The 265,527-nt window shown below is 49.5% G+C and overlaps 1 protein-coding gene, 1 long non-coding RNA gene and 1 pseudogene across 2 annotated transcripts; 1 reads left to right on the top strand and 2 right to left on the bottom strand.

Annotated features, from left to right (window-relative positions):
• Positions 1 to 26,807: 26,807 nt before the first annotated feature.
• GLIS1 (GLIS family zinc finger 1) lies at positions 26,808 to 263,424 on the top strand. Its single transcript, XM_053575223.1, has 11 exons — positions 26,808 to 26,884; positions 27,887 to 28,187; positions 171,420 to 171,597; positions 174,237 to 175,119; positions 240,736 to 240,897; positions 245,214 to 245,324; positions 249,733 to 249,865; positions 254,873 to 255,029; positions 259,986 to 260,164; positions 260,684 to 260,851; positions 262,919 to 263,424. Exons 2-11 carry the CDS (start codon positions 27,929 to 27,931, stop codon positions 263,074 to 263,076), a joined length of 2,388 nt encoding a protein of 795 aa, XP_053431198.1. The 5' UTR covers positions 26,808 to 26,884; positions 27,887 to 27,928; the 3' UTR covers positions 263,077 to 263,424.
• On the bottom strand, positions 31,494 to 35,762 carry LOC128574555 (uncharacterized). The gene is made up of 3 exons (XR_008376821.1): positions 35,597 to 35,762; positions 32,822 to 32,897; positions 31,494 to 31,599 (listed from the first exon to the last, which is right to left on the bottom strand). It is a non-coding gene; the product is annotated as an uncharacterized LOC128574555 (long non-coding RNA).
• On the bottom strand, positions 45,231 to 45,385 carry LOC128575726 (uncharacterized; annotated as a pseudogene).
• Positions 263,425 to 265,527: the final 2,103 nt, after the last annotated feature.

Genomic DNA, 265,527 nt, shown 5'->3' with positions numbered 1-265,527 from the left:
TGGAGATTAAAAATTGAAAATCCTAGCGGCAGATATTCACTGAACTAGCTTTGGACTGAAATGCCCCTTTGTAATTATTTTCCTATTATTTCCCTCTAGTGTCCCAAAGTATTTTCTTCAAAGTGAGCGCAGTATTATGTGTGTATGTGAATCTTTAATGTGGTATCATGTATGTCTAATATTTCTCTTTTTCATTAACGCATTGTATCTTTATAATGGAATATTTTAGCTGCAGGCTTTACTCCCCATTCAACCAGCACATTCCAAATTATAAATTAATCATGCTGGCCTTTAAAGTGTCTTTATGGGACAGTTTCCCATTTGTCAAGTGTTTGGGTATTTCAGCTATTACCATTTGCTTTTTTTTGGCTTTGTGTCTGAAGTTGAGTTGATCTCTTTTGAATGTGAAAGTTGAATTTCTTTTTTTAATTGTTGTTGTTGTTGCAGTTTTTGGCCGGGCTCAGGTTTGAACCCACCACCTCCGGTATATGGGGCTGGTGCCCTACTCTTTGAGCCACAGGAACCACCCGTGAAAGTTGAATTTCGAATGTAGTGATTTCTTACAAATGACCAAACAGAAAATTATGGCTCGATTAATTGAGAACTGTTCCCTGTATTAAAGTCATTAAGTTTTTTATATTCCATTCTTTGTCCTGCTCCTGGATGAGTCATTTTGGGGAGACAAGAATTCTTAATCTTCTGTTACCATTAAAGAAGAATTCTGGTATTTAACCCTTTGGATTCCCAAGGATAAAGATGGGATGATTCCTTTAAACTTTGACTGACTTGTGTAGACTATCTGGCTAGGTATAGGTTCTTGCCATTTCTCATACACTTTGGGTAGTGGTATATTTGATAAGTAATGTGACTGTTCCTGAGATGTTCATCCCCTTTTTTTTTCCAAGAAAATGTTCTATGTTCAAAGTATAGACCACATAACGTCTGCTTGTTGGAGATTTGGAAACTGCCTCCCCAGATCTGTGTTGTATTTAGTAGGTAAAAGGGTCATTTTCTTTTCCCCATTGCTTGTTGATAATCTACACACCATCTATTGGGGCTGGGGTGTTAATGCAGGGAGCTCCTTCTCCTGTAACAAGGGGGAGGATCTGAGGGAGGCTAAGAGGAGAGAAGCATTTCCTTTGATGAAGTCACATCCTGCCTGTGAACCCACTGATGCTATAACATTGGCCTGAAAAAAGTTTTTGTCTGGCTGTCAATGCAAAATATGATTATATCAGTTCTTATAATGTTTATTTGACCCCAATGGAAGATGTGAATCCACAAAACTTTCCCTGAGGACTCAGAATCTGTCTTGCACAGTTGAGTGGACACGAACAAGCAACAATTTGTTACTTTGCTAGATTTGTTCCTTGTAATTATTTTGTGTGTCTTCCTGTAAATATTTATGATAATCTTTTTATATCTTTTGTAAATCATTGATATTGAATTGAGTAGAAAAATAAATTGACTTTTTTAAAAAGTAGTATTATTAATTGAAATAGGTGTGTCTATAAGGTCATTTATTTAATTTGGGGGGTGGGCGTGTATGCATGTGTTTCCTTAGCCACTTCAACTTAGTCTCAGAATTGTTCCCTATAAAACCTGAAAAAGTTTAACTTCTTGAGAAATCAGCTTTTGCCTTTAATACAGACGAATTTGATCAGTTAAATGGTAACTCTTAAGAGGCCTGAATTCTGAAAGTCTCTTTCTTTGTTTTCTTGGCTGTCTTTTTTCCAAAACCAAACAAAGGGTGCAGTTGCTGAAAGCCATCTCTTAACAGAGCTTTCTTTTCTTGCCAAAATAGTGTTTCCAAATGGATCATATTTCCCCTGGGCTAACAGTTGTCTGTCAACTTCACTTAAATAAGTCTGAACTTCACCTCTAGGTCGTTGAGGTACTAAGGCCCTCAAAGTCTCTCTCTTGCTCTTCCAACCCGTAGTCATCTTTCTTTAAAACCAAGTAGCTTAAAACAACGATGGCTTTCATTCATCAGTTAACAATCTAACTATTCTTATCAAGTTGCTGACCATTTTTAAATAAGCAAAATTATTGTTTTCAGAGCGAGGAAAGGGGATGGGCAAGCACGTGCCCCTGTGGCTCTCAGCTGTGCTGCTAGGCAGCCGTGGCAGTTGCCATAGTGATGTGCAAATTGATGTGGAGCTAGCTAATCACTCAGAAATGTTCACTTAGTGTCCATCGTGGACAGCTGTTAGAAATAAATGAAACTATGACCAACACAGTCCCTGCCCTCAGGAGTTTATAATCTTACGTGGTGGCATTTAGCGTGCATCAGAATCGGCAGGGGTGCTTAGGACATGTGCAGAGTCTGAGATCCACTGCAGGGCATATTCTGCTTCAAGAGGTCTGGGCTGCTTCTCAAGAGATGTCATTTTAACAGACTAAGCAAGAGGTCCAAGAATCACCCTGTGAGAATGTTTTTTTCTAGATCAGGGGTTTTCAAACTTCTGCATGCATCAGAATCACTCAGAGAGTTTCTGATTCAGTACGTTTGGGGTTGGACCCAAGAATTGCATTTCTACCAGGTGTCCAATGATGCTTCTGGTCAGACCATACTTTGCAAACCAGTGTTCTAGTGGATTGCTCATGTGGTCTTTTCTCAGACGAGTGCCTGCCTGAAGCATCTGAGCTATTACATGCTATAAAGTAGAATTCTGCTATCTGATTCATTTAGTGAAAAGCTTGAAGAATACAGATAGGTCCATAGGTAATGCAGGAATGCTGACAGATACTCAGTCCATACACTTGAAATTTGCACTTTTACCCCACCATGTGGTGGTGCTTGTTCATTTTACCTAAATTTCTGTCTTTTGAGGATTTCCCAACTTTAGAATGATCTTTGCCTTTCATCATTAAACATAGCATGTCCTTAGATGTCCTGGTGCTAGCCCTCTTTGTCACCTGCCTTGTTTAGCAGAGCTATCTGGTCGCATCTTGCTCTCCCGTGCTCGTGCGGAGCTGTGGGGTCGCGTCTTGCTCTCCCGTGCTCGTGCGGAGCTGTGGGGTCGCGTCTTGCTCTCCCGCGCTCGTGCGGAGCTGTGCGGTCGCGTCTTGCTCTCCAGCGCTCGTGCGGAGCTGTGGGGTCGCGTCTTGCTCTCCCGCGCTCGTGCGGAGCTGTGTGGTCGCGTCTTGCTCTCCAGCGCTCGTGCGGAGCTCTGTGGTCGCGTCTTGCTCTCCCGCGCTCGTGCGGAGCTGTGCGGTCGCGTCTTGCTCTCCAGTGCTTGTGCGGAGCTGTGCGGTCGCGTCTTGCTCTCCCGCGCTCGTGTGGAGCTCTGTGGTCGCGTCTTGCTCTCCCGCGCTCATGCGGAGCTGTGCGGTCGCGTCTTGCTCTCCCGCGCTCGTGCGGAGCTGTGGGGTCGCGTCTTGCTCTCCCGCGCTCGTGCGGAGCTGTGCGGTCGCGTCTTGCTCTCCCGCGCTCGTGCGGAGCTGTGCGGTCGCGTCTTGCTCTCCCGCGCTCGTGCGGAGCTGTGTGGTCGCGTCTTGCTCCCCCGCGCTCGTGTGGAGCTCTGTGGTCGCCTCTTGCTCTCCCGCGCTCGTGCGGAGCTGTGGGGTCGCGTCTTGCTCTCCCGCGCTCGTGCGGAGCTGTGTGGTCGCGTCTTGCTCTCCCGCGCTCGTGCGGAGCTCTGTGGTCGCCTCTTGCTCTCCCACGCTCGTGCGGAGCTCTGTGGTCGCGTCTCGCTCTCCCGCGCTCGTGCGGAGCTGTGGGGTCGCGTCTCGCTCTCCCGCGCTCGTGCGGAGCTGTGGGGTCGCGTCTCGCTCTCCCGCGCTCCTGCGGAGCTCTGGGGTCGCGTCTCGCTCTCCCGCGCTCGTGCGGAGCTCTGGGGTCGCCTCTTGCTCTCCCGCGCTCGTGCGGAGCTGTGGGGTCGCGTCTTGCTCTCCCGCGCTCGTGCGGAGCTCTGGGGTCGCGTCTTGCTCTCCCGCGCTCGTGTGGAGCTGTGTGGTCGCGTCTTGCTCTCCCGTGCTCGTGTGGAGCTCTCTGGTCGCGTCTTGCTCTCCCGTGCTTATATTCTCCCCGCACACACATATTTTACCAGATTCTGTTGAGTGTCCCTTGTAAGTGATCCTTGTGGTAAAGTGCAGAGAAATATTGGAAGGTGACCACTGAGATCACAGATCTTTACCTTGATAGTTTTTTTTTTTTTGTGGTTTTTGGCCGGGGCTGGTTTTGAACCCACCACCTCCGGCATATGGGACTGGCGCCTTACTCCTTGAGCCACAGGCGTCACCCACTTTGATAGTTTTTTGAAGATATGTTGACTCTTGTTGGTTTATCCTTTTACCTCTCTGTCCATTAGGAACAGAGGTCTGTAGTCTTGAAAAAATGTTAAACACTATTCCCTTCCCATCTAGGACTCTTAGTTGCTATCTAGAATTCTTAGTAACAAGGGTACAAGCTGCAGTTCATTAGTATAAGCAGAGAAAAGAGTTGAAATTTTTCTTTCCTTCTCAGAGAGAAAGAAAGAGTTGATCTTGAGGTTATAGGTAAGTGTTGGTGAGCACAAGTGTGGATTTGCTTCTAGGCCCCGTGAAGAGCTTGGAAGGCTTTCAGGATCTCTGAATGGTTCTCCCTGCTTCATTCTGTATCAATGTCTCATCCTCCCTCCCTGCCCATTGGCTTTGTACCTCTCCCTGCAGCTGCCCTCTAGTGCCTGACTTTACATGTAATAGAAACTGATCATTTGTTTCTGAAACTAAATTCCTAATTGAAAGAAATTAGCCCAAATGAATCAAATGTCTAAGGGGTAAATTAGGTTTGAGGGACACAGTCATCCAATCCCAACATGGCTTCTGAGGGCCTACCTTTGTTAATTGGGATGAAGTGGAGGGCAGGTGCAGTTCCCAGGGCCTCCTACGAGACAGGACAAAATTTGGAGTTCAGGACCTACAAACAGGAGCTGGTAAATTTCCTTGCTATGGGTTGGACGCCAAAGCGCAAAGGATGAAGAGGAAGTAGGTTTCACAAACCCTAGTTGAGTTAGAATTAAATTGGATTGAGAAGGTCTCTGTTTGCCAGTATTTCTAGGCCCTGGCAGAAGCTAAATCCTCTCTGGAGGAAAACAACACCCTTGGCCTCAATTGTTCCTATGAACAAGTTTTCAAATACGATGTCTGCACACAGCTGAAAATAACCAGGCACAAGAAATGACAGCGCAAAATGATGGTGCTCTAGCAAGAGCAACAGGCAATAGACAGATCCATAGGGACTCCAGATATTAGAATTGTCAGAGATCACAAAATAATTCAATGAGATTAAAACAGGAAGCTTATCAGAGAACTGGAAACTTCATATACACGTATATTATAATTTGTGTTTATTTATAAAACAAAGTTTGAAAAAGAACCATAGGATTTCTAGAACAGAAGAATGGGATAGCTGAAGTTAAGACATCAGTGAGTAGGTTTACCTGCAGATGAGTCATAGCTGGAGAAACCCATTTGGGAGATAGGTGAATAAAAATGGAAAATCAAGAATATTAAAATACAGAAGGCAGGTTAAGAGATGATACAATGAAAAAATTTGTAAGTATAGGGCGGCACCTGTGGCTCAGTGAGCAGGGCGCCAGCCTCATATACTGAGGGTGGCGGGTTCAAACCTGGCCCCGGCCAAACTGCAATGAGCGTTGTGGCGGGCACCTGTAGTCCCAGCTACTCGGGAGGCTAAGGCAGGAGAATCGCCTAGGCCCAGGAGTTGGAGGTTGCTGTGAGCTGTGTGAGGCCACGGCACTCTACAGAGGGCGATAAAGTGAAACTCTGTCTCTACAAAAAAAAAAAAAAAAAAAAAAAATTTGTAAGTATAATTGGAATTCTGGTGTCTAACGGAGCAGAAGCAGATTTAAAGATTTAACTGCAGAGAGAATGTTTTCTAAACTTGTCAAAGACATAAAGCCACAGATTGAAAAAGCTTTATGAACCTTAAATAGATAAAAGAATCTTCACTGAGGTACATCATAATAAAGGTGCTAAAAACCAAAGACAACGTCTTAAAAGAAGACAAAAAAAAGACCACTTTCAAATGAGCAACAGCTAACTTCTCAACAAAAACAATTGAAGACAATGGAATGGAAATGTTAAAGTGCTGAAAGAAATCTACTAACTTAGAATTTCATACTCAGAATTAATCTTCACAAATGGTGGGGAAATAAAGACATTTTCAGACAAATGAAAGCTAAGAAATTTCGTGAACAGGCTGCACAAGAAGTGTTGAAAATAAAAGGAAAAGATTAAAATGCAAATATTAAAAGAAAGCTGGTTAGTTGTGTAAGTTTTTGACAAAGTATACTTTAAGGCAAGGGTGTCCAACCTTTTTTTCTCTGTTACATATTGGACAAATAACAGTTGTCTCGGGCCACACAAACACTAAGGACAGCTAATTAGCAAAAAAAAACCAAAACAGTACACCACATACCTTTCCTGATATCCAACACCACAGATAAGCAAACAAAGTCCTCACAAAAATCAGCACTGGGCTGTGGGCCACAGGTTGGACACCCCTGCTTTAAGGCAAAAAGCCTTACTAGAGGTAAAGGGGCCACTTCACGATAATAGAAGGTTCAATTGTGAGAAAGAAACAGTTCTGAATGTTCATGCACCTAATAATGTAGCTTCAAAAAGGAGTTTATCCAAATGGCCTATGAAAGAAGGTAGGTATTCAGCACCATTAATTATCAGGTAGATACAAATTTAAAATGACCAAAGCCAGACTAAGAGAGAGAAAGAGTGTGAGCACAAATAAAAGCTACAGACCAGTATCTCTTGTGAACATATGTGCCAAAAAGTGCTCAACAAAATAATAACAACCCGAGTCGGTGGCATAGTGAAAGGATTGTGCAACATGACCAACAGGAATTATCACAACAATGCAAAAGTGGTTCAACATAGGAGAATCAATAAATGTAATACACCACATATTAGTTTCCCAGGGCTGTCATAACAAATCACCACAAATTGGATGACTTAAAACAACAGAAATTTATTCCATCAAGTACTGAAGGTCATAAACCTGAAATCAAGACGTCGGCAAGGCTGGTTCCTTTTGGTGTCAATCACAATCCCAAAAGACACAATCCTGAATGTTGAATTCCTGAAAGAACCAAATCCCTAAATCTAAAATCCTTATTGTCTCAAATCACAAAAATCACTATCCCAAAAGATTAAAATACTGAAAGCCAAATTCTTGGGACGGGATTAGTGTGTTTTGGGATGTATGCCGAGAATTGCATCGCGGTGGGTGGAACCATCTTCATTATCGACTTCACTTGGAAGTTAGGTGTGGTATATGGAGATGCATATGATTGCCAAGTTGACAAGGGATAGACACGTAAACCTTAGGTGTCAACTTGACTGGATTAAGAAATGTCTAGAAACCTGACTCAACTACTACTTGGATTCTACCTAACAAATGTAAACAATGTAACCCATTTGTGTGTTCCCTTATATTAATCCGAAATAAAAAGAAATACGTAGAAATCAGAAAAAAATATAATGAAACACCACTATGCACTTATCAGAAGGGCTAAAATAGAAACGATGGTAACAGGTGTCAGTGAGGATGTGGAGCAACTGAGACTCTCATACAACTATTGGAAGGAGTGAAAAACTTGGCGATATCTACTAAAGATCAACATGTGCCTAGCCTATGACCCGTCAGTTCCACTAATTGGTAAATGCCATGAGAAATGAGTGCATATGGCCACTGAAAGTCCTGTTTACTTACAGGATGATGATAGCAAGACTTTTCACAATAGCCCTAAATTGGAGACAATGGAAATGCCCAGCCTGTAATCCCAGCATTTGGGGAGGCCAAGGTGGGAGGACTGCTTGAGGCCAGGAGTGTGAGACAAGTGTGGACAACATACTTAGACCCCATCTACAGAAAAAAAATCATTTTTTAATTAGCTGGGTGTGGTGGCATACGTGGGCCTATAGTCCCACCTACACAGGATTGCTTGAGCCCAGGAGTTCTGGATTACAGTGAGTTATGATCATGCTTACTGCACTCCAGCCTGAGTGACAGAGCGAGACTCTGTCTCTTAAAAAAATTTTTGGCTTGGCACCCGTAGCACCGTGGTTATGGCGCCAGCCACATACACTGAGCCTGGCGGGTTCGAACCCGGCCTGGGCCAGCTAAACAACAATGACAACAGCAGCAAAAAATAGCTGGGTGTTGTGGTGGGCGCCTGTGGTCCCAGCTATGTGGGAGGCTGAGGCAGGACAATTGCTTGAGCCCAGGTGTTTGAGGTTGCTGTGAGCTATGATGCCATAGCACTCTATTGCCAGCGACATAGTGAGACTGTCTCAAAAAACAAAAAACAGAAAGAAAATGTCCATCAACATCCACAGAACAGATAAAAATGTGTGCTGTAGTTTACAATGCAATGTTACATAGTAATCAAAGGAATGGACTGCTGCTGTATGTGACAGGGTGGGCGGAGGTCAAAGACATAATATTCAGCAACAGAAGCCAAAGGGATATATACTGTACCATTGCATTTATGTGCATTTCAAGAACAGTTGAAATGATAGAATAGAGGTAATGATGAAGGAGGTAGCATGTTGACCTGGAAGGGCATGAGGAAAACTGAGGTGCTAGAAATGTCTGCATCTTTTCTTTATTTGTTTGTTTGTTTTTTGAGTGCGATGCCTTGGGTAGAGTGCCGTGGTGTCACAGCTCACAGCACCTCATAAACTCTTGGGCTCAAGAGAGTCTCTTGCCTCAGCCTCCCGAATAGCTGGGACTACAGGCGCCTGCCACAACACCTGGCTAGTTTTTCTATTTCTTTTTTTAGTAGAGATGGGGGCACAGGTGTGTCTTACTCTTGCTTAGGCTGGTCTTGAACTCCTGAGCTCAAGCAATCCACCCACCTCGGCTTTCCAGACTGCTGGAATTATAGGTGTGAGCTACCACACCTGGCCAGAAATGTCTGTATCTTGATTTGGGTTTTGTGGGTGTATACGTACAAAAAATTCATTGAACTGAGTAAGATTTGTGTACTTTATGTATGTTATGGCTTTATTAAAATAAAAACACATAAAGACATGGCTTGGCACCTGTAGCACAGTGGTTACGTTGCCAGCCACATGCACTGAGGCTGGCTGGTTGGAGCCCGGCCAGGGCCAGCTAAACAACAACAACAAAAAAAAACAAAACAAAAACATAAAAACAGAACCAGAAGGACACAAATTCACTATTATAATAAAATTTTTACATACCTGACTTACTAACCAACAGAACAAGTAGAATTTAGAAATCAGTAAGGATGTAGAAAATTTGAATGACATAGTCAGCCAACTTGACTTAGTGGTCCCATCGGAACTCTGCACCTGACCATTAAAGTACTGCTGTTCTTTTCAAGCTCACATTGAATGTTTATAAATCTGGCCATATTTGGCCCATAAAGCAAGTCTCAACAAATTTCCAAGAATTAAAATCATTTAAATTATGTTTGTCTATAAGGCATTTTAAGTAGAGATCAATTAAAAATGATAAAGCATTGCATATGTTTTGAAATTAAATATATTTTAAAATCACAGGTCAATGAAACTACATAGGTAGAAATATCTTTGAATGAGTGATAGTAAAAATACATATGGAAATGTATCGGATAATAGTTAAAGTCATGCTCAGAGGGAGATTTATACCCTTAGAATAGAAAAGCTGGACATGAATTGAGCTATGAATCATCTCAAAAGGTTAGAAAACTGATTTAATCACTTTAATCACTTTACCACGTCTATACCCATTCGGTGCGCATGGCTCAATGTAGGATAATTACAGGTTACCGTCTCTCTTTTCTAAGGGTCTGTGAGTTCCTTGGGGTCAGGAATCTCATCTTATTCTTTATATCCTTAGTGCCTCTTAAAGTACCTTGTATGGCTGGGCAGGGTGGCTCACGCCTGTAATCCTAACACTCTGGGAGGCCCAGGCGGGTGGGTTGCTTAAGCTCAGGAGTTCGAGACCAGCCTGAACAAGAGTGAGACCTTCGTCTTTACTATAGAAAAACTAGCCAGAAGTCGTGGAAGGTGGCTATAGTCCCAGCTACTCGGTAGGCTAAGGCAAGAGAATCACCTGAGTCCAAGGGTTTGAGGTTGCTGTGAGCTATGATGACTCCATCTCAAAATAAATAAATAATAAATTTACCTTGTATGTGGTTGATATTTGTTTGAACTGAACTGAGCTCATTATCACCATCGTAGGGCTGTTACACAGTCAGGGTTTTAGACTCAAGTGTTCACAAACGCCGGACAGGTGAGGAGGTAGGTGAGGCTGGCTAGTGGGGACGTAGCCAGCTGTAAAATACGTCTTGGCTCCTGCTGGTGGTTGCAGTGGGGGTGGTGCTGGCCTTGTATGGCTAGATCTCCCCATTGGCTTTTAGGAAGGCAGAAATCCAGATTTTGATATAAAATCACCCTATTTAAAGTGTTGGCAACTAAATAGTAATTAAAAAAAAAAAGCACAGTGACAGCCAAATCAAACTACACAACTCTATGACTACCAGTTGCAGTCTGTTTTATTCCATACCTGAAGAGGTGGGACTGTGTTTCATATCTAAACATCCCAGCCTATAGTCTCTTGAATGGCGTCTTCCATCAGGCACATTTCTGCTTGAAGAAAAGGCTCCTGACAGCTTCCTAATTGGATTTCTGGGCCATATCTGTAAGGAGTTTGCAGGGTTTTTTAAAAAAGCTTCTTTGTAGTTGGCTGTTTACCCCAGCTGAATCAGACATGTGCTCCCAGAGATTTTTTTCCTCCTTTTGTTATAACATTCTTAATGATGCATTCTGACTTTTTCACTCTGTTTTCTACACATTTGTCACCACTTCTGCTTTTGGATCTTCATACTGGAAAATCTGAGGCTTACATGGAAGATTGATTTTTAATGCCCCTTGTTTTGTTTTTCTGCTATAACATTTGCATGCAATTATGACATTTTAAAAATAGGAGACCACGAGGCTTGAAGAAAGAATTTTCTGGGCGGATGAGCAAATGGAAAGGCCAGCCCTTAATTTTGTTAACATCCCAATTACATCGTGGTAACCCTTGTGACGATTTCTGTCCCTTGTAAGGCAACACCTGGTTTTTGTTCCAGGGACAGGGACCAAGCCTTGCTGACTCAACCCTTGCTCAATCTTGGACGAGTTGATTGGAAGGCTCATGTTTCCCACTGGCCAGCAGAGGTCACTATTTCAAAGTTGTTAGGGGAAAAATTTATGCAGTCCACACCTTTTCTCTTTTGTTTCGGGGAGGTTGTTTTATTTACAGTACTGGTGGGAAATTTTTTTTAATGTTTATTTATTTGTCTTTTTTTTTTTTTTTTTATTCTTGGGGATTCATTGAGGGTACAATAAGCCAGTTACACTGATTGCAATTGTTAGGTAAAGTCCCTCTTGCAATCATGTCTTGCCCCCATAAAGTGTGACACACACTAAGGCCCCACCCTCCTCCCTCCATCCCTCTTTCTGCTTCCCCCCCCCATAAACTTAATTGTCATTAATTGTCCTCATATCAAGATTGAGTACATAGGATTCATGCTTCTCCATTTTTTCACTCTGTCACCCTGGATAGACTGCCATGGTGTCATCATAGCTTACAGCAGCCTCAAACTCTTGGGCTCAAGCAATTCTCTTGCCTTAACCCTTTTTTTTGGAATGGGCTTTCGCTCTTGCTCAGTCTGGTCTTGAACTCCTGAGCTCAGGCAATCCACCTGTCTCGGCCTCTCTTGAACTCCTGAGCTCAGGCGATCTCTCCGCCTCAGCCTCTCAGAGTGCGAGTACTATAGGCATGAGCCACCGTGCCTGGCCAGGGAGATTTTTTTATTCATACTTTTCTATATTTTCCAAATGTTCTACAAAAATGAACTGCTTTTATAGACTATGTTGAAAAGTGCTGATGCCTGCCGTAGGCTTCCTGTAGCTGGTTACTTGTGGCGTGATAATAGTTGTCATTTATTGAAGACCTCCTCGGGGCTGGACCCTGTGCTCCACATTCTCTTTTATTTATTTATTTTTTGTGGTTTTGGCTGGGGCTGAACCCGCCACCTCTGGCATATGGGACCAGCGCCCTACTCCTTGAGCCACAGGCACCGCCCCTGTGCTCCACATTCTACAAACATTATCTTCAACAGCCATTTCTCTTTTGCGGTTGTGAGGTTACTTCAGAGGAGCCAGGTGTGTGTAGGGGGAGAGCAATGAAATGATTTGCCTAAGGACATACAGCTAGTGGAGACACTCATGTACAGGCCATCTGTCTGCAAAAGTAAGCTCTGAAGGTTCCTGGGAGTTGTATTTTTTCCCAAAGGAGGAATATTTTAGCTGCTTGAAACAGCAATCACTTAGAATGTATGGGAGGAGTATGTATTTTTGAAGCAAAACTTGAGAAATAGCTTGATTTTCTTTTCCTTTGCAAAATTCAGCTTGCTCTTTGCTTAAAGCTTGAGTTTGCTTCTTGGTCTTCTTTGAAAACGGGGAGGGAACTGGGCTTTGCTCCTACTCCAGAGGAAAACAAATATTAGTAATACATTGTCTCCAAAAATGCCCTGAGCTTAAGACCTATTTAGTGAATAAAGTTTACCAAAAGATTTATTATTTCAGTTTAGAAGGCCAAGTGAAAACTTCCTAACTTTAAAAGAAATAGGCTGTTTGTGAATGAAAAGAGAAATCTGTTTTAGTGGACTTTTATTTATTCATGTTTTAAAATTAATCACCAGGGTTTTCCATGAAGCTGGAGAGTTATGAGAGGACAGCTGTGTTTTTCACTGAGTAATGAGTGGTCAATTTGACCCTCCTGTTCTCACTGAGTAAGTAGCTCATGTGAGAACAGTAAGAAAGGGCTTTGTATTTTGGGGGCTTCTGAAAAAAAAAAAAGACATTAGATTCTAGAATCTTACAAATTGGTCTGCTGTCCATTATTCCTGTCTCAAAATATTGAATGTTCTGCGGTGATTATTAACCATAATAATTATTATTAGAATAGAAAACCATATTGCTAGGGCCAGGTGTGGTGGCTCACACCTATAATCCTAGCACTCTGGGAAGCTGAGGTGGCTGGATTGCTTGAACTCACAGGTTCAAGACCAGCCTGAGCCAGAGCGAGACCTTTGTCTCTAAAAATAGCCGGGCATTGTGACCGGCGCCTGTAGTCCCAGCTACTCGGGAGGCTGAGGCAAGAGAATTGCTTGAGCCCAAGAGTTTGAGTTTGCTGTGAGCTATGATGCCACAGCACTTTACTGAGGGTGACAAAATGAGACTGTCTCAAAAAAACAGAAAACCATATTGCTTTTTAGCTCCCCTCCTCCTCCTCCTCCTCCCCCTCTTCCTCTTTTCTTTGATGGGGTCTTGCTCTGTTGTCCCAGTTGGAATGCAGTGGTGTCATCATACACCAAACACCAGGGTTCAAGCAATCGTCTTGCCCCAGCCTCCTAGAGGTGGGCCTATAGGTGTGCACCACTACACCCAGCTTATTTTTTTATTTAATGTAGAGATGGGGTCTAGCTATTGCCCTGGTCTTGTGCTCCTGGGCTCAAGCAATTCTCCTATCTGGGCCTCTCAAAGTGCTACAGGAATAGGTGTGAGCCACTGGGCTGTTCTTTCAGGTTGTCTAAGTAAACTGATAAGAAGGTGCTGGCTTATTATTGCTACCAGCAAATATTCAGGAAGTATTCACAGGGCTAGCAAGTGGCTCTGATAGCAATATTCCTATGTGAAACGAATGGCTTTGTCAACATTATACATGCACCTGGATTTCAATTAGAGGCAATATGGTTAAAAGGGCAGAGGCTTAGCATTAATTTACTCATTCATTCAATCAATAGATGTGTGTTGAGCATCTCCTGCGTGCTGGACACCGTCTGGGTGCTGGGAACACAACGCACAATACGAATGGGCTCACCATTCTAGTGGGTGGAGGGAAATGATGAATGTAAACCAATACCGTGCGGTGCTGAGTGCGCTGAGGAACAGGCAGAGAGCAGGCTGGAGAGCAGCCTGCACACGGTAAAGGAGAGAATATGTGGATACTTGAGGAGGAGTTCCAGAAAGCAGAAGGGCCCCGAGGCAGGAGCATGCCTCAAGGGATAGCAAAGAGGGCAGCGTGGCCAGGCCTGGTGGTGGGGTGGAGAGTGATGGTGCGGTCAGAAACTTAGAGGAGGGGCCCAGATCACGTCAGGCCAGGTAGGCTGTGGGGAGGACTGTGCTCTCACTCTGAGTCAGGGTAGCCATTGCAAAGTTCTGAGAAAAGGAGGAACATAGACTTTAAAATTAAATCTGGCATTCCATGGAAAATAGACTAGGGTGAGGGGGTGACAGGCAAGAATGAAAGCAGGGGGACTAACAGGGAGGCTGCTGCTTTAAGCAGGTGAGAGAGGATGGTGTCTGAGCCCAGAGTGGTAGCAGTGGAAGACCAAGAAGTAGACAGATGGGTCTATTTTGAAAGCAGAGTCGGTAAGAATTGCTAATGGAGGCAGGCATGGTAGCTCATGCCTATAATCCTAGCACTCTGGGAGGCCCAGGTGGGAGGATGGCTTGTGATCAGGAGTTTGAGACCAGCCTGAACAAGAGCAAGACCCTGTCTCTACTAAAAATAGAAAAATAAGTCGGGGGTTGCTGTGGGAGCCTGTAGTCCCATTCAGGAGGCTGCGGCAGAAGGATCATTTGAGCCCAAGAGTTTGAGGTTGTTGTGAGCTATGATGATGCTACAGCACTCTAGCCTGGGAAATAGAGCAAGACTTTGTCTCAAAAAGAAAAGAAAAGAAAAAGAGGCTGGGCACAGTGGCTCACACCAGTAACCCTAGCACTCTGGGAGGCCAAGATGGGTGGATCCCGTGAGCTCAGGGGTTCGAGACCAGTCTGAGCAAGAGTGAGACCCCTTGTCTAGTAAAAACAGAAAAAAACTAGCTGGGCATTGTGGCGGGTACCTGTGGTTCCAGCTACTTGGGAAATTGAAGCAAGAGGATTTCTTGAGGCCAGGAGTTTGAGGTTGCTGTAAGTTATGATGCCATAGCACTCCAGCCAGGGCAAAAGTGAGACTCTGAATTGCTAGTGGGGTGTGAAAGTCATTGGTGTTGGGTGGCACCTGTGGCCTAGTGGGTAGGGCGCCAGACCCATATACCGAGGGTGGCAGATTTGAACCTGGCCCTGGCCAGCTAAAATAGTAGTGGCAACCGCAACAAAAAATAGCCAGGCATTGTGGTGGGCGCCTGTAGTCCCAGCTACTCGGGAGGCTGAGGCAAGAGAGTCGCTTAAACCCAAGAATTGGAGATGGCTGTGAGCTGTGACACTATGGCACTCAACTGAGAGTGACAGAGTGAGACTCTATCTCAAAAAAAAAAAGAAGAAAGAAAGAAAGTCGTTGGTGTTGACTCCAAGGTTTCTGACCTAAGCAGCTGGTGGAATGAATTGCCATTTACTGAGATGGGGGAGGAATTGAGAAGCAAGATGGGTTATATATGTTTGGGTGCATATACCTGAAAACTCAAAATAATGAATTTTTTTTAAGTGACACAACAACTTACTTTCTTTCTCATATAAAGAAGATCCAGAAATAGGCTATCCAGTAATGCTATGGGGACTCCTGAGATTATGAGAGATTTGAGCTTGTTCTAGCTTTCTATATAGTTGTCCTCAAGGTATGATCCTTATCCTCATGATCCCACGTGGCTGTTAGACTAAAGCCCTCATGTCCTCCTCCCACGCAACAGGAAGAAAGACCATGTATTCCCTCTATTTTAAGAAGACTTTCTGAAAGTCTTCACACTCACACTTACATCTCATTGGCCAGCGAGTCATTCACATGGCCAAATCTCTTTGTAAGGGAGTCTGGAAAATGTCTTTTGGAGGTTGAATGTAACCCCTTAATAAAACTGGGGTTCTGTTACTGGAGAGAAAGGGAACAAGTAACATCCAAGGAGGCTGCCAGCCATCTTTTTCCTAAAGCTTGGTTTTGGAGGAAATGAGTTCTAGTCGTATCTCCAGCACGGCTGGGCTGTGTGATCTTGAGCTGAGATTCCACATCACTAAACTTCTGTTTTATTTCAGCTGCAAAATCAAAGAATTGGATTCAATTACTTTTTTATTTTCCTTCTAACATTGCATGAATGTTTGAATTTGGCATATGGTAGGTAAGCATGGGTTTCCTAAAAGAGATGAAAAATCTTTGAAGAAAGGATTATGCAAAGAAGATGCCTATTAGATGTCTTAAAGATGATTTTTATAAATGAAAGATTAAAAAAAAATTTTTTTTTTTGAGACAGAGTCTCACTCTGTCGCCCTGGGTAGAGTGCTGTGGCATCACAGCTCACAGCAACCTCAGACTTGGGCTCACGTGATCTTCTTGCCTCAGCCTCCCTCTTCTTGCCTGTAGCTGGGGCTACAGGTGTCCCCCATGATGCCTGTCTAATGTTTCCATTTTTAGTAGAGCTGGGGTCTCACTCTTGTTCAGGATAGTCTCGAACTCCTGAGCTCAAGGGATCCACCTGCCTCGGCCTCCCAGAGTGCTAGGATTACAGGCGTGAGCCACTGTGCCCAGCCAGATTCAAACTTATTTATAAATACAATTTTATTCTTCTATATTTTTAAAATGCTTTCTGCACATAGGTATAGATGACTTTAACATGTACCTGAAAAGGCACGTACAGATTACATAACACCGTGTATACTGGCTGAATTTGCTATTCATTTTGTAAGAAACATGTTTAATAAAAATGTAAATATTCAGCTACTCCATTCCTTATTCCATATGTGCATTTGTTTCAGCCTCATTTACCAACTTTTTGATCCGTTGAATCAATTTAGAACGTGGGATGAAAGCCACAAAGTACCAAATGTCTCCCCCACACATAGGAAGTCCCTGCCTCCAGGGGTCCGAAGGGGGAATGCAGCAAGTAGGGAGGTACACAGCAGAAAGGCAGTGGCTACAGAGGTCCCAGAAGAGAAATGACAGGGGCTTTGTGTGGCTGGTGTTTGGTTGGAAGGGAATCCCGGCTGACGTGGAGAAGGGGCCCTTTGGGGATCTGGGTGGGCTCGAGTGGAAGTGGCCAGCCAGGAAGGGATTCTAGGCGGAAGCAGCAGAGGCAGGTGACAGGGAATGCTCCAGTTCAGCTGGAGATGAGGTCTGGCGAGATAGTGGAAAGATTATAGTATTTAGGATGAAGCAGATCTAGGAATGAAGCCTGAATTTGCCACTTGTCAGCTCTGAGACCCTGAGTGAGTCACATAACCTCTTGGGTCTCATTTTCCACATCATCCTTCGGAAGCAATACTGTCATCTGTACTGAAAGTATGTACACGGTGTCATCTGCAGTAATCTACATCAAAGCACCTGCCGCAGGGCATAGTACCATGTGCTTCCGTAAATAACGGGCCCTTCTCACATAGTGCTGGCCAGTGTGGTCCGTTACAGTTTTTCAAGCTGTCAAATCTTAACTATCTTCATTAGCGCATTGGATGTGCATATTATGTTAAGCCTGTTCTGTTTCCCTACAAATACATTGACGTGCAGAAAACCACTTAGAGTTTCTGTAGTGAAGCAATTGCACAGTAATGAATGTGAGGAAGGAGGAGAGCATAATAGTCTGGGAGCTGTGGCATCACCTTTGCTTTTGGAAACCACCATTAAGGATGAAGGGTGCCTTGGGGATGGTCCAAATTCCAAATTAGCTATTTTTTTCCAACACCCAGCCTCTTGCTTGCCTAGGTCCCGTCACCCAGGTGGGAAGAGTTTGCTGCCTCAGTAAAGCGAAGGTCCAGCCACTTTTCTGTCTCCCCAGCCCTGGCCCCAGGAGCCAGGCTCCCAGCATCTCTCCCTGCGACTTCTGACTGTCCTTCCAGCTTCTACTCTTGCCTCTTTCTCAGCCCATTTCCCAGCCAACAGCTGGAATGCTGTGTCAGTCTCCAGTTAAAATTCTCCTTTCCTTTAGTCCAGACCTTGCTCTCCCCCCTCTCACCAGTGCCCTCTGGTCCCTCCCTCTGTGGCTCCAGTCACACCACCCTTCTTTGGTTGCAGATCTTAGTTCCTCTGGCTTCAGGGATTTTGCACATAGGCCTTTAGCTGGAAGGCTTTTCCTCAGCTCCACAGGCAGTAACTTCTCTTAGCTTCCAGGTTAATCATCACCTCCGCAGGAAAGCCTTCCTTGACCCTGTAGATGGGGGTCAAGCCTCCAATCCCCTCCCAGCACAGATCATTTCTCCCTCAAGGTCTTGTCATTGTTTGTGATTGTGCATTCAGCGGGCGTAGCTGAATACTCTGTGTCTACCAGCGGTCAGAAACTCATGAATCCCTGACACCTGGGACGGTGCCTGGTACATGGCAGGTATCCAGCCAGTATTGTTGAGTGATAATACAGACTCCTCAGCACTTCCTCCTTGTTCTCTTAGCCATTGACTTTTGACCTCTCTGAATGGGGTTTTGGAGGGCCTGCACCTCCTTCAGTAATCCTTTGTCCACTATTCAGCCATCATTTACTGAGTGCATGGGCGCCAGGCATGTGCTTGATCCTAGGGCTGTGGTGGCTAATCAACAATTCTTGCCCCTGAGGAGCTCTGGGCATGGAGGAGGCTAGGAGAGTAACATAGTTGGATCTGTGATTTAGGAAGACCACGCTGGCTGCAGGGAGAATGGACAGGAGGGGTGGGCTAGAGGCAGGGGAACCAGATGGGAAGCCAGTTCAGTGATTCAGGCGAGAGATGATGAGGGCTCATGTCCTGCTGCCCTGGAGCCAGGAGCAGGAGCAGTTGTCGAAGGTGCTTAGGAGGTAGGAATTGCAGGCCTTGGTGTCTCTGGCGGGGAAGGAGGAAACCAACCTAGGATGGATAACCCCTGAGACCTCAGCTTGGTGCTGTCAACATTCATGAAAGAGGAAACACCGGACGAGGAGGGGAGAAGCAGCAAATCAGTTTGGTAGAAGTTGGCAAGCCATTTATTTCCATTTCTAGAGGAATTCTGATTAACCTAAAGTTTCATTCAGAAGAGACTCTACTTTTAGGAATAATCATGTTGACTTTTTTGTTTGTTTTAAATCATTATAGATCCTTTTGCCAATATCACACTGGCTTGATTACTGTAGCTTTGTACTGAGTTTTAAAATCAGGTAGTGAGTTCTCCAACTTTGTTCTTTTTGAAAATTGTTTTGGGGCGGTGCCTGTGGCTCAAGGAGTAGGGCGCTGGCCCCACATACCGGGGTGGCGGGTTCGAACCCAGCCGCGGCCAAAACTGCAAAAAGAAAAAAGAAAAGAAAATTGTTTTGGCTATTCTAGTTTCTTTGCCTTTCTAAATTTTGCAATTGGCTTGTTGATTTTTACGAAATCCTGCTGGGATTTTGGTTGAGCTTGTGTTAAATCTATAGACTGATTTGGGGTAAACTGACGTCTTAACAATATAGAACCTTCCAAACTATGAACACAGTATACCTTTTCAATTATTTAGGTCTTTGGTTTCTTTTATCAGTGTTTTGTGGTTTTCAGGATACAGATTCTATACATATTTTGTTAGATTTTTATCTAAGTACATTATTTTTCAGTGCTGTTATAAAAGGTACTTTAAAACATTTTAATTTTTAGTTGTTTATTGTTAATGTTTATAAATATAATAGTCTTTTTAATATTATGCTCATATAAAGCCACCTTGATAAACTCATTTATTAGTTCTAAGAGGTTGTTTTTCTTTTTTGGCTGGGGCTGGGTTTGAACCTGTCACGTCTAATATATGGTGCCGGTGCCCTACTCCTTGAGTCACAGGTGCCGCCCAGGTTTTTTTTTGTTTGTTTGTTTTTAGAGACAGAGTTTCACTTTGTCACCCTCGGTAGAGTGCTGTGGCATCACAGCTCACAGCAACCTCCAGCTCCTGGGCTTAGGCGATTCTCTTGCCTCAGCCTCCCGAGTAGCTGGGACTACAGGTGCCCACCACTAACGCCCGGCTATGGCCGGGGCCGGGTTGGAACCCACCACTCTCTGTACATGGGTCTGGTGCACTACTCACTGAGCCACAGGTGCTGCCCTGTTTTTCTTTTTTAATTTTATATATATATATATATATATATATTTTTTTTTTTTGTAGAGACAGAGTCTCACTTTATGGCCCTCGGTAGAGTGCCGTGGCCTCACACAGCTCACAGCAACCTCCAACTCCTGGGCCCAAGTGATTCTCTTGCCTCAGCCTCCCAAGTAGCTGGGACTACAGGCGCCTGCCACAATGCCCGGCTAAAATTGGTTCTTATTTTCTAATCATATGTGAGTTTTTATCTAAAACATCCTTAATGATCCCTTATGTGTTCTGCACTGTGATTCTTCAGGGTTTTTGTTTTATTTATTTATTTATTGCAACAGGGCCTCACTCTATTGCTGGGCTAGAGTTCTGTAGCATTATCATAGCTCACTGCAACCTTGAACTCCTGGGCTCAAATGATCTTCCTGCCTCAGCCTTCCATATAGCTGCGACTATAGGCTTGCACCACCATGCCTGGCTAATTTTTTTCTTTTCTTTCTTTCTTTCTTTTTTTTTTTTTGTAGATATGGGATCTCATTATGTTGCCTAGGCTGGTCCCTAACTCCTGGGATCAAGCAATTCTCCTTCCTTAGCCTTCCAAGTCACTGGCTTCAGCTACTGCACCTACCTCAAAAGTTTTTAATTAGCTACTGCACCCAGCTGAGAAGTTTTTAATTTTGATGAAGTTCAATTTATTTTTTCTTTGTTGTTGATGTTTTGTGTCATATCAAAGACCCATTGCCAAATCCAAAGCCACTAGATTGCCAAGAGAATACTTCAGAAGTGACTGTAGTGATGATATTCACCGGTGAGATGTATACCACTTTTTCTAGGATGAGTTCTTGAACTTAATCGTCAGGCCTCCCTATTGCAGCTCTAATGGCCATTCCAGAAAAAGAGTTCCAAAATTGCTTTGAAGGGTGGACTAGGCACTGTGGTCAGTGTACACCAGTGGGCGCATCCCCAGGGGAGTGCTTAGAAGGTGCCTGTAGTGATATTCAGCAATAAGGTATGTAACACTTTTTCTAGGATGAGTTTGTGAACTTAATTGCCTGTATCAGGTTGTTGGATGATTTTGTGTTGCTTTTTGAAGTATATGCTATGGGGTAAGCATACAACTTCATTCTTTTGCTTATGAATATCCAGTTGTCTCAGTACCACTTATTGACTAGATTATTCTTCCCAAATGAGTGATCTTGGCACTCTGATTGAAAATCAGTTGGCCATAGACAGAGGGCATTCAGACACTCTTGACTATTAGAACTGTAGCAAATCATTTAATTATGAACTTTCATTTTCTTACCGATGAAATGGGGTGATAACCTCTTTATCTCAGAGTTGTTGACATAATTAAATGAGATCACACATGGAGAGGGTCAGCCGTGGTACCTGGCACATGGCAGGTTCCCCAGTGAGGATTGACTGTTTCCTTGCTACAAAGGCAGGGTAAGCTCTGTAACACCCATCACCTCTGTTCCTTCTCCTTCCTCATTTCTCCAGGATACAAGAGACTGTAGAGATAGAAATATCTGTTTTTTACCTCAACCATTTTCTGAATGTATTCTTAGACCCCTGACAAAAATAGTGGGGGGTGAGTTTTGATAGGGTGAGGAAGCACTTAGTTAGAAACTTGGGTAACCAAATGAAGTAGTGGTGAGCTCTAATAATTCAATCAACATTCAATAATTCCTTTCCTCTTCCCCTTCCCCTCCCCTCCCCTCCCTTCCCCTTCCCTTTTTTGAGAAACAGTCTCACTTTGTCACCTTCAGTAGAGTGCTGTGGCATCATAGCTCACAGCAACTTTAAACTCCTGGGCTCAAGTGATTCTTTTGCTTCAGCTTCCCAAGTAGTTGGGACTACAGGTGCCCTCCACAATGCCTGGCTATTTTTAGAGTCTCGCTCTGCCTCAGGCTGATCTCCAACCTGTGAGCTCAGGCAATCCACCCACCTTGGCTTCCCAGAGTTCTGGGATCACAGGTGTGTACTGCTGACTTTCTGCAAGGATCTCTTCTAGGTTCTAGAGATGCGAAGGCCAAAGGCTGCCCCTGACCTTAAGGAGCTCAGTCTAGAGAGGGAGAGAGACTGTTATACAGGCAGTTACAAAAGAGTGTACTAAGTTCTGAGATAGAATGATTCACAGACCTGAGAAAGTGTGCAGAAAGAAAATAATTCGCACCAGACTCAGGGGAGGCTTCTGGGAAAAAGTGTGACACTTGGGCTGGGTATTAAATGATTCATAGAAAGAAGCATGCAAGGTATACAGGAGGGAAAAGTGTTAGTGTAGGAGACCATATACAAAGCTATGAAGATATGAATATTCTGCTCTGGGTTCTAGGGGGTGAAAACTATTCCTGGCTGCTTGGAATATAGGGTAAGGCTGGGAGTAGGGTGATTAAAATTGTTTGACTTTACAGGCAGTCCCTGGGTTACAAACAAGATAGATTCTGTAGGTTTGTTCTTAAATTGAATTTGTATGTAAGTTGGAACAAGTACATTTACCTTTTACCCCTAACAGCCTCTGTTTATAAGTGTGAATTGTATGTAAGTTGGATGTTTATAACTCATAGATTGGCTGTATTTAGATGGCCATTGGGAGCTGTTAATGAGATTAAAGCAGGGAATTGCCATAGTTAGAGTCACATTTAGAGACTGATGGGGAGAACAATGTGGAAAATAGATAATTAGGTTTGGCGCCCGTATCTCAGTGGTTAGGGCACCGGCCACATACACTGAGGCAGGCAGGTTTGAACCTGACCTGGGCCTGCTAAATAACAACAACTGCAACAACAACAACAACAACAACAACAAAATAGCCAGGCATTGTGGTGGGCACCTATAGTCCCAGCTACTTGGGAGGGTGAGGCAAGAGAATCACTTAAGCCCAAGAGCCTGAGGTTGGTGTCAGCTGTGATACCATAGCACTCTATTGAGGGTGACATAGTAAGACTCTGTCTCAAAAAAAAAAGAAAAGAAAGGAATGAGGAGTAGTCTAAGGATGGAGATAAGGAAAAGAACCTTGGAGAATTGTAGTGAGGACGGAAAGGAGGGTGGTTGTTAGGTGGATTTATGGGAGTGTGAGAGAGGGGAGGCCAAGGATGACTCTCAGATTTGCCTTGGGAGACTTGACCATGGGACCGTTCATTTTAATAGGGATGTAGGAGTGAGGAGCAGAGTCGAAGAAGACAAAAATGATGTTTGCCTTTGCAGATGGATCCAGAGGGAGGTATCAGTAGACAGACCGTATGTGGGACTAGAGTTTAAATGAGAGTTTGAATTGGAGCATAGATCAGTGTGTAAAGCAAACGTCTAGCCTGCTAGAAGTAAGAAGCAGGTTTAATTTGTTACATTGTATTTTGTTCTTTACAATTAAAACATTAAGAAGTTTTATTTTAATACCAAAAGTATGAAGACAAAACATATAGCCCATAATCCCAAGGCTCAAATAACCCCGACTGAAAGGGAGGGGGTATAATGTATATCATTAGAAAATACACAGTTCAGAAAAGTATAAAAATGAAAAGTGTGGGCCTCGTCCAAGTCCTCTGTTCCCTTTACCATTGTTAGCAGTTTGTCTTAACTTCTAGAAAAAATGCATATACCTACTGGATTCTCTCTTTTTTTTTTTTTGCAGTTTTTGGCCGGGGCTGGGTTTGAACCCACCACCTCCAGCATATGGGGCCGGCACCCTATCCCTTTGAACCGCAGGTGCCGCCCCTTACTGGATTCTCTATATTCCCAAAGGGATCCTTTCATATACAGTGTTTAAGAGGTCTGTTTTATTGAGCAGATTAACCCTATTGTCACTTTGCCAGCCTTCACAAACCTATCTGTCTTGGTGGGGTCCCCGTGAGCTCACTGAGGGAAAGGCAGTATCTCTGTGTCCTTAACTTAGGTATGGGGGCTGGCTTAGGGGAGGTGCTCAGGAAGGAATTGCTGAATGAGCGGTGGCTGCATTTGGAAATTTGGACAGCCTTTGCTTGCAGGTCCCGTTGGTTAAGTGACTCATTCAGCAAATGTTTTCAGAGTCCCAACTAAATTCTCAGTGCTCTTGTGTGTGTGTGGTGGGGGAGGGAGAGCAGAGGACTTGGCTCCTGGCCTTACTGAAGGGCAGAACTGCAAAGGCCAGAGATCTTCCAACCTTCTTGCTTTTTGAGGAGAAAACTGAGGCCAGAGTGAGGTTATTTGTCTAAAGCAGTATTTTTCAAACTTTTTAATCTCATGGCACACTTGAAACTATAAACTTCCACGGCACAATTATGTTGATCAAAAAGAGAGTAAAAAAATAAAAAAGAATATACTTACCGTGCTTTGAACTCCTTTCAAAAAAATTTAATGATCTTTCAAAATTTTCAGGGCACACCTAAGATCCTCTCACAGCACATGCAGCACACCAGTTATAAACCACTGGTCTAAAGCCACATGGCCTGTTGACAGCAGAGCCAGCGCTGGGACTTCAGAAGAGTGTGTGTGGGGATGCAGGCACCCAGGGATATGTTGGAGGAATTGGTGAGCTACTCTTGTCCCTTGGTCCTGCCTTAAAAGTAGCAATAATCCTAATTCCAAATCCCCAGACAGAGGCCAGACCTTTGTGATGTCCTAAGCAGCCCTTGGCCTGTGTTATGGGCATGGTTCATTGACAGTTGTGCCTATTAGAGTGGTTGGTGTGGGAGGAGGAACGCTGGCCTGAGAGTCAGGAAGCTGGGATCCTGGTACAAGCTTTGCCACCCCCCCCACCCCCCCGCCACATTGCTGCAAGCCAGTCATATCTCCTCTTCTCCAAATGTAGTGTGAGACTAGCTAAAACTCCAAAGCCCTTCTTACCGTTATTGCTCTAAAATTGTAAGGTATTATTATTATTATTTTCTTTTTGTAGAGACAGAGTCTCACCTTATGGCCCTCAGTAGAGTGCCGTGGCCTCACACAGCTCACAGCAACCTCCAGCTCTTGGGCTTAAGCGATTCTCTTGCCTCAGTCTCCCAAGTAGCTGGGACCACAGGCGCCCGCCACAACGCCCGGCTATTTTTGGTTGCAGTTTGGCCCAGCAGGGTTTGAACCCGCCACCCTCGGTATATGGGGCCGGCGACTTACCGACTGTGGCGCCGCCCAGTAAGGTACTATTTTTAATGAATTACAGGAAATACAATGTTACGCGATTCTAAAGTCCTGATTTTCCTGTATTCCAGAGATGTAGTCCCAGCTGCTCCGGAGACTGAGGCAGGAGAATCGCAAAAGCCCGAGAGCTAGAGGTTGCTGTGAGTCTTGTGACATCATGGCACTCTACCAAAGGTGGTAAAGTGAGACTCTTGTCTCTACAAAAGAAAAAAAAAAGAGATGCTGCTTGGAATGTGCAGAATCCTGTTGTGAACTTGACCTGTTGTATAGTAGGGAGGGGCTCCACATACATCTTTTCAGTTTGAGACCAAGGCCAAAGAGACCAGATACTCCAAGGAGTGTGAAGCAGGTCAGGACCCATGGAGCGATCCCAGATCACCAGCAAACTGTGCTCGGGGTGCCTAGGTGAAATGTGGAGACCGTTTCAGGCACTCCTGCTGGATCCTTCAGTAACCCCAACAGACTCCCATTTTACACAGGAGGAAACTGAGGCTCAGAGAGGGGAAAGGAGCTGTTGCTTCCAGTCACTGTGAAGCCTTATTCTTTGTACAATGCTCTTCCTACACTTTGGGCAGGACCCCCTGAGACACTGCTCCCTGAAAGGAGAGTCCAGAAAACAGGGGAACCAGGTAGACACCCTGGAGTGGGTGAACTTCTCAAGATATGTAAGGATCTCCTGGGACCTTGCTAAAAGCCTTCGTGCTGGGGCCCTACCCTCTGACAAACTCAACCGGAGTATTTTCTAGTTGGGATCCACGCATCAGTTTTGCATGTTTTTTGTTTGTTTGAGATCTTCTAGCCTGGACTCTTTCACATGGAAAACAAAACAAAAACATAAGAAAGTGGGCCCCAACTTTGCTGCTGGCTTACTGTGAGATCTGTGTGTATTATCAAATGAGTGGGTTGGATTCTACAAGAAAACTTTCAAAGGCTCACCACCCTGGCTCACACCTGTATTCCTGCACTCTAGTGAGGCCGAGACTGGAGGCTCGCTTGAGTTCAGGAGTTCCAGCCTGAGCAAGAGAGAGACCCCCCCCTTTCTACTAATAATAGAAAAACTAGCCGGGTGTTGTGGTGGGTGCCTGTGGTCCCAGCTCCTCAGGAGGCCAAGGCAAGAGGACTGCTTTTGCCCAAGAGTTTGAGGTTGCTGTGAACTATGATGTCACTGCACTTTACCGAGGGCAACAAAGTGAGACTGTCTCAGACAAAACAAAACAAACAAAAAAAGTTGGTTGAAAGTTTTTTTCCAACCCACTTTTGCCGTCTGTTAGCTCCACGTTAGCAGGTACCCTGGTTCTCAATTGACAGAGGAAAAAGCGGCCTGAGAAGGGAAGGACCCTGCCCGAGGCCGCTGAAGCAGCGGTGACGCAGCCAAGTTGACCCCCTCTCTTGACGCCCAGCCCGCCCGGCCAGTCCCGACAGTGTCCAGCCGCTCCTGCCCAGGCGCGCCCCGGGCTCCTACCCGGCTTGGCGGCTGGAGGACGGCGGGCAGCGCAGGGCTCCAGCCGGCCGCCGCCTGTCAAAACCCTCCGCCCAGCCTCGCGCTGGCCCCGCCCGGGCCCCCCTAGGCGAGGAGGCCCCACCCTCGCACCGCGATTGGCCTCGGCGGGCCGGCCGCGGCAAACCAGTGGCCCGAGCGGCTGTCGGGCAGCGGCGGCCCGCCCCCGCCCCCGGGGTGCCGCCCCTCAGGACGCTGCGGCGGCCGTGGTGGCTGCGGGGGCTGCGGCGCCAGTGGAGTTGAGCCGAGCCGTGCGCCCGGCGAGCTGCAGCCGGCGTGGCGAGGTGAGAAGGGGCGCGGCCCGTGGCCGGGAGAGGGGGCGGGCGCGGGGCCTGAGATCCGAGGCTGGAGTCCCAGCGACGGTCGAATCCGGGCAGCTTGCGGAGGCGCGGGGAGCGCCGAGGGGAACGAGCGTTGCCCTCCCCGCCCCCAGGCCCTCGCTCCGGGAGGGATGAGGGAATGGCCGAGTCTGGGGCGCGGGACCCCCATCGTGCGCGTGTGGCGAGAGCGTGGGACTGTGCGACTCGTAGTAGCGTCGCGTGTCCGAGCGAGTGAATGAGTGTGTGTGGCACGTCGCACGTCGCGTCCTCGAGGGTGCCTTTGCGCGGCGTGCGTGGGAGCGGCGCGCGTGGGCACCGCGGACTGACGGGCTCGCGCTCCGGTGGGCTGGTTCTCTCCAGGGCGCGTGTCTTGGGCTGCGTGGGATGGGTTCGCGTCATGGGAGTGAGCGTGTATCCTCCGACTCCGGTTTTCCCGGCTTGGGTGGCAGCGGGTGAGCCTCCGAGGGTCGTGCCCGGGACCCCTGGGGTTTGTGGTCCGCCGCCTCCGTACGCAGCCGGGTCCCGAGGCACCCTGGATGCGTGCGGACTGTGACCCATCCGGACCCGTCTCCGCGCCTCGCCGGGGCTCTACTCTGGAGCCCTCCTTGCTGGTGGGTCCCTGTCTCGCTGGGGGAAGCGAGACAAACGTCCTCTTCTCGCCGAACCTCAGTTTTCCCATTCATCCAAAGGGGGGTGCAGACAGGTTTGGTTGGAAAGGCGCTGGGGCGGGGGGGCGGGTGCCGTTAGCAAGCCAGGGAAGCAAGAGCCGGTCCTGCGCGGGGGAAGGGGCTTTTACGTGGGATCTGGTGGGTTTGAACTCAGCTTGGGGTGAGTGTGGCGGCCTTAACCTATTTTAGAGAAAAGGTACAATCCAAGGGGCGGTGACCTGCTTCAACCTCGGCCCCAGGATGAGAGGGGGCCGCTTCCCGTGTTCTAACGTGTTGTTGCTCTGTCTCCCCTCCCCAGGAGCCCGGCGCGACCCCCAGCCGTGCGCCCCGCCCCGGCGCCATGCATTGCGAGGTGGCCGAGGCGCACTCGGACAAGAGGCCCAAGGAGGCCCTCGGTGCGCCCGCTCCCGGCCGCGAGCCCGCCAGCCTCGGCGCGCACATGGCCTTCAGGGTCACCGTGAGCGGTAGCGGCTGTGGGAACAGGGGCCCGCGGGACCTGCTAGTCCGAACGCCGGCGCCGCCGCCGCGCGCCCATGACCTCCTTCGGCCCCGGAGTCCCCGAGATTACGGCGCGTCCAAGGCCGCCGCCGCCGGGAAGGGTGAGTCTGGCTCTGCCGACGCGCCTGGCTGCGGGCGTCGCTACCCTGTGCCTTCATAGGGATCCTCTGGAGAACTTGGTGGCACTTTTTCCAGAGTTCCTCAGTTTCTAATTGTTTGGGATTCACTTGACAGTCTGAAAAGATGCCTGCTTTTAGGAAGCATCTAATTTAAACTCAGAAAGCCTGGTTTGGGGAGATGTGGGTAAAGAAAGGTCAGATTACCCAATTTTGCTTCTGTATGTTTCTGATAAAAATTGTGTAGAAACTTGTCAAAATTTTATTACATATTAGGGTGAGTAGCAACTGGTGTTATCAGGCATCCGAACAACTGAAGGCATACTTTGATGTATCCCAGTCTCCTTAAATAACAAAAGCCAGAGTTCTTCAGTTAAGACTCCTCCCCTCTTGGGACCTCAGTTTCCCCATCTGTCAAGTGATGAATTAATTATACCAGATGATTTTTGGATTCCTGATGGAAAATTTTCTGATTCTATAATTCAACCTGGGTCAAGTGCTTTTTGCACTTGGTGCTTCAGAAGCAGTCTTTGGTTAAAAGTTACTGGGCAGTACTCTTCTCCCATCAGGGAAGCTGGTGATTATGACGCGCAGGCCTCAGTATGGTTTATGGGCTCAAAGTCGGTCATGCTGCCGAGATTTTCATGAACATGTTCTTCTCATCACAGTTAATTATTATTGAGTGATTATTTATAAGTTTCATGCTGACAGATAATTAACCAGAAATTGGAGAAATTGTTAAGGTGCTGTGTCTCCCCCCTCCCCTTTTTTCCCTTAGGAGAAAACCAAGGCTTGGGGGTTTGAGTATATCAGCATTTGGAACCTCTTGGTTCTCTCTTTCCAGGTAATTCTCCAAGAAGACAAAAACTGTCTGTGTTTTATGGCTGTAGGCATCCCTCTCTTAGCATCAGTCCCTGAAACTTTGAGAAGGTAGGCAGCTTGCTTTTAGAGATGAGAGCTCCTTGTAGATCAAACTAACTTCCCAACTTAGGGACTAGTAAAATGAAATAAACATACACAGGTCTTTTTTCTTTTTAAAAGAAAACACCTGACTTTGTGAGAGAGAACTATTTCTCATCTCTTTGTTTTAAATGTCAGGCTCTTCTCCAAGAGACAGAGAACCTCTTTTAGAAGGGCAGATATAGAAAACAAACGAAACTCTCTCAGAGTATTATTGCTGGAATACACATACGAGGTCTCTTTTTCGAGACATGAGTAATGTTTGCTGCTGTGAGCTCCCTGGCTTGCCCCCTGCCACACACAGTCCTCCCTTTTTAAACAGATAACCCTCCTGCAACGTTTTGTGTTTAAAAAAATCATGAAGAACTCATCATCTGAAGATTGAGTTCTCCCCAGACCCAGTGAATGGCTCTACTAAACATAGCCTTTGTTCCCCGGCAGTTAGAGACCTTTCGACTGGAAGCTTTGTGTCCCATCTTCCTACTTCCATTTCCCGAAACCCTGATTATTTTTATCTACACCCCTAATGTCTTAATTAAGAGACCTTTAGATCAGGGCTGTATTTGGAAAGGGCAGAAGCGAATAAGGGGATGGGAGGAAGAGCCTCTTTCTTTATACGTTAAGCTGTTCTCTCCGGTTAAGCTTTTTTTTTTTTTTCGTAGAGACAGAGTTTCACTTTATCGCCCTTGGTAGAGTGCCGTGGCGTCACACAGCTCACAGTAACCTCCAACTCCTGGGCTTAGGCGATTCTCCTGCCTCAGCCTCCCGAGTAGCTTGAACTACAGGCGCCTGCCACAAAGCCCGGCTATTTTTTTTTGTTGTTGCAGTTTGGCTGGGGCCGGGTTTGAACCCACCACCCTCGGTATATGGGGCCGGCGCCCTGCTCACTGAGCCACAGGCGCCGCCTCTGGTTAAGCTTTTTCCAAGGAATTTCATAACTTTTCTTCAGAGCCTCCCAATCAAGCTGGTGGGGTGGGATTTATCACAACCATTTGAAAGGTGAGGAAGCTGAGGCCTGAGGGTGGGGAAAAGGTCTGGTATGAAAAAGGCCACCCATTGGGCCAGAGGTTTTGGGTGCCAGAACTCTGGTGTACCTGGCCTAGGGAGAAAGGAAAAGCTTTCTGGGCTTGGAGAGGTTTCTGAACTGGCCTCTGTGCTGCTGAGGCAAGTTCTTTTCACAGTCAAGCCGAGTGGTCAGAGACAAAATCAGCTTCCTGAAGCAGACCTTTGTAATCCCTCTTAAAAATGCTGTGAGGAAACTACACCTTCTTGCTGTCCCTACTTCCACCAAAATATTCCCCAGACTGCGTCACTCTTTGAATGTGTCTAGCTCCAAGTTCTCAGGCTTATTGGAAACAGACAGACAGAAATACCAATTGAAAAATATTTATTGACTGTGCTGGAAATTGTAAAACCCACCACCTATGATCTGTGGGACTTTGGGGGAAGTTATTTCACTCCTATGAGCCTTAGGCTGACTCATTTGTAAATTTATCCTGAGACTTGATCAGCAAGACCAATGGATGAGAGGATTAGTGACAAAGAATGTGCAAGGGCCATCTCAGTGTCTGGTTATTTTTAGGGTTACTTTTGTAATGGGTTTAACGTTCTCAACCTCTGGGTGTTTATTTGCACAAGAGGTAATAATGCCTACCTTGCAGGGTAAATAAAACAAGCATTGTAAGAATGCTTTATAAACTAAAACGGTAGAAGGGGTCACTTGTATTAATCTGTGCAGGGCACCATGCTAGGGTTAGTGATACTTGAGATACACAGGGTAGAGCAAGCTGCGGGAAAGATTTAATTTTTAAAATTTTGGATACAAAAAGGTGTTAACTCTGGGGCACCGATCAGTTGAGGCTGAGGGGTGCCAGGCTTCAGGTCTTTTGTGGCCAGTGCTACCCAGTGAGTAGAGAAAAGAAAGACAGCGTTGCTTGGGCTGGGGTCAGATTTCAGATGGTCAGCCTTCTGCCTTGGATAGACCCTAAGCAGAGGAAGGGAGGGTGTTCTCGAATCCAGTAGTTTATCTATAAATGTCTGAGGCTTGTGTATTCCCAGACCTAGAGTGGAAAGGCACTGGGATGGTGTAATATCATGGACTAACATTGTCATCATTTACAATAAGAATCACGATCTGTTTATGGTAGATTCCCGTTTATCCAGATTCCAAACAGCTGGAAAGGCCAAATTGCCAGATGCTGCATTTTTCTTTTTTTTTATTAAACACCCGACACTCTGCTTTTATAAGTCCTGACAAGGAAAGAAGGTAAACATCTGGGCTCTATGCAGGCAGACAGCTTTGTAGCAAAGGCCTGATGACGCTTGTTCCCTGTGCACAGTGCTTTACAGTGTTCAGAGTGTGTTCCCACACATTCTGTCCTGTGCCGTCAATGCCAGCTGTGCATCCGAGGAAACGGATGTAGAAGCACTTTGCAGTCTGTAACGGCAGATAGTGGCTGTTGTTAATGTGATTCCCATCTTACAGGTAAAGACACTAAGGTTTAGAGATTTCTGCAAGCTACAGACAAAATAGTAAGTGGCAGTTTCTAAGGCTTCCAGCTCCAAATATTTGATTCTGGTTCCACAACTTGTACCTTCTACATGTGTGTGTTGGCGGCTGAGAGCCGGCCTGCACAACGAAGGCCTTCTGAACATTCCCAGAGAGTTTAAAAACATTTTAGCTTTTGGTATTCCTCTTGCCTCGAATCTTTGGAAATTGGTAACTCGTATCTATGCCATACTTAGAAAAATTTGTAATTTACCAGATGATTCTGATAGTCTAGAGTTGCTGTTCCCAGGCCAAACCAGATAATGAGGTCACTATTTATGATAATTCACAGCGACTCACTGGGCCCTTTCTCCATGTACTGAGACTGGATACAGCCTAGTAATAAAAAGGAGGTCGATGATCACGACAAATGTGAACTTTGCCATTATAAAAACAGCCATCATAACATGGCTATAAATGCCAAAAAGTAGTCGGTCTTATAACTTTAAAAAAACCCAAAAAACAAAACCCTGTTTATTTTTCTTTGAAAAAAAGTGTAAACCATTGTAGATTGTATATATGGAGTCAGGGGCTGGTGTTGGGGGGTGTCGTAAGATGGTGGTGGTAGTGTTACCTGGTGGGGTTTCTTCATCTGAATAAGGAGCCACAGTTACATCCTGGGGAGGCCTTGAAGAGGGGTGCATCGTAATACAAAGGTATGAGTTATTTTTAAAGCATTTCCCCCTCCGGCTCTGGTGGGCAATTTGCTTGCATTTCATCCATTTTAAAGTGCTGGTCCTGTGATCCGGAAATAATCAGATCCAAATTTTTTCAGTGCTTGAGGTTTTAAATAAGGGGGGAAAAAAACCTGCTGGCCAAATGTCAGGCTCAGTGAGACAAAGAGAAACAAGTATGTGTGTGGGTAAAAAATGAGATAGGAACATGTTGCGTCTGCAGTCCTAAGAGTTAATGTATCTGACAAATCTTTTATAGACATGTAGTGGAAATATAATTCCCAAAGATTCCCTAAGAATCTTGTACAGCTAGAATTCTTCTTCCCTGCCTGCCTCCCAGTCTCTCTAGAAGCTGCTAAGAATTTGTGGGCAAAATGGGAAGGGAGCATCACAGGAGATCGGAACTTAATGCAGGCCTAGTGGTGTCAAGGGTTTACCTGTGGTGGACTTGGTTGGGCTGAGGTCTCAGGACCCTTTGAGCTGTGGAATCATTGATAGGCTGTGCTGCTTCAGCTATGATTAAAAAACATAAATTTCGTTATGGGGGGGAAGCAGAAAGAGGGACGGAGGGAGGGAGGTGGGGCCTTGGTGTGTGTCACACTTTATGGGGGCAAGACATGATTGCAAGAGGGACTTTACCTAACAATTGCAATCAGTGTAACCTGGCAGTGTACCCGCAATGAATCCCCAACAATAAAAAAAAAACAAACAAAAAAAAACCCATAAATTTCTTTATACACTATGATTTTTCTACACTCTTCTCCTTCTGGAAAAAAAACCCACCTCAGAGTTACTCATCTCTCTGCGTTTCATTTGCGTGAGAAGCTAAGTGAGCCAGCACACTTATTTTTACAGTGCGTTGAAATCCCATTACAAGCATAAGTGCACAATGAATCACTTAAAAAAATATATTCTTGTGTTCTTTGTTCTGAACGTTGCAAAATTATCATCATTTTCTTTGGTTTTATTTTGTGGAGTTTGGCCAGTTTTTTAGAAGGGGAGAAACTCAAGTTTGGAATAAAGTTTTCAATCCATTTTGGATAGAATTAGAGAGGAAAAAAATAATAAACAAATAAACGTTGTGTAGAAGTTGACCAGTGACTGTCACTAACTGTAGCTCTTGCATAAAGAGGATAATTTTCCTTTTTCTCTCAGTTTTCTTGGAAAAGAATTCCCCATTGTGAACCCGATACGGTGGCATCTCAACAGCTTCACCTTATGTGTATGATGATATTCAAATTACATTATAATGTGTAGTTTACTAATTTCTTTTTTCCTAATACAGATTTTAGTTGCAGTTACTTTGGATCTAGAGATTCGGGTTGTTTCTTTTGGTAGGGGGGAGTTTATTTTTGTGTTTAAAGAAACAAAGACAAGGAGGAGAAGAGATGAAACAAAGTCTGCAGTGGGCTTTGAAAAACTGGACTGCATTATGCAAAAAGCACAGCTGTCATACCAAGGCCAGGAAAAAAGACCGAACTCCTGAAATACTTGTACTGTTCGCTTTCACTGTGCTAATGATTCTAGCAGTTTAAAAACCGACTTCTTGTTTATCAACAGCGGCTGCCCGAATTAATAGTTTACAATGAAGAAAAAAATGCTTTCAGCATTGGAAGCAAAGTCCGGGGACTGACAGCTGAGTTACTGAGTAAGGAAAGCAGAAAAGGTTGAGGAGGGGGAAGTTTTGTGGCGGCTTTGGTCTCCCATAGCCTTACTTATAAGAAAATGAAAGAAAGCACAGGGCTGGGCTGGGGACAGGTTAGAGAGAATACAGTCCTCACTCAGTGGTCTTTGAGTTGAAAGCCACCGAAAGCATCTGTTTTTAGAATAACCAAAGGGTTATTCCTTCAGAAGGTTTCCGGGAGATTGAGGCGGATTGTGTTAGCATTACGAGCTGTGTTTTTAAAGTCAGCATTTGAGTCAGATGCGCTGAGAGAAGACCTTCAGTCCGTTAACTGAATAATGTGTTTCCTGTATGGCCTGAATTTATTTGGTGGTTATGGTCAGGCCTGCCTGGAGCAAACACATGTGGCATTGTGCAGCTTCCGTACATGTGGACCACACCCTTTGCTTTGAGCCTTGCTGTCCCCATCTGTAAAATGGATGCTTCCCATAGGCCCTGCTAGTTCTGATACTCCAGGATTCGACTCTAACCAGCTGGAAAGGTTGGTAGGATCCAGGGTGTGGGAAAAGGCCACCTCTGTCTCAAGCGAGGTTGTTGACTTGATCTTTACTTGAAACTCTTCACTTCTGAAGGTGAAGGCAGAAGGAATAGGAAGAAGGACGTCACCTTAACCTTTACTTGAGCTCCTATTCTGTGCCTGGCCAGGCGCCTTCTATCTGTGATCACATCTAATTATCCCAACCGCTCTATGAGGTTGAGGAGGAGGTATTATTCTAATTTTACAGGTAGGGAAACTGAGGCTTGGCAAGGTTAGGTGATTTGCCCAAGGTTGTGTAGGTAGTAAGTAATAGTATAGAGCCTGGAATTTGAACCCAGGTCTATCTGATGGCAAACCCAATACTTTCTCCTAAAGTACACCACTCTTGAGGACCAGCCTTTAAAATCCAAGCAGCTGGGGCTGGATGTGATTCTAGCACTTTGGGAGGCTGAGGCAGGAGGACTGCTTGAACCTAGGCAATGTAATGAGATCCTGTCTCTACAAAAAGTAAAAAATTAGTGAGGTGTGGTGGTGGGTGCCTGTAGTACCAGTTAGTTGGGAGGCTGAGGCAGGAGGATCCCTTGAGCCCAGGAGTTTGAGGCTGCAGTTAGAGCAAAACCCTCAAGAGCAAAACCCTGTCTCTTAAAAAAAAAAAAATCTAAGCAGCCGAGTAGGAGAGACCTAAGGGTGTCCTGGAGCCCAGGGGGAAGGCAGCAGGAGGCCACAGGTAGCTTCAGACAGCTGTATCTCAGAGCACCCCTTTCTGGGGCTCAGCTAACAGGCCCAGGTGTGATTTTAAAGATAAACTGCCTTGGTGGAATACTGCCGGTTCCCCCCTCACCCCCTGTCCTTCTGCAGAAATGGGGGAAGGAGAATGATTCCTGGTTGTGACTCAGGGTCCTCAGGAAGCAGGAACTCTCTGAGGGTATGGAGGGGGCCTTAGGAGGAACCATGTTCCAGAAGCAGTGGCATCCCCACCCTACCAGCGCCAGTTATTGCAGGTTATGGTCTCCGTGTGAGCCTTTCTTACAGTTTGGGGAGATTCCTTACCAAGGCCTTGGCTGTGGTTCCCCATCGGCTGCTTCTGAAGACATCTGTGGGATGAGATGCCTCAAGATCCCTACCACACCTGGTTGTAGAAGTCATGCTTCCCCGAGCGTGGTGGCTCAGGGATCTATTAAACAGTTATTTCTTGTTAAGCACTTGGTGGGATGCAGAAGGGTTTGGAAGGGAGAACAGGCCAGGGATCAAACTGAACTTGAGAGTTTGTGGGAAATGGGTCTTTTGTGGCTAATGATGGATGAGCCAGATGACCCCCTATGGGGAGCAAAGGTCCCAGCGCTGGTCGTGTCTGTGGCCTTGCACGTGCACTCAGGAGCATGGAGGCGAGTGTGTATGTCCTCACGGGCGGTCACACTTACTCTGAAGACGGAATTGCAAGAGCCGTTCTGATCCAAGGGTATCTGCAGTGTAGCCCAGCCTTTCCTATTTGTGTCTTTTTAGCAACCAAATTACTCTTTTAGATGTTGTTGCCTTTGTTTTTAAGTAACAGGTTTGCTGGAAAATCAGGCTTTAGCAAGAAACGAGGGAGTGCTATAAACCTGACTTAAAAAATACAGATCCCATTTGCTGTTTTAAGCTCTCCGGAGGGCTTGAGATTGGGTTTATTTTGGAACACTGCTGGGCTATATGAATTACTTCTCTGAGGGTTGGGTATTTAATACCTAGTAGAAGTTTGTATAAGAGTTGATGATGTATTTTGCCGACTTTCCAACCCTGTAAATAAATTACACGTGCCGGCAGAGGCTGCCAGGATCCACTGTGGTGATTGAAGCTTAATTTTTATCCCAAACCAATTAATACTTTTGTCCTAGTGAGCAGAGAAAGTTACGGGTTTTTGCCTGGCAGTGAACTCACTGCAAGACAATGGTGCCTTCAAGAGCCTGAGAATAGGCCTCCGTGGAGTCTCTGATTTTGACACCCGTTTTCAGTGGTTAAATAGCTTCAGCAGTCTCAAGTATAACCCTCTAGGCAGAGAATGATAATATAATTTTAAGTGTATCGTAAAAATGAAACTCAATCGCTTCCACTCCCCAAACCTGTCTCACTCCCCATCTCTCTAGAGAGACCGGCTTTAATTGTGTGTTTAATCTCCACACCGCCTGTGTGTTTTAGCATTTGAGTGCAAAGCCCAGGTAATAACGTTGGCATTTCCAGTGAGAAACAAAATAGGGTTTTTAATTGGGAGACACTATTAAATATTTCATGTTTCAACCAAACTCAATTCTTTTTTCCTATAATAAGTTTAAATATTAATTCTCTGGAATGTCAGATGCCTAAAGCGAGGCATTTAGTGATCTGCAGTTTCAAGTATCTCGAAGAAGGTTTATGAAACAGGATATTTCACTGGGAGGGATGTTTCAGAGATATCTGAATTCAGGGCAGTGTCTTCTGATTTACTTTTTAAAGGTAAAAGGTCATAAAATAAGTTGCTTTATGTGCTGGGGATTAAGTGGCTTACGCTGAAATAACAGCAGGAACTTTACCGTTTTTTCCCGTTATATTTTAACAATGCTTTTTGGGGGAGGGGGTGGGTCATTTTCCCGCCTGCCTGTCTCCTCCCCCAGCCCCCCCCCAGCCAGATGGCTTTAATTCTAACCAAATCCCCACGCCGAGGCCAAATGATTGATCAAACAGTCATTTGTACTTATGTAGCACTCTTTGTGAGAATATCTCCCCATTGGAGCGTCTTGCTGGGGCAGGCTCCTCTTTGGGCCTTCAAATGGTTGATTTCAAACAGGCCTTGGAGAGGGGGGTGCATGGGTGGATGGAGGGTAGAAATGCCAGACCTTGAGTCCTCAGAACTCCTCGTTCAAAACCTTTCTGTTACTTCCCATCCCTGACAGCAGGGGCATCCAACTTTTCTAAACAGAAAGATGAAAATCTTTCCACTGTCCACATGGTAGTAGTTATGCTTTTAGTATCCATGGATGCAAAAGAGACCTAATGAGGTTTAGGTATCTACTAATTTTAAGAGCTCTTTTAAGTAGATTTGAATTTTATCAACCATAGCAGCTTCTACGTACACCAGCAGACATCACTTTGTCCTGCAGAAAGTCCTAGGTATGTGCTTTAAAGATCTTCCCTGAATTACACCTTGGTTTGTAGATTGGCAACCAGTTGGCTGGTGGGGAAAATCTGAGCCCTTTGACCCAGCGTTCAAGGCCTTCCTGCCTGGCCAGCTTTGTCTCTTGCTGACGTCTGCTTTGCTGGTTCTCTAACATCAGTGGCCTTTTCCTAATGTAGCTTTCATGTCTGGAATTTTCTCTGTATTTGTCCTTTTTTCCTTACAATCTGTCAGCTCCTCTTTTGTTCATCTTTGTCCCTCCCTCAATCATTTTTCAGAACAAGTAGGAAAATAAGTAGATAACACTCAGGTATTCATTTTTTTTGTAGAGACAGAGTCTCACCTTATCGCCCTTGGTAGAGTGCCATGGCGTCACACAGCTCACAGCAACCTCCAACTCTAGGGCCCAGGCGATTCTCCTGCCTCAGCCTCCTGAGTAGCTGGGACCACAGGCGCCTGCCACAACGCCCGGCTATTTTTTTGTTGCAGTTTGGCCAGGGCCAAGTTTGAACCTGCCACCCTCGGTATATGGGTCTGGCACCCTACTCACTGAGCCACAGGCGCCGCCCACTCAGGTATTCATCTTTGTACCCTTTGTACCTTGTCCAGCACAAGGTCTGGCATGAAGTACGTATGTATCTGAGAGGCTTAGGGGGTGCTGACTGGGGCCAGGGCTGGGGAACTAGACCACCAGGTTTAAGTCCTGGCTCTCTGTACTAACTCAGGGGCCTTGGGAAAGTTATTGAGGTTTTTTTTGGGTCTTAATATTCTTATTTGTAAAATGGGGATAATAACAGTAATGATCTCAAAAGGCTGTTATGAGGATGGGATAAGTTAACACACACACAGGAACTTAAAAACAGAGACTGGCAAATGGTAAATGTTCAATTAATGTTGGAATTATAGTTGTAAATGGTAAACAGACCCTCTTGGAAGGGCTTTCCCTCCTTTCCACTCCGCCAGATTGACCCTGTTATTCTCAAACGCCATCTCCTTCTAGAAGCTTTTCCTTTACCTTCTCCTTCTGCCCTGGTACTGGTTGTACTCTGTGGCAGTTTCCTACTTATGTGTCTTTCAGGACAGGGTGGAGGCTCATTATCCCTGTGCCCATGTGCCTAGCAAAGGGCCTGGCTCAGAGTGGGTGTTGGGAAGGTTGGGAATGGAGTCCAGCCCAGTCCCCACCCTCAGGGACCTGTGGCCCATGAAGGAGGAGCTGTGTTTGACGTTCTTGTTTTTCCTACAAGGTTGAGCACAAGGTAAGCGCTCAGCGCGTGTGAGAGTCTAGTACGTGCTTCTTAGTTCGCATGGGCACGTATTGTTACATTCATGCTCTAGCACCGTCTTGGAGCTCTCGTACTCAGGTCTGCCCCCTGCTTGTTAGGTGACCTTGGGCAAGTTTCCTTAGCCACCAGGTCCTCCCTCCTGTTCCCCTCCTTTCTGGGAAGGTTGGCTGCAGGGATTGCAGACCCTTCTGGCTGCATGCGTTCAGGACTGTCAGGCTGTACAGCAGTGGAGAAGCTGGGCACCTGGTGGCTGTCCCGGAGTGACTGACCACTGGCCTCCTGGAAGACCCTTCTGGCTTGCATTCGGGGCTGTCAGGCTGTACGGCAGTGGAGGAGCTGGGGACCTCGTGGCTATCCCTGAGTGACTGACCACTGTCGTCCTGGCCCGGATTGTGGGCACTTGGTGCTGCACACTTGTCCTCCTTCCAGGCAAAGCTCCAGGTGCTGTCACGTGTGTCTGGTCCTGTGGTTTAAAGAGCAGATACTGGTGGCTGCTACATGTCTGACCCAGATTTCCCTAAGATGAAGAACCTGGACCAAGTGCTAGAAATGAGAGCTGGGAGCCAGACGATGGCTGCTCTTGGCATCCCTCCTGGCGTGGAGATTGATGTCTGCACCCGAGACTCTCCACTCTAGTACAGGTTTGGACAGGGCTCCCGGAGGATTATATTGGCCTCCTTGTCTCTCTCTGGGCACCACCGTGGGTTTTGTAAAGTATAAAGCTCTGCCTAAATCATATTCAAGCCTCATTTGGGCAGGTGGGAAGATAGGTTCAGAGATGCCATATGACTTGTGCAAGAGTCCACAGGGCTCTTGAAGTCAGACTGGGTTCAGAGCCTGACTACACACTGGTTAGACCTCAGGCACGTTTATTGAACTCTGAGCCTCAGTCTTCCTTGTTCCTGTCTTCTGGGGCTGATGGGGGGGATTAGGATGAGGTCTGTAGAGCCCGAGGCTCAGGAGCTGGCATGCAGTAGGCACGTGACAGGTGAGCTGCTGCTGTTGGCCTTCTTGAGTGCAGAGCTGGGCTGGGTTTCTTCTCTGCACCACAGTACTGCACCCTAGCCCCGGCCTCTGCTTTTCTTCTTTTTTGGTGTAATTAAATGAGTAAGGACTTTGGATTCAGACTGAGGTTTGAACCCCTGGGCGTCTTGGCTTCCTTTAGGCTGGGGGACGGTTGGTAGTGAGTAGATGTGGGCTGCCTCAGCTCTGCTCTGATAGGCTCAGGGTGCTCGCTCATTCTGGTGTCCCGAGGATGGGGTTTGTCTGGGGGTGAGTCAGGAGGCGCAGCCCCTGCACCCTTCCCTGTGCACGGGGTCACAAGTTGCCATCTGACACTGGTCTCCAGCTGAATTACCTTGATTATTCTCCCAGGGCCATGATGCTCCATCCCCGCACTTACCAGTCTGCAGTATTGCAATGGCTCCCATTTGTTGAGCCCTACTGTGAGTAGCTGTCCCTCGAAGCCTTTTCTTTTTTTTTTTTTTTTTTTGTAGAGACAGAGTCCCACTTTATGGCCCTCGGTAGAGTGCCGTGGCCTCACACAGCTCACAGCAACCTCCAACTCCTGGGCTTAAGCGATTCTCTTGCCTCAGCCTCCAGAGTAGCTGGGACTATAGGCGCCCGCCACAACGCCCAGCTATTTTTGGTTGCAGTTTGGCCGGGGCCGGGTTTGAACCCGCCACCCTCGGTATATGGGGCCGGCGCCTTACCGACTGAGCCACAGGCGCCGCCCCCTCGAAGCCTTTTCATTCTCCTAAGTCGCTTCCTATGAGGTGGGTATTGTCCTCCTTTTACAGAGGAGAAAATTGAGGCCCCAAGAGGCTAAAAAGCCTCCCTGAAATTCTAGAGCTGGTGAGTGGTAGCTGCCAGCCCTTTCTCCACACCTTCTCAGAGCTCGAGACCCAGAGGGTGATTGTTTGCAGGTTCCCAGCCCTCCTCTCTGAGTGGTACCCACTATCCTTTGGCTCTCTGGCCTAAGCAGACTCTAGCTTTCCAGCCAGTCTCAGCCTGGTGACCTCAGACAATCTCACTGAGCCTTGATTTGCTGAATTACAGAGGGGAAATATTTGCTTACTCCCCTGGCAAGGCCAGTGGAAGGATCAGGGATACAGGATGGGAAAGGGTTGTGCAGGTGGCTTATTGTTGGGACCTCTGAGGACATGGAGGAGCTTGGATTTGTAGAGGTGGAGCGCATGGGTTAGTCAGTCCTGGGGATGAGCAGTGCCTGGGCCAGTACCTGCTGTCACTGATTAAGGTTTCTTCCTGCAGTGAGTAACTATTCATTCTCTCTGGCAACATCAGCCAACAGCTTTCCTCTTTTGGGAAGTATGCAGGATCTCTCCTGCCCAGCCTCACACCCTTGCCCCCACTCTTCCCATTCCATTCTTTCCGTGGCTTCTGGCTACTTTGCATTCAGGATGTAGAGGAGCTATTTGCTGGGGAGGGGGCAAAGACAAGTGATGTTGGCTGAGTAGGTGGCGTTTCTGGGGCCATTAGGGACCCTTCTCCTGTTCCTTATCATTATCCAACAGAGATCATTTATTGAAACACTGCCAAGCACTGGATCAATCATCTTCTGTTGCTGTGTTGTTTTTTTTTTTTTTTTGTGGTTTTTGGCCGGGGCTGGGTTTGAACCCGCCACCTCCGTCATATGGGACTGGCGCCCTACTCCTTCAGCCACAGGCGCCGCCCCTGTTGCTGTTTTTTAAAATAGATCATCTTGTTTAATCTTACACCACACTGATTTTTTTTTCATTAGGACACTTAATGGCTATTTAAATTAATTACAATTAAATGAAGTGAAATATTTAGTTTCCCAATCATACTAAGCACATTTCAGGTGCTCAGTAGATACGTGGCTAGAGGCTGCCATATTGGACAGTGGAAATATAGGGCATTTTCATTATGATAGAAAGTTCTATTGGGTAACACTCATGTGGAATTCTTTATCTATTTGTTCATCACCCTTTTCCTGACACCCTATCCCAGGCGTCCTCAAACTGCGGCCCACGGGCCACATGAAGCGGTGTGAATTGTATTTGTTCCCGTTTTGTTTTTTACTTCAAAATAAGATATGTGCAGTGTGCATAGGAATTTGTTTACAGTTTTTTTTTTTTTAAACTATAGTCCCGCCCTCCAACGTTCTGAGGAACAATGAATTGGCCCCCTGTTTAAAAAGTTTGAGGACGCGGGTGGCGCCTGTGGCTCAGTGAGTGGAGCGCCAGCCCCATATACTGGAGGTGGTGGGTTCAGATCCGGCCCCAGCCAAAAACTAAAAAAAAAAAAAAAAAAATCGCCTGCCCTATCCTACGCTAGGCTCCCTGTGCTTGGCCTCTGCCCTGGGGAGCATCCAGTTGAGAGGGTGGGTGGCTTACCCATGTTGAGGTGGGGAGCAGCATGGCTCTTGTGGGACATGCAGAAGTTTGTCCTAGGGTCTCGCCCGTTCTCAGAACGTTCACAAGACAGCGCTGACAAGTGAGATCAGGGTAGATTTCCATGAGCGATGGCATTTGAGTGGCCAGGCCCTGGTGGGAGGGTTCTCTTTTCCCCTGGGAAGCTGCCCAGAGTGTATGGGTGGTTGATGCAGACCCATCCCTGCGGCTGGCGACATGCTGCTGAGTCCTGAGCTGCAGTGTGCGCAGGAATGGCGGAATATTGGTTTGTTCTTGTAGGTTCCCGGCTTAACAAATTACTTCATCTTACTCCTAGTCCTTCTTTGGGAGGTGGGTGACCTTTTAAAGATAATTTATCTTAATACTCTATTTTTTCTACTCATATGAGTACTATATAGTTCTTGTAAAAAATTTGGAAACTATAGAAACATAGAAAGATGAAAATAAAACTTGCCGGTATCTGACCCCCAGCAATGGCTACTGTTTACATTTTGGCAAGTTTCTTCTCAGTCTTTTTCTATGCCTATTTGTCTATGATCATATATATTATCATATTTTTATATCGTTGAGATCATTTTGAGTATAGTCTTGTGTGCTTATGTTTAAATTTAATATTTTGTATGTTGTTCAAATTCTTTGTAAACTTTCAGAATATATGAAATTTTATTAAACTTGTTAAATTATTTTGAATAGAGGATATATTAAAATGGTTAAAAACTTGAAAGACCCAAAAGGGTCCGAAGGGAGAAATTTCCTGTTCTCTTTTTGCCTGGCCTCTCAGAGTGTCTGTGCACATATATAAAGACAGACGTGTACGTATCCTATGATACTTTGGCTCAGAGTTTCAGAATTTTCAGTATTTCCTCCAGCATTGCTATGCTGCAGTGACTATCTTTGTGCGGTAATCTTCATTTGCATTTCTGATTATTTTCTTAGGGCAGATTCCCAGAAGTGGAATTACTAGGCTCCAGGGTAGAACATTTAACACATATTACCACATCGCTCTTTGGAAGGTTGCACTAATTTTCACAACTGCAAACGCTGCCTTCTCAGAGAACTTCCTTCCCTGCGTCTTTTCCAGTGTTTCAAAATCCATTTACCAGTTTGAAAGTGGAAATGATATCCGGTTATCATTTTGCTACACTTTTCTTTGGTTATTAGTGTGGTCAAATACATATTGTGTTTGGAGTTTTGGTTCATATCTCTTCGTTTGCAAGTTGGTGTTTATGTTGGGGTCTGAGTATTTTACTTATAAAATTAAAGAATTTTAAGTGCTCGAGAACGTTAACGCTTTGTTCGTCATATTTTTTGCTAATATTTTTGTGAGTCTGCTGTTTCAGCACGTTTTTAACGATGATTTTGAAACAAAAATTTGAATTTTATGTGGTCATATTTCCAACGTTTTCCTTATGTCATTTCCTTCATTACTTTTCTTTTTCTTATTCACCCAGTGTCATTGTTTGTTATTACTGCTATTTTTGGTAACTTGTTTTATTAACATCCTGAAAATAAATTTTTATTTTTAACAAAGTAACGCCAAGCATAGTTTTTTAAATCATCTAATAAAATAAGGCTTTAAAGAGAGCCCGTTTCCTTCATCGTCCCACTCCTGAGAGGCTCCCTTCCACCAGCCGGCCACGGTGCCCACCTCCAGGGGGCACCAGCTATGTGGACTTAGGGAGCATGGTGCCTTCAACTCATTTAGTTGTGTGTGTGTTTTTTTCCTACCATTTTCTTTCATACATCTCGGTTATAAAAATACAAACAGTAGTAATTTACTCTTACATGCCGCTCACCATGGTCCACTCCCGCCCTAAGTGCATTACAAACATAATTCCTTTAATTCTCCCAGCCATTCTGTGAAGGAATTATTATTATTAACCTGGATTTGCAGGTGAAGAAATAGACCAAGAGGAGGAAAGTAACCTGTCCGAGGTTGCACAGCTGGTGAGTGGTGAACCAGTGTTAGTTAGGCTGCCGTAAATGAGGTGTCTGTTCCTGTTTCGGGATCAGCTGCACTCGCTGTCTTCTGAATTCCTTTATGATAGACGAGGATTTAGTTCTTTCTCTTTTTCTTTCTTCTTCTTTTTTTTTTTTTTGTAGAGACAGAGTCTCACTTTACTGCCTTCAGTAGAGTGCCGTGATGTCACAGGACTCACAGCAACCTCTAGCTTTTGGGCTTCAGCCATTCTCCTGCCTCAGTCTCCCAAGCAGCTGGGACTACAGGCGCCCGCCACAACGCCCGGCTATTTTTTGGTTGCAGTTCAGCTGGGGCCGGGTTTGAACCCGCCACCCTCGGTATATGGGGCCGGCACCCTACTCACTGAGCCACAGGCGCCACCCATCTTTCTCTTTTTCTTAAAAGTGATTTTAATTTTTTTTTCTTTTAGTTGCTGTGAGCTGTGATGCCACAGCACTCTACCGTGGGCGATAAAGTGAGACTCTGTCTCTAAAAAAAAAAAAAAAAATTTGTTTCCCAATTTTTTTTTTTTGTTGAGATAGGGTCCCACCTTATGCCCCTGAGCAGAGTGCAGTGGGCATGGTAGCTCACTACAACCTCAGGCTGTGGGCACCCCGTTGCCTCAGCCTCCAGAAGCCGCTAGGATTACAGGTGCTCACCACGGCACCTGGCTGGGTTTTTCCATTTTTTTCGTGAGTCAGGGTCTCACTGTCACTCAGGCGAGTCTCGAACTCCTGAACTCAAGCAATTCTCCCTCCTCAGCCTCCCACAGGGCTGGGATTACAGGCGTGAGCCACCACGCCCGGCTGTTTCCCAATATTTTATTAGGCAATTTTTCATTCAGTACATTTGAAAGAATTACAGTGATCGGCCATACACCCACTGCATACATTTCATAATTTTTTTCTTTTTCTTCTTTACATGTGGGGAATTTGTTTGTAGAGTGGCCACAAGTTTTATGCCCCTCATCACAATGACTCCAGATTCCTGTTGGGTGTGTGTTATAAAGAGAGGGTTTTTGACATATTTTAATTGAATACATTATAATTGGATACCTACTGTGTGCCAGGCCCTGTTTTCTTTTATTGATCTATCATAGTTGTACACATTTTTAGGGTACTTCATGTCATATGTTGATACACGCATGCAGTGTGTAATGCTTGAACTGGGGTTGGGGTATCTGTCGCTCAAACATGCATCCCTGCTTTATGTTGGGGACATTCCAATTCTTTTCCCCCAGCAATTTTGAACTATACAACAAATTATTATTAACTCTAGTCACCCTACCGTACTGTTAAACACTAGATCGTACTCCTGTCTAACTGTATTTTTATACACATGAACCAGCCTCTCTTCTCCCTCCCCACTACCCTCCCAGCCCCTGGTAACCACCGTTCTCCTCTCAACTTCCGCAAGGGCCACTGTTTTAGCTTCCACATGTGAATGAGAACATGTGGTGTTTGTCTTTCTGGATCTGGCTTATTTCACATAATAATATTTCAGTTCCATCACGTTCCTGCTTATTTCAGGATTTCATTCTTTTCTCTAACTGAATAATATTCTATGGTGTATAAGTACCTCATTTTCTTTACTTATTCATCTGTTGATGGATACTGAGATTGATTCCATATCCTGGCTGTTGTCAATGGTGCGGCAATAAACACAGGAGTGCAAATACATCTTTAATATGCTGGTTTCCTTTCTTTGGATATATACCCAGCAGGGGAGTTGCTACATCATATGGTAGTTCTATTTTCAGTTTTCTGAGGAACCTCCATACTGTTTTTCTATGATGGCTCTACCAGTTTGCATTCCCACTACCAGTGTCTAGATGTTCCCCTTTCTCTGCAGAGGATTTATTTCTCTTGAACTCCCAGTTCCATCCCAACAATACCCACTTGCACTTCACGCTCCTCCCTCCCTGCTCGAATTGCATCATGGTTCTTTAGTTAAACCAGTGCACGGTTGGGACTATGGGACCAGGCTGTTAACATGGGAATTGCGCTCTCTGGAGCCTGGCTGAGCCCCAAGATAATAGGTATTTACAATAGGTGTTGGCTGCCACATTCCGAAGCAGGACTTTAGGTGCCTAAAATGAACTTTGGTTTTGAGATCCTTGCCTGGCCTACACTTTGAGGGTACAAAGGGTTGACATGGAGGAGCCACAGAGAGGGTTTCTTTGGGGATAGCTGTTGAGAAGCTGGGGCGTTTCTGGCCAGTGCCACTTGGGCAGGGTGGGGATTGCTATCTCCTCATCACAAATGAAGAGAGAGGGTCTCTAAGAGGACCACTCAGAAAGCTGGGCATAGCCCTGGGGGTTGAGGAAGGACTATGTGTGATCCCATATGAAGATACTGAAGGCAGAAGGCTGTGGCTGGGACCCCTACCTGGTGGCAGGGTGAGGAGAGGTAGCTGTACTGTTTCTGCAGAGGGGCAGAGGTTGCATTCCAGGGCCCTGCCAGGAGAGGATCTTGCCAGGCAGAGGTGAAGACTGGAGGTATCTCATGGGACGCAGGGAGGGTGAGGGGTGCCTGCCACCAGGGGAGCTTGCTGGATGTTCTCAGAGGGGAGCTCCCTGGGAACCCACAGGAGTGGCCGGCTGTGGGGGTGGGGGGCAGTGGGTACAAAGTACCCGAGTACAGAGAGCTCCTGTGCACAAGGTTTAGGGTCTGAACATTGCCTTGCGCCCTGCCCAAGGCTGTCGTCCCCTGAGGTGGGGGACGGAGAGGTTTGGTTATAAATGAAGCTTGGAGTTGAGATTATTAATCTGGATGGGACATCTTAATTACTAAACTGAGACTGTCTTTGCAACTAAAAGTGTTGGAAGATGTTTTATGATCTACTAATGACCACAAAGTTAAGGGAACTTGCAGACTTCTACAGACTACACAGGGGTGGGAGGTGGGTTTGGGGAACAAATCTGCGGACGGTGTTTTAGAGGAACAGTGGGGGTGTGTGAGATGGGGGATGGTGATAAAGCTGTTTCTATAGCACACTCTGGAGTCCATTTTTTCAGTATAGTGGTTACATTTGGAACAGGATGTTGAATCAATTCATGTATCATGGGAACTTTTCTAGTACAACCGTTTGTTTTTCTGGGGTTACATGTGACCTGTTTTTTATAATTTGGTTAGGTTTTATGTTTATGGGTCCATGACAGTCTTTTTCCTAACCGTTCCATCCCGTCTGCCAGCCTGTCATTCCTGCTTCCCTGAGTGCTCAGCTGCACTGGCTGTCCTAGTTCCACCTTTGTCACATCCCAGAAGGGCTAGGACAGTGATTTTCACCCAGTGTACCGTGGCACCCCGGTGTGCCGTGAGAGTATCTTAGGTGTGTGCCAGGAAAAATTTTAAAGTTCATTAATTAAATTATTTTTGAAAGAAGTTCAAAGCATAGTAAGTATATTCTTATTTTTACTCTTTTCTTTTTTTGAGACAGAGTCTCACTGTGTCGCCCTCAGTAGAGTGCTGTGACGTCACAGCTCACAGCAACCTCAAATTCTTGGGCTTAAGTGATTCTCTTGCCTCAGCCTCCTAAGTAGCTGGGACGACAGGCGCCCGCCACCACGCCTGGCTATTTTTTGGTTGTAGTTGTTGTTGTTGCTTAGCAGGCCTAGGCAGGGCCCAAACCCACCTGCCCCGGTGTATGTGGCTGGCGCCCCAACCACTGAGCTACGGGCGCCGAGCCTTTTATTCTTTTTTTTGATTAACATAATTTAAGCATGTTGTGGAAGCTTAACTACAGGTTCAAGTGTGCTGTGAAATAAAAAAGATTGAAAAACACTGGGCTAGGAGATGTGCTTCCATGCGCAGCCAACCCCCTGGGAGTTCTCTTCAAATGCCTCTTATATCTGGTTCTCTATGCATCACAAACTCTGATTTGAGGCGAAAAGAGATTTTAATGAAAGGATGCTGGGTGGCTCTCAGGATTTTCTACTAAGGCTAGAGAACTAGGCTTGGAAACTGTATAGCTAAGAACCTTATCCAAAATTCTACCCACCAGGCCCAGGTGTGCAGCTTGTCTTGCTGCTATAGTGGGGGACGTAGCTGACTTCTCTGTTGAAACCTATACTAGAATGGATTTGAACCATCTCCCAGAGTCATGTTCTGGGCTGGTTGCTTCTCACCGGCAGAGCCTAGGTCATGTGCCCATACTTTGGCTACAAGAGAAGTTAGGAAAGCAAGTTACTATTATTTTTTTTTTCACTTAACAAATTTGTATCATGGAGCTGCTGTGAGCTAGACATGTTTCTAAGCTGCTAGGAAAACAAGCAAATAGGCACACATGTCTGCACTCACCAAGCTTGCATTCTAGAGGGGGAGGATAGAGTGCTCAAATAAGAAAGTTAAACATAAAGTTGACCAGAAAGTTGGTGTGTACTCTGGAGAAAAAAGCAAGGAAGGAGAGCAGAGGCTTGCTGGGCTACAGAGTGGTCAGCACAGGCCTGTACCAGGCAGGGACAGCGGATTCAACACATCTGACTTTTTCAGTGTGTGTGTTGGGGTGGGGTGGGGTGTTTGCATTTTGAGGTGAGTAAACTGAAAGGCATTTAGATGCTGGGCACCCCCCAAAAAGACAAATATCCTTCGCATTGTATTTTTTGTTTTCTTGACTTTTTGTTTTCTTTTCTGGAGTACATTGTCTAATGGTTTGAGAAAAAAAGGTAAGTAAGGATGATGTCTGAAGGTGTCTTCTGATGAGTGGCTTGGCTGGGTAATTTAAATAGATGTTTACTGTGTGCCAGGCTGTGTTTTAACTGCTTTACATGGTATAATGCATCCTCATAACAATCCATGGATGCGGCGGTAGAGAATATTATTATGCCCATTTTATAGATGAGGGATCCGAGACCAAGTGAGGTTAAGTAACTTGGCATTGGTTGGACAGATAGGCAGGGCCAGTATCTCAACATGGCTGGCTGTCTTCAGAGCTGATCCTGTTGAGAATTCTGGAGATCATGTCCTCTAGTCTTCCAGCTTCCCGCATTGCTGTTGGGAAGTCCAGTGCTATGTCCTGATAACTTTGTACAGATTTGCATTCTCCCCACCCCACCCCATCAGCTAGAAGGTTTCCAGATACTCCGTCCATCTCTGGTGCTGTGACATTTTCTAGTGATGTGTCTTAATGTGCTTCTTTGCCTGTTAATTGGACAGGATACTTGCGGGCCCTCTGTTTCTGGAGACGTGTGCCCTGAACTTCTAAGGATCTCCTTGTATTCATTCTTTGAAAACATTTTCCATACTATTTTGCTATTGTCTCTTTCTGGAAATCCCTTTAGTTGCACATTTGGGGTTCTGTATTGATCTCCCAAGTTTCTTATCTTTTTTGCAATACCTAGCTCTTCGTCTTTTTGTTTTCTGAGAATGCCTTTGACTCTTCCTCCCATTTTGTTTTTCGCTTCAGTTATTTTTAGTTTGCAAAAGCACTTTCATGCATTCTGTCTCCATTTATGGACGTAATGGCTTATCATACCTCTCTGGGGAGACTTTTAGGATTTTAAGCTATCTTTCCCCTGTTCCCTGTGTCCGGTTTTGCATTTGTTTGAGTTCCTCTTGTTCATTGTTTGGTGTCTTTTCAGGTTGTGGACTTTTCCCACATGTTGATGACAGCTGTAGCCTCACAGGGATGTCCGATCTACTGACCCTCCCCTCTGCCCTGTCTTTTGGCCCTGGGTCCTCACTTGTCATCATGCCTGCCCTTGGCCCTTGCGCACCTTCCCTGGTTGAGACCTAACTGCCTATAGCTGTCTGTCAGATGGTGCTCGGGACAGCCTGCAGCACCCTCAGTGATCCCAGTCTAAATTCCGGAGCTTGGAGCGCTGGTGGGCCCTGCTAAGCCTGGCCGCCCACTCCTCTGCTGGGTGCTGCCAGGGCCTCTCCTTTGTCAATAGCCACACCGGCCTGATATCTTTGCATCTGCCTCTGACTTTTTCCTCAGAAACTGGGCTTCTGCATGGCCTGTCCTGCAGGGTAGGTTTCGCTCTCTCTAGGGGTCACTCTCTCTCATAAAACATGCTCCTGAACCCACCAGCTTAATAGGCAAAGGCACTGCGCCTTCCTGGGCTCATACCTTCCTGCCACTGTCCATTCTCTGTCCCATTTGCAGACTCTCTGAACTTTCTTCCCTCACCTCCCATTCGCTGCCCTCCCGTCCACAGACTGCTCTTGTCAGGGTGTCCGTGGCTGCCATGGGCCAGATCCAGCCAGCCTGTCTGCCTCCATCTCCCTGCCCCAGCAGTGGTCCTCAGCACGGGGACCACTCTAAGGCTACCTCCCTGCATCGGTGGCTCCTTCTCACTGCCCTTAGCTGGTGTCCCTGCCTCAGTCCCGCACCTGTGAGCACGGCCTGGTCTAGGCGGTTGCAGGAGTCTCCTCATTGCTCTCCCAACTCTCCCGTTGCCCCTCTGTGCTCTGTGGTGCCCCTGGCAGCCCTGTGAGTACCATTTAAGATGTGAATCTTTCCGTGCAGCTCTCTGTTTAAAGTCCTCCTCTGCTTCTCTTCCTCTGCCCTGACCTTGGAGGCAGACATGATGTCCCTCATCCTCCACACCAGCCTGCTTCCCTCACCACACACGGCCACGCTATCCTTTCTGTTCTGTGGACACAGCGAATGGGTCCCCTCACTAGCGCTTTTTTTTTTTTTTTGAGACAGAGTTTCACTGTATCACCCTCCGTAGAGTGCCATGGTGTCCCAGCTCATAGCAACCTCAAACTCTTGGGCTTAAGTGATTCTCTTGCCTCAGCCTCCCAAGTAGCTGGAACTACAGGTGCACACAACAATGCCTGGCTGATTTCTAAATTTTTTTGCAGAGACGGGGTCTCTCTGTGTTGCCCAGGCTACCGTCAAACTTCTGCCTTAAGCGATCCTCCTGACTTGACCTCCCAAAGTGCTGGGATTACAGGCATGAGCCACCGTGCCTGGCCCCGTCTCTTTTTATATTTTGCCACTTCTTCTTTCTGTTGGCATTTTCTTTTCCCTCCTTGGCGTGCATTTTTGTACTGTCTCTGTTTCCTCCTTTCTCCCCTTTTTCCCTCTGTCTTTTCACGTGGGCTCTTCTCTGCCTCACTTGCTGTGGCTTTTCCTTCTTTCTCTCTGTTCCTGCCTTCCCGGGTCCACATTCATATGTAGCCTCCTGCTACTTGCTATTTTTGGCAAATGCCACTTTTGTGGTTGTGTTTAGGAAGCATCCATATTGTAGACCATGGCTCTTGGTGGCTCTTCCCTGTACCTGAACTAGAAATGAGAACCCTGATAGGACCGGAGAGCCCTTGAATCGTCAAGTCCTGGGCCCAGGTGGGAGGAGGACAGGCCCCTAGGCTGCCAGGCCCTGTAGGTAGGTCTAAGAACGGCCTTACTGCCCATGGCCTTATTCACTGACCCCTCCTCTGTGCTGAGTCCTGTGTTGGACCCTGCCCTCAAGGGGCTCTTGGTAGGGACATGGACTTGGGACCTGGTCATTGTGAACAGCTCTGTGGTGGGTGATTACCAGCTGGATTACCAGCGTATGGGCGACAAACAGGCCTATATGAGTCCCACTGTGGTTCAGGCTTCTCGGCATTGGTGCTGCTGAGCCAGGCTTTGAAGGAGGAGGAGACCCTTTGCCAGATGGAGAGCAGGGAGGGAAGCATTCTGGGCCCTCACTACTTCAGTGTGCGCAGAGGACCAGCAGCACCTGCATCGCCCAGGAGCTAGTTAGCAGTGCAGACTCTCAGCCTTACCCTAGACTTGCGGCATCAGAACCCGCTTTTTCGCAAGATCCCCAGCTATGTGTGCACATCAGAGCTCGTGAACGCCTAGTTTGTGGGGAGAGCTGGGGAGGAATTTGGTGTTATAGGAGCAGAGATGGCACGTGAAAGTGGCTGGAATGAGGCCACAAAGGAAGATTGGACTGACACTGTGCTGGGCTTTCCATTATCCACTAAGGATGAGAGTGGAGTTGGGCTTGCTACTTCCCAGGACCTGTCAAAACCCACAGACAGGCTGGCCGCCATGTCAGCGAAGGCCTTCAGTATCTTCAGGTCTTGCCTTCCCTTGAGATGAATGGGGAAACTAAAGCCCAGAGCCCCCAAGTGACTGAGTTAAGGCCACATAGCATATCGTGACTCCCTGACTCCATGGCTGGTTCTCTTTGGGGAAGATGTTGATTCATGGTAAGAATGACTTATTAAGGTTCCACCACATGCCAGGTGCTGAACTAAGTAGCTCCCACTGGGCTGATGAAATAGTTCATTTCCCTACTGTGATCTCCATTTAACAGATAGGAAACTAAGGCTCAGCGGTGAAGTCATTTGCTTAAGGACTAGGAAGGGACAGAGCTGAGCTCTGAACTTAAGTTTGGCTGACTTCAGTGCCTGAACACGCTGCTGTGCTCTGCTCACCTGGAGGATAAGCAGACTAAAGCGAACTTTATTCAATAATTAACTTATTGAAATGTTTTCTTTTTTTTTAAATTGACATGTAATAATTGCACACGCTTAATGGGACATAGTGTGATGTTTTGAGACATGTGCACATTCTATAACGATAGCGGCTGTTAAGCTGGGGAAGGGCGTGTGCAGGCCTGGGTTTGGGGAAGATCGCTCTCGTATGGTGACCACTGAGCTCTTCATGAAGCTTTGGCTGAGCAAATTCCTTCTCTTAGTCTCCTCACCTGTTGGGATTACATGGCAGATCCAGGAGAGGGGTCTTGAGGTCCATTCTGAGTCTGACTCTGCGTACGTTGTGCTGTGACTGCAGAGGTGCTGGTGGGTGGCATGACAACCAGTGGGTGTGGGTAGTTTCTTGGGGTGTATGTAGTCAGAGAAACTTAGCTTAAGGAAGGCAGAAGGGTGGCAGTTGTGTCAGGGGGCGGGGACTGAGCAGCCCCCTCTAGGCTCGGCCACCATCACCGACTCCTTCCCACATGTGATTTTGATTAGGGGGCCTGTGTAAAAGTTACCTAAACACCACTCTAATTACTCTGTTTAGGAACATTCACATGCGTGGGAGGGTGCCTGGCACTGGTTTCCCACATGTGCTGGGGGTCGGTGGGAGGGACCACATTTGCACGAGCGTGACGGGCACTGTGTCAGAGCTTTGTTGTCACCTTGGGCAGGGGAGCCTACAGGGCACTCTCAGGGAGCTCCTCCCAGGGGTTCTCCAGCCCCGGCAGGCAGAGGAGTCGGACTGATCACTCTAGGCCCTTGCTTATAGAGTAGAGCATGTTGAAAATCTCTCATCCTCCCCGTGAAGTACGTGTCATTGTACCCATGAAGAACGACACAGAGCCTCAGAGGAATTTATAAGCAATGGAATGCAAAGTTTCTTTGAATCTGCAAGACTGGTTCTCAACAAATGGCTTGGGGTGAGTCCTTTCACTTTGAGCCTCAGTTCTTCCTCCATCTAAGACCACCTGCCTCACAGGCTTGTCATGAAGACAAAATGAGATAAACCATGTGAGAGGACGTGGACTGTTCAAACAGAGCCTCGTGCCATCCAACTCCTAGGGGCCCCCACTCTGCGGCCTCTGCAGCCAACTCAACTCTCACATGTAAAAGACACAAGGCCACGGGCTGCTTATTTCATTTACAGACTAAGAGGGGAGTCAACTTCAGGGCCAGAGACATTCTCTGAGTGCTCCCCAAACATGGAGGGAAATGGTGTTTGGGAAGCTTGGGAGAGACTAGGCAGTCCCCGGGACTCTTTGGAGCTTCAAAAGAAGGAGCCCCCCACTTTGAGCTGAAGGGGGTTTGCTGCTAGCAGACTCCCCTGGGAATGCCATCCTTGGGGAGATTATGATCTAGGCACAGTTCTCTTGTGACTTACGCTCCTTCCCCCAGATGTTCTTCTCATCCCTGGACACTCCTGTGTACCTTTGCATCTGTCTCCGTGCTGGGCTTTCACCGTCCAGCTGCCCACTCTACCTTCATGCCCGTCTGTGCGAACGCCATCCTGTCTTCACCCATCTGTCTAATCACTTCAGCTGACACTCACCAAGCCTGCCTTGCCTCCTGCTCTCTCTCTGCTCTAGGTTAGAGGAGATGAATTGGAACCACCTCTGTGTGGGTGACTCCAGGAGCAGGTGTGTGGCTTTGTGTCTTTGATATTAAGGAGGGCCCATCAACACCTTGACTTTCCTTCTGAGATGAGTCAGATCAGAGAGTAAATCTTTCTTTTTTTCTTGAGACAGAGTTTCATTTTGTTCCCCTCAGTAGAGTGCTGTGGTGTCACAGCTCACAGCAACCTCAAACTCTTGGGCTCAAGCGATTCTCTTGGTTCAGCTTCCCAAGTAGCTGGGACTACAGGTTCCCGGCACAGTGCCTGGCTATTTTTAGAGATGAGGTCTCGCTCTGGCTCAGGCTGGTCTGGAACCTGTCAGCTCAGGCAGTCCATCCATCTCAGCCTCCCAGAGTGCTGGGATTACAGGTGAGAGCCACTGTGCTGCGCCTAGAGAGTAGATCTTCGTGCGTCTTTGCCTCCTATCTGTCTTACCTCCTCATCCTTTCACCCATTTATTCATTCACGCACCTACCTGCCTGTCCCTCCCACCTGTCTGTCTAGCCAACCAGGAGGCCAGCTGACTGCCAGAACCATCCTACTGGCCGCAGCCATTCGCCTTCACACCATCAGCACCCCCCTATGTGCCAGGCACTGTGTTCAGTTCTGGGAAACCAGCCTGATAGATTATCTGGGTCAGATGAGTGGCTTAGACTCGACTTTAAAGTCCCTTCCAGCCCTGATATTCTGTAATACACAGAAACACAGAGACACTACAGTTGTTTGTTTAACAAATGTACTCAACAAATAGTTGTTGAGTGTCCTACTGTATACCTGACATTTGTAGCCATGAGTGTTACGGGGAACAAGAAGTCCTTGACTTCATGGAGCTTATGTTCTAGTGAGACAGACAGTAAACAGGTAATTAAGATTGTGTCAAGTGCCTATGTGTGCCGGGTGTGGGCTGGGCTCCCTCCCATCTGGTGGGAAGTAAGACAGGTAGGGGCAGAGATAACTCTTCCAGGCTCTGCATCTGTGCTGTGTTCCAAAATGGAGCTAGCTGCAAGGACTCCAGATGGTCACGGGGCAGCCCAAGAAGTCTTCTTGGGGAAGGGAAGTCAGTTCAGCCTAGGATGGGCCAGGAAGAAAGCTGGGTCACAGCACTGAGGGACCTGCTAAAACACACAGTCAAGTACCTTTTGTCCCTGAGCTGCCATCCCAGTGCCTGGGAATTGAGTACTAGCTTTATTACCAGCTTGCTGGGTGACGCTAACCCCTTGCCTCCTCTGAGCCACAGTCTCAGAACCACAAAACTAAGGGGTTGGTTAGATGAGCTGTAAAATCTCCTGGACCATGAGTCTGAGATCTATGAATTTAATTAAAAGGGGAGATGTATTTATATTATGTTTTATGGTGTCATTCTGAGTAATAATCCTTGTAGCAATCCTGGGAAGGAGGAGGTACTACCCCATTTGGCAGATGAGAAAACTGAGTCTTCCGCTCTGTCAAGCTGCCTTCAGCCTTTGCTTTCCTTTCAAAGCTCTGGGGAGAGCCTCACTGAGGGTGGGTGGATTTGCATATCTAAAATGCACCAGGATGGGGCACACACAAGCCCAGTCTTTGTCCAGTACCTCACTTAAGATGGTAAATGCTTGTTTTCTTTGGGGGAAAAAAATTAATAAATGGTTTTGGTTTCTCTAATAGCAAGAGCACTGCAAGAGAACATGCTGTTATTAACTGCTTTCCTGCTTGATGAAGCTCAGAAGAGACAGAGACGACAGCCTCATGGGCCTAAAAGGCAGAGTGCGGGCTCAGTCCCCAGGCCGTTTGACTCCCAGACCTCAACCTCATCTTCTTTCCCCTGTCTCCATTTCAGGGCTTCAGGACACCTGGGAGGACAGGGAAGAAGGGATTGGAAGGAAGAAGGAGGGCTCTTTTCATACCATCCTTTCCTACATCCCCCATCCAGGGACAGTGGGGGCAAGCACACCCTCTTTTAAAAAAGAAATTTCGGGCGGCGCCTGTGGCTCAGTGAGTAGGGCGCCGGCCCCATATGCCGAGGGTGGCGGGTTCAAACCCAGCCCCGGCCAAATTGCAACCAAAAAATAGCCGGGCGTTGTGGCGGGCGCCTGTAGTCCCAAGCTGCTCGGGAGGCTGAGGCAAGAGAATCGCGTAAGCCCAAGAGTTAGAGGTTGCTGTGAGCTGTGTGATGCCACGGCACTCTGCCTGAGGGTGGTATGTGAGACTCTGTCTCTACAAAAAAAAAAAAAAAAGAAATTTCTACTTAGGCCTCAGGCGTCTTCCTGCGGTGGAGAAGTCCAGTTTGTGGTCTAGCTCAGAGCGCTTTGTGATTTAACAGGTGCTGCCAAGGCAGATTCTTTTGTTAAAGGGCTCCCCAAGCACTGTGCAAACTGGCTAGCCCCAGCTTCCTTATTAATTATGAACATTTAGAAATGTTTCTGACTATACCCCAAGTTCCTGCTCGTGAAACTCTTGCAGGTCAGAGGCCACACATGTTTTGATTTTCTTATTTGAGGTATTATGTGTTCAAGGTAGATTTATGCTACAACCTTTGTTTATTGACTTGTACTTTTCCCTGTGAATCTAATGGAACATGACAGACGATATTTACAAGGCACGTGTTTCCGATTAAATCATGTGAGACATTAAAGCCCGATAAATGAAAGCCCCTTTGAAAGGCCAGTTCAGAGAGAAGGAGGCAGTCCCTGGTGGGGTCTTGAAGGTGGAGTCACCCCCTCAGCTGGTTGCAGGAAATGCTGAAGGTGGCAGGCGGTCCCTTTGCTTGGATGGAACTGTTTGTCACTACTGCCCAGCTGGGGATCTGTGCTGCATAGAGGGCTGAAAAAATGGCTATGAAGACCTCCTCTCACTCGGTACCATCTAGGAAAGAGGAGAGGGGAATGAGTGCTCCTTTTTTGAGCATCTCCTTTGTGTCAGGCTCTGTCATATACAGGCTTTCCTAAGAGCAACGGATGGCCCAGCTCAGAGGCTGCTATAAGGGGAGTCAGGAGTGGCATGGGCTGAGAACGTTGACCGAGATCCCAAGGATGCCTATGGGCCCTTCTTCTGCAGTTCAGTGCCTTTGACTCTGGGAAAGATACTTAACCTCACTGGGCCTTGGTTCCTTCACCTGTACAGTGGGAACTATAACAACATACATCCCTTAGCCGTGTTCCATGGTATATTAGCCAATGTTATTATTGTTATTAAAGATAAACTGAGACCCTTTCCAAGGTCACTGCCAGCTGCAGCCAGAATCTAGCCCTCCCGATTCCAGAGTCCTTCCCTGTTGCTCAGACTCTGCAGGTGGGGAGGGCAGGGGCACCAGATGGTCAGCGTGGGATGGCCTGGCCGACTGCTTCTCTAGGACCTGGGGTGTTTCCTTGGCCTTCCCCCGACTTCCCAGGAGCATTAATAGGAAAGCTCAGTAGGCAGGATTAGCCTAATCGGGAGCCTTTCCACGGAGGTCAATTAAAGGATTTGGGTAAATATAAAAAGTGGAAACAGCTTGGGATGGAAGGCTCCACCCCCACCTCCTTCCTTCTGGCTCCTGTTGCCTCAGGAAGAGTCTGGGGCTGGGAACTGCTGACCCTAGGTCTGAGCACAAACAGAGCACTCAGGGATTTTTCTTTTCCTTTTATGGCTACCTGGCGGCAGGTGACCTGAGAGCTAATGAGAAGAAGACTGGATTTTTTTTTTTTTCATATTTAAAATTTCTCTGTAGCACCTCTAACTGGCTTACTAGTTGCTTTAGAGAAGCAGAGGCTGACAGAGAAGAGATAAGGATTGACTCCTCCCCTCTGCACCTCCCCAAATGAAAAAGCTTGCTTTTAGAAACACTGACTTTCTCTCTATGTAAGAGCCTTTATCAGTCATTACCTGCCATTTACCTAGAAATGTGTCCTCTGATTTTTATGGGGATGCATTGTGAGGGGAGAAATCTGTGGGGTGTCAGGGAAGCTGGCTGTGGAGTCAGCCAGCTTGGATTCACCCTCTGGCTTTGCCTCTTGCCAGTGGGCACCTCGGGGAGGTCACTCTTCTCCCTGGACTGTGGTGTCCTGTGTGATAACTGGTTGCTGGGGGAGTCAAATGCAATAGCAAATGTGAAGAGTCTGACCTGGGGCTGGCAAGGAGTTAGAATCTGCGAAGTCTTCCCAAGAGGCAGAGCGTAGCCTAGGAAAAGCCCTGAAATGCCAAAGGCCTTTTTCATTCATTGGCCTGATGCCCTGTCAGGCATGTGCTGGGAGCAGGTGTCACTTCAAGCCGCCCTGGTCATTGCCCCTCTCCTGGCCTCCCTTTACTCATTTGCAAAATGGGGAGGAGAATCCCTTTCTGCCTCCCATGAGGCAGTGCGTATGAGAGCACTTGGAAAACTGCAGACCATATAAATAGCAGTGAAGGTTCATGTGACAGGTTACAAAGAGCATTCACCTCCTTTAACCTCTTACCTTGAGGCAGTGCTCGGAGTGGAAGTGACTTGCTCAAGATTTGGGGGCTGCTAGGTCCCACAGGGCCCGGGGTCTCTCTCCCACTGCAGGTCAAGACTTCCCTGTACCTGCCCCACTGCCTCACCCTGGGAGAGACCCTGGGCTCCTGGAGATGGAACAGCTCATAAGGAGTCGGCTCCTCAAGCTCTCGCTGCCCCGCCCCCTCTTCACCATGGTTCATACGCTCACCTTGGCTTAGGGCCATGTGGCTGTGTGCTACAAGATGGGGAGTGCACCGAATAAATGCCTGGGAGGACTGGCTCATTATCGAATGAGCAGGTGAATGGCCCTGCCTCTGATTCTGTGTGTTCTTGGGTTAAGTTACTTCCCCTCTCTGTGCCTTAATTTCTCCACCTGTAAGACAGAATTGATAATACTTGCCTTATTCCTGCCGTACATTCGTTAGGAGGGGTCAGAAGTGGAGCTGACAGTGAGCAGACAGGAGCCAGTTAGAAGTGCTCCTCTGCAGGTGCTGTTCTGGGCGGGGCGGCCCTGGGGAATGCCTGGCTTTCTGCGGTGTCAGCATTTCTTCCAGGTGGGGAGAGGGGAATTTTCAAAGGCCGCAGGGTCTTAAATGCACTAGTGGCCCTGAGGGAGAGGGTTGTTTCTTTAGTAGGTAACACTCATTCTCAGAACAAGCTGAACAAATCCCCCTTATTGAAGAATGTCGCTCTGGGGTAGACTTGATTAAAATTGGAAAATCTAAGAGGCTTAAATGTGTGTGGTTTTGGTTGTGGGGGGATCAGGAGTGCTTTGCCCTGCCCTGCCTCTCACTGGCCCTGGTCATAGAGTTGTGAGGCCGTTAGAGTCTGTGGCAGTGCTGGCCCAGCCAGCACCCTGCTTTCCCAGTGGGAGGCTGGAGAGAACTCCTAGCCCAGGCGGCAGAATTCCAAGCATCTTCCTCTGGGCCCTGACTGGCTTGGTTTGGGAAGTTTGTGTTGCGGGCTGCATGGAGATCAGTTTGCGCCAGGGACTCTCTGGGGCACATGCTGTCCTGTTTCTATCAGGAGGGAGGACTCTTGCCTCTGAGCAGGTGCCCTGCATGTGTGTCTTTCCTTTATACTTCTCTGCCCCATTGCCTCGTCTGTAAAATGGGGATAAGAATAGAACCTACTTCACAAAGTGCTGGTGAAGATAAAGTGGGCTGATACATGGAAAATGCCCAGAATGGTGCCAGGCACGGGGCCAAAATGCAGGAAATGTCGGCACCCTGGGGACCTTCCAGGAAGGGATGGAAGCATTTTTACATCTAACACAGAAGAGGCTCAGAGAGGTGAAGTTGCTTGCCCTGCTGGTGACTGGCATGTGGGGGTTGGAGCCTGGGTCTGATTGACTTTGAAGCCAGAAATGATCTGTTGAACAGACGGGAGCCTTGATGCTCTGATGGTTTGCTGAGGCCTTTCAGGTAGCCAGAGCAACCCCACCCCCACCCCAGGGGACAAGCTTTGTGGCCCTGTTGGCAGGCTGTGCTTCAGAGGACAGGATCCTGAGGTCTGTGGGAAGGTGTCAGTAGATAGGTCAGGCCTGGCTGTCTGTTAGACTATATGGTCGTGTGGAGAACATGCCCAGAATCTTCTAGCTAATACAGTCGTTCCTCATTAAGTGGGCTTAGTTGAGTTTCAGGGCATTGGGCCATGTGGTGGTAACCCCTGCTTGGGAGAGCAGCCCCCTGCCCTCACACCAGCTACCTGGGGCTGCTCCCAGGGTGCCTGCAAGTGACTACAAGTATTAGGGCAGTGATAAGGAGGCTCTGGCCTCCATCCAGGTGGCTCAGGGTCAGCCACCTCCCTCTCCTCATCCCTACCCGAGTGAGGAAGCCCTGCCATGCTGTTCTTTTTTTTTTTTGTAGAGACGGAGTCTCACTGTACCGCCTTCGGGTAGAGTGCCATGATGTCACACGGCTCACAGCAACCTCTAACTCTTGGGCTTATGCGATTCTCTTGCCTCAGCCTCCCAAGCAGCTGGGACTACAGGCGCCCGCCACAACACCCGGCTATTTTTTTTGTTGTTGCAGTTTGGCCTGGGCTGGGTTTGAACCCGCCACCCTTGGCATATGGGGCCGGCGCCCTACTCACTGAGCCACAGACGCCGCCCATGCCATGCTGTTCTTGCAGGCCACAGCTCTGTACTTCCCTACCATGGCGGGGGCAGAGGCCAGGGGAAGGCTCCCTCATGGGAGTTGATGTTCACTGCAGTTTGCCCCGTGCTCAGCACTGTTCTGTGTATTAACTTGTTTAATCTTCACCATTGCCCTGTGAAGTAGGTATTACTCTTATCCCCATTTTACAGGTGAGGAAAAAGCCTTAGAGTGATCCTGGCGAGGGCAGGAGTACTGACCTTGGAGCCCAGACACTGGACTTCCAGCCCCATCTGACCTTGCAGTACTCTGCCGCCCTGACGGAGGGCAATAGAGAGGGGCTTGCTGTGGAAGCTCCAGCGTGGGCAAATGCAGGGAGGGAGAAACATGGGAAGCCTGTCTGCCTGCCTTCCACAAAAATTTATTAGATGCTGACTGTGGGCCCGGCACACACAGGTAGGGGGGCTCACTGAGTGCAGAGGAAGCTGGTCTTTCTAATGGTGGTGGGGTCCTTCATTTTCAAACAGAGTACATTTGCAGCATTGTCTTTTTTGACACTGGTGGTGGAAGATCCTGGTGGTTGAGATCCAGTCACCAGGTTGGGCAGCCACTTCTTTCTGTGTCCATGAAATGGGGACAGTAGTAGGGCTTGGAACAGTGCCTGGCCCATCATTGAATCCTCAGGAAGGTAAGTGCTCTTTTTGACAAGAGGAAGCCAAGGTGGGCTATGGGGGCTCAGATACCAAGTTCCTCTTTTTTATATTTTAGAGACAGGGGCTTGATCTGCCGCCCAGGCTGGAGTACAGTAGCATCATCATGGCACACTGCAGCCTCCTGCATAGCTGGGACTTCAGTTGCACACCACTGTGCCTGGCTAAGTTTTTCTATTTTTTTTTTGTATAGATGTGGTCTTTCCATGTTGCTCAGGCTGATCTTACGCTCCTGGCCTCAAGTGATCTTACTGCCTCTGCCTCTCAAAGTGTTGGAATTACCAACAGGAGCCTCTGTGTCTGGTCCCAAAGTTCCTTTTAAGGGAGAAAATAGGGCAGCACCTGTGGCTCAGTGAGTAGGGTGCCAGCCCCATATAACAAGGGTGGTGGGTTCGAATCCAGCCCCAGCCAAACTGCAACAAAAAAATAGCCGGGTGTTGTGGTGGACGCCTGTAGTCCTAGCTAATCGGGAGGCTGAGGCAAGAGAATCGCCTAAGCCCAGGAACTGGAGGTTGCTGTGAGCTGTGATACCACGGCACTCCACCGAGGGTGACAAAGTGAGACTCTGTCTCTAAAAAAAAAAAAAAAGAAAAGAAAATAACTGTCCCTGAGTGGAGAGTTCAAAACCTTAGCTAACCTACAGTAAGATAATACTTCACACCCAATAAAATGGCTGTCACCAGAAAATATATAGCAAGTGTTGGCAAGGGTGCAGACAAATTGGAGCCTTCATACACTGCTGGTGGGAATGTATAATGCACAGCTGCTGTGGGAGACAGTCTGCTGTTCCTCTAAAGAATAAACATATTTACTGTTTGACCCAGCAACTATACTCCTAGGTATACACCCAAGAGAACTGAAAACTCTATAACATGAAATTTGTACAGTGTTAATAGCAGTTTTATTCATCATAGCCAAAAAGTAGAAATGGGAGGCTTAGGTGGGTGGTTTGCTTGAGCTCAAGAGTGAGACCCCATCTCTAAAAATAGCCGGGCGTTGTGGTGGGCACCTGTAGTCCCAGCTACTCAGGAGGCTGAAGCAAGAGGATCACTTAAGCCTAAGAGTTTGAGGTTGCTGTGAGCTGTGACGCCACTCTACTGAGGGTAGCTAAGTGAGACTCTGTCTCAAAAAAAAAAAAAAAGGTAGAAACAACCATAAATGTCCTAGAGCTGATGAATGGATAAACAAAACATGATGTGTCTACACAATGGGATATTACACAGCCGTGAAAAGGAATGAAGTGTCTACACAATGGGATGTTACACAGCCGTGAAAAGGAATGAAGTGTCTACACAATGGGATATTACACAGCCGTGAAAAGGAATGAAGTGTCTACACAATGGGATGTTACACAGCCGTGAAAAGGAATGAAGTACTGGTACCTGCTGCAGCGTAGACAAGCCTTGAAAACATCACGCTGGGGGGAAGAAGCCAGGCAGGTATCATGAGAGTCCATATACACGAAATGTCCTGAGAAGGCAAATCTCTGCCAGCAGAAAGTAGATTGGTGGTTGCCAGGGCCTAGGAGGAGGGAAAAGTTGGATATGACTGCTAACCAGGTCCAGGGTTTCTTTTGGGATACTAAGAACGTTCTGGAATTAGTGGTGATAGGTACCCAACTCTGTAAATATAGTAAAACCACTAAATAGTACACTTTAAAAGGATGAATCTTGTGTCCTGTGAATTGTGTCTTAATTTTAAGAAAGAAAAGAAAAGCTAAAAGCAAACTCTTGCCTGATCTTGCCCTGTACCCCTCTGGACCTGCACCTCACCCTGTCTCCCGGGACTAACGCGGGGTGCAGGCTGGGCCTTTGCTCACGGTGTTCTCCGTCTGTCTGTCCTTCCTTTCAGACTATCAGGAGGCACAGGGGGGAGCTGGAAGCACATCACAGGTGGGATCATGGGAGGAAATCCAGAGCTTTGGACCGCTGAGCTTTGTACTCTCCCCTTTCTCAGGGTCTCAGATTCCTTCCCTGAGAACAGGGAGGGAGCAAGGGACTGGAGTCTGTGGTGTGAGACTGCTGCGAGGGAAGATGAGGGCAGGCAGTGGCCCTGGAGGAGGGTCAACAGTGGGACATCTGCCTGCTCCATTGTACATTGGTTCCTCTAGGGGTTCTGGAATGTTTGGGCTAGCATAGACAGTGGGGCTCAGGCCCCGGCTGAGCACATTGCTGGGTACTGCTGTCCCCTATAGAGGCAGCCAAGCTCAGAGTCGCGGTGGCGTTGGGTCCAGGAGGGCTCAGTTTGAATCCCACCTCTTCTGGCTGTGCGACTCTTTGCAGATCCTCCCTCTGTCCCTCCTTCCATTCACAAGTCGGAGTCCTAACCCCTAATGAGGTGGTTTTTGGAGATGTGGTCTTTGGGAGGTAATTAGGATTAGATGAGGTCATGAGAGCAGGGTCCCCACAATGAGAGTGATGCCTTCACAAGCGACACCAGAGAGTATGCTCTTCACATGTGAGGACACAGAGAGAAGATGGCCATCGGACCCTGCACCAGAAACCTACCCTGCTGGCACCTTGATCTTGAACTTCTAGCCTCCAAAACTGTGAGAAATAATTTTCTGTTGTTTAAATACCTGGTCTACAGTACAGATTGAGTATTGCTAATCCAATAATCTAAAATCTGAAATACTTCAAAATTTGAAACTCTTTGAGTGCTGACACTCAAAAGAAATGCTTATTGATGCATTTTTTTTTTTTTTTTTGAGACAGAGTCTTGCTATGTCACCCTCAGTAGAGTGCTGTGGCATCACAGCTCACAGCAACCTCAAAGTCTTGGGCTTAAGCGCTTCTCTTGCCTCACTCAGCCTCCCAGGTAGCTGGGACTACAGGTGCCCACTGGCTATTTTTTAATGCAGCTGTCATTGTTGTATAGCAGGCCTGGGCTGGGTTCAAACCCGCCAGCCCCGGAATATGTGGCTGGCGCCCTAACCACTGAGCTATGGGTGCCGAGCTGCATTGGTGCATTTTGGATTTCTGGATTTTTTTTTTTTTAATTAAATCATAGCTGTGTACATTAATGCAATCATGGGGTACAGTGTTCTGGTTTTATATACAATTTGAAATATTTTCGTCAAACTGGTTAATGTAATAACTGTTAATTTTCTAGTTATTGTGTTAAGACATTTGTATTCTACATTTAGTAAGTTTCACATGTACCCTTGTAAGATGCACCGTAGGTGTGGTCCCACCAATTACCCTCCCTCCACGCATCCTCTCTCTCCCCTCCCTTCCCTCTCCCCTTTCCCCATATTCTTGGGCTATAATTGGGTTATAGCCTTCATATGAAAGCTATGAATTAGTTTCATAGTAGGGCTGAGTACATTGGTTACTTTTTCTTCCATTCTTGAGATACTTTGCTAAGAAGAATATGTTCCAGCTCCATCCATGTAAACATGAAAGAGGTAAACTCTCCATTTACTTTAAGGCTGCATAATATTCCATGGTGTACATATACCACAATTTATTAATCCATTCATGGGTCATTGGGCACTTGGGCTTCTTCCATGACTTAGCAATTATGAATTGGGCTGCAATCAACATTCTGGTGCAAATATCTTTGTTATAATGTGATTTTTGGTCTTCTGGGTATATACCTAGTAGAGGAATTATAGGATTGAATGGCAGGTCTATTTTTAGATCTCTAAGTGTTCTCCAAACATCTTTCCAAAAGGAACGTATTAGTTTGCATTCCCACCAGCAGTGTAGAAGTGTTCCCTTTTCTCCACATCCACACCAACATCTTTGGTTTTGGGATTTTGTGATGTGGGCTAGTCTTACTAGAGTTAGATGATATCTCAAAGTAGTTTTGATTTGCATTTCTCTCATGATTAAGGATGATGAGCATTTTTTCATATGTCCGTAGGCTGTGTGCCTGTCTTCTTCAGAGAAGTTTTTCTTCAAGTCCCTTGCCCACCCTGAGATGGGATCACTTGTTCTTTTCTTGCTAATAAGATTTCTGGATTTTTTTATTAGGGATGCTCAGTGGGTAAGTATAATGTTAAGATTTCAGAATCCAAAGAAACCCTGAGCACTTCTGGTCCCCTGTGTTTTGGATAGGGGATGCTCAGCCCAGCTCTTTTCATGGCCCCTAGAAGACCAGGCAGCTTTAAGAACAGTCATGGCTGTAAGACGCTCAGTGTGGGGCTAGGTATGTCGTAAGCACACTGCTGTTACTCGTGGGTGACTCCTTTTATGACTCTGACGGCCATTATTAGTCGGGGGACCTTGGGCAAGTCACTGCATTCTCTGAGCCATTTCCTCCTCTGAAGAATGGGGTCAAGGTGCTGCCCACACAGGGCTGTGACAAGGTCAGATGAGATAATGTAGGCCGATGGGCTCCTAAACAGTGAGGTGGCAGGCTGGTGGGAAGGAAATGATGGGACAGCCTGGCCGAGGGAGATGAGGGACAAACGTGAGCCGTGCCGTGATGGTAGCAGGTCTGGAGGGCAGCCTGGCTAGGGGTCCTGCACGTGGGCCTTCTGAGAAGTGGCTCTGCTGTGTAGCACCTCTGCCTGGCGGTACCTAGGTGGCAGCGCCTGAACTGCAGTCCCTGGGATTGGCCCCAAGGGCTGATGTTCTGAGCTCACAAATGTCTTGTCTCTGAGTGGGGAAGGGGGTCAGTGCCCTCCATGTGTGCTGGGCGACCCACCTTGCCCTCTGGCTTTGTCAGACCCCATTTCTACTAAAATGAGTTGGGGAGAACCTCCAGTTATAGAAGGGCCTCATAGGCTGCTGCCAAAAACTGCCTCTTGGGGAGAGTGAGGGGGACTTAGAGGCAGAGGCCTGAGTTGGCTCCTCTTCCTGTTCCCTGACATCAGGGAATCAGAAGTCTTCAGATGGAAAATCACTGCCTGGAGCTCCTTCCACGTCTGTCATCCTTTGGAGTGTGTTCCAAGGGGACGTTGCCCGTGGCATTTGTCTTCAGAGCTATGCACTGAGGTTGTCCCCCAGCTCAGACACCCCACACTAGAGCTGGGAAGGGCATGTTACCAGGAGAATTTATGGGATTTTCTGGTTGGTTCTTTAATCATGCCCTGTTTGCTGTCTGGTCTGGGGTGATGGGTGGGTGGCGTAGAGAGCCCTTGGAATGTTGGCCTGTGCGGTGCAGAGGAGGGCCAATGGCAGAGAATGGGCGGAGAGGCGGGGAGGTTTTCAAGTGTGAGGGGTTTTGTTCCTAGAATAACTCTGCCCCACCCCACCCTGATGCAGGTCCCCGCTTTTACAGAGATGTTGGTTACGGCAGTTAGAACCCCTGGTCCTGAGCCCACTTCCACTTCTCAGGGGCTCTGTGACCCCGGCAAGTTTCTTAACCTTTCTGTGCCTCTGTTTCCTCATCTGTAAAATAGTAATAGTAGCACCTGCCTCTGAGACGTTGCTAAATGAGTGTTGGCTGGACTATGAGAAGCGTAGTGGATGGGGAGGTCCTTCCGGAAGAGCTTTCTCTTTCCTCCTTAGTGCTCTGTTCAGTTCAACTCCATTTATGCTTCCCGAGCCCTGAATGGGGCCAAACCCTGCTGGGGGTGGATCACATCCTGAGCCTTTCCCAGGAGTGCTCACAGCCTGGGTAAGGGGAGACTCTAGGACAAACAGTGGCCTCTTGGAGGAGGGCAATGACACCAGACTGTGTTTTGGAGGATGAAGAGGGGTCCCCCAGGCAGAGTGGCGGGAGGAACTGTGTGTCCGAAGCCACTAGAGTCAGAAGTGAAGGTGGGGAGCTGGCGAGGGGCTCACAAAGGCCTTGAATGCTGAGCTAGAGAAGTCCCAGCTCTGCCCAGTTGGCAGGGAGAGCCCCTGAGGGAATTCAGGTGGGGCGGCCTGCGGGATCGGCATGCCATCTTCCCTCCACTTTCCCTGGAGAGCTTGTCGTTGCATCACTCTTGGGGTTTAATGCTCGAGACTGCCTTCCCTACAACCTGGGCGATGTCCAAAGGTCCTGCCCTGCCTCCCGTCAGCTCCCTTCCCTGGCCTCAGTGGTTACATTTATTTAGTAATTCACCCAGGGAATGTGGGCACACTCCCTGTAAAATACTGGGCACCATGTTAGGTACAATGGAAGGGGTGTCCCAAGTACAGTGGCATAGGGGGTACCACCCTGAAGCATTCTGTGCCCAGTCTCAGGTGGTTATCTTTCTTCTCCATTTTTTCTTTCTTTCTTTTTTTTTTTTTTGAGACAAAGTCTCACTTTATCGCCCTCAGTAGAGTGCGTGGTATCACAGCTCACAGCAACCTCCAACTCCTGGGCTTAAGCGATTCTCTTGCCTCAGCCTCCTGAGTAACTGGGACTACAGGCGCCCGTCACAACTCCTGGCTAATTTTTCTATTTTTAGTCGAAATGGGGTCTTTATCTTGCTCATGCTGGTTTTAAACTTCTGAACTCAAGTGATCCTCCCACCTCAGCCGCCCAGAGTGCTAGGAGTACAGGTGGGAGCCACCATTACGGCCTCTGGCTGTGTGGCTATCTTGAGAGGCTGACACCCAGGGTAGAAAGCCAAGCATCTTTAAGAGTCAGAGTTCATTCCAGCTGAGGAAGGGAGGAGTCTTAGTGGAGGAGGTGGGCCTTTGGGCATTGGTGAGCAGGGAGTTTCAGATGTCAGGATTGGCATGAGTGGCTTGGTGCCTGTAGCTCAGCAGTTAGGGCACCAGCTACATATATCCGGGCTGGCTGGTTTGAACTCAGCCCAGGCCTGCTAAACAACAGTGACAGCTGCAACAAAAAAATAGCCGGGCGTTGTGGCAGGTGCCTGTAGTCCCAGCTACTTGGGAGGCTGAGGTAAGAGAATCGTTTAAACCCAAGAGTTTGAGGTTGTTGTCAGCTATGACTCCATGGAACTCTACTGAGGGCAACATAGTGAGACTCTGTCTCAAAAAAAAAAAAAAAAAAAAAAGAAAAGAAAAGGAAAGAAAGAAAAAAAAAAGAAAAGATTGGTATGAGCAGGGCACAGAGGTGGGAATGCATGTGTCAGGGGTGAGGACAGTGCTGCATTCTGCTTGGGTGGACTCAGAGTGCCGGAGAGAACAAAGAGAAGGCCAGGAGGCTGGAGAGCCTTGAGTGCCTGGCTAAGTGAGGTGAAGAATGGGGGAGTTTTATTTATTTTCCTGTAGACAGAGGGGGCCATGGAGAATTTGTAGTTGTGTTTTGGTAAGATTAATTTTTACACACTATGGTTCTTTGGAGAAGGGATAAGAAGTGAATTTGTCGTTTTTTATGATGGAGGTAGGTAGCATATCCTGCATTTGCAGAAAGATAACTTGTTATGTGACCCCATTACAAAAATCCTCAGATTTCTGCCTTAATGAGGGAGACAGTATTTCTCCCGTAGATTCTTTAAAACTTGGGTTTCAAGTGGGGAATAATGATGCATAATTTATTTCTTCTGGTATTCAATCTGAGATCTCAAGGGAAAGAGCAAGAAGGAATTAGTGAGATCTGTATTACAACTTAATTGCTTGAAGGAAAAATATTATTTTTTATTGTTAACCATTAGCTGCTTTTCAACCATTAGTGGCTGAGCGAAGCTTTAGCCACTTGGAGCTCGCTGGCTCCCTGAGGGGAGGAAAACTCTCGGAATTGTCCCACCTTGTAAAGCAGGGGTGACTGCCAAAAGCAGATGGGCCCTGAGGATTCGTGCATTTCAGATGTCTCTGTACTTGGTGTGCTGCTTCCTGACTGCGGGTTCTACTCTTATTCTCAGGAGATGCCCTGGCACCCAGGAGCAGGGCCCAAGGAGGGCCCAGGAAAGGGCCCTGGCCCCTGGGTCAGGTAGACTCGAACCTCTCCTAAGATGAGTGATCTTGGCTGCATTGCTTAATCTGTGGTCCAGATGAAGTGTTTTTGTTTCTAGGGCTAAACGAGGCACTGTATGTAACTGAATGCCCTTGTATTCTGTAGGTGCTCAATAAAAGCCAGCTTATGGGCCCCAGTGCCACACACACCTCCAGGCTGCCTCCCCGCCTTTGTTCTGGCCCTGGGCACCAAGCTCTTGGCCACCACCCTTCTCTACTCTCCTCCTGCCTTCCTTGACCCAGGCCTATGGCACAGAGTGGAGGGAGGAAGCCCAGGGTCAGGCTGACCCCTCTGCCATGCTGGGCGTTCACTGTCCGCTCTCCTGTCTGCTGTGGTGACCCCAGAGAGACAGGTCTCTTACTTCAGAGAGCTCCCACCTGGATGGACAACGATAGACTCAAGTGAACCATCACTGTGCAGAGTGGCCAGGTGGGCACTTTGTCCTGTCTGGGGCACTGGGAGAGGCTTCCTCTGTGGGGTGCCCAGGGAGCGCTGTAAGGGGCCCAGCAGGAGGAATGAGCTCACTGGGTAAATATCTTCATTCGCTGATGCGGCCCCTTCTTCTGGTTGGTCTCTGGCTCACCCAGGCCTGTCTCTCCCCACGCTGCTCCCTCCCTCCTCACTTGCACTTTGTGTTTTGCACACACTCTCTCCTAGGACTTGCACCATGACCTTGGAGGCCTCTCACCCCCACCCACCCCCCCTTTACTGATGTGAGCCAGAGGCTCACAGATGTGAGATGAAAACCTCACGGTGGCATCCGGGCTGCGCCCAGGCAGGAGTGGGATAGTTATTCACAGATGAGGTCACAGATGCCCATGACTTTGGCTGCCCTCTGCATCAGGACTGTTGCCTGGCATAGCACTTCATGCTTATTGAGTCACTCTGTGGCCTCAATTCACTATGACTGTGAGGATTTAGCTCCTACTGTTGAACACTTTGTTGTTTGTCCAGGACCATGCCAGGTACCTGGAGTGACCTAGTTGGTAATAACTCCTTCTACCCCAAGTCCAGGTCCGAGTCCCTGAGTGACTTGCCCAAGGTCACACAGCCTGTAAGAGACAGAGCTGGCGTCCTGCAGCATGTGCCAAGCCTGGGCTTTCTTTCTGGGGGTGCTGCTGCTTCCCCAGTCTCCCGTCAGCCTGACCTCAGTTGATAGGCTGGTCCCAGTTTGTGCCCAGAAGTTATGAACAGAGACCCTGGGAAGAGAAGGCAGAAGGGCACATCTTGCAGAAAGGAAGTGAGAATTCTAAACTTGGACCTGAGTACCTTGCGGGGAGGGATCTGGGGAGGGGAAGAGCATGACCGTGTTCTGAGCGCCTGCTGTGTGCAGTGCGCTTTGCTCATGTCATCTGTCCTCGTTACTCTGCCCTAGCGCCCTGTCTCTCCGCGCCCTGACCACTGCTGCTCCCTGCCTTGAACGCCCTCTCCCCCTCCATTCGGCTAACTCCTTTTGGTCTTTCAGACTCATTAAAGGCCTTTGTAGACCAGCCCCGCCTGTCAGGCTGGGTCAGAGCCCCTTCTTAGGGTCCCTACAGTTCCTGGAGCTTTCCTCCCCACACCCTGGCTGCTGCGGTGACTCCCTGTTTACTGTCGGTCTCCCCCACCAGTCAGGAGATCTTGGGAGCAGGGACTGTGTTTATTCCTCTCTGTGACCCCAGCATCCCCCATCAGGCATGGGGCAGGCACTCAGGGAAAGCTTGTTCAATCTGATTGGTAATGATAAAGCCTCCTCATGTTGGAATCGTATTTAAAGCATCCTCACACCCTTTTCACTGTGAGCTGCACAGCCATCTGGAGAGTTGGGTAAGGCAGCAGTGATAAGGCATGTTTTTTAGGTAGAGAAACTGAGGCTTAGGACGCGGCCCAGCACTGTGGTGGTAGAGTCTGGCCTCGACGTCCAAGGCTTCCTGCGCTGTTTCCCTGCCCTGCCCAACACTGTGAATGGCGCCTGCTTTATGGTGCCCACACCCTTGGCGACCCCGAGGCCAGGACTGCTTGTAATCAGATTGCTTTCCTCCCCACTGAGCTCATGCTGCTGAGGGAATGGAAATTTGGATCCATGGGCAGGGGAGAGAGGCTGGGTTGGGGGGCAGCTCTGGCTGGGGTGCTGTGGGACCAGGATAGAGTGGGGATGCCTAGGGGATCATGCCAGAACCAGGCTTAGCACTTCTGGCCTTGAGCCCCAGGGGCTGCTGAGAACTATCCCAAGTGGTTGGCCAGACGCCTGCCCACGTGTCTGGGTTTCTAGAAGGGTCTGGATGGCCAGGAACAGCAGGGGAGATGGGTCAACTGCTCTGGCCTTTGGGATGCAGTTGGTCATTGTCGTGGCCTCCAGAGACTGGCTGCCTGCAGGGAGACCTGGGTTCAAGTACGGCCTGATCACTAATGTCACCGACTTGATGCTGGGTCATGGCAAGTCATTGCCCTTTTTTGCCTCAGTTTCCTCATCTGTAGAGAGGGGATAATGGTAGTCTTGGAAGGCATTATGGGGAAGATTACATTCTGAAACAGTGCCAGGAACATACCAGGTGCCACCGTGATTTCCTTCTCTGTAAAGTGGAGTTGTGCTCTGTCCTGCTTATCTCCCCAGATTGACGTGAGACCCAGATGAAGCACTTGCATGCTGTGCACCCATGAGGGACATGTCAGAAAGGAGGGAAATGGATGTAGGGGGACAGAGAATGGCTCTCCAGCTGCTTCCTGGGGCAGACTAGGCCCCTGGGAACCCCCCTAGGGTCAGGCTGGTCCAGCTAGTGGAGACCAAGCCATCTTTGGTCAGAGTGCAGGTGGCCAGGGTGGCAGTGCCCGTGCAGGGAACTGGGCCTACAGGGGCCTTGGACAAGTATGTGGGTCAGTAGTACCACTCACCTGGCAGGGTGGTTGTGAGGGTTAATGTGTATAAAGCACACAGTGAGTGCTTGGTCATTATTAGCTTTTTTTTTTTTTTTTGAGACAGTCTCACTTTGTTGCCCTTGGTAGAATGCCGTAGTGTCACAGGTCACAGCAACCTCCAACTCTTGGGCTTAAGCGATTCTCTTGCCTCAACCTCCCAAGTAGCTGGCGCCTGCCACAATGCCCAGCTATTTTTTGTTGTTGTTGTTGTCATTTTGTTTGGCAGGCCGAGGCCAAGTTTGAACCCACCAGCCCCTCTGTATGTGTCCAGCGCTCTAATACTGAGCTATGGCACCGAGCCTATTGTTAGCTATTTTTGTTGTTTCTGTTTCATCCTTCTCATTATTACTACATCCTTTCCACACACATCTCAATATATTGGCTACCACTTGCTGTCTTAATGATTATGTTGTCTGCTTTTATCCTTCAGGCAATAGGGAGCCATAGAGGGTTTTTGAGCAAGGGTATGCCATAGAGTTGGGCTCCAGGATGATTAATCTGGCAATGAGTTTAAGCCTTATTATGTCGTGTGGTTAGCTCAAAAAGAGGTTTATTATTTTATGGTATTTTTAGAAATAGCTTTTAAAATCTTTTCCTCTTTAATTGTGAGAAAAGAAAGGTTGGATAAGAGTAAAAGAAAGCTTGTGTTAAGAAAAGAGGGAGGCCATTTGAGGGGTCGGGTATTTAACAGAGTTAGGAAGGACTACAGCCTCGGCCTGAGGTGGCCAGACCTGTCCCCAGGCCAGGTTGTAGGTATTGTAGAAATTCCCTCAACTCTCCCATCTCTTCTGCCCCCATCCATGTGGGTCTTAAGTGTGCCTAGTGGGACTAGCCAGTGTGATATAAGTCACCGCTGTGCCTTCAGAGGTACAGATGTGGGGTGGGTTTGAAGTAAAAGCTGGTGATGCTGGTGGGCGTGATTCTGGATTTTGGGGTGAGGGATAGAAGAGAGGTTAGGATTGACCATGAAAAGGATATAGAAGCCATTTAGAGCAGCTGGGAGTTCATTAGGGTGGCACTGGGCAGAAATGAAGGACCCCCTTTTTTTTAGCATATCCGGAGCATGGGGGACCCTGTCTAAGGTGGGAGTGAAGTTTTGGGGGGTTTTGGTTAGGAGCTGGCTGTGAATAATGGTAAAATTGAGGTTGTGTGGGGATCCATCTCCTGGGTGGGCATTGGGGAGGGGGTTAGTCCAGAGAGTCAGACTGGGTGGTTGGAGGCTGGGGCCCACAGCCGGGGACGTAGGCAGGGCCAGAGCCGGGCTGTGGATGGTGAGGGCATGAGGGCAGGAGCTTGGAGGTGGGGCTGAGGTCAGAGCAGGACCGGCAGCCCCCTGAGTGCCGCCTTCGGAGCTGTGTGGCTTCCTGCTGGAGCAGAGCCTGGGTAGGAGCAGTGTGCCGCGGGTCTGGGGGTCCCAGGCTGTGACGTGAAGGCTGCGGATCAGGGAGCGGACATCACAGGGAGCTAACCTCACAGGTGCGGGAGACTCTGAGACAGCATTCATCTGTCTGTTTGTTTGCTTGCCCGGCATGAAGGGCCAGGCCCAGAACTGGAGGCTTCGCCGGTTTTATTCCTTTTGAGAGGCAGTGTGGGGGAATGTGGTTAAGAAGCAATGTGGACCCTGCAGCGTGGGCTTGCATCATTCCTGCTCCCTTACCTGCTGGCTGGGCAACCTCAGGAAGGTCACTTATCCACGTTTTAGTTTCCCCAACTATAACAAGGGGGAGATAGTTGTGCCCACCTCAAGGGGTTGCCATGAGGATTAATGTCTATAGATATGTGCAAAGCGATTTCCTGTTACTCTTGCTTCAGCCACACCCATGGATGGTTCACACACTGAGCTGGTGTCTGTTCCCACCAGTGCCCTTTCCTTTTGTCTATTAAGGACAGTCCAAGTGTTCTGCCTTCTGCGTCTCTTTTTTGTTTGTTTGTTTTTTTGTTTTTAGATAGAGTCTCACTCTCTCACCCTGGGTAGGGTGCCGTGGCATCGTGATAGCTCACAGCAACCTTAGTCTCTTGGGCTGAAGTGATTATCTTGCCTCAGCCTCCTGAGTAGCTGGGAGTACACGTGCCTGCCACAATGCCTGGCTAGTTTTTTCTATTTTTTAGTAGAGACAGAGTCTCTGTTGCTTAGGCTGGTCCTGAACTCAAGCAGTCTACCCACAGTGCTAGGATTACAGGTGTGAACCACTGTGCCAGCCTGAATCTCATTTTTCCAGCTGTAAAAAGGGCTCATCATCACCACACTACCTGCCCCTCTGGTTGACAAAGGGAAACAGAGATGGCCGGGGCCCTGTGAACAACCCTGGACATGTAAGCTGCTCTGCAGTTTCCTGCTTGTCCCATTGTGTCCGTGTCAAGATAAAGAAGTTGGGTTGAGAGATGTTTACTCTGTTAAAAGCGTCCTTCCTTCATCCAGGGGTGTGGGAGTCGCTTCAGGCAGAGGCCATTTGCGATTTGGTTATGGGAAGAGACCCTGCCATGTCTCACGTGAGACCGGTTGAGGCCGACCCAGCTCTGCCCTGCAGCCCAGGTCTTCAGAAAGGGAGGGGCTGTGGAGATCCCAGGCGGTATTGTGCTGAAGGGGCAGGGGGGCGCAGGGTGGTGAGCCATCCCCACCATGGCCCTGCAGATGCCCTGTCACAGTACTGAGTGGTTCCAAGGCTGGGTCTACCCTGTCTGGTGCTCACAGCTCTGGCTGAGCTTGCCTCAGTTTGTTTCCTGTTCACTCTTCTAGCCAGTGCTGGGTGCTGGGGATGCAGCAGTAAGTTCCAGGCCTGTCTCAGGGGGCTTATAGCTGAGGGGGCTGCCAGGTGTCAGATAGTGACTCAGAGTTGGGAGCCAGTGCAAGGTGTGGAGAAGCTTCATTCTGGAAGAGATGGGCTTGTGTCCACCTGGCAGGAGGGGAAAGGTGTTCTGCTCAGCCGGTGCAGCCTAGAGGTAGAAAGTGACCGGGGCAAATGGGCTCTGGGGCACTGTGAATGGCACAGGTGGGCAGGTTAAGGCTGATGCAGGGCGGGTCCCCAGTTCCTGGGACCTTATCTGAGGGGGTCAGTGATGGGCTCTGAGGTGTCTCCCAGACACATCCCAGATGCTACAGTTCTGGAGAGAAAAGGGCTGTCTGGCACTGTTACTATAGGCCTGAGAGGGGCAGGGCTTTGCCCAGTGTCACACAGGGCACGGTATGTCTGTGACTACATGGATCATGAGTGTTTGGACTAACCTTGGAGAAGGAAGGCTTCTGGAGTGCTTGCGCTGTAGCATTCTCAGGCAGAAAGGTCACAGAATGGTGGAGTCACAGGGCAGATCTTGCCTGGCCAGGTCCTTCTCTGAGGTCACTTGCTGTGGCCTGGCTGGGCTCTCAGCTCAGGATGTTTCAGGGTGGGGAGATGCATGGGGATCGATCAGCAAGTACTTCAGCAGGTGGACAGCTGGGGGCTGAACCCAGGAGAGAGCCATTGGGTGAACACCTCCTCCTGAGGAAGGTGAGTCCTGCTCGGGCAAATGTCACCTCTGTGAAGCATCCACTGGGGCCTTCTGCCTTCTAACTGACCCCTCCTTCCCTCTGTCATAGAACTTGCTCTGAATTGAAAGGATCAGCATTTCTGTCTTTCTAATGTCTGTTGAATGGGTATTTGCATGAAAAGGCTACCTGTGATTTTGTGCTAGTCCCATAACCCCCCTACCCTAGGAGGGGTGGTGTCTAAGGACATAATCAGACAACCTGAGAGAAAGTGCTGAGTTATCCACAGAGTGCTAGTCACAGCGAAGGTGGTGCTGCTGTTACTAAGATTTCCTAGATGACCATGACTCTTCTGTCCCTGTGGATGCCTGGCCTGGAGTCTCACCTGGTGGGGGTGTGGCTGGTGGGGGGCGTGGCCTTTGCTCAACTCCTGAGCCTTTGAAGACACAGCCAGCAGGAGTCTCTGGCAGCATCAAGGCGCTTGCCAAATGAACTCTCTGCTTTTAGGCAAGGTTAAGCTCTCAGTAAAATTTAAAAAACGGCATTTGCTTATTCAGCAGATTTTTCTTTGGTGCCTCCTGCTGTACATGTCACTTTACGGGTGCTGTGGGCCTGCCTTTAAGGAGCACATGGTGTATGGGGGGTGGGGAAGAGCAAGATAGTCACCTGACAGTGTAAGACCAGGCGGGAAGAACATGCCGTGGAGGCTCAGGGAAGGCAGTCACACTTCCCAGTGAGGGGAAACCAGGGACGTCTTCATGGAGAAGGAGGCATTTGACCCGGGTGTTAAAGCCTGGGAAGGGTTCCGCAGGTGGTAGGAAAGGCAGGCAGAGGTGTTGGCGGGAGGCCTCACGGCTGCGTGAGGGAGGGCCTTCTAACCTTTGCCCTCTTCCCCTCCACCTCTTCCTTCTTCCCCATCTTTCTCTTGCAAAGCGCTCAGAGCACGTTCTGTAGGGACTAGTCAAAATATAGACTCAGACGGGTTTATCCTCTGGGAGCCCATGCTTGCATTCCTGGGCACCGGAGGGAGCGGCAGACCCGTGGGGATGTTTGCAGAGAAAACAGAACCTAATGAGAGTCTGCTGAGGTGCTCACCCTGAATCAGGGATGGCGCAGGCGTCGGCGTGCCACACACAGGGCCGGAGCCTGCTGGGCAGGAAGCGTGCTGGGGCAGGGCCAGTCTGGCCTCCAGTAGGGCAGCCCCCAGTTCCTCAGCCCTTACAGCACAGCATTGAGATCCTAATGGCTTGAGGGAGGGCAGAGGCTGGGATCCTCCAGGCTTGAGATGGAGGATCTCAGGCCACAGATGGACAAGTTTACATTTAGGACTCTCTCCTCGTCTGGGCATGTTGGATAGCACTGGGTCCCCGAGTCCTGGTAAGAGTTGTATATAGGAAGCTAAAGCACCTGCCCCTGAAAGCCCTCACAAAGGGGAGCAGTTACCACTTCACCTGGGGACAGCAGGCCCAGGGCTGAGAACCACTGTTAGCCAGAATTCCTTCCTTAACAGCCTTCCCTTAGTGGAGAGGAGGTGGCCAGAGGGGGAGGCAAGGTCCTGGGCAGGGTAGTGGGAGGTGGGGACTTTGGTTTAGCACTGTCACTTCTTAGCTGGGTGGACTCCTCTCATGTTATGCAAATCTGGTGGCTCGAGGAAGAGAACAAAACCACTTGACAGCTGGGTGCCCTTTAGGAAGTTCCTTGGCCTCTCATGGGACAAGGAGAGCAGAGATGTGACAGTGTTTCCCATGAGGAGTCACTGTGGGGACTGAATTACGAAAGATTTGTGCAAGGGTACTTAGTGCTTCAGATTTTGGTGAAAGCAGGGTTGGGTGCTTGGACCAGGTGATAGATGTCTCAAAGTCCCCTTGAAATGAAAAATAATTTTAAAAAACACGTGGGAACTGCTCAGGAGATTGTAAGGGGGGCAGGGAGCACCTTGTAGGGCATGAAAGGCCTTGCAATCTGGGACTGCAGAAAGAGCGAGTGGCCCCTTCCATGTCTGGCCCTCTTGCCTGGCTCTGGTTCTGGTTCCCACCTTGCTTCTCTCATTTCCCTCCATCTGGGCAAACCTTCCTTTCGCTCTAAAAAATGCTGTATTCCAGCCCAGGCTCTGCCCCTCTCAGGCTGTGTGACCTCAGCCAAGTCACTTGGCCTCTCTGGGCCTCAGTGTCTTCACTGATAATGGAAGAGCTCTTGGGAGCCTCCTATACACAACTCTGAAGTCCATTGTGTATCAAGGCAGGGAAAGGGCTCAGTATTTTCAGAAAGTTTAGTCAGGTAACAGATAACAGTGATCTGTAAGACACAGTCCTGCCTCCTTAGCATGGGGACAAGGCCTTCAAGGTTGGGCCATAGTCTGCTTATTGTCACACTCACACCTCCATTCAGGACACCCTGACCTTTTCCCACCCTTGAACATACCACAATGTCTCATGCTTCTGTGCCTTTGCATGGCCACTGCTTTCTTGGCTGGAGAGCTCCTATTTTTCCCTCAAAACCCAGGTTAGGTGTTCCCTTTTTGAATCCTTCTTGTCTATTTTAAGTACGGTCTGTTGCCCTGACTGGGTACAAGCACCATTTACCCTGTGCTCTGTAGTTTATCTGCTCCCCTTGCTTCCCCCACCCCACTCCCCAGTGAGCTATGAGCTTCTCAGGGAGAATGAGAGAGCCAGCTTGGATCTGCCACAGGCCAAGCAAGGGCCATTTTCTTGTGCTCATAGGGAGTTTGCTGTATTTCCCACTTACCCTTCATTTACTCCTTGGAAGGAAAAGATGGTACTATGGACGAGAACAAAGCAATGTCCAGTACTGGAGAGGCTTAGCAGCTGGTGGAAAGTGGAAGGGTTCCACTTCCTCCTTTCCTCCCTCCCTCCCTTGCTTTAAGGTAAACATTGTTCTCACCCTGAGGACACAGTGGAGAATAAGAAAGAGACCCACCTGAAGGGGCTCACAGTCTGGCGGGAGATATGGAAGAAAGAATGACCACAGGTGGGCAGCTGTGATGATGGCTGATGGCGGGAAGACCACAGGACCTTGAGAGCTGAGAGGGGCCAGTGACTAGCCTCACCGAGAGACATGGACTGGACGAAAGGCTGGGGCAGAGCGGGCTGGTTTCTGACAGCCCGTGCACCAGGGAGGGGTGTATCCAGGTGGGGCGGGGCGTGGCGTAGCAGAGGGGTCAGAAGGGAGCAGTTCTGGAGGCCAAATGGCTAGGCCAGCGAGGGCTGGCTCAGACCCGGCTGCAGTGTGAAGGGCTACTGGAGGACCAGGAGCGGGCAGGGGCTTTAGACTGTGGCCGGGGTCGAAGCTGCTGGGGAGAGGAGGGGATGGATTAGGATACACTGAAACTTGGCCACTGACTTGGATGCAAAAGCTCAGGGTGGGGGGACAGTCACAGGCCAGGAGGGAAGTGACAGTTGTCTCAGGAAATAACTTGTTGGAAGAGAGGGGAAAAAACACAAAGAACTCAGCAGGGATCTCTGCAACTCAGGGTAATTTTGGCTTTGGAGAGCCAGCCTGCTAATCAGATTGTAAAAATCAGGTACTGGGGTTTTTGCAGAAAATGAAGCAGATCAAAGCCAGGGTCGATTAGGCTCTGATTAAACATTGCCGAGGAGGGTCAGACTCATTACCGAGGAATGTACACAGGCCGGCAGCGCTGACGGGGGATAATAACAGATCGCGCCCGGCAGCGCAGACACCACGGCGCTCTTGGGACATGGTCCTCCACGGCGGGGCAGCCGCAAGGAATGGTATGTCCGCCGGCTGTGATGGGAGGGAAGGTGCAGGGCTGTGTGGCAGCACGCAGGGTCACCTGTGCACTGTCCAGTCCACTCCCCAGCCCCTCCCTGTCTCCTCTATAACCTCTGCTGGCTTTTTCACAGCCTCCGTGGATGCAGACTGCTCCTGTAGGCAGTGTGCCTGCCCTGCCCTAGTCCACCTTCGCACGCTTGCACAGGCCTTCTGCTGGGGCATTGCCTCCTCCGCCCTCTTCTTTCCTCTGTTTCTCTCCCAGGACTCTGCTGACACGGTCTTTAGGAAGTGTTTCCTGCCCTCCATCCCAGATCAGGGGTCTCCCCTGGGTTCCAGTTGTCCCATCACTCTGTGAGTCCCTCAGTGACAGTGTACCTCCCTGTGTCCTCTGTACTCAGGGCCAGCACAGAGCAGCATCACTGATCTGGGCTGAGGCAAGTCCCTGAAACCACACGGCTGGTGAAGAGTATAGGAGGGTCTGGCACCCCTTGCTTGCTCTGAGAGCAGCCCCAGGAATTCTGCAGAGAAGTGGGGGTTGGGAGCCTGCTGGCCAGGGCAGAGAGCCCCCTGGCTATCTCACTCACCTGCTGCCCAGGTAGGCGAGTTAGGTGACTCCAGCAGGCTGACATGGAAGCTGTACGAAGGAGATTCATGGCAGAGAAGAAGGGAGTGCCTGCCAGGCTGAAGAGACTGGACTTGACCCTATGGGCAATAGGGAGCCCCTGACAGTTCATGATTTGAGTGGGAGATAGTGACAGAAACTGAACTATGCTTCAGGAGGCATTGGAGAAGCCTCAGTGTTTTGTTTTTTTTTTTGTTGTTGTTGTTCTTGTTTTCCTATGACAGCTGGGTCCCTCTGAACAACCAGCTACCCTGGTGTCTTTGACCTGTACTAACAGCTTTACCTTACAGTGTGACGTGAGGTTTACCTGCAGTGGTCCTCATGCATGGTCCCGGACTGGGCCTGACCACAGAAAGGCTACATCAGTGCAGGAGTTAGCAGGAACAGGGAGACCTCTAGAGGCCTCTGGGCTTTCCCAGGGTTGGGAAATAAGGCTGAATTGGTTTACACACTCCATGAATATACACACCTTCTGCTTGGCAACCCTGTGCAGAGTCTTTGGGATGTCCAGGGGCTCTGGCAGCCTAGTGTCCTCCAGAGAGGGCAGGAAGAGCTGGACTGCAGTGGTCAGGGTAGGGACAGTGCCCATCAGAGGGAGACATAGACACCCCTAGGCCTGGCTGGGAACTTGTAGAGTTTAGAAGGAAGGAACACAAAAGCCCTTAACCTCCCAGCTGGAATGTGGACACTTCATCCGTCCTGCTCCTCTGTCTCTCCTCCAGCCCCATAAATGTCCAATTTGGGGAAAGGATTCAGCTCTAAGCCATAGCAGAATAAGGTGATTAAGAAACTGAGCTCCATAAAATTGTCCATGCTCTGGCAGGCTGGTGGGTCAGGAGAGTCCCTGATTCTCAGGCCTGGAAGGGACTGTACTAAGTCCTCCTCCTTCTAATCCATGTCCTCCCGACATCCAAATCCCTGTCAGCATTCCCAGCAAATGACCACCCAATGTGTCTCTCCTGAAAGGTGCTTGATACCTTTCCAGGGTACCCCCTTTGGGACTGTGACCCCTATTCCCTGGACAAGCATTTCCTGGGCACCTCAGTCTTGTGCTGGGCCTTTCCTGCATGCACTAGAAAGAGCGGCGCTAAGGGTGAGCACCGAGCATGGTGCTGACAGGTATATATGGGTCCACACGAAGGCTCTGTGGAGTGGGTGGTGCCTTAATTATTCCCATTTCACAGATGAAGCCCACAGAGGGAGAGTAACTCACCCAGGGTCATGTACCTCTAACGGAGTTTATTATATATTATTTGTGTGATTCTTTGATTATTCTCTGACCCCTCGCTAGACCTAAGCTGAAGGTAGGGCCATCTGTATAGTTCCTCATTATTTTAGAGGCCTCAGTCTGTCCATCTGTAAAATGGCAGGGTTGTCTGAGATGATCTTTGAGTGTCCTTCCTACACTCTGGTAGGATTTGATGAGCTATGTACAGCTACACTTTTGCCGTAAAAGGCAGATCCTCCCAGATTAACCTTTCCCACCTGGCTGCGTAGTCGCTGCCCTTAAAGGATCAGTTCAGACAGGAGTGTGAATGTATTCTAGTAAGGGAGGCCAGCGCCCTGGTGACGAGTCACTGATGTGGAGCAGCGGGATTTAGGGTCACTACCAGGGCCCTTGCTATCTGCTTGTGCCCTAGAATCCCTTATGGGGGGGACACATGTGAAAGGTCACCCACAGAAGAAAGCCCTGTGCTCCCTGTTTCAGTCCTACCTGCAGGGTGAGAGGCGAAGCCAGAGGGCCGTGCCCCCTCCTCCTGCGGGGGCACAGGGACTGTGCCTGAGTCTCCTTTTTCTCCTCTTGCTGGACCAGGGCCTGCTGCCAGGCCATAGTGAATGGCTGGAGGAATGAAGGAAGGCTTGTGATTAGCTCTGGAGTCAGGGTGTTGAGCAGGCCGTACCAAGGGAGAGGGCACCTCACCTTTACAACAGGAAGCATCTGTGCGGGGCCGGTGCCGAATATGCCTGGAATGGCCCCTGCCGGCTTGATGCCAAGAGTTTATTGCATGCAGCAAAGCAATTTCAAGTTTCCTTTATTCTCCAAGAGCCGATGAATTAGTTGAAAGATTGAGAACACTTGCAAAGTAGCCTACGAAGTGGTTTAAGTTAGTGTAGGATAAACTCAGCATGGAGTTACGGTGGTGGAGGGCAGAGGAGGGGTGTGGACATAGTCAGAGAAGGCCCTGAGAGAAGGAGCACATGGCAGACTGGGGGTGCATATGGCTCTGGGGGGCGTTGAGCCCCAGCTTCTCCACCTCCCTTCTGTGTGACCATGAGTGCATTGCTTGACCTCTGAGCCTGGGGCATGTCCTTGTGTGTTCAGACACCTGGAGCAGTGTGCTGCTTCACTACTTTTAATATCTATGGGGTGGTAACCACCGGTGGGCTCAGGCCCTTTTCCTGCTTCTCTTTCATAGACTTGAAAAAGAAATTGCTGTCCAGGAGTGGTGGAAGTTTCAGGAAGTTCAGTCCCTAACTTTGTCAGCACAGAGAACATGAATGTTCTTGGCTGAGTTCAGCACAGAGAACATGAATGAGTGGCCACACTTGCCTAGGCCAGCATCATCCATTTCTTTCATTTTGCTCACAGTTTTACACAAATTCTCCAAAGTCTCTATCTTAGGTCCAGTCCCTTCTCCAGGTTCTGGCCAATATATTCCTCCCCACTTGGCAGTGAGGGGTGGGAGCAGTGAGGCCAGTGAGGGCTGTTATAGCAGTGCAGGCGGGAGTCAGTGGGGCCCCTAAATTGCCTCGCTGACCCAGTCGTGGCTGGTCTGGTCTCGCCTTGGCGTGGGCAGCACCCCTGCTTCCCGTGGGCACCCTTGGGGAAGAGCATACCTTGGGCCAGTGACTCTGCCCGGCTACTCACAGTGCGGCACACATCTTCATACAGCTATGAACTTAGAAGGGAACCCTGCCCTCCCTGTGCCTGTGTAGATCCCAGGGCAGTGGAAGAGTGCTGTAGTTTTCCCTTTCCATTTAATTTCAGAGGCCCAAGGCTTGTGTGGCCCCTAGGCGGAGAAGAGGAGCCCACATGCCTTCCTCTGACCCTGGCAGAAAGTCTTTGGGGCCAAGGCCCAGGAAATGCAGACCGTACCGTGTCCAGGGTTGAGGTTATCTGGCAGCATAGGCTGCAGGGTGAACTCTTTTGAGAAGTTCACCCTGGGCACAGTAAGGGGCGAAGCTCGTGCCCCCAGTCCACGTCAAGTTTTCAGACACATCTCACCCTACTCACGTGGCACTAGAACTGGGTCTGATGTTTTGTTCCTACTGCTTAGTTGTTAGGGGGAATGAGTCTTAGAATACTTTCAAATGGCCTGAAAGGCTTTGGTTTGGGAATATTATTTATTCGTTCATCCATTCAGTGTGTGTTAGGAGCATTGCACACACACATGTTCCTATACCTCCCTCCCTCCAATAGAATCTGTTCTCTGGCCATGTAAGTTTTATAACCTCTGATATTAACAGGATGGTAATCCCTTACATTTCCTTGTTGTTTACAGTTTGCAGAACACTTTCTCTTCTGGTTATTTCATTTCGTGTTGTCAAGGCGAGGGGTTTTATTATCTCTGTTTTGTAAGAGAAGGAGGAGGCTCAGAGAGGTGAGCCCATGATGACAAAGCCCTGTCAGGAGCAGAGGTCTGTGGCTGTCCCCTCTCACCCCAGCACCCCACTCTGGTATTAGTGCCGTCGAGCAGCAGGCCCCGTGCTCATGACGTGGATAGTGGATTTGCGGACAGGGAAGTAGTTTTCTTAATCTTTTTGGACCTCTGTGTTCCCATCTATGAAGCTGGTGTGATGGAAATCTCTCTCCTTGCCTTTTCTTAAGTGGACGTTAAGGGCAAATGCTGTATCTGATATGAAATTGTTTTTTAAGCAATTGGTAGCTGAGCCACAATAGACAGACTATGAGACTTCCCGACCTCCTTCCTCCGTAGACACTTGGTGAGCCTATTCTGTGTCTTTCTCTGGCCCGGGCACCAGGGACCAGGAGAATTTCATCTGCTACCTGACTCTGAGGAGTTCATGCACGTGTGGCCTGGGCAGGGTCGGTAAGGAAATGGGGATTTCTCTACTGCTATGATCTCAGGACACCCTGGGTGCTGCACGAACAAGGGGTGACCCTACCCCAGGGAAGGCTGCCTCAGAGGGGGTGGGGCAGGTGTCTTCATCTTCATCCACTTTACAAGACCGATGAACTATAGAAAGAAGTGGAAAAGCAGGGCTGGCATTGCCCTCACAGAGCCTGCCTTCCGTCCAGTGCTGTCCGGGGCTTTTCGGACCTTCCCTGACCGCTCCTCACAGCAGTGCAGGAGGCAGGAGTGGTTACTTTCCCAAGGAAGCAGGCTCAGAGCAACACAGGGACTTGTCCAGGATGCACAGCTGAGATTCGAACTCTTATCTCTGTGATTCCAAAGCCCAGCCTTCTCTCTGGGACACTGCCTCTCAGCAGCCCTCCCTGGTGCTGTGTATATGGGCAAGGGGCTTTCTGGGGCCTGAGCAGGAGAGACCGGTAAGCCTATGGTGTGGGCCAGGGGTCTGGGTCTCCGGGCTGCCCCTTCCCCAGGGCATGCCGGGGCTTCTGCGGGAGCAGCAGACACTGCAGGGCAGATAGATGTTCAGCCTGACATCTGCACTGTCTCCTACTTTCATCTGAAACCCCAGCTTGGATCGTCTCAGTAAACAAACAGTGAATTCAACCATCCAATCTTCTCAAAATACCTTGTAGTTATTTTAAGGCTGTTTGGGGGTTTATTTTAATTGAAAACCCAGCTCCCACAGTCACCCAATGGCTGTTAGGGACATCCGTGGTGCCGTGTCCCTCTCTCTTTCTCTCCTTCATAGTGGGCCCCTTCCCTTCTCCCCAGAGGTGGGCTGGGGGCTGGAGTTGAAGGAGGATGTAAAGCCACTGGCTCGTGTCCTCCTGCTGCAGTGACCATGCGGCTAGCTTCAGAACTGGGCCTAGTGGGAAGAGGACATGGGAGGTGGGAAGGTCCACTCAGACTGAGGACGGGTTGGAGGGAAGGAGCAGCTGGGGCCTGCTTTGAGGTTTGCTCCCCGGGAATTGGGACTACAGGCACATTCCACTTGACAACAGAAATGGCTAAAAGTTGGGTCTAAAGAAGCCAGATTCTGTGGCTGTGGAGATCAGCTTGACTGTTGCTCTCCTTTCACAGTTAAGGAGATGGTGGCCCAAAGAGGGACCTCCTCATCTCCCGCCAGCTGAGTCCTCCCAGCTGATCCTGTCTGTGTCCTGGCTGATAGGACCAGGTGTGACTCCCTCTCCCCCACCCCAGTGATGTTTCCATTTAACTCAGTGTCTTTGGAAGTCAGAAGCCCTTAAGGTCCAAGAGAACTGGGCAGTTGTGGTGGCCGTTAGTGCTTGGTCAGGCCATGGGCTGATGCTTCCTTGCTGTTAGTACATCTCTGCTGTCCCCTCCCTGTCTGCGGATGGTGGGGGGAGCTACCAGCTTTTTCTCATTAACGTGAATTGAGAAATACCAGGGCTAGGTATCTAGAAAACGAATGATCTAACATCTCTGGGACTCAGTTTCCTCGCCTGTGTGCTAGGGTGGACAGCTGTGACCCATTTTGAGGCAGCACTTCCCAGGCTGGTGGCTATGTTGGTAGCAGCCTGCTCGGAGTCTGTGGCATGCTGGTGAGTGATGTGGCTCTCCAGCAAGGGTGGTGAGGTGCCTCTGGGGTCTGACGGGGGCGCTCACTGCCTCAGGAGCAAGGGGAAGACCAGGCTCAACTGACCTTGGCCGTCCACGGCCAGTGTGTTATTTTCCAGGGAGCTGTGGAGGAATCCCCCATTTCAGAGGCCATTTTTAAAGTTCCAGGCACTTAGGTAGGGCTTGTTTTTCACGCTCATCACAGCCCTGGCAGAAAGGCACCGTTATTCCCCTTGTATACATGCAAATGGAAGACTGAGGCTCAGGGGAAACTCACTCATCCCAGGGCAGTGCCAAGCAAACACCAGGGGCCCTGCTCCTCCTCTGAGGGAGGCAGGGAAGAGGGACAGAGAAACCACAGGCAGTTTTTGAGGGGATGGCTGAGAAGCAGGGAGGGGGAGGAGTGAGGAGCAGTGGCTCACAGAGATGGCGTGACAGCGAGTGAGAAATGAGGGTGCCCCTCGAGGGTGCCCAGGGCCAGGTCCAATCGGAAGGGGGCCAAGACCCTGGGAGAGGTCTGGTCTGGGCCTGCTGAGGCCCCTGTATTTATTTGTACATCACCAGATGTAAACTAATTTGTTGACCAAGAAAAAACACATTTTTATTGCCTTCCAAACTGGGCTGTTTTCCTCTGGCTGTCTATCTCGAGTTGAACGTCCAGGGCAGAGAGCAGAACTTTTGGGAACATGCTTAGGTGTCAGTGAGGCAGGCTGTCACTTGCAGGCTGTTTATCCCAAAGGGCCCTGGAGCCGGGCAGGCTCGAATTCCAGACCCAGTCCTGTCACTGCTGCCTGTGCAGCTTTGGAAGCCCCTGGGCTGCTTTGCGTGCTGTTTTCTCTTCGGAAGGTGGACATAACCACTCCCATCCTTCACAGAAGGAGCCTATCTATTCCCACCAATTTTGTCCTTTGGTGAAAAGTGGTTGTAGCAATCCTTAACTCCTGCTGTAACTCATCTGTAACCTGCACGCTGTGGATGGAAGTGCCAGCCCATGCACCTGTGATTGGAGTTGTAGATAGCAGGAGGTGTGTCTTCAAGGACAGAACAGGGAGAGACTGACTGGACAGTGGGAGTGGGGAAGGGAGGGAGATGTTAGGGATTTCTTGGGTAGGTACTGTGTGCCGGTTGCCCTGCTGGGTGCTTTGTATATGTCATATCACTTAATTCTGGAGACCCAGCAGAGTAGGTGTTAGTAATATTCCCATTGTGCAGATCAGGCTCGGAGAGGCCAGAGGGCCTGCGCCACTGCTGCAGAGATTTGAAGGCGTGTTTGTCCCAAGCCTGTGCTCCTTCTGGTATGAGGCACGAATTAAGGAGAAACTGTAACACATGCAGTGAGGTGGAGGGGAGGGACACAGCCGTGGCTGGGATCTAGAGGGTGCTAGAGGGCACTCTGGGAGGTCCACAGGGATGATGCTCTGGCCCCAGGACACACACCTGGACAACTGGAGGCTGGAGGAGGACGGCATGCTTGGCTCATTTCAGGCCGATTTTCCTTAAGGAACATGTCTGTGATGGGTACCGCCTGCGGCCAGCCTGACTATCCCCAGGGACTTGCCCTCAGGGAGTGCCCAGTGGTGGTGGAGGAGGGGGAAGGATGGTCAGAAGACTACGGCAGGGCTGATGGGGATGTGGTTGGGTTCCTTAAGAGGTTGGAGGTCGCCAAGTGGGTTGTTGTGCCAGGGCGGGCAGAGGAGACTGGGCTGTGGAAGGACAGATGCGTCTCCATGCAGGGCTGGGCCCAGTGCTCTCAGTGCTTTCAGAGCCATGACTCCCCCTGGTCTTCCCTGAAGGGTCTTTTCCTTGCTCTCTGTCCCTCAAACGGAGCCATCCAGGCCGATGCCCTTGGGGCCTGTGGAACGGGGTATCCTCAATTGTTGCTTCCTATAGACTTAACCCAAACCTCAAACCCCAAACCAGAGCAAACGGTGCTAATTTGCTGAATCCCAAACAAAACCCAAGGATTAATATTTTTTTCCCTAAACTGTGAACCGAGTGTATGATTCTTCGTCAGAAGAAATATCTGTTCAAGAAATTTTAAGTCTTGACTGTCCCTTTTCCCTCCCCTCCTTCTGCTTTTGCCTGGGATTCTTGGACAAGGTCTTTGGTGGCTGCTGGCTCCAGCCAGGGTTGACTCTCTGGGCCAGGTAGAGAGAGGTGGGATGGGGTGGGAGACGGCTGCTGTTCCATGCAGTGGTGCTGGGAGGAGGTTTTGGTGAAGGAGATGGCAGGACAGTGAGAGCCCCTGCCGGAAGGGGCCCTGGCCCAGATGTCCAGGTGTTCAGGACCAGATGTTGCTGCTTTGTGTGAGGGCTGCGCCTCTGTGAACCTCTGAGGAAAACGGTCCCTTTGCCTGCAGAGTCGGGAGAAGGATGTCCTGGCACTGTCTGTCTGTGCCTGGAGGCCAACGGGGAGAGGTGATCAAAGAGACACCTGTGTGTTTGCATAGCTTCGTGGTTTCATTTTCTTTTTAGGTGTACCTGGACATGTCTGGGAGATTGACAATAATTTCCCCATCTTTTGGGAATCTGGGCTCACTCACAGTGGGGCTATGACTTGATGAAGTTGGGCCCTAATTTGGGGCTGAGCCAGGCACGAACCCAAGCTTCTGCAAGGAGAAATGTCAACCCCATGGGCACAAACGGAGTACAAGCTTAGGTATCAGACTACCCTGGTCAAGCTGTGTGACCACAGGAAGGTCACAAAACCTCTCTGAGCCTCAATTCTAAAAGTGAAATAATAATCACAAGTGAATGATTTTCTTGTCCTTGCTAAAATTAAAGCCACCTGCCTAGAGCCTGGCATACAGGAGATGATCAGAAAGCAATTGCTGGATGAGTAAATGAATGAAAGTGAATTTCATGATTAGAGTTTAGGAAGGAGGCTGGTTGGGGGAATTCCAGAATGCTGGAATTACCAGGACCACCATCTTTAACACCAGTCAAGCCAGGCTGGGTGTCAGAGAGAGCTGGCTTCTTACCCTAAACGTCAGCCTGCGTGAAGTCCTGGCCAGGAACACACTGGGAGTTTGAGTTGGCCCTACTGTATGCGGGCAGCCTGCCCCACTATGTCCAGGCATGGCGAGTGAGGTTCTGCAGGGCACTGCTGTTTGAAATCTGCGTGTAATCTCCCTGTGAAGCCTGCTCTCTAGGTTTGGCTCACCCTAAACTGCCCGCGTGACTTCAGGTCTGTCTGGCACCTCTCAGGGCCTCAGTTTCCTCTTCTATAAAGTTTGCAGGGCTTTAGTGGGGCTGTGACCCTTGCATCCCTTATGTGGGTGGCTTCAGTTTAATCCTGAGGGCCCCTGGATCAGCCTGGGACCCCACCCACATGGTTGAGCAGTTCATTCCGTGCCCCTCAGGTGTAGCGCCTGAGCGCTAGGGGTAGGACTGGGATGCATCTGCTGCTTCTGAGTCCCTCTCAGTGATTCACACGATGCAGGGCTGCAGGCTCCTTGCTAGGTGTTCAGCAACAACAGAGACTACAGCTTGCGCGCCTGCAGCTTCTCGGAGCACTTTTACACATGCCCTTGTCCTCCTACAGAGGTGGAGACCAGGGCACAGAGAACTTAAGTAACTTTGACCCATGATCAAAACTAGCATTTCTCAAACTTTCCTGTGCATAGAAATTCCCCTGTAGGCTTATTAATACCCAGATGCCTGGGCCCTGTTCCTAGAGATTCTATTTGAATAGGTTGGGGTGAAGTCTGAGAATTTGCATTTCTAACAAGTGTCTTGGTGAGGCTGATGCCGCCGCCGACAGCCCCCACCTTGGGTAGCACTGATCCAAACCACCCACACACAGGTATTTGCCGTGTTTGCACCTGTCTCAGCTGGTCCTTGACCACAGTCCTGATGAGGAGCCAGACCACACAGGCTTCCATGTATCCTTGCTCTGTGCAGACATGAACATCCACCATGCAGCATGCATTGTGCTTAGCACGAGGGACGTGTATTAGAGGGCGGCATTATTCTTGTTCTAGACAAATAGGCCCAAGAGTTGAACTTGGTTCTTTTGTTTTTCTGTGCATCTGTCCTTGCAACAAATGCTCCCCAATGCTACTCTGAACCAGGCCCTGAGCTGGGTGATTAAGAACAGGGAAGGCAGGATCCTTGACTCAGACGAAATCTCAGTGTCATGGGAGAGGCGTGGGAAACTCAGGGAGTAGTGGGGGCCCACAGGTAGGGCCATTGGGAGGGTTGGTATCAAGGAAATCTACCTGGAGGAGGAGACTTGCCCAAGACTTTGTGTCTGATAATCGAAGTGTCAGGGCTCGAATCCAGGTCTCCCCTGCGCTATGCTGTGTCTGTAGATCCGTTTTGGCTGGCTTGCCCTCACAGCACAGTGTAACTGGAGGCACGGGTTTGTTTTGTTTTCCCTCTATCTGGGGCTGAGTTTTCCCTGGGCAAGTGGCCCCAATGTTAATCCAGGCCTTTTCAGAGTCATTTTATCACTGCTATCTCTAGATCGCTCCAGTGTTCCATTAACAACAACAAAAATTCTATGGGGATGGTGTGGACAGGAGATTAAAGACATAACACTTATGATCCTAAATTGAGTGTGGGCTCAGAGAGATGGGGGGGGGGCTCATGGGGACCCAGACTGGAAGGAGGCTGACATGAGCACTGGCGCCAGTCCGGCCTTTATAGGCACAAGATTGAGATTGTGGGGAACATGGAGTGCTTGCCAGCTCAGGGAATAATGCACCCAACGCTGGAGTGACCTGGCTGGGCAGAAACCTGGGGACAGTCTGGCCAGTCTAGGCCTGGGGGAGGCTTTTGCACTGCCCCAGCCTTGAGTTCAGTCCCAGGAGAGAGTAGGGCAGGGCTGCAGCAGCTCCAAGGCACTCTTGCCACAGAGGGTGGCTCTGTTTGGGGACGTGGTCTCACTGTGTACCAGCCCTGAGCTGGGCACTGCAAGGCATGGAAAAGAGAGAGAACTGAGGTTTGTTGGTGGGGAGGACCAGAAGAGGGGCAGGTGGAAAATCCTGTAGGGCATATAGTCAGACAAAGTCTCAGAGGCTGCAGGCAAACTTTACAGAACTCTGCAAATGCATGACCTCAAAGGCCAGTTGGGTTTGGGTTGGTAAAGAGGTCTTGTTGGGAATCCAGCTCACCAGTCTGTGCAGCTAGAGACACATGGCATCTGTTCTAAGGCCCACAGTTGCATAAATAGTCCAAGGATAGGGGATGTTTTGAGTGCTAGAGAAGCACAGAGTAACTCACTCAGCTCAGGGAATGCTTGGGCCTTAAAGGATGTGTAGGAGTTCACAGATGGGAAAGTGAGAGGGCCTTGCAGGCAGAACTCCATACAGCTCCGAGTTGGGGTAGGAGGGTGGAATGGTCTCATTTTGCTCAAAGGAAGGCAGAGTTCAGGGAAGTGGAGCGACTTGCCCATGGTGATAGAAGCCAGACCTCTCACTGAGTCTTTCCCCCGTGTTTTGGTTACTGCCGCACACTACTTCTTGAGTCCATTCTCAGGCACCAGTAGGAGCCCTGGAAAGGCCTAGGTTGTTCCTTGAGCTTCTACCCCACATTAGTGCCCAGAACAATGGGAATGGCTGGGTGTGAGGGGCTCAGGGCTGTCTGGAGGCGGGGCTTGACTCAGTTGGCCTCTGTCCTCCTACCCTGTGGATGGGCTACCATCAGCATGGCCAGAGCCTGCTGTGCTCCCAGGCTAGAGTTTACAGATGGAAAAGGCGAGAATTTCTTCTACCTACAGCAGGAGGAATTCTGAATGAAGATTCAGACTCTCTTCTTGTTAATAAAGAAAATATTTAAAAAGTTCAAAGTTGGGAGTGAGCTTTGTGAATAGGGCAGATCTGGGTTTGAATCCTTGGCTTTGCAAATGTAAGCAAACCATTTCACCTTCCTAAGCTCAGTTTCCTCATCTGTAAAAATCTATGAAGGTTTAATGAAATAATACTTACTTAAACTACATACTAATTTATTTAAGTACTCAATCAATATATATTCTGTTGTCTGCACCAGCAGAATGTACATGTGAATATACGTATGTGAAATTCTTCTTCCTCTTCCTAAAATACTCCTGATGGAAGGTCTCCAGTCTAGCCCTGGGTACCGCTAGTGACGGAGGGCTCACTGCTCTCAGAGGCAGTCCTTCCAGTGTGTAAAATCTGCCCTGGGGCTTCTCTGTTGATCCTGTATCTTCTCCTTGGGGCCTCAGATGCGGGAGGCCAGTGAGCCTCTTCTCTGGGAGCTGCAGTTCAGCCATCTGCTGTGGGCACCCTTCTCAGAACAGAGGGCACCCACAGTCCTTTTAGAACGTGCCAGGAGCTGATCCTGGCCCAGGGGGTCTTACTGGGCTCAGGATGAGTTTCTGCATTTGAATTTTTTCTTTTTAGTAAACACAGCTCGAGATCTCATCATCTTGTTAACTCAGTGTATATTAAACATCTCTGTCCTTCAAACCCTCTCTTTAAAAATATCCCCTGCTCTCAAGAAAGGTTTCCACCTTCCTGTTCTGTGACCGCATTATCCCAGTAACTAATTCACAACAAGATGAATTTTTTTTTAACAAATTCACCCCCACAAAAACATCACCAGTTTCCCCTCCTCATTGCTCCTTTTTTTTTGACCCCATCTGCATGCGTAGTTTAAAAAATAGTCTGAAGCATGGCGTAGATGATGCTTTTATCTTGTACTGTATTTCATTACCTAGACATCACCCTCCCTTGCTGGAGATTAGGTTGTTGCCTGCTTTTCACTCACTGCTGTAAGTAAATGTGACAGAAGCTCCTCCAGAGAGCTGATGTGCTGGGTGCCAGAGGGCACCAGTAAGCAGCACCTTCAGGGAGCTCCGCTGGGGAGACAGACTGTGAACAAATGATTAGACCAGAGTCTGGTTAGTTCTCCAGTGGGCGCTCAGCTTGCACAGAGGCTGGAGCTCTGCTGGGAGGACTCAGAGACCCAGCATGAAGTAATTTGAATCTCATTACAGGACTTAACACTTCATCCCTCTGGGATTTCATCTGGCTGGTGTCTTAGGGTTGGATGGAAGGTGTCTTCCTCATAGAGAATTGCTAAGATGTGGAACTCATAAACTCTTATTAAACACGTGCTATGTAGTGGGATCTGGAATGGGAAGAGGTGAGTGAGACCCATCCTTGTCTGTGAATCAGTAACAGTCTTCCTGGCAAGACACTGCAAACATCTAAGATGCTGTATGAAGATGCTCGAGGGCTTAGGAAAGGTAGGTGTCGGATTGGGGGTTGTGGGGAGAAGTCTCACTTTTTGGAGATTTATAGTCCAGAAAGGTTGATGGTTCCTTTAAAAAAACCTCACACGGCCTGAATTCCCCTTTCTCCGTTTGGGCAGGTGCTATGTGTCTCTGGGAGCCACCTCCTCACGCTAGGGATGTGGGCTGAGGCTGGGAGAGCGTTCAGGTTCCTGTCAGCCCTGCTTGGCCAAAGCTGGTTTAATGTTGAATCCAGTCCCATGGCCGCTGAGCCACTTTGGTTTTCTGCTTTGGGTCATTTAGATACAAGCAAGATAGCAAGCCAGACCAGTAATCTCCATGTGTTGGAGTCTGTACTGCTTCAAGAATCTGGTTGTCTGACGAACAGTGCTGGTTGGGCCCAGAGTCGGGAAGTCCTCCCCACAGTAACCCAGCCCCAAATCCTTAGATGCCTGGTTTCTTCCGTTCAGTCAGGGCCAGGCGCGTTTGGGTGTGGGGCACACCGAAGAATCAGAGCCAGCCCCTCCTCTGAGGGATCTCCCAGTCTGTGTGGGACAGATGTGTACCAGGCAGTGACCACGTGGTGGCAGGGGCTGGGATGCCTCTGGCTTATTCCCTGTAGTACCCCCAGCACACTGCCGGCACAGCAGACCCCCAGTGAACACTTATGAAATGCCTCACCCAGCCTGGGCACGTGGGTGGAGGTGGTCAGCTCATCACCCGGCCTTGCCTGCTACAGTATAGCCAGAGGACAATCTCCCCTCCTCTCTCCTTCCTGACCCGCCTTTCCCTTCTCCCTCTCTCTCCTTTGTCCTTTACTGAGCCCGTTCTGGGATCCAGGCACAGAGAACTACTGAAGGCATGTGCAGTCCACGCAACGGTTTGCATGTGCCCCCTCCAACATTGATGTGACTGCTAAGAGGTGGAGTGTTTGTTTATTTTTGAGTCTCACTCTGCTGCCCCAGGCTGGAATGCTTGGCGTCAACCCGGCTCACAGCAGCCTCAAACTCCTGGGTTCAAGCTATCCTCCTGCCTCAGCTTCTCAAGTAGTTGGGACTACAGGTGCCTACTACAACGCCCAGCTAATTTTTCTACTTTTAGTAGACATGGGGTCTCGCTCTTGCACAGGCTGGTCTTGAATTTCTGAGTTCAAGTGATCCACCCACCTCAGCTTCCCAAAGTGCTGGGATTACAGGTGTGAGCCACCGTGCCTGCCAGGTGGGGCCTTTAAGAGGTGATTGGGCCATGAGGGCTGCTCCGTCGTTATCGGAATTGAGGCCCTCATGAAGGTGGTTTCACGCGGCATCGGCCAGCTTGCCACGCACTCTCTGTGGTGAGGAGGTGCTTGGTGCTGGTGTCTCAGTCATGGCCTGCCCAGCTTCTAGAGCTGTGAGAAAACAAATTTTATTTCCTTACGAATTACTCAGTCTTGGATATTTTGTTGTAGCAGCACAAACTATGGCATGTGAGTCTGGAAGAAAGAGGTAAGAAGGCATTTTTTGAAGGCTTGCTCAGTGACTTGGGGGCCAGGCCAGAGACAATGGGGCTTGAACCACAGCAAAGCTCCACTCACCACTGGCCGGGTTATCCTGGGAATGTGCTGCCTTGATCTGGGTCTCAGGTTTTTCATCTGTAGTGTGGAAATAGTGAGGCCTATCTCAAGAGTTGTGAAAGCAGTGTGCAAACTGTAGTGTGCCACACAAAGCATGGGACAGAGGGCAGTTAGGATGGGATGTTGACCCCTCAGGGAGCTCATGTTTAGAGAGCTGGGGTTGTTGACATGTCATACAGAGTGGACAGGTGCTGCTGTGGGTGAGCAGGGGCTCACCAGTGAGGTGCGCACATGTTCACAGTGCTTCCCAGTTCTCAGAGTGCTTCTAGACCCCAGAATCTCTTTTATTCTCCTGTCTCTAAGAAGTATACATTATCATTATCCATGTTTTCCCAGTGAGAAACTGAGCCTCAAACTGGGACACCAGGAGAAGGAGATTCCTTTGTGGCAAGTGAATGAAAGCCCAGTGCAGTCACCAAGCGTGTAAAAGGACATGGTGTTTCTCTGAGGACTAAGGCAAAACAGCTGCAAGGTCCTCTTGGGAGAGGGCAGGCTGAGCCTGCAGGGAGGGGTAAGGTTGCTGAGACAGAGGCCTTGGGAATGTGGCAGAGTCTGAATTCATCACCCCTGCTCTGCTGCTCCCCAGCCTGGCCCAAAGTTTGCACTGCCCTGGTCAAGTGCTGCAGGGGCCTGGGGCTTATGTGACTATTTTTACCATCTGGGGCTAGCATGGGCTTGTTGCCTCTCTGTGCTGCTTCTGGATGGGGGGAAAAGAGTCTAGTCTCTTAAGTCTGCCAGACCTGGGTTTGGGTCTCCAGGAATGGCCGGGTGTGGTAGGGGTGGAAGGTGGGGTTGAAGATCCTGAAGAGGCCAAAGATCTATTCATAGTGCCTGGGCTTTTTGCCAATCAGTAGAATTTGGGAGCCCTAAGTCAGGGTGGTTTTTCTGGTCCCTGCCTGAGCAAGTGTCCAATCTGGCAGGGATTTCAGTGTCCAATCCTGAAAGCAGCAGTCAAGGGGCACTGGCACAGGAGTCACCCAGACCTGGGATTCAGAAGCTGGTATCAACCTTGACTAACTCTGATTTCCTCATCTGCAGGGTAGGTAAGAGGAGAGGTGATGCTGTTGGGTGGTATTTTTGAAGCACTAGTCCTGGCCCATAGCAGGTGCTCAACAGGGAGGGACAGCAGAGGGCAGTGGTTGAGACCAGAGATCCTAGAGACAGCTAGCCCAGGTTCAAAGCCTGGCTTCCCCCACTTCCTGGCTTTGTGACCTCAGGCCTGCTGGCTGGCCCTTTGTGCTCCCCTCTTGTTAAAAAAATTTCTGGGGCGGCACCTGTGGCTCAGTCGGTAAGGCGCCGGCCCCATATACCGAGGGTGGCGGGTTCAAACCCGGCCCCGGCCAAACTGCAACCAAAAAATAGCCGGGCGTTGTGGCGGGCGCCTGTAGTCCCAGCTACTCGGGAGGCTGAGGCAAGAGAATCGCTTAAGCCCAGGAGTTGGAGGTTGCTGTGAGCTGTGTGATGCCACGGCACTCTACGGAGGGCCATAAAGTGAGACTCTTGTCTCTACAAAAAAAAAAAATTTCTGGTTATGGACAAAGGACTACTGACCTGATAGTTATGAGGATTAGATGAATTAATTCCTACTTCCTGTTCTCCCTTAAAGCTGTTTTACTTGGGCTGTCATCATGCCACCAAAATTTTAAAGTCCCCACGGCTTTCCACGGTGCTGGATGCAGGGGTCAATTCTTAGGCCTCATTGAACTTGACCTTTCTGAAGCATCTGGAGCAGTGGCTCACTCCATCCTTCTTGAAACACTTTCTCCGTTGGTCTTGCAAGAGGCATCTCTTGGTTCTCCTTCCTCCCTGGTGGCCCCTTTCCCCCCGTCTCTTCTGATCGTCCTCTTCCAACATCCACATGTTCATGTACCCCAGAGCTCTCACCTCTGTCTACATTCTCTCTCTCTTCGTTGCATCCACACTCGCGTCTTTGAATATCATCTGCTGAATCCCAAGTTGGTATTTCCAGCTCAGACCTAACCTCTGAACTCCAGACTGCTCCGTTTTTCAACTGGACTTCTAAAAGATGTTTCAGACTTACCTCTTCCAAGATGAACTCTAGGTACCCCCAGTCTTCCCCGTTTTCCTACTAGTTGCCCAGGACAAAAGCTTTGGCGTCCTCTCAACTCTTCTCTCTCTCCAGCCACACATGTAATTCATCCCCAAATCTTGGTTCTGACTTGACAACATGGGCAGAACATGAGTCTTCCGTTTCCCTGCTACCATTCCTCCTTGGATCGTTGAAGTCTTGCTTCCTGTCTGGCCTCCCTATAGTTAGGGTCCTGCTCAGACATAAGCTCTCTCAGAACCTCCAGTGGCTGCCATGTTAGCAGGTAGAAGCCACAGCCCTCATAGTGAGCTGTGGCAGCGTGCCCCTCCAGGATTCACTCTGACCTGTCCTGTACTGCCCATCCCTCCTGCCACGCAGCCTCCTTCCTTGCCCTCAGTCATACACCCGTGTGCTGCCTCAGGGCCTTTGCATGTGTGGGCCCCTTTGCCTGGAATGCCGTTCCCCCAGATCACCTGGGCTGCTTTCTCCCTTCTTCAGGCTTCTGCCCAGCCCTGAAGTCTCTCCTGAGCAACTTGCTGGGAATTTTACCCCTTGGAGTTCTCTGTCTCCCTTCCCTGCAGCACAGATCACCAACTGGCTCACTGCTCAACTCATTAGTACCTTTGCTGTCTGTGTCACCTGCTAGAATGTCATCTCTGCAAGGGCAGAGGTTTGTTTTGCTCTCTGCTCTATGTACAGGACCTACCTGGCACATAATAGATGTTCAGTAACTACGCCTTAAATCACTGGTTCTCAACCTTCCTAAAGCCGCGACTCCTTAATACAGTTCCTCATGTTGTGGTGACCCCCAACCATAAAATTATTTTTGTTGCTAGAAGTGGTGAAGGCTAGTGAGGCAGGGACACAGGCCAGCCTGTGACTCTTCCTCTGGATTTAGACATCTCCTCAGCTGGTGAAGTGGAAGGAGCCTTGGGGTGGCACAGTTGTCCCTGAAGTGATCCTTGTGTGGATGACTTTCGTTGCTGGTAGCAACGAAGATAATTTTATGGTTGGGGCCACCACAACATGAGGAACTGTATTAAAGAGTTGCGGCATTAGGTTGAGAACCACTTAAATGAATGAAAACTAATAGGTATAAACTACTTAGGACTTTGCATATGGAGGATGCTGGATACTTTGCCATTGTTACTGTTTGTTATATGACATTGGCAGCTTGTGCTCTGATTTTCAAATTTTCTAAATTCAGAGAATTCATTTGTCCATTTGGTAAATATTTAATGAGCACTGCCACGTGCCAGGTGCTGGACAATAATTGGCATCCCACTGTACTCTGCCTCTGCCTCAGGTGTAGGAGGCAGCCCGGAGGGCTTCTTGGAGGGGACGTTTGGGAGGCAGGTTGCTCTAATCTGGGGGCTGCCAGGAATGGTGTGGGATCAACACTCCCATGGTAGACGGTGGGATGAGGCCTCTGCGGGTACAGGGTCTGAAGGGGGCTCTCCCCTGAATGGGTCCCCTGCAGATCCTGTCAGGGATATTTCAGACTCTCTGGCTGGCTGGGGCCAGACTCAGTAAAGAGCAGGTTCTGAGTTGCCTTCTTTTTCTGAGTTGGGTTTCCTGCCACCTGGGTCAGATGGATAGGCGTCATTGAGAGGGAGGGGTGGCCTGGGAGGGAACATGGGGCTGGTCCTGTGCTGTTTTACTGAGCCACATCAGAGGAGCCTTTTCCTGTGATGTGAGCAATAAATCCTGTTTCCTTTTAAAGGCCAGTGTCTGGGGCCACCCAGCTGCTGGTCCAGAGGGAGCAGCAGCTCAGCCTCCTGACCCCAAGAGAGACCTCTGGAGCTTGGGCAGCCAGCGTCTCTCGAGCTCCAGCAATGTGCTAGGGCTGGCCAGTGATTCCCTGATGCTCACTCCTGTAGCTGCCCCAACCACCCTTCCAGGAAGAGACGGTTCACCCCACCAGACAGGTGAGGAAACTGAGGCCCGAAGTGGTGAAGGGCAGTGAGGCCAGCCTGTAACTCTTCCTCTGGATTTAGAGATCACCTCAGCTGGTGAATTAGAAGGAGCCTTGGGGTGCCCAGCTGGCACAGTTGTCCCTGGAGTGGACCTTGTGTGGATGACTTAAGGTAACATGTGGAAAGTGCCCAGCCCGCCCTGGGGACCTGGGAGCCATCCATTCGTGCCTGCCCCCACCCCAGCCTTAGCAGCCCCCAATCTTCTGGAGTGGGTTTGGTTGGTTTGCTTCAGTGTCATCAGGGCTCATGATAGGTACAAGCCCTTGAGTTATTTACCTGGCTGTGGGAGACAGCTCAGGGGAACAGATGGGGAGGCTGGTGGCTATACAAAATAAGCTGGCAGGTGCTAGAGGCCTGGGCAGTGACTGTGGAGCAGAGTGGGGAGATGTGGTAGATACTGGGAGATCGAAGAGGCAGTTTGTTAGCTCTGGACTCCCCGTGAATTAAGAAGTTTAAACCCTGGGCGGCGCCTGTGGCTCAGTGAGTAGGGCGCCGGCCCCATATGCCGAGGGTGGTGGGTTCAAACCCAGCCCCGGCCAAACTGCAACAAAAAAATAGCCGGGCGCCTTTAGTCCCAGCTGCTCGGGAGGCTGAGGCAAGAGAATCGTGTAAGCCCAAGAATTAGGGGTTGCTGTGAGCCGTGTGACGCCACAGCACTCTACCCGAAGGCGGTACAGTGAGACTCTGTCTCTATAAAAAAAAAAGAAGTTTAAACCCTGACTGTAGTTACTTACCAGCTGTGTGACCTTGGGCAGTTAGTTACCCTGTGTCCTCATCCATAAAATGGGCATATTACAGTGTTTGCTTTGTAGCACTAGGGGAGGTAGCCAGTGTAAAGGGCTTAGCTTATTGGTGCTCTGTAAACATTAGTTGCCACGTTATTATTGGTGATTGATCAGATGGGGGCAGGGGCAGGGGCAGGTGCCCAGGATGATGCCTTCCGTATCTGGAGGTGGGAAGGAGGTGTGTATTTGGGGAAGGGCATGGGAGGGATGGTTAGCTCAGCGTGGCTGGATCTCAGGTACTGGATTCCGATGGTGGTGTGGAGGCCTTCAGGGGTTGTCTAGGCCTGTCAGAAACTGCCTCTCAGCAGCCTCAAAAGTGGGATGCTGATGGCCCACATGTGGCAAGGCTGCCCTCAGGATCCACAGTTGATTAGTTCTTGGCTGCTTGGGGTCCCTACGGCAGGAGATGGGAGAGCAGCCATCATCATCATCATCATCATCGTAATGGCAATGATAACAACTACCATTTGTGCCAGGATTTACATTTTACAAAGTGCCTTCTCATCCATTACCTCATTGGGAACACATGCTTCCAATAGAAGGCAAAGGATGCATTTCTCTTGGGTCCGGTGGGGCCCACTCTTCTGAAAGTCTGTTTCAAATGATAATGATAGTGCCGCGCACTTTTACAGTGTTCCGCGCTGTGCAGTGTGCCCTCACCCTGGACTCGGATTCTGCCTCTCTGCAGAGTGCCCTCTCCCTGGGCTCCGGTTCGGCCTCACTGCAGAGTGCCCTCACGTCTGGGCTCGGATTCGGCCTCACTGCAGAGTGCCCTCATCCTGGGCTCGGATTCGGCCTCACTGCAGAGTGCCCTCACGTCTGGGCTCCGATTCGGCCTAACTGCAGAGTGCCCTCATCCTGGGCTCGGATTCAGCCTCACTGCAGAGTGCCCTCATGTCTGGGCTCGGATTCAGCCTCACTGCAGAGTGCCCTCATCCTGGGCTCGGATTCAGCCTCACTGCAGAGTGCCCTCACGTCTGGGCTCGGATTCAGCCTCACTGCAGAGTGCCCTCACGTCTGGGCTCAGATTCAGCCTCACTGCAGAGTGCCCTCATCCTGGGCTCAGATTCAGCCTCACTGCAGAGTGCCCTCACGTCTGGGCTCGGATTCGGCCTCACTGCAGAGTGCCCTCACTTCTGGGCTCGGATTCTGCCTCTCTGCAGAGTGCCCTCACGTCTGGGCTCCGATTCGGCCTCACTGCAGAGTGCCCTCACGTCTGGGCTCCGATTCGGCCTCACTGCAGAGTGCCCTCACTTCTGGACTCGGATTCTGCCTCTCTGCAGAGTGCCCTCACATCTGGGCTCGGATTCAACCTCACTTCAGAGTGCCCTCGCCCTGGGCTCGGGTTCGTCCTCACTGCAGAGTGCCCTCACGTCTGGGCTCGGATTCAGCCTCACTTCAGAGTGCCCTCGCCCTGGGCTCGGGTTCGTCCTCACTGAAGAGTGCCCTCACGTCTGGGCTTGGATTCAGCCTCACTTCAGAGTGCCCTTGCCCTGGGCTCGGGTTCGTCCTCACTGCAGAGTGCCCTCACGTCTGGGCTCGGATTCAGCCTCACTTCAGAGTGCCCTCGCCCTGGGCTCGGGTTTGTCCTCACTGCAGAGTGCCCTCACGTCTGGGCTCAGATTCAGCCACACTGCAGAGTGCCCTCACATCTGGGCTCCGATTTGGCCTCACTGCAGAGTGCCCTCACATCTGGGCTCCGATTTGGCCTCACTGCAGAGTGCCCTCACATCTGGGCTCCGATTTGGCCTCACTGCAGAGTGCCCTCACGTCTGGGCTCGGATTCAGCCTTACTTCAGAGTGCCCTCGCCCTGGGCTCGGGTTCGGCCTCACTGCAGAGTGCCCTCACGTCTGGGCTCAGATTCAGCCTCACTGCAGAGTGCCCTCACGTCTGGGCTCCTATTCGGCCTCACTGCAGAGTGCCCTCACGTCTGGGCTCAGATTCAGCCTCACTGCAGAGTGCCCTCACGTCTGGGCTCCTATTCGGCCTCACTGCAGAGTGCCCTCACGTCTGGGCTTGGATTCAGCCTTACTTCAGAGTGCCCTCGCCCTGGGCTCGGGTTCGGCCTCACTGCAGAGTGCCCTCACGTCTGGGCTCAGATTCAGCCTCACTGCAGAGTGCCCTCACGTCTGGGCTCAGATTCAGCCTCACTGCAGAGTGCCCTCACGTCTGGGCTCCTATTCGGCCTCACTGCAGAGTGCCCTCACCCTGGGCTCCTATTCAGCCTCACTGCAGAGTGCCCTCACGTCTAGGCTCGGATTCAGCCTCACCGCAGAGTGCCCTCGCCCTGGGCTCGGATTCGGCCTCACTGCAGAGTGCCCTCACGTCTGGGCTCAGATTCAGCCTCACTGCAGAGTGCCCTCACGTCTAGGCTCGGATTCGGCCTCACTGCAGAGTGCCCTCACGTCTGGGCTCAGATTCAGCCTCACGGTGGCCCTTCACACAGCACATCATCCGGGAAAGAGCATCCCCTTTGACAGATGAAGGTCTGAGGCCCCGAGAATTCCAGTGTCTTGCCATGGGGTCTGGGGGGGTCTCTCTAGCTCATGGGTTGGGACCTCAGGGGTCTTCTGCTATAGAAGGCCTCCCTTCTGTAGCAGCAGCTCAGCCCCTATCACATTCCTCTAGGGACAGGAGTCTCAACCCTTGTATTGAGCAGACGTCACCACGATCTGGCTGCCCAGGCCTCCCTGCACTTGTCCTTGTTTTGTGGTCTGGAGACACAGGGCCCAGCCGAGACTCTAGGACAGGCAGCTTTCCCCCCCGGTGGCAGCCCTGGTTTCAGTGACCCTCCACTGAGCTCTCAAAATGGCCAGGGGGTAGTCAGTTCCCCTGACCCCAGCCAGTCCTGGTCTGTAGTGTTGTGTCCGTTCCACTGTCTCTCCCCGCTCTGGGGCACGTCCCTGGGGCTGCTCCAGAGAGGCCGCAGTGTGGAGATTGTGCTGGGAGTTGTGGGGAGAAGGCGTCTTGGGTGGGCATCTGAAGGTCTGGATCCTGCTTGACACTGGCGAGCCAGCACCTTCCCCAGGCCTCCTCAAACCATCTGCAGGGTCCCTTCGTAGCCCAGGCACTCAATGGTGTCCTTCCCATTCCTCCCCTCTAAGGGTGCTTCCGGTAGTGTGGACCTGTGTGGGGCGGTCTAGGGAAGCCTAGGAGATCGGGTGGGGCGGGGGGGGCTGTCAATGTTGGGGGATTGTTTCTAATAAAAACCAATTAGGTTTTCTTGAGAATTTTGTTTCAGGACAAAGCCTAAATGTATCCCTGGGCAAACAAGCCTCTGTGATGAGCCTGGCTGCTGCTTTAACCCCGGCTTTGCTCCTCTACCCCAAGTGTGCTGCACGTCTCCATCCCCATCCTGCCCGTCTCAAGTACCCCTTCCTCCAGGAAGCCCACCTTGGCTGTCTTGACTGGGTGAGGGGCCTTTTTCTGGGCATCTGTCACCAGCCATTTGCTTACTTGTCTTCCCAACAGGCAAAGACCCCTGCCTGTGTCCCTGATTCCCAAGAAGTGTTAGCGTCTCTGACAGTGCTGGGACCTCCGCCCGTTGTGTCCTGTGAGCCAGGCAGTGCTGAGATGCACGTGTGTGTGTACACGGGTGCATCTTGCTCAGTCCTCTGGCCCCATTGGCGGGGCACCGGCCAATGCCTCAGTGGAACACAGGTCTGCTGGCGCACGTCCCGCCCTACCCTGCTCACTAGCTCGGCCACTCTCCACCTCTGCAGAAAATCTTGCACCAGCTGTGAGAGTCCTGGGGATTGGGCGACTGTGCTTTGATTTGCAGTGACCCATTGCTCTTTGTAATCTCTCCTCCCCACTGGGCCCTGGGGGGACACGTTCCCATGAGCCTGAGCCGCAGAAAGAGCTCCCACCTCCCCTGTCCAGCCAGATGAGAAGATAAGAGGGAGGAATGTCTAGGCTGGGCTCTGGCTAGGGGGTCCCATCTGCATGCAGCCCCTGGGCCACCCTTTCCCTTCTCCCTGCCTCCCCTCCCCCCACCCTAGGCCAGTCTCCAAGTTCTCCTCACCCCTCCTCAGCTTAGGGTCCCTGTATAAAGGCATGCAAGGGTGGAGTGTGGAACTTGGGCTTGAGTCTCTTTTCTGCCACTTATTATCGTAACCAGGGGCCAGTTCCCACTCCTCTGAGAGGTAATTTCCTTGGTCCAAGTGGGGCATGCTGTCTTCATCTCCAAGTTGCTGTGATACTCAGGGGAGGCTGTGTAGGTTTAGGGCCTGTTAGTCTGCCTGGCACATAGCAGGTGCTGTGTGAAGGAATGCTCCTTACTACACCTACAAAGCACCAACCCCTTCCCCGCTGAGAAGGGAGTGTGGCTAGGATTGAGAGAGGTGTGAGAGAGGTGTGAGGGGGAGGTGGGCCGCCCACATTGCCAAGGGTTTGGATGATGGACCGGGGCAGTGCATGCCTGGGCTCCCCTAAGCAAGGCCCTGGTGCCTTTCGGATGCTCCCATATTGGAGGTGTTGAGAAGGGGAATGGCTTCCCACAAGCTAAGGAGGTGGCTCCCCTACTGGGGGAATGTCTGGGAAAGCCTGAAGTAGATGGAGGAACTTTTTTTTTTTTTTTGTAGAGACAGAGTCTCACTTTATGGCCCTCAGTAGAGTGCTGTGGCCTCACACAGCTCACAGCAACCTCCAACTCCTGGGCTTAAGCGATTCTCTTGCCTCAGCCTCCCGAGTAGCTGGGACTACAGGCGCCTGCCACAACGCCCGGCTATTTTTGGTTGCAGTTTGGCCGGGGCCGGGTTTGAACCCGCCACCCTCGGTATATGGGGCCGGCGCCCTACCGACTGAGCCACAGGCGCCGCCCAGATGGAGGAACTTTTGAGCTGGCCAGGACTGTGGCAGTTGCTGAGCCAGACTTCTTGCTTTGGGCAAGGCAAAGGCTTTCAGAGAAGGAAAAAGGATTTCCCAAGGTTACGTAGCCGAGCTGGGTCCTCTCTGTTCCAGATGCCTCAAAGAGTTAAAAAAAAAGTCAACAACTGACCTTACCACATAGTGGGCTTTGTTATCTTTTCTCTCTTTCTCATAGATACCCTTTGAGGCAGGACCTATTCCTACTGTTATTTCCATTTTATGGATGAGAGATGAAGGCTCAGAGTAACTGAGCGACTTCCACAGGGAAGCTACAGAGATTTAGGACTAGGATGTGGTGTGGAGGGAGTTTGCCTGTGGCCCCCCATAAACCCTGTAGGCTTGGTCAGCTGTAGGAGTCTGTGCCCTGACCGGCAGTGGAGAGACCTGGGTGCAAATCGCACTCTGTCACTGACTAATGATGTGACCTTGAGCAAATCCTTCACCTTCTCTGGGCTTTGTGGGTACAACAAAGACCCAGAGACCCTGGAGCTCTGACTTTCTGTGTTCTAAGAAGTTGCCCCATTGCTGAACGCCGTGCAACGGGCAGCTCACTGCCTCCATTGTCGGCCCATCCCAGCGCTGGACAGTGCTGCTGTATACAGGGTGGGCTAGCTATGTGCCCAGCAATCCCTCTGCCCCTGGTCCCCTGGCTAGGGTTCCCACCCGGAGTGTGACAGCCAAGCTCAGGGCCTGGCCCTTGGCTGCAGCTTTGGAAATGTTTCCTTCCTTTTCCTGGGCCGCTGCCTTCCAGGGCCTGTTTCTAGGGTCAGAGCACTAAGAGACCTTCAGAGCCCAGGGTTGTCCCCCAGCATGCCCTTGACTAGGGCTACCTGGGTCAGCACACATCACTCTGTGGGGGTGCTTGCTGCATTCACCTGCATTCCATTCACAGAAGGGGAAAGTGTGGGGGGCAGGCGGTCTGGGCAGAGGTGCAGAGTTCATGCCTGGTGGCTCTTCCATGCATTCTTCAGGCCCCTCAGACCTTTTTCCTGCCTGTGATGCTCCCTAACCTCCCCGCTCATCTAGCAACCAGCTCCATCATGCCTGCTCTGTGCTGGGGGAGAGATAGTAGCCCAGTTACAATGCCATGGTAGAGGCCAGCTTGTCCCCAAGCCCATGCCTTACTGCACACTGTGGACCCAGGGTGAGTGGCTGGCAGGGAGCAGGTGTGGTTAGTTGGGAGTGTGAGGGGCAGCCTCCGCCCAGAGACACTCTGAGGTTGCTCTTGGAGGAGGAAACCAACACCAGCAGGAGCTTCCTCCACTGGGAAGGCCTCCCTGACTGCTCAGGCCCCAGTGGCCTCTCCTTGAGCCCACAATGAGTGCTGCGCTGCCTGACAGAATTCTTTGTTAGAATTCAACTTACAATGTTTTCCTTTTCTATAGAATGCTTGGGGCCAAGACCTGCACTGAACTTCCTGCGTCGTGCATTTGTTATTAACTTATTCAATAAAACTCTGTTGAACTCTGTGCCAGGTACTGTGATAGCGACGGCCAGATAAAAACCCAGAGCTTCTGTTCCGTCCTCGAGCTGCTTCCCAGATGGGTGCATAGTGACAACACAGAACAGGGAAGGCTAAAACCCAGAGGAGGGTGTTAACAAACACCCTGGATTTGAGCGGGACACTGGAGGACAAACTGTTGGCCAAGCAGACACTCGGGAGCCAGGGCATCAGACTGAGGGATGGCGCGTACAGCAGCATGGGGGCCTTGAAGAGGGTGCTCCCTCCGGGAACACGGGTATGCTGGGGAGTGGTGGGCGTGGTGCCTGGAGGCTTTGAGCACCAGTGGGGCAGTTTGGGCATGACAGAGGCTCAGTATGGCACGATTGCTGGAGGTCAGAGGGAGTGTGGCTAGTAGGGGCCACAGTGGAAGCTGGCTAGGGTAGTCTTCTAGGCTGAGAGGACGGGGCTGAAAGGGAGGGAAGAGGGGAGATGGGGAGGAGGGGAATGGGTGGATTATCTGCATAACAAGCTACCCCCGAACTGAATGGCTTACATCACCATGTCTCACAATTGCTTGTGTCAGGGACTTGGGGCCAGGCTCTGCTGGGTGACCCTTGTGCTCCTCATGCTATAGACGGGGGTTACTTTGGTGGCTTTCAGCATACAGCTGCCAGGTTGGAGGGTCCACGACAGACCATGTGGGGGGTGGCTGGAAGGTTGGGCCACAGGGGACATAGGCCTGTTGAATGGGAGGAGTGTCTAATTTGCCACCTTTAATCCATCCCCCTACACCTTTTACCCTTCTCCCCTTTGGAGAGATCTGAGCCCCTTTGAGGATTGGGAATAGACAGGTGCTGGCTGTCAGCAAACTTTGCTCTGTAGCACAGCCTTGAATCTCTGACCTGTTAGCACACCTGAGCCTCCAGCTTATCAGCACAGGACAGGTGCTCACTGGGCAAGTTTAAGCTCACCACGAAACCCCCAGGGCCTTAGCCAGGGCAGAGTTCTGCTTATAACCCAGCTGTGGCCACCTGCTGTCTGTGAGGATGTCTGTTTGTCACCGTGAGTGCTGGCGGCATCCCTGTCCCTCAGTTTGTTGATTGTAGACCTCTCTCCCTTCAGCACCTCCTGGGCCACAACAGTTATATAGGTTCAACTACAGCTCTAGCCTGGTCATGTAAACTCAGAGGTGCATATACCTGTCCCATCAGGAGCTGTCAGCAGGCTTCTGCCATGACCCATTGCCACATGGCTGGACCTCCAGCCCAGAGGCACCTCTGGACCAGCGCGCCCAGCCCCAGCTCTGCAAGCGCTAACACCGTCCTTTATCACACCGCATTCCTTAGCTTCACCATCTCCACTAGCCCCCTCCGACCCGTTTCTCAACCACGGAAGGTTTAATTGTTGCAAATGGAATCCGTGTTCTACAGAAGTCCAATAAATCTGCAGTCTGTCTTCCTGGTAATCCATCACAGATTGCAAATCGCACGAGGAGAAGTCTATAAGATGTGTTCTTCATGTCTAGTACGTTGGGTTATTTTCATGTCTTGTGGTTTGAATTTGGCCACTGTCATTTTAGAGGAATTTCCTGCCATCTGTGTTCAATTGAATTTTCTCACAGATTTGTGCTTGCTTGTAAATACTAGGGGCTGGCAGAAAGGGGAGCTTTGTTCCTGGTGACATTACAGAAAGCCCTTAATGCAGCCTCACCGGGCTGCTCTGCAGTTTGGTGGGGAGGGAGGGGGAGGTGAAGGGGAGGTGCTGACACTGAGGCTTTTCTGCCTGAGGGTCAGGACAGGGGTCACCTCAGGTGGGGAGGGGGGCCCTCCTCCTCCTCCCTGCTTCCCTCCAGCATCTGATACGGTTTCCTCCCTTCCTCCTCTGCTAGGGCAGGAGGGCCACCACGCTGAGTGCCATCCCTGCCCCTGAGTGTCCAGATCCCAGTAGCAGGCTCTGGGCTGGACCCCTGCTGATGGGGAAAGGCCACTCACCTTGGGACCAGGCATCCAGGGACCTGGGTTTGGGTCCCAGCTCTGCCCTAACTTGCACTTTGATCTTAAGACAAATCACTTTCCTGTTCAGAACCTCAGCGTCTCTTACTGTAAAATGGGATATTGATCTGGATACCTCAGTGGTGATTGAGAGGGTTAAGAGATGTGTGGTTAGGCGTCAGCCAGTTCTTTTTCTTTTTAAAGTCATTATCTTTATTCTTACTTATTTATTTTTAATTTCAGATTAATATGAGAGTGCAGAGGATTAGGTTACGGGGTTTGTGTTGTTAGGTAAGGTCCCTGTTGTAGTTGTGTCCCACACCCAGGAGATGTGCCGTATGCCCTTAGGTTGTGTCCATTCAGGGGAGCACACTGATCCCCTGCCCTCCTCCTCTCCTCCTTCCCTGCTCCCTTCCCCCCTCACCCCAACTTGAATTGAGGTTTTCTCTTATGTGGGTGTGTTTGTCTCCTGGGTATTTGCTTTTCTATTCTTGTGATACTTTACTTTATTCAGCTCCATCCAGGTTAATACGAAAGATGTAAAGTCTCCCATCATTTTTTATGGCTGAATAGTATGCTGTGGTATACACATACCACAGTTTATTAATCCATTCCTGAGTGGATGGGGGCTTGGGTTGTTTCCATATCCTGGCAATTGTAAATTGGGCTGTGATAAATAGTCTAGTGGAAATCCCATTTACTAGGCATCTACCCAGAAGAAAAAAAATTATTTTATCATAAGGACACTGTATCACAAGCCAGTTTTTTATTCCCGCACCACGAATGTTATCTACCTGCTATGTGCCAGGCCAGGAAAATAAAAGGATGAATAAGAATAAGAAAAATATATTTGGTACTTGTCCTTGAGGACGTCACTGTGTAGACGAGTGATGGCTCTGGGGGTGCCAAGACTGTCCATGGGGTGGGGCAAGCAATATTAGAATGTCGTTTTTACCTATGATACCTCTCACTTTTGGGATGCTGATGATCATCCTACCTGTTGGGCAGAATTCTGAACCCTGCACCTGTTCTTAACTCATTTGCTGTTCACAGCGACCATGTGAGATATGTGGTTTTTACAGGTGAGGAAACTGAGGCACAGCGTAACTACTTGGGCACCCCAGTGTTCCATACCTAACATGCGATAGAGCACATTTGATAATAAAAATAAGAATAGTTAAATGTATAAATGAATGCGTTTTCTCATGGTAGGGGTTTGGAGATTGGAGACCACTGGTCTAGAGCAGTGTTTGTCAAACTTTGGTGTGCGTTATTAGAAGCATTTAAGGAACGGGTTATAATGCAGATTTCTGCCCTTCCCATGGAGGGGGCGTTTGGGAGGTTTGTAATCAGGGTGACAGTTGAGAGGGGAAATTCTGGGGCACTCTGGCATCTGGAGGGCATATTAGCCATCTTTAGCCTTAGTTTCATCATTTGAAAAATGAGGACAGTTCCCCCTGTGCAACCAGGGCCTGGGGTGTGTGAGAGCCACCCTGGATGGGTGGCGTGGTGCCTCTCCCGCTTGAGGTCAGGCTCCAGCAGGCTGCCTGCTCCTGCATCAGCTGCGCTTCCTTTCTGCTGAGTCACGTCCATCCCCACCAACATCCTTTCTGCTGAGTCATGTCCATCCCCACCAACGCATAAGCCAGCTGTCATTTCTGCCATATTAAAAACCATAGCTAACTTTTTGGCCCACTTCCGTCTTCAGAGACCACCTCCATTCCTTTCCTTTGTTCCTGGACCAGTGCGCCCACTTTCCTTTCTTTTCTTCTTGAGCAAAACTCTTCAAAAGAGTCCGCTGTACTTTTTGTCCCTTTCTCTCTCCCTGTTCTCTGCTGAGCCCACACTCAGCTTTCACATCCGCAGCTGCACCAGTGCTGCTCCCGTGGGGATCACCCGTGACCCTGGGCCCTGGTCATCCGTCCCTCTGACCGTTGGCTCCTTGTCTGCTTTGGGCTCCCTGTCTCTTCCTTGGTGCAGCTGTCTCTTTGTAGCCCAACCACCATATTGTCCTGATTTCGCCACCTCTTTGCTTCTTCCCAGTTTCCCTTTCTGGTTCGACCTCATCGCACGCACCTCACTCGTAGTCATCTCATCCAGGCTGTGGCTTTGAAGAACATCCATTTGTTGATGAATCCCAATTGATAAGGTCAGTCGGACCCCCCCTGGGAGCTCAGACTTGCCCATCTACCCACCACCCTTGCGTCTCCACGTGGATGTCCAGACAGTGTCCAGAGCTCGGGCTGTCCTGTCCCCAGACCGGCTCTTCACCGTCCTGTATCCTGATGATGTGTGTTGATCGCTGTCTGTCTCCCTCACTAGAATTCTGCCAACTCCACAGGGGTGGGGACCTTGTCTGTCTTGCTCACTGCTCGGTCCCCAACACTGAGAACCAAGCCTGGCACAGAGGAGTGCTCAGTATTTGTTGGATGCATGGGTGGATGGCTGGAAGGGTAAGTATGTCAGCACTGGGGAAGTCGTGATGTGCCAGGCTCACCTGTGCAGATCAGCATTGCTACTGTGCTGGGGTATCTTCATGTCTCAATCCCAAGTCAGGTAGAATTTGGTATTATCCTTCACAGAGGCTCCTGTGTCTGCTCCATGAGGCGACAGTGGTTTGGTTGGGAACCCCTTAGTGAAAACTAAAACCAGTGGTCACATGGCACCCTGTTCCTTAGGGTCTTGTTTAGGATGGGGGCGGGGGAAGAGCCATGGATGGGGAGGGTGAGGTGCTCTGGGAGGGTGGGGCATGGCAGATGGCCAGTCTCCCCATCCGACCTCACTGTGCCGGCTTCAGGCCACACCTCCTTTCAGCAGGATGTCTGTCTCACCCCATCCTCTCTCTGGTTACAAGCAGTGTCTCCCTGGACAGAACATCTGCAGGTACCTGTGTGGGCAGGGGAGGAAGGCGGGCAGGAGGGTGAGGGAGAGGGGAGGCAGAGAAAGGAGAGGCAGAGGCCCATACAGACCCATACAGAGCTGGAGAGAGATACCCATATGCCAAGAAAAACAATGAAACAGAGAATGTCAGAGACCTGCAGGGAGGTAGAGGCCCATACAGAAAAACAATGAAACAGAGAATGTCAGAGACCTGCAGGGAGGTAGAGGCCCATACAGAAAAGCAATGAAACAGAGAATGTCAGAGACCTGCAGGGAGGTAGAGGCCCATACAGAAAAACAATGAAACAGAGAATGTCAGAGACCTGCAGGGAGGTAGAGGCCCATACAGAAAAGCAATGAAACAGAGAATGTCAGAGACCTGCAGGGAGGTAGAGGCCCATACAGAAAAACAATGAAACAGAGAATGTCAGAGACCTGCAGGGAGGTAGAGGCCCATACAGAAAAGCAATGAAACAGAGAATGTCAGAGACCTGCAGGGAGGTAGAGGCCCATACAGAAAAGCAATGAAACAGAGAATGTCAGAGACCTGCAGGGAGGTAGAGGCCCATACAGAAAAACAATGAAACAGAGAATGTCAGAGACCTGCAGGGAGGTAGAGGCCCATACAGAAAAACAATGAAACAGAGAATGTCAGAGACCTGCAGGGAGGTAGAGGCCCATACAGAAAAACAATGAAACAGAGAATGTCAGAGACCTGCAGGGAGGTAGAGGCCCATACAGAAAAACAATGAAACAGAGAATGTCAGAGACCTGCAGAAAGAAACCACAACACGGGAAGAACAGACATCCAGAGAGTAAGAGGGTAGGGAGGACAGAGAGGCGGGCAGGGGTCTCTAGGCATTTCCGTGAGGGGCCGTGGGAAGCATGTGACTCTGAGAGTGAGCCTCCTGGAGATGGCACACAGCAAACCACGGGAGGATGAGGAGCCAAAACCTTGAGGCCTTCATTACGTACATCCACATGCCTGTCCCTCTACCAGTCCAGCATTTGGGAAGCTCCCGGTTCTCTCTGGGTCACCAGGGACCTTGGTTTTTTTTTTTTTTTGTAGAGACAGAGTTTCACTTTATGGCCCTCGGTAGAGTGCCATGGCCTCACACGGCTCACAGCAACCTCCAACTCCTGGGCTTAGGCGATCCTCCTGCCTCAGCCTCCCGAGTAGCTGGGACTACAGGTGCCCGCCACAACGCCCAGCTATTTTTTGGTTGCAGTTTGGCCGGGGCCGGGTTTGAACCCGCCACCCTTGGTATATGGGGCTGGCGCCCTGCTCACTGAGCCACAGGCGCTGCCGGGGGACCTTGATTTTAAGAGGGGTGACCCAGGAGGCTTGTGTTGCATAGCGATCAAGGAACCAACCACAGGAACCATATGGAAGCTCTCACTGGGGACCCATTTGTTTATCAACTAACCTTCACTGAGTTTTTGTCTGTTCTCAGCTAGGGCACTGAGTTACTCGAATGAATCAGACTCTGTCTCTGCCCTCGGGGGCTTATAGTCATAGGGTCGGGGGACACAGACACATAAACTGCCTACCCCAGATTGGTTTGCGGCTTCCAGAGAGCCTCTGGCTGTGTCCTCAGAGCCTTTTCAGCTGTCCCTGCGTCTCCCTTTTCTTGGTCACCACTGTTCTGAGCGGCCAGCAGCTAAGGATACCTCTTCAGGAATGGCAGATGGGGGACGCCCCCAGGCCCATAATCCTAACTTGTCCCCAGCTCCCGCCTCAGGCTGCATCTCCTGCTCTGATGAGCTGGTTTTCCACTGAGAGCAGCCGGCTATCATCTCTGCATCCTCAGCTCAGAGCTGGCACAGAAGGGGAGGAAGGGCCCAGCATTTGCTGATCACCCACTGTGTGCCAAGCACATAGCAGCTCATTGCGTACAGGGACACACGGGATTCATAGAACAGCCCATTTTACAGATGAAGACCCTGAGACCATCGAGCTAGGAAGTAGCATATCTGAGCTCAAACAAGGTTTTCCTTACTCTGAGTCTTGGAGTCTCCCCCTCTACCCACTGTGCCATGAAGGGGCACTATCAGTACTCACCGAGCATGTATCTCTGGAGAGGCCTTGGGGGCTTGTGTTTGTCTCCCTCACACCCAGTGCCTCCCACCCCTGAATACTCAGGTGGAGCCCAGGCCTGTGGCACCCGACTTGTCAACTGGTTGTTGAGCAAAGGGAAGACAGCCGTCCATGTACCAGCCCCATGGCACCCAAGAGCCAGCCACCCGCCCAGACCCACCTGAAGACAGTATCCTGGGCATTTGGGTCTCGGGCTTTGTTGGATCTGCAGACTTGTCCTGATTATGTGTTTCAGAAGTACAACAACATTGGAAAAATCATCTTGGGAATTACGTGGTTAATCTTGTGTTTTTGTTTAGGCAGGGCTGAGAGTGGGAGCCTTTATTAGTATCAGTTTGGAAAAAAATACTGAGGCATTCACGGCCAACTGCTTAATAGTTTTCATTGAATTAATTTTAAAATGAGAACCTTGTTTCCCTTATTTAATAGTAGAAAACGACTTCCATATTCTGCTCAGTAACAACCTCGGTTATGGGCTCTCCACAAACAATGTGCACATTAAAGGCATCGCTCTGCCCATATGTGGAATGAATAATTTTGTGCAAACTATTTATTATAAGCATACGATGCACTTAAACTTTTTTTTTAATTTTTATTTTTTACTGTCGTGGTGACAGATCCAGCCCAGAACTGGACTGTTAAATGGCTCAGACTCTGGCCCTTTCAGGCTGTGAAAAAAATGGACTAACGTTTTAGAAATGCCATAGGGCTGAAAGGAAGTTGTTAACTCGTTTGGCCCAACATCTAGGGCTCCCTGGGCCAGTGTTCGATGCCTGAGAGAGGGTGGCAAAGGAGTTTTAATAGAGGCTGTGCTAATTAGGCCGGTGCCAGCCCAGACTAAGCCCAAGCCTGAGGAGAGAATGCTTGGAGTGAGATGTCATTGAGGGGCATGTCTGCTTCACCTATTCATCCGCCTGCCCCGTCATTCTGTAATTAATCGAAGATTTGCCTTGTCCAGATGCTATTAAAGGTCAAGCAAGTATTATTTATTTTATTCTAGCTTTGGTGGAGCAGTGCATAACTCAATAAGGCAGGGGGTCCACTCTTCCTGGAGTGTGATACTTTTATGGATTTATGTTTTTAATCTTGAATGCACATTTATTGGTTTGTGCCACTGTCTTCTTTGACCCCTTAAGAAGTCCACCTCTCTCACTCCTCTCTCTCTCTCCTCTCCTCACTTCTCTCTTTCTTTCTTTCTCACACATACACAGAGACAATGGGGTCTTGCTATGTTGCCCTGGCTAGTCTTGAACTCCTAGCCCCAAGCAGTCCTCCTGCCTCAGCCTCCCAAACTGCTGAGATGATAGGCAAGAGCCACCGCACCTGGTCTCAGCCTCTAGCTCTTTCACCCCCTGATCCTCATCTAAATGTAATGAACCATCCAAACCATGGCTTTGAACATTAATAAAATCCCTTAATGCACATGGTCTCCCCACCTCCAGTTTGCAGGTACCTTATTTTAGAGTGTATAGTGTGCTCTTTTTTGCCCAGATTTTTGAGGGAAAAATAAGGGTGCACATTATACATGGGTAGGACTAATTTCACATCTATATAAATGTTTTTAATTCTTTTATGCTTATGTGTTAAAAGTGTAACTCTGTTAAAAATGCTGAAATTCCTTTATAATGCAAAAAGCACATAAATATAAACAAAATTTTGAATTAAAAAAATTAAAATGAAAGATTTTTTTCCCCCTGAAAGTTTGTGCCAAAATGTAGAAGTGTACACAGCAGGGCATGGTACATGGCAAGATACAGTATCATTTTGCTGAATTTTGTTCCTGTTATTCTATTTCGATTATACTTTCTATTGAAATAAATCTTATGCAGTTGACCCTTTAACAGCTTGGGAACTGGGGTGCCCCCCACACAGTTGAAAATCCATATATAGCTTGACTCTTCCAAAACTTAACTACTGATAGCTTAACGTGGATCAGAAGCCTTATGTATAACAAAGTCAACACATATTTTGTATGTTACATGTATTATATGTATACTGTGTTCTTGCATTAAAGTAAGCTAGACAAAAGGAAATGTTATTAGGAAAATCATAAGGAGGCGGGGCATGGTGGTTCACGCCTGTCTGTAATCCCAACACTCTGGGAGGCTGAGGCAGGTGGATGCCTTGAGCTCAGGAGTTCGAGACCAGCCTGAGCAAGAGCAAGACCCTGTCTCTACTAAAAAAGTAGGAAAACTAGCTGGACCTTGTGGCAGGCGCCTGTAGTACCAGTTACTTGGGAAGCTGAGGCAAGGGGATTGCTTGAGCCCAAGAGTTTGAGGCTGCTGTGAGCTCTCATGACGCCATGGCACTCTACCCAAGGTGAGGGAGTGAAACTGTCTTAGAAAAAAAAAAAATTCATAAGGAAGATAAATACTTCTACAATACTGTCCTGTACTTATTGATACCTTATGTTTATTTCATGTGTTTATAAGATGAATCATCCATCTGAAGTGGTGACCAACCACGGATGCAGACCTCGATGTATGATTACGCTTTTAACGCATGAAGCAGTTCAACTTTTTCATGTAACATCATGACTTTGCTTCCTGGGAGCTCCTCTAGCATCACAGGTGGCGCTGCATCTGGGTCTCATGGTGTTATTCAAGGTTTATGGCATCGCACTAAACACTATGAAAACTAGGTGAGAACCAGGAGAGGCCACTTAACTGTGATGTGCCATTACTGGGCTGGTGAACTGTTCACATGGAGATTAACATCACACAGGGTTTTAAGTGGGTGCTTAGCACCCAGAACCCTGGCGCTTACCACAACAGCAACGAGAGGTGGCGGTGAGATCACTACAGTAGGACAGATGTACCAAAGTTAATTTTATGCAGTTTCAGCTTAGCACAGATTCTTTGTTTACTTTTCCCTCAGCCACGTACAGTCTGTATGCATAAGTTTGGATATATAATTTATTTTATAATTTGTATATATTTTATGGTAAAGGATAAAATAGACTAGTTCTACTTATACATATATTTTACGTATTCATGGCATATCTTTCTCTTAATTTTTTTTGATTTTTCTACACTATTTGGTTCATTTGTGAGGTTTTTCATGTTGCAAAGCTTCAAAAAAATTTCTACTCTATTTATTGAAAAAAATCTGCACATAAATGGACCCGTGAAGTTCAAACTTGTGTTGTTCAAGGTTCGACTATATGTAGAAAAGTACGCACACACATATAATTTGATAATTATAGTCACAGTGCCAATATAATTGTGAACCCAGTACTTAGGTCAAGAAATAGAATATGACCATCACCCCCCAGAGCCGCACTCACCCCTCACTCCCTTTCTTCACCCCAGATTGCTTGGCTTTCATTTGAACTTTTATATACAGGGTCCCGCAGTGCGTGCTCTCTGGTGTCTGGCATCTTTCCCTCAACATTGTTTCTGAAATCTGTTGGTGGTGTTGGGTAGCTATGGTTTATTCCTTCTCATGGATGGATAGTATTACAATTTACCTATCTTTTCTGCTCCTTCTGAACATTTGGGGTGTTTCCAGTTTTTGACCATATTCACGTTGCTGTGCGTACATCCATGTCTTGCAATGTGCACATGGTTGTACTTCTGTTAGGCATGCATGGAGGCTTGAAATTGCCGACTGTAGGGTATGGAATGCTCGTTTTTAGTATGTAGTGCTGAGCAGTTTTCCAGAGTGGTTGTAGCACGTAACCCTCCCACTGGTAGAGTGGCAGAGTCCCCGAGTTCCCATCCTTCCTTGTCCTTGCTAACAGGGTATGCTAACAGGGTCTTTTAAATTTTAGCCATTCTGGTGGTTGTATGGTGGTGCCTTACTGTGGTTTAAATTTGCATTTTTCTGCTGACCAATGATGTTGAGCGCCATTTCGTGTATTTTTTGACCATTCGAACATTGGCTTTTGTAAAGTGCTTATGTAAGTCTTTTTTTTTTTTAATTGATTTTTGCCTTTTTCTGTGTAGATCTTTATGTATTCCAGATCCAAGCCCTCTGTTAGGTGTGCTGCAACTACCCTTCCTTTCCCATTCTCAGTGGTAGTTTTGGATGAGTAGAAGCTCTCGATTTTAAAATGCTCTATAATCTTTACTGTTATGGTTAGTTCTTCTTATGTCTTATTTAAGAAGTGTTTGCCTATTTCAAATTATGAGAATAGTTTCCACTCCTTTTTTTTCTTTTAGGGGTTGTTTTACATTTGATATTTAGATCTATAATCCATCTGAATTTGGTTTTTGTATATGGTGTGCGGTAGGGATCAACTTTCTTTCTCCCCCATCCTGTATAGAAATCCGATCGAGCCAGCAGCTTCTGTTGAACACGATGCCCTTCGTCATTCTTCTGAACGGCCACCCCTTTGCCCTAGTTCAGTTAAATGAGTGGGTCTATTTCTGGATTCTCTACTCTGTTCCATTGGCCTTCTATTGATCTTTGGGCCAGTTTCATAGACTTAATTACTGCAGTTTTATAAAAAGGATGGCTAAGTGACAGTTCTTCTACCTCCTTCTTCAAGATTATCCTGGCTATTATTGGCTGTTTGAATTTTAATATTCATTTTAGAATCAGCTTGGTAATTGACACACACAAAAAGAACCTGCTGGAATTTGATTTGATTTCATTGAATCTCTAGACCTGAGTTCTTCAACCTTTTTTATCTCACGGCACATTTGAACCTATACTTAAATTTCCAAGGCACTCTTAAATTCTGTTGATCAAAAAAAAAGAGAGATTAAAGAAAAGAATAACCTTACTGTGCTTTAAGCATCGTTTGAAAATAATTTAGTTAATGATCTTTAAAAATTTTTGTGGCACACCTAAGATCCTTTCACAGCACACCGGTTGAAAATCACTGCCGTAGATAAATTTGGAATTTCGAAATTCACCTTTGTGGTCTTTTGACCCATGAATGTGGCTTACCCCTCAAACTCGTTTCTGTCTTCTTTAATTTCTCTCAATAATACTTTGTAATTTTCTATGAAAATGTTATGCATTGTATGTAAATCTTATGTTAGGTTTATCCCTCGGTATTTGATGTTATTCTGAGCTATCATAGAGGATATCTAAAAAAGTCCTTTCTCTTTTTTGCAGATAGACGAGCAATTGGATTTTGAGTATTCCCATGATACCTGCTGCTGATGTGAAATTCACTTATTAATCATTCATTTTAGACTCTTTTTGATTTTTATCATCTGTGATATAAGTTTTCTTTCTTTCTTTTCAATTCTTATATATTTTATTTCTTTCCTCCCTGTGTACCCAACTAGAGGTAATTTTCTGTTTGTCATTATCTTGCCTTTAAATAGTTTCTATCAAATAAATAACAGTAAAAATAGTTTTATCACCTATCTCTGTGCCTAAACAATATATCATTGTTTTAGTTGATTTTGAACTTTAATGTACTGATATTTACTTTTCTTTTTCTTTTCTTTCTTTCTTTCTTTCTTTTTTTTGAGACAGAGCCTTAAGCTGTCGCCCTGGGTAGAGTGCTGTGGCATCACAGCTCACAGCAATCTCAAACTCCTGGGCTTAAGTGATTCTCTTGCCTCAGCCTCCCAAGTAGCTGGGACCATAGGTGCCCGCCACAACGCCCGGCTATTTTTTGGTTGCAGTTGTCATTATTGTTTGGCAGGGCCAGGCTGGATTCAAACCTGCCAGCTCTGGTGTATGTGGCTGGCGCCTTAGCTGTTTGAGCCACAGGTGCTGAACCTGATATTTGCTTTTGAAACTCAGCATTGGCTGGACACAATGGCTCATGCCTGTAACCCTGGCACTCCAAGAGCTTGAAGGTGGGGGGTGGGGAGGGTGCAGATTTGCTTGAGCTCAGGAGTTCAAGACCAGCCTGAGCAAGAGAGAGACCCCGTCTCTACTAAAAATAGAAAAATTAGGCGGTGCCTGTGGCTCAAAGGAGTAGGGCACCAGCCTCATATGCCGGAGGTGCCGGGTTCAAACCTAGGCCCAGCGAAAAACTGCAAAATAAAAAATAGAAAAACTAGCCAGACGTGGTAGCAGGTGCCTGTAGTCCCAGCTACTTGGAAGGCTGAGGCAGGTGATCACGTGAGCCTAAGAGTTTGAGGATGCTATGAGCTAGGCTGACATCATGGCACTCTACCCTGGGTGACAGAGAAAGACTCTGTCTCAATAAACAAACAAAGTTAGCATTATGTTATGGGACATTTACAGGAGTCTCCAGTTCATTCATTTTCCCTGCTTCGTAACCTTTCCTTGTGTGAACATACCCCAGTTGTTCTCCCCACCAGTTGGCGGGTATGTGGGTCCTTTCCAGTATTTTTCTTCTTGCTGTTATCAATGGTGTGTCCATGTGTCCTCTTCACAGACTTCCTGCTGCTCACACACAAGGTCTCCCCTAGGACAGCGGTTCTCAAACTTTGTCTGAGGACCCCCTTCACGCTCAGAAATTATTGAGGGCTGCCAAAAACCTTCTGCTCACAGGGTTGTATCCAGTGGTGTGTTGGTAAATGTCTAACGTCTGTGGCTCCAAGAGGGGAACACACCTTGAATGTAGGGTGTGCTGATTTCTGTGGTTTTCAAACCCCTCTTTGATGACCGCTGCTCTTAGGGGAGCCACATCCTCAGCGTGAGTCCCTTAGGCTGCGGGGCCTGTAGGTCCACCTTTCTGGCTGGTGTGGAGAGTGATGGGCAGTGCACACCCCCACAGGGCATGGAAGATTCTGTTGCCTACAGCCTCTCCTTCGCTTGGTGCTATCAGATTGGTTAATTTTTTGCCTTTCAAATTTGTGTGGAATGATACCTCTCTAGTCGTGGCCTGGGTTTCCCTGTGGTCCCAGCTTCCTAAGGTGATTCACGAGGAAGGCGGCGCGTGATGGGACTCCTGCCCCGTTTCAGCCTCATCATATGGGCATCCACGCAGATGGAACCTCTCACCTCAGCCTCTGTGCACTTGTCTCCTTGGTAAATACTCTGCTCCACCATCTCAGTGCCCGGCCTTTTTGCTCACTGCTGCACTCCTCAGGGCCTGGCACAGGGTCAGGCAGGGCGTGGCAGGTCAGTAACCTTTGATTAAGAACTGCAATCCCAGCTCTGCCACCTCCTGAATTCTGTAATCTTAGGAAAGTTACCAACCTTCTCTCAGCTTCAGTTTTCCTCTTGAGTACAGTGGAGATAGAAACACTTTGTGTGGTCAGCATGAGATGACTTACCGTGAAACAACCTCCCAGAGATGGCACAGCCCTTCTTCCCACTTGGCTCCTGCCTCCAGGATTGTGCCTTATAGGGGATCCTGCTGTTGGGTAGGCTGTCCCCTCAGCCGTCCCCTGTCACCTTGGCCTGCTATCCTGCTGAGTTTGAACAAAGGAATTAGCAAGAGGAGTCCCTCGCCCACTCAGCACACCTTTGCGCCCACTCAGCACACATTTGCGGGGGAGGGGGGGGGCTCCTGCTATGTGTCAGCCACTGTCCCCCACACTGGGGATAGATCGGCGACTACAGCAGATCAAAATCCCTGTCTTCCAGAAGTCTGTTTTCTAGAGGCTGCAGCGGTGTTTTTCAACTTTTTTATCTCATGGCACACTTGAACCTATCTTCCATGGCACACTTAAATCATGTTGATCAAAAAAAAAAAAAAAAAAAAACAACATTAAAAAAAAAAGAATATACTTACTGTGCTTTGAACTTCTTTTGAAAATAATTTAGTTAGTGATCTTTAAAACTTTTTGGGGCACACCTGAAATCCTCTCACGGCACCCCAGGGTGCCACAGCATCCCCGTTGAAAATCACTGGGGTGGGGTGGCGCCTGTGGCTCAATGAGCAGGGCGCCGGCCCCATATGCCGAGGGTGGTGGGTTCAAACCCAGCCCCAGCCAAACTGCAACAACAACAACAACAAAAAAAAAAAAATAGCCGGGCGTTGTGGCTGGCACCTGTAGTCCCAGCTACTCGGGAGGCTGAGGCAGGAGAATCGCCTAAGCCCAGGATTTGGAGGTTGCTGTGAGCTGTGTGATGCCACGGCACTCTACCGAGGGCCATAAAGTGAGACTCTGTCTCTACAAAAAAAAAAAAAAAAAGAAAGAAAATCACTGGGGTGCAGACAGATAGTAAGACAAGCAATACAGAATGTGTCATTTGGGAAAAAGTGAAACAGAAAAGCTGAGCAGGGGAGGGAGATAGGAAGTGCTGGAGAAGCCTGTTTGGTGTTTTTTTTTAGAGACAGTTTTACTTTATTGCCCTCGGTAGAGTGTCATGGTGCCACAGCTCACAGCAACCTCCAACTCCTGGGTTTAGGCGATTCTCTTGCCTCAGCCTCCCGAGCAGCTGGGACTACAGGCGCCCGCCACAACGCCCGGCTATTTTTTGTTGCATTTTGGCCGGGGCTGGGTTTGAACCCGTCACCCTTGGTATATGGGGCCGGCGCCCTATACTCACTGAGCCACAGGCACCGCTCTGTGTTTGGTGTTTTAAATAGTTCAGGAAAGTCCTCAGTGCTTAGGTAACATGCGAGTAAAAATGGGGGGAAGGGCATTGCAGGCTGAGTGCACACAGTAAGTGCAAAGGCCCCGAGGCCAGATTGTGCTTGGCTTGTGTGAGAAATAGGCTGAAGACCAGTACTGCTGGAGGGTGTGTGTTTGCGTAGTTACCTCCGGACAGTTGCTGAGTACCTGTATGTGCCAGGCCCTGTTCTTAGACACTGAGGAGATAATGGTGATCCATTCCGGCCGAGTGCTGCCCTCCTGGAGCTTATATTTTTGTGGAGGAGACAAACCATAAACCAAGAAATAAGTGAGATGGTCTGTTCTCAACACCGCAGCTGAGGGAATCCTTTAATTCTGTGAGTTGAGTCTGTCTCTCCTCAGCCATTACTACCTACAGTTGTGAAATGCACCCCCATTTCACTCAGAATGGGCGTCTAGGTCCTCACAGTGGCCTGCTGTAGCTCCCAGGCCCTGGGGCCCCTCTGACCACATCAGTTACTTATTTCCTCTCCTCCAGCCTCCTCAGGGCCCTTGCACAGTCTGTTCCCTCTGCCTGGAATGCCCTTCCCCCAGATATCTGCTGGACCAAGTCCTGCCCTCTCTGTGGGTGCACTCCCCACTTCACCCTGGTACACCAGATGCCCTTACCCTGCTCAATTTTTTTCAGAGAACTTTTCACATTCTACTACTCTATATATTTTACCTGTTGATCATGTTTATTATTTATCCTTCATCTCTCCTTCTGGTACATAAGCTCCAGGAGGGCAGGGATTTATTTTTTCATATTTTATTCGCTGTCATCTCCCAAATATCTGTAACAGTAGTACATAGTAGGTTTAATGAATTTGTGAATAATACCTGTTAAATGAAGAAAAATATATCGGCATCATATCTGGTAGTATGATAAATGGTGACTTAAAAAAGTAAAGGTGCATGAGAGCTGGAGAGAACAGGAGGGATGTGGTGTTTGCTGGGTGATTGTGGACTCCTGGGCAGAGCCCACGTGGAGCAAGATGGGGCCTGGTACTATGTGGAGAGGGGTATCCAGGAAGCCTGACCACGGTGGGAGCTGCTGATTGAGGTGACAGTGGGATGGAGAGAAACAGGCAAATCAACTGACTCTAAACGGGATCTTGTGGAGACAGCTTCTAGAATAGGGGTTCTCAACCTGGGGGTCGAATGACCCTTTCACAGGGGTCGCCTAAATACATCCTGCATATCAGATATTTACGTTATGATTCATAACAGTAGCAGTTATTAATTACAGTTATGAAGTAGCAATGAAAATAATTTTATGGTTGGGGGTCACCACAACATGAGGAACTGTATTAAAGGGTCGTAGCATTAGAAAGGTTGAGAACCACTGTTCTAGAACGTGACCTTACCCCAACTGGTTGTAATATGTGTGGCTGGATATGATATACAAATCCTCCCTCCCTCCCTCCCTGCTTTACCCTTCTCTTCTTTTCTTTCTTTCTTTTTTTTTTTTTTTTGTTTTTTTATTTAGCAGACCCAGGCTGGGTTTGAACCCACCAATCCCAGTGCACGGGGCCAGTGCCCTAACCATTGAGCTATGGGCGCCCAGCTTATCCCTTCTTTTCAAAGCAAGTTGGCCTGGAACATTCTCTGGCAGGGAAAGAACCCTGGGCTTGGCACTGGGATTCCAGGTCCAGCTCCCAGCTCACTGGGTTACAGGCAAGGTGAGCCCCGCTCCAAGCCTCATCTTCCCCCTCGCCCATCTGGGGGGGAATTTAGACAATGGATCAGGAAGGGCCTTGGGTCTACTTGTCAGCCTATGACTGCTAAGGCTGCTAGGAGAGCCCAGGAGCAGAGTACAGGGGCCCCCTGCACCCTTCTCACTTCACTCTCTGGTGCTCACTGTGGTCTGCAGGGGAGGCCCCAGCCTTGTGCTGCTCCTGTGCTAGCGATGTGGAAAGTGAGGCAGAGAGAGCTTCTGTAACTTGCCAGGTCACACAGCTGGCTATATGGGAACCCACAGTTACTGTGTTATCTGCTGTGTCCTCGAACATTCACACTAGACTTGCCTTGCCCCCTCCTTCCCCATGGTCATTGCCACAGATGGGTAGACTGAGGCACAGACAGGGACACACCTCCTGTGCTAGCCCCCAGGTTCTAGGGTTCCAGCCCTTGGCACTCTCCAGGCCTCATATGCTCTGGGTAGAGTTCAGGTGACTCTACCCATGGGGTTACCCAGAGGACAAGAGCATCTGGGACCTCACCCTCATCCCTGTCGTAATGGGCGATTTCCTGTTGCTGGAAAGGTTTGCTCCCGAGGCTTGCTGGGGCAAAGTTAAAACCTTACAGAGCTTTTGGAAAGAAGAAACCCAAGTGTAAATCAGGTTTATGGCCTGGTTAATACAGCATCTGCTCCAGCAGATACTTGATTCCTCATTCTGCTCAGATCTTTTTACATGAAGCCCCCGCATTTGGGTCATGGCAGACCTTGGTGGTTTTGTTTGTTCAGGTCCTAGGAGCCAGGTCATCTTGTCCGTCTGGGAGGACAGGATTCAGGGGACTCAGACCATGGTTGCTAGCCTCGGATTGTCCCAGCTCCCGGCCGTTGGGTGGTGATTGATGCCTTTCTGCAGCACAGATCTATTGGCTGCCAGGTCTGTGCTGAGCATCAGGAGCACAGAGCTTCCAGGTTAGGATGGGACACAGATGGGCAAACTCAGTTATAGTGCAGGGAACTGGGGTAGGGGGCTGTGGCTTCTGGCGGGAGGTCCAGGAGGGCTTCCCAGAGAAGGTGATAATCAATCTGAGACAAGAAAGGTGAGTACAGTTAAAACCGTAGGGGAAGAGTGTTCAGGCAGAGGGACTGGCACATGCAAAGACGCAAGAAAGGGTGGAGCTTCGCTCCTGCAAGGCTGGAGAGACAAGTCCTGGAGCGCAGAGGAAGGAGTGCTTCACTGCAGGGATACTTGGAAGGCTTCCTGGAGGAGGTCGTGTTTGAGTTGGGTGGCTGGGTGTTACAGGATACATAGTTCATCAGCACCAATAGAAGAACAACCTTTATAAAGGCCTGGAAATGATGGGCTGGCATGGTAGATGTGGGTGAGCAGTTCCAGTAGGGTGCTATAAGGTAGGGGGCTGAGAGATTGGCATGGCCCCAAGGTGGAAGGTCTCATGTGCTGTGCAGTGACCCGAAACTCCTTAACGACAGTGTTGGTGACATCGGTGCCGGAAACCCAGTTCTTCCTATCTGTGATGTCCAGAACAATCTCTGCCACTCGCCTTCCATCAAAGCAAGGCAGCTCCCTAGTCCCAGATTGCCAAGCTGCTCATGTTTATAATTATACCATCCCACCATCTGAATCTTTGTTCATCAGACTTTGTTAACTTGATTTATTGGATAGGCACCGGGCCTCATAATGGGGAACAGAACTAGGGGAGTATGTTGACTGCAGCTTCATCGAGGCACATTTGGCCTGGCTCAAGGGCCTCCTGGGCCACCGAGGTGTCCTGGTCCTGGCCAGCTGGCCCTAGGAGCACCTAGGAGGAGGGCTGGAGAGCTTTGGGGTCAGCCCAGGCTGAGAGGCACAGAAGAGCACAGGCCCATCTGGGCCTGGTGGCTCAGCCCTATACTCTTAGCACTCTGGGAGCTGAGGTGGGAAGATTGCTTGAGCTCAGGAGCTTGAGATCAACCTGAGCAAAAGTGAGACCCTGTCTCTGCAAAAATTGAAAAATTGAGCAGGCTGTTGTGGGCATTTGTAGTCCCAGCTACTCAGGAGGCTAAAGCAGGAGTATCGCTTGAGCCCAGGAGTAGTTTAAGGTTGCTGTGAGCTAGGCTGATGCCACAGCACTCTAGTCCAGGCGACAAAGAAGACTCAGGAAAAAGAAAATAGCACAGACCTTGGGCCAAGCACCTCACCCCTTGGGCGTCAGCGGTTTCCTCCTGAAATGAATGAAACACCCACCCCTCCTCAGGACTTGGGGATTAAAAAGCTGCCGGTACTTCAGCAACCAGTACAGAGCACTTGGTGACTGTGAGCACGGATGGACAGTTTGACTATTCCTTCCCCTGGAAGAGAGGTGGAGACATGTCAGAAACATCACCCTCACTCTCCGCGAGGTTGCCCCTCCAGTGGGGCCTTAACGGCCCCCCACCTGTTGGTTTCTTTACTCACAGCTCCTTAGTTATAAAGCACCTTTCACACCCTCAGTCTGTGTGACAATCCCACACTCACAGGGCAGAGTTTTCCACCCTCATTTTTTCAGCTGAGACACCCAGGGACCAGAGTTAGTGGGAGGACAGAGTTGTTCCACACTTGCCAAGGAGAGTGAGAGAGGCAGGTCAGGGTAGATGTCCTGGAGGAAGTGAGCGCTGGAGTGAGCCTCCTGGGATGAGTTTTCCATGGTCATCAACCTTCCAGGCAGAGCAACCAGCAAGTGTGAAGCTGGGAGGCTGGCTGTTGTTGGACAATTGAATTTCCAGGACATCTTGGTTTTGCCACTCACAGATCCCTTTCAGGTAACAGCTCTGGGGGGGAAATAGCATTCTTTCTCCAGTTGGATGGGCTGGGCCAGGCCAGGGCTCACAGTCTGGTCTAGGCTAACCACTAACTCTTAAGAGTGGCCAAGTAGCTTTCGGCAAGTCCTTCTGCCGCTCTGTGCCTCTGTGTGAGGAATGAGGTAGGGGAGCCTCAGTGCAGGTGGCACTTGATGGTCTGGGCTTCCTTGCTGGTGAGGCCCCTGGATTTTCCCAGGCTGAGTTGCTGGATTCTTGGACTTGGAAGATTTAGGTTTCTCCAAGTGCAAAGTGGGAGTCAGGATATTTGTTTCTGAGCTTCCCCAAAGAGAAGCAATTGACAAAATACTCTGAGGCCGGGTGAGGGCAGAGGCAAGAGGGTTAACAAGGCTTGAGTTGGAGGCACTTCAACCATGGGGCATCTGGGCTTGTGAGGATTTTCACTCTTAGAGCCCCCAAGGCTGTTGGATCAGGCAGTTTGCTTCTCTCAGAAAACCATCTTCATGGTAGTTTTGTGCTTGAATCTGCTGTGGCTCCCTGCTGCCTTGGTCAAGCCACAGACACGCTGAGATGCATAAAATGGCAACATACAGATTTGGGGGCCAGACAGACCTGGGTTTGGACTCTGACCTGGCCCCTTGTCACGGACAGCACTTACCACAAGATCTGTCTCAGAGTGTGCATTTTGAGGGTCCTAGTGCCCCTGCCTGTCCTTCCTGGGTGACCCTCTGGAGCCAGGAGGCCTGGACGCCACTGGCTGTGGAGTCACAGCTGGGCCGCTGATTGTTCAGAGGAGCTGGGGACTCTTTCAAAGGAAACTGCACTCAATTAGTGGAGAGTGGAATTTGAAAGACCCAAATCCTTTTTCCCCCCCAAACTTCAAATCTGGTTTTCGTCAGTGGCTTTGAAAACAAATACCAAAAGAACCCTTTTTAAACTATTTTTTTTCCTTCTCCCCTTTTTTCTTCCCTTTTGTGCTCTTGTTTCCTGGACTTTTATCTCTTTGCAGAGTCAGCTCTGGTTGCCTGGCCTGGCCTCACCTCACCAAGGTGGCTGAGCAGGTGGCTGTCAGGATGTTGCAGGCCCCACCCTTCCAACACATTCCTAAGCCTGCCCTTTTCTCGGTGGAGAACCTAATGGGACACTTGTCTCTATAATTTATGGTGCACACTGAGCCCCTCTGGTTCATTTTCATGTTCCCTAGGCCATTCCAGAGAAGGTGTCAAGGGACAGAGGGGGCTCCACTGAGCTGTCTGGTGCCCATCCCCACATCATCTGTCTGTGAGTTACTCACTCATTCCTACCATTGAAGTCCACTGAGCATCTGCTCTGGGCCCCCCCATGAACAGACGGTGTGACCTTGAAGGAGCCCAGAGTTGAGTGGGAGAAAGTGTAACAGCTGAGGCAATCCAAAGAGAGCAAGGCTGGGATGGAGAGAAGCCCGGAGCAGCAGAAGAGGCACCATCCTAGCCTGCAGGAGGCACGGCAGGCTTCCTGGAGACGGCTGTTGAACTGAGTCCTGATGGATGAGTAGGAGTTTGCTAAGGAAAGGGGTGAGGAAGGGCATCTGGGCAGAGAGGTTTCAGGGGCAGCAGAGAGCCCGGCGGTCAGGCGTGGTGAGAGGTGGGCAGGGGCCAGGCTGTGGAGAGCCTTGTGGGACAGGCGGAGACCTGTGCTATCTCTCTGTGTCTTGGCTGTCCCAGTACCTCCCGAGGGCTGGGTGATATGCCATCTGGTATAGTTCAGTCTCTAGGACAGCAGTTCTCAACTGGTGTGCTGTGAGACCATCCTAGGTGTGCTGTGAAAATTTTTAAAGGTTATTAACGAAATTATTTTCGAAAGAAGTTCAAAGCACAGTAAGTATAGCCTCTTTTTTATTCCTTTTTTATTAATACAATGTTAAGGGTGCCACAGAAGTTTAAGTATCGGTTCAAGTGTGCTGTGAGATAAAAATAGTTGGAAAACACTGCTCTAGGATAACCCTGGGAGGTGGGTGCTGTTGCCCTCATCTGTTACCCTGAGCTGAGGAACCAGGCTCAGAGAGAACAAGGACTTGCCCAGGGCCTAGCCTAGATGCTCAAGCACCTTTTGTAGGCAGACCTTGGGCTGGACACTCCTACAGTCCGAGTAGAGTCAACACCCTAGATGCTGTCCAATGCTGCCCCCTCCCCGGACCTTCAGGGACCTTCTCCAAGGAGTTGTTTCTTGCTCATCAATAGCATGGGCCTCAGGTTTGAACCACTCATCATCACCCCAGTCACGCTCCTTGTGCCTTAAAAGTCCCTGCTCTGGGGCGGCACCTGTGGCTCAGTGGGTAAGGTGCCGGCCCCATATACCGAGGGTGGCGGGTTCAAACCCAGCCCCGGCCAAACTGCAACAAAAGAATAGCCGGGTGTTGTGGCGGGTGCCTGTAGTCCCAGCTACTCGGGAGGCTGAGACAAGAGAATCACCTAAGCCCAGGAGTTGGAGGTTGCTGTGAGCTGTTTGAGGCCACGGCACTCTACCGAGGGCCATAAAGTGAGACTCTGTCTCTACAAAAAAAAAAAAGGTCCCTGCTGTGTGTCTTCCAGTGGCCCGAGAAGGTGTTCTCGGTGCTCCCTTCCCCCCAGGTCTTCTCCTTCATGCCTCGGCTCTGCTGTGCATATCAGCGGAGCCCAGACCCCAGGAGCTGCCTCAGCACAGGCATAAGTGTGTGTGTGCAAGAACATGTGTGGGGTGAGGGTACAGGCAGCAGAGTGGCTCACGGCCCAGACCGCCTGCGTTTCAAATCCTGGCTTTGTCTGTTTGCCAACTCTAGGTATGTCTGTGTAATGGGCACAGTGATAGCTCCCTGCCCCAGAGGATGTGGGGAGGAGTGCTCCGAATGGTGGCAGCGCAGGGAAGGAGCTGCTGTTAGATTCCAAACACCCGTCTGACAGGCAGGCTCAGATCCAGGCCCCAGAAAGAGCAGGTGCTGGGACCTCAGAAATCCAGGCAGGCAGCCTCCAGCTGTCAGATGAAAAACCGAGACCCAGGGAGGGCAGGCCAGGATTTTAACCAAAAATGATGTGCAGTACTGGCCTGCTTTTAAACCAGGCGCCCAGCCTTTTTATGTTCCTCTTTTGTGGTTACAACAAAAGAGACAAATCACTGGCTTGTTCTGGATGCAGACTCAGATATTTTTCCTTCTTACTGGGCATTCTTCACCAAGGGGCTTTGCGGAGCCATGGAAAAGCAAGCTGGTGTCTGCCCCACCTGAACCCAGCTGCCTGAGAAAGCCGCTGAGTGATGCTGGGCCTGGCACCTCAGCTCGGACTTTGGGGTGTCGCGTCCTGCTGCACAGGGCATCTGTACTCCTCTGCCTGCCCTATGACGCTGGGCTGCTTGATCTTGAGCAATCTGTAACAGTCTTAATAGCGACAGCTTATCAAATAGAATTTGGTAGGCCCTATGTAAGCACCTCTTATATATTAAGTCAAATCTCACCACATTGGCTGGGCATGGTGGCTCATGCCCATAATCCTAGCACTCTGGGAGGCTGAGGCTGGTGGATTGCGTGAGTTCAGGAGTTCAAGACCAACTTAAGAGTGAGACCCTGTGTCTGCTAAAAATAGAAAAAAAATAGCCAAGCATTGTGGCAGGTGCCTGTAGTCTCAGCTACTCAGGAGGCTGAGGCAAGAAGATGTCGTGAGCCCAAGAGTTTGGAGGTTGCTGTGAGCTATGACTCTGGGCACTCTACCCAGGGTGATAGGGGGAGACTATGTCTCAAAAACAAAACAAACAAAAAAAAACTCTCTCCACATTAGTGTTTGTGAAGTTTATTGTCCCTGTATTTGTAAAAGTATAAACTGAAGCTCAATAAATTGTCAGGCTTGGGATCTGAACCCAAGACCATCAGCTGTAAAGCTACAGCTTTTAAACCACGTCCCAGTTGTCCTGACTTCCTTGGTGGCAGAGCAGAGTCCCAGGTAGTTGTAAGGAGGATGGAGTCCCAAGGAGAGAGGGCTCACACACTTGGAAGCCCGAGGGCCTTGGGCCAGCTTACCCAACACAGGGGTCTATAAATATTCACTGAGTAAACCCCAGCATGCTGTCGGCCCAGGACTGAGGGCTGGAAAAAAAAGCCCCACCCTGTCTCCAAGGTAAGACAGGAAAGAAAATATTATCGTCACCCTCTGGTGGATCCAGCTCCAGGCCTCTGTCAAATTGTGAATCACCTGAGAGTCTAGTTTCACTGCAGCCACAGAAGAGGGCCTGGGTTCCAAGGAAAACAGCTTGTGCGCATCTGCTTGGAATTTATTGATTGATTTATAGGGCACCTCCTGCCAGCCCCGAGATGGACGGGCCTTCTCAGAGCGGTTGCTCGGCCCAGCCTGCGTGATGGCTGCTGCCACACTGTCAGCTGTGGAAGATGGGAAGGAGAGTGGGGGTGGGGCAGGGTGAGGAAAACACCTCTGAGCAAGAGTGGGAGCCCACTGCGCCCTGGCACCTTTGGGGCATGCCCACCCCTGCCGTCTCAGGGCTCCCTCCATGGAGTGGTAGGGATGGTGGTCATGGCTGTGAGGCTATTCTGTGCCATCTGGTGTAGCTCCATCTCTAGAACAGTTCTGTGTGTGTGTGGGGGTAGATGTTATTCCCATTTTATAGACGATGAAACTGAGGCTCAGAGAGAATGAGAACTTGCTCAAAGTGGCAGATCCTGGTTTGAGACCTTTGATTCTGAGGCCTGTGCTGTTAGCACAATCTGTGTGACGGTGAAAGGCTTTTGGAGCCATCGGACCCCCTCTGGCCTGATTTGTGGATCAAAGTCTAGGTTCTGACAGGGGCTGTGACTTGCCTGAGACCTTCAGGGGAGTCAAGGCCAACCGCACTCCAGCAACTGTGCCCACTGTGACTTGCCTCCTCTGCTTTTCTAGCTGCCTGGTCAGCTCTCACCTTATTCCTTGGCCTCCCTGACCACCCCGCCAGGATGCACTCTCAGGTCCACTGGCTCATTCTGTTGATTATTCCTTCAGCCTCTGGGTAGTGGGTGTTAGGGTTGGAAAGGGGCATGTTGGCAGTGAGGGGAGTTGTCCAGGGCCTCACTGGTATGGTTGGAGCCTGGACACAGGAACTCCTGCTCCCAGACTCCCAGGTCTCTGCTGTGCCTCTGGGGCCCTGCTGGACTGGGAAACCACAAGCTTGGGGAAGGAGGAGGGACAGACCAGGCTCAGGATGTACTGGGTCACTCCTAAGCTCCTGGTGGCCCCTGGTGACACTGTGTGGGTCTCAGCCTCATCTTGCACCTGCAGCAGGGACCTGGACACCTCGCCAGCTGGGGCCTGAGCTGACCTAGAGGAAGCTGGCCCTTTGGCCCATGTCTGTTTTGCTCAGCCTTTCCACCCTGCGCCCGACACCTGTTAGAGTTGCTGTGATGGTGACAGGCTCCAAGTACTGCAGGCCTGTGGTTATTATCTGTCACAGTGAAAAGAAAGAGCCCTCCCTTTCCCAGAGATGGCTTCCCCCTCTGCTGTCCCCCTGTACTGCCTCTCCCAGGTCAGGCCTCCCACCCCTGGCCCTTACGTGGCGTGGCCACTGTGCTTCTCCCTTGTGGTGGTCACCACGATGTATGTGTGTCCATCTCCGTACCTCACCAGAGGGACCTCGCGATGCTCATATTGGATCCTGGCATTCCCCCTTTCTTGGAATAACGTCCAGGCTCCAGGATCTGGCCTGCAGGGGCCAATATCTCTTATGCACATCCAGTCCTCCAGTGGGCCCTGGAAATGCCGGGTTTTTTCATGCCCTTGTCCTCTGCACATGCAGGTCCTGTTTCAGGGACATCCTTCTCTCGCTTGCCTGCTTGGCCATGTCTGTCCATCGCTGCTTTATGATCAGTAAGTGCTCAGCAATTGGCAGTTGTGGGGGTGCTCCCAAAGGGGATGGTGACATTTTCCCCCAATGATGGGGTCACTGTGAGGCCTCAGACGTGTGGGCTATGCCCAGGGCCACCAGCCGAGGCCTGCAAGACTCTTGCAGGTTAGATGTGGAGTGTTGTCTGTTCTAGGTCAGCCTAAGCCCTGGAGATATTATGGATCCTGAACTTCAGTTGTGCTTTTCTTCCCCTAAGACTGTAAGAGTTCAATTTCGCTACCCTTAGGATAGTCTCTAGTCAGTGGTTCTCAACCTGGGGGTTGAAAGACCCTTTCTTTTTTTTTTAGAATTTTATTATTTTATTTTATTTTTTGCAGTGTTTGGCCGGGGCTGGGCTTGAACCCACCACCTCCGGCATATGGGGCTGGCACCCTACTCCTTTGAGCCACTTTCACAGGGGTCGCCTCAATACATCCTGCATATCAGATATTTACATCACGATTCGTAACAGTAGCAAAATTACGGTCATGAAGTAATGAAAATAATTTTGTGGCTGGGGGTCACCGCAACATGAGGAACTGTATTAGGAAAGTTGAGAACCACTGTTCTAGGTTCTTAACCCTGGGAGGGTTAGGGTGGGCTTTAAGGTATGTGTGCAGTCTTCTCAGTGTGTCCGTGCATTTTGGGGGGGTATATGTACAATTTTCACAGGTCCCAGAGCAACTTCTCTGGTCTCCTTTCTCCTTGTGGACCTGCTTGTGCTTACTCGGCCTGGGACATCGTCCCATCCCCATCCTCCTTCAGTCATGTCCATTTAGAGGCCTTCTCCCCACCCCAACCCGCAGGGCCCTTTCTAACCTTGTGGCTGAGTTAGGCACCTGCTTGCTCCCTCCAGGGAGGGACTGGGTGCCCACCAGCACAGGGCCACACAGTGCTGCTCAGAGCATCGTGATGACAGTGGTCCTTGGGGAAGCAGCTGATGGGTGTGGTGGGGGAAGGCCCTGCCTAGTCCACTCACTCATCCTTCAGGAAGCGCTTGCTGCGACTTGCTGTACTCAGAGGTGAGTTGCCCAGTCCTGCCCACGAGGCACTGAAGAAGCTGAGATGGGACAGTGCAGCTCCCAGAGCAGTGCAGAGAGGTCCCCACACCATGAACACAGCCTCGTCGGAAGGGAAGTCAGAAACACCGTGCGTGTGGAGTGGAGAGCAGCTTAAGGCAGGAAGCACCAGGTGTGGGAGTGAGTTGGCAGAGGGCCCGGAGGGCACCTGCTGAGTGTCTGAGTGCGGGTGCAGGTGGATTGAAGACAGGTGAAACTCAGCTCCGTTAGACGTGGGAGTGCCTGAGTGCGCTTGAATCAGAGAAGCCTGGGTGTGGATATCAGTTCTGTTTCTAAATCCTTGATTTTTTGATTTGTTTTCCTTGTCTTTCAAACTGCCTAGGACCTCCAGTGTAACATCTTGGAGCAGGCATGGTGAACCAGAGGGAAAGTGTTCAACATTTTACCATCATCTTTGATATTTGCTGTTGGCTTTTTGTAAATATTGTTTATTACATAAAGGAAGATTTTTTTTCTTTTCTAGATTGGCTGTTTTCCTTTAAAATCATGAATGGATATTGGATTTTTGTTACATGCCTTTTCTGCAGTTGTCAAGATGATGATAGTCTTTTTATTTTTTTTAGTTTTTGTTTGTTTATTTATTTATTGAGACAGAGTCTCACTCAGAGTGTTGTGGTGTCATAGCTCATACGAACTTCAAACTCCTAGGCTCAAGCCATCCTCTTGCTGCAGCCTCACAAGTAGCGGGGAGTATAGCTGCCTACCACCCAGGCTAATTCTTCTATTTTTAGTACAGACAGTGTCTCATTCCTGCTCAGGCTGGTCTCAAACTCCGGAGCTCAGGTGATCCACCTGCCTCAGCCTCCCAAAGTGCTAGGATTACAGGTATGAGCCACCGTATCCAGCTGTATCTTTTAAAATCTACCAATGTGGTGAATAGCATTAAGTGGTTTTTTTTTTTTAATTGTGTCAGGTTAATTTGAGGGTACAAAGAATTAGGTTATAATGTTTTGATATGTTAGGTACAGTCCCTCTTATAATTGTGTCCCGCCCACAAGAAATATGCCATACACCCTAACACCCACCGCAAGAGGTGTGCCGTACACCCTAACACCCACCGCAAGAGGTGTGCCGTACATCCTAACACCCACCGCAAGAGGTGTGCCGTACCCTGACATTGTGCCCATTAACTGGGAGCACACCCGTCCCCCACCCTCCTCACCTCTCCACTCTGCCTCATTCCCTGACCCCCACCTTGCATTGATTTGAGTTTTTCTATTATGTGGGCGTGTATTCATTTATCGACTGGCTTCATAATATTGAGTATATTGGATTCTTGCTCCTCCATTCTCGTGATACTTCACTAAGAAGAATGTGTCCCAGCTCCATCCAGGTTAATACAAAAGATGTGAAGTCTCCATCTCTTTTAATGGCTGAATAGTATTCCGTGGTGTACATATACCACAGCTTGTTAATCCATTCTTGGGTTGGTGGGCATTTAGGTGATTTCTGTATTTTGGCACTTATAAATTGAGCTGTGATGAACAGTCTTTATGCAACTGTCTTTATGATAAAATGAATTTTTTTCTTCTGGGTAGATGCCCAGTAATGGGATTGCAGGATCAAATGGGAGGTCTAATTTGAGTTCTCTGAGGATTCTCCTTACTTCCTTCCAAAAAGATTGTGTTAGTTTGCAGTCCCACCAGCAGTGTAAAAGTGTTCCCCTCTTTCTAATCCATGCCAGCACCTGCAGCTTTGTGATGTGGGCCATTCTCACCAAGTGATTTTCTAATACTAAATCAACTTCGAATTCTTTGAATCTACCCAGCCTGGTCATGATGTGTTTTTCTGTTTACATATTGTTTGCTTTAATTTGTTAATATTTGATTTAGAATTTTTTGTATGTATATTCATGAGTGAAATTAACTTGTAGTTTTCTTTCCTTATCTTTTTAGGTTTGATATCAAGGTTTTCCTAATTTTATACAATAAGTTGAGGGATATTCCTTCTTTTTCTAGTTTCTGAACCAGCGAATGAAAGATTAGAATTATTTCTTCCTTGAATCTTGGGTAGAAATCACCGGAAAAGCCATTTGGGTCTGGCATTTTCTTTGTAGGAAGATTTTTTTTTTTCCACATTTTTTTTTTTTTTATTAAATCATAGCTGTGTACATTAGTGCAATCAAGGGGTACAATGTGCTGGTTTCATATACAATCTGAAATATTCTCATCAAACTGTTAAACGTAGCATTTTTTTTTTTTTTTTTTTTTATTGTTGGGGATTCATTGAGGGTACAATAAGCCAGGTTACACTGATTGCAATTGTTAGGTAAAGTCCCTGTTGCAATCACGTCTTGCCCCCATAAAGTGTGACACACACCAAGGCCCCACCCACCTCCCACCTTCCCTCTTTCTGTTCCCCCCCCATAACCATAATTGTCATTAATCGTCCTCATATCAAAATTGAGTACATAGGATTCATGCTTCTCCATTCTTGTGATGCTTTACTAAGAATAATGTCTTCCACGTCCATCCAGGTTAATATGAAGGATGTAAAGTCTCCATTTTTTTTAATGGCTGAATAGTATTCCATGGTATACATATACCACAGCTTGTTAATCCATTCCTGGGTTGGTGGGCATTTAGGCTCTTTCCACATTTTGGCGATTGTAAATTGAGCTGCAATAAACAGTCTACTACAAGTGTCCTTATGATAAAAGGATTTCTTTCCTTCTGGGTAGATGCCCAGTAATGGGATTGCAGGATCAAATGGGAGGTCTAGCTTGAGTGCTTTGAGGTTTCTCCATACTTCCTTCCAGAAAGGTTGTACTAGTTTGCAGTCCCACCAGCAGTGTAAAAGTGTTATCCACGCCAGCATCTGCAGTTTTGAGATTTTGTGATGTGGGCCATTCTCACTGGGGTTAGATGATATCTCAGGGTTGTTTTGATTTGCATTTCTCTGATATATAGAGATGATGAACATGTTTTCATGTGTTTGTTAGCCATTCGTCTGTCATCTTTAGAGAAAGTTCTATTCATGTCTCTTGCCCATTGATATAAGGAATTGTTGGCTTTTTTCATGTGGATTAATTTGAGTTCTCTATAGATCCTAGTTATCAAGCTTTTGTCTGATTGAAAATATGCAAATATCCTTTCCCATTGTGTAGGTTGTCTCTTTGCTTTGGTTATTGTGTCCTTAGCTGTACAGAAGCTTTTCAGTTTAATGAAGTCCCATTTGTTTATTTTTGTTGTTGTTGCAATTGCCATGGCAGTCTTCTTCATGAAGTCTTTCCCCAGGCCAGTATCTTCCAGTGTTTTTCCTATGTTTTCTTGGAGGATTTTTATTGTTTCATGCCGTAGGAAGATTTTAAACCATTGATTCAATTGCATCAGTGCCTGTAGACCTATTCAGATTTTCTATTTCTTCTTTAATCAGTTTTGTTAAATTACATTTTCCTAGGAATTTTTCCACTTCAACTACGCTGAAAAAATTCTTGGCTTAAAGATATTTGTAATATTCTCTAAACGCCTTTTATTGCCCTGGCATAAAGTGTTAGCTCATTTTTTATTCCTGATAATAGTTATTTATGCCACATCTTCCTTCTTGTGATCTGTGTTGTTGGTTGTTAATTTTCTTAATCTTTCCAAAGAACCAACTTTAAATTTATTTACTGAGCCTGTCTGTCATGTTGTTGGGCGTGTGTATATATTTTCTATATTATTGATTTATGCCTGTATTTTGGTCTTCTTTCTTGTTAACATCTTGAAATGGATATTTAACTCATTAAGTTTCAACATTTTGTTTCTGACAAACACATGTAAGAATTAAAAATTATAATTTTTTTCTAGTTATTGTTTTATCAGCATCTTGTTAAGTTTTGATATGTAGAATTTTCTTATTTATTTTTGTATTAAATCATAGCTGTGTACATCAATATGATCATGGGGCACCATACACTTGGTTCATAGACCATTTGACACATTTTCATCACATTAGTTGACGTAGCCCTCCTGACATTTTCTTAGTTACTTTGCTAAGACATTTACATTCCACATTTACTGATATGTAGAATTTTCATTATCCATTATTTTAAAATATTTAAGTTTCCATTCTATTTTGCACTCATAGGTCATGTTTCTTAATTTCCAAACATGGGGGACTTCTAATGATTTTGTTATAACTTGGTCAGAGAACATGCTTTGTTCATTTTAGTACTTTGAAATTTATTGAGACTCTGTGGCCCAGCACATGGTCAGCTTTGTAAACATCACTGTGGACCCTCCTTTCACTTGCTCAACGATTCTCCCTTATCTTTCCTGCATCAGTTTTTGTCTCTCTCTTGGTTCATCCATGTCAGTATACAAACCTGCCATCATTTCTAAAAAGGATCAAAACCTCAAAGACTCTTGACTCTGAGGGCACCTCCAGCCTCCTTCTCATTTGTCCAAGTGAGGCTTCCCCTGGAAGGAGAGACTGTCCTGCTCTGACCAGGGAGTGTCCTGGGGAAATGATGGCAGGGAAGAGGACAGGGAGAGTGGGCAGGGGGCAGCGAGTGCATTATTGACCTGCTGCACCTTCTCAGGGGTCTTTGATTGGCATCGCAGCACTTTGTCAAAGGGGGGGGCATTTATTCGTGGACTTCCATTCCCTTGAGTGGTTCTAGGAGTGTTAACCCCACCCCTTCTAGAGTTGGGTGTGAGAGATTGTATCACATGGACACGTGCTTGTCTCCTAAGAGGCACTATTAGGCTGCCTCTGCCGGAAGTCAGTGGAAGCTGCCTGCAGCTGGCCTCTGCAGGCGGAGTGGCTGGAATGAGAGGCGGGGCTGAGATGTGTCACAGGGGTACTGGAGGAGTCCAGAACCCATTATGGCCAAATAAGAGAGTAGTCTGTGCCTGCCTGTTGTCTCAGGCTTCTCTCCTTCCGTCCGGGCGCCCCTCCACCTTCACAGCTGCTGCTTCTCAGGCCTCACTTTGTCCTGCCGGCAGTCTGGGACGTGAGCTCTCTGCTCCGTGAGACACTCCCGTGGCCACTCCTCCTCAGGTCCCTGACATCTAAACATAGGCCAACCCAGGGTTTAGCCTTTGGACCCTATCTATTCTTTTCTCTTTTCTTTGTGCTTTCCTTTCCTTCCTTTTTTTTTTTCTTTCCCCTTTTCCTTTTCTTTATCCTGTCCCTTTGTCACTCAGGCTGGAATGCAGTTGTTCAATCATAGTTCACTGCAGCCTTGAACTCCTGGGCTTCAGCAATCCTCCCACATCAGTCTCCCCCGAGTACGTGGGACTACAGGCGTGTGCCGTCATGACCAGCCGTTTTTAAACAATTTTTTTGTAGTGACAGGCTCTTGCTCTGCTGCCTGGGCTAGGGAGCAGTGGCATCATCATAGCTGACTGCAACCTCAAACTCCTGGATTTTGAACACCATCTACTTGTTATTCATTCAAAGTTATTTCTCCAGCCCTTATCTGGCCTCTAACCTCTAGACCTATAAATAGACATTACTCACCATCTGCATTTGCCTGTCTAAAAAGTGTCTCAAACCTCAATGCCAAACAATAAAAAATAAATATAAATAAATAAAAAGCATCTCAAACTTGCATGACCAAAATTGAGCTCCTGGCAGTCTCCCCAAACCTGTTCCTTCACCTGTCTTCCCTGTCTCAGCAAATGACAACTCCATCTTTACTGAGCTTGAGAATAAAAGCTTTGGTGTCATCCTCGGCCCTTCTTCCATCACTCCCTGTGACTGATGTGGTCAGTCCTCATGCCACTACATTCTACTGTACCCAGAATCCAGCCACTTCTCACCAGTCTGGCTGAAGCCACCCATCTCTCTGTTCGGGGATTACGGTGGACGCTGTGCTGGCCTGTCTGCCTTTGCCCCATCAGCGCAGCAGCCCGAGTGGTCCTGTTAAAGCCGTGGTTCTCAACTGGGGCAGTTTTGCCACCCTGGGGATATTTAGCAACGTCTGGAGACCTCGTTGCTACTCATACCTGTGGGGGGGGGGGTGCGTGTGAATATGTGCACACAATATTGGATACAAGACAGTCTCCAAATGTCAGGAGCACCGACGTCAACAACCCCCTGTGGAAACACAAGAAATGGTGCTCTTCTGCTTACAACTCACCGAAACCCCTCATCTCATCCAGACACGGAGGTCAATCACGAGCTGCACAAAGGCCTGAAGGGCCTGCATGGTCTCCACCTGCACTCACACACTGTCACCCCTATTGTGTGCCTCAGGTCTCATCGTGTCCCTTGTGCTCCACTGCAGCCACACTGGCTTCTGCCTGACCTTGGGCCATTAGTTAGTTAGGTCTGCTGCTGCCTCAGGGCCTTGGCTTCCGCTGTTCCTGTTGCCTGGAGTGTCTCCTTCCCTCCCCCAGATGCCCTTATGACTCAGCCCCTCCCTGCCCAGTGAGACACCCCAGAGGGCTCCTTCCTGAACATCCATGAAAGAGTGCATCCCTCCCTAATAGCCGGGCGTTGTGGCAGGCACCTGTAATCCCAGCTACTCGGGAGGCTGAGGCAAGAGAATTGCCTGAGCCTAAGAGCTGGAGGTTGCTGTGAGCTGTGATGCCACAGCACTACTCTACCCAGGGCAAAAAAGTGAGACTCTGTCTCCAAAAAAAAAAAGTGCATCCCTCCCTTAGATATTTCCTATCCTTCATATTTTATTTTTCTCCCTATCACTTACGTTCTGTATAATTTGCTTATTTATTTTGTTTTTAATGTCCCATTAGAAGGTATACTCCACAAGAGCAGAGATGATAATGTTTTATTTATTGCTATATTCTAAGCATCTAGAATAGTCCCTGGCACATAGCAGGTGCTCAATAAAAATGTGATGGATGACTGATTAATGGATAATGTTTTGTAAAGTGTTAAGTGCATACAATGTGATATTTATGATTATTATTACTCCCTGATGCTACTTTGGAAGAAAAATAACACAGATGTGGACAATTGGTTAGTTCTTTGGGGGAAAAATTAAGTCCTCACCTATGTTATCTTGCAAAATATATTCCAGGTAGATTAAGGAGTTAAGTTACAAAATGAAACCACACCAAAAATTAGAAGGTATATTTAGGAACTATTTATCTGATGTCTGGCTGGAAAAGGTTTAGCTTTACATCAAGGCTGTGGAAGTGACTGCAACTAAAAGACTGTTAGGTTAGATAACTTGAAAATTTAAAACGTTTTTATGTGTAAAAATGTATGAACAGCAATAAAAGACAATACAAAAATTGGGAAGAGTATTTGCTACGGAGAATAAGCCCAATACCCTTAATACACAAAAAAGCTCCCACAAAATAAGAAAAATGTACGAAAGAAACAGGCAGCTGGTGGAAGAAGAAATACAGACAACCAAAAAGTATGTTCAAATATTTGCCTCCACTAATGATAAAATCCAAATAAAAACAAAGTCTCATTACAATCTCCCAAATTAGCAAGGAGAAAGGAAATCCTATTGTCTATTGTTGCCATGTGCAATGAAGACTGGCTCTCGCAGAGTCACTGGTGGGCGTGCAAATTGGGATATTCTTTCTGGAGGGCAGTTTGACAATGTGTTCCATGGGCCTGGAAACTATTTATCCCCCTTGGCCCAGGAATTCCTATTCTTGGACGTTATCCTGAGGAAGCATTTGCAAATGCAGACAGTGACTTATGTGCAAGGGCGCTCATCACAGTGTTATTTATAATAGCAAAAAAGTTGGCGACAGCCTAAATGCCTGACAACAGGGAATGGCCGAACAAACCATGGTGCAGTCCCTCAATGGAATACTATGCAGCCATTCGAAAGAGGGTTTTTGAAGAATTTTTAATGACAAAGGGAATGCTCACGATTTGCTGTTTTGTCGTAAGAGGCTAAATATTTGTACACATGTGTGCGTATGCGTATATACACAGACATAATCCCACACATCGTTATAATGAAAAAAATGAGAATTCCAAAATCTGAGCAGTCTGGAAGCTAGGATTATGGAATTCTTTACCTTTTCTTAGAAGGTTCTTTCCCCCCAATAAACCGCAAGTGCACACATACTGTCAGCCATTTATATCTCTTGGAAAGAAACACCCAAAGGTGCACAGATTGAGTGGCCTAGGGTGGCCTTCTCAAGGCCTGTGTGTGCAGGAGTGATCAAGAAGGCTTCCAGACTTTCCAGAATCCATCTGATTCAGCAAGTATTTCTTGGGTCTAGAGAGAGCCCCAGCCTTCTGAGGCTTGGTTCAAGTGGGGCAGACAACATCTTATGATATGTAGTATGTAATGTGTGTGCTAGGAACCAAGAACAAAACAGATGAGGGGGAAGAGAATGATGGGGCTTGGGAAGGTCCCGGGGGAAAATGTCATGACACAAAGCAGCCCCCATGGGCTGCCCAAGCACGGGGCAGAGGAGACAGCAGCAGGTACTACAGAGCCCCAGAAGGAGGAGCAAGCCTGCTGTGTTGAAGATGTGAGAAGAGGGCTCATGCCTGTAATCTTAACACTCCAGGAGGCCAGGGCAGGTAGATTTCTTAGGCTCAGGAGTTCAAGACCAGCCTGAGCAAGAGTGAGATCCAGTCACTACTTAAAAAAAAAAAGAACAAATTAGCCAGCATAGTGGTGGGCACCTGTAATCCCAGCTACTTGGGAGGCTAAGGTAAGAGGATCACTTGAGCCGAGGAGTTTGAGGTTGCTGTGAGTTAAGCTGATACCACAGCACTCTACCCAGGATGACAGAGTGATCTCTGTCTCAAACCCCTTCCCAAACTCCCCATAAACCCCAGAAAATTTGAGAAGAGGCCAAGCATAGTGGCTCATGCTTATAATACTAGCATTCTGGGAGGCCAAGGCAAGAGTATTGCTTGAGGTCAGGAGTTTGAGACCAGCCTGAGTAAGATCCATCTCTACAAAAAACAGGAAAAGAAATGGGCCAGTGTGGTGGCACATACTTGTAGCCCCAGCTACTTGGGAGGATGAGGCAGGAGGATCCCTTGAGCCCAGGAGTTTGAGGTTGCAGTGAGCTATATCAGCGGTTCTCAACCTGTGGGTCGCAACCAATGAATATACATCCTCCATATCAGATATTTACATTGCAATTCATAACAGTAGAAAAATTACAGTTATGAAGTAGCCACAAAAATAATTTTATGGGTGGGGGTCACCACAACATGAGGAACTGTATTAAAGGGTCGCGGCATTAGGAAGGTGGAGAACCACTGAGCTATATGGTCATGGCACCCCAGCCTGGGCAACAGAGTAAGAATTTGTCTTGTTTAAAAAAAAAAAAAGAAAGAAAGATGTGGGAAGAGGCTGGTGTGGCTGTAGCATGGTGAGGAAAAGTGGAACAAGAAGTCCTGTGATACCCTTTGCCCTCTTGATCTTTGGCTTTATTTTGAGTCCAAGCCTATTCCCCAAGTCCATCTCATGCCTCATTCATGAGGTTTGCATACACAAACCTGCATTCAGTCTGCAAGATCAAACCAGAAAGGTGGTTTGGAGTCAAATTGTAAAGGGCCTTGAATGTGCCGGGCAAAGTGGCTAGACTTTATTTGAAGTGTAGTGATGACCAGACGTTAGGTGGGGCTGGCACGTGGCTGGCTACAGCACCATCTTCTGGAACTTGTAAAAATACGGGGCGCCCTGCCCATGCGCCCTGAGACTCTGACTTGATGTATCCAGGGAAGGGCCCAGATAGGTTTTTCAGAAGTTCCTTCGGTGATTCTTATATGCCAGAAAGTTTGGGACCCACTGCTGTGGGTGGAGTCGTTGAGAATTGTGAACAGGAGAGCCATAATCTTGCCCTCTGCCTTCCAAAGGCTTCCTCCTCTGACCTCTGGGGGTGTGCGTCCAGTCCCTATACTAGAACCTTTGCTCATTAAATCCATCCTGTCTCCTCCCTGTATTTTGTACATGTTTGGGTCTGATGCTCAGCGTGTAGGAAGCTGAGTGGGTGACAGATGGGGTGGGGCTTTGATGACACAGGGACACCTGTGGCAGTGGTGGGTTAGGTGCACATCCTACCTGATTCTGGCCAAGTTGCTTCACCTTCTGAGTCTCCAGTTCCTCATCTGTTAGGTGGGAAGTGATTGTCCCTCTCCCCCAGGGTTGATGGAGCTGGGTGTACAAAGTGCCTGGTACCCAGGCGTGAGCTTCACGTGGGCAGGATGTCTGGTGCACGGTTCTGTTCCCAGTGCTGGTACAAAGTGGGCACTCAGAAGTGTACTGAATGAAGTGAGGTGCTCCATAAACAATAGGGTCCTCTCTGGGCATCCTCCTGCCCTTGCTAGATGTGATGCTGGTGTTCAGGGTGCTGAGGCATCAGGGAGTGTGATTAGGGGTAGGGCACTGGCCCCATGTGCCGGAGGTGGCGGGTTTAAATCCAGCCCCGGCCAAAAACTGCAAAAAAACAAAACAAAACAACAACAACAAAAAAATAGCATCGCATGTCTCTGGCGCGGCCCTGGCAGAATACAGGGATGGGTAAGGTCGAATTTATTTGAGACAAGCCCTCTGGGGATAAATAAGATGAATATAAAAATGTTGTCATCTAGGCTATGCCCCTGAGGGCAGAGACCCAGACCAGATCTCTGCATGAGCCTGGGCTCTGGCAATGACCATTGTAAAGGCCTGGCAGTGGAGAAGTGCATAGGTCAGTTGGGGGACTGGCTCCCTGGGGCTGGACAGGTCATGCCCTGACTCCCTCTCCCACGTGCTCCACCTTCTCACATTTGGTCCTTGCTTTTCCTACATTCTGTTGGGTGGGACAGCAGACAGGGCTTTAGTAGTTGGGGAGACCAGGTCTGTGCCCTAAAACAGGCTGTCTTGGAATGGCATGTTGGAGTCCTCATTCATAAAATGAGGACGTGATTATCATCTTGACGTGGTTGGCATTACTGCTTAAAGCCACTCCAAGCCCAGGGCCTGACACACGAGCAGGTACATCGTTAATGCTGGTTCTTACGTCCTTCTTCCCTTCCTGTCCCACCTCTCCCCTGGTTGATATCGAACTTTAGGAAGTCCCCAGTGATTTCCCAGCCAGGTTCACTGGCCACGCATTCTCCTATCTCTTCAAGATAATAAATACGAACAAAACCTAAATCCATTATTAACTTCTTCTAGACTGTCTACATGATTTATGGCTTCAAAGTGTCTCTAGTTAATCTGTCAAAAGGGATTTTAAATTTCATTTGTCTTCCCTGCTGGCAGCCTCTCTCCCTCGAATTCAGCTGTTTGACATGTCTAGTACCAGGGTCCCATTTTACAAACATTTACAGTGAGCAGGAAAAAATCAGAGATGGAGCAGCAAGCGGGAGACTCAATTTGGCACATCTGCTTTGAATTCTACGCATCTCCACAAGTGCAAATAACTTGAAAGTTCGCTCAGGGAAGAGGTGCACTATGCCCACGAGGACTGCCTTAGGTGACTTTGAAGGAGAGAGGGATAATTACTGAAAATGAATTGTCACTGCCATGGAGCCCTCCCCGACCGGCCGGCTGGGCATCTGCTGCTCACATGTACAGGCTGCCCTGCACCTCCCCCGCCCGGGACCTCAGCCTGCTCAGCTCTTTGGTTTTCTTAACCTCTGCCTCCCAGGCTGCTTGGTAATACCTTGCTCAAGACTCAGGCTAACTGGGTGGGGCTGCACAGTTCCAACACGGGCTGTAGTTGTGGGACCCAGAGTTATGGCTGAGGCAGAAACTGCCCTGGATTCGGTTAAACAGCTATGTGGTGAGGGCCTCTGCCTCTCAGGCCCTGGAGAGTATGCACATGTGATGTATTTATTTGGTGAGGATGGACTGAGCCCCCACAGGGGCTGCTCAACGTAGCCTAACACAGGATGTGTCAGCCACAGACAGCCCTTCAAAGGATGTCCTCTTACCAACATTCAGTCACACTGGAGCTGGCTCTTGTCCCCTTGCTGCATGAGGGACAGAGATGATGAGGGAGTGGACCCTGGGGGCTGCACCTCTGCAGGAGCAGGGCAGCGTGCTCAGGAAGGTTCCACTGAGGGCTTCATTTAAGCTGGACCTTCCAGGGTTCAGGCATGTGACAGATGTCTATTGAATTCCTGTTCTGAGCCAGGTGGTGGTCTCAGATCTGAATGGTCATCAAAACAGACCAAAACAAAGATGTCAGCAAAGAAGCAAGATGGTTTTATTAAAAAAAAAAATTTTTTTTGAGACAGAGTCTTGCTCTGTCGCCCTGGATAGAGTGCTGTGGCGTCAGAGCTCATAGCAACCTCAAACTCCTGGGCTCAAGTGATCCTTTTGCTTCAGCCTTCTGAGTAGCTGGGACTACAGGCACCCACCATAATACCCGGCTGGTTTTTCTATTTTAGTAGGAATGGGGTCTTGCTCTTGCTCAGAACTGCTGAGCTCAGGCAATCCACCCACCTTAGTCTCCTAGAGTGCTAGGATTTCAAGCGTGAGCCCAGCTTGAAGCAAGATGCTTTTAAATAATCACAAGTGCTCTAGAGGTGGTATAACAGGATGATGTGGCGGTGAGGCTTTCCCTGGCCAGCTCGGGGTCCTTCGGACACAGGCTGGGAGCCACAGTCCCTGGGAATAGAGCCACAGAAGAGAGTGTGGAGCAGATCTGGGGGTTCCTGGGGCTAAGATGGCAGCGTGCAGAGCCAGAGGAGGCTGTCACTATCAAGGACAGACTTGGCAGAAGCTCCAGGGAGGGGTGTGGCAAGGAGGCTGCCTCCCGGGGAAGTTATATGTTGTGTCTGCTGTTTGTTTATTTGACTTGCCTCTGACTGAATTAATGGCCCCACTAGCTGCAGTAATGGGAACTTCAGTATTTGGCCAGGAACTTCAGTATTTGGCCAGTCACACCACAGAGAAGTGTGGGTTTGGAGTGGAGGATACTGGAACCTTGGCACCATGCTCTGCCCTCCTTTGCCATTCTTGAGAGCAGCCCCACTCCAGCCTAGTGGTTCTGCCAAGAGACAAAGTGATAGTGTAGCCATTGTCACGAGCAGCAAGGAGCAACGCAGTGAGACCAAGCTGCTGCCCTCCTGACAGCTCCAACGTCACTCAGTCTAGGTATCTAGGGGCCGACCCAGATCTCTGGGAGAAGGTGGGTCCACCTCTGGTGGGAGAGGCAGTCACTGGCAGGCCAGCGTGAACTCCTTGACACCTGTGGCCCTGTGCTGGGTGCAGGGCCTGACCCCAGCCTGTACGTGGGCATTCTTTCTGAACAGACAGATGGATTGATCTGAAAGGGAGTTTAAGAGTCAGGCTTGACTGACTGGGTTTGAGGCTCTCATTTCCTCATTTGCAAAATTTGGAGAAAACTGGGCATCAGGCCCAGCTCCTGGCACATAGTAGGAACTCACTCCATGGTGGCTGTATAGCCCAGAGAAAGAGGCCAGGGCTGGGAATGGGGATGCTCCTAGGGTGGGGAAGCAAGAATGTCAGCAGTAGATGTGCAACCAATGTTTGTTGAATGACTACTCGAGCAAAGGAAGAATGACTGAATACGGTTTGTTTATTGGGATTTGGTCCAGTCAGTGCCAAGTGATGGAATCTTTGACTTTATCACGACAGAGGACGGCAGAGTCCAGGGTTATTGGTGTGGCCCCCAGATCCCCGCTTGCCCTGCCCCTTACGTCGTAGACCTCCAGGTTCTGGGTCTGCAATACTCAGAGTCCCCAGATACGTCCTGCTGTTGCCTGCCTGCTCATGCTGGCCTTGCACTTTGGATGCTTTTCTTGCTCTTTCTTCCTGGCAAATAATCTCTTAGGATTTAGCTCAAGACTCACCTCCGGGAGTTTTTTCTGGCTCCTTCCTGTTTAGGAGCAAGAAAAGGAGGTCAATATTAAGGAAGCCAGGTTTGCCATCCAGGCCCAGAGCTGCCAGAATCTGGACTTGCATTTTTTTTTCTTTTCAAACTGGCCATCAGAAATACAGCCTTGCATGCTAGAGTGGTCTACCAGTCATCAGACCTTTGGCAGGTGTCCAGTTACGGACATTCAACGCCCTGGGGTTACACTGCCTCTGGTTTTATTTTAATTTCCCTGAAGACTGAAGGGTTGATCATCTTTGGGCCTTCATATGTGCGTATCTTCTGATGAGAAGTGTCTCTTCAAGTCTTTTGTCCATTTTTAAATTGAGTTGTTCATCCTTTCATTACTAAATTGTAAGAGTTCTTCATATATTCTGGATGCAAGTCTTGTTAGGTGTCTGGGTGGGGAATATTTCTCCCATCCTCTGCCTTGCTTTTTCACGGTCTTTTTCAGAGAACAAAGATTTTTAATTTTGATTCATTATAACTTAATAACTTTTCGTTTTCTGTTTTTTGTGTTCTAAGAAAGCTTTGTCTATACCAAGGAATCCTCTTTTCTAGAAGCTTTACAGTGTTTGCCTTACGTTAGGTCAGTGAGGCATTGTGAATTAGCTTCCATATGTGATGTGAGATCAAATTCATCTTTTCCATACACTTCTCTAGTTTTTATGAGCCTCATTTGTTGGAAGGACTTCTTTCTCTCGTTGGTTTGCCTTGGCACCTTTGTGAAAAATCAGTTGACCCCGTAAGTGTGGGTTTATTTGTAGACTTTCTGTCTATCCTATTGATTTCTGTCTATTCTTATGCCGGTGCCACACTGTCTTGATTACTGTAGCTTTATAGAAAGTCTTGAAATCAGACGGTGTGAGTCTTCCAACTTTGTTCTTCATTTTCAGTATTGTTTTGGGCATTTTGGGTCTCTAATATTTTCATGTATATTTGACCTTGTCAAATTTTTCCAAAAAGCCTATTGGAATTTTGACTGAGATGGCACTAAATATATATAGATCAATTTGGATAGAATTGACATCTTAACAATAGTGAATCTTCCGTCTATGAATATGGGATCTCTCCCCATTTATTTAGGTCTTTTTTGTTTCCTGTCAGTAGCACTTAATGTTTTTAAGTGTAGAGGTCTTGTACGACTTTTGTTAATTTTATTCCTAAGCATTTTTATGTTTTTTGAAGCTATTGTATGTGGTTTTTCTTTTAAATGCCATGTTTCTATTTCCTCTAGTATAGAGAATTATAGTTAATGTTATTATGTTGACGTTGTATCCTGTAACATCGCTAAATTAATTAGTTTTTCTTGTTTTGTTGTTTTTGGAAAATTCCGTAGGACTATTCATGTTAAATATCATGTCATCTGAGGCCAAAGAATGATGCTGCTGCTTTCCCCATCTTTGTGCTTTTTTCTTTTGCCTAATTGCACTAGGTAGGATGTCTCATGGAATTTTAAACAGAAGTGGTGAGTGTTCCCAGTCTTAGGAGAAAGCGTTCAGTCTTTCACTGTAAAGCATGATGTTAGCTATGGTTTATCACTGATCTACTTTATTATATGGAGGAAATTCTTTTTTTTTTTTTTTTTTGTAGAGACAGAGTCTCACTTTACTGCCCTTGGTAGAGTGTCGTGGCGTCACACGGCTCACAGCAACCTCCAGCTCTTGGGCTTACGTGATTCTCTTGCCTCAGCCTCCCGAGTAGCTGGGACTACAGGCGCCCGTCACAACACCCAGCTATTTTGTTGTTGCAGTTTGGCCAGGGCTGGGTTTGAACCCGCCACCCTCGGCATATGGGGCTAGCGCCCTACACACTGAGCCACAGGCGCCGCCCTATATGGAGGAAATTCTTTTCTATTTCTGGTATCCTGAGAATTTTTGTCAGGAATGGGTATCACATTTTCTTCACTGCTGATCCTATGGCTCATCTCCATATTCTTTTGATTTAGTGAATTATGTTTATTGATTTAGAACTGTACATTCTGGGTGGCGCTCATGCTCAGTGGGTAGGGCATAGGCCACATACACTGAGGTTGGTGGGTTCGAACCCAGACCGAGCCAGCTAAAACAACAATGACAACTGCAACAACAACAACAACAACAAAATAGCCAGGCATTGTGGCAGGTGCCTATAGTCCCAGCTACTTGGGTGGCTGAGGCAAGAGCATCACTTAAGCCCAAGACTTTGAGGTTGCTGTGAGCTGTGACACCACAGCACTCTACCAAGGGTGACATATGAGACTCTTGTCTCAAAAAAAAAAGAACCTTACATTCTGAGTAAACCTCATTTGGTCATGATGCACTGTCCTCTTAACATACAACTGGATTTGATAATATTCTTAAAAATATTTTTATCATGACATAAAATTTGATACACGTTAACCACAAATGTGAGAGTGTAGAGGAAGAATTTTAAAAGTTGATTACAAATCCACAAAAAGTCCTAAAAGATAAATGAAGTCATAAACTAAGAAGCAGGATAAGTAAAATAAGAAATAAAAAATACTGAGGATAATATGTTTCTTGAAGTAGCAAAAGAATCTTTTTTAAAGGGGTAAGAATTGGTAAGACAGAAAATGGCATAAAATAATGGTTTGTTTTAAATTTGTATTAGTTTCCTGAGGTTGCTGTAACAAATTACCACAAACTTGGTAATGTAAAACAACAGAAATTTTTAAACAACAGAAAATTTAAAACAACATATATTTATTCCTTTTCAGTTCTGGAGGCCAAGAGTCAAATCAAGGTGTTGGCAGGGCCACGCTCCCTTTGGAGGCTCCAGGAGAGAATCTATTCTTCGCTTTTTTCAGCTTCTTGTGGCTTTTGGCATTCCTTGACTTGCTGGAATAATCCAGGGCGATCTCATCTTAACATCCTTAACTTCATTACATCTGCAGGGATCCTTTCTCCAACTCAGGTCACATTCAGAGGTTCTGGAGAGTTGACTAGGACATAACATGTTAGGGGGCACTTTTCAACCAAGTGTAACTTTAAGACTTCCTGTGTGAAACATTGACCTTTGATTATTAAATCAAGTGAAATAAACTGAATAATAAATGCTAAATAAGAAGACTGAGCTAACTCATCCTTGATTTTGACCAGTTTAATATATTTTTTAAATGCTATGAACACAAAATGAAAACTTATTAACTAAAACTAAAACCAGCTCCTCTAACATAAATTGTTGTCATCTTTGTAAATGGTTAAAATAAACAAGTTTTGGGTAACTGTTTATTTGGAAAATATGGGAATATAGCCATTTGGCAAAGTAATTGGTGGCTAATTGGCTTTTGATGAATTGGTCATTTGACACATTGATTTTTGGCCAACTGGCACTTGGAGAACCAATGTTCGTCAAGTTGGACTGCCTCCCACACGGGCCTGGGGCTTGATATCTGGGGCTGGGCTGTGAGGCCCACATGGGCGCCAGGCAGGCTGAGTGCTTGGTCCGAGATCCAAAGATCATCTTAGACCAGGAGGAGAGAGTCCCAGAAGACCTGGCCAGCCCCCAGCCCTGGCCAGTCCGCTTCATCCTGAGTGCCTGCTTCCACTGGGCTGCGTGAGACTTCAAGGATGCATAATAGAAATGAGAGTGACCCTTTGTCGACTGTGTGCCAACCGCTGAGCTAAGTGCTTAATGGGGCATGGTCTCATTCTCTCACCAAGCCTGTGTGACAAGTACGGTCATCTGCATTTCCCAGGTAAGGGAGGGAAGCTCAGAGAGCTGAGGTTACCTGGCAATGAGTTGTGAAGTTCCAGTTCCAGACCCGGTTGTCCTAAAGCCCATGCTCTCATCCACTGGGCCAAAATGGAGCCGATGTTGACCTTGTCCTTGCTGTAGCCTGACCGTGGAGCCCACTCCTGTTTCTCCAGATGAGGAAGCTGAGGCGTGGATGAGGTGTGAGAGTTGCTGCTGAAGGTCACAAAGCAGGTTGGCATCAGGAACTTGATAGGAACCAGGCCGGTTTTGTTCCACCTCTACTGGTGACCCCCGCCTCTGGCCTGGCCCTGGGATTTCTACTCCTTTGTATTCTTGTCTCTGAAAGTGGGATGGCCCGTTGCCTCCCGCCTTCTATCCCCCAGCCCTCCTTGTTTATGTCCACGTTAATGGGCCTTTGCAGGCTGGCCCAGCTGCCGAGTGAGAGCCAGCAAGCCACCTGGAGCTGCGTCTGCTGCAGAATGTTTATGGTGCGCGGAGCCGAAAGGAAACAACATCCATCTTGTTGACTGGTCCCAAACACTGCACTCATTCATGGGCAGGCCGCCGATGGGGTCCCCATACTTGGCAGTGAGCTGCCATGGCTCAGCTGGTATAAACTGGCATGGGGGGGGGTGGAGACGAAAGCAGAGGACTTTGGGAAAATCGCGCCTGAGCCTGGCCCCCACCCCGGTCTATTTTCTGTTCACCCCATTCTCTGACCAGATGGGTTGTCAGGGTGGCTCACTGTGATACCAGGCTTGGTCTGAGGGGACAGTGCTGGATCACTGAGCTAGAGAGCCCCAGGAGTACAGGGCAACCCCAGCCACAGGCTGTGGCGAGGACCAAATGAGGTCATCTGTGTACACATGAAATGTCAGGTTGCTGGAGGATGGCAGCCCAGCCGCCCAGGAGAGCCTCACCCCAGACAGAACTGGCTTACATCCTGGTATGGCCCTCATCACCTCCAGACTCAGTTTCCATCTCTCCAGCAGGGTTATTGCTGACCTCTGCCGTACAGAACTGATGCAAGAACCTTTTAGACACCCTTATAAACCAAGTTGTCCCTATAAATGTCTCATCTCTTCCAGGATGCCAAGGGGGAAAGCGTTACCCTCTCTGGCTGCCTTTCAGAGGCAATAGCCAGGCGCCAAGGAATGAGTGCCTTTTAGGAACTGTGGAGAAGTGGGTTCTGATCAGGACTTGGCCACTGGCCCTGGTGTATCGTTGGACAAGCCCTTTACTCTCATTGGACCTCAGTCTCCCTTTTATGTGAAACAAAAGTCTGAGATTAGATGATCTTCCAGGGCCATTTTAGTCCTGACATTTCATAATGGCACCACTGAGGGGCGCTGTGCTACATGTACACAGTTCTCCTAGGAGCCGCCTCCCTCGCCTGTGGGCAGTCTGGTGGGTGGGATGTGGGATGATCGCTGTGGCCCTGGGTTGAGGACTGAAGTCTGTAATTGCCCACCTGGATAACTAAATCCCAGGTCTGCTTCTTTCTAGATGTGTTGTTCAGGAGAAGTCATTTCACCTTCCTGGGCCTCAGTTTCCTCCTCTGTAAAATGGGCTAATAGGATGGTCTAGCAAGACTATTGAGACGCTCAGATGAAATGTTTAGTACAGTGCTCTGGCCACCAGGTACAGACATAGCCTATCACTTGGCAAGGGCTGTAGGAGGTTCCCCATTTATGGGAGCAGCCAGCCATGTCAAGGAGGGCCTCACCAAGGATAAGGGAAGGCAGATTTGTGCCCTTATTCTTGAGAATTTCAGTGCTAGCACAGCCCAGTGCCTGCACTTAGGAGGAGCTTGGGGTGAGTGAGCAGTGCTCTCCTCACCCAGGCCGTAGAAAACCTTGGGTTCCTGTGGGGAGTGGCAGCCAGGCCCAGCCGGGCAGGCCTGTCATCAGGGAGGAGCCCCAGCTGTAGGGCCTGGAGGGGGAGGTGGAGGAGGAGAGGTCTGGCCCAAGGCTAACTCCCCCTGGCTCCTGAAGCTTTTTCACAGGCCACTTGTGATGGCTCTCTGGGATTAGGAGACAGCATGAACATTTAGAGCAGTGCATGTCACTTGAACCTTGTCCAAGGGTACAACAGGGCCAGCGGTTCACACTTGAACCTATAGTTAAACTTCCTTGGCACACTTAAATTATGTTGATAAAAAAAAAAAGTAAAAAAATGAATATACTTACTGTGCTTTGAACTTCTTTGGAAAGTAATTTAATTAATGGTCTTTAAAAATTTTTGCGGCCCCCCTAAGACCCTCTCATACCACACCAGTTGCAAATCAGTGATTAGAGGCATCCCCTGTCTCCTTCCCTTGTTTTATAGAAGAGGAAACTGAGGCCCGGGAGCTGGGAGCTGCTGAAGACGTGAAGTGTGTTAACAGCCAGGCCTAGAACACTGAGCTCTGCTTTCCACCCAGGGGTCTTTTCCTTGGGCTCTTGAACTTCAGTGTGCCAAAGGGGGCTGGGCCCAACCAACCTAATGTAATGTCACTTGAGAACCCGCTTCCTCCCCATGGAGGTGAACCGTGATCTCATGGGAGGCCTTCTCCTCAGTGGCTGTGGCAGCAGCAGCATGGGCTGCCCCTCATCAGCTGTATTGTCCTGGAACCTCCCCTGTGCCCCCGTGGCCTCAACAGTCAGGGCAGCGCGGTGCTGGCGGGAGTGCTGTGTCCCCACCGCACGGAGGCCTGCTCCTGTCTGGAGTGAAGGCCCTGTGAGGTGCTACTCTGTGTTCCCTCCAACACATTTTTGGAAATGTTCCTTGTGTTTCATTTTCCGTCTGTCGGGGGAAATCAGTGGGCTTCAACCAATAAAATTGTGACACCTGGATCTGGGGCCTATGTCTTAGAGAAGGGGCCTCTTGCCTGTCCTCTTGTCTGTCCTGGTAGCAGAGGTTTCGGTGTCCCCCAGGCCTAGCCCAACTCTCGCCTGGTGTCTTCATTCCTGCGTTTGTTCTCTAAACTGGCATCTGATGTGCTTACACCTGAGCCAGGACTGCACCTGCAGGGTGAGCTCTGACGGGGCACAGGGGGCTGTGGGGGTGTGAGGATGTAGCAGGTGTGCCAGGTGGGGGAACAGAGAACGGACGGGGCAGACCTGGGGGCAGGGGAAAGTGGGGGAGGTGTTGGGAGCTGGCTGGGGACAGCAGTGGGAACATGCAGAGGGTGCAGGGCCTCATTTGCTTGGCCTAGGTATTCAAGGTTATCCCCTGGGCAGGGGAGCCACTATCAGATGTTGTACTTTAGAGAGATCAACCTGGTTGAGGCAGAGCAAAAGAATCAAATTCAGAGAGGAGAGACCATTGTCCCCGTGAAAGATGGTGGTGGTTTGAAGGGTGACAAAGACTGAAGGTGGGAGGGAGGAGTGAGCAGGAACTATTGAGAGGGGAGAGGAGGCTGAAGGAGAGGAGGGAGCTGAGACAGGGAACATGGGAGAAGAGGAGGGTTTGGGGGAGGCAGGCTAGGTCTCAAGACCTCAGAACCCCTCTGCTGATCAACCAGGGATGGGAGCCGGCCTCTGCCGAGGGTTCCTCCCTAAGCCTGCCTCTCCCTGCTCTCTGCCTCAGCCCAGCACATCCCCGCTTCCTGCCCCCAGCACAGGGCCCGGTCTGCCAGCTCACCTTCCTGGGGCGCACCCGTGGGAACTGCACACCTTCTGAATCCAGAAACAGACCTTGGAATTCTTAGAGGTCAAGACAGAGGACAGGCACAGTGACCCATGCGTATAGTTCTAGAGCTTTGGGATCACTTGAAGCCAGAAGTTCAGGACCAGCCTGGGTAATAGTGAGACCCTATCTCTACGAAAAGTAAAAATCTTACCCATGCATGGTGCTACATATTATGTGCCTGTAGTCCCAGCAATTCAGGAGGCTGAGAGAGAGGATGGCTTGAGCACAGGAGTTGGAGGCTGCAGTGAGCTATGATGATGCCACTGTACCTCAGCCTGGACAACAAAACCCCCAAAAGATACCTGTCCCATACTCAGCAATGCTTCCTTTCCCTAACTGGGCCCTATTTGTACTGCTTCCTTTACTCTCCTAAGATGAAATTCACCTGTAACATAGCCTGCCCACACCATCTTTAAAAAAAAACCAACTTTATATAATGTTTAAATTGTATAAAGAATTAAAAGGGAAGTGACCACATCTCAGGAGAGCCTGTGCCCAAAGACAGAATGAAGTCGTCGGTTGCTCCCACCTGTGTGCGGTGTCACCAAACCTGGTGGCTGCAAACACGTCATAAGCAGAGTGGCCAAGGGTGACGTGATCTTCTGGAATGATGAACAATTGCTGATCAAGGTCCAAACAAAACACACTATAGTCTTTCCTCAATTTACATGGTGATTCCATTCCTGGAAAACTGAGTAAACGCTAAAACCATGAGAAAAGTACTTTGTGTTTAAGTACAAATACAGCTATGTTCTAAGCTTAGATGACCAGGCTGCTTGTTTACAGATATTTTGAATATCTGGCAAGATATTAAAAAGTTAGTGTGGGACTGACAGCCCCTTGGCAGTGAGTTGGCCATATCTGGCTCCTCCCTAGTAAATGGCAGTGGCTCCCAGTCATCCCCCCACCATAATTTCCAGTGTGCCCCCTGGGGTGGAACCCCACCTTGGAACCCCTGCTGCAGTGATGGCTGAGGGGCCCTCGTGCCTGGCAGGCTGTGGGTGCAGGCTGGAGAGCTGGCTGTCAGTCCTCTGGGAGAGGGCGGCTGAAGACAGTAGGTAGCCCTGTGGGAGGGGGCTGGCCAGGGAAGGCTCCCTGGAGTGGTTTCAGGTCATGGATGGGGGTGGGATTTTTCAGAAGCCCGAAGCTATGACTTCGCCAGCCCTTCAGGCCAAACTTTGGAACAAATAATCTTTTCCATAGAGTCTAGAAATGCTGAGTGTGTCTCAGGGGTGAGGAACCAGGCCTTTTCCATGCGGCGTGTCTGGATAGGGCCCTTTTCCTGGGGGTTGAGAGTGTCCAGATCTTCCTAGAGGAAAGTGGTATTTTCTTGGTCAGAAGTGATCTTTCCTACAGAGATTTGGAACGGATGGAGGGAGTTCTAAGTTTTGGGGGTTGCTGTCCCACCCTCAGGCCATCTGGAGTGGGGGCCTCCTCCCTGTTGCTGTCATGGCTTCTTTCTCGTGTTTTATATATTTTGGGATAATTTGAAAGAGTATTTCATATGTTTGGGGAAAAAAAACCAACATGAGCATCAACTAATTAATCATTAGTTTGATTTAAGGAGAGAAGTTAAAGACCAAACATGAAGTTATAAATATATACCTGACATAAATCTTTATGGCCTTACATTTACTAAAAAAACAAATGGAATAGGTTTGTTTTTGAGAAGTTCCCCCTTCCCCCTTTATTGGAGATGCTATATAATAAGAACTATTTTGTTTGTTTGTTTGTTTGTTTGAGACAGAGTCTCACTTCGTTGCCCTTAGTAGAGTGCCCTGGCGTCACAGCTCACAGCTCGCCTTGGGCTTAAGCGATTCTCTTGCCTCAGCCTCCCGAGTAGTTGGGACTACAGGTGCCTGCCACAGTGCCCAGCTGTTTTTTGTTGCAGTTCGGCCGGGGCCGGGTTTGAACCCGCCACCCTCAGTATATGGGGCCAGTGCCCTACTCACTGAGTCACAGGTGCCGCCTCATGAGAAATTTTTAAGTAAGTTTCAACAACCATTTTCTCTGCATTTCTTGTTGTCCTGTTACTTTCCTGGCTGTTTTTAGCTTGGATAAGAACAAACTGGTTTCAGTGACCATCACTTTTGCTCCCTGCTGACTTAGGCCGGGTAGGGGCTTATGCGGGGCTCTAGGGATATTAGGAAATGGCAGGCCTTGGCATCAGGAAGTCATGGAATTTCACAACCTCAGAATTGGAGTCTCCTTACGTCTGATTCATGGAATCATAGATTCTTAGAACCATAGTCATTGAAATGCTTAGTTTTGTAAAATGTATCATCGTAGAATGAGAGATTAATGGAATTTTGGAATCATAATAGCTCAGCTTGATAAAACAGAAACTCTGAAAAGTTCAAGGTATATTGGGGTTTATTTCCTAGGCCACTCCTCCCCCATCCCTGGGTGATACTTAAATTGCAGAACCTCAGTCAGTTGACCGCCCAAGGGACTATAACAAACTGGTCACCATATGGAGGTGGTCAGCATAGGAACTAGGCCTACTGTACTGACATGTCCATGTGGTGAATATTCAGTCTATGAAAATTAGGTCAGCTTCAGGAGGTGGTCATCTGCGGATGTTCTACTATATGGTGAATACTCTCAAGTCTTTTTTCTGCCAGCTCCTTGGGCCCTCAATTTGCTACCCCAGCATGGAGTCTATTGTCCCTGGAGGGATGCTAGAGGTCAGGTATACAGCCCTTCACAGAGAAGGAGCTGGGGATCGCCGAGGAGTCCGTGTGAAGGAAGTAGGAAGGGAGAGGGAGCAGCGGCTCCCACGGTCCACCCCAAGGAAGCCCTAACATCCCTCCTGTCAGCTGCCTTATCTCCTGTGTGTGCTCCTGTCTCTCATGCATTGGCCGCTAAGGGGAATAGTCCCTAGGTGGGCACCTGGGAGTTACCTCTTGGCGCCCTGCCCTTGAATTTCTCATGGTGGGATGAGAGGGGCAGACCTCTGTACATAGACCCGTATCCTGGGAGGTGGACATCTGTGCCAAGTCAGTGGGCTGCAGTCTAGTCCGATTCTGCATTTGGTTTATTCACAAGTGGGGTTTTTTTGCCATTTTTTTTTGCTAAACAATGTGAAACATTTTGAAATACGTAATATAGAGATTTTTTTTTTTTTTTTCAAAATTTCACTCTGGGAGGCTGAAGTGAGAAGATTGCTTGAGGCCAGAGGTTCAAGACCAACCTGAGTAAGAACGAGACCCCCATCTCTACAAAAAATAGAAAAAATTAGCCAGGGATACCTGAAGCAGGAGAATCGCTTGAGCCCAGGAGTTTGAGTTTGCAGTGAGCTGTGATGAAATTTTTTTTCTAAATTTATAGTAAATTTATTTACTCTGTGTGTGTGTGTGTGTGTGTGTGTGTAGGTGTATATGAATAGTTCTGTGAAATCTAATGCATAGAGTCATGTTACCACCATTACAATCAGGAAGCAGAACAGTTTCCTCAACCCCAAAAGAGGAGTATAGAGATTTGGAGGTGTTTTTGTTTAGTTTTATTTTGTTTTGTTTTTCTTTGAGATAGGGTCTCACTCTGTCACCTGGGGTCAAGAAATCCTACTCCAGTCTCCACAGTAGCTGGGACAACAGGTGTGCTACCATGCCCCACTAATTTTTCTATTTTTTGTAGAGACAGGGTCTCACTCTTGCTGAGGCTGGTCTTGAACGCTTAAGCTCAAGCAGTCCTCCCACCTCAGCCTCCTAGAGTGCTGGGATTACAGACGTGAACCACTGTGCCCAGCCTTGCATTAAAAACACTCCTAATCCTAAAGCCACTCCTTTCCCTGCATCTGTTCTTTTCCTTCTAAAGTCTTTTTCAACACAAAAACTCAGACATCATTGCACACCATCTGTCAGGTCTGGTCAGTCCCTGTTCTTAACCTGCAGTGGCTTCCTGCCACACCAGGATAAAACCCAGTATCCTCACCACAACCCGCACAACCCCAGCAGAGCAGGCCCAGCTTCCTGTGTGGACTCACTGCTGACCTCTCTCACCCTTGCTTGCTGGGCCCCAGCCACACCTGACCTCTGTGTCCCCACCCTGAAGAACACTCCAACTTCAAGTTCTTTGCACTTGCAAAGAACTTTGCCTGGGATGCTCTCCCCCACCCCCAGCATCCACATGACTTCCTGCCCTGCATTTAGGCCTCTGCTCAACTGTCATCCCCTCAGAGAGTCCTTCCCTGACTGGCCCCATCTCTCTTCAATTTCTAGCTTCTTTGTTTACTTCTGAAATTGTCTTCTAATAAGATCGCAAACACTAGATGAATAGAGATTTTCCTTTCTCTTTCGTTGCTGAATTTCTGGTGCTTAGAACATATTTCTGGTGCCTTGTCCTGGCACATAGTAAGAATTCTCCATATATATATATGTTAAATGAATGAGTTGTTAGTATTTGATGTATTGATTTTTCGTCCTTTTACTCTTCAAGCGACTCTTTTTTTCCTTATCTGGTCCAATGAATATCTTCATGTTATTTTTATGTATATGGAATTTTGAATCCTGCTCTTTTCATTTATTATAGTTCTTATATTTTCCTTGCAGGTGAAAACTTTAAGAAACTCAGTAAAACCTATGATAAGAAGACATGTTATAAGGCAAATTCATATTAAACATGTTGTTTAATATTGTTCCTGTCCTTTGTCAAGCGTCTTCACAGATGGGGCAGTGAGAGTTCTTTTCTGTAGAGGTTGTGGGGGAATGGATGGGTTTCAGAAGTGACTGACTCATCATTTTCTCAGTTCCTTGCCTGGTGTGTACTTTGTGATAAGTGGGCTGTTTCTTACATTTTTAGTCAATGAGAACATTTTCTCCACACATTAAATGGAAAAACCACCAAAATTATCATTTTAATTAGCTGCGTAATAACACAACTCTACATTTTTAAGTGAAGTTTTTGGACTACATTTGTTACATCATGTGGGATTTTACTGTACTGTGTTTAATGGCTACATAAATTTCTGCTGAGTAACTTTATTATAGTTTACTCAATCATTCTTCTATTATTGGATATATAGTTTATCTCCTATCTTTTCTATGATAAATGATCCTGAGCTGTTATATTAAAAGAAATGTGTGTTTTGTTTTTTTTAAATGAGAATACCCAGAGTGGTATTCTGAGTACAAGGACATGGGTTTCCTACACTGATGGTATAAATTGATATACTTTTTGGAGAGTTTAGACAGCAGGTGGCAAAATGCTTAAAATTTTGCACATCCTTTGATTCACTGGTCCCATGTCTAGGAATCCTAAGGCTGTAAATATGGATGGACATGAAGTTAGGTCTGTAAGGACATTATTACTTGCTTATTTTGAGTTTTTTGTTTTTCTAAATGATCTTCATCTCAACTATGAAGGATACATTAAATAAAGTATATACAACCATAAAATGGAATACTATACAGTCATTAAAATTATTTTTAGAAGGGGATTTTTGCATCTGACTATAGCAAATCAGCTTGTATCAGACTGACCTTTACACTGAATAAAATATAAAACCTATTTGTTGAAAGACATCGAAGAACTAACAAGACAGCTAGGACTTGAGGGACCAACATACTGGAGAGAAGAGAAATGCACTAAGGTAAATAGGACACTGTGCTTGAGTCAGGGAGCTCAGCAGTGTTTTCTGCAGGCTCACTGTGCTAGAGACAGACAAAAATTAGGGTTTAGGGCTACCAAGACAGGTAGATACTGAGGGGCCAAGCTCCTGGAAGATAGGAAGTGCTGAAAAATGAGCATAACATTCAGTATTGCTTTTCTTTCTAAGATTCATGAGTAACACAGGCTAAGGGGTAGAAAAACAAACAGTGCGGCAGTTTAAAAGGTTGAGAAGTTAGAGCTTTTAAAAGCTTTAAGTTCTAGGAATACAACTATTGAAGGTCAGGGAACCTGGCATCCCAAGCTTTCAGCTGGGGCCCCTGAGGGCCAGCGTCCTAGGAGAAAGGATGAACCAGAACTAGAGAAACTTTTACAAAGACTAAACCCGGGCTTTAAAACAGCTAAGTCCCGGACTGGATAAAGATGATCGTTCCTTCTTTTAACTGCCTTTAGAAAGCAAAATAAAATTCTCCATGAATGAAGATAACATAATCCGGAGCCTTTACAAATTTCATATACAGTATTGGGCATTCTGCCAGAAATAAACAGGGATACCTGGAAACAGAACCAAGGGGGAAAAACACAAAAACAGATTTACAGGTAGTCTAGATGTTGGAGTTATCAGAAATAGGATTTAAAATAGCTTTGTTTACTATGTTCAAGAAAATAGGTTACCAAATAGAAAATTTCAACAGAGATCTGAAAACAATTAAAATTAATCAAATGGAAATTTTAAAACTGAAAAATACAGTAACTAAATTTAAGAACTCAAGGTAAATCTAGATATTAGATGCAGTTAAAGAGAGGATTAGTGACCTGGAAAAACATTTCAGTAGACAAAATCCAGACTGGCACATGAAAGTTAAGAAAGGATTGAAAATTCAAAGAAATATTAACAGCAAAAGAGATATGTAGAACACTAGGAAAAGGCCTAACATATATTACTGCCCCAGAAAGATAGGGGAAAGATAATGGGCAAGGTAAGGTTTGAAGTGATAATGGCCAGCAATTTTCTTTTTTTTTTTTTTATTGTTGGGGATTCATTGAGGGTACAATAAGCCAGTTACACTGATTGCAATTGTTAGGTAAAGTCCCTCTTGCAATCATGTCTTGCCCCCATAAAGTGTGACACACACCAAGGCCCCACCCCCCTCCCTCCTTCCCTCTTTCTGTTTTCCCCCCCATAACCATAATTGTCATTAATTGTCCTCATATCAAAATTGAGTACATAGGATTCATGCTTCTCCATTCTTGTGATGCTTTACTAAGAATAATGTCTTCCACGTTCATCCAGGTGAATACGAAGGATGTAAAGTTCCATTTTTTTTAATGGCTGAATAGTATTCCATAGAATACATATACCACAGCTTGTTAATCCATTCCTGGGTTGGTGGGCATTTAGGCTGTTTCCACATTTTGGTGATTGTAAATTGAGCTGCAATAAATAGTCTACTACAAGTATCCTTATGGTAAAAGGATTTTTTTCCTTCTGGGTAGATGCCCAGTAATGGGATTGCAGGATCAAATGGGAGGTCTAGCTTGAGTGCTTTGAGGTTTCTCCATACTTCCTTCCAGAAAGGTTGTACTAGTTTGCAGTCCCACCAGCAGTGTAAAAGTGTTCCCTTCTCTCCACATCTACGCCAGCATCTGCAGTTTTGAGATTTTGTGATGTGGGCCATTCTCACTGGGGTTAGATGATATCTCAGGGTTGTTTTGATTTGCATTTCTCTAATATATAGAGATGATGAACATTTTTTCATGTGTTTGTTAGCCATTCGTCTGTCGTCTTTAGAGAAAGTTCTATTCATGTATCTTGCCCATTGATATATGAGATTGTTGGCTGACAGAAGACATCATGCCACATATTTAAGAAGCCCTATGAACCTTAAGCAGAATAAACACAAAGAAAATTACACCTAGGTACATCATAATCATGTCAAACTAGAAAGAAAATCTTGAAAGTCGTCATGGTTAAGGGGGAGGATGTAGTACCTTCAAGACTTTACAGATCACTTTCCAATAGAAATTATGAAATCCACACGACAGTGGCATAAAACATAATATACTAAAAGAAGATAACTGCCAACCTAAAATTCTATACCCAACAAAAATATCACTCAGAAATAAAGATGAAATAACATTTTCAGACAAATAAATGTTGAGAGAATTCCTTGTAGACTTACTTTTTTTTTTTTTTGAGACAGAGTCTCTGTTGCCCAGGCTAGAGTGCGGAGGCCTCATAGCTCACAGCAACCTCAAACTTCTGGGCTCAAGTGATCCTCTTGCCTTAGCCTCCTAGATAGCTTGGACTACAGGTGTGCACCATAATACCTGGCTAGTTTTTCTATTTTTTTAGTAGACACGGGGTCTCACTCTTGCTCAGGCTGGTCTTAAACTCCTGAGCTCAAGCATTCCACCTGCCTTGGTGTCCCAGAGTGCTAGGTTTACCGGAGTGAGCCACTGCACCTGACCAACTCACAAGTTTTTAAAAAATCTTAATGCAGAACCAAAATGACCCCACATGGAAGCAGAAGGAGGGGAAAACATTTTTTAAAATGTTGACAATATAAAACATTAATAATATCTCATAAGGTTTAAAATATACTGTATATATATAACTGAAATATATAACAATAACCCAAAGTTTTGTGTGTGCGTGCGCACGTGCGCATGTAGGGGCATGGATGCAATTAAGGGTCCTGTGGTTCTTTCCCTGTTAAGAAAAAAGCCGAAGTACAATCATGGGCTGCATGACAATATTGTAGACAGCAACAGACTGTGTATGTGATGGCGGCCCCCTGAGATTATAATCTGTAGTACCATATTTTAACTGTACCTTGGGTATATTTAGATATGGTTAGATATACAAATCTTATCATAGTGTTATAACTGCCTACAATATTCAGGCCAGTAGTGTGCTGTACAGGTTTGTACCCTACATGATAAGCTATATCATGGTGTATAGATATGTAGCAGGCTCTACCATCTAGGTTTGTTTACATGTACTCTATGGTGTTTGGACAACAACAGAATTATCTAAAGAAGCGTTCCTCAGAATGTGTCCTTGTTAAGTGACGTGTGGCTGTAGTAATATAGGTTAGACTTCAGTGAAGTCAAGGATAACCACTAATATAGAAGAATGTTTACCTAACTCTAATAGAAAAAGAAATGGAATCATTTTTACAGTACTGAATTAATTTGAAAGAAGGGAGAGAAAAATAACATAGAAGGGGTGGGACAAAAAACAAACCCAGATATATGGTAATTAATTAAACGTAAATCGTATCAATGGACTAAATATTCAAACTAAAGACAAAGATTGTCAGCGTGGATAAAAATTGTTTTGTAGAAGAATATTGTAGTAGTAAAGTTGTTTTGGATTGTTACAGAAAACCCGTCCATGACGGCTTAAAACACTACAGGAACTCTGCTGTTCACACAAGAGGTTCTTGGTGGCTCCAGTGCTGTGACTTAAGTTTCTCTGCTGTTCTTTTGGTTGAGATGGCTCACTTTATTGACACTGGTCTCCAACTAACTTCCCTTGTAATAATAAGATGGTTTCTCCCAGCTCACAGGGCCACAAGCTTTCTCATTCACATGTAGAGGAGCAGAGAAAACTGTCATCAGGCTGAAAGACCAGGATTCTGTCTCATGAAACCAACTTGCCCTACATGCTGATGTCTGAGCCAATCACCGTGGCACCTCATCACCATCACCTCTCACAGCCTACCCTGGAGTGAGATTAATAACAACAATGAGGGCAGACACTTCACGTAGGCCTACTGTGTGCCAGGTGCTGTCCTAGGTACTGATATATACCATTTCAACCTCATACACTGGCACTAAGAAGCTAAGTCATTTGGTTTAAACACAGTCACAGAGCTAGGAAATGGCAAAACCAGGATCCAAACCTGGTCATTCTGGTCCTAGAATCTACACTCTTATCCTCTGTGCTGTACTGTCTTCTTCTCAAGCTCCATAGATGGATAACAAGAAATATAGGACCCTACTAGGGAGGGGAAAAGAGGGAGTGGATTCTGTGCGTTATGGACTAAATCTTTATGTCCTCATGAGATTCATATGTTGGAGCTCTAACCCCAGTGTGGCCATATTTGGAGATGTGACCTCTATAGACAAAGTTAAATGAGGTCATAAGGGTGAGGTCATGCTCCTACAGACTGATGGCCTTATAAGAAGATACACCAGAGGGCGGCGCCTGTGGCTCAAGGGAGTAGGGCACTGGCCCCATATGCCGGAGGTGGCAGGTTCATACCCAGCCCTGGCCAAAAACTGCAAAAGAAAAAAAAAAAGAAGATACACCAGAGAGTGCACTTGTGTGCGCTGCCATGTGAAGACAGAGTGAGAAGGCCACTGTCTGCCAGCCAGAAAGAGAACGCTCACCAAAAACCAAATTGACTGGCACTTTGATTTTGGACTTCTAGGCTCCAGAACTGGGAGAAAATAAGTGTCAGTTGTTTAAGCCACCCAGGCTGTGGTATTTTGTTATAGCAGCTGGAGCTAACTTATATACTGGGGAAGCCCTATATCCCTTCATGGTGTGGAACACCATCTGGGTCAGCAGTGCCTTCCGAATCTGGTGGAGCTGGCCTCACATCTGGACCCTGCCACCTGCCGTGTGACTATGGGCAAGTACCTTCTTTGCTATGGCAAGTGGGGTTTGCAGTACTGGCAGGGAAAGAGCCTAGTGCTGTCCGGCACATACCAGGCAACTCCGCCAACTTCGGTCTTTGTGATATGTTACTAAATAGAAAACGCAGAGTATAAGGAAATGTGCATATTATCCTGGGATTTTGTCAAAGACATATAGATTCATAGGAAAACACCACAGCGGCTGTGGTGTCTTTCAGTGTCTGCTGTGGCTCTCTCTGGCCCATGCCTTATAGGTGATGCCAATTTTCCATTTGTTACCTGGGTTCATTTTCTAATGTTTTTTCTATAATAAATAGGTGCTAATTTGGTAGCAGTAACAGAGTCCATTGGTGCATTTGCTGACCCACCTGTACCTGTATCTATGTGTGTGACCAGCCACAGGCTACTCATCTCCTGGCCCTGGGCTGGGGCAGGGCTATGGCCTCACTTGGGTTTCTTTGCGGCACTGTCCTAAGGGGAGCTGGCTCAAGTTTTACTGGCCCAAGTCCCTATAAATCTAGCTTAGCTTTAAAGGAGAATTTATGGAGTTCTTGTGGCCTGGGATAAGAGACAGCAGGCGGCCTTATAAGCCCGGCGTGAGGCCTCGAGCATCAGGCCTGCCGCTCTGGAGGCCCTGCTGAGGTTAGAGTCCCCCTGATGGCCCTGAACACCCTGAGGTGGCTCCAGACAAGCAAGGGAGCAGCAAGTAGCCTCCGCTAACCTATTTGCCGAGCTGTCCACCTTCCTGCTTCTCTGCTTTCAGAAGCCCCCTCTCCCTGCTGCTCTCCAGGCCTTTGGGTTTTGTGAGAAAGGGAAAAGGGGGTGATGAGGGAGTACAGTGAGGCAGGGGGGTCAGAAGCGTGAACGCAGCTCGGCACTGCCTGCCCCGTGTGTCCTTAGATGAGCCGCTCACCCTGCCTGGACCTGGGAAGGGAAGAGCACAGTATCTCCCGCATACCCACTGCACAGAGGGGAAAGCTGAGGCTCAGAGAGGGGGCCCCAGCCCAGCTCTGCCCTGACTGAGCCTGCAGAGCCTGTGCTCTGACTCCCAGAGGAGGCCCCACTGGCCTGAGGCTGCCCTTCCATGGCTGCTGGCCTTGCTGCCCAGGAAGGCAGGCCTGCCCCAGGAGGCTGTGACCGCATCTCCCAGCCAGTCAAGGCAGCAACAAAGACAACTTTATCAGAGTGTTGCCTGCAGCAGGCAGGGTGCTAAAAACTCCACATATATTATCTCACTTACCCCTCACGGCTAGCTATCCCCTGAGGCTGGGGTTCTTATCCCCATTTTAGAGATGAAGAAACTAAGGCTCAGTGGGTGATGTCACTCTCTAAACAGAAAGTTAATGGTGGAGGAAGCCTTCAACTTAGGTGTTGCATGATGAGGCCTGTTCAGTTTCCTCTAAGGCACAGAGTCTTAGGGGAAACTGAACAAGCCTGAATAGTTATCTATTTAACTTTATGGATACCCGGTATATACAACTATTTAAAATCGCAACGAACTTTATGGACACCCTGTATTAGGCATGCAAGTGAACTCGGGACAGTCCTTCCAGTCATCTGCCCTCTTAGCATTTCCAAGCATCTGCTGTGTGTGTTCTGGGAATGAGAGGAAGTATCCCTAGCGGGGCCCAGGTTCTAGAGAACCTACTCATTGTGTGACCTCCAGGACTCGCTTTTCCTCAATCTGGGCCTGTTTTCTCTTTGATACTTGAAGTCAGTGGGACAAATCATGCCCAGGGATGCACTGACATTGAGCAGCTCTGAGGCTGTAAGATCCTCATCCTGAAGGCTTTCTCAGACTCGGAGGGGAGGCAGGAGTTCGGTTGTGCTTAAAGGCTTGAATGTGGCGGTACAGGGATCATAATCGAACTCCCATGCTTAGAAGAGGTAGAGATGAAACATGTAAAGTGTCGGGCACACACTGGGCATGCAGGAGGTGTGCCCCAGATGGCAGCTCTTTGCAAGGGGTGCTGTGAACTATAAGTGGAGCTCGGGGAGGGCAAGGAATGTTCCACGAGGAGACGTAGATGCACTTCTGATGGGCCCTGAGGGTCCTGGGGGCTTTGGAAGAATCAGGCTGCCCCCGTTGGATGGTGAGGACATGTGGCTGCACTGCAGCAAAGCACCATGGGGTAGGAGGGTAACCCCAGGTGGACAGGGGAGCCTGGGCTGGGGGAGCCAGGCTGAAGGCACTTTCGTTTATTGAATGGCCACCAGGGGCCTGCCTTGACTCAGTATTTGACGGTGATTTTCACACCATCAATTCCTCCCATTTCACAGACACAGGGAAATATGATTGTCTTAGATGTTGAATCCCTGTCTCTAACTGCTACATGAGATTGGGGGTTAGCAGATTAACAGCCCAAGAGCCTGTGATCGGTTTTTCTAAATTAAGTTTTATTGGATCACAGCCTCATTCATTTGTTGTTCACATTTTATTTATGGTTATGGTACAATGGCAGAGTTGGGCAGTTGTTGGAGAAACTATATGGCCCACAAAACCTAAATTATTGACTGTTTTGACCTTTACAGAAAAAGTTTGCTGACTAGTTGGCTGAGCCAGGGAAGTCTGAACCGTACACTTGCTGTGTGAGCTTGGACAAATCACTTGCCCCCTCTGCACCTGCCCAGACAACTAACTCCCGAGGGTTGTAATGATGCTTATAGGTGATGGCTATGAGAAGTTTTTAAAAAGTTTTTGTACTCTGTAAAGTGCAGTGCCCTATTACCAGCTTGGTACCTGGCAGGTGCTAAAAGCTGCTTGTTTTGGTGAACAAGAAGACAGTCGTCATGTAGGTCTCCCTGGCCCCAGCTGCTGGCTCCTCGTAGGACTGCAAGGAGGCGGCACCTGGGCTTTAGATGCTGAATGCATCGTTGTCCACTCTTAGGCAGACTTGGCAGGTTTTGGCATAAATTAAAATTCTTGTGGGGAGTCACCTTATATGTGGTGCCACTTTATTGCCAAGTCATTATGGTAATTTGCAAAGCTCTCTGGTGTGTAACTGGAGCTATTTGCTTCAGATTTGCAGGCTATGACCTCATTCAAGCTGCTCCAGTCCTGTATTTGGTGAACCCCAAAGACTTTGGGGTTTATTTTTCTGAGTTTGGTCTCAGAGTTGACCAGGCCTGACCTTTCTGGGGAAACATGTCCCTGCTCTGAGCTCAGAGAAATGCAGAAGTAACTATAATCATCGTTACTTTTCAGGCGCTTGGTATGAGCCAGGCAACATGCCAAAGTCATTGTGTCTATAATCTCATCACCATGACCTTGTGGAATAGGTGTTAGCACCATTTCACAGACAAGAAAACAGGTTTAGGCTTGGCGCCTGTAGCACAGTGGTTATGGTGTCAGCCACCAACACCGATGGTGGCAGATTCGAACCCGGCCTAGGCCAGCTAAACAACAATGACAACTGCTGGGCGTTGTGGCAGGCGCCTGTAGTCCCAGCTACTTGGGAGGCTGAGACAAGAGAATCACTTGAGCCCAGGAGTTTGAGGTTGCTGTGAGCTGTGACACCACGGCACTCTACCCAGGGAGACACAGTAAGACTCTGTCTCAAAGAGGTTTGAGGAGGAAACCAAACCAGATTTCTGCCTAGCTTCAGAAGTGCCAGTTAGGGCTTAGCCATGGATTTGCTGTGACCAGGGCAGGTCCCTTCCCTCTCTGAGCCTCAGTTTCCTGCCTATTAATGAAACAGGGTCAGCTGGTCCCAACCCTGGTATTCTAAGCTTTCTCATAAACTTGTAAGAAGGAACACAGAACCCCATCACCTCCCAAACCTCCAAAGAAGCTTCATGTGCATGTAGAAGGCCAGGCCTGCGTCTGCTCCTGGCCCCTGTGGCACAGAGTGAGACATGGCCACTGGGTGCCAGCCCCTCACGGCACCCACTTCTACCCCAGGGCAGTGAAGCAATGTGCTCCCTCCCTCCCTGGCTTTCCCAGGGAAGGATCCATCCCTGCTCCTTAGAGATGGAGAGAGAACAGGAGTGGCTCTCCTCCACGTGGTCTTGTGATGCCCTTGAGGACAGAGAGGCAAGTCAACAGGCAGGAGGCAGTGCCCACATCTTTTCTGGCAGATTTCAGCTCATGGCAGGCAGTGGTGACAGTCTTCCCAAGGGCACCAGCATCTCTGGGACACACGTTATAGCCTCTGCTTTAACTTCTAGCCTCTGAGAAAAGTGTGCAGCCTGGGGCAGAGTGGAGGTTTTTAGAGACGTAGGTTTGAGCCCTGGCTGTGCAGTAATTGTTGTACCATCTAGGATGGTGACTTGCTGCCTCTGGTTCTCAGTGTCCCTCTGCAAGTTTGGGAGGTCTATGTTTTCACCCAGAGCACTGGGAGGGTCCCAGGAGACAAGGGCTTGAATGGGTTTGGAGCACCAGGTGATGCCAGCACAATTAAGCTTTTTCCTCCCTCCCTCCCAAAGCTGGCTTCTTTATTAATTGCAGGAATTTTTTTTTTACTGTATGTAAAGGGGAAGCAGCTGAGAGGCCCCAGTAATTTTGTTGTTGTTGTTGTTTGTTTCTTTGTTTTTTTTGAGACGGAGTCTCAAGCTATCACCCTGGGTAGAGTGCTATGGCATCATAACTCACAGTAACCTCCAACTCTTGGGGTCTAGCGATCCTCTTGCCTCAGTTTTTTAATAAAGACAGGGTCTCGTTTTTGCTCAGACTGGTCTCAAACTTGTGAGCTCAAACTATCCACCCGCCTCAGCCTCCCAGAGTGCTAGTGTTATAGGCGTGAACCACCACACCCAGCCTACTGGTTTGTTGAGTAATGACTCTTCCCACAGAGGTGATGGGTTTGAGCTCAGCTCAGCCCCCTCCTCTTTGTGTGACATCGGGAAGCTGCTTGACCTCTCTGAGCCTTTGTGTCCTCATCTATGGATGGGGTGGGCTTATCCACCTGACAGAGTTATTGCCAAGATGAAAGTTTGGAGCCATCATTATAGTTTTGCTTTTTACTTCCCTAGAGGCTCTCTGGCGTGATCTCCGTTGGAGTCAGAGGTGGGAATGGTTATTTGGGGGACTCCAGTTATTCAGCCATTGACCTAGAGGCATGCACTTTGAAGTCTGGGAGCCCTGGAGTTGCTTGAATCATGACCCAGCCTCTTCCATACCCATGAGCCTGGCCAAAGGCACCTCATTGCCACAGACCTTGTACTGAGCTCTGCTCACGGGCTGGGCCCTGGGAGGTTGCGATAAGCTCCTCACTGCCGTTCCCAGGGCCCACCTTCCTTCACTGCACACAGCCCCCCAAGGGAACAGGGGGAGAAGGAAGCCAGAGGCCCCCAAAGGACCTGGTAGATCTTTGAAGGGAGCTCAGAACTGCACCCCCACCCAAGCCTCTGGGAGAAAGATCCTGGCGAAACAGCCCTGAGTGATGATTAAGCTCTCTCTGCTCCAAATGCTATTAATGGTCATAAAATTATCCACAGTTTTCTGAGGCCCCGTCCCAGGGCTTGCCTCAATGGGACAATAAAATTGCATGCAGAAACGATTTGGAAAAGGCAAAGACGGCCAAGCAGAGACGGAGTTAAACAAGCAGCAGCCTGCTCTCATTAACTCAGGCCATTCACATTTGTTACTAGGGATTTCTTTTTAATTAAAAAACAACCAAGTTATTAAAAAATAAGTGTGTGAGGGGCTGGCTGGGCAGCAGCTGAGGCCAGTAGGAACAAGCGTTTCTGCGCAGGACGGGCTGGGAGCTCAGCCGGGACGGTGGCAGGGAGCAGCTATTCACCCGAGTCCTCTGGATAGGCTCCCTGGTGCCTGGGACCCTGGGACCCCCACCCTCCCTGGGAGCTTTTGGGCTCTGCATGCCTGTCTGCAAACTAAAGTGCTCTGCAGGTCAGCTCTATCCTGAGCTGTGGGCACCTGGCGAGTTAGCACTAGTAGCACATGGATAACTGTGTACTGAAGGGACTGCCTCTGAATGGGCTAGAATTAGGGTTGGGGGAAAAGGCCTCTTCTTGTTACACAGGGATTGAATTGTAGGGGTTGGGTCTGACAGACCCCAGCCAGAAATCTACCTCAGAGGCTTACTAGCTGTGTGTTCTTGGGAGAGTGATTGCATCTTCCTGAGCCTCTGTTTTCTCCTCTGTAAAATGGGGGTAATGATATTTGTATCTCCCTGAGCTGGCAGTGGTATGCTCAAAGGAGACAGGGTGTGAATCACCAGCCCAGGGCCTGCCCATACCGCTGGACAGATGCTGCTTTCGTTGTTATTGTCCTCGTGTTAAGGGGTTGACCATGTTCTGGGATTTTTAAGAACCAAAAATTTTTTTTTTGCAGTTTTTGTCCGGGGCTGGGGTTTGAACCTGCCACCTCCAGTACATGGGGCCGGTGCCCTACTCCTTGGAGCCACAGGTGCCGCCCAAGAACCAAAATTTTAACCCCCCAAATTCTGATTTTTCTAAGGCTTTTTCATGTCTTAATGGTTTATCTTGGTCAACAGTACTTGGACAATACTTGGGCCTGTTGATGTTTTATTGTGTCTGTAAGGCACCCAGTGGTTTCTAAAGCACCGTTTAACAGTAAGAACAATTTCCAGCCCTGGTGTGCCTGTGAGGTTCCAGCATGGTGCTCGGGGCTTTGGCTGCTCTTAGAACCTCACTGCCTCGGTGCAGATACGGCACTCTCCATCCCACACGGGGGAAACAGCATAGGCCCGCTCACAGAAATTTGTCCGAGTTGAGGGTTGGTTTGGGGCAGAATAGGGACTCACATCGAGTTCTGTGAAGCCCTAAAGCTCATGTTCTTTTGTCCTTGGCATCTCTGTGGCAGGGCAGAAAGCCTAAGAAGGTAGTTTCCAGATTAGTATTCCTCACCTGTCGATGAGCAAAATGAGGCTCAGAGAGGAGAAGGAGCTCATCAGAACCATGCCTGACATTTTTGTTTGACTTTCTATAGTTTTCAACACTTTCACATCTACTGCCTCAGTTAATCTTCATAAAAGCCCCCACCTAGCAGGGCAAGGCAGGGCACCCGATAGTTAGGCTGTCAGAGAACCAGAGGACAGAGAGGTGTAAATGACTGTAAATGCCCTTGTGTCTGAGCTGTAACACAATTTGGTACTAGCAGTAACAGATGCCTTTTTGCTTGGTGATTTGAAGAATTAACCCTTTCCAGTCCTATGTCGGGCCTCATCCAACATGAGGCTTTTTGTTGTTGTTGTTGTTCATAAGCAAAAATAAACTATTTTATTTTATGTAATCTAAAATAGATAATCATCAGGTGAGTTCATATTTATGTTTTCCTCTTTTAAAACTGGAGGATAATTACAAGTACTCCACCAACCTCTTTTCCACCCAAAATAAATAAGAGCTGAGGAGTATGTGCGGGTAACAGAAAAATTGGATTGCAAAGGGTTAAATGAGGTCTCTCGGTGCCTCCAATGCAGCAGGGGTGCATTTGTGCGGACCCCAGGTGCTTTGTCCCACCTGCACCCTGCACCCCAGGGCCTGCCTACCGCCCTCTGCTGGCCACCCCGCTCACTTGTCGACTTCCTCCCTGTCTCTCTCTGCCTAGTGAACGGGAGCTACGGCCACTGCACCCCAGGATCGGAGAAGAGCCTGCTGGACATGGACCTTGCTGAGGGCCCTGGCTCTACCTGCTGTCCAGGCCTATTTCTCTCCGCAGGAATCCCACCATCCCGAGGTCACCCCCCAGCCTGTGAGAGGCTGCTGCATTTCTCCCACCCTAACAGGTACGTGCCCGTCTCCTGGTCAGCTGCCTCTGCGGACACTATAAGGAGGCCAAGGACCAACGGCTCAGGCCTCACCTCATCTGCTTGGCTGCTGGGACATGACACACGGGGAAACAGAGGCATGAGAGCCCCTAGTAGCACAACAATGGCCACAGCTTGGCCAGGGCCTTGGGAGAAGCACGCAGATGGCTTTACTGAGGTGTTTCCCCATTGCACAAGCCAGGGTGGCTTTTCACAAAGAACCTGTCATTTAAGAAGAGGAAGATTCGGGAATTTGAAATTCTGATTGTCCGAGGTCACAGAAATTAGCAGACTAGGTAGCTTGCTTTCCTCCACATCAAGAAAAAGAAACAGTGAGAAAAGGGAAACTTCTCAGGTGAGGGAAGGAAACCCCAGCTCTGACTTCATGTAGTGTCCAAACCTGTATTGCTCCCAGGGAGAGAGGGGGTCCTCCCCAGGAAGCCAGCACCCACTGAGCCCTGCATATCCAGGGATGTCCACCTCTGCAAGGGCGTTTCATCAGGTCGCATATGGGAAGGGTCCCAGCTGTGCTTTTCTGTTGCTTATAACAGGTGCCCTGAGACTGGTAATTTATAAGGAAAAGGAATCTGTTTCTTACAGTTCTGGAGGCTGAGAAGTCCAAGGTTGAGAGGCCATATCTGCTGACGGCCTTCTTGCTGGTGGAAACTCTACAGAGAGAGTCCTGAGTGGCACAGGCCATCACATGGCGAGGGGGCTGAGGGTCTGTTTCTCTTCTTATGAAGCTACTGGTCCCACTCCTGTAATAGCCTTTAATCCACTGACCTAGGAACAGATTAATCCACACATGAGGGGAGCGCCTTCATGACCCACTCGCCTTTTAAAGGCCCCACCTCTCAACACTGCCACATGGAGGGTTAAGTTTCAACATGCGTTTTGCAGGGGGCAGATGTTCAGACCATAGCAGCTGCCCTCTGGTTTGCCGACCGCGAACTCAGTCACTGACCGACCTCTGTGCACACCGGCCCAGCCCCAGGACCCTCATCCAATGCCTGGGGCTGCTGGCCTGAGGCCTGCTTCACTGGCCACGGAGTCTAAAACCTGGCCCAGCTGCCTCTTTGCAGCTCATTCCTTCCCCAGCAGTTTGTTGAGTGCCTGTCATGTGCCAGGCACTGTGGTTGGTGCCGGGGTACCTCGGTGAAGGAAGCAGAGATCTCCTGCTGGAGCCTGTGTTATTGTGGAAGCTCTGCTCTGGGTGGATGTGATGTGAACTAGAAGGGTGTTTACTCTTCCTGTGTGGAGTCATTGTTCTGGGAGAATCTAGGTTCCCTGTGGCTTCCTTTGACATGTGTGAGCTGAGGTTGGAGCCCTGCTCTCTGATGGTCTCACTTGGCTATTTCTCTGTCCCTTCCTGGCTGGAGCTGGGGGCTGCAGGGAGTCAGAGAGGGAGGGGCTGGGCCTGGAAGGTTACCTTGGGAAGCAGAGGGACGGATGATGATCCCACAGCACTAGCTGCAGAGAGCCTGGGATAGTGGCACTAGAATAGCAGTGATAATAGCTCCCCTGGCCTGCCATCTCCTTCCCAGAGGGCGGTCACAGGGCCCTCTCATCATCCTGGCAGCTGGCCCCTGAGGCAGAGGGGCCAGGTGAGGGAACCAAGGTTTACACAGGGTGAGGTCACATGGGCATCCTAGCCAGACTGGGGACAGCACCAAGTCTCCTGTTCTGCTCAGCCAGCCAGTGGGAGCTTCCTTGGCTCTCAGCCCCACATCGCTCCCCTGGCCGTTCCCCTTCTCAGGGTGCTCTGGTATTAGCCAGGCCCTGGGGTCCTTCTCTGCACCTTGTCTGGTCCCTCACCCAGAATGGTGGGTGTTTCGGTGTAGGAATCCCCTTGTGCCCGTCAAGCCTGGCCTCCCATGCAGAGGGCAGAGGGAAGAGGGAGTGCTCCACGTTTGGGGGAGACCTTGTCTAGGCACTGCCCACCTGGTGAAGACAGCCACACCCACTCTCCCCGACCTCACTCTCACCAGGAGACAGACCAGAGTGGCCAAAAGACTTTGCCCAGAAGTTCTCACAGCTGGAGCATGGCTGAACCTGGTGTGTTCCCCATAGTCAGTCAGAGTGTCTGGACCTAAAACCCTGGCCCCCGCACCCCAGAAGCTGTTGCTCAGTTATGCCTGGTGCCCCTCTCACTGTGACCGTGATTCAACCCCCACTCACTGCCGTTAACATCGGAAGACAGGCTACTTGGGGGCAAAACTTCACACGACTAACATTTTTAAAAAGTAAGAGAGATTACAAAAATTAACAGAGATCCAAGGGGAATGTAAGTGGAATTGATGACACACTGGGTCTGGATGTTCCTCAAAATGCCAGCCAGCCTGAGCCTTCTGTCTGTAAAACTCGGGTGTCAGGGTGGCGTCCGGGGCTCCAGGGACGGGTGAGCTCCTCGTCCCCTCTCTCTTCCTCTTTCCCTCCACACTCTTTCTTGCTTCCCAGACAACCAGTCCACGTGCCTCCTCTCTCCGCGTATAACCCTCACCTTCTTCTGCTCTGAGCTTCCCTGTCCCCTGGTCCTCAGCTTCCCTTCCAACCCTTCCCTGGGCCTCCCCCAATGCAGTACCCACCCTCTCGTGACCTCTCTGGCCACTGTCTTCCAGGTCACCCAGATCCCAGGCCACCTATGTGAACGGCAGCCTCCCACCCACACAACACATCAAGCAGGAGTCCCTGCCTGACTTCCAGGCCATGACAGAGGCCCGCACGCCCCTATCTGCCCACTGCCGGGCCCCGCCAGCCACTGGCCTGCACACGGACCTGGACCTCCCCACCAGAGGCCTCGCCAATCCCGCACCTTCTGGCTACCTGCTGGGCAGCGAGCCCAACTCTGGCCTGGGCCCCCAGCCTGAGGCCCACCTCCCTGAGGGCAGCCTGAAGCGCTGCTGCCTCTTGGGCCTGCCCACCAGCTCCTCAGCCTCCTCCTCGCCCTGTGCCTCCTCTGACGTCACCCCCATCGCCTGCTGCTCCCAGACGTCTCTGATCACTTGTATAAATGGACTTCGAAGTCCGCCTCTGCCGGGAGACCTTGGGGGCCACCCCAAGCGGGCCCGGCCTGGCCCTGTGTCCACTGAGAGCCTCGAGGGCAGTTTGCAACTTGAAGCCTGCCGGAAGGGCAGCTTCCTGAAGCAGGAGCCTGCAGATGAGTTCTCAGAGCTCTTCGGGCCTCACCAGCAGGACTTGCCGCCCCCATATCCCCTGCCTCAGTTGCCATCCGGCCCTGGCCTTGGAGGCCTGGGGCTGGGCCTGGCAGGTGCGGTGGTGGCCGGGAGGCAGGCGTGTCGCTGGGTGGACTGCTGTGCAGCCTATGAGCAGCAGGAGGAGCTGGTGCGGCACATCGAGAAGAGCCACATTGACCAGCGCAAGGGCGAGGACTTCACGTGCTTCTGGGCGGGCTGCGTGCGCCGCTACAAGCCCTTCAACGCCCGCTACAAGCTGCTCATCCATATGAGAGTTCACTCGGGCGAGAAGCCCAACAAGTGCATGGTGAGTTCCCACGGTCACCAGGCCTCAGCCACCCTGGCAGGCAGAGGCACCAGCTCGCTCCCAGGGGAGAGGCCACCTGGGCTGGCTGAGGAGGGAAGGAGCAATGCTGTGATGTGGCCACTGCTCAACATGGTCAATGCCCCAGCACTGTTTACCTTGGTAGAGGGTCCCTCGGACTCACCAGGCGCCCCGTCCCCTACCATGAAGCATAAACGTGCCTGAGGATGCCACAGGGCCTCGGGCTCTAGATCACAACAGGCTTGGCCAAGCCTTCTCTTAACAGGGACTCCACGTCCACCTGCTGGGCATGAAGAACATGTCCTCCACACTGGGCCTCCACACCGGGCCTCCACCGGCAGCCTTCCTGGGCAGGCTTTCTGGGCCTTCTGAGCTGCCTGTAGCCTTGGCTTCCCCCAGGAAGCGCTGGGCCAGGCACCCGGCTTGAGAGCTGTGGGTCCTCAGGGCATGGTTTGGGGGAAGGCCCGGGGGTAGTAGCTCAGGTCCTGGAGAGCAGCAGCAGTGTGTGGCTGAGTCTGGACCCGGCTTCTGTTGGGGGAGAGAGGCAGGAGCGTGTATGCCCACACACATGCGTTAACTGTGGCACCCGGGCCTCTGGCCCTCCTGATGGTCATTTCTGTGTTCTGCTCTTGCTATGTTAGCACCTGTGTCAGAGGCTGGGAGCGTGGTCTTACTCCCTGGTAGCCTCAGCCTAATCTCTGTGCCTGCCCCCAAGCAAGGCCCAGCTGGGTGGCAGGGTGTGCCTTGATGTATTTGCATGATGAGAACCATGGGCCTCCAAGACCACTGCTTCATCTGCCCAGCCACCAGGGCAGTAGTGTGTCTGGTCTGCAGGGTTCCGGTGTTGTAGCCAAAGTCAAGTCTTCTGCATTCCTTTGCTGGGCTCTTTCTCATGAAGCGTTCAGTCTGGGAAGGCCCAGTGTTCTTCCTTGCCCAGAACCCAGGGTGACATAAGCAGGAACCATTGGCAGCCAGCTGCATAAACTCTGTCCTCCTGGAGCAAGGTGCTAACCCCTGGGGCCAGCTGGCCTATGCATCTGTGAGCTGGGTGTGTGAGGGATCAGTTTCTGCAGTTTCCAGGAGGCTGGATCTTGAAGGAGCAGAAGGAGGTCCCTTTGTACACTAGTGAGCAGGCCATTGCCTTGCCAAGGGGAAGCAGGACGGAACCGGTGGTTGGTGTCCTGGTATCCAGAGGGGCGGTGGGGAGGGGCTGCACTTGGCAGGCTGAGTATTTGATTTTATCCTGTGCCTTTGGTTGAGAGGATACTGGAGGGAAGGCAGGTGCCTGCACCACCGCTGGGCATGCCCTGGTTCATTTGGGGTCTTGTACATGCCCTTCCCTGGAAGGAGATTGCCAGTGGAGCTGGCAGACCAGGCCTGGTCTCATGGAGGATAGAGGGGCCCCTCTTTCCCTGAGACTCTGGAGCCAACAGCCACTGAGCCACAGTTCTTCATGCCTTTTCTCCTGTGTGTGAGCTCACTGGTGTCTATGGGGGACTAGGTGCAGGATGCATGGCCTGAATGACCCTGGACACGATATGGTCAGTGGTCTTCTCACAGTGAGGCCTCTGTGTGGAATCAGTATTTGGGAGTGTCTGTGTTGGACATTAGGGACTTTGGAGAGGATCTAGGCCTCCCCTGCCCATTTTCTAGCTTGGGGAGTGGTAGCCCAGCCGGGGGCCCAGGGCCTAGGTTATTCAGGGTCGTCTCACAATCTCACTCCTAGGCCAGGCTGCCAGGACCTCATCTGATTCCACCTGGCTCATGCCTGGCCCTAGGGACACTCACACTCAGAGATGGGTGGGAGATGCATGACAGGTGCTGGAGGGGAGGCCCAGAGGGCTTCATGGAGGAGGTGATGTCTGAGCCGTGTCTACACTAACCTATGATTACATCAATCTTTATGAGTCTGGTAAAAGCAGGGGTTCTTACAGATGGAGAAACAAAGGTTCAGTGGGGTCCAGCTGGCCTTCCTCTTGTTCCATGAGAACACTTGGTTTTGTCTGGTAGTGGGGGTTAGGATTATGGTGACAATCATACCAGCAGGCAGCTTCTGAGTGTTGACCATGTGCAGGTGCTCCACTAAGTGATAACTCCATGCCCTGTGGGGCAGCTACTGTTAAACCCCCATTTTATAGATGAGGAGACTGAGGCTCAGGAAGATTGCATAATTTGCCCCAGGTCATACAGCTAGATGGAGACAAACAGTAACAATAGCAATAATAATAATAGAGGCTGAGAATCACAATAGTAACAATAATAAAAGTTATTTGCCCAATCTTACACAACTAGTAACTATGAGGGTGGACTTTGAACCTGCTTCTCTCTCTACACTCTAATGCTCTTGGTCATGTAGATCTTCTGCTACACTGATGATTCTCTGGGGTGCTAGGGCAGCCCTGCTGGGTGCCACCATCTGGAGCCTGCAGCAGCTCCTTCTCAGCGTCTCCCCTGCGCCCCTCCTGCCTGCCATGGGGTGGGTAACCCAGGGGAAGGGGCGGGCCCCAACCCACACCCAGATAAATAAAATCTCTCTTCCCTGTAAAATTATTAATTTCTCATGACAGGCCTCTGCTACCATGCACTGTAATAGACAAAGGAATTTTGGACCCAGAGCCTCTGGAGAACAGGAAATAGATGAGACATTTTGATTGAAGAGTAAATGGCCCACTAAAATAGCAGTTAATCCTTTTATTATCTTTCCAGCAGCCGTTTCCACAGTTCTTTCATGAGGTAAGCCTCTCCCCACCCCATCCAACTATAATACTCCCATCCTTGCAGCTGGTTTAAATTTAGCCAGTGGAGCCTCTGCCCCGGCACCAGGCAGGCTCGCAGTGAGAGGAGCCCAGCTCCCCTCTGTCCGGGCAGTGTAGTCCTGAGGCCAGGTCTGGGACCGGACTCTCTGGCCCCCTGCAGTAGACTGCGCCATCCACCCCTGACCCTGTCCCTGCTTGGCCCATCCACGCTGTCCAGAGAAAGCTTCCTAATCTCTTTGCAATATCCTGTTATGTTTCTTACGTTGTCTGAGTTGTCTTAGCCTTATTAAACGTGGGTCTTCATCTTCGTTAAGATAACAAGGTTATGCGTCCAACACAAATACTGACGCGACGCCTCGAAGACGTTAACTTTGAAAAGATTAATTTCGTGTTTTCTTAGGTTGGTTCTCCCAGACGGCCAGAATTCTGATTGTCTGAGACCACAGAAATCAGCAGCTTGGGTAGCTTGCTTTCCTCCACATCAGGAAAGAGAGAGGCTGATGAGAAAAGGAAAGCTCCTGAGGACAATGCCTTTTCCTACCTTGGGCTTTATAAAGTAACACTAATAATGACAAGAATCCCTCCCTCACGCTTGTGAAGAGTTTGACCAAAGCTACGGGGAGAAGCCCAGCTCTAGAGTGTTCTAGACCTGGGTCCCAGCCGTGCCTGCCGCTTGCACGCTGTGTGACCTCAGGCAGGTGACTTGCCCTCTCTGAACTGTGACATACTGAATTATAAAACAGGGCAATTTTACCAGTCCTTGCCTTTTAGGGTTGTTGTGATTTGGGTTAAAAGAGATGGTAAGGGACAGTGCTTGGTTAATTCTCTCCTTCCCCATCACACTCTTTCACAGTGATCTCAGGAGATTTGTACAGTAGCCCTAGGGGTTCAGACAGGGTCATTTAAAGCCATTTTACAGATGATAAAACTGAGACTCAAAACAGCTAGTCAGTGGTGGGGCCTGGACACAATGTGGGCTGAATGCCGCCGCCCCTGCTGTCAGAGGGTTGGGCAGGGCAGCCACGTGGCAGGTCCTTCTGCAGGGGCAGTTCACTAGCCTTGCTGGCCAGTGTCTGCCAGGGATCCCCGATGCTTAGCATCTTGCTGTCACAGCAGGTTATCTGCTCTGAGCCAGACTTTCTGTAGGGGGTACCTGGGCCCAGATCCGGGGCAGCTGGCCAGCACAGGGGGAGCTCCAGCACATACCCTCCAACCCTGACCAGCACCTGCAGTCTCAGGACTGGATTTTCACCAGCCTGGGTTCCTCTGATAGGTGTTGCTGCACTGGCCACTGTCACCACCCCTTATGTCCCTCTCTGCTGTTTGTCAGTTTGACCCAGGTACTTTTGAACCTGGGACCAGGGAAATACGTCTGGTCAAAAGCTGAGTGTTACTGATTGGCCTTAACTGGGTGAGGGACTCAGAGCACCAACTGCCTTGCTGGGCTTCCTGTGATGGCCTTGTTCTCCCATCCTAGGCCTGACTTACCCTCGTCGCCACAATCCCCAGGCTCTGGCTTCCCCTTTTAGCCTTGCCAACCCACACTCTCATTCTGCTGTCCCAAGAAACAAAACTGGGTGCTGGGAGGGTGTGGGTGGTAAAGGAGTTGCTCTTCACTGAGAGATTGAGAGATTCTTCCATCCTGGCTCAGTGCTAGCCGTTCCCCCACTCCATCTTCAGAATAGCACTAGTCAGAAGTCTGAAGCCCAGAGAGGTCAAGTCACTTCCCAGATCGCACTGTCTGCCAAGTGGCAGGGGACAGATACTGACTCCATCTGCTGACCTGTCCAGCCAGCCTCTCAAGAATCCAAGAGAGGCTTGATGAGGGTTGTGGGCTCAAATCCCCCTGAAAGGGAAGAGAATCAATATATTCTGAGATAAAGTATGTCCAGCTATGAACTACCTTGCCCGTTTTATGGAGGAAGAAGCTGGGTATTTCTCATGTTCACAGGCAAAATGGCAGGCCCTGTATCACCTGGCTCGACTGCTCAGACCATTCCTCAGGCCACGCTGCCTTCCACCCATCCTCCTTGCAGAACAGTTACCTCTCTGCTTTCCAAGTCATAGTGGGTGGAGTCCCTGGACATCTGCTCCCCTCTGCCTGTCCTGAGACCAGGCCTGTGGGCCAGCAGACACCCCTGACTCATCCACCATCTGAGGCTCATCCCAGGGAATTGTCACAGAGCCTGAATGTCTGAGCACATAGGTCTGCCAGTCCACCTCGGTCACGTACAGACAGAGGGTAGGGGAGACAGACCCCAAAAGGGAGGTCAGGCCCACGATCATGCAGAAGATGGGCATCAGTGGCCAGGGAGTTTTCCTGAAGGGCTGGTAGCAAGATCTGGGGAAGGTTTCAGCTCTGGGAAAGTGGCCCTCAGATGAGGAAAGCACCATCACCCAGAAAACACTTGCCTCAATTGGGTGAGGCTCTCCTGTGTGCCAGGCCTCATGCTGGGGATTGGGCGTCCAGAGATGATGTGATGTGAGGCTCCTGGAATCATAGGAAGAATGCTGCCTTTGAACCTTGCTCAAAGGAGGGATTGGAAGGAGGGGAGCCAGGAATGCAGGGATTGTGGCCTGGCTGTGTAACCTTGTCCAAGTTGGTCAAGGGGCACGGGAATGTTACTGAAACACTTGTTGGGTGCTCTTCAATTTATGTCGAGCTTCTACACGCATGATCTCAGCCCTTAGAACATTCCTGGAGACAGGAATTATTATCTTCCTTTTACAAAAGGAGAAAGTACAGTCCAGTCCAGGCTCGAGTTCAGGTCTCAAGTGCATCATGGGGTCAGTTTAACCCAGGACTCTGCTTGACTCCAGAGATTGTGTGTTGGCCAAGACCCCAAGCCACCTCCCAGGCAGGGAATCATCAGTTTGTTTACAGACACTGAGAGATTATCCAGACCTGAACCTCATTCAGTGAGCTGCCACTGAGTACCTTCCATGGGCCCCTGGCTGGGCCCTTGGGGTCACAGAAAGGAATCTAACCTGGCCAGGGTTTAGGAGTAAGACAATTCACCTTCCTTAAAATAAATTAGTTACCTGGCTTGGCACCTGTAGCTGCAGCTAGGGCACCAGCCACATACCCTGGAGCTGGCGGGTTCCAATCCAGCCCAGGCCTGCCGAGCAGTGACAACTACAACTACAACAACAACAAAAAAATAGCCGGGCGCTGTGGTGGGAGCCTGTAGTTCCAGCTACTTGGGAGGCTGAGGCAAGCCCAAGACTTTGAGGTTGCTGTGAGCTGTGACTCCACGGCTCTCTACTGAGGGTGACAGCTTGAGACTCTGTCTCAAAAATAAATAAAAAATTAGGGCAGCGCCTGTGGCTCAAAGGGGTAGGGCGCTGGTCCCATATGCCGGAGGTGGCGGGTTCAAACCCAGCCCCGGCCAAAAACCACAAAATAAATAAATAAATAAATAAATAAAAAATTAAATTGTCACCTGAAAACAAGGTTCCTTCCTGGAGGCTGGAGTTTCTGGTCAAACTGAAAAACTGCAAACTGGAACATGTTTGAAAACCTCTGCCCTGGTGAGTCTGCTATAAATGAGCCCAGGGAGGCCAAGCTGTGCCAACCAGCTCAGGTCACCTTGCCTCATTCTGGGGTGGGGAAGGTTCTGGGTAGGAAAATTGTTCTGGGGAAAGGCACCCTGCTCATTGGCATCCGCGGCACCCTCATTAATGATCTTTTCTGAGATGGGTCAGTTCTTGTGTCTGCTCACACTATTGGATGGGAAAGGTGAAGCCCAGAGAGAGGGCATCATGGCTGTGTCACCTGGGGAGTTACAGTAGCCCTGGGTTGCCTGCTTCAGTTTTCCCTGTCCTGAAGCTTCCTATCTTCCTAAACTCCTAGAGCAGTGTTTTTCAACTTTTTTTTTTTATTCCCGGGCCTATAATTAAACTTCCCCGGCACTCTGAAATTATGTTGATTAAAAAAAAAAAAAGAATATACTTACTGTGCTTTGAATTTTTTCAAAAATAATTTAATTAATGATCTTTAATTTTTTTCATGGCACGCTGGTTGAAAATCACTGTCCTGGAGAGTCTTTGCATGCTCCAGTCTTGGCTTTTGCTGGTCCTTCTCTGGAATGCCTTTCCCAGTCTGCTGAACTCCTACTCATCCCTCACAACCCAGGCTGGTTCTCCCACCTCAGTTTCCCCCTTCTCTGTGCCTCCTGTTCTCCCAGCATGTATTGTCTCATGGTGTTTCCCAGTGTCTTGGGGACCACATTCCCTTGGGTGCCTAAGCAGCTGTCCTTGGTGATAGAGGAGCTGAGCCCATCCCTGGGACAGAGGCTCTGCCCTTGGTCATCCAGTGTTTCTGTTCTACAGCTGTGTGAGGTTGCCTGGACCTGGTCCTCCTTTGTGGTTTCCCATGACATCACAGCGTTGGTGGGACCTTAAAGATGGTCACATCCACCCTCTAATCTGGTGCTTAAAGTTTTTCTGTAAGAAAGCCTGTATTTGAAACCTGACTTTGCTGCCTGTGTGCCTGTTATTGCATGCCATTATAACTTCTATAGGCCTCAGTTCCCTCACTTAGAAAATGGAGGTGATAGGACTGTCGTGAGGCTTCAATGAGAACTAGACCGTGGTATGCACAGGAAGCATGTGGTACATGGTTCTGGCTTTTCTGGACCACTTGCATAGGTAAAGAGAAAGGGAACATCTAAAATGGATAATGGCTATTCAGTTGTGAATGTCCCCAAGGAAACAGAAAAGGCTGTTGGGAGTCCCAGCTCTGTAGCCTTGGATGAGTCACTTGGCTGGGCTGAGCCTCAGTTTGCTGAGCTGTGACAGGGGAAAATGTCACCCTCAGAGGTTGACCACAGTGTTCATAGGGGCTTGACAGATACTAATGCTCTTTCCTTTCTTAAGCTCAAGGTTTAGCTCCGCAGAGCTTGGCTGACACTGGACTGCTTTCCTCCCTCCCCTAGCTTTTTAAAATAAAAACCAGAGGGCTTAATAGGGAGGGGTTTCCTGGATGTCATTGTCCTTCCAGTTCTCCAGCCTTCTCAGCAGGTCAGAGCCCTGAGGGCCCCTGTTAGCCATTGTGCAGAGGGGAGACTGAGGTCCTCGCTGTAAGTAACTTGGCTGGGGGACTGGAAATAGATAGACTAGAGACTTGTCCCAGATCTGCTGCTCACTAGCTGTGCAGTGTGGACAAGGCACTCCATTCCTGAGCCTCAGTTTATGCATCTGTAAAATGGGAGCTGTGACATTATCCCCAAGAAGAGGTTTTGTGAGGGACAGAGGGACCACACTCCACACTGCATATTGCTGTGCAGGGGGTTGGCGGTCAGTGCTCCTGCCCTCAGCGGCCCTCTGAGTACAGAGAGGGCCCTGTCACAGGTGTGTTCCTCCCAGTTGGATTCTCCATCAGCAACAGACCTGCTTAGCCATGTGCTCCCCAAGTGCAGTTCTTGGCCTGTAGGCCCCTGCCCACGGCTCTCCTGGACTCCTCCTTCTCTGCTCGCCCCCACTCCTGCCTTGTCTCCATCCTTGAGCCTTCCTTCCCATCTTAAATGCTGAGCCAGGCTCAACTACAAGAGGGACTCTGCCCGACAAATGCCAACATTATAACCTAGTTCTTTGTACCCTCATATTAACCTGAAATTTAAAAAAAAAATTCTGAGCCAGGAATTGGTGAGCCACAGTGGACCAGGGGCCAAGCATGTGGGATAACCACTGGAGCTCACACCCTGCTCTGCCCTGAGCCAGCGCGAGAGGTCTACACAAATCGTGTGGCTTCTCTTCCTCTCTGTGGAGGGGAGAATGTTGTGAGAATTAAATGAGATCATGTATGTGGGGCACTTACCTCATGCCTGGCATATATTAGGTACTTAAAAACAGGAGCTCCTTTCTTTTACTTTTTTCTTTTTTGAAGTCATCAACCCCAAGCTGTCATGGAGATGGGAATTCCTGGGATCACTGGACTGGAGGGAACAGGAATGCTGGCCAAATTTTGTGAGGTCAGTTTTACTTTGTGAAATGTGAAAAAAAGTTAAGGAGTAAAAAACCACAACTCTCTGAATCGAATTTAATAAAAGAAAAACGCTTTTGGATTTAATGTAAGTGGGATTGAAATGATTCTCTTATTGGAATGAGAAAGTCAGATAAAATCAGCAGGGACTCCAAGAAAGTGTCCAGGCCATGTTTGCTGACAGGGATGTTCTGGAGACGGTCAGTTTCATGATTGAGCATTAATAGGCTCTGTCTCCGCTGGATGGCAGAAGGGTTGGCCAGAGCTGGCTTGACTTGCCCTGCTAGGACAGTTGGAGCCACAGACTTCTGCATCCTGTCCTCATCTGTTATGTGGGTGATGGGGTAGATGACCTTGAAGGTCTTGGTCACCTTGGTCACCAAGACCCAGGATGCTCAGGAGAAGGGATGGAGTCTTTACCTGTGCCCTTCCCTCGAGAAGAGGTTTGGTCTTATATGTACCCACCACCCCTCCAACCTTTCGACACAGCTGCATTGATGCCCACACCATGCCAGCTCCCATGCAGTGTCAAAGGAGGAATGGTCTGGTGGCAAGGGAATTAATCAAATGCCTCAGAGACACAGAGGGGGAAGAAGGCTTCCCCTGGGATATCATGTAGGTAGGAGCTTTCCAGGCATAGGCCACAAGGAAAGGCATTACAGGAAAAGGGAACAGCATGTGCAAAAGTTTTGGGATGCAACTTTTTTTTTTTTTTTTAAAGACAGGGTTTCACTCTATCCCCTGGCTACAGTGCAGTGTCCTCATCGTAGCTTGCTGCAGTCTGAGACTCCTGGGCTCAAACAGTCTTTCTGCCTCAGTCTCCTAAGTAGGGAGTTTTCTATTTTTTGTAGAAATGAGGGGGAGTGTCTCACTTTTGCTCAGGCTGGTCTTGAACTCTTGAGCTCAAACAGTCCTCCCACCTTGGCCTTCCAAAGTGCTAGGAGTACAGGCATGAACCACTGTGCCTGTATGAGATATGACACTCTTGGCCCTTGTGGAGATGTTCCCTTAGGCTTGGATGGAGTTGGAATTGGGCCTTAAAAGAATTCAAAGTTCAGTATGAGGAACTTGGACTATACCCTGAGGACAGTGGAGAGGGTTGTAAGAGGGTTCTGAGCAGAAGAGTAATAGAATCAGAGTTGACATTTAGAGTGTTGGTAGTGTGACGGTACGCAGTAGGGACAGGGACTGTCTACAGATGAGGGCATCGAGGCCCAGGAAGAACAATCCACATCTGGACCCCTCTTCCCCAGAGCAGCACGGGTGGGACCATGCCACCAGCAGGGCTAGAATGTCTCCCAGTGCCTGGGCACCCATGGCCATGGCCAGGTCAGCCTAGTGAGCCATGCCAGGGCATAAGGTCTACACAGGGTTGGGTAATGGAGCTCAGTCCCCCTTTGGAAACTGTGTCCAGCACATTTACCAGTGGGAAATGGGAAAGGCATTTCCCACAATGTGGTTCCGTAAAGTTTGCACAACTGTTCTTTGTTTTCCGTGAGTCCCACAATAAATCTTCCTCCACTGCCAGGACTGGAGCCCTTGGTCTGTAAGTGATTAGAGCTCGGACTCGAGCAGCTCCGCCTTCTCCAGTGCATTCTTCTGACACAGGCGATGATAAAAAGGGAGTGTGTCACCGAGACCGTTGCCTTCCAGGTAGCAATTTCCAAACGGCTGGAGTTGGCAGTCGGAAGGCAGACTGCTCTTGCCCACTCTGTGTGCCCTTGATGAGTCTGCCAGGTTGGGGCACAAGCTCGCACAGCAGATGGACAGTGTGGCGCTGGGCTGGATGTTTCCTGAGGATGAGATGATGGGACTGGAGGTCTCTGCTGGGCATGAGAATATCTAGCGGCCAGTGAGTGTCTGTTTAACTGATGGGCAGTGCTCCAGCCTCTTCATTTCATCAAAGCCAAAAGACGCAGAGTTTTTGAGCTCAAAGTAACATTTGCACCTTCCTGGTGCATGGCCAGGCCCTGAGCAGGGATGCAGAGTTTTGTTGGCTAGTTCCTGTACTCAGGGAATGCACAGAACAGTGGACCTCTCTCTTACAATGGGTCCCTAAAATGCACAGAGTAGAAGCTGCCTGGGTAGTGACATCTGGGACTCCACCTCATGTCCCTGCCCCATAATCTGCTCTGTGCTCTGCGCCCCATAATCTTCCCACTGCCACAGTTGCCTTCCACATTGAACTGTGAGTTTACGCTTCCCAGCATCTGCCAAACTCCAAGTGTTGGAGCTGTTTGGACTACAGCATCATTTCTTTTTTTTTTTGTAGAGACAGAGTCTCACTTTACCACCCTCGGTAGAGTGCCATGATGTCACAGGACTCACAGCAACCTCTAACTCTTGGGCTTAGGTGATTCCCTTGCCTCAGCCTCCCAAGTAGCGGGGACTACAGGTGCCCGCTGCAATGCCTGGCTATTTTTTGGTTGCAGTTCAGCCAGGGCTGGGTTTGAACCCACCACCCTCGGTATATGGGGCCGGCGCCCTACTCACTGAGCCGCAGGCGCCACCCTACATCGTCATTTCTGACAAGGCTTAGTTGCCAGTGAACATGACAATGATTGGAGTTTGAAAGAGTTTGGCCATAGGCAGAAAAATGAGTCTACTGTGCTTCAGAGACTTCCTTAAGACCTCAGCACCCCACTGCCTGCCATTGCCCTGCCGCCAGGCACCCAGGCAGGAGAAGGTGGATCACCAAGACCACAGCCAGCTGCTTGGGTTGGCACTTTTGCTGTTTGCAGGTGTGGAAACTGAGGCCTGTAGAGAAGATTTGGCTCATTGACAATCACAGAGCAAAAGAACCCAAGCTCCACATTCTTTTCTCCCAGCCAATATGCTGCCCACTGGACAGAGGCCCTGTCTGTTGAGTGCCTACCATATGCTAGCCCCTCGTGGAGAGGGCTTACATGTATTGTCTCCCAAGTTCCAAAGAACACTGGCTGGTATTGTGTCCACTGGGGAGGAGACTTTAGGGTTTAGCCTCTCATCCCCTGCCCTTCCCAAGCCCTGCCTGTGACCGATGGGGCTTCCAAGGGCAAGGAGATGACCTGCTGGAGGTCACACAGTGGGAGATGGCCGGCGGGTATGCAGACCACACATGTCAGAATCACCTTCCTTCCCAGCAGAGTCCGATTCACTAAGTGCTGCCTGGCAGGCTCCAGGATGACTTGAACCAGCAGTGGGTTGCAAGCGTTGCACCTCCTCATATGCATTGGAAAAGTGCAGGGACTGTTTGCTGTGGACATTAAGCCCCAAGGAAGCCTGGCCTGTGCACACCGCACGCTCTTCACTCCCCCGCCTGCCTCGGCTGCTTCCTTTCTTCATTGATGCGGAGCCACCTGACCGTTGGGGCCTCAGTTTCTCTGTGTGTGATTAGAACATGGATTAGGTGAAGTTGAAAGCCCTCCTAGATCTCATGACCTGACTTGGTCTAGGTAGGGTAGTAAGGGCCCGGGGTTCAGAGCTCAGAGCTCAGTTCCCTCTTCAGCTCTGCCTGTGGCTCTGGGCAAGTCACCCTGCCATTTGGGGGCCTCAGTTTTCTCATCTATAAAATGGAAGACTCCAGAGATCCCTAAGATCTTTTGAATGCAAACATTCGGATGTCCATCATTATCCTTCCACGTTCCTGGCAGGTCCCAGGGGAGGAGGAAGGAGGTGAGGACAAGGAAAGCACAGGTACAGGGCCGCTGCTGAGCTCTCTGGCTCCGTCCCAGCCACACTGGCCTCCCGACTGTTCCTCAGACATGCTGTGTTTGTTCCCACCTCAGGCTCTTTGCATGGCATTTTGCTCTGCCTGGGATGCTCTGGCCCTGGCCAGACCTCTGCTCCATGTCACCTTCTCCAGGAGGCCTTCCCTGACTGCCACTCTCCGTCCCTTATTCTGCCTGACATCACCTGATGTGTTTGTCTATGATCTTTCCCTCTACTCAAACATAAGCTCCCTGAAGTGTGAATCTTTTTATCTCCGATCCTGACACCGTGTGTGATCAGTAGATATTTGCTAAATGAACGTTATTGAGTGAAAGGGGAGAGAATGGGTCAGTGGGTGGAAGGAATAGAGTCTGCTGGGGAGGGAGACTGTCCCGGAGCATCTCTGGTCAGGCTGGCTGGGCTAGGAGGTACACAGTAGGAGCTCAGCACTCCCCTTCCTATACCTGGCCCCATTTTCCTCCTTCTCCTTTCCCTGCAATATCAGGGAAGAGCAGGGGCTGCACCTCCAGTCCACAAGCTCACCGAATATCAGACAGGAACTCGGAAATGAGCCCCCTCAATTGCGCCTACAAATATGGAAACTGAGGCCCAGAGAGGAGGCCTTCTTGTCCAAGTTCCCACGCTCTTACCACAGCTGGGAATGACATTTGCAATTGGGTCCTCCACGTAGTAAATGCGCAGTTAATCAGCTGCTGCCGCCGCAGCCGTTTATCATTACTCCTTCTCCTTACTGTTTTTATGACCATGGGCACAGGGGTGGGGCAGGAGAACAATTTTGCATTAATTGACGACAAAAGGACTAATACAGCCAAGAGTGCAGCAGGGGAAATTATTAAACTGTCCAGAAGCAGCTACTCGAAAGTGAGGACGGAAGGGAAGTGGCATTTACTGGTAGGTGTTCTCTTGCAGATAGCAGAGTAAGCCCCTGCCTGTGACTTCTCAATGTCACATGTGAGCAAACTGAGCCCCAGGGAGGTTTGGAGCCGGGATTCTAGCCCCTGGCCTCCCCTGTCCAGGGTGCCCTCTGGCCAGCATGAGCATCTTAATCAGTCACTGCAGGTCCTCAAAACTGCGTGGGTTAGATGAAGTTGGAAGCCCTCCCAGGTCTCGTGAGCTGACTGGCCTAAGTAGGGGTAGTATGGGGCCAAGCAATCACAGGGAACCTGGGCTCTCTGTGGATTTGGAATCTCCGCCTTCTCCAGGAGGTAAGGGGGAATCAGTACAGGGAGGCTTCCTTCACACCTCATCCATGTTCAGGAAGGCTGCCAATGTCACAGCCAGGGAAGGTCTGCAGGGCTCGGAGGGAGGGACTCCGGCAGCTGCCTCAGGCACCAGCCCGGGGAGTGGGAGGGAACAGGGGCAGGAGAGAGGAGCTTGGCAGCTAGAATTGCCAAGCCCAGTTGGGGGCGGAAGGCCCTGTGGGGAAGTCCCAGGGCCAGGCACAGTTGGCATGGGGACTGGAACCCAGGGAAGCCTGAAGGCGTACCCACTCCTCAGGGAGGCCTGGAACTCAGGTGTTCCTCAGGCCGTGGCTGCTCATGCTCTTTCCTCGTTCTAGTCTCCGTTTACTTAGCTCTTCCGTGGGAATGATCATCCTGCCCTGTCTGCCTGGGGCTCCTTACCCACCCTTTGGCCCTCCACTGTCCTCATGACAGCCTCCTGTCTTTAGGGCCACTGCCCCGCTCCCTAATGAGAACTCTGGGTCTGGAGAGGCAGAGAGGCTCTGTGGGTGGGGAGTGAGTGTCACACAGCAGGTTGGTGAACCCAGAGCTGGTGGTTGCCCAGTACACTGCTCCCCACCTGCCCCAGGTGTGAGGGTTTTTCCCAGGCTAGCTCTTACCCCCATGGCTGCTGCAGCCCAGCTTGCCTGCTGGGGGAAGACAAGGTGTGGTCCTGTGAGCAAGGGCCGCTCCAGCTCCCATTGATGGGAACAGAGGATCTGCCGCCTGCAGTCAACACCTCTGTGGCTCGTGCCTGCAAAGCGCCAGTTCTTTAATTGTCTCCACATTGTGAATCCAGGAAGGTTTGTCCTGACAACCAGTTGTGAAATCAGCCAGGAGATCGCCCTCCCAAACCCTGAGCTGTGGTTTCAGCCTTTCAAGAGCTGTCTGAGGTGGTTACTAGGATAGAAATTAGATTCACCTGGCAAGGCCCTGCCTCCCTGGCATGTTCATGAAAAGGCTGAACCTGCTCTTTACATCTGTCAAGGAGGCAGGCCCGGGGTGGGCTTGGGCCCCAGAAAGCCGGGCAGGGGGAGGCAGGAGCTTCCAGTCCCCACTGGTGTCAGGGGGATAAAGCCAGCAGGGCCTCATCACAACATTCTTGGGCTCGAGCGCTTTTGCCTTTGGGCCCCTTCCTCCATAAAAAGTATTAAGCATTACATTTTATGACAGCATTGGTATAAAGACAAGCATATTAAGTACTTAAAGCATTTTCTCTGACCTAAAAGTTTGTTTTTTCTGATCTTATATTATTTCATGCATCCCTAGAAGTACGGTGGACTCCAGGGACTGTGCCTGCTACGCCTAGTGGATAAGTGGACCCCGAAAGGAAGGCTCTTAGAGACTGGGGTGCTTGGAATACAGTCCATGTTTTGCTTCACCCTTTCCCTCCTCTGGGCTTTGGTTTCATCCTCTGTGAAAAGGGGGAGGTGGAGGAAACACCAGAAAATTCTGCTGTGATGTTCTAGTCTTTTCCCTTCCGTTTTCGTCTATTTCATCTATGTCTTCCTTTAAGAATTCATGGGCATTTGCAATAGAAGATCTGTGTGCAGCTTAACTGGCATCATTCAGGGAAAAGGATTGAATACTGTACACAAGAACCTAAGCTTATTTAATTATTCCTATTGAATGCTGTGTTTTCCTGGAGCTTCCTGATAGCCCAGGCAAAGAGGGCAACTTGTTGAATTACAGGATTTTCTTTGTCTGGGAAGGAAGCAGACTGGCAGGTTTGTTTGCTGGGGGCAGTTTTGTCCGTATACTAAATCCTTACAAGGCCTTGGTGAGAGGCCAATGAGCTGATGGCTAGAGGAAGACTGTACAAATGAGGGAGCTCTTATTCCCCTGATGATAATACAGTCACCAAGCAACACGATCAGTCTGATTTTCACAAATAACTGTCCTAATGTTCTTTGAGAAAGATACCTGTGTCCTTTTCTGGGTTGTGCTCTGTCCGTGCTTCTGCCCTCTGAAGTAGCTGTCATTCTCCCCACTCTACAGACAAGGACATTGAGGCTCAGCGAAGTAACTTGACCTCAGTCACCAGCGGGACCTGACTGCAGGCTTCTGTGACAAGCAGCCTCTCTCTGCAGACTTCAGCTTCAGTCTGTTACTTGGGACTGCTACAGTGGCTCTGAGAAAGAGGAGGGCAACACCCCGTGATTCATGCTTTGATGAGGTTCTTGGGGTGCTGGGGGCCTAGGAGAAAGAGCAGACAATGGGTCTGGGTTAGGGTGGGGGAGAGGCAAGAGGCCATCCCAGGAGCGCTAACATAGCACAGGCCAGGAGGTGGGATAAGGAAGCCTAGATGGGGGTGGTGACAGAGTGAGAGAGACAGCTTTCTTAGTTACAAGCGGCAGAAACCTACTCTGCTGTAATGAGCCCATATCCCCACCAAGAGATTATTGGCAAGCTCTTGGAACTGTGGCCTCTCTGACTAAGGGAAGAGGACCAGATTGAAAACAGGCTTGATCCCAGGTCCTTGATCCCAGGCCCCCCCTGGGGGGGGGGGCCTCAAGGTGCTTACCCAGACTCCATGGCAGGACTTGATACTCACTCACTCTCCTGCCCAGTGGGCTGGGGCAGGCCTGCTATGGCAGAGTGTCCTGTTGGCCAGGCCCGTCTACTCCAGCTTAGGGGGCTGGGCCTTCCTTGTGGGAGACACAGGCGGTCATCCCTGATCACACCATCACTTCTCACTTTGAGGGATTGATTCTCCACTATGAGGCAACAGGCACATTTGTCAGAAGGGATTACACCTGAGAGAGAATCAGGAGGGAGAGGCTTGTGGAGCTCACAGGCAAGGGGAGCCCAGCTGGACCTCACCTCCAGGCCTGGCTTCATGAGCAGGTGCTGGGGAGGAACGTGTGACTTGGCTGGGGGCATGCTGAGTAGGGAGGTGCCAGCCAGAAGGCCCCAGAGAACAGGGTTGTGCACGTCTGAGGCACACAGAAGGGAGGGGTGTCCTCAGCTTCGAGGCGGACCTAGGACCACAGGGGGCTACAGGAGTTGGTCTGTGAAACGGGTGCTGGAGAGAGCCCACAGGGTGCATGGATGGGTGTTGGGAAGAGTCTCTGGATTAGTGGGGGTTTTGTTTGAAGCAGAGAGCTCCTCGGGCTTGGAGTGTGGGTAAGAAGGGCTGGAGGGCAGCTGAGGGACAGTCCAAGGAGAACTGACTGCACAATGACCAGGGTGGCTGGGGGCAGGGCAGGGTACAGCCCTCAAGTCTGTGCTGGTCCAGGTGTATGTGTGTGTGCGCATGTGTGTGCATATGCCTGTGTGTATGTGTGTGTGTGTGCTTGTGCACGAGAGTGTGGGTGTATTGTGGTCGTTGCCCTCCCAGCAGCTGGCATCCATACGGCGTTTGCTCAGAGAGTGGGTTGTGCTGGCCGAGCAGCTGAGAAGGCTTGGAAAGCAGGGAGAGGCATCTGAGCTGGGCATCAAGGGAGCGTGGAGGATGGGGGGGGGGTCAGTCAGGGAAATAGCTGGAAGACAGTGGTCTGTCAGAGTGGTCAGTGTGGCCATGTGCATTTTATGTGGGTTGCCTCCAACTGCAAGATGGGTATTGTGTTCTCTGTTCTGTGAATGAGGAAACTGAAGCTTAGCGAGTTAAGTAGCTTATGTGGTCACGCAGCTCATGGTGGAGCTGAGACTTGTCCTTGCCGTCCTTGTCCCTCCCCCCCCCCCCCCCGCCAGTAGCATGTGAGTCTGGGAGGAGTGGTTGAGGTGGACAGAGGAGGAGGGTTGGGGAAAGAGCCCCAGTGTAGGAGGTCACCCAGGACGAGGCTGTCCCTGGGCTGGGGAGGAGGCTGGGCACAGCAGCAGGCCTTGGCTGATGCTGAGTGTGAGGTACACAGAAGCTTGGGTCCAGGGCTGGTGACAAGGGGGACAGGCTTCCAAGAGGGTGGGGAAGGAGCGGGGAGTGTCTGAGCTGAGCATGAGAGCCCTTTGTGGAGTCGGGTGCAGCGAGGGCAGGGTGGGGTTGATTTAGGTTGTCCTTGCCTAGTGGACTGTTAACCACACAAGAGTGGGGTCACTTGGTGGAGCCCTGCCACCATCCCCAGCTCAGAGCAGCTCCTGCTTGTCCCCAGCTGTGTCCCTGTGTGTCCTTTCATTCATTCACGCATTCATTCATTTGTCACCAAACACTGCTCTGTGTCTGCCTGGTGCTGAACATGGGCTACCCAGCGAGCAATCCTGCTCATGGTCTAGACAGGGAGACACACTTGTGACCCGAGTTACACAACTACAGGATGGAACTGGAGGCAAATAAACAGGAGCTCAGCGTAGGGGACCTAACCAAGGTAGGGACCCTTCAGGAGGAAAGCTGGATACTAGTTATCTGGGTACAAAGAGTGGGAAGGGTGTCCCAGGAGAGGGAAGAGCATAAAAGGCGTGTTGAGACTCGCTGCACGTGGCCCAGAACATGCCGTGATATTATATCAGACTGAGAGCTCAAGGGCTGAGTGACAAGGACCTTATGTGTCAGACTGGGAGCTCAGGGGCGGGGTGACAAGGACCTTATGTGTCACACTGAGAACTCAGATTTTGTCTGTTGAAGCAGGAGGACGTGAGGTGTGTGTGCACACAGAGGTGCATGCACACGCTTCCTGTGCCTCACGATGGGCAGAACACTCACAGCCATGCCAGGACGTTAACTACAATCTGTGGCCTGGTCTTGTTAACTCATGGGTAATAATTCCGAAAGTTTTCCCGAGAACATAGCTGATGTCTTTGGTTGCCATTTCCCAGGGTTTCATAACCCCTTTTCTCCCAATTTATATAGGCTGCTGGAAAACACTGTCCTTGCAAGCAGTTTTCCAACTTGGCCCATGAATCCTCTGTGCTGGGCCAGGTGTCCAGTAAGGGCCCAGGCGAGGTGGCGGGTCCAGGTGGGACTACTGCTCTGGCCCTGGGGTGATGGCACTGTTGTTGAGAAGGTCCCAATGAAGGAGCTGGCACTTGGGTGGGGAGGGTGTCCTTCCACCGGGCCCTGGATGAACTCGGCCCTTCTCCCACTTTTTACCTCTCACCTGTAGACCCCACATTCAGGTGAGAATCCTGGTGCCCCTCATGTATGATACAGCTGGAACCACAAGTGTGGCTTGGACATAGGGCCAAGCGAGGCTGCTTCCTTTCCCCCTACCGGGGATCAGCAGCCATCAGGGCCCACCAGCAACTCCCCAGTCTTAGGAGGGATGAGGAGTTTCCTCCCTGAGGGCCAACTGTGATGTGTGACTGTGGGAAAGTTACTTTACCTCTCTGAAGCTTCCATTTGCACAGCTGTAAATGGTGTTGAAGTGGGTGTTCCAGAGCAGAGCCTGCCAGGAGGATTGGTATATAGGTGGCCTTCCACAGGAGACCAAGAGTGGGTACCGCTACAAGTGGCGATAGTGATGCCTGTCTTCCAAGGTGTGTAGGGTTCATTCATTCATTCAGCAGTCTTACTGAGCACCCAGAATATGCCAGGTGGTGTATGAAGTCAGGTGAATGGGGCCTGAAGGGAAGCTGACCAAAGGCCCAGGGACATCTGCGGGAACCAAGGCTCAGGGCTGGCTTGACCCAGGGAGGAACTCAGAGCCAGGATCACAGGAGCAGAGGTCAAAGGTGCAGGTGGCCTCACGTTAGGTGTTGTCTGAGGCCTGGAGCAGGCTGCAGGAGGGGGAGCTGTGGTCTGTGCACAAGCTTGCTGACCTGCAACAACTGCTGCCCTAATTGTCATTGCCTTGCAATTTGTGCGACAGTTTGTATGGCACAGAATGGAGCAGAAAGTATGCTCTGAGTGTCTGTTTATGTGTTTGTAAAAGAGCCCCTCAGACGCTACTCTTGCGGAGTGGCCAGGAGGAAACCTATGGCCTGTGCTGCCCCAAGGGATGTGTTCAAGGTGAATCGTGTCAGTTTTTTTGTGGGGGAAGGAGAGACAAGGTCTCACTCTGTTACCCAGGCTGGAGTATAGTGAAATCATCGTAGCTCACAGCAATCTCAAACCTGGGCTCAAGTGATCCTTCCTGCCTCAGCCTCCTAAGCAGCTGGCAGTACAGACATGCATCACCGTGCCTGGCTAATTTTATTTTATTTTTTGTAATTTTTGTAGAGATGGGGTCTTGCTATTGCCAGGCTGGTCTTAAACTCCCAGCCTCAAGCAATCCTCCCACCTCAGCCTCTCAAAGTGCTAAAATTACAGGCACGAGCCACCACACCTAGCCCCAAGTCAGTTTTTAGGAAAGCACGGAGCCCTCCGACCCTGGCACCCTGGCTTCTGCCTTTCCTGCTTCTGAGGGCCTGTGCTTGCATGTGTCTGCGTGCTCACCACCTTGTCTCTGTGTGTGCACCTGCATGTTAGTACCGTGGACACGTCTGGATGGTCGGGTGTGTCTCTGTGGGTCAGGATGTGCTATGTGTTCCTCTGAGTGTCTTAGTGTGTGTCTGTGTAACTACATGTATATGTGGCTCACGTGTCTTCCCACCTCTGAGTGTCTGGAACGTGGGCTGTATGAGCCTGAGGAAGGCATCGCTCCTCCAGGCCAAAGTGCCCAGAGAAAGCACCACCAAGAAGGGCAGGCTGGCTTGGGTCCCAGAGAGTTCTCCCTGCTCTCTTTCCCCCATTCGCAAAGTTCAGAGGGTAGAAATTATTGAAACAGGTTTCAGCCCTGTACCAGGAAGGACTTTCTAATAGCAGGATCCTAGGGGAGAGGAGGGAGGGTGGATGAGGTTCCCATTCACAAAGTATGGGAGCAGAGCCTGGCCTGCCACTTGGCAATCGAGTTCAGCAAACATTCCCTGAAGCTCTCTGTTCTGTATCAGGCCTTACACTGGGCCCTGGGACACGGACATAATTCAGGCTGAGTTCTAGCCCTCAGGAAGATGGAGAGAGATCAGTAAACTGATGGCAATAACCCCGAAGACAAGCTCCCCAAAAGAATAATAATAATAGAAGTGATTGATCCCTTAGTGTGCTAGGCGCTTTGCTAGGCACCCTAACACGTCTGAGCTGGGTGCTGTTTTACAAACAACACACTGGAGCCCAAGTGTTGTGAAGCAGCTTACCTGGCCCCTGCAGCACACAAGTGCCACTGAGTCCTGAGGCCTGTGGCACTCCCATTAGGATATAAGAAAATTTATTTATGAAGGAAAAAAAAAAAGAAAATTTATTTATAACATAAATGCAGAGAAGGATTTCCAAACAGATACAAAAATACAAAGGAAAGATTGATAAATTCAATTCATTACAATGAAGAGTTTCTATTAAAATGAAACACACCCTCAAGAAAGTGAAGCTATAAGTCACAAACCAGCAGAAAATATCAAGAATTCCTATAAATCAGCTCAACATCCATAGCTCAGCAAGTAGGATGCCGACCACATACACTGAGGCTGGCGGGTTGGAGCCCGGCCTGGGCCTGCTAAACAACAATGACAACTGCAACCAAAAATAGCTGGGTGTTGTGGCAGGCGCCTGCAGTCCCAGCTACTTGGGAGGCTGAGGCAAGAGAATTGCTTAAGTCCAAGAGTTTGAGGTTGCTGTGAGCTGTGACGCCATAGCACGCTACCAAGGGCGACATAGTAAGACTATCTCAAAAAAAGAAAAAAAATTCCTATAAATCAATAAAAGAGAAATGACCAATAGAAAAATGGACAAGGAATGTGAAAGGCTCTTTTACAGAAGAGGAAACATGAATGGCCTTGAACTATGAAAAGGTGCTCAACCTCATTAGTAATCAGCTAAATGAAAACTAAGACCATGAGATACCATTTCACACCTGCCGTACTGGCAATGTTACATAACGTTATTGAGGCCGTAGAATAAGACTTTTATACACTGCAGGTGGACTGCAAAGCAGAGTAACCGCTCCAAAACCAATCTGGCATTATCTTAGATTCTAACAGAACAATTTGATTTCTAGGCACACGTTCTAGTGAAACTGTCCCACAGGTTCAAAAATAGACGTAAACAAGAATGTTCATGCCAGCTGGGCACTGGCAGAAAACTGAAACCCAAATGTCCATCAACAAGAGAATGGCTGAAGTTTGAATTATTCACAGAATGTAATATTACACAGTGGTGAGAGTGAATCAATTCTAGCTACACACAATAATATGGGTAAATATTAGAAACACATTTAAAATTACTTTTAAATTTTACACTCACATTTATTTTTATCCATTGGAAGAAGTTAAGAGTGTATGGTGTGAGGTAGGAATCCAATTTAAAGTTTTCCATCTGGATGTCCAGTTGTTATGGCTGCCCATCCTTTGTCCAGTGATGTGCACTGCCACTCTGAGTGTCATGGTCTCTCTGCGTCTGTGAGTCTGGGAAGGCACTTCTCTTCCCTAGTCAGTTTTTCTAACCCTGCATTAATATCATACCACGTTAATTACCATAGTTTTGTCATAATACCTTGCAGGAAAATCATCCTCCTATTTCCAGATCCAGGCTTCCTGAAGTATTCCTTGGTTATTCTTTCTCTTCCTTTCTTGCTCAACTTTTAAATTTCCATGAAAGCCCATGTTGAAATTTTGATTGGCATTCCATTTACTCCAATTTGGGGTAAGACAGACCTCTTTATGATAATTCTTATCTAGAAACATGTTATTTTTTAATGACTTTCTACAAGGTTTTATATTTTTCTCCATACATGTATCTTTCTTTTAAAGATTTACTCATAAGTTTCTTAGGGTTTTTGTTGCTATTGTGAATTATATCTCTTTTAAAAACGTTTTTTTTTTTTGTTCCCGTTGAATAGAAATACAATTCCTTTTTTAGTATTTATCTTATATTCAGCAACTTTGCTAAATTCTCTTATTGTTTTTATTAATTTTTTACAGATCCCTTTGAGATTTCTGTGCAGACTTCCATAGATGGGAATATTGACCATTTCATTTTTTTCTTTTTCAATTTTTCTTTTCTTTTTGAGAAGTAACAATGATAGTAAACATCCTTGTCTTATTCCTGATTTTAAATGCTTCCAATATTTTCCCATTGAGTGTAATGTTTTCTGTAGGATTTTCACAGATAACCTCTATCAGATTAAAGGCATTCTGTTTTTAAAATAGAATTTATTTATTTTTATTTTTTTGAGAGAGAGTCTCACTCTGGCACCCTGACTGAGTGCCATGGCATCATAGCTCACAGCAACCTCAAGTTCTTGGCCTCAAGCAATCCTCTTGCCTTAGTTTTTCTATTTTCACTAGAGACAGGGTCTCGCTGTTGCTCAGGCTGGTCTCAAATTCCTGTGCTCAAGCAGTCCTCCTGTCTTGGCCTCCCAGAGTGCTAGTGTTACAGGCATAAGCCACCACACCTAGTAGAATTTATTTTTTGGAGCAGTTTTCATTACAGCAAAGTGAGTGGAAAGTACATAAAATTCCCATAAATCCCTTCCCTCCACACATACATAGCCTCCCCCATTGTCACCATCCCACATCAGAGTGGTAAATTTGTTACAACCAATAAACCTATCTCAGCACACCATTATCACCCAAAGTCTGTAGCTTGCATTAGGTTTCACTCTTGAATTTTGACAAAAGCATAACGCCATGTATAAACGTAATGACATATATCCATCATTATACTACGCAGAATAGTTTCACGGTCCTAAACATCCTCTGTGCTCTGCCTATTCAAACCTCCTTTTATTGGCAACTGCTCATCTTTTTACCGTCTCTGTAGTTTTTAATTTCCCAGAATGTCAAATAATTGGACTCATACAGTACAAACCCTTTCAGATTAGCTGTTTTCACTTAGTCATACACATTTACGTTTATTCCATGTCTTTTCATGGTCTGATAGCCCATTGCTTTTTAACACTGAATAATATTCCATTGTTCGGCTGCACAGCAGTTCATTTATTCATTCACCTACTTAATCACATCTTGGGTGGTTCCAAGTCTTGGTGGTTATGAATAAAGCTGCTGTAATCTTCTATATGCAGGTTTTTGTGATGTTGGATAAACATCAAGGATTGCATGTTAAGAGAATGTTTAGTTTTGTAAGAAACTGTCTTCCTAAGCGGCTGGACCATTTTGCACCCCTGACAACCAGAAATGAGCATTCCTATTGCTCCACGTCCTCACCAGCGATTGCCATTGTCAGTCCGGGCTCTTTGCTGTTCTAATAGGTGTGTAGTGGTATCTCAGCATTGTTTTAATTTTCAGTTCCCTAACGGCGTGTAATGTTGAACATCTTTTTGTATGCTTGTTGGCTATCTATATAAGATATCTGGTCAGATCTTTTGCCTATTTTTTAATCAGTTTTTTTATTGTTAAATTTTAAAAATTGTTTGTATATTTTAAATAACAGTCATTTATCAGAAGGGTCTTTTGCAAATATTTTGTCCCAGCCTGTGGCTTATCTTCTCACTCACTGGATGATGTCTTTTGCAGAGAAGTTCTTCATTTTAACGAAGACCAGCTGATGCAACATTTCAAAATTTCATGGGTCATCCCTTTGGTGTTGTATCTAAAAACTCATTGCCAAATCTAATGTCACCAAGATGTTCTCCCACGTGTTACTTTCTGGGTTTATTTATAGATTTTGTGTTTTACATTTCGGTCTATAATCCATTTTGAGCTAATTTTTGCGAAATCTATGTCTAGATTCTTTTCTTTTTTTCTACATGTGGATGTCTACTTGTTCCAGCATCATTTGTGGAAAAGGCTGTCTTTTCTCCACTGTTTTGCTCCTTTGTTAAAGATCAGTTCACCATAGTTGCGTGGGTCTATTTCTGGGCTCTCTATTCCATCCCACCGATCTGCCTGTCTGCTCTTGTGCCAATACTAAACTGTCTTGATTACTGCAGCTTGCTAGGAACTCTTAGAGTCAAGCAGTGTCAATCCTCTGACTTGGTTGTTCTCTCTCAGTATTGTGCTGGCTATTCTTCTTCGGGTAAACATCAAGGAGTATAGTTTGTGCTTTTCCATTTAAACTTTAGAATTAGTTAATTGATGCTGGAAATATAAATAACTGGGATTTTGATTAGGATTGAATTGAATCTATGAATCAAGTTAGGAAGAACTTACCTCTTGACAGTATCAAGTCTTCCTATCAAACTCCTAACTGAAGTAGTTAGATTTATACTACTTTAGGGGCTGCTAATGTAAATGATATTGTATTTTTTTTTTTTTTAGTTTAAATATTTTTTTTCTTTTTTTTTATTGTTGGGGATTCATTGAGGGTACAATAAGCCAGGTTACACTGATGGCATTTGTTAGGTAAAGTCCCTCTTGCAATCATGTCTTGCCCCCAGAAGGTGTGGCACGCACCAAGGCCCCACCCCTCTGATATTGTATTTTTAATTTCAAATTCTGCTTGTTCGTTGCTGGTATGTAGGAAAGTGATTGAATTTTATATATTAACATTATATCCTGCAAGCTTGCTATAATTGCTTATTAGTTCAACATTTTAGGGGTTTTTTTTTTATCAGTTCATCTGTATTCTACATGTATTTTATGTCATCTATAAACAGTTTTATTTCTTCCTTCCTCGTCTGTATATCTTTTATTTCCTTTTCTTATTGCATTAACTAGGACTTCCAGTATGACATTGAAAAGGACGGTGGCTCCAGCACCTGTAGCTCAAGCAGCTAAGGCGCCAGCCACATATGCCAGAGCTGGTGGGTTCAAATCCAGCCCAGGCCTGCCAAACAACAAAGACAACTACAACCAAAAAATAGCCGGGCGTTGTGGCGGGCACCTGTAGTCCAAGCTACTGGGGGAGTTGAAGGTTGCTGTGAGCTGTGATGTCACAGCACTCTACCCAGGGTGACAGCTTGAGGCTCTGTCTCAAAAAAAAAAAAAAAAAAAAAACACAAGAAAGAAAAGAAAAGACGTGGTGACAGGGGACATCAAGTTACTCCTTTTTATTCCTAATTTGTTAAGAATTTTAGAATATATGAGCATTGGATTTTATCAAATACTCTTTCTAATCTATTGAGGTTGTTTTATATAGCTAACTACTTTAATTTATATGTATGATGAGTTAATTTACAGATTTTTCTGAGGTTAACTAATTCTTACATTCTTGGTATCCACCCCACTTGATTATAATGTGTTATCTTTACATCAATCAATTCAAGATTTTTGCATCCTTTTTTATGAGTTGTGTTTTCCTATAGTTCTCATTTCTCATTCTTTTCTCATCTGATTTTGATAACAGGGTTTAATTGGTCTTTTAGAATGAGTTAGGGAGTATTCCTTTTATTTTTTTTTTCCTATTCCTTGAAGATTTAGTGTAAGATTGTGATGATATGTATTTTGAACATTTGGTAAAACTTGCCTATAAAACTGTCTTGTCTTAGTCTGGTGTTATCTTTGTGGGAAATATTTAAACTACTGATCCAATTACTTTAATTGGCATAGAACTATTAAGCCTGTCTGTTTCTTCTCAAGTTAACCTCCAGTCCCCAGGAATTCGTTCTTTTTTTGTATCTGCTTTCAAATTTATTAGCATAAAATCAGTCATAGTGATCTCTTATTTTTTGTTAAATCTTTGCTGTATCTATGGTTATGTTTTTCATTGTGTTTTCTCCCCACCCCACCCCATTCATTTCACCAGAGGTTTGTCTTTCTTTTCTTCAAGAGACTTTATTTTTGTTGTTGTTGCAGTTGTCACTGCTATTTTTTAACTGGCTGGGGCCGGGTTCAAACCTGCCACCCTCAGTATACGGGGCCGGCGTCCTACCCACTGAGCCACAGGCACCGCCAGAGGTTTGTCTTTCTTACCAGTCTTTTCAAGAACTAACTTCTGACTTGGTTGGTTCTCTTTTTTATATCTTTGTTTGCTACATTCATTTTTGCCTTTATTATTGTCTTCCTTTAACATTTTATGTTTATTTTGCTGTTCCTTTTCTAATTGCTGAAATGGATCTCCTGGCACATTGATTTTTAGGCTTTCTTTTTTTCTGGTATAAACATTTTCAAAATAAATTTTCCTTTCAATGTCAATTCTACTGCATCTCAGAATTTTTGATATGTAGTGCTGGCTTTGCTGTTCTAAAAAAATCCTTACCAAATATCTGCCATGATGCTTTGATGGACAGAGTCTTTAATTTTCTAAATATAGGGACATTTTTCTCTTTTTGTTGCTGACTTCTAATTTAATTTCACCATAATTAGAGAACATTATTTATACGCTAGGAGCCCTTAGACCTAGTATTTGGCAGTTTTTTATAAATGTTCTGTATGTGCATAAGAAAAACATGTATACTCTATTTTTGTTCAGTAGATCAAATGTCTTTTTCAGATTTTTCTATCGCTTTATTTTTTCTTTATCATATTAATAATTGATAAAAACAGATTGAAATTGTTAAGGGAGTATGCTTTGCTTTTGTATTTTTATCATTAGGTTTCGTTGCAACATCATTAGGTTTCCAGAAATTTAAAATTTTTATTATCAAGCAAATCTACCATTAATTTTTTTTTTTTTTTTTGGTTTAAATTCGACTTCATCTAATATGGCTGTACTAGCTTGGTTTTAAATAGTATTTGCATAGCATTTCTTTTTCTATACTTTAACTTCCAACTTTTTCGTGCCCTTACGTTTTAGGCATGTTGATTATAATTAGCGAATAGGGCATTCGTTTGTTTTATTTCTTTAGTTCTTTCTGACATGCTCTCTTTTGTTTAGAGTTTAGTCCATTTTTAACTAAACTGATTGCTAATACATTTGAGCGTGTTTCTGGTATCTTACATTTTGCTTTCTACTTCTGTGTTTTCTATATTTCCTTTTTTAGCTGCTTATTTTGGCTGAGATCTTTTGTTCTTTCGTTTTATTTTATTTTTTTGATTAAGAGGGTTTTGGTTTTCCCCTTATTACTTTTCCCTCCTCTGCTGATTTTGAAGTTATACAGTCTAATTCCTTTCTCTTAGTGATTGCTTTTGAATTTTTTTTTTTTTTTTGTAGAGACAGAGTCTCACTTTATGGCCCTCGGTAGAGTGCCGTGGCCTCACACAGCTCACAGCAACCTCCAACTCCTGGGCTTAAGCGATTCTCTTGCCTCAGCCTCCCAAGTAGCTGGGACTACAGGCACCCGCCACAACGCCCGGCTATTTTTTGGTTGCAGTTTGGCCGGGGCCAGGTTGAACCCGTCACCCTCGATATATGGGGCCGGCGCCTTACCAACTGAGCCACAGGCGCCGCCTACTTTTGAATTTTTATCACACATTCTTAACCTAAAAGACCTGGACGCTTACTACCTTAACACTGCCCTCCCACCCCCATGATACTAGAACCTTAGGATTCTGTCTCTCATCATTTCATCCAAACTTACGTGCTATTATTGTACAATATTCCAGTTCTAGCCTTTTTACAGTTCCTCAGCATTTTTATTTTGTTTTATTATTTATTTTGACACAGAGTCTCAGTCTATCGCCCTGGGTAGAGTGCAGAGTGCCATGGCGTCATCATAGCACACAGCCAGCCACAGCATTATCATTGTATAAAACAAGTTTGTTTAGTTCTCCCTACATGTGTACAATTTTATTTGCACATCATTAGTTCTTTTTTTTTCACATTTTTTTTATTAAATCATAACTGTGTACATTAATGCAATCACGGGGCACCATACACTGGTTTTACAGACCGTTTGACACATTTTCATCACACAGGTTAACATAGCCTTCCTGGCATTTTCTTAGTTATTGTGTTAAGACATTTACATTCTACATTTACTAAGTTTCACATGTACCCTTGTAAGATGCACGCAGGTGTAATCCCACCTATCACCGTCCCTCCGCCCGTGCGCCCCCCTCCCTCCCCTCCCTCTCTCCCTTCCCCCTATTCTTAGGTTATAACTGGGTTATAGCTTTCATATGAAAGCCATAAATTAGTTTCATAGTAGGGCTGAGTACATTGGATACTTTTTCTTCCATTCTTGAGATACTTTACTAAGAAGAATATGTTCCAGCTCTATCCATGTAAACATGAAAGAGGTAAAGTCTCCATCTTTCTTTAAGGCTGCGTAATATTCCATGGTGTACGTACACCACAATTTATTAATCCATTTGTGGATCGATGGGCACTTGGGCTTTTTCCATGACTTAGCAATTATGAATTGGGCTGCAATAAACATTCTGGTACAAATATCTTTGTTATTCCCTATATATTAGAGAAATGCAAATAAAAACCACCCTGAGATACCATCTAACCCCAGTGAGAATGGCCCACATCACAAAATCTCAAAACTGCAGATGCTGGTGTGGATGTGGAGAGAAGGGAACACTTACACTGCTGGTGGGACTGCAAACTAGTACAACCTTTCTGGAAGGAAGTATGGAGAAACCTCAAAGCACTCAAGCTAGACCTACCATTTGATCCGGCAATCCCATTACTGGGCATCTACCCAGAAGGAAAAAAATCCTTTTATCATAAGGACACTTGTACTAGACTGTTTATTGCAGCTCAATTTACAATCGCCAAAATGTGGAAAGAGCCTAAATGCCCACCAACCCAGGAATGGATTAACAAGCTGTGGTATATGTATACCATGGAATACTATTCAGCTATTAAAAAAAATGGAGACTTTACATCCTTCGTATTAACCTGGATGGAAGTGGAAGACATTATTCTTAGTAAAGCATCACAAGAATGGAGAAGCATGAATCCTATGTACTCAATTTTGATATGAAGACAATTAATGACAAGGTTATGGGAGGGGAAGGAAAAGCAGAGAGAGGGAAGGAGGGAGGGGGGTGGGGCCTTGGTAAGTGCCACACCTTCTGGGGGCAAGACATGATTGCAAGAGGGACTTTACCTAACAAATGCAATCAGTGTAACCTGGCTTATTGTCCCCTCAATGAATCCCCAACAATAAAAAAAAAAAATGTAAAAAACAAACAAACAAATATCTTTGTTATGATGTGATTTTTGGTCTTCTGGGTGTATACCTAGTAGAGGAATTATAGGATTGAATGGCAGATCTATTTTTAGGTCTCTAAGTGTTCTCCAAACGTCTTTCCAAAAGGAACGTATTAATTTGCATTCCCACCAGCAGTGTAGAAGTGTTCCCTTTTCTCCACATCCACGTCAACATCTCTGGTCTTGGAATTTTGTAATATGGGCTAATCTTACTGGAGTTAGATGACATCTCAAAGTAGCTTTGATTTGCATTTCTCTGATGATTAAGGATGATGAGCATTTTTTCATATGTCTGTAGGCCGTGTGCCTGTCTTCTTCAGAGACATTTCTCTTCAAGTCCCTTGCCCAGCCTGCGATGGGATCACTTGTTCTTTTCTTGCTTATACGTTTGAGTTCTTTGTGGATTCTGGTTATTAAACCTTTGTAGGAGACATAACCTGCAAATATCTTCTCCCATTCTGAGGGCTGTTTGCTTGCTTTACTTACTGTGTTCTTGGTTGTGCAGAAGCTTTTTAGTTTGATCAGATCCCAGTAGTGTATTTTTGAAGCTGCTTCAATTGCCTGGGGGAGGGTCCTCCTCATAAAATACTTGCCCAGACTGATTTCTTCAAGGGTTTTCCCTGCACTCTCTTCTAGTATTTTTATAGTTTCATGTCTTAAGTTTAAATCTTTAATCCAATGAGAGTCTATCTTAGTTAATGGTGAGAGGTGTGGGTCCACTTTCAGTCTTCTGCAGGTTGCCAGCCAGTTCACCCAGCACCATTTGTTAAATAGGGAATCTTTTCCCCACTGAATGTTTTTAATTGGCTTGTCAAAGATCAAATAACGGTAAGTAGCTGGGTTAATTTCTTGGTTCTCTATTCTGTTACATACATCTACCTCTCTGTTTTTGTGCCAGTACCATGCTGTTTTGATCACTATCGATTTGTAGTATAGTCTGAGGTCTGGTAGCATGATTCCTCCTGCTTTGTTTTTATTTCTGAGTAATGTCTTTGCTATTCGAGGTTTTTTCTGATTCCATATAAAATGAAGCATTATTTTTTCAGGATCTTTAAAGTATGACAGTGGAGCTTTAATAGGGATTGCATTAAAATTGTATATTGCTTTGGGCAGTATGGACATTTTAATAATGTCGATTCTTCCCAGCCATGAGGATGGTATGTTTTTCCATTTGTTAACATGTTCAGTTATTTCTTTTCTTAGAGTTTCATAGTTCTCTTTATAGAGATCTTTCACATCCTTTGTTAGATAAACTACCAAATATTTCATCTTCTTTGGCACTACTGTGAATGGAATAGGGTCCTTAACTGTTTTTTCAGCTTGACTATTGTTGGTATATATAAAGGCTATCGATTTATGAATGTTGATTTTGTAACCTGAGACGCTGCTGTATTCCTTGATCACTTCTAAGAGTTTTGTAGTAGAATCCCTGGTGTTGGGTGGCGCCTGTGGCTTGGTCGGTAGGGCGCCGGCCCCATATACCGAGGATGGCGGGTTCAAGCCCGGCCTCGGCTGAACTGCAGCCAAAAAATGGCTGGGCATTGTGGCGGGTGCCTGTAGTCCCAGCTACTCGGGAGGCTGAGGCAAGAGAATCACTTAAGCCCAGGAGTTGGAGGTTGCTGTGAGCTGTGTGATGCCATGGCACTCTACTGAGGGCCATAAAGTGAGACTCTGTCTCTACAAAAAAAAAAAAAAGAATCCCTAGTGTTTTCCATATATACAATCATATCATCTGCAAAAGTGAAAGTTTGATCTCTTCTGACCCTATATGGATACCCTTGATCACCTTTTCTTCCCTAATTGCGATGGCTAAAACTTCCATTACAATGTTAAAGACCAGTGGAGACAATGGGCAGCCTTGTCTGGTTCCTGATCTGAGTGGAAATGATTTCAGTTTAACTCCATTCAGTACGATATTGGCTGTGGGTTTGCTGTAGATGGCCTCTATCAGTTTAAGAAATGTCCCTTCTATACCAATTTTCTTAAGTGTTCTGATCACAAAGGGATGCTGGATAGTATCAAAAGCTTTTTCTGCATCAATTGAGAGAATCATATCATCTTTGTTTTTTAATTTGTTTATGTGCTGGATTATACTTATGGATTTATGTATACCAAACCAGCCTTGAGACCCTGGGATAAAACTGACTTGGTCATGATGTATAATTTGTTTGATGTGTTATTGGATTCTGTTTGTTAGTATCTTGTTGAATATTTTTGCATCTATATTCATTAGTGATAGTGGTCTATAATTTTCTTTTCTTGTTGGGTCTTTTACTGGTTTGGGGATCAGGGTGATGTTAGCTTCATAGAACGTGTTGGATAGTCTTCCTTCTTTTTTTATATTTTGGAAAAGGTTGAATAATATAGGTACTAGTTCCTCTTTAAAAGTTTGGTAGAATTCTGACGTGAAGCCATCTGGTCCTGGGCTTTTCTTTTTAGGGAGATTTCGTATGGTCAATGCTATTTCAGAACTTGATATTGGCCTGTTCAACATTTTCACTTGATTCTGGCTAAGTCTTGGAAGGTGATGTGCTTCCAAGTATTGGTCAATTTCCTTCAGATTTTCATATTTCTGAGAATAAAGTTTCTTGTAATATTCATTAAGGATTTTTTGAATTTCTGAGGAGTCTGTTGTTATTTTGTCTTTGTCGTTTCTGATTGATGAGATTAGAGATTTTACTCTTTTTTTTTCCTGGTTAGGTTAGCCAAAGGTTTATCTATTTTATTGACCTTTTCAAAAAACCAACTTTTTGATTTATTGATCTTTTGTATAATTCTTTTGTTTTCAATTTCATTTAATTCTGCTCTAATTTTGGTTATTTCTTTTCTTCTACCGGGTTTGGGGTTGGAATGTTCTTCCTTTTCCAGTTGCTTGAGATGTCCCATTAAGTTAACTTCCTCTCTTTCCATTCTCTTGAGGAAGGCTTGCAGTGCTATAAATTTCCCTTTTAGGACTGCCGTTGTGGTATCCTAGAGGTTCTGATAATTCGTGTCTTCATTGTCGTTTTGTTCCAAAAATCTGGCAATTTTCTTTTTAATCTCATCTGTGACCCAGCTATTGTTCAGCATAAGGTTATTTAACTTCCATGTTTTTATATGAGTATGCAGATTCCTGTTGTTACTCAGCTCAACTTTTATTCCATGGTGGTCCGAGAAGATGCAAGGAATAATTTCTGTTCCTTTAAATTTACTGAGGTTAAACTTGTGATCTAAGATGTGATCAATTTTGGAGTATATTCCATGGGCTGATGAGGAGCATGTGTATTCAGTTTTGTTGAGATGAAATGTTCTGTAGAAGTCTGATAAATCCAAATGTTGGATGGTTAGGTTTGAATCTAAAATTTCTTTGCTCAGCTTCTTATTGGAGTATCTATCCAACACTGCCAAAGGAGTGTTGAAATCTCCAACTGTCATGGAGCTGGAGGAAATCAAGTTGCTCATGTCTGTTAGATTTTCTCTTATAAATCGAGGCACATTCTGGTTAGGTGCATAAATATTAATAATTGAAATCTCATCATATTGAGTGTTACCCTTAACAAATATGAAATGATCATTCTTATCCTTCCTTACTTTTGTTGGTTTAAAGCCTATTGTGTCTGCAAATAGAATTGCAACACCTGCTTTTTTCTGATTACCATTTGCCTGAAATATGGATGACCATCCTTTCACCCTTAGTCTATATTTATCTTTTAAGGTAAGATGTGACTCTTGTATGCAGCAAATATCTGGCCTAAGTTTTTGTATCCAGTCGGCTAACCTGTGCCTCTTTAGAGGACAGTTTAAGCTGTTCATGTTAATGGAGAATATTGATAAGTCTGGTAAAATTTTGGGTATCAAGTTTTTCGAAAGTCCAGTGGACATTTTTAATCCTTTAGCCACTGGGAAGTTGGAGTTTGATGAAAAGTTTCTGAGTGAGTTTACTTTTGTGGTAGAGAATTGGGCTGGTCATTATGGAGGATAGGTCTGAGAATATCCTGAAGAGCTGGTTTGGTTATGGCAAATTTCTTCAACATATGAATGTCATTAAAGCATTTAATTTCTCCATCATAAATGAAACTGAGTTTAGCTGGATACAGGATCCAGGGTTGAAACTTATTTTGTTTTAGGAGATTAAAAGTCGATGACCACCCTCTTCTGGCTTGAAAAGTTTCAGCAGAGAGATCTGCAGTCATTCTAATATTCTTCCCTTTGTAGGTAATGGATTTCTTACATCTTGCTGCTTTGAGAATTTTCTCCTTCATATTATCTTTAGTGAAGTTAATTATGATATGCCTGGGGGATGTGTTATTCGGATTGAGTCATGCTGGAGTTCTGAAACTGTCTGCTATCTGAATTTCAGAATCTCTTGGCATGTCTGGAAAATTCTCTTTCATAATTTCATGGAGAAGGGCCTCTGTGCCTTGCAAGGCCACTTCATCACTTTCAGGGATTCCAATGAGGCGGATATTAGCCTCGTTTGAATTATCCCAGAGCTCTCTGAGAGAATGATCCATTTTTGCTCTCTATTTCTCTTCCTCTTTGAGAGTTTGAGAACGTTCAAAAGCTTTGTCTTCAATGTCAGAAATCCTTTCTTCTGCTTGCTCCTCTCTGTTACTAAGGGATTCTACTATATTTTTCAGATCTTTGAGGGCTGCAAATTCTTGCTTCAGTGCATCAAAATCTTTGGTTGGTTTGTCTTTAAATTCGTTAAATTCTTGAGAAAACTTTTGAACTTCTCGAATTTCTAATTCTGACTTTTGAATTTCTCCTCGAATTTCTAATTCCAAATTTTTTCCATTCTATTAATCTTGTTTGCAATCCAAATTCTGAATTCGATTTCTGACATCTCAGCTAGCTGTTTATGAATGGGATCTTCAGTTACATCTGCCATATCTTTACCTGGGGGTGTTGATCTATTCTGGTTATTCATGTTAACAGAGTTTTTCCGCTGATTCCGCCCCATGATTATTTTGCACCATTTGACTTTTCCCCTGGAGCTTTGTCGAGGACCTGTACAGTGCTATGGTCTGAGAAACTGGGGACCTGTTTGGTGTGGTGGGGCTAAGTGGTTCTGTCTTGTTTTTAGCTGGTCTCTGTCTGACCCCAGTGAAACAGTTACTCTGGGTTAAAGTCTCAGCTTTGGAGAAATACCAGCAATTAAGTCACCCCGCCCCCCACAGGTAACAATTGGAAAAGGAAAATCAAACCTTCCTACAACCACACACCCAGGGCACCACTTGGATAGTCCTTGGGCTATTGGCTCAGTTCAAAAGGTTTGAATCAATTGTCTCAGTCAGTACCTGTCTCAGGTGGGAGAGTTTAAAAGGTCTCTGGCAACTAGATCTCAGGGGTCTGCTGACAACTCAAATATGACTTGCTCCGGTGCTCTGTGAAGTCAGGAGGACCTACCCAGCATATAGATTAGTCTGGGAAGGTTGCTGCCTCCTTCCCCACCTTGCACCTCTGTCACACCCAGTCACTGATGGCCCCGCAGGGCTGTGACCCAGTTGCCTCCAATAAGCAGATACTCCAGGGGTTTGCACCTGCCTGAATCACAAGGAAACCTATGTCTGCTTAGCCAGGCTGCTGCTCTCTGCCTCTATCCAGCAGGGGGTGGTGAGTCTTGACAACCTCAGGCACTTGATGCAGGCTGGGGGGTGTTCACTCAATTCCAACCCCACCCCTGATTCATGTTACTGACGGAACAGAGCAACTTTGCAGAATTTGTTTCTGTCCCGGCTAACTTCCCGTGCAGAAGAGAAGCTGTTTTGAGTTCACAGAACCTGCGCCTCAGGCCCTGTCCTTGCTGCTGCAAAGGTTTGTATTCGCAGCTCGGTTAGCTGTCAGTTCTAGCCTCCTGCACTCCTTTGTCTAGGCTGATGATCCCCTGAGGGCAGGGTGCATCTTAGGCTCAATAAAGCAGTCCTCTGGGTCAGCCCCGCCCTGGGAGTCAGCCAGCATTGCGTGTGCATTTTCTAGTCCCCCGCTCCACCCAGGCCAGTACCGCCTCAGACAAACCCTTTACTCACAAACCAGTCAATCTCAATGTCACACTTTTATGGGGCATTTGTGTTTCCTTCTGTTGCTTTTAAGATCTACTTCTTCAATATTCTGACTTTTTAGTACTTGAGTAAGTGGAGATGTCTTTTTTTTTTCCCTCCTTGCAGCTCTGGAAAACTCTGAGCCATTATCTCTTCTGATTCTGCTCCTTCTCTGAGCGCTCTTCTTTCCTTTTGAGGCTTCGCATAAAGGTGCGTTTTGCCTTCTTGTTCTGGTATCTGTAGTTCTTATTTTCTCCCTGCTTGTCTCTGACCTGAATTCTCTGAAATTTCTTCAGTTCTTTCTTCACTGGTGTCTAATCTGCTATTTGACCCAATCAGATTTCTTTTTAAAATTGACAATGTCATTAGGTTTCTAGAAATTGGAAACTTTGTTAGATAAACCTACCACTGATTTTTGGGGGGGTTTAATTTTAAATATAAAATTTTTAAAAATATTTTTTATGTCTAGCCGGGCGTTGTGGCGGGCACCTGTAGTCCCAGCTACTCGGGAGGCTGAGGCAAGAGAATCACTTAAGCCCAGGAGTTGGAGGTTGCTGTGAGCTGTATGAGGCCACGGCACTCTACCGGGGGCCATAAAGTGAGACTCTGTCTCTACAAAAAAAAATTTTATGTTAACAATTATATTTTTAATTTCCAGAAATTCTGTACTGTTCTTTTCAAAGCCGACTGGTTGGTTTTGATAGTCTCTTGTTATTTGCTCATTTTTTGTGATTCTACCCTTTCATCCTGTAAGCCATATTAGTTTATATTTTAAGTCTGATAGTCTTAAATTTTGAAATTCTTGAGGGGTTCAATTCTGTGGTTCCTTGTTTCTTCAGATACCCAGGCCTCTCCGAGCCTCCTCATATGTTTGGGGATACCATATGGTTGGTCTTTGTCCCTGGACGCACCACAGGACCAGCTAAGCACCTGCCCTCAGGGGAGTCCCGTCCCTCTCACGTAGTTGTAGGCTGTGGCTTCCTGCTTGTTTCTCCGCTAGTCTCTGAGATTTTCCTTACCTCCTATGACCCAAGCAATGTGATGAAATCTTTCTTTTATGCACTATCTGGTTATTTTACTGCAGAATGGTCCAGAAGTAAAACCTCCATTTTATCATCTATAAAATGGTCCCCAATAATAATAACTACCCTACAAGTTGCAAGGATCATAGGAAATGAGACCTGGCAAAGCCTCGTGGAAGTGTTCTTTAGAATAACTCCCTCACGGACATCTTCTCACTGCTGAGTGTTTCACATGCATTCCTCCAGCACACTTGATTGTATCCTCACCTCTGTTTACAAATGATGAAATTGAGGTTTCACGGCTCGGCACCTGTGGCTGAAGCAGCTAAGGACAGCTAAGCATACACCTGTGCTGGCGGGTTCGAATCCAGCCACGGCTGCAACCCAAAAATAGCCTAGTGTTGTGGCGGGCACCTGTAGTCCCAGCTACTTGGTAGGTGGAGGCAGGAGAATTGCTTGAGCCCAGGAGTGGGAGGTTGTTGTGAGCTGTGATGCCACGGCACTCTACCCAGGGCGACAGCTTGAGGCTTTGTCTCAAAAAAAAAAGAAAAGAAAAGAAATCAAGGTATCACATCCTCATCACCATTGTTGTTAATTATATTGATGTTGACAGAGGAAGAGGAAATGAGGATATCTGGTGTACCCCAGGGGCTAAGGGGTGTGACCGTGCCGTGCGGTGGGGAGAGCTGGGGGGGGGGGCTCAGGAGACAGGGCAGGGCTGGGCAGAGCTGGCCTCGTGCTGGGTGATCTTGAGCCAGCTCAGCTTGTGGTCTGGGGTGCTGGTCTCTTAGGAGCAGATGGGGGAGCTGTGGGCATGGGAGGGTGTTTCCACACATCGGGAGTCAGCGCGGATGCAACCCCTGTTGCTTCAGGCAGGGTCGCGCTTCTCTGAGGTTCATTCTGTGTCTTCTCTCTGTGCAGTAGAATTCTTGGTGCCCTGTTTCCTGTTTGTCTCTCAGCTCCCTGAAGGCAGGCACTGACTGTCACCTTTCTCCTTGGCCCTTTGTCACCTGACGAGGGCCTGGCACACTGCAGAGGTTCAGCAGAAGACGAGTAAAAGGACAGATGATAGATCTTCCTCACCGCAGTGTGCAGGACCCTCATCCATAACAGCTTCGTAAAATGAGATGGTCCAGCCTCTGTTAATTCACCTCTGGGAAGTTCACTCCTTCCCCCTGCTGTGTTTTCGCATCTTCCCAAATTCAAATGCTGGGTCATATTGCTCTCGCTGATTATTCATAGTAGGCAGATTTTTGGTTTTGTAAAGGTGGTTTCTGTAACCCCATCTGATCTCTCTTCATGTATAACATGGAAAAAATGCTTTGAAACCAGGCATCCCTATAGATAGATACTGTAACCTCTGTGGGCCTCAGTCTCCCAACCTCTGAAATGGGGACAGTGAAGCCAGCCTCCCAGGGCTGTGCAGAGGTTTCCATGCTGTATGTGTGTAGTGAGGGGGAATTCCCTGCAGTTTCTCTGACCACCCTCTGGACTTGCTCTGTTTCCCAGTGTGTTCCCCCAACCACAGCACGTTGGGACCCACAGACCTCCGTGTCACACTGTGGAATGACACTCCATGAACTGCTGGGCCCACCAACTCTGCAACTTGTGCCAAACGCAGCACACTCTGAGGTTTCCCAAGTGCGAGTGCGGCCCCCGCCCCAGGCCCGTTGCCCTGCTTTCTGCATGGCCAGGAGACAGCTGCCAGCCCAGCTGTTTACCTTGGGAGCCTGATCTCTTCTTTGGCAGCGGTTGCCAGCCACAGAGCGAGGGCAGATTTATGAACTGAGTTACACAGAAATTATTTAAGGCCCTGGTCCGCCAACAATAATGTAAAGACATACAGTGCCTATTTGAAAAAAGATTGCCCACACTTTGGTCTGATTTACGGTGTAGGCTGAGTATCCAATTAGCAGTCACAGTGGTCTTTTAGCTTAAAGCCAGCGCCTTCCAGGATTATGCAGACTTTCCAAGTCCTGGGCTATGATGAAATTATAGCTGGAGGCTTGTAAAGTCCTGTACCATTTTAAATGCAGCATATTCCTAACTGCCCTGCAGCTCGGCTTACCTGCAAGGCCTGAGGCCCCTTCAGCCTAGCTGCTTGTTAAAACATCCCTCGGAGATTATTGCAAAGAGGGACCCGGTTTCCATCCTGGCTCTGTCTTGCTTACCGTGTGACCTTGTGCAAGTGGTTTAGCGTCTCCAAACCTAAATTTCTTCATCTGTGACTTTGCTGGTGGGGCAGAATAGAGCTTGGGAAGAGTGGTGGATGCTCTGCCTTGTGGAAATCAAACATACAGGGTAACGGCTATAGCACCTGGCGGGTGCTCAGTAGCCTGTGTACTTTAGAGGCCCTGGGAAGGAGCAGGATCCAATACGGAGCCGGCCTCCTCTCTGCTGCTCTACCTGGCTGTCTGGCCACGAGCAGGGTGGGGTGGGCGGGGGGGTGGTAGGTTAGGGGCAGGGGCATTAGAGAGTGTGGTATCATACCTGGTCCTGCAGTCTGAGTGGGTGCTCACACACTGGAGTCAACCCAGGGACTCACGGCCACTGTCATGTGCTACTTCTGAGTAGCTCACCAAGCAGGCTGGGGTCAAGGCCTCTTAAAGCACCTACTATGTGCCTGACTGCCCCAGTGCCTAGAACAGTGCTGGACACACAGCCCCTAGCAAGTATTTGCTGCAGGCATGGGAGGGCCAGTTGTGCCAATGTGCCCTTAGGCCGCCCAGACAAATCCAGACTCTGCCTCTGGTCTTAACCTGTACCCCCGCCCCCCAAATGCAGCTTACCAGAAGGCAGGTATTGGAGGAAGACAGATGTCACTGTGTGTGGACCAGGTTTCCCCTGACCACAACTGCCCAGTGGACTCTGCCCTGGCGAGCAAGCATGAGCTCACATCTCCGAGGCCTGGGAGCCAGGGCTGGGTGCCAGGGGATCCAGTCGCTAGGCAGGGGCGGCCTAACAACCTCCAGGGCTCCTTCTCTTCCCTCAGTGCTGGGACAGAGATGATGTAGTCACAGCTGCCGTCCAAGGGACTGGGCAGAGCTGGCTTCTCTGTCTGGCTTTGCTGGTGAGCTATAGTGAGTGTCTCCAGCTCTGCCTTGGAATCTCCTCAGTATCTCCATCAAGGAGATGGTTCCTGTCCACGCGACGCCCCAGTTAGAAATTCTTTTTTTGAGACAAGTCTCACTTTGTCGCCCTCTGTAGAGTGCTATGGTGTCATAGCACTGCAAACTCTTGGCTCAAGGGATTCCCTTGCCTCAGTCTCCTGAGTAACTAGGACTACAGGTGCCCACCACAACGTCCGGCTATTTTTAGAGACAGGGTCTTGCTCTAGCTCAGGCTAGTCTTGAACTTCTGAGCTCAGGCAATCTGCCCACCTCGGCCTCCCAGAATAACAATTCTTAATATCGCTGCATGTGTGCTTTCTATTTTGGGAGTGCCGCTGTGGGAGTGTGAGGGGCCTCAGTCATGCCTGGGAAGTCAAGGAGGGCTTCCTAGAGGAGGCAGCATTGATGTGGACCTTGAAGGCTAAGGAAGTGTTAGCCAAAGGAGGAAGACCATGGGGACAGTGTGAGCAAAGGCAGGGGTGTGTGTGTACATGACTATGTGAGTGTGTGTGTCTGTGTATGGATATGACTCTGTACGTGAGTGTGTGGATGAGTGTACGTGTATTATGTGAGCTTGTGTATATATGTGAGTGCGTGCGTGGGTGTGGTTGTGTCTGTAACTTTGTATATGGCTATGTGTATGAGTATGTGAATATGACTGTGTGTATGTGAATGTATGTGTAAGTGTGTGACCGTGTGTATGTACAGAGTACATGTGTGTACATGACTGTGTATAGATGTGTATATATGATCTTGTGCATGTGACTAGATGTGTGTGTGTGGACGTCCATGGAAATGTATGTGTATATGTGTGAGTGTGTGCACATGAGTGTGTGTGTCAGTGAGACAGAACAGAGTGCTCGGCAGTCCAGTGGCCCTAGGCGGGTTGTGAAACACAAGCCAAGGCAGAGGCTTGCAGGGGTTTGGGATTAGGCCCCTCCCCACGTTATGGTGGCCAGGCAGACCTGAGGACAGGGGAGCTGTACAGTGACAGAACAGCTGGGAGGTACAGGCCAGAGGTTGGATGCGAGTCCAAGCCACCAACTGTCACTCCAACCTCCAGTGGCCTGGCAGGATCAGGGCGGGCACTTGAGGGAGGAGGAGTGGGGAGCTGAAGGCAGGGACCCAGAGCCCTTCCAGTGCAGAGTCCAGAATCCTGAGACAGTTCTGGGGTGCACGAAGAGCAAGGTGGGATTGTGGCCTGTGGGCTCTTGGTCCGACATCCTCTCTCTGGTGCACCCCAAGCCAGCAGACCCCAGAGCCTGTCCACGCTGTGCTGGGTTGGGCTCTGAGGAGGGTGGGCACAGCCAAGAAAGACTTGGTCCCTGCCCTCAGCAAAGCCAAAGTCCAAAAAAGAAGAAATGACAGAGGCCAGCAAAGGCTGCTGCATTCTGAGTTCCTATTTTCAGGAGTCCCCAGGTTCCAGGACCAACAAAATAGTGCAGGCCCTTCTTGTTGTAGGTCTGAGTCTTATGTCTGCTACCGAAACCTTCACAGCTTGGGATTTGTATTTCTCCTGGTTTCGGTTTCTGGGACCACAAAGATCAGTCTAGGGCCGCTGTCTGCCTTCCAGATGTTTAACCTTCAGACTGCAGAGCACTGTGGCCTGCAGGCCTGGCCAAGAAGCAGGTGTCTGCTTACTAAACTCAGTCTTTTTTTCCTGGCCATATCTGGGCAGGTTCTAGATGGCCCAGGATAGAAAAATAAAGAAGCACAGGCTGGCTCAGCACCCGTAGCACAGTGGTTAGGGTGCCAGCCACACTCACTGGGGCTGGTGGGTTTGAACTCAGCCTGGGCCTGCTAAACAACGACAACTACAACAAAAAAATCGCCGGGCATTGTGGCAGGCACCTGTAGTCTCAGCTGCTTGGGAGGCTGAGGCAAGAGAATCGCTTAAGCCCAAGAGTTTGAGGTTGCTGTGAGCTGTGACGCCATGGCACTCCACTCTGGATGACAGCTTGAGACTCTGTCTCAAACAAAAAAAAAAAAGGAAGCACAGGCTGAAGTGTCCAAATTCAGGGTTCTGAATTGAGTGGGGAGCACAGCACAGCCTAAGGGCAGCACTGATTGACTCACTCACTCAGTCTTTGCTGAGAGGAAGCTGGACACTGGAGGAAGGACAGCGGACATGTCAGCTGGCCTTTGAGGAACAAGTCTGTTAGGAAGAGATGTGAGAACAGTGCAATCAATGGAATGACATGTTTGGGAAATGCTGGAAGTCAGAGTGTAGGGCCTGAGGGGGGAGCAGCAGTGGCGGAGAGAAAGGTCTGCGGTGCTGGGTGAGGCAGAGTCTGGAGGGCCTGGGATGATATCTTGGAGCGCTGGGAAGGGTACTAGAGGAGGACTCCTTAGGCCCCAGCAGCAGCTGAGCCCCAATGGGTGATACTTGGCATGACCTCAGGTCTGTCTGGAGGGGTCGTTGAGTTACCCTCCTCACAGTGGACACCTGTGTCCCTCTGCCTCCCTTCCCTTCTGCTGCTGCATGTACGGAGCATGGGCTCCCCGCGTGGTGCATCCCCACAGCCTGACTCGTGGTACCCACAGCAGAGCCTGATGCTGCCAGCCCTGCGGCCCCAGCCCTCATCATCCAGAGCCTGATTCCTGAGCTCGTCAGCAGCTCCTCCGTCCTGCTGTGATTTGGGGCTCCCCTAATGACATTTGACTGGCAGTGACTGGAGTCAATCGTAAGCTCATGCAAAAGGGAAGATTATTTGTGTATTTTCTGCTGTTCTGTTAACAGTGACTTCAGAGGGGCATATGGAATGGATAAAGGATTATTTAGAAATCAGAAATTTTCAAGAGACTGGAAACAACTTGATAAAAACCATTTAGGTACTATAACGTGCTTCATTTAAGAAAGATATATATTTACCTAGTCTGTCTGATTTTACAGGAAGTGAATTAGGAGAGGTATTCAGAAATGTCATTGGATTGACAAGATATGCCTTGGTAGCTGCCCGATAGTCCCTCACTCATGGGTGATTGCTCTTTGTGTCTGTTTCAAAGCCACCTGACGGTCTCAGAGGACCAGGCTGTTCCCCAGCCAGCCTCAGCCACAGACTACGGCTGCTGCACATCTGGGTGCCTGCTCTGCCCTTTGCTGCATTCCTCCAGAGCTCCAAGAGGCTTTCTAGACCTTTCTCACTTCCTTACAAACTGCTTGATTGAAATTCCAATTGCTATGACATTCAGTCTGAGTGCCCATGGGTGAGTTACATAATGCTCCATGCCTCCGTTTCTTCATCTATAAAATGGGGATTTATAATAATAGTGCAGCACTGGAGCTATTCTGAGGGCCTTGACAATATTGTGTACAAAGCATCTATGTTCAGCAAACAAGGCGTGAGGGGGCTGAATGGGCACACTTTGTTTCAGTCCAGCCCTGGTTGTGGGATCACCCTGGGATTGGGGAGACGAGGAAGTCTCTGGATGTCTCTCCTGATTCTGCGCACATGCCATGCACGCACCTTGCCAGGCTCCTGGCTACTGACTCAGAAGGTGGTCATGGCTGCGACTGGTGGAAGACACATGTGGCCTGCAGCCTGCCCCTCACCTCTCCTTCTGAGCCTGGAAAGAAATTCTCTTCATGTTGGCTGTCATCTCCCAATAAGCCTGGCTGCTGAGTTGAGAGTTGGCATCCATCAGATAGAGATGTTCCTGTTTCTTAAGCTTTTCTTAAAGTCCATCAACATAGTCATAGCCCCCTAGTGCATGGGGTGAGGCTGTGCCCCCATGCAAACACACACCTGCAGTCCACCTGTGCACATATACTTGTAATAACGTGCACACATGGACCTGTAATCCACATGCACACACGCACACCTGCAGTACACCTGTGCACATACGCTGTAGTAACCTGCACACACGGACTTGTAATATACATGTACACACACACACCTGTACACATACGCTGTAGTAACCTGCACATGTACATACAAGGACCTGTAATACACACACACTCATCTATAGCTCTTGCATGAACCACACACATCCTGCAATGCACCTGTGCACGTGGACACTCGCCAGCACAGCCTCTCTTTTGGTCCCCTTTAGCCCATCCTCTAGAGCAGTGTTTTTCAACCTTTTTTATTTCATGGAACACTTGAACCTATAGTTAAACTTCTGTGGCACACTTAAATTATGTTGCTCAAGAAAAAGAATTAAAAAAAAAAAGAATATACTGTGTTTTGAACTTTTTTCAAAAAGAATTTAATTATCTTTAAAACTTTTCACAGCACACTGGTTGAAAATCACTGCTCTAGACTATGGCCTGGGTGGTCTCCTGAAAGCACAGGCTGATGGTGCCGTGGCTTTCTCAGCCGTGAGGGCCACAGACAAGGTGTAAGGCAGAGGATTTGCAGAGCCAGAGTGGCCTGAGAGCCCCTCTTATCCCAGCACATTGCTTTGTAGGGACGGGTGTGATAGAGTCACCTGAGTGAAAGGGGGGCAGCCAGTCAATAGATCTGACTAGTTTTTTTTTCTTTATTTTTAAAATTTTATTTATTTATTTTTTTTAATTTTTTATTCAGCAGGTGAGTCGTTGCACACTCCTTAGTGGATTCCAACTTCCATGGCCACCATCCTGCTGATCTGATTCGTTTTTAGATCTAAGAGTCCATGTGGTTCTTTCTGGAACATTCCAGGCCCACGGGCCCCTGAGCCTAGGGAAGCTGCCAGTCCTGCAGACCCCCAGGTGCCCCGCCCTACTTGTAAGGCCTTATCCATTCAGCACCCCAGACAGTGTTTCCTTCAAGCCGCAAAGGCCCCAGGGGGAGCTTGGGAAGAGGAGCGCATCCCTCAAAAGTGGCCTCCGCAGGGTCAGGGTGCGTGGCAGCATGTTGAGTATTAGGTGTGTGTGCAGTCAAAGCATGCATGTGTTTGCAGGCATGTGTTTGAGACTCTTTTCTGTGTGTGGGAGTGTAAGTTAGTGCCGGGTGTGTGATGAGATGTGTGCATGTGTGTTGAGTGAATTCGGGTGTGCACTGGCCCTGTGCTTGTGTGTGTTTGGTGTCAGGTATTGCTGTAGGTTGACTCTGGCAGGGAGAGCTGGGCCTCTGGCTGGCCCAGGCTGTGATTTGAACCTAAAGCCCATGTTTGACCCACTCCTTCCTCCTCAAATCAAGGACCATGTGGCGAAGGGGAAGCATCTGGCATCAACTCAACAGGACCTGCAGGTTGAAGCGAGGTCATTCCCGGCAGAGGGTCGGGCTCACACCCAGGCCTGGAGACAGGAGATCACCTGGCCTACTCAGGGCAGGCCATGGGCACGGAGTGCAGAGGGCAGGAAGCGGTGGGAGCCAGCTGGACTGCAGACTCACAATTGGCAGAGGCCCCAGCACCAGAGGAACTGTCAACAGTGCCCTGTGTGGCGGCCCCTTCATGAGGCGTCCTGTGGGTCTCTCAGGGCATCCCCCGAGTAGCCCAGGGAGGCATCTGGCCAGGGCTGGTCACCCCATTGGACAGGTGAGGACATGAGACAGGAGAGAGGGAGCATCCTGATACCACAGTTCAGCAGAGGCCGAGGGACTCCTCAGCTGTGTCTCGTCCTTCCTGGACACAGGTGCTGGGTGTGGCTGGGCCACCGCAGTTCCCAAAGTGCTGCCTCGTAACTTCCAGGCTTCTCACCAGCCCTGAAAAGCAGGTGTTTTACATTTCTTAGTATAAATGCAACACAATCATGTGTTAGAAATTTTGCAAACAAGAAGAAGAGAACAGATGACTTCAAACCACCTCAGCCTGGTAGCCTTGGTGCCTGTCATGATGGACTATTTGTACTTGGGCCCATCTTTGTCCATGTAGGAGACAGTACTTAGCGCCAACATGTAGTCAGTGCTCACTGTGGGGTAACTCTTACAAATCCCTGCTGGGGTTTTAGAGTTGAGGAGGGTCTGAAGCCCGGTCACCCCTCTTTGTGGATGAGGTACCTTCCCTCTCATGCCTCATGTTCCCAGGGGGTTGTGGAGAGGATAGCTAATAAGGGGCATTGTCAAATTTAGCATCCTGGCTAAGAAGTTGCCCAGTATTCTGGAGCACTTCGTACCCGTCATTGTTCACAGCAGCCCTGTGTCCATTGTGTGGCCTGGACGCAGTCTACTTGGCTTTACCCCGACTGTTGATTTTCCACAATTCGTAATTTGTAACAAGAATGTTTAATTTACTATCTTTTTGCATAAAGCTTGTCTGATCTCCAATCTTAACTTTGGCCAGGAGCCTAGAACTAAGATGTCAAAGGGAAATTTGGACATAGCTTGTGTGTGTGTGTGTGTTTGCATTAGGCGCAATCACATAGCAGCCTCCAACCCCAGGGGCCGCCGTTCCCACCAGCGCTGCCTCCCACCAGCCCAGGCCTGCTGCAGAAAAGGGCAAGGATGCTCCCTCGCTAATGTGTTAATAGGGCTGCTCCCTCTGGAGCTGACATCACTGCTGAAATATTACCATCCATGATTTGCAGTGGGTTGGTCCTTGCCCCAGTCTGGAATCCCTCATGGGACCAAATTCTATTTCCACCCAATGTGAGCATGCATGCTTTTCGGAAACTGATGGCATCGTGAATAAAATTGAATCCTAACTCCCCTGAGGTTGGTAAAGGAGAGAGAAAACCTCATGAGCTGGGCTCAACCTGGCGACCTTGGTGCCTGTCGGGAGAGTCATGTCCCTGGTAAGGGGCCTCTTTCAGCTGCTGCTCCCTGCAGCCCAAGGACACTGCTTCCCAGGTGGTGAGTTGGCTCAAGGGTGGGCATGACCTTCCCTGATGCCCCAAGTTTCCACTCTGCTGCTTCCTAGATGGGTGACCTGAGCTGAGTACTGCTCTGTGAAGTGCCCATCTGTAAGAGAGGGATGAAGGTAACAATGATAGGTATCTCGTGGAGCTGTTGTGGGGATTAAAACACTTCATCCATGTCTCAAAATAGGGCCTGACACATAATACACACTCAGTAAATGTTAGCTGCTGTTGTTCTAGCTCGAAAATGACTTTGCTTTTGCAATTATATATCTGATAAGGAAATAATAAAATTGGGTAATTATTACCCAATAATAATATTACCCAATAATAAAAAAGGTAAACCAATCCAAAAATAGGCATAGGACTCGACTAGGCATTTCTCCAAGGAAGATACACAGATGGCCAGAAGCATGTGAAAAGATATTTAACAAAATTAGCCGCCAGGAAAATCCAAATAAGAACTATAATGAGATACTGCTTCACGTCCACTAGGATGGCTATAAGATGGTCAGCAAGAAGTGTTGGCAAGGATGTGGAGAGAGTGGAACCTTCATACAGCTTTGGGAGTGTGAACAGTGCAGTGGCTTTGGAAAACTTGTAGTTAAACGTAATTGTCCTATGATCTGTCAGTGCCACTTCTAGGGACTCTACCACAGAGAAGTGAAAACAGATGCCCACATGGAAATTTAGCACACGGATATTGCTAGCAGCATGAGTCATGACAACCAAAAAGTAGAAACAACCTAGGTGTCTGTCGATGGATGAGTAAAAAGACTGGACTAGTCCATAGCCATGAAAATGAAGCTCTGATCTGTGCTACCACGTGGGTGAGCCTTGCAAACAGATGCTAAGTGAGAGAAGCCAGACACGAAAGCCCACATAGGGGATGATTCAACTTACGCCAAGGGTCAAGAGTAGAGATTCTGCAGAAATAGAGAGTAGGGATTAGGTAGAGGAAGGGATAGGGTGTGACCAGCTGCTAATAGATACAGGGTTTCTTGGGGGACTGATAAAAGTGTCCTAAAGTTGATTGTGGTGCTGGTTGCACTGTAACACCTTCAATGTGCACAAAACTGCAGAATTTTATACTTTAAAATGGGTGGATTTTGTGGTTATGTGAATTGTATCTCAACAGATCTGTAAAAAAAAAAAGATTTTACTAAGGGCATGAACCATCATAGGGGATCTGACACAGCGTAAATTCAACCAGAAAATCTGGCCCCCCTGGACCTTCCTGTTTAAGGCAGAGGCTGTCTATAACCCTTACCTTGCCAGAGCCCCTCAGCAACTTCTGAGCTCCCTGTAAGACCTGTTCCCAGAAGCTAAGCCTGGGGTTCTGGTCATAGTGAAAGGCAGCGTGACAAAGTAGCAGAAGCCTGAGCTGGGATGACAGTGTCAGGACGGCATTGTCACAGGATGAGCTGAGATCATGGCTGTGAGCATGCAGCATCATGGGTGGCCCTTCAGCCCCTCCTGCCAGGAGAACGCCCTGCCTGTGACGGACGTGGGAGCGTCACGGCAGCATGCTAAAGGCCTCAGCAAGTGAACCCTCACTCAGTGCTGTGTGCAGAGCTCAGTTCTCTCATTAGAGATATGCATAGACGGGGCCTTTTGTTGAAAGGTCCAAGTCCTATGTTGGTGTGACAGGGAGGCCCTCAGTACTCACGCACCAAGCCTGCCTGCAGGAGCCCTGGGCACACACAAGGTGCGGCATGCCAGAGCCAGAAGGGGCCTGTGGGATCGTCTTCAGCTCCTTCCCCTCTGTCTTACAGATGGTGAAACTGAGGCCCAGCGGGGTGGTGCCATGGGATAGAGGAAGTGCATTGAAGCCACACAGGCTGGGTTCAGGTCCCCATCTGCTGGGGACTCCTGTGGTCATGCAGGCAAGAGTGAATGTGTTCTGTTCTGGTGACCCCTGACAGCAGGCTTGGCTCTTTCCAATGTGAAGTTGTTAAGATAAAGTGGGCAGACCGGGTCTAGCTAGAGCTTGAGGCTGGGGGAAGAGACCCACTGTGTCCCCCAGCCAGGCCCCTGTGCAAAAGCAGCAGGGAGGCAGCGGCAGGGACACATGAGGGAGAGGCGAGGAGTCCGTCCTTGAGCTGGTTTTTGTTTTTTTGTTGAGACAGTCTCTGCTGCCCTGGGTAGAGTGCCGTGTCATCACAGCTCACAGCAACCTCAAACTCCTGGGCTCAAGTGATCCTCTTGCCTCAGCCTCCAGAGTAGCTGGGACTACAGGCACCCGCCACAACGCCCACTAATTTTTCTATTTTTAGTAGAGACAGGGTCTTGCTCTTGCTTAGGCGGGTCTCAAACTACCAAGCTTAAGCAATCTACCCACGTTGGCCTCCCAGAGTGCCAGGATGACAGGCGTGAGCCACCATTCCTGGCTGTCTTGAGTTTTGAAAAACAAAAGTTTGTAAAATTTTTATCTGCTTATTGCCGAAACCATGGAAAACACAATAAAACACAGATAAGAAAACTAAAGCCCTCTGCGCTGTGCAGTCACAGAGAGCGCCGCGGTCAGACCTCTTCTGGCTGCTTGAATAAGATAGAAATAAGAAATAGACGTCACAAACCATGTTCCCAACGAGGAGTCATTCTGTTCTGGTGACCCCTGACAGCAGGCTTGGCTCAGCACAAAGGGAGAGGCAGGGAAATAGAATTTGTCAGACCCAGCCTGCGCCTGATTCACCAAGCCTGTGTTCCAGAATGTATAGTCATTCCAAAGATGATGAAAACCCACTATGTGTTAGTTAGCAAACGTGTTTTCGAGTACGGGGCTTATGGTTCCAGGCTGGAGCAGGCCCGTGCCCTGCCTCCCCGAGGGCTTTGGCTGTTGGGGAAATTCTGAGGGCCCGGGTGTGCTGGGGGAGTGTTGCCTGGGCAGGGCCTGGGAAATGGAACCTGGGAAATGGAAGATAAGCTCTTCCCATCCATGAAAAGCAGGAGCCAGAGGTCAAAGTGCAGCAGACTCAGGCTGGTTCTGTGTGACAAGAAATGGAGCTGCCTCGGGAAGTCTCCCAGAGCCACTTCTGTTACCTCCACCTGTGGGGACCCTGGAGCTGAGGGCTGCTGTCCTTTCTCTGGGTGGTGGGGGGTGGAGGGGAGAAGAGGTTATGAGGCTAAAGCTTGGAGAGCTCTGGGTTGGGGTCTGGAGACCCAGCTCCCTGTCTCAGCATCACCACTGATGCACTGGATGGCCCCCAGCCAGTCTCTTCTCCTTCCCCAGCCCCAGTCTCCCCACCTGTAAAATGGGGAGACTTCCTCTGATGGTCTGTCCCTTTCACCTCAGACCGTCTGTGATTTGAAAGGGGTTGGGTACAATGACTCACACCTATAATGCCAGCATTTTTCAAGGTCAAGGTGGGAGGATCGCTTGAGGCCAGGAGTTCAAGACCATCCCGGCAACACAGCAAGACTCCATCTCTACAAAAAAAAAGAATTAGCTGGGCGTGGTGCTGCACTCCTCCAGGCCCAGCTACATGGGAGGCTGAGGCAGGAGGATCGCTTGAGCCTCGCCTAGGCTATAGACCAAGACCTTTCTCTTAAAGACAGATAGAAAAGGTAAAGAAGAGCCTTTCTCTGTACCCAGCAGTGAGATGGGACAGAGTGGCTCACCCAGATTGGGCAGATTGCTGCATTCGGCAAACATGCCCTGGGCACCTTGTGGGTGTCCAGTCCATTGCCCGGCCCTGGAGTGACAGGCCACAGACTCAGAGGGCTGTCCTGTGTCTGAGTCCCACCTCTAGCTGAAGGACTGCAGAGCCCGATAGTTAACCATGCTGAGTCCAGGCGCTGTGATGGAGGGAAGGGCTTGGTGGGGACGCCAGGGGAACCTGCCTTAGTGGCAGGGAAATCATGGAAGTCTCCTGAAAAGGTGGCTTATGAGCTGAAGCTTTGAGGATGAGCAGGACTTAGCCATATGAAGTGGCAAGAGAAGGGCATTCTGGACAGAAAATGGTGGGAGCAGAGGCCTGGCAGGGTGGGTGCGTGGATTGTGCCCCCTGTCACTGGCATGTAGGTATTAGTGGGTGGGCCTCGTCCTGAGCCCAGAGGTGGCGAGCCCTACCATCTCTCATCCCATTGCTCCTTACAATAAACCTGCAAGCAGTCTATTCCATTTTTTAGAAGACAATCTGGGACCAGAGGGGAGGTAACATCCTAAGGAAACAGCTGGTCAACAGCAGAGCTGGGACTTGAACTTGGTCTTCCTGACCCAAAGCCTGTACCCCATCCAGGTGGCTCAGGGATGCGTCCCCAGACACCTGGCTGTGGGTGTAAAGCTCGGTGTTAGAGGAGCACTCCTCCCTGGTGCCCTGCGGCCCATGGGTGCTGGGAATGGAATATAGCTCTTGCTCTCCCATCCAGGTTTGTAGCTTGGATTTTCTGTGGCTCCTCTACCTTAGGCATGTGCCTGTCACCACTATTTAATGAAGCTGGCTACTCTCTTCCCGTAGACGCCTTCATCATCACTGCTCACCACATGTGGAGCAGGAGCTGGGTAGTATCACCCCAGAAGGAGGCCCCTAGGTCCTCAGTAGAGCCATGGCTGGGCCTTGGGTCTCCTGACGCAGCACACAGCTGCCAGCATCATGCGCCTTCATCCCAGCCGTCTTGATAGTTGGTCACTCTCTGTGTCTTCCTGAATCCTCAGGCCTCCTCTGGAAGTCACTGTGTTGTCCCCGTATTTTTATGTGGAAACTACGTTCAGAGGACAGCCCTTTGCCCACACCGCACAGGACAGGAGCAAGTGTCTTGTCCGGACCTGGCTCAGATCCTTCAGGCTCCACAGGGAGGAGGGAGAGTCCAGGGTCCCATCACCTGCGACAACTCACCCCCGGTCACATGCATAAGAAAGAAATCTAGAACTGCAACCTGGATCTGCTCGTGAAAGTGTTACACTGCCCTCTGTCACTTTTTTTAAACTTCAACAGAACAGTACCATATAAAATATAAAGCAATAAGTGTAACGTGAAAACAAGTAGTGAGTGAAATATAAGGAAAAACAGAAAAGTTGCCTCTCACTACATCGCTTAGAAATAACCATGCTGGGGTATTTTTCCAGGTGGTGGTCTATGTCTATGATAATTACATTCTATACTATACTTACTGTTTGGTAACTTGATTTTTCCACTAACAGTGTATTCTGGACATCTGAGCTGTGAGCAGTTAGCTGAGTACACGAGAGAGGACGTAAATGAATGGCTAGTAAGTGAATGAGTTGGAGCCTGCCCTGTACTGCCCCTGGACAGGCCAGGCTTTGTGAACTCTGTCTGGGATGCCTTCCCCAGGAGCCGGGAGCCTGTGTCTCTACCCTGTCAGGCTCCCTGTCTTCTGGAGCCTTGGATTGCAGTGTCTCTGTCTGCACAGGGGTCACAGGTGGCCATGGACTGTGTCACATCTGAGGGTGACAAGGTCACTAACCTCATCAGGCAAACGAAGACACCAAATCTTAGGGGGGCTAGGTGATTTGCACCAGTCACAAAATTAGAGGGGAGTTAGGATTTGAACCCAGGCCTGCGGGACACTAGGGCACTCTTTCCCCCCAAAATAGGCATGTGGGAGCAGGAAGACCCTACACTCTGCCAAAGCTAGGGACAGGGGAAGCCTTGATAAGCCTTGCCTTCTCTGGGCAGCCTTGCTGTCCCCACCTGTAACATGAGGGCCTTGGGGGTCCAGCCAGTACTGACGTTGTGTGAGTCTTGGATTCCCACACAGCCCGGCACAGCCACCCAAAACCCTGGATTGGGGTGGATGCAGAGAAGAGGTGGGCATAGGACCCACCCCAAAGCCCAGAACCTCGCGGAGGAGCCAGTGCTGGAGCTGAGCCCTGAGACATGAGGGAACAGCACACGCAGAAGCAGAGACTGGGAGTTCCGATGGCCCGAGCAGGCAGTGTACTTGGGGCCTAGAGAGGGAGCAGGGAGCTCGGCCGGGAGGGCCACAGAGGTCAGATATCAGAGGCTGAAACGGCCAGGCTGCGGGTGTGGCCTGAAGGCAGTGGGAGCCATCCATGGGTTCTGAGAATGGTAAGGGCAGGCTCGCAGTTTAGGCGTCTCCCTAGCTGTCGGTCGATGTTGGATTTTGGGGTGGTGACCGGGGAGATGAGCGGCAGGATAGGCACCTACCTGGCCCAGGCCCCGGGCCACACCCAGACTTCCAGCCTGCCTCCCCCTGAAGGAGCTGCAGCTCCTCTCTGCCCTCAGCCCTGCTGGCAGCCCCCGGGCCTGGCTGGGCCTGAGTGCCAAGCAGCTATTTATTTTCTGTAAATTATTGGTGCCCAAGTCATAGCTGAGCAGCTCAGCACAATGGCATCCTTCTCTTTTTGTCCTCCTTCATTTTAGAAGCCAAAGCTAAATGTTTTAATTTTACATTATTCCTGACATAATGCTAATGAGTTCCAGGCGTCCCCCTGAGTCGGGATGGGCAGCTCTGCCGAGCCAGGCATCTAGGCTGGGCCACGCTCCCCGGAACGCCCCTCCTGCCGCACCCCCTGGGTTCTCCGGGGCGCCTCGCAGTGTGCTCTCCTTAGGCGCTTCCTGCTTTCTCGTGTGGATGCAACTTTTTCAGTTTAGAGGGCTGATTCCCTCAAGCCGTGACCACAGGGTGTTTCTCCTTTGCCCAGGAGAGGGAGGGCTCGCTTCAGAGCAGGGCAGCCTGCCTGGCCCGAAGAAGGGCCTGACTCTAGGACATCCCAGACTCAAGTGAGCGGTGAGGTGCTTGTCCCACAGCCTTCTGGAGCTTTCCAACTCGGTTGGGGCTGGACAGCGGGAGATGTAGTGTATTACTAAGAGAAACCATTACTCTTGCAGTGGCTGTTACTGCTAGTCTTATTTTCTAGTGACGTGGAAACATTTAGTTCTTTGTTTCTAGTCATTTCTTTCCTCTGGCCCAGTGTTTCCTGAATCCATAGACCACTCTGCTTTTGACTAAATGCAACATCTGCACAGGGGCAAGGTCTCTGGCGTCAGGCAGCCCTGGGCTCCTTCCCCTGCCGTGGGTCCATCCCTGGGAATTCTCAGCCCTGCTCTGCAGGAACCCTGGGCCTAGTCTCTCCAGGGGCCTTGGTTTGCTTGTTGGGGAAGGGGACCTTTGTGGCACTTTTCATCTAGGGCATTTGGAAGGTTAAGCAGGGCACCATGCATAAAGGGTTGGGGCGCCCGTCCAGGAGAGCTTCTCGCCTTTTCCCTTGCCCACATCCCCGGGAGGAAGGCCAGCACTGGGCTTTATTTTACTTAGGTCAGGTCTGAAGTCCACAACTCAAGTGTGACAGAAGAAGTGTAACTTTTTTAAGTTTTTCTTTAACTCCCCCTAGTGAATCCCAGGCAGGTCAGACCACCGCCCATCTTTTCTCTCAGTTGTATCTAAGTTCTAGGTTTGTGATTGTCCACCCTTGAGCTGTGAGAGGCTCTTAGGTGTGCTGCAAAAATGTTTAAAGATCATTAATTAATTTTCCAAAGAAGTTCAAAGCACAGTAAGTATATTCTTTTTTTCACTCTTTTTTTATCAATATAATTTATGTGTGCCACGGAAGTTTAACGATAGCTTCAAGTGGGCCATAAAATAAAAAAGGTTGAAAAACAATGTTCTAGGGCATGGGGGAACTTGCTCCAAACCTAGGGCTGACAGCTGCTGAACCAGCCTGTCCCATCTGCAGCCAGAGTCCATTTGTCTCCTGGTCATCTGAAGGGTAGCCGCAGGTCCAGCCCACTGTGCTGGGGTGGGACTCCCCCCGAAGACACCCCAGAGCCCTGCCCAAGTGGCCTGTGCCCTGCTACCAGCAGCTGTTCCTTAGGCCCCACAAACCTCTCTGGGGGTGGGTTCGAGCCCCAGGGATAGACCAGAGGAGCTCAGAGCCTCACAACTCTTAGGGACACAATGTTCACTGTCTACCTGCATCTTGCTTCCCCCTTCATTCCAAGGTCTCTCCCCGCCCCCACTTATCTGGGGGCTACTGGGCAGGCAGCTACCTCCCTGCCCTGTCCTTCCTCAAGGCTCATTTGTTCATTGCTTGGTTCTCTCATTTGTTAACAAATATTCATGAACACCACTCTGTGCTGGGCACTGCACAGGGTACTCAGATGGTTTATGGCGGAAACATCGCTTGAAATATTAACTGCGCGTGACTCATCATCTCCAGAGTTCTTTCCATTCAGCCCTGAGGCCTGGGATTTTGAAACCCAAAAGCCAGGAATTTGCTCCTGTCCACTCTACTTTCTGCTAAGTCATTTCCTCCCTCAGGCACTTGAGTAGAGGCGCAGTGCTATTTCACACGTACCCATTTGACAGATGGGAACTGAGGCCCAGCAGGGAAGGGAGGGTCCCAGGATGCCTGGCCCAGGGGGCTTCTTTGTGGCTGAATCTGCTGGGCACTCGGCTTATAACCAGATGTCACTGTGGACAGTGGGGCATTGTGGAGGGGGCAGAGTAGTTGGCCGCCTACTGGGAGCCCCAGAGTGAACCCTTGAGCAGAGGCCTCTGAGCCTGTGGATTCTGCCCTCCCCACCCTCAGCCTACGTGAGTGAATCCCCCAGCCGCCGTCAGTGCCAGCACGGGAAGAGCTGTGTGTTACAGATGTGTCAGGCATCTCCCTCCTCAAATTCACTGCCCCAGAATGAACAGACCGCCAGACCCTCACCACTTGGTGCCTCAATTTACCCATCTTAAAAGCAGCAACTCGGTCCTGCCTCTCATGGGATTGCTGTGGTTCTGGTGGGACCAGGGAAGAGAGGTGCTTTGCAGACTGAGAAGGGTTTGCCTCTGCCCTTCCCCAGACTCTCCCTCCCTCCCTGACTTGGATTCCATCTGGTTTGTGTGAGTGTGTCATGGGTTCCTGACTACAGTTCGCCTTCCTCCACTGTCCTGAGCATGCGTGCAGGGCTGGTGCCCTGGGTCTGGATGTCACCCTGCTTTCCATCTACCTTTACTGAAGTGTCCACTGTGAGTCTGGGCACAGGAGGGTGTGATGGGGGCCCCTTAGCCTCACGCAGGGTATGGCCCTAATGCCAGCACAGGGCAGCCCGTGTCAGGGCCTCTCATTTGATCTGTGGTGGGCCCCTGAGCTCCTGGTGGCAGGCCCAAGCCAACTTAGAACAATTGGCTGTCACCCTTCCAAGCAGCCCTGATGAAGGCACAGTCACCCAGCTGTTCTGAGCATCTGGGGTGGTGGCTCACTGTCTCTCCTGGTAGATTCTCTCTGGCCACTGAGCAGCATCCTCACAATGACTCCTCCCACCCACAGCCTCCAGGGCCCAGTCACCCCCTGCAGCTCCACACCTGTGGGCCTGCCCAGTCCTGCCCCATCCCTCACTGGCCTTTCTTGGAACACCACCCCAGTGGTGTGCACACAAGGTCGGGGTCCAGAGCTCCACAGGACATTTCTTACGGGGTCTGAGCCTCAGGTGCACACTGGGCATGCTGCTGTAGTCCACCCAAGCAAGATTCATGCAGGGACTTTGCACCCTGTATGTCTGTGATGGTTCCCAGTGATTGACACTAGCTTTTCTTTCAGGGAGTGGGTGGGATAGCTCTGGTGTTATCTCTCCCCAGGCAGCCCCAGGTGTGCGTCCTATAGGGCTGGACATGTGCCACCTCCTGTGCAGGCAGGCACTGGGAGGCAGACAGCCCTGGGGTGGTGCTTAAGGAAGGGAAGTGACTGGGCTAAGGACACTCAGCAACCTGGGGCAGAGCCAAGGCTAGAGTCTGGTCTTAAGATCTTGAATTCCTCACCACCCTCCCCTGCTGTTTCTTGGGATTTGGAAGAGGAGCCTAAAGAGGAACTAGTGTTTACTGATCACCTGTCCTGTGCCCCATACCAAGGCCATGCCCTAATGTCCATAACGGGCCTGAGGCTAAGAGTCACTCCATTTTTTGGCTAGAACACTGAGGTTCACAGGAGCTGGGAAAAGGAGGAATGGAACCAAGCCCCGACATCCCAAGGAGAGAGGGACACCCTGCCAAGGCCGTGGGGGTCAGTTTCTTTTTGGAGAGGACTGAGGCTGTAGGCTGGAGAGAACCCTTTTATTTGTGTGGCCTCTCTTCCTCTTGAACCAGTGCTTACCCAGCCGTACTACAGGGCCATGGTGAGACGCTGTAACCCCTCCCCACCCTGCCCCACTGCACCCCGCAGCAAGACATCTCCTCAGCAGGTGGGAGCAGGCACTCCTGTGGCTGGGCTGTGGAGGCCAGGTGGGCTACTGGGCAAGCTGCTGGAGGGAGCGGGCAGCATGTGAGCACAGGATGAGCAGTGAGACCGGGCGTCCTGGCCTCAGCATCAGGGCGATGGTGAGGCCAGGGGAGGTCCCGGGGTACTCAGAGAAGGGCGGGAGGAGAAGAATAGGGAAGGCTTCAGGCTTGAGTCAACCCAGGAGGCAGGGAGGACTAGATAGGCACAGAGGGATATTGTGAGCAGAGGACGCAGCGTGGGCGATGGCTGGAAGGCGGGAGGGTGTGGGTGGGGGCTGGAGCACGCGGAGGGGCCACAGGCTGGCCTCAGGCCTGGTCACAGAGTTCTTCAGGCTAGACATGCCCTTCCCCAAGGCCAGACCAGGCCAGCCACTGAGGACAAGTTAGGAGGTTTGGGGGACCCAACTCCTTCCATCTGCAGCCTCAGTGCCACCTCCCAGAAGCTACCAGGGGTCCTCAAACTACCGCCCGCGGGCCACATGAGGCGGTGTGATTGTATTCGTTCCCGTTTTGTTCTTTACTTCAAAATAAGATATGTGCAGTGTGCTTAGGAATTTGTTCATAGTTGTTTTTTTTTAAACTATAGTCTGGCCCTCCCACGGTCTGAGGGACAGTGAACTGGCCCCCTGTTTAAAAAGTTTGAGGGCCTCTGAGCTACTCAAAGCCACAGAGAGAGGAGTGTGTGGGTGTGCCTGTCCCAGCTCTGGCTGTGTCGGGGTGCTGGTGTGAGGGCACATCTATATCTCGTGACCCCATGGGAGCCTTTCCTGGGTGTCGTCTCCGGGTGGAGTGCACTTCTCCCCGGGTACGTGAACCAGGAAGCAGGCCACGTTCTCGGTGTGAGGTGGTTTCTTTGCATGCTGCACCGTGCACAGGCTGAGGCTGGGGAGTTAGCAGGTGTGTGTGTGTGTCAGGTCTGGGGCGTGGGTGTCTGTGAGTATATGTGTGAGCCTGTGTGTGTCTGGCTTGTGTATCTCTGTGACACAAGTCGTGGGGTGGACATTTGGTGGGGGAGGTGTGCGTGTGTGGTGTGGTATGTATGTGTGTGTTGGGGTGGTGTATGTGAGAGAGAAATTCCTGGGTCTCGGTGTGTGTGCATGTGTGTAAGTCACTGTGTGGGTGTCTGGGGCTCGGTGTCTCTGACTGTGGCTTGGTTGGGAGAAGAGGTGTTGATGCCAGACTGTGTGAGTGTCTGGCTTTCCGGGGCTGGTGGCTTGGGGTGTGAGTGCACGTACGAATGTGTGTGCACGTACGAATGTGTCTGCAGGCACATGCCTTTCTGTGCCCCATACTGAGCCTGTCTCCACATCCCCACGACATCCAGCCACAGCTCGGCACCAGGAGCTCCCTCGAGTCCCACCTGTCCACTTGGACCCCAGTGGAAGCAGGCTCGGCCCCACTGCACCTCCTACTTTGGGGGGGCTCCACTCACACCTAGGATGGGGTGGTATTCTTGGTCCTCGCTTGCTGGCCACCTTTCCTGGACTCCCTCAACTGCTGGGAATAGGAACCCATTTCTTTCCCAAACAGGGGCTTTGTGCTGGAGAAGGGCCCAGCCCAGACCTGTCGTGTGTATTCCTATGAGGAGGAGTCAAAGTGTCTGCAGCCCCCACCCCACGAGCAAGCCTGGGAATCCTCCTAAGAACAGGCACACCCTGACCGGCTCCAGGAGGGAGGCCTGTGCCCCTCTGGCCTGTCCCCACCCTGCCTTAGCTGCCAGCGTCTCTAGGTGGCAGTGAAGGCTCAGTGAGCTGAGCAGATGGGAGGATATTCCCACACTGGCCTTGTTTCTCAAGGGGTTCCTGCATCATGGCTCCCTGGGACTGGAGTGTGCCCAGGGCCTGGCACACAGAGCTTAGCACCGGAGGGAAACCCAGGCTCTATTCCACGCGTGAGCTCTAGGACCCTCACACATAACCTAAACTACCTGGGCCTCAGTTTCCACATCTGTAACTATGGGGGTTGCTGTACCCAGTCAATGTGATAACTGCAACCCCATCCTGTTCGTTCCTTTATACCAGAGGCCCTGTATGCCCAAAGCTAACAGTGCCCTCAGCCTCACCTCGCACCCTCTCCTCCAGTCTGTCCCTTCTCTGCTTGCCTTGACCTCCCCCAGGAAGACTGAAAAAAGCACCAGGCTCTGAGGAGACCTCAGGGAAGCCCCATGGGGGGATCACAGGACAGCACCCTCAGGGCCCAGAGAGTCCCCTCCCAGAGTACAGGTGACGAGTCAACTTCAGCTCCCGACTGGCTGGCCTTTAAAGCTGGCCAAAACCAGAATTATTTGACATCTTGGAGAAGGTTCTGGCACTGCACATTTCTCTTATCCAAACCATTGTCGTGAAGTAACTTAAAAGTTTGTACAAAAATGAGAAGTTGATCCCCAAATGGCCTGCCAGACTTTTGTAATCCAATATATTTTACCCTTAAACCAGAAATGTGTTTGTTTAGAAGCAAATCACTGGCAAATGCTGAAACTGGAGGCGTTTCCTCCCTGCCCCACCGGGTGCCCCACCCCCTCGAGCCTCCTCCTGCCTCTCTGCATCCAGATTCTTAGTTAGAGCATCAGAGACTGGGCCTTCTCTCGCCCTGGGCCATGTCCGCTGCAGGGAGGAAACTTGACATTCACTAGGTACCATGTGCCAGCTCCTAAGCTGGGCACAGCGTTTTGTTTACTTCTAACAGCAATTTGTGGTGGCTCCATTTTAGAGAGGAGAAAAATGAGGACAGAAGTGGGGCTTGACTTGCCCATGTTCAGGCTGCTGGTGCTGGAGCCTCTCACAGACCTCTGTCTGCGTGAGTTCACAGCCTTGGTTTGTGGCACAGCGTCACCCACCTCACATGTGAAGCAGGGCCCTGGTCCTTCCCTGGGACAGAGGGAGCACAGTCTCATCCAGGACAGGCTGTGACAGGCACCGCTCTTACAGATGCAGAGTTGCATGGGGCGTCCTGCTGCACGGGAGGACCCCAGCCTGCATATTCAAACCTCAGACCCAGTGGCCAGCAGACCCTGGGCTGCAGCCTTCCTCCTTCCCCAGCCTGGGCCTGAGGGATCCCTGTGCTTGGCCTGGGGAGGAAGAAGTCAGCCCTCCCTGGCTCCTGGGATGGCTCCCTCTGTCTTTCATCTCTGCTCTCTGTTCTGTGAGCTGCACGCAGCAGTAATGGATTGCAGTGGACTTTTTTCAGTTAGGGTCTGATTTTCCCCTGCCTGTTACTATAAAACTCCAGATGGTCTAGGGCTTCACGGTTCCCGGGGTATTTTCCCCCATTATTTTAATCTTCTTTTGTAACACACCCCACATGTGGGAACTGGGCCTTTCAAGACTCTGCTCTGTGGCTCAGCCCTGGCGCTTTCTTCCGCACCATGCTGCCCGGCTGTCCTTCCGTGCGGGGCGTCCTCCCTGCCCAGCTTCAGCTCCGTGTCTTGGCCTGGGCCTGGCCTTCCCCAGAATGCAGCCCATGATAGCCTGGTTTCAAATCACAGTAGTAGCCTGTTTGGGGCGCTGTATGTAAGGATCCCTGAGGCAGTGGCCAGAGTGGCGATTGTCTGTGTGACCTGGAGCCAGTGACGTTACTTTTCAGAGCCTCAGTTTTTTCATCTGCGGAGTGTGGCTGGGAAGTAGAGCTTCACCAGCAGGGCACGGTGCCTTGATTGGATGAAACCCACATAGCACCTGCCCAGCGTAAGAGTCTAAGAGGTGTTGCCCAGCCACTTAGGTCATTATGAACTCGCCTCAATTTCATCATGGGATATGGTTACTATTTGTACATTTTAAGGGAAATAGGAAAACCTTAACTACTTATTCTTAGATTTGTCAAGACTGCTAAATGCCTTCCCTGCTCCTCCTTCCTGCTCTTCGTACCTCTTCGCACCGTAACCACCATCTCCCTTCCCCGTGGTGTGCGAGCCATTCCTTGTAACCAGATCAGTAGGTTGTGTGTTTGGTTGACTGAGCTGGCGTGTTTCAAATTCGCCCTAAACAAGAGGTGTCTGTAGGAGACTCTGGGTGGACACAGGTGAGGTGGTGTCAGGGCCCTAATGCCTGTGCACCCAGTGAGTAGTTCACAGAGACCACCCACCATGTGCCCAGGTGTGACCCTTTTTACATATGAGGTTTCTGGGCTCAGACAAGCGAAATGAATTCACCCAAGGCCACGTGGTTGGGAAGCGTAGAGGCCAGATTTGCACCTTTGATGCTGGAGTGCAGTAGTGTGGACATGGGAATTGGAGGGTGCAGATGCCACCAAGCCATCGCCGAAGGGCAGATCATATGGGCAGAATGCCACAGTGAGGGTTTGCACATTCCAAGGCACTAGGAGCCATGCAGGGTTTGAGCAGAGAGGCACATGATCAGATCTACGGACTAAGTCTTCATTCTGGGTACCATGTAGGAAGAGTGGGGAGGCAAGATGGCGCCTGGCACTGGTGAAGGATGCTGGGGCATGGACTAGGGCAGAGTGAGACAGACTTGAGAGGTGGCATTTCCCTGGGCTAGTGGCTGGCTGGACGCGAGAGCCAGGGAAAAGGAGACAGGTTCCTGCCTGGCTCCAGCATCTGGGTAGAAGGTGGGAGAACAGGGCCTGGGGTAGTCGGGCCAGCAGATGTGACGTTGGAGTCCCCCAGGTGAATAGACTTGTGCCACGCCATTTCAGGGGCTACGTCAATAATTACACAGGGTGGTTTCTGTGAACTTTTGGGGGTTCAAAAATCCCACAACTTGACTGCTCCAAAAGGAATCATCACCCCATGTGTCCCAGTTAAGGGGACTCCCAAACTCCGATTTCTGCGTATAACTCTCCTTTCTCTGGTTCCCTTGCTTCTGGCTCAGCAGATCCCCAGCTGTTTCTGGACATGTACCGTCCTTGCCAATCTCCCCTCCTTTGTGTCCAGGCCCTCCCTGAGCATCCGCTCTTGCAGCTCTGCAGCCTCCCCAGCTGGCAGTCCCCACCCAGGCCTCCCCTTCCTAGGGCTCGGAACTTCCTGTGCATCATTTCCTTTAATCCTCACCACCCCTGCCACAGTTTTGAGAGTTCAGCCACTGGTACAGCCGAGGAAACTGAGGCTCCGAGAGCTGAAGTGACTCCCCTCAGATCACTCAGTAAGAGGAGCAGCTGGATGCGTGCCTGTACCCACAGTGCTGGCTGCCCGCTGAGCCTCAGCTCCTCATCTGACAGTGGGACAGTAGCACTGGCCCGCAGGGCCCTGGAGAGGATAAGACGCCTTATCTGTGACAGTACCAGGCCCAGCAGAACCAGCGCACAGCAGGTGCTGAATTGATGGTCACGCCCATCCTCCTCTCTGCCTGTGCTGTCCCTGTCTGTGAAGTTGTTCACTAGGGAGGACCACAGGGACCTTGGTAGGCAGCTGCAAACAAAGCCCAAAATGCCTTAAGGCCCCAGACATGTCTGGGATGCTGGTCCTGATGGGAGCATGGCTCTGCCAGGGGTGCCTGCAGCATCCTCATTCCAGACTGACCTTGCTGGGGCAGCATCCTTTCTCCAGCTGCTGCTACGTCTGGTTTCACCTGGAGAAACAGACCACTCCCATGAGGGCACCCTGGCCAGCCGGTTATTATCCTCCAGCCCACAGCTGAGCTCTGGGAAGTTACAGGGGGCAGGACAGAGGCTGGGCTGACATGCATGGGTGTGGCATGGGCATCAGTGCACACACACACGTGTCAGGGTACCTTGACAAACACCAGGAGGAGAGCTGTGCTCACAGGGGTGCATGGACGCCATGTCACCTTTCTAGTCCCCCTTTGCCCTATGCTTGGATGCCAGCCCTGCCCTCAGGGAACTCTCAAGCCCTCAGTTGCAGGTATGTTGAGAAAGGGAGGGCTGTGCAGTGATTCCCCCAGCCCACGGCTCAGGGGCGTTACAGAGCAAGGCTGGGGAAGGGTGGGGACAGCTTCTCAGAGGAGGAAGTGCTTAAGCGCCAGGAGTAGATGTCTGCTGAATGAGGAAGGAGGGAAAGGCACTCTAGACCTGAGGCCAGGGACACTCCTGCCAGGTTCAGAGACAGTCGACTCTGTCACTCTGGCAGATGGCATGAGGGGAGTGTGCATTTAGGAGAGGTGGTTGGGTCCATGTTGAAAGCCCACGAACTGCCAAGCTGCAGATCTTGGGTTTCTAAAAAATGTACCAATTAGATTGTCAGAGAGTTGGAAGGGGAAGTGTCCCAGGAGGAGCACAGTCTGAACAAAGGCAGGGGGTGGGAGCAACTGTACTCAGAGGGAGGGTTCCAGACAGGAATACACAGACCTTCGGGAGAGAAGATGATATACTGGTCTCCAGGGCCCAGTGGAGACCAGTGGACTCTACCAAAATCAGGAAAGGCACGCAGCTCAGCAGGAATTATTGCCCCCCTGCTGCAGATCCACCCTCCCTGCACAGCCGGAGAGGAACAAAGGGGCGAGCTGATGCTTAAAGGAAGCCCCATGCTCCAGCAGAGGCTCCTCCATCTCACATCGGGACGAGCTTGGCACAAGGCCATTGCAGGAGAACAAGGGGGCGGGTTGTGGCCTGTTTACTCCCTAAACAGGATTTCCTTCTGGTTTTGATGCATACGAAAGGCACAACATCTGGAAGTAGGAAGCAGAGCAGCCTCTAAAACCCAGCTGTGGGCGGCTTGCCTTGGACCGGCCCTAGCAGAGCATGGCCCACAGTTATGACTGGGCCATCAAGAGGAGGGCTGGGCAGCCGGGACTGGTCAGGACTGGTCATTGTCCCTGGACACTGGGCACTGTACCCATGTCTGTCAGGGTGGATCTGCCCTGGCCTCTGCTCCATCTGCTTCTGCCCTAGATCAGGCCTCACTGACCTTCATCTGTCACTGCTACAACTGCCTTTTCCCTGCCTCTGCTTCAAGACCCCAGTTGTCAGCAGCAGCCTTGAGTGCATATCCAACCCTGTCCCTTCCCTTCGTAAGTCCCTTCCATGGTCCCTATGGTCCCCAAGATGAAGCCCAGGCTTATCAAACTGGCATTTGCACCCCCACCATCTGGCCTCTAACCTCCCAGCAGGTGTCACAAGAACCCAGCCCACCCCTAGCCTGTACCCTACACCACCCGCAGAGGGGCCTCTACAGGGAATCTGTGGCTTTGCAGTGGTTTGGAGCCTGCAGACCTTTCCTCCTTTGGCTTTCAAAGCCTGTCACCCCACTATCTTCTTTGAATCTGCTGGTCTTGGTTCAAGGCTCAGGCAGACCAGTGATTGATGAAGTGAATGCATCCGTGTTGGCGAAACTGACTGCTTATGTCTCCACACTTCCTACTTGTCTCCAAGCTTGCTACAGTCATTGAGCCCTTGTAGCCCCAAGCCTGGCTTAGGCGCCTCTTGTCCTCCCACCCCCAAACAGCTTAACCACAGCGTTTTATGATAGGGTGTGTGTGCACACATCTCCCACACAGGCTCTGCTTCCCTGGAGGGCAGGACCCGTATCTGGGTTCTCTCTGCTTCTTGGCATCACCACCAGAGGCTGAAGCCAGTCTGTCCAAATGGATGGTCCCACACCAGGACCAAGGCCAAGAAAATGAGCCAGGTGGGCCTCAGGGTCTGGACTCTGCCCACAGTCCTCTTGGGCACCTACCCATAAACTCATTGATGGATAAGGTGATCTGAAAGCTGGAGAGAGCAAGAAAGAAACTGGTGCCCAGGTTGAATAAAAGGGAGGTCAAGGATTACAAATGTGGACATGTGTGAGAACCTGCCAGCTCCTGCACTCCCTGCAGTGAGCCCCAGAGAAAGGTGTGGGAAGCAGGCTATGGGACCTCTAGTCCTTGGGGACATGCTGCCTGCACCTCATTCTGAGCTGCTTGCTTCTGGGAGCCCAGGATGGCCCCTGGTTCAGAACAGGGGGGTGGGGGGGCATGGGCCTTAATCTGGGCAGAAACCAATGGCTCGGGAAAGGGAGCCTGCTGCTTCTCACCCCTTCCTCCTTGAGGGTCTCCTGCCCCTGGGAAGGCAACAGGCACAGCAGGGCCACCTGACCGTTGGCATCTGCCTTGGACTGAGTTCTGTCTTTGCCAGGTCACAGTCTTGTGATGGGTCTCTTTACCATAGGAGGTCTCCATCTCTGAGATGGGGACATTGATTTCATGTACTCACAGCTATTGTGTGCTCAAACACCAGCACCACTCCTGGATGTGGTGGTGCCAGATGGCACTGGGCCCTCTCCCACCCACGTGTGCCCACGCCAGGACATTAGCCTGGCTGGGACAGGGTCAGATGGTGGGGAGAAGCAGGAGGGAACAGCCAGTCACACCCCAAGACCAGAGTCCACTGCCTCCACTAGGCAGTGTTTGAGCTATACTTCGAAGGCCGAAGAGGATTTGATGCCAGGCTATGAGAGGGGACATTTCTTGCTGAGCAACTTGCAAATGAAGGCTGGAAATTTCCCGGCTGACTCCTGATGTTGGGCTGGAGTATGGGGTGGGCTTAAAGAGAGGGAAGTGTGGAGGCCGTGTGTGAGAGCAGAGCCCACGAAAAGCACAAGCCTGTGCAGCGCGCAAATGTGGTTACTGTTCTGAGAGCAGTTGCACCCACCCCGTGCTCCAGATGGACAAGCCCCTTGACGTTCACCAACTTATTCCTTGGGGCCCTCATATCAGTCCTGCTGGGTGGTGGTCATATGTTCTCAAATCTGAAGACAAGAAATTAGGCCCAGACAGGTCAAGGGTACCACCCAAAACCTCCTGTGAGAAAGCCCCATTCAGATCCAGGCCTTGGGCTCTGCATCTCCGGCTGTGCTAAGACGCACCTGCCTCCCAGCGCCTCCTCAGGTACAGAGACAGAGCTGCACTTCTTCAGCCCCAGGCCCCCTGAACCTAAGTCAGGAGTTCACTTTCTGTGGACCCACCAGGACTTCCCAGATAGGGTCTGGGCCCTGAGCACTTCACAGGGGGCCAAACTGGAGCTCAGGTAGGCGGGGGTGGGGGAGTGAGGGCAGAGGGTCTGGGGCCAGGCAGGGTGGTGTGGGTGCCCACATGGCTGAGAATGCCCCTCACCAGCCTCTCCTGCAGTTTGAAGGCTGCAGCAAGGCCTTCTCACGGCTGGAAAATCTCAAGATCCACCTGCGCAGCCACACAGGGGAGAAGCCGTACCTGTGCCAGCACCCGGGCTGCCAGAAGGCCTTCAGCAACTCCAGCGACCGTGCCAAGCACCAGCGCACCCACCTCGACACGGTAGGCAGTGAGCAGAGGCAAGGGATGGGAGCAGAGCCCCTGCCCCTGCCCTTCAGCCCCACTGACACATGGGGCAGGGTCATTCTTTGGGAGGAGGGAGAGGGTTAGAAGAATCCCTGGCCTTTATCCACCAGGTGGACAGGAGGCCATTTTCTCTCTCCCAGTTTCAACAACCAAAAATGTCTCTGATCGTGGCCAAATGTCCTGGGGGCACCCCTACTTGAGAACCACTGCTTTGGCCCGTGGGTGCCAGCCGGGGCCCCAGACTGCACATCCATGTGGAGAAAGTGGGCTCACCCTCTGGTATCCTCTCCCCAGAGCCTGTCAGCCAGGCCCAGGGCAGGCTGCAACCTGCCCTCTCAGGCCTTCCATAGAGACAGGGCAGAGGCTCTCCAGGGCCATTCTTTATCCCCTGAGAATGTAGGCAAGGCGTTGAGGTGGATTGCACATAAAACTCCATCTCCGGCAGCAGGGACTTGAGCCTCCAGACGCCCGGGTCTTTTTGCACCTCCCTTACCTTGTTTGTGCCAGAGAGTAGCTAACCAGCAACATCAGCCCTGTGTTTGCCCACACATCGCCCCCGCCCCATGTGATTAATAGAGCACTCTCTCAAACATCACCCCCAGATCTCATGCCAACCCTGCCATCAGGGGGTCACCAATCAATTTGACAGATGAGGGGAATGGGGCTCTGGGAGGTCCGTGCCTACTCGTGATTGCATAGCTAGACGATGGCAGAGCTGTTCCACAGGCCCTGCATGAGGGAGCTCACGGGCCATAGGAGGACCCCAGCCCCATATGCAGCAGGAGATGGGGGGTCTGCAGCCAGAGCCCCCATCTGGGTGCCAGGCCTGCTTCTGTGTTCTTCCTGCAGATTTGGGGGAGCTGTGTGGGCAGGGGGGCTGAGAGGTCTGAGTGGCTGTCAGCCCAACCTACTTAGTACACAGAGAAGGAAACAGAGGCCCAAGAGGGCACCTGACCAAGGGTAAGTTGGACAGGACAGAGGTCAGAGCTGAAAGGATATTGCCGAAAAAACTGTGACCCAGAAAAGATGGGTGGTGAGAGGGGGCAGAAAATAGCAGGGAAGTAATATTTCAGCCAGAGTTTCCACACACCCCTATGCCCCCCCCCACAGAATCACATATGCCACCCCCCAGTCTAATCCTTGTGACACCCCAAGGTAGAGACCATTGTCCCACTTTGTAACCAAACTGAGACTCAGAGAGAATAAGTTATTTGACTGTCTGTACTGGGTGCCTGACAGAGCTGGGATTCAACCCAGGGCTGTCAGACTCCAAGTCCTGTGCTCTTTGCTGGAACAGCTGGTGTGGCAGCCACCCTGGGGAGGGGAGCTGAGCAGAGGGGATGAGGGTAGCAAGGATGAGCCCTGTCCCCAGGCTGGACCCGACTCCTTCCTCTTCCAGGCATCACTGTCAAGGTGGCACTGGGGGCCTGAAGTAAGGAGTGGCTGTAATAAATCCCCCTGCCTCTTTGTTACCTTTTCAGGCCTCTGTACCCTCTCCCTACTCCCTTCCTCTCTCCATCTCACTGCATTTCCTGGACCCAGCCCCAAATCAACAGCCCTCTGGCTGGTGCTTGGTGTATGAACAGAGCACTAAGGCCTAGGTCAGCTCAGACCCAGAATGAGCCTGCAGGGTTATCTTAGTCCTTCATCTCCCCAGGAGGTCAAGACCTACACCCCACTTGTACCCAGCTCCCCCTATAAACACCAGAGACAACTCCATGTTGCTAGGTTGCTGTCCCAGCACCCGTCCCCAGAGGCCCAGTGGGTCAGGCCCCATGCTATGTGACTTTAGCCATGTCCTCAGCTCCCCTCTGGTATCAAAGAACGTGGAATTCTCTCCACGGGCAGGAAAGTTTCTCTGAATAGACTGGAGAGGACGAAGCCTGAGCTCTAACCCTGGCCCTGCCTTCAGCCTCCCTGGTCTCCTCAGAGGTATAATACCTACCTCAAGAGAGAGACAGCTGAGGTGTGACATAAGACCCAGTGCACGGTCTGTGTGACCTTTCCTGGCCTGTCCTTTTACTGACTCCATGCTTCCCAGATCCTGCTAGCTGCCCAGCTCCCAGTGTGGGTTTGAGTCGTGACTGCCACAGACTCCCTGTGTGAACTTGAATAAGCCACTGTCCTGCTCTGGCCTCACTTTCCCCACTGGCCTGATGGGGTGGGGTGATAATCTCTCTCCTTGCACACTTTGCTGCCTGTGGCAGGCTCAGGCAGGAGGGATATTCTAGCAGAGTCATGTGCACGCGCTTACTTGCTCTGAGATCTTGGGCAAAACATCAACTCCAAGTTCTTCATCAGCAAAGTGGGGGTGCTTCCCATGGGGTGCATGTGGCACTCAGAGATCGCAGGCGGCCAGTGTTGAGCAAAGAGCCCACACATGCAGGGTGTTCAGCGAGGAGCTCTTCCCCGAGCAAGCATCCTGGATGCTAACGAGAGTAAAACTTGCCCTGGCCTTGGCTCCTGTGCTGTAACTCCAGGCCTAGACTTTGGCTGCTGGCTGGGGACAGCCCCAGAGTTTCCCGAGAGCTTCGGGGCAGCAGGGCCTGAGGACTGTTCTATGCAGGTCAGGCCCTGGAAGAACAAACACAGAGATGGGCCTTGCTGCCTTGTTCACACGCAGGTGCGCATGCGCGTACAGAGCCATGATCATTTGCTTTTGGACAAAAGCAGTGGATTCGTACCAGCATCCCCAAGGGACAGGGTATGGGGCTGGCTCAGGGGCAGGGCAGGTCCCAGCATGTGTTTGAGAGAGACTGGTGGGGCAGGGTGGGGCAGGCGGGGACGGGGGGAACGGTCTGAGATGGGCCTTCAGCCCTCCCTCCCCTGCCTTCCTTTCAGCCCAGGCAAGCTTCTCACTGCTCTGTCTCTCTCTTTTTGCTCTCTTCCGTCTCTCTAACCTGGCAACCCTCCAAGGCAGCACCAAGGTATGGTCTTCCCTCTGCTTCCCCCACTACAAGGTCCCTGGGCCATGGTCACTTCTCCCCGGGTCCGAGGTCTGATGGCCTCTCAGTCCAGCAGGGACATGGTTGCTTTGAAGTTTGGGGGCAGCTCCCAGTGGGACATCTCTGTCCTTGGTCCTTACTCTGAAAGCACTTATTTCCTCCAAACTGTCTCCTGTCCCTTGTAGTCCCAGAAGGGCAGAGGGTCCTGAGAGATCAGAACCACTACATGTGTTCAAAGTGGAAAGCCTTGTGAACCTCAAGCTCCAGTAGCAATGAGTCTTGTGGAGGTCCCTTGAGAGATCAGACTTCAGTGCCAAGAGTGCCCTGCTCCAGGTCACTCTGAGACCTGGGATAAGTCAGGCAGGTCCCTCCCACAGTAGAAAAGGGACACAGAACAGACCCAGTAGTGCTGGTGGGTAGTGCCGTGGTGGGTAGCTCAGCCTGTGAAGGGGGATGGAGATGGAGAAGGGCTTACAAGGAGGTGACATGGGCTGGGCAGGACAGGCCTGTGGATGGGGCAGGAGGAGGCATACAGACTCGGGGGACCCTGAGGTCTAGAGGTACCCTCTATTCTGTGAGCACCAGGAAGCCCCTGAGGGATTTCCAGAAGGCCCTGTGGTTGTGAGTGTGAGGGGAGGTAGGAGGCCCTGAGGGCAGGGTGGAACCAAAGGTGGGAATGCAGATAGTGGCAGTGGGAAGGATTTGGGGTCCACTTCTCATATTCTGGGTTAGCAGTGGGGACCCGCAAGGAAGGGGCTCATCCACTCCTCACACAAAGGGCACAACCCCCAGCCTCCCTTAGCCTTTGTCTCTGAGATCCAGCTCGCTCCCTCCTCGACCCCTGTGGTTGTTGGGAGGACCTGGTTTTATTGTGGCCCAGTGAACAGTCTGGAGACTCTGGATACACCTGCAAGGTATGGTCAGTTCCCGCCAGCCTGGCCCTGTGCTGGGCCCTCTCCTCCTCTCCAGGGCAGCTGCTTCACTCCTTGCTGCTCTTAGCTGCTCTGCAAAGGGTGGACTTTTATCAGAGCCAGGGTCTGAGCCTAGAAGAATCCTCAGAACTAGGTTGGCTCTGCTTTGCAGAGGAAAAGTCAAGACTCAGGGAAAGGAGGTGACTCACCTGAGGTCCCAGGGTGGGGCAAGAAGGGAGACACAAACCCCCCCTCATTCATTCCCAGGCCAGGCTTCACTCACAGGCCACACCTGGGGGCAGCGCTAGCCAAGTCAGACCCTTCCTGGTCCTCAGACAGCCCCTCGCCCTGTTATCATCCCCACCAGGTCATTCAGAAGGCACTTGCCCCTAAGGGTGGCCCCTCACTTATCCCACCTGTGGCTCTGATGTTACAGAAGCCGTACGCCTGCCAGATCCCTGGCTGCTCCAAGCGCTACACGGACCCCAGCTCCCTCCGCAAGCACGTAAAGGCCCATTCAGCCAAAGAGCAGCAGGTGCGTAAGAAGGTAAGCTGGCCCTTCCGGCCTGGCCGGCCCCTGTAGGCACCCCAGCCTCCTAGGTGCCCGTCCAGAGTCAGGTCAGGTGCCCACACTCCCCGCATGTGTCCATGCATGCACAGCCTGTGGGTGCCGCTGTCCATTTGTCTGTCTGTCCATCTGCCTCCCACCAGGTCCCTGCGTGTATCTGCAGACCACACCCCTTCCTTCCTCACCCCCAGCCAGCCAGCCAGCCATTTACTCCTCAGACCACGTACCAGCTGCCCTTCCCATCTGTCTGCCGACCCACCATGGCAGACATAAACAGATGATTTGATATCCTAACAGTGAAGAAGTGTGCAGAATAGCCAGGTGTGTTAGCCCTTCTGGGTGGGAGCATGAGGTGTGGTACTGGAACACGGGTGCAGGTCAGGGGCCTGAGCTCTGGTCCAGAGCCGACTCACCACTGCTGGCTCTGTGGCCCTGGGCAAGGGCCTTAGCACCTGAGTGCTCAGGTTCCTCAACTGAGGAGCAGGAAAGGACCTGCTTTATGCGGCTGTCCTGGGGAGTAAATGAGTAAATTTATGTTTCGGGTTTACTGCACCAGCCCAAATTTCAAAGCTCAGGCCAGAAGCTGGTACATGTTTTTGTTCTGAAGAAGAACAAGTGCTGGGCAGGTAAATTCAGGTGAGAATAGTATACCCCAGAGAGTGACTGGTACTGAGCAAGGACCAAAGCCTGAACCCTGCCCCGTATGGGGACCAGCAGGCACTCATCGCCATGTCTTGGGGCTGAGCAGTACGGTGAGGAGAGGTGTCCTGGGCTTTGTCCCCAGGTTGGTGGGTGCTCTTGAGGAGTCTTAAGCAGAGAAGGGCCCTATTAACTTTAGAGATGACTGGCTCTAGAGGCCAGGTGGAGAATGGGCTGGGATTGGTTGGTTGGAGGGACATCTCAGGCAGGAGGGCCACCCCTGGGGTGCAGGAGAGATGTAGGGGCCAGCCTGAGGAATAGCAAGAAGGAGAAGGAGGGGCTGGCCAGACAGGGTGACAGTGTCAGAGTCTGGAGCAGGGTGTTGGTGGCCTTCACCAGGACAGGGACTCTAAGAAGAGTCTGTAGGACAAAGCAGCAGGTTCTGTTGTAGAGGAGCAGTGTATGAGCAGCTAAGAGACCCAGGCCACAGTGGAAAGGACAGGATTACAAGTGAGGGCAGGGCTGGGTTCAGGTCACATCTGCTGAGGACCACCAGGGCCATGGGAGTGGGGCCCTTGAGTGCCAGGGACGGCATGGGGCATGAAAGAAACTCTAGGGCCCAACAAGATTTCTGGAGCAGCCTCTGTATTCCAGGCACTGTGGTGTGAGCCATGGGCACAGGTGTGAGACAGGCGGAGGCCTAAGGCTGCAGAAAGCTGACTGCTTTAGTCCTACGTGGGTTTGGGGGAGGGGGGGGGAGCTGCAGTGGGGCACTGGCAGCAACCAAGCCTCAGTGGGAAAAAGGGGGGAAGAGCCATCCAGGCCGGGGACATTGACTCCACCCTGCAGGAGACTGCACAGTGAGCTCCCTGGTGAAAACGCCCCTGCCGTGTTCACCCTGAACGGGGGAGAGGGGAGCTTGAACCCAGTCGTCTCCCTGGCTCAGGCACTGTACCCGGGCCTTCACAACCTGTATCTCGTTTAGTCCTCATAACCCTAAGTGTGGGCACTAATTTAATTTCCATTTTAGAGATGTGGAAACTGAGGCTCAGAGAGTTAACAAACTAGCCCAGAATTGTGCAGCCTGGGAGTGACAGAACTGAGTCCCTCCAAGCCCATCTGTCTCTAAGGCTTCAGCAGGGACATGAAATAGCAAAGGCTTCAGTAGGCTGGAGCTCCATGCCAGGGAGGCTTCTGTCCCAAGCAGACTGGTGCCCCAGGACCAGAACCCTGCCCTGGTTTTCCCAGGCCCCATGTTTGGCTCACACTGGGCCCCCAGGGACTTAGGGCAGCAGATCTGCAAACTTCCCAACAATAAGCATCCATTAAGAGCCATCGGGGATGATATATCTTTCTGGGTAAAGTGACCCTTGTATCATGACAACTCCTTGGCAGCCCTGCTCCATTTCAGAAAGAATTAGAAATGCTTTTCTTCCTTAATTCTCCTCTCCTGCTGCTCCTAATCCGATCGACATTGCGGTCTGCAAGAACATGCCTTGGTCTTCTTTTGCCAGAAACTTAATTTACATGGAAAACAGCTGCTGGGTCAGGGAGCCGAGAGCCCATCTCGAGGCTGGGCAAGCCTTCCCCAGGCCTGGGTCCTGGCCCTTCTGGCCTGGAAGGGTGGAAACCCCCTCAGGGCTGACTCTTAGCTGCTGTGTGACGTGGGACTAGGCTCTTGCCTTTTCTGGGTCTGTTTCATCTGGGTAGGATGAGCATTTCATCAAACCTATCCATGTGCCTCCCCCCTCATCCCCCAATATCCTGAGGGCCCATCCGTCCCCATTCTGGCTGTCTGGGGAGGTGAAGGCGTTCTGAGGTGACTGTTTTTGGAGACAGGTAAAGGTTATTAGCTGAAGATTTGCTTCGGTTACTGGGAGCATCCCAGCCAGGCTTGCTGTCAGCCAAGCAACCTCAGTCCACCTACTGATCCATTGTGCCCAGTACGGGGTGACCAGGAGGGGCTCAGCCAGCCCTGTACACAGCACTTCACAAACTGTGTCTCCACGGCTGCCTGGGTGAGGTGTGACTGTGCCGCTTATTTACATGCAGGGTAGGCAAGATCCGAAGGGGTCAAGTAATCTGTCCAGCATCACATAGGAGTAAAAAGAGAAAGAAAGGGATTTGAACTGAGCCCTTCATCCTCTGAACTATGGACACTGCACCTTTTACCAGAAGGAAGAAACATGGAATGTAGGGGATGCGGGAGGGAGGAAGGAGGGGCACTTGCTGCATGCCCGCTGCAGACTTACTGTGTGTCCGCTGCAGACCAGCTGCATGCCCGCTGCAGACTTACTGTGTGTCCACTGCAGACCAGCTGCATGCCCGCTGCAGACTTACTGTGTGTCCGCTGCAGACCTGCTGCATGCCCGCTGCAGACTTACTGTGTGTCCGCTGCAGACCAGCTGCATGCCCGCTGCAGACTTACTGTGTGTCCGCTGCAGACCTGCTGCATGCCCGCTGCAGACTTACTGTGTGTCCGCTGCAGACCTGCTGCATGCCCGCTGCAGACTTACTGTGTGTCCGCTGCAGTCCAGCTGCATGCCCGCTGCAGACTTACTGTGTGTCCGCTGCAGACCTGCTGCATGCCCACTGCAGACTTACTGTGTGTCCGCTGCAGACTTACTGTGTGTCTGCTGCAGACCTGCTGCATGCTCACTGCAGACCTACTGCGTGTCCACTGCAGACTTACTGTGTGTCCGCTGCAGACTTACTGTGTGTCTGCTGCAGACCTGCTGCATGCTCACTGCAGACTTACTATGTGTCCACTGCAGACCTACTGCGTGTCCGCTGCAGACATACTGTGTGTCCGCTGCAGACTTACTGTGTCTGCTGCAGGCCTGCTGCATGCTCACTGCAGACTTACTGCATGCTCACTGCAGACCTACTGCAGACTTACTGTGTGTCCACTGCAGACCTACTGCGTGTCCGCTGCAGACATACTGTGTGTCCGCTGCAGACTTACTGTGTCTGCTGCAGACCTGCTGCATGCTCACTGCAGACTTACTGCATGCTCACTGCAGACCTACTGCAGACTTACTGTGTGTCTACTGCAGACCTACTGCATGCTCACTGCAGACTTACTACATGCCCACTGCAGACCTACTGTGTGCCCACTGCAGACTTACTGTGTGTCCGCTGCAGACCTGCTCCGTGCCTGCCACATTTCACTCCCATGCATCAGTTCACCAGGGGAATGCACCTCGCACACTTCAGCCACCTCTGGGAAGCTACACTGCTGCACTTGGCTGGCCACCTCAGTGTTTGTGCTGAGGCCAGGCCTCCTGCAGGCTGCTCCGGCAGTGACTGAGTGTGGCAGGCTCAGCAGGGACCCCGAGGCAGACTGTTCCTAGGAGACCCAGGACTCCCCTGACTTCAGCAGACTTTGGCCCCCAGAGTCCCTGATTGCCAGGCAGTAAGGTCCCTCCCAGCCTCTTCTCCCCCAGCCCCTTCCCCTCCTGGCCTTCCTTTCTATCTCCCCCTGCTTTCTCTCTTGCAGGTATATCCCCTATTAAAATCCTTGCATGTTGAATTCTATCTTGCTTCTGCTTCTCAAAGGCCCCAGGCTAACACAGTGTTCACAGTATACATAATCAGCCCCATTTTACAGATGAGAAAACTGAGGCCTGGTGATAAGAAAGTTCTTGCCCTCCAGCTGCTGTGCCTCCCTCCCTGTCCCCTAAAGTGAGGGCTGCGGGTGGGCAGGCATTCTCATACAGACACCTGTCTCACTCTGTTTGGTCCCCAGCTCCACATGGGCCCTGATACAGAAGCCGATGTCCTGACAGAGTGTCTGGCCCTGCAGCAGCTCCATGTGGCCACACAGCTGGCAGCCAGTGACGGGAAGGGCGGCCGAGCCCTGGGCCAGGAGTTGCTCCCAGGTATGTGTGCAAGGAGTGGGGGCCGGGGCATAGGAGCAGAATGGGCTCAGGACAGCAGCGATGCTGGCAACCCTGTTGTAGGGCAGCCGCTTGTCTGGAAGCAGCCACCTCTCGGCTGCTGGCTCCCTATTTCAATCCACCTTCTCTCTGCTGCTCCTGTAGCCAGGCAGGTGTTCCTTCACACCCGCCTGTGGCTCCCCACTGCCTTAGGATGAAGCATGCACTCCTCAGCCTGGCCTCCAACACCTCACAGGGCCTGGCCCCCCTCGTGGTCCCCTGCCCTTCTTGACACGTTAGATGCAGTCCCCTGAATACTCTCTGCTCCTTCTCATCCCCAGGCCACTGTCCACACCCCGCCTCCTTCAGGACCCACCTCCTGGATCCTTCCTATTTCCCTTATGTCCCCACACCAGACTGTGAGTTCCTCCAGGACAAGGCCTCCTCCCAGAGTCACTGGTACCCAGCATGGGGACATATGTGGAGCAGGGGTGGTTGACATTTGGCCCTGCCCCGAGCATGATGAGGAGAGGCCGTGGTGCCCTGGGGGTGATTCCTGGTCCTTCCTGATGGCGGGCGCTGCAAGGAGGACCCGCAGGGAGGGCCCACATGCAGGAAAATACCATTCCATCCCTGGCCTCAGCTTGAAGTGCTGCTTAATCCCCACCAAGACTCCCATTTCAGAGGATAAACTGAGGCTTCTTAGAGGTTAGGCAAATTGACCAAAACCAGCTCAGCATCAAACTCTGTGGCCCAGGATGGGGTTTCCTGAGACCCTGGACCCTGCAGGTCCCTCCATCCAGACATTCAAGCCCTCTGGTTCAACTGTTTGTCCCTCCCAGCAGCTGTGGGCGACAGGGCAGGTCTCAGGCCATGGCAGGAATTCCTGGCTCTGGCCTGAGAACCCAGCCTGGACAAGGGCAGCATGGCTGCTGGATCCCAGCTGACGGAGTTTGTGCACTCCCCCTGCTGCCCCCAAAGAAACCACGGTGCCAGTCAGAAAGCTCTGCCTGCCCTCTGGGATTTCTTAAATTACTCCATCCCATTTTAGACATTTTTTATTCTCTAATTTTTTATTCTTTCCTCTCAATGTTGAAGTAGCAGCAGATTTAAAAATATAGCAAAGCATAGCCAACCCGCCTCAGGAAGAGAAGGTTTTACCCTTTCTCATGGGCTCCTGGGACTTTGCTCAGACAGGCCCACAAGGGCAGGGACACCCAGGAGGACAGGTGCTGTGCAGGAGGGGGTCACATGCTCCCTCTCTAGCTAGAGGACCCTTGGTGTGGGCTACTTCTCACAGGGTCAGAATGGCTGCAGTGGCAGGCCTGGAAAGGACCCTGGGGGCTGATCTAGCCTGGGGATAAAGCTATCAAGTGCCAGCTCCCAGCGACAGGCAGTGACAGCTTGGAGCTCTGTGCTGAGGATTCTGAAGCTACAGCTGACTGGCAATGCTGCCCCCAGGACAAGGCCCTGTACCCACCGTTTCTACCTCCGGGGAACTCAGCCCGTGCAGGGGAAGGATTTCCCAAGGTCATACAAAGAAGGCAACAGCTGGTCTAGGGCGCAAGTCTGTACTCCGAATGGCAGTCGAAAGCTGTCCCAGGGAGAAGGAGCAAGGCCAGCAAAAACCATCCCTTGAGCACCTGCCTGGGCCAGTCACATTGTGTAAAGACACCATCTAGAGTTTCTAGACCAAGAGATTGTCTCTCTTGTCTGCCGGGCTGTCAGACCTGTGCCACAGATGAGGAACAGAATCTGCTGAGGAACTGTCACAGACTGGGGCCTCGCAGGTAATGCCACACCTGCCGGGACCTGCCATGCTTGCCCAGTGACAGCGAGTCACTCATGCGTTCCCTGCTTTGAGCCTCAGTTTCCCTCACAGACCTCCCATGCAAACACATGTGACTGTGGATGTGATCACTTATAGGAACCATAGGTGCCTTTTATTTTACCATCGTGACTATTGTTGTTCATGGTGAACAAGAAGAGTAACGATTTATTCATCCCTTACACAATAACGCAGCAGCCAATGTTTATTAAGTGCCAGGAGGTGCTCGGGACCGAGAGTGTGTATGGTAACTACGGTGACCCTCCCATCACAAGGTACATGCTGTCTATGGCCAGCAAGTGGCAGAGACAGGATTTAACCCAAGTCATCTGGCGGCTGACTGTGCTCTTAACCAGATAGTCTACTGGCCCTGTTGCTATCGCCTCTCCTCTGCCACACGACGTCCCTACTGCACGTCCCTCAAGCTTATTATTGTCCTCAAGCTTCCACCAGGCAAAAGCAGGAGCCCAGACTTCAACCCACCAGGTTCTCCTGCAAGCTGCCGGGCAGATAGCTGGCAGAGGCGCAGTTGGGAACAGATGTTAGGGCCGGAGGTTAAGCACTCACAGCTGATGATTAATGACACTGCTTTACAGCCTGAAGTAGTGCATTTTGGGTGAGCCCATCAGGCTCCATGGCGTCCCTAATTCTGCCCCTTGCAGTCTGGTAATTCCTTCATTTCCCCCCAGCCTTCACCTTCGTGGTCAACATCCCTCCTTCACCTACTGGGTGTCTGTTCTCAGGGGAGGGCACTGTACAGGCAGGAACCCAGACCCAGGAAGGGCAGAGGAACCCAGGGTTAGAAGAGTCCAGAACAGAGGGGTGAGGGCGGAGGAGGAGCCGGAGAGGGAGACATGGTTTTCCTTGTCTGATTACAAGCGACTCCTCCACACTTGTCTCACGGGAGGCACCGCTCTCTTCTAGGAAACCCTGGGACTATACCGGGAGGCCCTCCCTTAGCAGACCTGGGGTAACGTGATGGGCAGTGAGGACATGGGCAGCATGAGGTCAGCATGGCTGAGGGAGTGGGAGCAGGATTGATCAGGGTTCCAGGCCTTCCCAGCTGTCAGGCCCCCAAATTGGTTCAAGGTGGCAGGTGAGGAGAGGCTAAGGACAGCCTCCCCCAATCCAGAGAGGGCCGTGTGGCCAGAGGAGACAGTGGCTGGGGATACGTGGTGCTGGCCTTAGGAGAGGAGGTCCCAAGAGGCAGGGAGGGGGCTGAGAGCTGAAGGGTGCGTGAGAGCCTGCCCGGAACCCAGTCCCCTAGCCAGATGTCCAGACCATGACCTGAGCTAGACGCCACATCAATTCCTGGCCCTGGCCTCTCTCTCTACTGCTTGGAAGACAGGCTTGATCAGCTGCCCACTCTGTGACTTTGGACATGTTACTTAACTTGTGAAGATTTAGTTTCTTCATCTTAAAATGGGACCATATTATCTCCCCGTTGACAGTTGTCAAGATGGTTAAACTAGATAATGTGGAGAAAGAGCTTGGCACATAGAATATTCTTAGTTGACAGTAATTATTGTTGTAAGAGTAGAATTTCACCTAATGTAACATAGGGTGCTGGCTGCTCTGACTCCAGGCCAGGGGCTGCAAACCATTTGGTCTCATAGGCACGTGGAGGTTATTTTGGGCTGTTGTTTTTTGCTTTCTAACAGTTTTGATATAAAGAATCTCTCCACTTTGCCACAGTCCTTGCTGCTTCCTATTGTTAACCCCTGAAGCTCCACATATTTTGCTACCTGCTGTGCTGCCTAAGGCATTAAGTTTGCAGCCCCTGCCACAACCCTGCTCAGTTTCTTGTAGCCTCCTGAATTGCAGACCTGGGGCCAGAGAGGTCAACCTGGGAGGAGCTAGCCTTGGAAATCTTAACAGCCAAGAAGGTATATAAAATTCCTCCCTCACCCTATCCGTGGAAGGAACCGGTGCATGCTCAAATTGGGCCTCATGGTGTGATGGAGAGCATCAGACCGGATCCATGATAGCCAGAGCAATATTCCAGATGTCACGGCTGCCCCAAGCTGGGCCCTGATCAGGGTGGGCACTGTATCAGGGCACCTCTGGGCACAGCCCCTAGCCCACAGATCCTCCCAGGGCATCCACTTGATATATTGATTTCAGGGGAAATGATGTCCATTTCTATTAAAATTAAACTTGGCCAGATCGAAGAGAGGAGCAACATTCACCCTGTTTTTTTCTGAAATAATAGGGAATTTCAGAAACTTACAACCCTTCCTATGTCCTTCCCAGGCTCTAGTCCCAGAGTAGAAGTTTATTCTCCCCTGTGATTTGGGTTCATTGGTGAAGGCATGTGGGGAGTGTTGGCCTCAGTAACTCCCAAACCCACAATTGGAACCCTGGAGCAACATCTGACTCTAATCTTGCACCCCCATTGATTTGTTAAATGGCCTGTCTTCTTAATGAGGTAAGAAGCTTAACAAGAGTAAGATGTGATAAAAGTTGGTATCACCCTGGAGGTGCCTTCTGAAAGTTTAGAATCTCAGCTAGAGCTGGCTGACTCCACTCCTCAGTGGGGATGGGGACCCGTGTGTAGCATACCACCTGTACACATCCATGGCAGCCTTCCACGTCGGCCTGTATCCCAACTAGTCCACTCCTCTCTTTTTGGAATCCTTCACCGTGGACACCCAGTCTCTGCTTGCACACCCCTGGGAATGGACAGTTACTCTACCCAAAGGCAGCGTGTCAGCCTATCACAGCATTGCCTGTTAGAAGGCACTGCCAGCCCCTGAGCTGGTGTCTGCTTCTCTCAAGCTTCCCTCCATTCCAGGGTCCCCCTTTGCTTCTGGGATGATACAAAATAAACCCCCTATTTTCCAGAGGAACCTCACAGAGATTCGGAGCACCTGTTCGACACATGCCTACCCCCATACATACACACAGGGGTCATTTTCACCCATGCCTCTGGCTGTCCCTTGCAGCCCACCTCTGCTATCAGGCTGGGCCCCAGCCCTGGACACAGCCCCTTAGCCAAGACTGACCTGAGCAGCATGGAGCCATCACCTCCCTTATTTGGGTGCTTAAACTTCCATTAATACAACCTTGCTTATTTTCTTTTTTGTCTGTCTCCATCATCAGGCATACACAGCTCCTGGACTGTCCACAGTCATCTCTAGGGAGTGGCCAAAGCCCAGTAACCTTTGTTTGATTCTCTACAGGTGTGTATCCCGGCTCTATCACCCCCCATAACGGGGTTGCATCGGGCATCCTGCCCACCACACATGATGTCCCTTCCAGGCATCCCCCACTAGATGCCACCACCGGTTCCCACCACCATCTGTCCCCTCTGCCCGTGGCCGAGAGCACGAGGGATGGGTATGTACCCACAGCAAGCCAGTCCTCCTCCAGGGGCAGCAAGTGGGCACCTGCGTGGGAGGGAGGCAAAGGCAGGTGCCCCATACGCTATCTGGTTGTTATATTTATTTATTTATTCGTCAGGACAGAGTTCTACCCTATGCCCTAAGCAGAGTGCACTGATGTCATAGACTCAGACTGTCATAGTCACAGACTCTAGCTGTGGGCTTCCTGCTGCCTCAGCTGCTGGGATTACAGGCGCTTGCCTCTGCACCTGGCTGGATTTTTCCATTTTTTTCATGAGTCGGGGTTGCACTCTCGCTCAGATAAGCCTCGAACTCCTGAGCTCAAGCAATCCTCCTACCTCAGCCTCCCACAGTGCTGGGATTACAGGCCTGAGCCACCGCTCCTGGCTTATCTGGTTGTTACTAATAATGAAAATAGCCAACAGTTATGGGGCACTTAAGCATATGGCACTGTGAACTCTTTCTGTGCACAGTTTCACTGGAGCCTCCCCATAGCCCTAGGAGATGGACGGTGCTGGCGCCCAGGCTTCTGAGTGCACCCTCTTCTCCCCCAAGGGACCCTGGGAATATGCTGTGCTCCCCACCCAACCGCAGGCCTCCTTGGGGCTCTCTCTGCCTTTTTCTTGGCTCATCCAGCAAGTGTCACTGAGTAGACTGCCCACTGCCCACTCCAGAGGTGCTGGCTGCTGTAGCTGTAGCCATTGCTTGGTCTGCTGGGGCTGTCTAGGAGCCCTAACTGCAGGATCACTGCCGAGAGGGCGGCCTTTGCCTGGATTCAATGTGGTTCTCATTGTGGTCACTGAAGTGGGTGGAGGGGGTGAATGTGTTAATTGCTGGTCTCTAATGCTATAATGGGTTGGTTGCTTGGTTTTCCTTACAAATGAGCAAGCAGAGGCCTCCCAGCCCCCCACCTGCCCTCCCTGCCTTTTCTGCTTGACACCAGCATTGACTCAAACGTGTCCCCCAAGGCCTAGCCCCAGCACCTTTCCCCTTGGCCTGCTCTTTCTCCAAAAGGCTGTAGCCTTGGCCCTGGCATGCCTGCGTCTGGGGCCAGTCTGGCTCTGTCACCAAGTTTATGGCCCATTGCTTTTGCCCAGGCTCCTCCTTCCGTCCATCTATCCATCCATTCATTCAGTTATGGAGGCGCTGTGGGCAGGCCCCGGGCCCACTGTGAGAAGGAGGCACACAGGCCTGCGGAGAGTGGTCCTGCAGAGAGGAGGCAGAAAGGGCTGTGGGGGTCCAGAAGAGATCCTAGGGAAGATGTCAGGGAAGACTTCCTGGAGGAGGTGAGGCTGGAGTCAGGCGAGTGGAGAGGTTGGGAGGAAGGAAGGAGCAGCAAGGATGAAGGCAGCCTGGCAAGAACCTGGTGTGTTCCACATCCTGTGGGGTGACGGGTCTCTAGGGCTCAATCACAAGGCCTGGGATGGGACTCTGTCCTAAAGGGTATTGACAGTGACGTGGTCAGGTTTGGGTATGAGGCCGCCCTGCCTGTGGCATGGGGCTGGGTTGCAGGACACAGGACGGAGCATGCAGTGTCCGATGGATTCCCAGCCAGGTACGGGGTGGGAGGAGCACCGGAGGGCCATGGTGACACAGAACAAGCAGGAGTCGGGAAGGCCTGGCCAGGTGGGGACAGGGGCATCCGGGATGAGCCCTGGTGTGTCCCGGGACTGTTCTCAGAGAAGGGGAAGACCGTGGCTACAATGTGGGCAGAGGGTTCCAAAGATACAGCTGGAACAGGCTACACAGGGAACCAGAAGACCAGTCCCCCCAGGCCTCCATTTCTTCCTCTGTAAAAGACATCAAAAAAACCCCTCCTCTGGGAAGGTAGTGAGGGTCAACTACGCATGCTTGACACTGCGTGTGTCACCTGGTACACGTTCCACTGACCCTGGCCCCCTGCTCCTGCTTACCTACCAGCCTGCCCCAAAACATCTCCAACCAAAGGAGAATAAACCACAGAGGCCTTCCCCAGCTCAGGCCTGTGCACTCAGCTCTGCCTCGCCCATCACATGCCCGCAGCCTGCAGTGAGGGGCAGAGTAACAACAAGACGGGACCCCCAACCTGCCAGCCCACCCCTGCCTGCGGGAGTAGGGCCCCAAGCCCCCAACTCCTCTAGCCACAGGAGAGAGGGGCCCTCGTGCCTGATACCAGGCCCAGACCCAGCTTGAATGGGTTTCTTTTTTATCCCTTGAGAAGAGCGCCGGAGGGAAAGGCCTTCAGCCATCTTCCTGCCAAAGTCAACAGGGAATGGCCACTCGTGGCTCCCCAGTGGTTTGCTGGGACGTTTAAATAGCTTGACAGAATTATCTGATTCACTCAAAATATGCTAAGAGGGCCTGACTTCATGACCAAATGTATTTACCCTGGCTCAGAGGAGACACTGAATAGGGTATTTTTTTCCCCAGCCCTGTGCGAGGTATGAAGCTCTCAGCCTGCCAGGCCAGTGAGGTTTTATAATAATTTTTATAGGTTCCAATTGAAGCAAAAATGTTTGATTTAGGAATCATTTGCATGACTCCGAAGAAGAGCGCCAGAGGATCTTTTTTTTTCCTTTTAAAGAGTTCAGGTAGAGCAGGCTAGCCTCAGCCTTCGTGTCTGCTGCAGATAGAGGCGTGTTCTGTTTAATTTCACTGGCTGTGAAGGTGGCAAATGTGGATTTATGGCAGGGTTGAGACGGGGAAAACAAACTTGGAAAATGCGTGTGTTTCTCCTTCAGATCTGGTTCTCCTTAATTCTGCAATGCTGTTAATCTCTGAGTTTGTAGCTGAGAGGTTCAGAAACCCATTTGTTAGTGTTATCGGCTGTCTGCCATGTGCCAGGCCCAGTGCTGGCTATGCAGTGACTGAGAGGGGCCGAGACCAGGGCCTTCCGTGCAGGGCATCCTGGAGGAGGGGGCTCGTGGGAAACCAGGGGAGAGCGGGGTCAGGGCTGCCCCCAGATGGGATGGGAATAAGGCAGGCACCCTGCAGCAGGCCTGAAGGAAGGAGGGCTGGCTCCCCTGGCTGTGCCTCAGCCCAGCGTCAGCCAGAAGACCTGGCAATGAGCGTACATAGCATGTGCACAGCCCTCCACAGTTTGTTGTCCAGAAGCAGACCTGCCCGCCGGATGACCCTGTCATACAGACCTAAAAGTAATGGGGATGATCACAACAATTCATTCAGGGAGACTTGATGAGGATTTGGTTCGAAACCTGAAAAGGTAGTCAGTCACCTTTAATCATAGCACTCTGGGAGGCCGAGGTGGAAGGGTCTCCTGAGCTTAGGAATTTGAAACCCGCGTCTGCCATGCTCTGCCAAGTAAGAGCAAAACCGATCCCGTCTCTAGTAAAACTAGAAAAACTAGCCAGGTGTTGTGGTGGGCACCTGTCGTCCCAGCTACTCGGGAGGCTGAGGCAAGAAGATCACTTGAACCCAAGAGTTTGAGGTTACTGTGAGCTTTGACACCATGACACTCGACCCAGGGAGGCAGAGTGAGGCTCTGTCTCAAAAAAAATTAAAAAGGTGATATGTACCTATAGTGTGTTAGTTGCTAGGCCAGGGGTCCAGCACAGAGGACTCTTTCTCCTGCCTCCAGCAAGCTCACAGTAATTGGAGACAGCACAGCAGAGGGTCAGTGACAGCAGGTTGTCCAGGCTGGAGGAAGCAGAGGGGAACCTGGCCCAGCAGCAGACCTGGAGCCCTGGCCTCTGTCCACATCTCCTTTCTCCGTTTCCAGAGAGTCCTCCCTTCAGAAAGGGACACTGATCTGTCTGCTGACACTTCATGTGTCAGTGCACAAGGGTGCATGCCTGGCTAGACAAGGTCACCTGGAGCTGTTACGTTGGACTTGCAGTATGTTTTAATGTGGATGGTCCAATACACTCCAAATCCAAACAAGGAAATAGAGACTCTAAGCTCTTACTCTGTCTCTCTTTGGGCAATACAGAAAGGCTATGAGCCTCTACCTGGTCCCAAGAGTCCCCAACCTCAACTGATCCCAAAGTTATTTTATTCCCTGAGAGTAGGACCCCAGAGGCTTAGGAGGGCAGCACAAGGAGGGCGCCTCCCCCACAGCCATGTGCAGTCCAGCTAGGTGTCCACTCAGCTAGGCTGGGCTCAGGGACCTGCAGAAAGCTCTCATGGGCTTCCAGAGAGCACAGCTTTGAGCCCATATCCCCTCAGGATCTATACGACTAAATAGTGAGCTTCCTATCATAGGAGATCGCAGGTGGAGGAGAGATAGCCAGGGATGGAAACAGGAGAGGGTCCCCAGAGTACACCAGGCAGGGGAAAAAGAAAACTTGCACGTCAGATCCACCTGCTAGTTTTTCTTCCCTTCATCTTGGCAACATGATATTGATGATAGAATGGCTAAGAATGTCCTCCTAGAGGCTTTATCTGCATTGCTTTAATCTTAGCCACACAGTAATTCATGAGGTGAGTGCTGCATGGCCAAGAGCAATTTAATGCAAGAACACCTATGTGGTGGAGGCCTGGGACCAGGCAGGGGCTCCATGAATGGTGACTGTCAGTGGTGTGGGCTATTTGGGGCTTTTCCCAGGAGGCCAACCCTGCAGGAGCAGCTGGGTTTAGCTCTCAGTAGTGAGAACTGGAGTGTGCCAGCTGGGCACATGCGGCCCCTCAGGGAAACCAAGGCTCCAAGACGCCAGGCAGTTTGCCCAAAGTCGCTTGCCCAAAGTGAGAGCAGTTAGGGGTCTGAACACAGTTCTGTTGACGGCAGAGGTCACACTTATTACCTCTGTTCCTTGCTGGCTATCAAGCCCAAATACCAGACTCTAAAACATACAGGGTTTTCAAATTTCTATTTGAGCATAATCAGAAACAAAAGCTTCCTCTACTAACTGCCTCCTTGTAGTCAGAGCAGCTCAGCTAGTGAGCTTCCCACTGCTGGAGGGGCATGGGCAGCGCCAGCCCTTTCCCTGCTGACAGCCGTCTCTGTTCTCTCCAGGTTGGGGCCTGGCCTCCTCTCGCACATGGTCAGCTCCCTGAAGGGACTCGGGCCACCACCTCTGCCACCATCCTCCCAGAGCCATTCCCCCGGGGGCCAGCCCTTCTCTACACTCCCCAGCAAGCCATCCTACCCGCACTTCCAGAGCCCTCCGCCCCCGCCTCTGCCCAGCCCACAAGGTAAGCTCCACTGGGGGCCACTCAGGGACTGCTCTGGAATGAGACACTAGCCTGGGGGAGGCACATAGCTACTGAGAGAATGACAGGCTGGACACTGAGGGCCATGTTGGGAGAAGCTGGGAGATAGATGACCTAAAAGGCCTGGCCAAGGACACATCCTGGAGGAAATTGGTTCAGAAAGTGAGGGAGAGTTTGTTTCACGGGCAAGGTGTACAGGGCTACGTTCAGCGTCGGCAGGGGTGAGGGATGGGGAATGCTGGGCTGAGTGTGGGAGGAGTAGGAGGGCCACGCTCCCTCCCTCAGAGCGCTGGCCACAGTCACGGCAGATCCTCCTGGCCTCCCTCGGCCTGCCCACCAGGCCATGCAGGGCAGAGCTGAGAAAGGGGCCTCAGACTGCTCATACCCTGCTCTCGCCTCTCCATCACACCCATGCTGCCTGGACAGGACAGGGAGGACGTTCCCTGGCTGCCCTGGGTTTTTTCCCTCTGTTCATGCAGCCCCTGCCACCTCCTTCTGCAGGCTACCAGGGCAGCTTCCACTCCATCCAGAACTGCTTCCCCTATGGTGACTGCTACCGGACAACTGAGCCAGCAGCCAGCGGGGATGGATTGGCCCGGGAGGCCCACAGTTTCAACCCTCTGCGGCCCAACAGCTACCACAGCCTTACTGCACCTTTGCCTGCCACAGGTGAGCCCCGCCTGCTGCCTCCCTGCCCTGAGCGCCCACTGAGGCCCAGCCCCCTGCTGGGTGCTTTGTGCACGTTGTCCTGCACCCTGTGGCAGCCCATGAGGTAGGTTCATCCCTGCTTTGTGGAGAGGGAAACAGGCTCAGAGAGGCCCCAGGACCCGCAGAACTAGGAGTGGCCCCCTGCCTGTGAAGTCATTGTACGTTCCACAGCTTCACATGGCTTATATGTCTCTGAAGACTCAGGCTGGGAGCTCCTGGTCTGGTCAGTGCTTCACGCTGAATGTTTACTGAATATGAACCTGCTGTGTGTTGGGCACAGGCCTAGACCCTGGGGATATCTCAGGGAACGAGATGCATGCTGATCTCAATTTAACGGTTGAGGAGGGTCAGGCGCCGTGGCTCATGCCTGTAATCCTGGAACTCTGGGAGGCTGAGGCAGGTGGATTGGTTGAACTCAGGAGTTCATGACCAGCCTGAGCAAGAGCAAGACCCCATCTCTACTAAAAATAAATAAAACTAGCTGGGCATTTTGGCAGGTATCTGCAGTCCCAGCTACTTGGGAGGGTGAGGCAGGAGGATCGCGTGAGCCCAGGAATTTGAGGTTGCTGTAAGGTAGGACGCCACAGCACTCTCCCCAGGGCAACAGAGTGAGACTGTCTCAAAAGGAAAAAAAAAGAAACAAGGAGATCAGTGGGGTCAGAGCCTGGAGTTGCATGTTCCTGGGTGTGCCTGTGCTCCTGGGTGCTGTATCTGTATTGCCTTAATTTTAGCCACACCTCAACTCATGCTGCCCTGGGGAACCGGGGGGTTCCCCAGCTGATGCCCTGGCTTAGGCAGAGAGGCCCGGTGAGAAGGGCAGGTTCCACACAGCCCAGGGTGGGATCAGGCTCAGACCAGCAGGCAGGCCACACCTGGTCCATGGCTACAGTCTCTCCTCATGCATCTGGGTGTGCCTGAGCGTGTAAGGTGGCACAGGCGGCTCTGTGCAGTAGGAACCCCCGGGGATGTGTAAGGAGCTTTCAGGGCACACACTCTCATGTCTGCTCACATGTACTCATGTCACACCTGTGCTGGTGTCCATGCACCCCTGTCTGTGTGCACCTGTTACCTACCCCATGACTCCTGTCTGTTTGCACAGACACATGTGTGCATGTGTGAGATGGGCTGCCTCAGGGAAGCGTGCTCATGTGTGCTTGCACGCCTAAGTTCAGCTGCAGCGTCTGTGTGTGTATGTGTGATAGACGTGTGTGCATGGGCCCTCTACACCAGGGTGGGGCGGTTCTTTTGGCCTGCCTTCTCCCCAGCACCCATTCCTGGCCTGGCTCACTGCCCACACTCTGTCAATCCAAGAACAGACACACAGCATTAATTCAGACTGTGACAGGCAAGGCCTACCTTAGACCACACAAGCTCATGACAGCAGCTCTGCTAGTAACCCTATCCTGGAGACAGCATGACCTGGGGAATAGCTGAGCATCTACGGAGTCAGGGGGACCTGGGTTCAAGTCTTAGCTCCCCCCACTTACTGGCAGTGTGAGCGCGGGCAAGTGTCTTACCCTCTCTGAGCTGCCTTCTCAGCTGTAAAATGGGATCATGAATCATCTCTCATGGGATCATCATGAAGTTTAAGTGAGATAAGTCTCTGTGAGCACTTAGTACCTGCCCAGGAAATTTTGTTTCCCTTCTTTGGGTTTCTTGAGTCTCGTGGGGAGGTGGAAACTAAGGAATTCAGGGTGAACAGGGTCCTTCTGCCAGGATGGGACTGAGCCCTGAGGACTATGCTGCTCCTAGCCCCCCCTCCCCCCCACAGTCTGCCCTGAGTGATGGACCTGCCCAAGCCAGCCTGTGTCTCCCCCAGTGCCCTGGGCCCCCTGGATGTGCAAGGCCTAGGATGCCCCCCAAGCCTCCTCTCCACCCCAGCAGTCAGCTCTGCATCTTGTACAGCAGAGGGCTCAGAGCAGGCCCCTCTACGGGGACACGGTGAGGACATCCTGGTGGGCAGGTGGGGTCTGAGAGCTGGGAAGCCCCACTGTCCTCCACCACTAACCCTGTTTCACGTACCCACAGGCTACGAGGCCCTAGCAGAGGCCTCATGCCCCACAGCACTGCCACCACAGTCATCTGAAGATGTGGTGTCCAGTTGCCCCGAGGACTGTGGCTTCTTCCCCAATGGGGCCTTTGACCACTGCCTGGGCCACATCCCCTCCATCTACACGGACACCTGAAGGAGGCCCCACCCACACCCACACCTGCCTGCCCTGCGCTGCAGAGCTGCCCCACCCACCGGCCATCCGCTCCCACGCCCTACATCCAGAGCAGCCAGGCCACCAGGGCAGCACGTTGCTGCAGTGGCACTCAGCACTGCCCAGGGAGCCATCACCCCAGCCAGAGCTGGCGCTCAGAGCTGCCCATCGGGACCTGTGGCCCTGTGACAGTGCTCGAGTGTGTCTTCCCGTTTCTCTCCCCAGTGGTTTTGAAATCACAGACCTCGTGTATGTAAAATGTACAGAACTTGTTTTCCATTCCCCTGCCAGTTTTATATTTTTGGTTTTACAAGAAAAATTAAAAACTGGAAATGAGATGCGGGGCCTGGTTCTGTTTTGTGACTCAGCTGCGATCAGGAGAGCCTTAGAGGAGTGTAACAAGGAGCCAGGTGTATGTTCAGGGCCCAGGAGGCCGTGTGGAAACCGGCTTGGGCCCTCGGTTCCAGCCATGGGGAAGGGGACTGTCCCATCACATGGGCCACATGGGCTGTGGTCCTTACAGACTCCAGCAGTAGTCTCAGGACTACGCCCCAAGGTAGGCTCATCCCCACTGGTAGTTGAGCAGACGGAGGCCTAAATCAGAACCAGATCACCTGACCCAGACCTCGGCCTGCTGCACCGGCTCCTCAGCTGGGGCGAAAATGAGCTTCCAATCTGGTGCCTGGGCTTTGTATCAACAGCGAACTCCATGGGTGAGCAGCCAGGCCTTGCAGGGACAGAGGCAAGATGAGGGACAAAGGCCGGTCCTATAGACCAGCGGGGACAGGCAGCATCCTTTGTCCAGGGAGCCCCACTTACCCCGGGGGGCCAAGGCTCGCATGGATCAGTCTTCCTCCCCTGCTGGTCTCCTAGCATCCAGCACAAGGAGCAGGCCCACCTGGACAGTGGCCTGCATCTTGGGGTGTCACCCTGAACTTCACCTGATAAAGAGGTCAAGGAAAATTCCTGCCTTGTCCCTGCTAAAGGGAAACCATTGAGGGAGGTCACAGTGACTGCCCTCCCCCATGCTCCTGGAGACAGCCCTAGGGAGGGCTTCTTATCCCCTGGTCGGGGGGTGGCTTTCACACTCAGGTTCAAGGGATGCCTTTTTGAACTTCAGGCCAAGGTCGACAAAGATCTAGTCAGCCTCCCTCTTTATAGAGCAGGAAAATGAGGCCAGGCAGTGACAGAACCTGTGATGTGTACCTGGTCCCTCCCCCATCATCTAGGGACGCCTCAATCACACCTGACCACAGGAGTAGCTGTGTGTGCCCCCCGTGGGTTCTTCTGTGAATCAGCTCCCTGACCGCTTCCAAGAGCCCCTGAGGGGGGTCCTATGTACCACCCAGATGTAAATGCCACCCAGGGCCAACCCCTGAGGAGCCCCTGAGTGTGACCTCTGGAAATGGCACTTGCAGTCTGCTGGTCTTTGGCTTCAGCCAATAAGGAACCCAGCCTGGGAGGGAGTGTGGTAGAGAGGGTCCCTGGGTGGCTGTGTCCTCTAATGGAGGTCTCGGCTCTATTCAAGCCCAGTCTGCAGGTGGGGGAGCAGCTTCCTGCCCCCCTCCTCAGGTGTGTAGTGGGGTTGGGGACACCTGTCCACCTGCTGTGCATAGCCCCTTCATCAAACTCTTCGCAATTGGCCCAGTCTGGCAGGGGCTGTCTTCCCTACCAGGACAGGACACCGGGACTGAGGGTGACGAGGTTGAGTGACTTGCCTGTGTGACGCAGCCAGCAAGAGGTCATGGTGGGGTTCCAACCCGAAGGCCAGGCTGCAGAGCTGCACTCTCACCCACCACACCATCCTATCCCCTGAGGACTTGGGACTGACCCAATGTCGCACAGCATGTCAGGGACCCTGGCTCCCACCCAAGGGCCTCTCAAGCCCCTGTCCCTGCCCTCATTGATTTCATGGAACTAATTAGGCTGTGGCAAAATTCCTCGAACAGGGATGCTCAGGAATGAATACTGCATGTCATTGTAAATACTTAATCCACTCCAGATAAGCAGAGTTAAGCTGAACAATGAGGACATATTTCTATTAATAATGGAAAGGGCTGAGCCGTGATCAGGGGAACACACAGGGAGCTGGCAGTTGGATCTCATTTAATTTCAGAGAGCAGCGAGAGGAGAATGGCAGACAAAGGCGAAGGGAAACAAAGAGGCAGAGGCAGACTGCCGAATGGGAGGGGGGGTGCCCAGAGCTCCCGAACTCCTGGCACTCGCAGGAGACCCCGTCCTCGTGCCCACAGGGCCTCCCTCCTAATCCAAGGGGAGCACAGCACAGAAGGGTCCCCCAGGAAGGACCGAAGGGCCCTGGGCATGAGCTCTCTTAACAGGGCTCCCTTCCTTCCTTAAAAAACAGCAGGGCCACAGCCCTTCCAGCACTCTGACCCTGCACCAAGGAGCACGCAACAACCCCCAGTTGGCAGG

The sequence above is a fragment of the Nycticebus coucang genome, chromosome 22 (genome assembly GCF_027406575.1).
Source record: "Nycticebus coucang isolate mNycCou1 chromosome 22, mNycCou1.pri, whole genome shotgun sequence".
Lineage (NCBI taxonomy): Eukaryota > Metazoa > Chordata > Mammalia > Primates > Lorisidae > Nycticebus > Nycticebus coucang.
This window is presented reverse-complemented; position numbering and strand designations above follow the sequence as displayed.

Excerpts from the sequence above, each read along its gene's own strand:
- GLIS1 (XM_053575223.1), top strand. The coding sequence starts at position 27,929 with ATGCATTGCGAGGTGGCCGAGGCGCACTCGGACAAGAGGCCCAAGGAG. Across the intron at positions 175,120-240,735 it reads AGAAGCCCAACAAGTGCATG|TTTGAAGGCTGCAGCAAGGC; the intron begins GTGAGTTCCCAC and ends CCTCTCCTGCAG. Across the intron at positions 249,866-254,872 it reads GGGCCAGGAGTTGCTCCCAG|GTGTGTATCCCGGCTCTATC; the intron begins GTATGTGTGCAA and ends GATTCTCTACAG.